Source organism: Watersipora subatra, chromosome 10, assembly GCF_963576615.1.
Source record: "Watersipora subatra chromosome 10, tzWatSuba1.1, whole genome shotgun sequence".
Classification (NCBI taxonomy): Eukaryota; Metazoa; Bryozoa; class Gymnolaemata; order Cheilostomatida; family Watersiporidae; genus Watersipora; species Watersipora subatra.
The window spans coordinates 26714038-26948824 of record NC_088717.1 but is presented as its reverse complement, the minus strand read 5'-3'; the positions used below and the strand labels follow the sequence as shown (position 1 = coordinate 26948824).

The 234787-nt window shown below is 36.1% G+C and overlaps 12 protein-coding genes across 15 annotated transcripts; 6 read left to right on the top strand and 6 right to left on the bottom strand.

Moving 5' to 3' along the window:
* The first annotated feature begins 5979 nt into the window (after positions 1–5979).
* Positions 5980–30629, top strand: LOC137405775 (LON peptidase N-terminal domain and RING finger protein 3-like). The gene is made up of 11 exons (XM_068092167.1): positions 5980–6167; positions 6836–7507; positions 7803–7921; positions 8560–8682; positions 17172–17348; positions 19067–19264; positions 20007–20128; positions 20936–21097; positions 23281–23474; positions 28005–28132; positions 30048–30629. Exons 2-11 carry the CDS (start codon positions 6892–6894, stop codon positions 30198–30200), a joined length of 1992 nt encoding a protein of 663 aa, XP_067948268.1. The 5' UTR covers positions 5980–6167; positions 6836–6891; the 3' UTR covers positions 30201–30629.
* Positions 30630–35853: 5224 nt separating this feature from the next.
* LOC137406669 (serine/threonine-protein phosphatase 2A regulatory subunit B'' subunit beta-like) lies at positions 35854–57873 on the top strand. Of its 3 annotated transcripts, XM_068093281.1 has the most exons (14): positions 35854–36082; positions 41783–41959; positions 43409–43615; positions 43717–43820; positions 45592–45694; positions 47853–47927; positions 48267–48353; positions 48682–48838; positions 49366–49495; positions 51252–51396; positions 53213–53362; positions 56336–56436; positions 56855–56894; positions 57577–57717. In XM_068093281.1, the coding sequence occupies exons 1-14, from the start codon at positions 35942–35944 to the stop codon at positions 57583–57585; spliced, it is 1626 nt and encodes a 541-aa protein (XP_067949382.1). In that variant the 5' UTR covers positions 35854–35941; the 3' UTR covers positions 57586–57717. The 3 variants fall into 3 exon arrangements, with proteins under 3 accessions (XP_067949382.1, XP_067949381.1, XP_067949384.1); XM_068093280.1 differs by lacking the exon at positions 56855–56894 and having other exon boundaries at positions 57577–57873; XM_068093283.1 differs by lacking the exons at positions 35854–36082; positions 41783–41959; positions 56855–56894 and adding an exon at positions 43164–43293 and having other exon boundaries at positions 57577–57873.
* Positions 57874–58020: 147 nt separating this feature from the next.
* On the bottom strand, positions 58021–70200 carry LOC137406670 (UDP-glucuronic acid decarboxylase 1-like). The gene is made up of 10 exons (XM_068093284.1): positions 70038–70200; positions 69721–69781; positions 68662–68790; positions 68441–68504; positions 67942–68122; positions 65112–65276; positions 64425–64546; positions 62676–62795; positions 58637–58799; positions 58021–58481 (listed from the first exon to the last, which is right to left on the bottom strand). Exons 1-10 carry the CDS (start codon positions 70099–70101, stop codon positions 58279–58281), a joined length of 1272 nt encoding a protein of 423 aa, XP_067949385.1. The 5' UTR covers positions 70102–70200; the 3' UTR covers positions 58021–58278.
* A 10024-nt stretch (positions 70201–80224) lies between these two features.
* On the bottom strand, positions 80225–90236 carry LOC137406059 (transmembrane protein 33-like). The gene is made up of 7 exons (XM_068092580.1): positions 90126–90236; positions 88809–88999; positions 86639–86826; positions 86419–86486; positions 85930–86063; positions 84103–84186; positions 80225–80941 (listed from the first exon to the last, which is right to left on the bottom strand). Exons 2-7 carry the CDS (start codon positions 88997–88999, stop codon positions 80803–80805), a joined length of 804 nt encoding a protein of 267 aa, XP_067948681.1. The 5' UTR covers positions 90126–90236; the 3' UTR covers positions 80225–80802.
* A 2207-nt stretch (positions 90237–92443) lies between these two features.
* On the top strand, positions 92444–124569 carry LOC137405701 (argininosuccinate lyase-like). The gene is made up of 10 exons (XM_068092060.1): positions 92444–92499; positions 98349–98478; positions 98619–98845; positions 99270–99350; positions 100514–100651; positions 106947–107143; positions 107658–107785; positions 110271–110365; positions 114215–114401; positions 123609–124569. The coding sequence occupies exons 1-10, from the start codon at positions 92497–92499 to the stop codon at positions 123818–123820; spliced, it is 1398 nt and encodes a 465-aa protein (XP_067948161.1). The 5' UTR covers positions 92444–92496; the 3' UTR covers positions 123821–124569.
* A 1228-nt stretch (positions 124570–125797) lies between these two features.
* LOC137405997 (uncharacterized) lies at positions 125798–137218 on the bottom strand. 2 transcript variants are annotated; one of them, XM_068092496.1, is made up of 8 exons: positions 137107–137218; positions 134989–135069; positions 131329–131584; positions 130383–130494; positions 129800–129987; positions 128437–128587; positions 127505–127602; positions 125798–126329 (listed from the first exon to the last, which is right to left on the bottom strand). In XM_068092496.1, the coding sequence occupies exons 2-7, from the start codon at positions 135064–135066 to the stop codon at positions 127515–127517; spliced, it is 873 nt and encodes a 290-aa protein (XP_067948597.1). In that variant the 5' UTR covers positions 135067–135069; positions 137107–137218; the 3' UTR covers positions 125798–126329; positions 127505–127514. The 2 variants fall into 2 exon arrangements, with proteins under 2 accessions (XP_067948597.1, XP_067948598.1); XM_068092497.1 differs by having other exon boundaries at positions 131329–131581.
* Positions 137219–143298: 6080 nt separating this feature from the next.
* On the top strand, positions 143299–147048 carry LOC137406929 (uncharacterized). The gene is made up of 4 exons (XM_068093532.1): positions 143299–144640; positions 144792–144934; positions 145400–145577; positions 146465–147048. Exons 1-4 carry the CDS (start codon positions 143299–143301, stop codon positions 147046–147048), a joined length of 2247 nt encoding a protein of 748 aa, XP_067949633.1.
* A 1171-nt stretch (positions 147049–148219) lies between these two features.
* On the bottom strand, positions 148220–156570 carry LOC137406580 (paired mesoderm homeobox protein 2B-like). The gene is made up of 6 exons (XM_068093178.1): positions 156489–156570; positions 155290–155398; positions 154959–155122; positions 153241–153461; positions 151998–152118; positions 148220–148518 (listed from the first exon to the last, which is right to left on the bottom strand). The coding sequence occupies exons 1-6, from the start codon at positions 156568–156570 to the stop codon at positions 148352–148354; spliced, it is 864 nt and encodes a 287-aa protein (XP_067949279.1). The 3' UTR covers positions 148220–148351.
* Positions 156571–159035: 2465 nt separating this feature from the next.
* LOC137407401 (phosphatidylinositol 3,4,5-trisphosphate 3-phosphatase TPTE2-like) lies at positions 159036–187962 on the bottom strand. Its single transcript, XM_068094049.1, has 12 exons — positions 187727–187962; positions 181502–181697; positions 175419–175694; positions 173726–173842; positions 171588–171754; positions 169008–169133; positions 166900–167064; positions 164551–164707; positions 163379–163479; positions 163066–163163; positions 160857–161023; positions 159036–159734 (listed from the first exon to the last, which is right to left on the bottom strand). The coding sequence occupies exons 1-12, from the start codon at positions 187920–187922 to the stop codon at positions 159635–159637; spliced, it is 1866 nt and encodes a 621-aa protein (XP_067950150.1). The 5' UTR covers positions 187923–187962; the 3' UTR covers positions 159036–159634.
* Positions 187963–200807: 12845 nt separating this feature from the next.
* On the top strand, positions 200808–229235 carry LOC137406928 (cytosolic beta-glucosidase-like). The gene is made up of 11 exons (XM_068093531.1): positions 200808–200941; positions 210418–210521; positions 211966–212096; positions 213764–213884; positions 213992–214128; positions 215058–215244; positions 217431–217558; positions 221950–222064; positions 223845–223968; positions 226056–226237; positions 229024–229235. The coding sequence occupies exons 1-11, from the start codon at positions 200808–200810 to the stop codon at positions 229233–229235; spliced, it is 1575 nt and encodes a 524-aa protein (XP_067949632.1).
* Positions 224252–225412, top strand: LOC137406103 (serine-rich adhesin for platelets-like; the record flags this gene model as incomplete). The annotated part of the gene is made up of 1 exon (XM_068092632.1): positions 224252–225412. A coding segment is annotated over one exon (1161 nt), but the record flags the coding sequence as incomplete, so codon positions are not given.
* Positions 229236–229967: 732 nt separating the features above from the next.
* On the bottom strand, positions 229968–234472 carry LOC137406519 (uncharacterized). Its single transcript, XM_068093108.1, has 9 exons — positions 234406–234472; positions 234159–234216; positions 232807–232976; positions 232440–232560; positions 232067–232261; positions 231402–231602; positions 230966–231065; positions 230689–230803; positions 229968–230466 (listed from the first exon to the last, which is right to left on the bottom strand). The coding sequence occupies exons 2-9, from the start codon at positions 234208–234210 to the stop codon at positions 230314–230316; spliced, it is 1107 nt and encodes a 368-aa protein (XP_067949209.1). The 5' UTR covers positions 234211–234216; positions 234406–234472; the 3' UTR covers positions 229968–230313.
* Positions 234473–234787: the final 315 nt, after the last annotated feature.

The following is a 234787-nucleotide window of genomic DNA, read 5'->3' as shown; positions in this document are numbered from 1 at the left end:
TTCCAGAAAATGTAAAGAATTTATGTGAAGGTTTTGCTTCGCACTACTTGAAAAGATTCTATGCAACGCATAGAATTCGACAGTTTTCGCGACAGCAATTCGCGAGTTTTAAAATTCGATTTAAGTGTTAATCTATCTTGCTACACTTGCCAAAAAACGATGTGCATATAGTGTTAGATCTATTTTACATACAACCTCCGTGACATTCTAGCTCATCGTGATAGATTGTTAGATGTGTCGACAAAACAGCGAATAGGTAGCTGTGCAATTGTTCATATATACTCGAAGGCGATCCATTAGTGCAGGTGTTACAGCATCGGTCCACCAGTCTGAATGTCACGCATTGGAGTATTGTCGAAAAATATCTTTTATCTTAACCTCTGGGCACAAATAGACGATGAACAGGTAGTACCGCTTTTTCATAGTAAAAATATTTGGTTGTGTTGCTTTATCATAGATGTATAAAATATTTGGTATTAGCTTTGCAGAACAGACTTTACTGTTTAGAAAAAAAAGGCAAATTATTGTAAATAAACGTTGAAGATGTGCGCCCACCATCAACTTATTGTAAAATATCAGCAGTCATGGTCTACAAAACCAGTGAGATCGATCAGAAAAAAGTTGTCGATGTTAACCAATTATACTGCAGTTACAGTACAGCCCATAAATTAAAAAAGTTAAATCAAGTTTTTCCTTGTTGTATGGCCGAAGGGGTGAGTTTGGAAGTATCTTGTAGGCGAATAGATTAGGCAATTTACTGTTCTTATAATGTAAAATCCCTATAACGTAAACGTTCCCTGGAACGAATTATTGATGTTTTAGGAGTGTCTACTGTAATTGATATGAGGTGCATGCATTAATTTTTTCACATAACATAATGCAAGCGTCACATATCAATTATTTCCATAACTACATCATGGACATATCAATTATGTCCATAACTATTCATGGACATACTTGATGAATATGTACATACCTAATACGGTTAAGTAAAATAATAAGCGTGAAGTGCCACATTGTTGACTAACTGCCAAATTTATTTGAATCACTGCCAATTTTTGACTTGAAATATTACCATTTAAATGCAGAATATTCATGATTAATAATAGTAGAACTATTTATAAGCGACTACTTGCCTAGAATATTTACTGTTCTATTACAGTGTTCCTTTTAATCATCAGAGAACAACTCCGTTTTGCAAAAGACTGTTACAGCAATGACTGTTATAATCTTGTACAAGTTGTCGGTGAAAGGAAAACAAATAATTATGTAGGTAAATAACTATTCAAGGTTGCTACATTTGAAAGCTGTATGCAGAAATTCTGTGTGAGGAGGCTGCATGGATTAAGGTGGCACTTAGACCTGTACTCCAGTTTATCTCAACAGCATAACTCTACTTCAACGCTGGACTCGTGATGATACCTTTTATAACTCATAGCTGCCAAGTTTGTGCAGAAAACTATGAAAAGCGCCAACATTCTCATTTCATTTTAGAACTGAACACACTTATCAACTGATGAGATTGTCATGTACATATAATGAAACTTTGTTTTTGATGCCTAAAAACTTTTGTCTAGTTTTTATTAAGATGGCATATATCCAAAGTGCCATGACTCATTCATTTGGCAAAATCCGCACAGAGTTCAAAAACTGAACATTCCCATAACGCTTAAAGGTCATTCCAAACGAACGGAGCCTAGAAATAGTAGAAAACTCAGTGATGTCAACAAATGTGGAATCAGCATATTTGCATAGGTAAATAGACGTGAACTCGAAACACCTAGGAATTTTTAAGACATCTACAACTTATAGAACTATAATTAGTTGATTTAAGGAGCAACCAAAACATATAGCCAGAAAAAAAGAACAAGTGACAAGGACAAAGTGAAACAACTGAAGAGAATGCTTAGGTCATTTTGCTTGTTATTGATGTTATCTGCATAAATATTGCAGAACAAACATGCTGTTGTAACCTACTGCTATGCTGGGAGGGCGACAAGGTGTAAGAACTACCTATATTTACAAATGAAAAGCTGCATTTATTTCTATAGCAACCAAACGTCATACATCTGCATATGCTGAAAACTGACGCTTAAAAATGATTATCTGTTAAATTCTCTCCAATGCCTTTTACAAATATTTTCGCATACAGTAGTGTTCCTCTTTAAAAAGACAAGATGAAGGTATGACAACTCCACTAGCACTTGAATAATTTTTGAACTTTGTACTGAGCATTGTTGAAAAACAGTGGTCAGTTGAAATCTGCATATTGCAACTTGTTTCATGTCCAACCATAGGATGAATGTGTTAAACAGACTCTTGTCCCATCATAACCTAAATATGTTATACAGAACTCTTGTCCTATCATAACATAAATATGTAACACAGAACTCTTGTCCTATCATAACATAAATATGTTATATAAAACTCTTGTCCTACCATAACGTAAATATGTTATACATAGCTGTTGTCCTATCATAACATTAATATGTTATATAAAACTTTTGCCCTATCATAACATAAAGATCTATATCAAACAAACCTCTTGTCTCATCATAACATAAAAATGTTATAAACAACTTTTATTGAAAACTTTTCTTTTCTGTCAGTATAAACATGTTTGACAGTGAAGGTTCGGTGAGGTTCTCATTGCATATGGTTCTATTTCATAGTCGCAACAGAACACAATGATAAATATTCCTACAGCAGGTGCATAGAATGCTATCACGGATGATGTATGCACATGGAGATATGGAGTGAGATAAAACAATAAAAAACATCTTAGCAAGTAGCCTCAGGCGTGGATGTTTGATTTATCTCAACAGCGGCCAACTTTCAATTGATCCAGAACATAATGTTTGTACACGAATAATCAGTCAGATGGGGATAGAGTTAGAAGTTGAGCTTCCTCAGAATGTGGCCAATGGCTTTGTTCTACAAGCTTCTTCTACTGTAGCTGCATACCTGCCAACTCTCACGCGTGAGACTCACGCAATCATCCCAAGGAAAAAATGAAAATGCGTGAGATTTTTGCACCAATTTCCACAATTTTATATATATACTATCATTGATACATCAATTGCCCCAAAAACCAAATTTCACGCATTGCCCCACTCTTGGGTTGGCAGGTCTGTGTAGCTGGTTTAATGTTTTGGCAGCAGAGCGTAAGTCTAATTAGCCGAGTACAAGTAGATTGACTCATCAGTAGAAGCTTTATTGCCTAAAGGTCATTTTCCTATTTTTATCCTTAATAATGAGTTTTTGATTTGTATCTCTTTTATTAACTTTCAATAAGCTGATATTTATTTTCTGTATATTCATATACTTGTTGCTGGCATTTATGAATTAATAATATTTAACGGTAGTCATAGTACAACATATGCAAGCACTTTTGTTTTAAAGCACAAATTAAAAAAATATTTTTCTCAATTAACAGAAATTAATTTCTTAGCAATAAATTTGTAGATACTTTTCATCGAAATATAACACTACAAAGTTATTCATTTTTTTCATTTGCGCGATTAAAGATTTCTTATGTAAGTTGTAGAAATGTCAACCTTTTAACAACTTCAAACAGGTACCTTGCCCGAAGAATGGAAAATTGCCCACGTGACTCCTATTTATAAACAAGGTAGTCGAACTTCACCATCCAATTATCGCCCCATTTCTCTAACTTGTATATGCTGTAAATTATTGGAACATATAATCGTTCACCAGCTAAATGCGCAGCTTACAAACAAAATTTCCTCAAACCAGCACGGCTTCAGAAAAAGTCTCTCGTGTTGTACCCAACTGATAACAGTAAACCATGACATACTCAAATTTAATGACTCCGGATCCATTGTACACGCAGCCATTTTAGATTTCTCTAAAGCGTTCGATGTAGTAAATCATAGCAAACTCCTAACTAAGCTTATAGGCTTCGGTATAAATCCCATACTTATACGTTGGATAGCATCCTTCCTCAAATGTAGGTCTCAGCGAGTTCTGGTAGGAGGTATGATGTCGGATCCAGTACAGGTCACATCAGGAGTCCCGCAGGGGAGCGTACTAGGCCCTACTCTGTTCATCTTGTTTATAAATGATATAGTTGACTGTGTTGCCAATAGTTCTATACGCCTCTTTGCCGATGATACTCTAGTATATCACCCTATTACAAACTCGAACGACATGACACTATTACAAACTGACCTCGATAACCTATTTCAATGGGGACAGTCCAATGGTATGTTATTTAACGCCAAAAAGAGCACTATTGTTTCATTCGGGAAAACCTCTCTTACAGACAAATACCTCATAAATTACCATCTCGGGAACACCCCTTTAATCACATGTGACACTGTAAAATACCTTGGTGTGTACCTTTCAAAAGACAACAAGTGGAATAGACATATTGAATATATTTGTATGAAAGCATCACGCATCCTTGGATTGTTAAAAAATACTATTAGTGATGCCCCAGTCGCAGTGAAATTGATTGCTTATAAGCAGCTGTGTCGACCTGTTCTTGAATACGCAGCCGAGGTCTGGGACCCTCATACAGCCACGCATTCCGACATGCTGGAACGCATACAAAATAAAGCTGTGAGGTTCATTAAAAATATTAAAGGCAGAGATGTGTCCGTCTCAGAAGAAAAATTCATGTGTGGCTTAAAGTCTTTAAAACACAGAAGACAGCAACAGAGATTGTCTTTGTACATTAATATCGTATCAAACAAAGATACGTTTCCATCCATCCATGACACACTGACCGAAATGAACGCATCTACTCACTACATGACCACACGTTCTAACAATCTAAACGCCCTTTCCTGTGACTCTGGTCAGTTTTTGCAGGGATTCATCCTCAGGACATCTCGGGAGATCCGCACTGGGGAGATTGTAGCGGACTAACAAAAAAAAAAAAAAGACCTAGTGATCGGAGGGTCCCTCTCTTGCTTCTCATGAGGCTCTAGGGACTAAACATCATCCAGATCCAGATTATAAATGTACTTATCCAAGTATTTTATCACTCTTCGTCGGAGAATGATAAGATCACGGAAGTCTGAATCGGTTTGTGACTGAACAGCCAGAGGCTATAATTATCATTTTTTCTACGAGTCCATTATTAGATTCTATGAACAATCTGCAGCTTGCATTTATTGTTTCATTGTTGCATTTGTAGTTTCATAGAAACTGTATTCCACCCAGTCTAAAACGTTCTAGTCTTTCTTTTATATAGAACTTCATCTATCATTTCTTTGAGGTGTTTATGGCAGACTTCATCAAAACTTCGGTAAACTTGGGAATAATTGCACATTATTCTGTCAAGAAATATAGCGCATAACACGTTTTTCAAGGTCTTGTTTTCGATCTCGGTCGTTTCTATAACACATGGAGACGTAGAAAAAATATTGAAATAATGATGTCACTATAAATCTCTCCACTCGAAATCTTAATTTTTTTTTTGAGCAATATTTATTGTGGTAATCAATAGTCATATTTAATTAGTTTTTTCCTAACGAAACCAGTTGTCTGCCAGGTTGAATTATTCATCTTCTGCAGAATAAACGTTGATCAACCTGTTTTATGATTTTTAAATTGTATGCACGTGTTGCTAATATTTCCTTAGACTCAAATAGGCGCAATCTTTAGCAAACGAACATGATGGTGAATAAATGGCTGTGCAGCATTTTATAACTGCCTAATTTCCTTTCGACCACTAACTTATAATGAAGTCCCTTCTAATGACACCCCGTTAGCCTACAGTTACATAAATTAACAGAGAGCTTCGCGATCACAGTCTATAAGCCATAATACGTAGCCGTTATGCTTATATAAAGCTTTACTGCTCACGCGCTGAGTGCGCACTCTTCATATTGGCTTCAGGTTTTCATGGGTAAGTATACGTCCGACAATATTTTACTATTGACGCGGCGAATGAAATAACACAATTTGGGCGCTTCAGCATTAAATCTACATATGGACAGCAAAATGTTACGTAAAAGTTGAAACATTTGATAATACTCGCACAACGCGTGCTCGCGATAGTTTGTTAAGAATTTATTCTTCCTTGGGTAACCCACACTTATCATTGATCGACCTCTCAGTATCGACGCTCTAGAAGATATCAATGTATGCCAACTGTTGACTGCTATTGTAGCTCAACTGTTTGGAAGCATTTTGTAGTAAGTTTTTATTTAAGCGATAAATTTATTTTCAGTTTTTACGTAATCGCCATCAGAAAGAGCTTCATTGTTTAGGTATTTTAATAGACCCATTAGCGTTGCTAGGCTCAAAGGTTAGTATGTACATTGTTAATACAGCTATATAAGTTATACAGGTTTTAAGTTTAATTTCCCATAGATCCGGGTTGGCCAAAAATCATCGTTTTTGTCGTAGAACTACCACGTTAATTATAAATGTTAGCTTCATGTTATTATTTTTACGTGCAGATGTATTAGATATCACTATAGTAATAATTTTCAGACTTCAAAGTCAATAATCTATTGCTTGCATTCGATTACAGGTATTATATGTTTGGTACAGGTTGCTCATTTACCAACAATCAATTTTAGATTTTTCTATGTTAATACAAGTCTAGCCGCTATACCCTTTAAAATACCTGCACATTGCTGCCTATCAAGTTTTTGTAAGAAATTATGTATATATAGAATATTATAATCTGGTAGAAGATTTTAATCAAGGAAGGAGGTTGGGCAATTTCTAAATTTGCCTTTCTGTGTAGCAGTAATTGTGTTCTTTTCATTGATATACTGACGATTTTATCACTTTCGAATTGTTGACCTCTTTCTTCAAAGAACAGCATCTTGTTGACTCCTGTCAGTTTTTGCAGGTCTGCTACTATTTACTCAGTAAATTGGTGTCATCACAGAAATGGATTGAATAACTATGGTTGATGTAGCTAAAGAAGCCTTCCAATCACAGAATTTTCGCCTCGCTTCTGAAATTTATGAAAGAATAATTTCAGAAAAAGGACCTGCCGTGCATTTGCTCCTCAAACTTGGCAATTCGCTAGCTTTAGATGGACAGGTGACGGAGGCTTTCAGAGCATTCCTCAAAGCCTACAGGCTAAGTAAAACAATTGATTCCGGTGAATTGCTCCATTTTATTGAAGCGCTCGTCAAAGTATCTCGAGATGGAATGGGAAAGTCAGAAGATTACTTTAGACCTCCAAACTTTGTAACCCTGAAGGAGTGGGTGACTTCCGAACCATTTGTTTGTGGTATCTGCCTGTCTACCGCTTTGGAGCCAACTACCATTTATTGTGGTCACAGCTTCTGCAAGAAATGTCTAGAAAAGGTGCAATCAAATACATGCATGTTTTGTGGAGAAAACCCTTCTATTAGTGTTGGTTTTCAACCAAATGTTTTCATGACTCGCTTAATCTTCAAGTTCTTTCCCAAACTCGAGGAAGTGTCGCAACTAAAGAAACTCGCCAACGAGTCTTTTCTTGAACAGAACTATGACAAAGCACTTGCGTTATATACTCAAGCCATCAAAATCAGTAAGTGTCCTCAACACAGCAGAGTATTGAAAATGCTTCAATTATGGTTTCTTACAAAGCTTGAATTTTTAGGCTAAGCTACTGTATAAGGTCTACTTTACTAGGACAATATCATTCATTACTTTTATCCACTGGAGGTCTTTGTACTATATGCCAGCTTTCTCATACTTCCTAAAATGTTCACTTACCGTTAGGGTATACTTTGTAACTCGGCATTGAAATAGGAGCTTTAGTTAACCTGCTAAACGGGTTAGCTATACTCTGTGATGAGTTAACAATGCTCTGTGATGATTAGGTGCTGATGACCACGTAACATGGAGTAATAGATCACAAGTATTCACCAAACTTGACAAGTACGAGCAAGCTCTTCAAGATGCCCTCCAATCTATTAGGTTGAAACCCCAGTGGGCAGAGGTGAGCCTGTCATCGCTTACCTTATATGTTTTCACTTGGTAGTATATAAATACCAGTAGAATTGAAATATTAGCACCTGTTAGTATTTACTTGAGTTGGGTATTAGTACTAGTTTGAGTTGGTATTAGTACTAGTTTGAGTTGGTATTAGTACTTGTTTGAGTTGGTATTAGTACTTGTTTGAGTTGGTATTAGTACTTGTTTGAGTTGGTATTAGTACTAGTTTCAGTTGGTATTAGTACTAGTTTGAGTTGGTATTAGTACTAGTTTCAGTTGGGTGTTAGCACTAGTTTGAGTTTAGGATTAGTACTAGTTTGAGTTGGTATTAGTACTTGTTTGAGTTGGTATTAATACTAATTCGAGTTGGGTTTTAGCACTTGTTTGAGTTGGGTATTAATTCTAAAATAAAACATATCTAGTTGGATTCTAATAGTTATAATTCTTGATACCTATAAAACCTTTGATATTTGAATTATATGTTACTTTGGTGAATAAAAAAGATGCAAAGACTCTAGTTTGTTGCGGTGTAAAGAATTTGCCACCAAAAGGCCTTGTTACCACTGTCTATTTAATTTAAGCCCTATCTTCATTCATCGAAGCGATTGCTGGTTGCTATTACACAATTAAACAATGTTTTAGGGCTATTTCCGGAAAGGTGTAGCATGCGAGCTGCTCGAGAAGAAGAATGAAGCGGCCCTCTCGTATATGAAATGTCTCGCGATTGACGGAATGGCCACGCCAGCGCGTACCAATCTTACCAAGGTATGATGTTTAGCAAACTGAGAATCCTGAATAGTTTTCCAGAGCATTATTCTCTTAAGTTTAATGAGAGAAGTACTTAGGTGTCAAGAATTGGTAACAACACACAACTGTGACCACAATTCTAGGATAATGAGCGTGGTGCTGCCATTCATGCATAATATTTCAACTCAGCCATTTGCTTAACAACAAACCGTTCAATTTTCTAAATTTTTTGTGTGAATTGGTAGGTTAACATTGACTTAAAACCTTACACAACTTACCACAACTTAACAAAATTTTGAGACCAAATCTCTCTTTTGCTTCAGTACTTCTGAAGACAGTTTTCACATCATGCAAGTATCACATTGTCAGTCGTTTCTAGTTGCCATTCTCTCTCGTCAACTCACGGATTACATATGGTTATTTATTTAGTATAACGTTATTGGCAGTGTGTTTTAGATATCAAATTAATCTCTTACAAGCACCTTCCTCTTTCCTTTTACCCAAACAGGTCATGCGCTCTTTTTCTCATTGCTAGGGCTAATGGGGTAAAAACTAACAGAAGGAAACTTCTCCAATGCAGTGGCCAGGCCGCAGGCATATAAAAATAAAAAAAACTCCTTTTCACTTGGGGATTCGATTCGAAGTCTCGGAACCACTCGACAAAAAAATGAATAACATATTCCTGTTCAGACTGATTCTCGGCTCGTGTATATGTTTGTTATTGCTTCTTACTCTGTACTTTTGAAACAAGCGGGACATGCGCGCGCGATAGCGGTTGGACGTGCGTATTGTGGTGCCATGCATGACAGTCGCGTGGTGCCAGCACATCATCAATTTGCCACAGTATACATTAGACTATACTGTGGCTAGTAAACAACTTATATAACTGGGCTTTTGGACCCGGAGGTAAAGCGTTGATCTATTATCTCCAACAGCATTCTAGAGACTTATGTACTTTACCGTATTTCGATTTAAATTTTAGCATCTTATCTTGCGCTGTGCGAAACAGCAAAGGGGCATTTACTGGGCTGTGATATATGCGTGAACCGCGCGATCGGAGTTGTTTTGTGAGACATCTATGCACTTATGAAAGAGCGTGAGTTGTATAACCACTTTTATTAGCAGCCGTTAGAGCATGAGCTCTGTATACACGTGCCACTACGCGTGAGCGATTGCGACATCGCCTGGTTACATAATGGTTTACTAGAAGAAAATTGTTAACATTAGGTGAAGAAGTACACGTAGATGGTTAAATGCGTCTAATAAAACTTATAGTTGATAGCGTGCTCACATATATTGCCCAAGTACTTGGCGAGCTTCCAGCGTCATATTGTCTCTGATATGTAGTGATTGATTTCAATGATAAATGTTTCTTCTGCTGGAGAAGAAACTGCCAGTATCAAAAGATGACTCTGTCTCAGTATTATGTAGCACCACAATTGTTGGCATCTGCCCCACAGGTTGTTTCATTTGGTTTTTTGATTTAAAACCTAAGCCAAAATAGTTACCAGCTGTATTGTTCTTCCAGCACCTTGCTGTTATTGTTGCTGTTGTTGTTGTTGGGACATGTGTGTGGAGGCTGATTAATTTTTGTTTTAGCTAAATTTTTAGCTAAAACTAAATTTTTAGCTATAGTCATAAATCAACATGCGAGCTTAATGCATTCTGAGACTTGTATGTTAATTTACTCCCATCTCAAGGCACTATTTCCTATATAAAATCAAGTACAAAATTAATCCGTCAGCATAGTATGAAAAAAATGCCTAAACAGGATATCATGGTGGAAGAACGTGCTTTTAATTGTTGGAATTCAGTATTAGCGCTAAAAAGTAGCCAACACCTGTTTTGTTGCTACGATCTGCAATGAAGCGTAACATCACTATATACACTACTTTATAGAGTTTTGACCTTGGAAACAGACGTTGGTACTAACAACCATCTGAGAAAGACGTGAGAGCAACGTGTTCGGTACACTAGACTTTTGTAAGCCTACATAATAGAAACTTTGAATTTAACTTGAATGAATTTAGTTTACTAAACGCACACTTAAAACTAAGTTTTAATGCTAAGTTTTCAGTTAGCCATATTTTGCCTGGCGTTCACTATAATCTTTAGCCAACCTTTTCAATACTTTTTCAAACTCGAGGAAAAAAACTGAGCAATGCTGTTCTTGAAAGTGGCCTCTCGCATACAGTGGCCATCGACAACCGGCCCGTATTCTCGTATCTCAAGGATTACTGGTAATTCAAGAAAGAAACTTGCTCGAAAGTCAACTCTCATCTCAAGTTTGTGTATTCTCTCATCTCATGCATGTCGTGCACTTGTACGTAGAGAGGTATGACTGTACCTTTTTGTATAGGCTGGCAATTTGGACAGGTCTTATTAATATTAATGTAAATTGTCTTCATTTATTCTTGTTAGCCCATTAGGTATCATCGCTCGAATCCATTAGGTATCATCGCTCGAGTCCATTAGGTATCATCGCTCGAGTCCATTAGGTATCATCGCTCGAGTCCATTAGGTATCATCGCTCGAGTCCATTAGGTATCATCGCTCGAGTCCATTAGGTATCATCGCTCGAGTCCATTAGGTATCATCGCTCGAGTCCATTAGGTATCATCGCTCGAGTCCATTAGGTATCATCGCTCGAGTCCATTAAATATCCTCACTCGAGCGGTTTGTTGAAAGCTTCAACAAAGCAACTTAAACCGTGGCTGCTGAAAGGTACAAAGTTGTCATGATGTAGCGTCTGTAAATATTTATGGCGGTTAAAGCTCATAACACAGTAAAAGTATTATCCATCAAAAACTGCTTTTTATTAAACAATTGCTATAAAAAGTGCATTTTATAACCTCCCTGTGTTGTATATTTCTACATATTGACCTAATATTAGACATACATAATAAGCGCAAGTCATTTATCTAAATAAGAGTGGGTGCTAAGAATGCTAGTGGATGGGCTCTGTGTTTTTCCTCTAAAGATACTCTGTTTAGAGATACAGTGAATCATTTCTCACTTCTCAAATACTAGCCTGAGCTTAAACGCAGTCATCTGAAATGTGATATATTTAACTGATATATTTTAATCTTAAGGCTTGATCACTGGTTAATAGTCTTATTTATAGCCCGCAACAGCTGCAAAAACATTCTAAAAAGTCTTTAAAATCGTCTGAAACATTCGCTGAGTTTTAAAACTGAAATCATTAATCATTCATGGGAGGCAGAGGGCATGTAATGATTGTGATAATTAGCTGGGATGGTCACTCCTCCTATGTCAACCATATATACATGTAGATATATTGCTCCTTATATTACTCACTCTGACCCCTACCCTTCTGAATTACACAGCATTAATTAGGCGTGTTTCTTTTATTTTATGTCTATTAGCTGTTGTTCTACAAGCTTATTTTCAAGAATAGTGCCATACACTGCAAGGTTTGATCGATCGTACTGAACATAAAGCCAAAGCCTGGGTTCCTTCGCTTTGCATATTTGTCATTAAGTCTAGAGGTAATATTGGTGAGGAAATGTTCCTTTTCTCTCTTTGAATGCGAGCATGGTTTGAGAATACATAGCCTCTGTTGATATAGAAGATAAAAAAGGAGCGCGATCCCTAGATTATCTGGCCCTAACCAGAGCCTGCAGTAAGGTTATAGAAGCTGTCAGCTATTTGCCTCATTAGCTTTGTGGTTCTAAGTCTAGTGGTTATGTCCAGCATATACAAGAGTAGTGCTTTGTTTAGAAAGGAAGTGTTTTTTCGGGCAAGCCAGCGCTATGCTAGAATAATCTTGTACTGTTGGGCGTTTGCTAGAACTGTTTAAAAATATTCTAGAGTGGATGTATTATTGTTGTTAGGCAGTTTCTACAGTATTGCATCAGAATTCAGTCAGGCCATTCCATGATTGGCAATTTTAATTGGTCTTTGAACGATCCCTAGGAACTGGTGAATAGTGTTGTTTCCCTCTATAAGAATGTATTCATTTTTGCCCATTATAAAGTCAGCCAAAACCGAGTATTTGGTAGTGAAACTTTCTTTTCTTATATTTTAAGATTTATGAGTGATTGTTTTGTAGCCCAATTTCCTACATCACGTAAGAGGAAGACGTTACTGACTTTTTGGGATTCATTTTTGACAAACATAAAAAAAACTTTATAATTAAATGATGACCTCATTCAGTGAAATTATTAAGATTTCCGATAAATGGCTGCACCTTTTGTTAGGTACTGTTGGAATATTGCTCCAAGGGTTTAAATGAGTGCTGAACTAGGAATGAGAGCAACTTCTGATTAGATTCTTATTGTAACATGTCACTGTTGCCGAGGGCCAATATTATCACTTAGCAGTAAATAATTACATGTAGATGTATTGGCTTTCCAACAATGAGGAATATGCTGTTGCACAAACGATGGTTGCTGGTAACGAGCAGCCATGGTGCAAAACGCTCGACTCGCAAACAATAGATTGGGGTTCAGTTCCCAAAAAGGTTGTGATTCAGTTACCAAACCAGGTTGTGGTTCAGTTCCCAAAAAGGTTGTGGTTCAGTTACCAGACCAGGTTGTGGTTCAGTTCCCAAAAAGGTTGTGGTTCAGTTCCTAAAAAGGTTGTGGTTCAGTTACCAAACCAGGTTGTGGTTCAGTTCCCAAAAAGGTTGTGGTTCAGTTACCAAACCAGGTTGTGGTTCAGTTACCAAAAAAAGGTTGTGGTTCAGTTACCAAAAAAAGGTTGTGTTTCAGTTACCAAAGAAAGGTTGTGGTTCAGTTACCAAAAAGGTTGTGGTTCAGTTTCCAAAAAAGGTTGTGGTTCAGTTACCAAAAAAGGTTGTGGTTCAGTTACCAAAGAAAGGTGGTTCAGTTACCAAAAAAGGTTATGGTTCAGTTCCCAAAAAATGCTGTGGTTCAGTTACCAAAAAAGGTTGTGGTTCAGTTACCAAACCAGGTTGTGGTTCAGTTACCAAACCAGGTTGTGGTTCAGTTACCAAAAAAATGTTGTGGTTCAGTTACCAAAGAAAGGTTGTGGTTCAGTTACCAAAAAGGTTGTGGTTCAGTTACCAAAAAAGGTTGTGGTTCAGTTCCCAAAGAGGTTGTGGTTCAGTTTCCAAAAAAGGTTGTGGTTCAGTTACCAAAAAAGGTTGTGGTTCAGTTACCAAAGAAAGGTGGTTCAGTTACCAAAAAAGGTTATGGTTCAGTTCCCAAAAAATGCTGTGGTTCAGTTACCAAAAAAGGTTGTGGTTCAGTTACCAAAAAAGGTTGTGGTTCAGTTACCAAAGAACGGTGGTTCAGTTACCAAAAAGGTTGTGGTTCAGTTACCAAAGAAAGGTTGTGGTTCAGTTACCAAAGAAAGGTGGTTCAGTTACCAAAAAAGGTTATGGTTCAGTTACCAAAAAAGGTTGTGGTTCAGTTACCAAAAAAAGGTGGTTCAGTTACCAAAAAAGGTTGTGGTTCAGTTACCAAAGAAAGGTTGTGGTTCAGTTATCAAAAAAGGTTATGGTTCAGTTACCAAAGAAAGGTTATGGTTCAGTTCCCAAAAAAGGCTGTGGTTCAGTTACCAAAAAGGTTGTGGTTCAGTTACCAAAGAAAGGTTTTTGGTCGTGCCAGGATTGACATACCATCTTGAATTGCTTTCTGAAACTGTACATGTCTTCCCTCATCGATGTTCACTTGACTCAGACATGTCCAGCTAAGATTACAGAGCCATTGTTTGTACAACAATGTCTCTTAAAAACGTGCTCAAGCTCTGCTTGCAGTAAGCTACTCAGATATCATATACGATCTTCAGAGAATTGCTCCCACTTATGTAGCCCTTGATAAACTAGAAGCTGGTCCACAATGATCGTTTTGGGAATCTAGTTGATTTAAGAGATTTACAGGCTAACTATTTTGTCAGTTCAACCTATTGTCAAACTCATAGTAAATCTGTCTCCTTGCACAATGGAACTGGGTATTGGAAAACGTGTGATATTTGAAGGCTCAAAACATAAGGGGCCATGTAGCGACTAGCGAGAGATCAAAACATAAAGGGCCATGTAGCGAGAGATCAAAACATAAGGGGCCATGTAGCGAGAGATCCAAACATGAAGGGCCATGTAGCGAGAGATCAAAACATAAGGGGCCATGTAGTGAGAGATCGCACTGCAAAGTAGTAAGAATGTTTTGACACTTGACTGATTTAGTGGTTTCAATCACTGTGTTTCCATAATGTGGTTAAACTGTAGGTTTGAGTCATCAGCAAAATGGAAACACCGAAATACACGCGCCAAGCAAATTTTGTTACAAGTTTTACCAATTGGTTAATGCTTTTGAAAGATAGAAACAGCACTTGTGGATGATACACAAACAAATGCCGCGCAAGCTATTCCATTTTAAACATTTTCCACACTTTAGTCATTCTTATTTTGATTTTAGCTGCTCTGAATGTGCTGCTATGATCTCTGGGACAAAAATCCTTATCATTTTTAACAACTCGCCCGCGTTGATCTGCATCATGCGAATGTTCATTGAAACGCTTAGCACACGGTAACCCAATTTTAGTACATCTTCAAAGCCGCATCATGAAAACATAGTGAGTAAGAAAGAGTGGCTCGCCTTCTTTCATACCCTGTTAAGAATCAGCTATTCTACCAGAATAAAACTTTGTGTTTTTTACCAACCATTTTCCATAAACTATGTATAATGTATAATATTCATTGTATCAAATCATTGAATATGTTCTATACTTTTAGTTTAGTTTTTTTATACGTGTTTTTTTTAGATGAGCTCATGTGTTAAAGAGTCTTCTATTAGTTAGTTTCTGTGGCGTATTCTTAAGGTACGGCCACGCGTGTCGATGTTTTCACTGGTTTTGACAGAAATGAACGAAAAACACATATTCAGTCGAAATTCACAGAATCATCAGAGCTGTGCATGCACACCAAAATCATTGATAAAACGCTTTTAATTGGCTAAACAAATTATTAGCGAGCGGAGTTTAAGCAGCTTTTGCTAATGGATTAGTCCAAGACACGTATTACGACACACAAAAAAGTACTTATGCATTTCAACCTAGTACATACAATGCAACTGCCTAGATTCTGCAATTTTTGGTTTTTTATCGGTCGGACACCATGGCTACGAATCCTTTTTGTTTTTTAATAATAACAATTTCTTTTTAACAGCAAAAGTTCTGTTGTAGCAAGAGTTGCCATCTTTATCGAAATCAAGTCAGATGCATCGGATTTACTATGGCGAATTACGTCAGTGTTTTTCTTACGTGTCGCGTTATGTGCCTCGGACTATATAAATCGCGAAAGCTGCTAGAGTTGTGCTCGTAATAATTTGCTTAGCCAATTGAAATCGTTTCGTCGACGATTTCGGTGTGCATGCACAGCTCTAATAATTCTGTGAATATCGACCGAATAATTTTGTGTTTTTCGTTCATTTCGTGATTTCGGTCAGAATCAACGAAAAAATCGGCAATTGTGACCGTACCTTTAGAAAGTATTGTAACACAGCCTGCTTACCCATCAACACTTATATATTTTGATCGAAATCTCAAAGTAATTGTTATTGACCACAAGATTATTAAAGGTTGACTCGCAACAAAATTCACATTACAGTTATTTTGTATCAAAAGATTCACCATGTCTTACTCTGCTGTGTTACAGGTGCAAAATATGTGGAAATGTGATTACAAGCTCTTAAAAGCTCAAAAACGAAAAGCTGTGGAATCAGTTTATTTCTCTGACGTAGTCACTACGCTTGGTTATCATTTTGTCACGTGATGTTCTCACATAAATTGAAAGACCAATAAAAGGCTCAATATAAAACTTCTCGTAGCACTAGTTTGTGACAAACACTTCGGGTTTTACCGAAGACCCCGTATCAAATATAGGCGCTCGCTACTTTACAGTTTTGTTTCGGATTGGTCTAATCGCCTAGTCGTAATCTGATCATGTGACCCATACTTCACAAATAATTTTTGCAGCATTTTTCGATTATCACAGGTGACCAACAGGCTCGTCATGTTTATCAGACAATGATATGTACTCCTTCGAGCTAAGGTTAAAAAATTGAACGAATTTTTACAGTGGGTTCTGAGATATCAGTGATCAAAATGACAGCATTACAATGATGATGAAATAGACGCATAAGACATGGTTTTATTGAATGCGTGAAGTATATTTGTGAAAATATTTTGGCAAATGAGGTTGCGTGAAAATGTAAACAGGAGCCATTTTGTACAACTACGTTCCACTTGAGCCATTTTAGAAAGAGATTCTAATTTAAGGCGGTTATGTGATGGCGGCGATTAACTGTTCGTTTTTGAGCTTTTAGGAGCTTGTAATCACATTTCCACATATTTTGCACTTGCAACACAGCTGAGTAAGACATGGTGAATATTTTCTTATCAAATAACTGTAATGTGAATTTTGTTGCAAGTCAACCTTTAAGGAAACTCCCAGAGACAATGATTCAAAGTTTTTATAATGAAAATATTTACTGGATGTAATAGATGGGAAGGTATTTTTGCAGATTGTGCATGAAATGCTGCAACCAAAGATGGAGCCCGAAGATCACAAGCTCAATGCTTCTGCTGAAGCGTGTTCAACAGGCGACTTGAGTGCTGCTAGCAGTACGTTAATTGAACGGTCAGGCGGTCTTCCCGAAATCATTGCTCTTCTGGAACAGCAGGCGCCCATTGGTGATACGGTAGGCTTATATATTGTGTCAGCTGCAGGGCATGTTTTAGAGCGTTTTGCTTTAGTTACCATGTTCTATACTAAATTGTTTTAAATTCTGCAGATGAACATCACATCGTTCCCTTCACATTACAAGTTACTATGGTAGACCCTCCTACAAGTTAAAAATCTGTTCCAAGACTGTTCGCATTATAGGGATTTTATATTATACAAACAGTAAAATAAATGTAAATTGCGTAATCTGTTCCAAGATTTTCACAAACTCACCCCTTTGGTCCTTCAAAAAGGAAAGGACTAGACAATCTCTTAATCTAATGACTATACTGTAACTGTGGTATTGACTGTACCATAGCTGTGGTATTGACTGTATTATAGCTGTGGTATTGACTGTACCATAACTGTGGTATTGACTGTACCATAACTGTGGTATTGACTGTACCATAACTGTGGTATTGACTGTACCATAACTGTGGTATTGACTGTACCATAACTGTGGTATTGACTGTACCATAACTGTGGTATTGACTGTACCATAACTGTGGTATTGACTGTACCATAACTGTGGTATTGACTGTACCATAACTGTGGTATTGACTGTACCATAACTGTGGTATTGACTGTACAGTAACTGTGGTATTCTTGGTTTGTATCGGCAACTGTTCTCCTTTTTCTAATCATTTTCACTTGGTACATGGTCTATGATTGTGAATTTACTATGGGTTAAGGAGAACGCACATCTTCAATTTACGTCAAGTTTGTGTTTCATTGTAGACAGCAAAATATATTCTGCAAAAGGAACACAAATTTTTTGTGTCTAAAATAAAGTAAAGCAAAACATTGTCTTTCCGGCTATCCGTCAAAAAAGATCAAGGTTACGATAGAAGGTCGCTTTTGATGTTACTCTGACTCGTGATATTCAGATTGGTAGACCGTTCAGACTTATTATCTGCATTTTATCGACACAAATGACGATATCTCATGGCTAACTAGACTGTCACGGTACTAATATATATAAAGATGTAACCATCTACATCGTTTTCTCTCTCTTTAAAATGCAACAAGAGAGAAATCGATATCTTCAAGGCTAACCTTGAGAAGCGCGTTGTTTGAATAGAATTTAAGAAATTTCGCCGACTTCACATGCTATGGTATATTAAATTTTTTATGTACTATGAAGCAAAAACTTTACATAGATTCTTAGCGTTATGTGGAATTTGCGTTATAGGAGCATCTACTGTACTTTCACATTACTAGTTACTACCTGCGCTTTACAAGATACTACCTGCGTATTACAAGTTACCTGCGTATTACAAGTTACCTTCATGTTACATTGTGCTACGTACACATTGCAAGCTACTACTTAGCATCCAGCTTTTACGTTGAGCTCGATTCTCGTCAATTTTAGCAAACCATAGCCTCTGAACCCCTGTGAACTACTATAGCCTCTGAACCCCTGTGAACTACTATAGCCTCTGAACCCCTGTGAACTGTGTGAAGGCAGTGTTTCGGTAACGGTTGATTGTCCAAGATATCGATGCATTCTATTGTGGAAAATTCATTTTTGTATCTGCGTTACTGAAGAATTAGCAGCCTCTAAGAATTCTTATAGCTCTAATAATCTTATCGCATTTCATAACTCCAATAAGCTTTGCTATAGAAATCAGTAAAAAGGCTGGATTGGGAATGTTTCCATGCTGGTGCCTTCATCCATTATCGGTTTTTCTGCAGGAGCTAAAGTTTGAGTCACAAGTGAGCAGCCTAGATGCTTCCATGCTGACAGCAGACATGTTCGAGTGTGGCCTGTGCTATAGGTTCCTCTATAACCCGATTACTACGCCCTGTGGACACGTCTTTTGTCAACACTGCCTGGACAGATCCATGGACCACAGTGTATGCTGTCCACAGTGCAGAGGAGATTTGTCAGACGTGAGTTGATCAACTTCTTGATAAAAGAACCAGAGCGGGCGGAAGGAGGGAACCAAAGTTCTTATCTATATTTACTAAGTTTCTATGCAGTGATAGTGTAGTGACACCTTGGGTACCATACATACTGGTGTACCAGTGCCCAAGGGCTATGCTGGGTCAATGTGGCAGATCATGCTTCTATAGGGCGTTATAGTAAAATGATGGTTGTGCTACACCTGTTGTCAAGACTGTATATTTAAGAGGTCTAGACTTATGCGCACACACATGCGATGCTATTGATCGCTAAGGTCATTTCCATGGCACAAAGATGACGCATTGTATCTGTGTTTCGCTTCCAAACATTGAACGTTTTAATTTTATAAGGGTTGTCTCCTTTATTTTTACCATTATCTGGTAATAGAAGAGAGGAAATTAGACCACGAGACAAAAACTGAAAATAGAAAACTTGAGCAAATTATATGTATTGAAAGAAAAAGCTCTTTTTGTATAACTCTGTTCTATAATGTAAATTAGCAAGGCGTTGATTAGCGATGATGTCTGACATAGAACATAGTGGTTTAGTTGTCTCTTATTACCTCCCGGCTACATAATATATTATTATTATTATTCTAACAGTACATGATGACCTTGGTCTATTAGCTTGGTGATTCCCTCTGTTTGATTAACTCACATGACACACCGTGATGGACCGCAAAACATTTTTGTCATGCCTCATTGCCATTTAATCTTGATGACCTTGTAGTATCTGGCTCACCGCCACCACTCTGTCACAGTGTCCATACAACGAATAATATCTCTCTTCTTTGAAAAGGAGTCTGCCGAGAGAAAGTTATTGCATGAAGAGGATATGATTGCTTTTTCCATGTGAGTCGTCTGGCATTCTAGCCTTGACCTCTTGTTCTCTATCAACCGGCTCAAATTGAAAATAATTGCATGTGTTTGTCCTTCAGTTCTGTCTGACAATTAGCGGCCAAACCGTGTTTCACAGGGATACAAAATGAAGATGTGTACTCCTTACTGTTTGTGGCATTTGTTGCAAGTTTTTGCTTATTGCATGGCGGGGTGAATGTAAAAAGTAAGTCACCACATACACAGCAGTTTTTTGTGAATTCGCGACTTTTTTTGCAGTAAGCAAAGCCTTTACATTTTAGAGAATGGATGAACTGTCATTTTACACATTAAAACTCGCGATGCTCTAGTGACAGTCCAAGGGACTACTAACATATCAACAGTTTAGCAACACCATATTAATTCACATGTTTGAACTCTGCAGGATTTACTGGCTTTGCAATAAGGCTCTTTCTTTTGAACTCTGTTGCTCTGTTTTACAAAACTGTTGCTCTGTCTTACAAAACTGATGCTCTGCTTTACAAAACTGTTGCTCTGCGTTACAAAACTGATGCTCTGCCTTACAAAACTGTTGCGCTTTCTTACAAAACTGATGCTCTGCCTTACAAAACTGATGCTCTGTTTTACTAAACTGTTGCTCTGTTTTACTAAACTGTTGCTCTGCCTTACAAAACTGTTGCTCTGCCTTACAAAACTGATGCACTGCCTCACAAAACTGATGCGCTGCCTTACAAAACTGTTGCTCTGCCTTACACAACTGTTGCTCTGCCTTACAAAACTGTTGCTCTGCCTTACAGAACTGTTGCTCTCTCTGTTTTGTAGAACTGGGCAAACAGCTGAAATTCCTATATTTGTGTGTACAATGGCCTTTCCGACAGTTCCCTGTCCTCTGCACATTTTTGAACCAAGGTACCGACTAATGATTCGTCAGGTGATGGAGTCAGGAGTGCGACAGTTTGGAATGTGTCTTTCGATTGGACCAGAGTAAGTTGAGAGCTACAGTTAATAGTAGACCAGAGTAAGTTAACAGTTAATAGTAGACCAGAGTAAGTTAAAAGCTACAGTTAATAGTAGACCAGAGTAAGTTAACAACCACAGTTAATAGTGGACCAGAGTAAGTTAACAGTTAATAGTAGACCAGAGTAAGTTAACAACTACAGTTAATAGTGGACCAGAGTAAGTTAACAGCTACAGTTAATAGTGGACCACAGTAAGTTAACTACAGTTAATAGTGGACCACAGTAAGTTAACAACTAAAGTTAATAGTGGACCACAGTAAGTTAACAGCTACAGTTAATAGTGGACCACAGTAAGTTAACAACTACAGTTAATAGTGGACCACAGTAAGTTAACAGCTACAGTTAATAGTGGACCACAGTAAGTTAACAACCACAGTTAATAGTGGACCACAGTAAGTTAACAACCACAGTTAATAGTGGACCAGAGTAAGTTAGCTACAGGTAATAGTGGACCAGAGTAAGTTAACAACTACAGTTAATAGTGGACCAGAGTAAGTTAACAACTACAGTTAATAGTGGACCAGAGTAAGTTAACAGCTACAGTTAATAGTAAGTAATTGTAGCTCAGCTTTATGAACTAGTTCATTTTTCTCTACTTTTCGTGGACATTCCTAATATTACATTTCTAATAATACATGCCTAATGATGTTACTGTGAGGTTTTGCTCAACATCAATAATCGTATTGTTCTGAAAACACCCAGAACCCAAAAACTGTTATGGGAGATCTTGTCTTGGTTAATATCCTCTTTCCTTGAATAGTTTTTCAGCAATTAGCTATTTTTAACATGTTTGTAAGCTAATAACAAACGTTGTGAATTTAACAGTGTGGTTACGCTGGCTGATTTGGACAGGCTGTTTGCCGTGAAATCGTTGGATAAAATTACAATGACATTTGAAATGTGATTTATTGATTTACACGAGTGAGTTTATTATTTATGGTGATTCGAAGAAGATTCCTGTGGCAGTAACAAATTAGTGCTCAGCCTAGGAAATTCAATATACAAGTTGACTATTAGCAATCCAAAATTATACCAAATGAAAGCGGTCAAGCGATAGCATATCTATGTGAAAATGTAGTGTGGCTGCAGAAACACTCTCGATGTTCTATTAGTCAATTGGTTAATATGAACACCATCAGCACGGATGGATTGCTGCGAATGATTACAAGCGTTGGGGGAACAACTCTTGTTTTACTCTATATGTTTGAGGTATGAGATGGCAACACGAATCCTTATGACGTTAAGTAAATATAATATAATGAAATTTTTGAAGAACTTTCGCAACATGCATGCTGATTGAGAACAGAAAATTGAAAATTTTTCTTTAAAGTCTACGATTTTGACAGAAGTATGTTCAAAATGCAAACTTTTGTCTACTAGCTTCTTTAACGGAGAATAAAATTACAGTTGAAATTACGGTTTGAAATAATTACATGGACCGTTTTGTAAAACCTATTTTATGACTATTAGAAATAGTTGAAATATCTCCGTTTTACTGCTGGTTTTGTGGAGTGAAATCAAGCAGTTTATTCTTTGCATTTTATGTTTAGAACACTATTTCTTGAGTGATATCAAAGCTTTAGTATCGTCACTGTTTAAATCTATTCAGAGAATAGTTTGCTGCAACTACTCCACTTGAACATGTTCAGAATGCATATCTAGCCAATTATCTATAATTATTATACCAGTAGAATTAATTAAATTACTGTAATTACTTAAATAGGCTATAGTCTTTTTTATAAGAAATATTGATTATTCTTTTCTAATAACCATGCAGCGGTTCTAGCAAAGATTTGCAGTTGATTTTATCTAAATTACTCGAGTCTGAGAACTGTTTTTGTGTTTCAAGGATTCTCTGGTCACCAAATGCTATATTTTCCGTGCAACTCTAGGTCCTATTCATTTCTCGTTGAAATCGTGTTCATTTGTTGTTCATCAATACACGAAAGCATAAAAGTCTCAAGGATATTGCTGCACGATTAAATGCGAGTCTCTATATGAGCTGGATAAAGCATCAGATTAGGCAAGTTGACCAAGTTGGCTAGCATATGGCAGTTTCGTTAGCAGTGAAAGTTAGTTTATAGACATAATAGATAATAGTTGGAACCTGTGCTAACTTTTCAGATGCCATTTTATTTTTGCTTTTAGGGACACTGACTACGCAGAATATGGCACTATGTTGGAAATTAAAGACGTGCAATTTTTCGACGATGGACGCTCGGTTGTGGACACAGTAGGGGGAAGACGATTCCATGTTTTGAGCAAATCATCAAGAGATGGATACGCAGTGGCGAGGGTCGAGTTTGTTGATGATGAGAAGCTGCAAGGTGGCCCTCTGACAGGTTTGAACAAGTTCCCATCATTAGTAGTCTGACAGTCTTGATAAACTCACATATTGATATCTTTTTCGACTCGAAATTTTTGAGTATTCAAATTTTTCGTGCCTCTCCGTTAGCTTGTACTCGCCATTGACTTCTCTCTCTAACACACTCTTTTAGATTCCAAAGAAGGGCAAAAATTTTAAATGAGTTCAAATTGTGGAGTTGGGCTTGCAATATGTGTTTGTTTTGCTGCACGTGTATCCTTGAAGTCGGAGTTTCTTGTGCTTTTCACTCGACTACCTTTTTACTATATGGGACCAAAATGGAAGTTACTATATCAGTGACTCACAAACACAATAAAATATTTTAGTAGTTAGTAGAGGGCTAGCGTTTTCTTATTGTACCCTCGATTTCTAGTCATATCTTTTAACCGTGTATCGTAAAGCATGTCCTTATCCAGGATCAATGTACCTTGTATCGATGCTCCATTCAATTATCTCGTACCCTCAAGTACGCCACTCTAGACAGAATCTACAGTGTTTGGCTTACAATTGCGAAGGGTAAGCAATTGGAATTTTAAATGCTTCAAGTTTTCCCAAATAAGGAAAACTTGTCTACGCGTAGGGAGGCTAAAAGCGGTCGTATTCTCCTCAATATGCTAGGTCTTCGGTACCTTGTCTGCATCATTAGAAATAAGGTATAATTCTGCAAGTTTTACCTTATTTTCAACGAAAACAAAAACTCTTGAAACATTCAATTTTAAAATTATATTCTGATTTATGCTGATTTATTCCGTCTGCTTGAAGCTCAATAAGAAGTTCAAATGATGTTGATTCTCCATTTCTACTGCTGCCCACCTGTAGCTCAGTTGACTCTCTATTTCTACTGCTGCCCACCTGTAGCTCAGTTGACTCTCCACTTCTACTGCTGCCCACCTGTAGCTCAGTTGACTCTCTATTTCTACTGCTGCCCACCTGTAGCTCAGTTGACTCTCCACTTCTACTGCTGCCCACCTGTAGCTCAGTTGATTCTCCATTTCTACTGCTGCCCACCTGTAGCTCAGTTGACTCTCCATTTCTACTGCTGCCCACCTGTAGCTCAGTTGACTCTCCATTTCTACTGCTGCTCACCTGTAGCTCAGTTGATTCTCCATTTCTACTGCTGCCCACCTGTAGCTCAGTTGATTCTCCATTTCTACTGCTGCCCACCTGTAGCTCAGTTGACTCTCCATTTCTACTGCTGCCCACCTGTAGCTCAGTTGACTCTCCATTTCTACTGCTGCCCACCTGTAGCTCAGTTGATTCTCCATTTCTACTGCTGCCCACCTGTAGCTCAGTTGATTCTCCATTTCTACTGCTGCCCACCTGTAGCTCAGTTGACTCTCTATTTCTACTGCTGCCCACCTGTAGCTCAGTTGACTCTCTATTTCTACTGCTGCCCACCTGTAGCTCAGTTGATTCTCCATTTCTACTGCTGCCCACCTGTAGCTCAGTTGACTCTCTATTTCTACTGCTGCCCACCTGTAGCTCAGTTGACTCTCCATTTCTACTGCTGCCCACCTGTAGCTCAGTTGACTCTCCACTTCTACTGCTGCCCACCTGTAGCTCAGTTGATTCTCCATTTCTACTGCTGCCCACCTGTAGCTCAGTTGATTCTCCATTTCTACTGCTGCCCACCTGTAGCTCAGTTGACTCTCCATTTCTACTGCTGCCCACCTGTAGCTCAGTTGACTCTCCACTTCTACTGCTGCCCACCTGTAGCTCAGTTGATTCTCCATTTCTACTGCTGCCCACCTGTAGCTCAGTTGATTCTCCATTTCTACTGCTGCCCACCTGTAGCTCAGTTGACTCTCCATTTCTACTGCTGCCCACCTGTAGCTCAGTTGACTCTCCACTTCTACTGCTGCCCACCTGTAGCTCAGTTGATTCTCCATTTCTACTGCTGCCCACCTGTAGCTCAGTTGACTCTCTATTTCTACTGCTGCCCACCTGTAGCTCAGTTGACTCTCCACTTCTACTGCTGCCCACCTGTAGCTCAGTTGACTCTCCATTTCTACTGCTGCCCACCTGTAGCTCAGTTGACTCTCCATTTCTACTGCTGCCCACCTGTAGCTCAGTTGACTCTCCACTTCTACTGCTGCCCACCTGTAGCTCAGTTGATTCTCCATTTCTACTGCTGCCCACCTGTAGCTCAGTTGACTCTCTATTTCTACTGCTGCCCACCTGTAGCTCAGTTGACTCTCCATTTCTACTGCTGCCCACCTGTAGCTCAGTTGACTCTCTATTTCTACTGCTGCCCACCTGTAGCTCAGTTGACTCTCCACTTCTACTGCTGCCCACCTGTAGCTCAGTTGATTCTCCATTTCTACTGCTGCCCACCTGTAGCTCAGTTGACTCTCCATTTCTACTGCTGCCCACCTGTAGCTCAGTTGATTCTCCATTTCTACTGCTGCCCACCTGTAGCTCAGTTGATTCTCCATTTCTACTGCTGCCCACCTGTAGCTCAGTTGACTCTCCATTTCTACTGCTGCCCACCTGTAGCTCAGTTGACTCTCCATTTCTACTGCTGCCCACCTGTAGCTCAGTTGACTCTCCATTTCTACTGCTGCCCACCTGTAGCTCAGTTGACTCCATTTCTACTGCTGCCCACCTGTAGCTCAGTTGACTCTCCATTTCTACTGCTGCCCACCTGTAGCTCAGTTGACTCTCCATTTCTACTGCTGCCCACCTGTAGCTCAGTTGATTCTCCATTTCTACTGCTGCCCACCTGTAGCTCAGTTGATTCTCCATTTCTACTGCTGCCCACCTGTAGCTCAGTTGACTCTCCATTTCTACTGCTGCCCACCTGTAGCTCAGTTGACTCTCCATTTCTACTGCTGCCCACCTGTAGCTCAGTTGACTCTCCATTTCTACTGCTGCCCACCTGTAGCTCAGTTGACTCCATTTCTACTGCTGCCCACCTGTAGCTCAGTTGACTCTCCATTTCTACTGCTGCCCACCTGTAGCTCAGTTGACTCTCCATTTCTACTGCTGCCCACCTGTAGCTCAGTTGATTCTCCATTTCTACTGCTGCCCACCTGTAGCTCAGTTGATTCTCCATTTCTACTGCTGCCCACCTGTAGCTCAGTTGACTCTCCATTTCTACTGCTGCCCACCTGTAGCTCAGTTGACTCTCCATTTCTACTGCTGCCCACCTGTAGCTCAGTTGACTCCATTTCTACTGCTGCCCACCTGTAGCTCAGTTGACTCTCCATTTCTACTGCTGCCCACCTGTAGCTCAGTTGACTCTCCATTTCTACTGCTGCCCACCTGTAGCTCAGTTGACTCCATTTCTACTGCTGCCCACCTGTAGCTCAGTTGACTCTCCATTTCTACTGCTGCCCACCTGTAGCTCAGTTGACTCTCCACTTCTACTGCTGCCCACCTGTAGCTCAGTTGAGCAAAAAAGATTCTTAAATTTTGCTGCGTTCAATTTTCCTTTGTAGCTGGAAATGAGAGAGTTGACCTTTTTTATTGTAATATTATAAATTGAATAAGTTGGACAAAAACAATTTGGAAGATAAACTTGTAATAAATGCAGCAAACTTACAAAATATTGCGATATCAATGTAAAATTACTCACATTGTCAATAGTAGTATAGTAGTAACTCATGGTAGACTTAACAGAGAACCCGCAATTGTATAGGTTGGTTATGTGATTAGTATTATGGCTATTGTCATATTATCTTAAACAATGTTTATAAAACCTTTAAAAATGAGGATGCCGGGGTAATAATACCTCACGACTCGTAAGGTTATTTAGTTAGTTCAGTTAATGGGTTACTACAGTAGATAGCAATGCCGTCAATAATCTACATTCGTCATTGGCTAGTGATACTGTTCATGCAGAATGATTAAAATAATTCCACAGGGAGTTCACCCCTAGTTAAAATAAATTTGTAATTTGCTTAACCGTGTTTGCAAACATCGCTGTTATACCGTGAGATGAACTCACACCAGGCTTCAGTAGACTTTATCAGAAAGTAGCAGTAATTTTCTATCGTTTGGGATGGTTTTTGATGTTTGTGGTGATCTGACTGCTAGAATGTTTCAAGATTAAACTTGACATAACTTGATTGCGTTATGTTATCTCAAACGCTCAGATTCAAGTGTATGTGTAATTAGGACGACTATTAAATAATAGTTGCACTTTTGGCAAAGGGACTGACAGAAAAGAGATGCGTAACACCGCAACTTGGACACATTAGCCAATATCAATAATAAGAGAGGCAAGCAAACGGGGAAACTAATGACGTCACTTTGGCATGTATCTTTCTTCTAAGCTTGTTAACCGTGATCAAGTTTTGTTGATTTTAATCTCGAAGCATCCTGGCAGTCAGATCACCTCAAACATCAAGAACAACTGCAAGTGATGGAAAAACGCTGATACTTTCTGATAAAATATACTAACATGTTTGTGAGTTCATCTGTGAAGACGTGTCTATCATCACTAGAGAAAATGTAGCAGCCATGTTGAGAAATACCTTTCATGCTATCGTGTGTCCGTTTGTAGAATTGCAGGCCATGCACGATGACCTTTACAGCAAGGTTTGCGAATGGTTTTCAAACCTTCCACACCGAATCAGTAACCATTTAAGACTGCAGTTTGGGGATATACCAGTGAAAGACGCGAATGTGCAGGTACATACGCTTCTCTTTTGCTGACATCCTGTTAGTACTATGATACTGATATATTGGAAATAAAAAGCATTACTTACAACTTCATTATTAAAGGGTGACTCGCAACAAAATTCACATTACAGTTATTTGGTATCAAAAGATTCACCATGTCTTACTCTGCTGTGTTGTAGGTGCAAAATATGTGGAAATGTGATTACAAGCTCTTAAAAGCTAAAAAACGAACATTTAGTCGCCGCCATCACAAAACCGTCGTAGGATAGAATCTCTTTCCAAAACGGCTCAAATGGGACGTAGTAGTACACGATGGCTTTTGTTTACACTTTCAGGCATCCTCATTCGTCAAAATGTTTTCACAAATATACTTCACGCATTCAATAAAACCATGGCTATTGTTCTCACGCGTCTATTTTATCGTCATTGTAATGCTGTCTCTTTTAGCACTGATATCTTATAACTCACCGTAAAAATTCGTTTAATTTTTTAACCGTAGCTCGAAGGAGTACATACCATTGTCTGATAAACATGACGAGCCTGTTGGTCACCTGTGATAATCGAAAATCGCTGCAGAAATTATTTACGAAGGATTGGGTCACATGATCAGATTACGACTAGACGATTAGACCAAGTCGAAACAAAACCGTAACGTAGTGAGCATCTATATTTGATACGTGGTCTTCGGTAAAACCTGAAGTGTTTGTCATAAACTAGTGCTACGATAAGTTATATATTGAGCCTTTTATTGGCCTTTTAAATCACATGAGAACATCATGTGACAAAACGATAACCAAATGTAATGACAGTGTCAGAAAAATAAACTGATTCCAATCTACGGCGGCTTTTCGTTTTTGAGCTTTTAAGAGCTTGTAATCACATTTCCACATATTCTGCACCTACATCACAGCAGAGTAATTGTTGATTCTTTTGATACCAAATAACTGTAATGTGAATTTTGTTGCAAGTCAACCTTTAACAGTAATAGAAATGCAGCTGTCTTTCTGCATACGATTTTAATTCGTTCCAGTTGTTGGCGTCGTAAGGCGAAAATTTCGTAAAAAAACCCATAGTAAATATCTAATGCAAACACTCTCTGCTGAAAATTTTTATGTACGTATTGTACGTAATAAAAATTAGTAACAAAACCATATGTTAACCTTAGTAACTATAGTTACCTACAGTAACTGTAGTGTATTTAGTGGTTATGATCTGTAATAAAATGTAACGCTACGATGTAATATGTGCCATACGTACTGTAGGGAGTCTCAAGTGCTCTGTTGGTACTGTTCCTTCATATCATACAAGTCCCCTGTTAGTACTGTTCCTTCATATCATACAAGTCCTCTGTTAGTACTGTTCCTTCATATCATACAAGTCCTCTGTTAGTACTGTTCCTTCATATCATACAAGTCCTCGGTTGGTACTGTTCCTTCATATCATACAAGTCACCTGTTGGTACTGTTCCTTCATGTCATACAAGTATTCTGTTGGCACTGTTCCTTCATATCATACAAGTCTTCTTTTAGTACTGTTCCTTCATATCATACAAGTCTTCTGTTAGTACTGTTCCTTCATATCATGTAAGTCACTTGTTAGTACTCTTCCTTCATATCATATAAGTCTTCTGTTAGTACTCTTCCTTCATGTCATACAAGTCCTCTGTTAGTACTGTTCCTTCATATCATACAAGTATTCTGTTGGTACTGTTCCTTCATATCATACAAGTCTTCTTTTAGTACTGTTCCTTCATATCATACAAATCCTCTGTTGGTACTGTTACTTTGTATCATACAAGTCCTCTGTTAGTACTGTTACTTAATGTCATTCAACCTGAATGAATTTGAAGATGCCTTTTATAAATATACATATGTTCTAGGGATGGCTTTTACTTGCTGACTTATTCATCTGTGGACATTTGTAGGCAGTTTTTCTCGGCCCAAAGTGGCTATGGTGGGTGACTGCTATACTCCCGATTGACCCTCGGGCTCAGCTCTCTATTCTTCAGATGAGATGCCTAAAAGAGAGGCTGACAACGATTGACAGGGTCATCACTTGTCTTCAGAATAGGCAATGACTAGGTCGAGTGCGTCTCTCCGGTCCTCTACTCTTCATCACCCTTTTTGGACTCGCCGTCAGTTTATTGCTCAAGTATATTAACATAGATGAGATGGCTGCTTTTTGGTAGCAGTCCGTATTTTTGATATTATATTATACTGGAAACATTGGTCTTAATATTTAAGCTCACACTTACATTGTATCTCATTTATTCTGTGGTAAACTCATATGCTTTATTGTAGCTGTTATTGATATAGAGCTATTGAGATTTTATTATTTTTATATATTTGTATGCTCCTTTCAACTAAAGCGCATGCATTACTCGCAATGCCCTGGTGCTTGTATTTCTGTCTCACCACAGTTCCATTCCTTGCGCCACATCATAGAAATGTTGAAAGGTTTGACTATTTGCTTTGTTTTATGCTAAATACATCCTCAATGTAAACAATTGCTTGTTGGTTAATTTTTTGAATGCATGGTGAAGGCTCCACATTTATGTTCCAATATGCTGCTGTGGGGCTCTACAATCGTGAGATGATACACCGTAAAAAATCTTTGATTGTGCTTTATAAATTTTAAAGCTTGTAAATATAATACTCAGTTTGGTGTTGTAGAAGCTACCTTATACATATAAAGTAAATTATAAACTTGGTAAAGTTTATAACAGTTTATCTGCTTATTCGGTATCCATGTGTGTAGTTTCCTGCCAGCTGTTATTGGCGTTTGAGGATCAAAGTCAACATACAGTGTATTTGCATTCCTAAAACAGGCAAACCACAGCAATCTAATGTAACTGGCCTAGCTGTTTTAGCACCTTGAGGCCGAGCACAAGTATTGTTTTTTACTGAAAATTGCACCAAAAACGTTTTTGCATCATCCTCAATTATATCAAACGAACAAAAGCTATGTTGGCTTTTCTAGCGAAGTCACGAGTTTCAACCAGCCACAATCATATATTCATATCACTAGAGGTTGTCTTCTCCAGGTTTTTGCAAAACGATTTCAACCGCCGTCAAGGGAGATAACTTACGTTATGCTTTTAGATTTGTGTGTCGCCGTATAGCCTCAGCGCATACTTTGTACTTCATTCAAATATTATACAAGTCAATTTTGCCGACACGATAGCCGCACCCAAGCAGACCCTTGAAGAATAATGGTTAGGTGCGTTGATCTCTTGCTAGGTGAGCAACGCGTTTACTCGTAAGCAAGAAGAATGCGTTGGGAGATTATATAGGCACTCCTTGTTTGTCACATCAACGCACGAGAGACTATAGAATATTTGTAGAAACGTGATAGCCCAATGGTTACAACAATAGTACTATTTTAGGTTAACGTTTTTTCAGAGTTTTTAAAAGATAATTACATCAAACGTGTATGATTAACAGTTTTCTTCTCTTCTTTTGGACACACAAAAAACATGAATAAGTGGTGTGCCTCTTAAATTAATGTCATTAGCCAGCGTTTAACAGTATGTGTTACATTGCAATCAGGCTTCGTAGCAGTGCGTTAGAAGTGTTGTGTTAAAAAAAGTTGTGGTAGAAGAAGTTGTGTTAGAAGCGTTATATATATGCGGTTAGTCTGCAATCTGACTTAGTTTTCTGATAGTTCGTAGAAGGAAGCTGTACTGGTACGCTGATTTGTTGGCGTATGTTGTTGGAGGCTCTCCTCTTGTTATGGTTCGAGTGGAGACCATATCTATAGGTCGGGTTTGTATATGTTCATCGTAAGAGCTTGACAGTGTAGTGTAGAGTTGAAGATAGAATGAGATGTAAGAGTGTATGTCTTATTTTCTTGCGTCTATCGGCAAGTGTGTCAATCTAAAGTTTTTCACGTGCAGCAGTAGTACTTTCTTTTATGTTGGATATATATATATATATATATATATATATATATATATATATATATATATATATATATATATATATATCTTATTTTGTATAGTCTTCATGCTTTTGTGTAACTTTAGCCAACGATATCTCTACATCGCCGTTCTTCAAGCTGTCGCTAAATGGTATTTTAATGATACCTGGTGTATGACGTAGAGTTGTAACAAAGGTCAACCATGCCTCCATAAACGTCTTTTTGGTTACCAATCATCTCGAAGAAGTTTCACCCTAATTGCTTTAGGTAAAGTACTTAAATGGATTAAGCTTCAACAAGGCTCCATTTGTACCCAATTGACTAATGCTCTATTATTTAGATAACACAATCCTAGTGATCAATTCAAAATAGCCCACGTCTACTTTATTGATACACTTTTTGAAGTGTAAACAGATTCACATATGCTTTACTCTCCATCTCAGAAGAATTATATTTATCGCTTGCTCCTCCGTCTGAAAGTGTTGATAATCATGGAATGGCGCGAATTTTATGTCTTTTATTGCCGATGTTGATAATAATAATAATCAGTCCATGCTGGTCTGCACTATTTCAGTTGAGCAACACTACCACCTATAAAGATGTTATCTTCCAGTATGTGATGTGAAAGCAAATGTAGATTGCAAGATCAAAAGAGTAATTAGAGTTGTCCATCTTGGCCACACAAAGCTAAGCTAACTCACCTTCATGTCTGAACATGAAAATCAGTTTGTGATATGTCAGTAGAGGAACAGCTCATCAATTGCATGGTTGTCATTACATTGTATATCACAGCTAGACTGAGTTTAATTTTCGAGTACCTTTCTATGGTAGGCTCTACCAAGCTAGACAGTGATAAGTAGCTGTTTAAACCATTTTATAAGATAATATTTTGAATTTTTGTCTGGCCATTATTAATTTTTGAATTAGATGAGTCGTAGATACAGAAACAGTCGTAGAGCTTTGCTAGTCCCTAGCAATATAAACTTTGCTTCTTGGTAAAACCAGCATAAGTACGGAGTACAGCATGTGTGAATAACTACCTCAAATTGCTTACATGTTTGAAAGAAAAAGTCAAAGGAAACTAAGGTCTTGTTTACTTTGCAGTGAAAAGTAATCAAGTTCTTAGCTAAGAAAGCTTTATCATTTGCTAGATATTCTATTCATATACAATCATACCTCTACATACAAGTGTCTCAACATACGAAAAAATCGAGATTTGAGCAGAGTTTTGAGCAAGTTTCTTCCTTGACATATGAGCAATCTTTGAGATCCGACCATACTAGCTGGTTCTCGATGGCCACTATAGGCACAAGTATGTGAGAGGCCGCTTTTGAGAACAGCATCGCTCAGTCTTTTTTTCTCGAATCAGCTTGAAGAAAGTTTTTAAAAGGTCGGCTAAAAGTTATGGGTGAACACAAGGCAAAAAGCGCTAAACCAGAAACGGATAATAGTAAATCAAAACGACAAAATTAAAGTAAGTTTAGCAAAAGATTAAATTTAGCTTTAAGTGTGCGTTTAGTAAGTTAAATTTCCAAGTTAAATTGAAAGTTTTTTTTACATAGCGTCACAAAAGTTTGGTGTACCGAACAAGTCTTTCAGACCACCGTTAGTCACTACGTGTGTCTCGAAAGAAAAAACTTACAGTAGTGTACATAGAAATGTTACTTTTTATTGTAGATCTTAACTAAATAAATATTTGTTACTTTTTTAGCGTAGGCACAGAATTACAACCATTAAAAGCATGTTCTTCTACCACAATATCCTGTTTTGTGTTTTTTCTTATAGTATCGTAATGGATTAATTTGCATGTAGTTATTTTATATAAGAAATAGTGCCATACTGACATATGAACTGAGGCCCAGAACCCATTAAGCTCGTATGTCGAGGTATGGTTGTACCATTATTCGCAACATCAAGCTAGTTTCCCTTAATTGAGCTACCGCGGCCAATGACCAGCTAGCTAACTTTGGCAAGATCTTTTTAATTTACGTTGTTGACATAATTAAAGTCGCGCAGTACTTTTACTATTGATGTTTCAGGCAATCGCATGAGTTTTATAATTTGCAGGAAACACAATTTACGTATACTAACTTAAAGATGAACTCAAACTTAAAGAACAATCACAAATGATAGAAAAATATTTTTTAATAAAATCTATTAAATTGTTGTGCAAGTTCATCTTTAAAAAGAGCAAAAGCATCAAGTATAACTGAGTATCCTGAAGGAATGTCGCTGGATATCTACATATAACTGTTTACACTCACAGCTTCCCTAGGAATAATTCTTTTTACAAGAAAGTTTGGTTCCTTTCATTTAGCATGACACGTGGATGGTTTAGGTACTCAAAAGATCTATCCAAATCCAATTAAATGGGTCGATTGTTTTATATAATTTTTCTCTCATGATTTTAACATTGAGTGCAGGTTTTCCTCTTTACTATCATTTCTTGTGGATAGTTGATACCACAATTTTTCTTGTTATGCCTTGGAATTCCCTCAGCTTTCCATTTTCCATTTTAAGAATATGTCAATAGAATTCAGCTGGAACAATCCCTAAGATAGCACAATGCATATATATATATATATATATATATATATATATATATATATATATATATATATATCGACATCTTATTAATTTTGTTGATTTAAGTAACAGCTGCCTAGACAAAGAATCGTATGTCTGAGGTAAGCTAAGCAAGTTTCATAAAAATTCATATTTTGTACAAATCTTAATTTACTTTCCGTTCCATAAATAATAATGTACATTGTTATCGATGTTACGATGACAGTAGTTTGTCATCATTATAGCAATAAAAGTATTTTAGCACCAGTTTTTAAATTAAATTGTTTCACTATTAGTATGGCAATCGATGTTAACAAGTAAACATTCATTACTATGGGTCAAAATGCCAATGATGGAGAGCAAACATGTAAATAACAATGATTGAACACAGTGAGCAAACACAATGAGCAACAACAATAAAGAGCAAACATGTAAATAACAGTGAGTGAACACCGCGAGCAAGCACAGTGAACAACAACAAAGAGCAAACATGTAAATAACAATGAGTGAACACAGTGAGCAACAACAACAAAGAGCAAACATGTAAATAACAATGAGTAAACTCAGTGAGCAACAAAGAGCAAACATGTAAATAACAATGAGTGAACACAGTGAGCAACAACAACAAAGAGCAAACATGTAAATAACAATGAGTAAACCCAGTGAGCAACAAAGAGCAAACATGTAAATAACAATGGGTGAACCTAGGGAGCAACAAAAAGCAAACATGTAAATAACAATGAGTGAACACAGTGTGCAAACACAGGGAGCAACAACAATAAAGAGCAAACATGTAAATAACAATGAGTGAACACAGTGAGCAACAACAACAAAGAGCAAACATGTAAATAACAATGAGTAAACACAGCCAGCAACGACAACAAAAAGCAAACATGTAAATAACAATGAGTAAACATATTAATAATAGTCAGTAAACTTATTAATATTTCAATTAAAATCATATAAAGCAATACCAGCTTGTGGGATTGCCTCTAGTTTGGTTGAAGTTGCATATATATCTCCTTGCTCCTCTATGTTATGCTAATTAGAAATTAATCAGGTTTTTGAGAATTGGTCATTAGTTCGGTTAGACAGATAAACGATTATCATAAACATATCTGCTTTGTTTTCACCCGCATTGTTAAGTATCACATTATAACACTAAAAATGCCAACATTAAAAATGTCTCCAAAATGAGTTTTAACGTTTTCAAAAACTAAATCTTACTTTTGAATTTGACAGTTCAAGGAGACAGTGTAAGAAAATGTGTCGGGAGACTGTGTGAGGAGACCGGAAGGAAACTCTGTAAGGAGACAGTTGGAGGGGGCCAGAAGTATGGCTCTCAAGCCAAACCTTCGACTTAAGATTGATGAGCTTTTCATGAAGTGGATCACAGACAAAGCAGTTCAGGCCTCACTCAATTCCAGTCTGAATCAAATCTTGCGTGGGGAGATAGTTACATACGCTACTCCTCAAGTGAGTATATCATAATAGTTACATACGCTACTCCTCAAGTGAGTATATCATACTAGTTACATACGCTACTCCTCAAGTGAGTATATAATGATAGTTACTTACGCTATTCCTCAAGTGAGTATATCAAAATAGTTACATACGCTACTTCTCAAGTGAGTATATCATAATAGTTACATACGCTACTCCTCAAGTGAGTATATAATGATAGTTACATACGCTACTCCTCAAGTGAGTATATCATGATAGTTACATACGCTATTCCTCAAGTGAGTATATAATGATAGTTACATACGCTACTCCTCAAGTGAGTATATCATGATAGTTACATACGCTATTCCTCAAGTGAGTATATCATAATAGTTACATACGCTATTTCTCAAGTGAATATATCATAATAGTTACATACGCTATTCCTCAAGTGAGTATATAGTGATAGTTACATACGCTACTCCTCAAGTGAGTATATCATGATAGTTACATACGCTATTCCTCAAGTGAGTATATAATGATAGTTACATACGCTACTCCTCAAGTGAGTATATCATAATAGTGACATACGCTACTCCTCAAGTGACTATATCATAATAGTTACATACGCTACTCCTCAAGTGACTATATCATGATAGTTACATACGCTATTCCTCAAGTGAGTATATCATAATAGTTACATACACTATTCCTCAAGTGAGTATATAGTGATAGTTACATACGCTACTCCTCAAGTGAGTATATCATAATAGTTACATACGCTACTCCTCAAGTGAGTATATCATGATAGTTACATACGCTATTCCTCAAGTGAGTATATCATAATAGTTACATACGCTATTCCTCAAGTGAATATATTATAATAGTTACATACGCTATTCCTCGAGTGAGTATATAGTGATAGTTACATACGCTACTCCTCAAGTGAGTATATCATAATAGTTACATACACTACTCCTCAAGTGAGTATATCATAATAGTTACATACGCTACTCCTCAAGTGAATATATCATAATAGTTACATACGTATTCCTCAAGTGAGTATATCATAATAGTTACATACGCTATTCCTCAAGTGAGTATATAGTGATAGTTACATACGCTACTCCTCAAGTGAGTATATCATAATAGTTACATACGCTATTCCTCAAGTGAGTATATAATGATAGTTACATACGCTACTCCTCAAGTGAGTAAATCATAATAGTTACATACGCTACTCCTCAAGTGAGTATATAATGATAGTTACATACACTATTCCTCAAGTGAGTATATCATAATAGTTACATACGCTATTCTTCAAGTGAGTATATCATAATAGTTACATACACTACTCCTCAAGTGAGTATATCATAATAGTTACATATGCTACTCCTCAAGTGAGTATATCATAATAGTTACATACGCTATTCCTCAAGTGAGTATATCATAATAGTTACATACGCTATTCTTCAAGTGAGTATATCATAATAGTTACATACACTACTCCTCAAGTGAGTATATCATAATAGTTACATACGCTACTCCTCAAGTGAGTATATCATAATAGTTACATACGCTATTCTTCAAGTGAGTATATCATAATAGTTACATACACTACTCCTCAAGTGAGTATATCATAATAGTTACATACGCTACTCCTCAAGTGAGTATATCATAATAGTTACATACGCTATTCTTCAAGTGAGTATATCATAATAGTTACATACACTACTCCTCAAGTGAGTATATCATAATAGTTACATACGCTACTCCTCAAGTGAGTATATCATAATAGTTACATACGCTATTCCTCAAGTGAGTATATCATAATAGTTACATACGCTACTCCTCAAGTGAGTAAATCATAATAGTTACATACGCTACTCCTCAAGTGAGTATATAATGATAGTTACATACACTATTCCTCAAGTGAGTATATCATAATAGTTACATACGCTATTCTTCAAGTGAGTATATCATAATAGTTACATACACTACTCCTCAAGTGAGTATATCATAATAGTTACATACGCTACTCCTCAAGTGAGTATATCATAATAGTTACATACGCTATTCTTCAAGTGAGTATATCATAATAGTTACATACACTATTCCTCAAGTGAGTATATCATAATAGTTACATACGCTATTCTTCAAGTGAGTATATCATAATAGTTACATACGCTATTCCTCAAGTGAGTATATCATAATAGTTACATACGCTACTCCTCAAGTGAGTATATCATAATAGTTACATACGCTATTCCTCAAGTGAGTATATCATAATAGTTACATACGCTATTCTTCAAGTGAGTATATCATAATAGTTACATACACTACTCCTCAAGTGAGTATATCATAATAGTTACATACGCTACTCCTCAAGTGAGTATATCATAATAGTTACATACGCTATTCTTCAAGTGAGTATATCATAATAGTTACATACACTACTCCTCAAGTGAGTATATCATAATAGTTACATACGCTACTCCTCAAGTGAGTATATCATAATAGTTACATACGCTATTCCTCAAGTGAGTATATCATAATAGTTACATACGCTACTCCTCAAGTGAGTAAATCATAATAGTTACATACGCTACTCCTCAAGTGAGTATATAATGATAGTTACATACACTATTCCTCAAGTGAGTATATCATAATAGTTACATACGCTATTCTTCAAGTGAGTATATCATAATAGTTACATACACTACTCCTCAAGTGAGTATATCATAATAGTTACATACGCTACTCCTCAAGTGAGTATATCATAATAGTTACATACGCTATTCTTCAAGTGAGTATATCATAATAGTTACATACACTACTCCTCAAGTGAGTATATCATAATAGTTACATACGCTACTCCTCAAGTGAGTATATCATAATAGTTACATACGCTATTCCTCAAGTGAGTATATCATAATAGTTACATACGCTACTCCTCAAGTGAGTAAATCATAATAGTTACATACGCTACTCCTCAAGTGAGTATATAATGATAGTTACATACACTATTCCTCAAGTGAGTATATCATAATAGTTACATACGCTATTCTTCAAGTGAGTATATCATAATAGTTACATACACTACTCCTCAAGTGAGTATATCATAATAGTTACATACGCTACTCCTCAAGTGAGTATATCATAATAGTTACATACGCTATTCCTCAAGTGAGTATATCATAATAGTTACATACGCTATTCTTCAAGTGAGTATATCATAATAGTTACATACACTACTCCTCAAGTGAGTATATCATAATAGTTACATACGCTACTCCTCAAGTGAGTATATCATAATAGTTACATACGCTATTCTTCAAGTGAGTATATCATAATAGTTACATACACTACTCCTCAAGTGAGTATATCATAATAGTTACATACGCTACTCCTCAAGTGAGTATATCATAATAGTTACATACGCTATTCCTCAAGTGAGTATATCATAATAGTTACATACGCTATTCCTCAAGTGAGTATATCATAATAGTTACATACGCTATTCCTCAAGTGAGTATATCATAATAGTTACATACGCTATTCCTCAAGTGAGTATATCATAATAGTTACATACGCTATTCCTCAAGTGAGTATATCATAATAGTTACATACGCTACTCCTCAAGTGAGTATATCATAATAGTTACATATGCTACTCCTCAAGTGACTATATCATAATAGTTACATACGCTTTTCCTCAAGTGATTATATCATAATAGTTACATACGCTATTCCTCAAGTCAGTGTATCAGGATAGTTACATACACTACTCCTCAAGTAAGCATATCATAATTTACATACGGTATTCCTATCTATGCTAGATATCACGCAGGTTTTTAGCACCTTCTAATCCAGAGACTGTTCATTATGTATTAACAAACTTAGCAAGTAGTCACTCACACATTTCAAGTCTGCTTCATCCAAGTACAATTGTCTGCATATTAACACGTCTTGGGGTAAGTTTTAGTCCACTAAAATTTTTATGTAATGTTCCTTATTATATGCGTGTGATAATTCATCATTTTCTACACTTTTAGACTATTTTATAGAACCATAAGTGTTAATGTTATTATTTATAACCCAAAGCCTTCTTTTACCAACATTTAGGTCTTTTGGCAGCTCTTCCTTTTCAGGATTTGACAATGAAATTTAAGCGGTTGACGCGTAGCTGCAGTGCAGGACCTTTGAAATAATATTACTAATGTTATAGAAGCTTGTGAATTCTACATGACATTGTTTGGTGATTAGTGCTATGATAACTTTCAATGTAGTTAGGAAAGGTTGATGAGTTAGAGTATTTGTTTCAGTTGTTTCCCTTCCAGATTTATACAATAAGCCACAGAATGTATTCCTAGAACCTTGGATAGTATGGCACTTAAAACCAAATCAATGATCTGGTCCTGGATCACTTATCCAGATCAATGATCTGGATAAAACATAACCCGCTGTTAATATCAGAATATGAGATCACAACTCCAGATGTGAAGCAACAGTCAAAAAGAAAACCTAATTCTTAGTTGTAATAATATCAACACTACATATTTATAGTTGAGACAGTTTCCTTATTTTACATGAAGGAGTTTTATACCATTTATTGAAGAAATAATTCATAGACCTTCCTGCTAGACGATCTTCTACTAATTTGGTTTCTCCAGTTGTCTAATAACCTGTCAAATGTGAACATGCGCGTATAAGGGGTCACTTTCTTGTTTGTTTGAAAAACTCACTTTTTACGCGCAAATGCCAAAGCTTCTCGATATCTATCATGCGGTTATGTGGCACGCAGTAGCCTGAGTTTCATGTTGCAAAGTTACAAGCTTACTATAAAAAGTTGATAACCACTAATTATCATTTCTCAATGCCTATAGGAGAACATTAGGAAGTTGCAAGCATTCCAACGACTTATCACCATTGTCATGCAAGTCTGAGCACGCATCACTGAGGCTATTTACATTGTGGCAGCCAATGTAATCTGTCAGTTATCATCCCTGAGGCTATATACATTGTAGCGGAAGATGTCGCAATTGCCACCATCAGCTCTGACGCTGTATAAATTGTGTCAGGAGATGTACTTGTTTGCTGTGCTACATGTAGTTATGGTGTCAGCTTGGAGTTATCTGTTCCTGTTGTGTGGAAACAACTCCACACTACTGTTGCTATGCAGCTGCTACATGTACAGTAAATATATGTAGAGTAGTTTAAAACAAGTATGGGCTTGTTCTATTTTTAGTTTTAGCTTCATCGGTTCAACAGTTTGTGAATGATTTGAGATAGGAGCGTATGTCTCCTTAAATGCCGCTCATACGATCAACTTTATAAGTGTAATTCGTGTCCATGGGCATAGCAGAACGGTCGCATGATGAATAGTTATGTTCTAGACTGTTCTATCATAATATAATAAATATCTCTGTACAAGAACTGTATAAATAGAAATATATATAAAATATTATACACAGTATATGATATAAAATATGTCCGTGAGGTATTATCTCTCTTAAGATTTCCTGGGATGAAATTGCATCAGTTTAATGCTGTAAGAGATTACTTTTGAGTTGACCATAGGTTGACCTTAGGCCGTTGGATACCCCCAAGAGAGCTAGTCATTTGCTATGACTGACAGAGTTACTGCTCTCACACCTACACTTGCGCGCGTGTCTAGATGTGAATATAATAAACAAGTGAAAGCTTGTAGTATTCTAAATAGCTGTATTTGTAGGCTCTCCATGATGCATCTTCTAATAGCACCCATTACAGGAGGACACAATCACCTAGTCGCACCCTCGCTGCCAACCGACCTGCGTCGCCTAGCACTCCTCCTTGTTCGCCTCCCCCGTCCAAAGTCACGGCTAGTCCACGCTCACCGAGGAGTCGCCACAGAAGAAGCATCGCACGGGTGAGTTACTATTATATCTCGCCGATGTAGTTGATTCACAAACACTCTCATAGAAGTTACTCAGGCCTGATTAACTGATCTATTATTCAGTAGAGCTTTGCGATACGGTGATTTAATTGTTTTAAGGCGATTTTGAAACTAGGGGATTTGAAAATCGCCACCATTTAAAGAGATATCGCCAATCGTATAAATGATACAATCATGTAATGATGATTCATCTTACACTTGAGGAGTTTCAGAGTGAGTAATTCTGGAACTAAAATGCACAGGCCTTTTAGTCTTATAATAAGCTCATTCCATGGCCTTCCACGCACATGGACATTCATGAAATAAATATTTATAATTGTCACGAGCACAAAACAGTTTCTTTTTAAATTGAAGTATACAAATAAATATTAACAAAAATTTACAGTTTTTCCACATAACACTATTGTGATATATTGCAATTTGATTTGATATTGCAAGTTTGCAATATCAAATCATGTGGTGACTTGAAAATCGAACTCTATTGTGCAGTCATCTCATCTTGTTCGTTTTTTTACCATACTTTTAATTCAATAAGTTAATTTTGATTTGTAATGGGTGGAGGACCCATGCAGCTCGGTAGCGGCTATTTTTACAACAGCGAGGTAAAATCATTGCATATTGTTAGCTATAGGCTATAAGCTATAGGCATCGCTGTCTAATTAGCTGCTGCTGCCTAATTAACTAACATGATAGAAATTCTTCCTCGCTCATACTGCATGTAAACTACGCAACTCATAGATCAGATCTTTACTACGGAGTGTATCCAAGTTTCTCTCATCAAACGATCCCTTTGCAATGGAATAGACATGGATATCAGTGTGAGAAACAACAACAGCCCGAGTTGGGATAAAGGATCAAAAGGAATCTTCTGGAGAAAACAAAGTGACGCTTTTTCAACAGATACAAGTCTGCGTAGCATAACACCTCACACCGTGCGATCACGTCTGCTGCTCTTCGGTAATGTCCTCGTCGACCAGAGGCATGCTCTGGCAGTACATAATGTACACAAAAAATGTACAATACACAGTCGACGCCTTCAGCACCCCAACTGTGGTTCTGTCCACTTTGGCTTCTGCAAGGCTATTGAGGAGCAAAGGGTCAAGTTAGATGAAGAATTTCATGCGGGGAGATGTCAGAATGAACCAGATCAAAAATCTGAGGAAGACAAACAGACGAAGCGACTATGCATACCTATAATGAAATCTTCCGTAAATAAGGAGCGTTTGAAATCTCCTACAACCAGTCCTCCTGCATCTCCAACAGCGCTGCCTTCTCTTCCTGTCCTGACCACTATCGTGGATGGGGAGGTAGTGCCATGTGTGGTGATACACGCGCCATGTATATTTCTTAAACAACCCTAGTGGTGTTTTTGTCAAGTATCTTTCTGTTCTGTTTATGTGAGAACAATTTGTTATGTTACAGAAAGATAGACTCGCCTTGTCGGTCTCTCAGTCCCTAGTCAGCGAGGATGGTGACGCGTCCATAAAAATCCCTCCATTCTACTACCCACTCGGGCGCCCCAACACAAACTCGGAGGGTGGTGAGCCAACTCTCAATCTAGCCAAAGATTATCTCAAGAAACACCCTGATGACAAACTTAAGAAGGAGGATATGCATGCCTTCGCCAAGGTCTTGCGAATATTTATGCAAACCGTTTAGCTTTGCTTGACATCTTTTGAACTCGGTTGAGTTAACCAAGGGTTAGATTTAATTCTATGCTATGTTTGTAGGCAGTCGGTCTTCCTCAATACTGGGGAGTCCTTCTTCACAATGCTACTGCTGCACATTCCGGCAATGGCTTCAGTGTTCATAGCTTTATTAATCTCTGGCAGGGGTAAATATTACATATTTTTATTTTCTTGACTTTTACCAATGTTGGTCAGCCAGTTAGCACCATTGATTGACAGTGCATTGCACCATTGATTGACAGTGTTCAACTTATTAGCCATTGTTCATGACTGAAACTAGCTAGGTATTCTAAAAATTTGACACTGTTAAGGTACGGCTACACAAGCCGATTTTTTTCGTTGATTTTGATCGACATCACGAAATGAATGAAAAGCACAGAATTATTCAGACAAAATCACAGAATCGTCAGAGCTGGACACGCACATTGAAATCGTCGACGAAACGCTTTTAATTCGCAAAACAAATTATTCTAGCAGCTTTTGCAATTTATCTAGTCCGAGGCACATAACGTGACGCGTAAGAAAAATATTAACACAATTTGCCCTTGTAAATACGATGCAATTGACTTGATTGCGCTAAAGATGGTAATTCTTTCTACAAATAAGCTTTTGCTGCTAAAAAAAATTGTTATTAAAAAAATGATTTGTAGCTATGGTGTTCGAACGATGAAGAACCGTTACTAGCACAATTTAAGCAGTAGCTTCATATGTACTATGTTGAATTGCATTGGCACTTTTATTGTGTGTCGTAATACGTGTATTGGACTATACCAAGTGCAAAAGCTGCTAAAATCGCGTTCGCTAATCATTTGTTTAGCCTATTAAAAGTATTTCGTCGGCGATTTCGGTGTGCGTGTCCAGCTCTGACAATTCTGTGAATTTCGACCAAATAATGCTGCGTTTTTCGTTCATTTCGTTCAGAACCAACGAAAAATTGGCACATGTGGCTGTACCATTAGAATCAGCACGTGCAGCTGTACGTAAAATCATGATGTCGGTCAGATAATCAACAACTCTTCACTAAATTGACCTTTTGCGTTGACCTTACTCAAAAGGTCAATTTGAGTCTCACTAAAATATTAACTGTAGTAGTTACACTAGAGCTACGTCAAAATTTCCGTCAGCATTATATCCTCGACAGCATCGATTTTACTTTCAAACTATTATCGGTTCAATAATTATCGATCTTCAGTGGCATGATGTCAGTCCACGATTGTGTTTTCACGCATCTTACAATGTGTCGATGAAGTGTATCTGTTTTGAACAGGGACTTATCAGGTGTACACTTCTTAGCATTACTGTTCTAGATCATTCCACCTAACTTTTCTATTATCTAAGAATGTGTAATAAGGCAGAAAATCTTTCAGAGACGACAGCCTTATCTGCAATGACCGCTTGCTTGTATAAATCTACCTCTAGTGACAGGTGTTGCAGGTTTCCTTATTCTAGTAGTTAGAGCAGTGTCTGATTAAGTGAGATGGCAAGAGAAGCTTTAGTCTCGTACATATCACAATTATGCATTACCCTCGTACAGCAAATTTATTATCTTGTAGTACCAAATCTCATTGTTACATCTAGTCATGCAGCTCTACCAGAGTCTCTCGTCTGCTCACGATGAAGAAATCATTAATAGATTGATAGAGTGTTGTCTAATTATACAGATCAATTGTTCATAAGGAATGTTAGGCTCGTGTAGAAAAAGTTATAATGGCCTATTAGACTTTCTCGGCTACGCAATACAGCATATAATCTTCCACATACGCTGTGTATCATAACTACCTGCTTTTGCTTGTCTAATTCATGTAAGGTAATTCATCCATTCTATTCACATTTATCCACCTGCACTGCGCTGCCTGCATAGCTGTCAGCGGCACTTTGCTAGTTGCAAGTTGGCTATACCTTTGCATCGTGTTTCAGCATAACGTCTGCGTGCCATGATGATGCATCGAGGTTTATGAAACTCTTAGCCAAACACTGTAAGAACTGGTTGGAGCCTGAGGACTTTGTCCCTCTCATTCAGGTGCTGTTTTGTTTCGCATTGTTAACACGGTTTACCTTCATCTGCATATTTTGGCTGAATGAACCAGTAATTCCTTATTTATGGCGGTAGATTGGTTCTGAGACAAGTCGCCATAGCCTAAAGTTAATGCGCATTACGGTTTTAAAACTCGCTATACCGCTGACAGCGCCCTTTTTTCTATATACTGTAGACGCTCCTACATCGTAAATATTCTGTTCCAAAAATGTTTACATTTTAGGGGTTTTACATTATACGAACAGTGAAATACATGAAAATTAATTCATTCCCAACTCACCCTTTTGGCCTCTAAGTAGTAATAAACTGAACCTAACTTTATAATTAAATGTAAACTATACAATAACTGTGGTATTAATGGTTTGTATCGACAACTCTTCTCTTCTTTCTTATCACTTTCACTTGGTTTGGGGTTTGTGTTTACAAAAATTGTTTTACGTGATAGGGAGTGCACACCTTCAATGTCAAGTTAAATCAATTTTTTTCACTTTCTGCAGACAGCTACTGTATGTTCATGCAGGGTCTATGCTGCAAGAAAAACTGACTATGTCTAAAATAAAGTAAGCCAAAATACATATTTACGTTCGTAAGAGCTGTCTGTCTCAAGTCTATCATTTTTTTCCCAAGCCAGGGTTAGTTAGATCTTAGGGCGAAAGATTTCACTTCAATGATACTCTTATTCGGGATTCTCAGATTGCTAGGCAAACACTCTTAACACCTGCAACAATCCGTCCAAGGGTGTGGTTTCAGTAGATACCATAAAAAAGATGAAGTAAAATTTGAATGATGGTGCCGAGTTCGTTTCTTCGCTGAATGGATGGTGCAGCTAGTGATGACCTACTGCATATCCATAGATCGTATATTATGTCTTTTCATTCTGCGCTGTCATTCCCTTGAGCACATTTCTATCCTTTTAGAAGGGCCAGCTTTAGTAGTAGCAGCAGTGAGAACTGACCTTTCTGTAAAAATGTACCAAAAGCTTGTTTTTTTTTCTTGTTCACAGGCTAGTAAACAGAAAACAATAGAACTATATTAATTGAATTGCTTTTGTCTATTAATTTTATTAGTTGAATATTTGCGTCGCATATTCACAGAGCATGACCTTCAAGATTTGATGATATTTCTATAGGTTTGGACTTAAATATTTATGAGGAAATTTGAGGCATAAACTTTCACCCACCTTCATGATGAGCTGAGGCTATTGACCCCATGAAATAATGTTGTGATCTGTTCATTCCCACCTTCATGATGAGCTGAGGCTATTGACCCCATGAAATAATGTTGTGATCTGTCCATTCCCACCTTCATGATGAGCTGAGGCTATTGACCCCATGAAATAATGTTGTGATCTGTTCATTCCCACCTTCATGATGAGCTGAGGCTATTGACCCCATGAAATAATGTTGTGATCTGTTCATTCTCACCTTCATGATGAGCTGAGGCTATTGACCCCATGAAATAATGTTGTGATCTGTTCATTCCCACCTTCATGATGAGCTGAGGCTATTGACCCCATGAAATAATGTTGTGATCTGTTCATTCTGAATTGAATAAGTCGTTTCTAGAACTTTATAGCCAAATACTTTTTCATTATTTTATCAGGTTTGTTATTAGGTAAATAGATTATTTTTTAATTCAAAGAGTTTGAAATCAATGTTTTCAGCCTGTTATTTGATGACATACCGAATGAAGTCGTTCACCAACTCAAGTTCAGCCTTTTATTTGATGATATACCGAATGAAGTCGTTCACCAACTCAAGTTCAGCCTTTTATTTGATGATAAACCGAATGAAGTCGTTCACCAACTCAAGTTTAACCGAGTCATAGCTTTCAATTCATCACAAAATAGACTGAATTATTGTGATTTTGAATGATCGGAGTCTTTGTCCAGAGCCATGTTTGTAAATTTAGTGTTTCGGGTAAATTGTATAAGAAAATCAGACAAAACATGAAGTTTTTAAGTAATTTGTATACAAAAACTCAAACAAAACAGGAGGAATTGTATCAACTATTAGTAGAGAAAGAAAAATGATCCTTGGTCAATTTTTCATTTCTGACACCAAAGTAATTACAACATACCGTCTCGAGTGAGCTACTCCACTATATTTTATATCGTAAAATGTAATATCACTTGTGTTTATAGGATGTAGTCGACACTCATCCCGGTCTTCAGTTTCTTCAGGATGCTGTGGACTTTCACTCAAGATATATACATTGTGTAAGTTTTCCTCTCCTTATAAAGGTGTTCTTTGATTTGTGAGGTTGCTGGAAGCTATTGTCTAAGGTAGAGATACGAACCTTTTATTAACTTGCAATATCAAATGTTGTCTCAAAGCATGACTCTAAACCGTTAGAGGATAACAACACTTATACACTCATTTGTAGTAACAACAGAAAATAACACTTTTTATCAGTTTTCCCCTGTTCTGGTGTGGTCTCTGCTTTATTACCAATTAGATTGCATTGTTGATCTCATGACATATATCTTTTTACTAAGCACCGCAGTATGTCACTGTGAACACTGAACACTGACACCCAACTGTGTCCACATTTACAGGTTATAAGTAGGATATTTTATACAGTCAATACAAGCTGGTCAGGGAGAATTACTATATCAGACCTGAGGCGTAGCAACCTTTTACAGGTGAGCTGACCAGAAACAGTTGTACGTCAGTACACTGCATGCAACTTGAGCAGACCAGAAACAGTTGTATGTCAGTACTCTGCATGCAACTCTTCTTATCATAGTTCTGACTTTACTCTTACCTCAGCGTGTTAGTCTTTTATGTTTTTATTAATCATAGTTAAGGATGTTGGATTTTATAACCGCGTTCCTAATTTAATAATAGTGTTAAGCTATATACGGGCTAACGATAAATTCTATAAGATCTATGTTAACATCTATAGTCATTGCGTCACAGTCTAGCTTTCTTTAAGTCTATGCCATACCTCGTCTTTTGTTTACCCACCAGATACTAGTCCTACTTGAAGAGGAAAGTGACATCAATCAAATCACAGACTATTTTTCTTATGAGCACTTCTATGTCATATACTGTAAGTTCTGGGAACTTGACAAGGACCATGATCTCTTCATAGACAAGGATGACTTAGCCCGCCACAATGATCACGGTATGTCATGTGATGTATCGTACTGCTTTTGTATTAGCTGTACTCTGTTAAATGGCACGATAACTTCCATCGGATGCAAAAATACAAACATTGTTTATAAACTATTCAAAATTTATTTCTTATATATCTGCATTGCTCATTTGGTATTTTTGTGATATATTATGATGCTAGAGAAGTTCTAATCATACTGTTGTTCTATATATAACAAGTGTTTAGTTGAGTCTCTAATCATACTGTTGTTCTATATATAACAAGTGTTTAGTTGAGTCTCTAATCATACTGTTGTTCTATATAACAAGTGTTTAGTTGAGTCTCTAATCAAACTGTTGTTCTATATATAACAAGTGTTTAGTTGAGTCTCTAATCATACTGTTGTTATATATAACAAGTGTTTAGTTGAGTCTCTAATCATTAATCATGCTGTTATTTTATACAAAGCTATAGCAGAATTCTTTCTGTTGGAGTCAAGTCAAACTGACGCTTTTTTGTCGCCTTCTGAGTTGTTTCATTCTCATCGTCTATTGTAGCTCTTTCAAGTCGGATAATAGACAGAATATTTTCTGGAGCTGTTACACGCAGTAAACAAGGAGGAAAAATGAGCTATACAGAGTTTGTTGTATTTCTTTTGTCAGAAGAGGACAAGAAGACTGATAAGAGGTGACATGATGATCTCTATTGTTTCATCTATTGTTTCATTATTGTACATTATAGTCTGTTTCTTTCTATCTCTCTTCATAACCAGACTGTTTGAGTTACAAACTACAGCTACTGTAAAATCTCTATTTGAGAGCCACCTTTATTTGAACGCCGCCTCTAATAGAACGTCACCATATGGGAAAAGTTACCACACATCTTTAAAAAAATACAGCACCGCCTTTAATTGAACTCCACTTGCAATAGACTGGCACTTTAACATTCGTTGTGTTTGATTTTTATGAACCCATATTAGAAAGTGGTCAGTAAAAAATTATCTACAAAATGGTACTAATAATGACTAGATTTCACCAATAAAAATTAATTATTTCATTGTTGCTGTAGTGGTAGCCATTTGTTTAGTGATGGTTTACCTGAGAAGATCATTAACATTACACTCTGATTCAAAGTTATCAAGGTCTAAATATGACCCAATGTCTTCTATCCATAAGGCGGTTTAAAACCTAATCTGAAGAATTCAAAACATTTCGATAAATATAGTACATTTTGATGAGTATAGTACATAAATATAGTACATAAATATGGTACAGTACAATATACATTTGATAAGTAATAGTAGCCATAATTACAGCTTAGCGAAATCGATTTTCTATCTCCACAATTTCTTTGTTTCACTTCCCAACTTTTCAAGCAACATCATCGCAATAAGTAATAATTGTTACAGTATCTGTTTAATATGTTTTACTAAAAGTAGTTGCTTGTTTGACTCAGTTTGATTATTCAGCGTATATGCAAAACCATTTAGGAAAAGGCTCACATCGACGGCAATAATGTCGCTGTGCCTGAGGGAGCAAAATATAGGCGACGTTAGCATCGCTCCACCCGTAAAAGTGTTAAATTTACCTTTTTTGAATTCTGGCCAGCTAATCGAAAAATAAAGCTCCATCCTCTGTTTAAACATCACATCTAATGGAATGGCACTACAGGGTGATGGTTGAAAAATATAATGCCATGGCGCTCAGATGCAGGTTTTACGGTAATCTCTACTCGCGATCACCTCTATAATTAGATTTTTCAAGATTTTTGACCTCTATATTCATGAACATCCAGCATACGCTGTCCAAAATATTTTGAAAAAATATGGTTTTGTGAGTAAAAGTGAAATGTAAAATTAATAATAAATCATCCAACATACATGTATGTTCATTTGCGTAAGTTAGAGTAAGTTACTTCGCATACAGTATATCTATCACTCACTCTATCACTGAACCTTTTTCATTACCAAGCCTACGCTCGTTCGTTCATGTTATCTCTAGGGTAACATATCAATAATGTATCAATAAAATGCTTTTTACTGATTATCAGTTTTGTTTTACATGTATTTTAAGTTTTTACATTTGGTTTTTATATCGCTTTATAATATACATATTTCTTTTATATGTATTTACGTGAAGTTCTTATTATTGTTTCATTATTGTTCCATGTTTGTAAGTTAATTTGCTCCAAAATGACGGTTTCGACATACAAAGAAAATAATGAAATGATTTAACTTTGCATGCGGAGGTTTGACAGTTTTGTATCAGATATTAGATGTCGACACAATGGATATCTTCTTCGATTTAAGATTTATATGTGTATTTACAGTACGCTGACCACCAAATGCTTGATTGTTTTCTCATCAGAATAACTTGAGAGACTGTGTAGCGGGTTACAATTTGTACTCTACTTTGTTATGTTTATTTGCGTTCTTCTTTCATAGCATCGAGTACTGGTTCAGATGTATGGATTTGGATGGGGATGGCTACATTTCTATGTATGAAATGGAATATTTTTACGAGGAACAAGTACAGAAGATGGAAGACATGGGCATAGACCCCCTACCTTTCTATGATCTGCTCTGTCAGGTACTTACTCTACGTCATGTATGCTTCCCGCACTGCTTAGAAGCATACATACAGTACGCCGTGAGAGATGGTCATGTGTAATAACTATGTGCACAATTATTCTTAGATATGGAAAGGTGGTTGAGTGGTGCAGATGGTAGCGTACTTGACTGGGCATATGAATACCCAAGTTCAATTCCTGAATGATGCAATCTTTTTAATAAGCTTAGGACAGATGGAAGGACGTACACGGCTATTATTGTAGTAAATATTTAATAAATTTACTGAAGAAGATACTGTTCCAGCTACTAGAACAGCTGTAAATTTCGTTAGGCTGTTTTTTCAACTCACATTTTCTGAATTATACCTGATACTTTTCTAAAAGGGCTTTTCCCTTTGTGCGAATTGGACATACATTACCTAATTTCGTTGTGTAGTATAATTCTGTGACCTCTAGCTGGCTTTAACTTGCACGCGCTTGTGAAGATCAAGTACCTCACGTTTATGTCTGGGAACTAACTAATAACTAGGTCATTAACCTGTAGCAATCTGCTGCCAGTGTCTGTCAGCAGATTATTGAGCAGCCTAGAGTTAACCAAGTGCATTCACACGATTGATTGTGCTGCTTGTATCTCTTATCCTCCCACACATGTTACAGAATGCAGGTTGTTATTATCATCTAAGTTTAAACCTGCGGTGTATAATAATAATAAGGTCCTACCAACAGAATAATAACTTATGGTTTATTTGCTACCAATCTTTCAGAAGACTGAGAAAGTACAACCTGAAACTATGTCGATTTTTTATTTGTAAGTAGTTGTAGGAAATATCAAAGAATTTTATGCGCTATCTTCCTTAAGAAAATATTCAGCTAGCTTTGAAAATGAGTTTTTATATTTCTATTTATATTTTCGATGTATATTATTTTTAATTCGCACAAAGAGTATTTGTTGTTGATTGAGTGTATGTGGTGAGTAATTGCTCAGGGTTAGTTATATCCATTAATACAGAGTTATCCACACTTACCTCTTTTACCTTTTACAGTGGACTCTCGCCATACGATTTTGATTCGTTCCAGTGTTAGCATCGTAAGGCAGAAATGCCATATAGAGGAGTATAGGAACCTATAGTAATTAACTAATGCAAACACCCCCTGGGAAAAATCATATCTGGTGAAAATCACATTGTTCAATAATGTCACATACATGCACAGACATACCCACTATTAAGGAAGCTTCTATGATTTAATACGCATGTAGTAATGCAAACTCAAATATGACTAAAACTACCACAATTTTTCTATAGTTGCAGAGGTACATGGCTGGAATCTGAGAGTTACATGTTTATCCCACATGTATTCTCCTTATTTACACACCCTACACATAGGTAATCTGAAGCACCTCTGCAGTCTCTACCACTCAGTGCATCTCTACTTGTTTCTGGAGTTTCATTGTTGTACTTTAGGCATGCGTAATTTTACTTTTATTATTTCAGTGGCACTTGTCTATCTTAGTAGCTTGGTTTTGAACCAGAGGTTGTTTCTAGTTGTCCTCGAGCATTGCGATGCCAACTTGTCAAATATAAATAATATATTGGTTTTATAAAAGCTTCGAACAAATGTAAGAGGGTTATATATATATTAAGATATTTAGCTACGTGAAACTTACAAAAAGAACTCACAAGCTGCGCACTCACTAAATCACCGCACTGCTGTATACAATTGTTTTCATTTTTCCTTTGTGTTTAGCTGCTGGAACAGTTCTATCAGGTAACAGGTAGCTGTAACAGGTCAGTAACGGAAACTATCTTCCGTTACATATGTTTTGGTAACTTTCAGATGTTGGATCTGATTGGCCCGGTCTACATGGACAAGATATCACTCTCTGATCTCAAAAACTGCAAACAAGCCCACATATTCTTTGACACTATGTTTAATTTGGAGAAATACCTTGATCATGAGCAGAGGGATCCATTCTCGAACATGAGAGTAAGTATTTTGGACAACAAATTTCATGATTCTCATAAGTGTCGTCTCACCAACACTTGGAAGAGATACTACGTAAGATTATTGCAAAACCTGGTCAAATTCTGACAGTCTCTATACATTTACTGGTGACTTCTCAGGAGGTCAGACTTCTCAGGAGGTCGTTTAATATTTACTCCTGTTGGAAAATTAGCATAAATACTGATTTAAAATCTTTTCTAGTTTAAAAACATTTGTCATCATTTCTTTTCATTTATTTATCTCACAAAATGAGAATAATGCCAGTAATACAACATCATTCTGTTTAAACCATGCCATATCAAAGCATGTTATTGTACAAGATACGACATACGCTACCTGCACAGGGAGACATTTTTATGCATTCATATAAAAATACACTTTGCTTGATTACACGAGCATATTTATGCATAGTTTGTCAAAGCTCGAAATTTATAAACATTTAGTTAGTGTCAAGGTCAAATGGTTTGTAAAAACAATAAAATTTAAATCTTATGAGGTTAATTTTAATTGCAAACTTTGTTTAGTTTCTTCTATATTAAAGTATCATCATGTACGCTATGTGGGAGTATTCTAGAATCAATGATTTTATATACTGTATACCTCAGCTAATTCGTTACCGAAAGCCGACATCGAATCTAATATATGTGCTTCATCTTATGGTCTTTCCTTTGATGTATATATTCTGTATATCAATAAATCCCAAAGTTTGTGTGACAGTGTGTTCTATGGTATGTCCAGTTATAGCTATTAAAATCTTAGAGTGAAAAACCCGTCGCGTGCTGGCTTTGAACTCACGGAGAATGCAATCGCAAGTATCGAATCACACGTTTAACCACTGAGTTATAGTCATTAACATTTTATTGCTGTTATACCGTATGCACACGCTAAATTTGCATTTTTGATTATTAACTAATATTATTAACCTTTTGCATTTGCGATTTTTTTTAATTTGTTTAAAAACTAATGTTTTGCTACCATTACCTATTTTTTAATTTTTAATTTTCAAATATGCCGTTTCGATTTCAAATGTGCCGTTACACATCTGTTTCCAGTTTTTGTAAGGTTCTATTGCTAAATTGGTAAAGGCCAATTCCTTTCACACGGACAATTGTATTATCTCGAGTAAGAATAGTCTCTATATTCTCTCTCCGTTTGGTCAGACAAAGTACCAGACAAAGATAGTCCGATATCTCATTTTTATATTTGTACCAGTATCGAGAGGTACCAGTATCGTCGTATTCAAAGTCTTGATGGATAGCGTTTGCTGGAACAGTAACCTTTTTTATACACACACATACACTCCTTTGCAACGAATTGTTATTATTAATTCAACATATTCTGAGTTTTTATTTTGTTTCCTCAGTTCGTATTAATCCCACGACCAAACAAGAGTGAAGCGATTGATTGGGAGATTTATGATAAATGCACATGTGCACACAACTCCCGAAAAATGATCCGTTAACGGCTGTCACCAACCCTTGCAATGAAATCCTATCAACAAATTTAACTATTTTTCAGTAAAGCCGTCAAAGTATAATAATGATACAAAACGCATATAAACCTATTTAAATATGTTACCAAGCCTTTGAAAGGTTACCGCAAATTCCTAAAACTAACCCATCTGATTGGATTATACATAAATAGACAGATTTATTAGGACGAAAATCGTCACAAAACGCTTGAAAAGCTTGGTTCAATAAAAGTTAAGACCGAAAATTGAAACGCCGAGCGACAGAGAATAGAACGATAAAGTCTTGTGCATTTCACGAAAAAAAACGTGCACTTTTCACCAGTCTATAGCATTGTCGAATTACCGAAGGTTTCGACAATTAACATAGGAGTACAGAAATTGTTTGATTCTTGCCGATTTCAATTTTTTCATTTTCAATTTCATTTGCCGACACATTTAAGTACTTTCGTATTCTAACTGATGTCCAACACAGTAGAAGTAAAGGAAATGACGATGATATTTTTTAACGGTTCTTATGAGATTATTACAATAATTAATTATAAGTTTGGATGACTACAGAACAATGACTACGTAGTACAGATTTTCTAAAAATCTAACGCAGTGTAAGTAAAGGGAAAGATGATGATATTTTTTCTAACGCTTCTAATGAGATTATTACAATATTTAATTATAGGTTTGGATGACTACAGAACAATGGCTACGTAGTACAGATTTTCTAAAAATCTATATAAATATCAAAACTTCGTGATGTTGTTAGCTATGATGTTTTGAAATGTAAACAAAATTATGCATTGGTTTTATATTATTACTATATTAATAATATTGGTTATTCTAATAATATCAGTGCATTTTACTTCTAATATTGGCCAATATTGCATTTCTCTTTTTGCAGGAGGAGAGATATAAACATATAATCTTTTCCTTTCATTATTGCTATTTGTTGTATATAATAACACCCACACCCAGTACATTACAGCTACCATTGCAGTTATCCTATTTGACTGCTAATATTGCATTTTTCAACCATCGGTACCCTTTCTTTTTTCCAATATCACTTTGGTCGTGGGCTGTACGACAGTGGAATTTCTAGTTGTATTATTACCAATCATCTTATATTGTAATCATAGCAAAACATACTTAATTTAGCTATTACTTGTCTGTTATTTCACATTTACATTTAAACATTTTAATAGTTGGTTTATTTTGTTTCTTATTTATTTATCTGCACAAAACATTTTCCTCATGCTATGAAATTTGAATGTTGCGGTTGTTTGACACAGCTTGAAAACCTTTACAGTTGTGTTATTTTTTCTCTTAATTTATTTAAACTGTACAAAACACTTTTCTCATGATATGAGGTTTAAAAGTTAGAATGGTAACTGTTGTTATAATTATGTTAAATGAAAATGAATTTTCTGTGCAAAGACTTCTATTACCCGGGCATTCAACTAGTAGGCCTGTGTATATATTTCTTCCTTTGCCAGGATGTGGAACTTGAAGGACCGGAACCCTCCGACTGGGACAAGTTTGCGAGTGAAGAATATGAGTTGCTAGTGGCAGAGGAAAACGCTACTGAAGAGCAGGAGTGAGCTAATTACATATTACTTTTAAACATTGCGTCAATATGTATATCCATGCCTTTTCGGTTCTCCGTGAAAATTCTGTTACAAGAGCATTTTCATTGATTTAAGCATTCAAATAATTTAATGACAGCAGGCATTACTGACTCAAATCGGTTTATATTGCAATATTTCATCTAAACTGCACATTCTTAGCAGCGATAGTGTCACATAATTTCTCTGAAATCTCGCAATTTGGTTACAATTTGGCAGAATAATACTCGTAAAGTTGAAGAGTTAGTTTCTATTTTTACTAGCTAAGAAGTGTCTAATATCTCTACTAAAGTCATCGTCGTTGCCAATGTCACAAAGAGTGTGTTAGGCAAGCACATTATTTATCAGTTAATTCATGAGCTTTCATGTTTGAGTTAATGCGTTCTGTAGTACCAACAACAGCGTCGAGTTTGGGGATTACTATGATTATGTAAGTTTGGAAATGTTGGGATATTATACTCACTGTGCTCGGTGTCAAGTACTAAATACTGCATGCTCTTGTAAATCTAACATTACCTGTTTCTATGGTTGCTGCGCATGATATGCTGCTTTGGTTAGAAATGTTCAGCTATGGAATGGTATTTGCTATTTCTGATCTACTAGACATATACAGCTTCTGTTCTGCCATATTTTCAGCAATGCTAAATTATGCCAGCAATTGGACTACCTTGTCTATGGTGTACTGCTGTAGTCAATGTTTCCTATTTCTAGATATCGATTTTTATCCCTCGGCATCATTTTCAAAAGTTAGATTTATACTAAGTTACTGATTCACTGCATAGTTTTTGAAATTTGCCCACTGACTGATAAAGTTATACAATTATTAACGCATTAGTTCAAGCAAATTCATGTTGAAAAAAATAAATGCATTCAAAGAGTTGTTTTCTCTTGTTACGATGAATGAATAGGAGCAGATAATTCTTAATATCATGTTTTATTATATTTGATAATAGCTTGTGTTTGTAATTTTTTCTGACTAACATATTGTTCTTTAAGCATAAATCTTCCTAATGTGTTTATGCTAAACTCACAAAATACACATACTGTGGTGAGACAGTTGTAGTAACATAGCACTTTGTATTTTTTTTACCAACATGTTTGTTTCATAACAGATCCTTTGAGTATGATGATGACTTTGAGGGAGAAGGAGACGAGGACACAGCAGACACAATCAAAAACAATTCTCCTGAGGTTGTTGCTAGTCAAAATCGGAGAGATCATAGACCAAAGTCAGCTAAGCAATCAAGCAGTGAGGTTCACGATGAGTGAAAGTTTAACTATATATCACATTTGCTTCCTTTTCATATATTTATTTAGTATTTTTAGTGTTTTCAGGGTGCAAAAATGAAGTTTTGTTTTTGTTGTCTGACCAAATCTCTCTTCAGACAAAATACCTGAAAACAGCTGTGATGATGACATGACATGTTTTTCATGTTTATATCTAACCAGAGACCTGCGTTTAGCTTATTTTTAAATTAGTGGCGCTCTCTTTTTGTACATATTTATGTGCTGTCTCATTCCACTTTGAAAGGTAGTTGCTTACTAGACTGAGCAAATACGCAGACGCTAGCTTTTATTTATATAGATAGGCTTGTTATGTTTGTTCAACATGACCACCATGTATATACATAGTTGTTTTCTTGCTTTACATGTTCATCTGTACATGTACATGTGTTTAAATAATACTGCACTATATGATTGCATTGATACTATTTCCTTCAGCATTCTGCTATACCCGTAGAGTGACTTCTGGAACATTTGAGAAAGATACTATAAAGGCAAACTTTTTACATAATGAATGATAAATGTATGCATTAGAGACCTTTGCGGTCAACAGCCCAGATATTGTCATTTTTACTGAGCTCACTCTTAAAGTATTTTATGGTCTCTCGTAAGCCATCGGTCATCTTTACTTTTGGGTTCCAATTGAGAACCTTTCTAGCCAAGGTAATATCGGGCTTTCTTCGCTTTGGATCATCTTCCATGGCCGGCTTGTGTATCATTGTGCTTGAACTTTCTAGAAACATATCACCAAGTTTTGCTAACAGCTTGTCGCATTCAAGTGATTTGAACAGAAATATGGCAGCTTCTAAGGTATGTTGACAGTGGCAACTTGTGACTAACTAATATGTGTGACAAGAAAACTACAATCTCGTAGTGAGATAAAATTACCACTTAATTTGCGAATGATTTCAGCGAACTCGGTTATAGTATGTTCCTCAGGGTTGCCGATGTTGACAGGTAAGGTGTAGTTGTTGTTCATCAAACGGATCATCCCCTCAACCAAGTCAGTCACATACTGAAATGATCGTGTCTGTGAGCCATCTCCGTATATCTAGCAAACAATTATTTTAATTCGATATATTTGTTACGTACAATTGCATTGCAAACAATATGAATTTTTCCCTGTCTTTATATCGACCGTAAGAATATTGTCTAATAAAAAGGCCTCAACCTGCAGCTATAGCCAAAAGCTCTTCCACCCCATCTCGCAACAGCCACTAATAGTCCAATCACCAGCAACCCATTAGAGGATTGTTGAGACTACTCTTTCCATTGAACTAGTACAATTTGTTAATATACAATCAAACCTTAGCATGCAAAGTTAATTCATTTTGGCGTTAGTTTTGGGTGTCAAAACCGTCACATGTTGCAACAAATATAAGAATAAGAGCGCAAAAACTTGTATCTGTTATAACTCATATTTAATATTTAAGTTTTTGCGCTAGTATTATAGTATTATATATAGTAGTATTATATATATGTAGTAATATATACTTGTGAAAGCTGAATTAATAAAATGATAAGCAGCAAAATTAGGTTTTAATTGTTAGATTAACTTAGAGAAACATGAATGAAAGAGTACGCTCAGCAATGCATAAGTTCAGCAGTAGAGTGAGTGATAGAAACATGCAACTCTATGTACTTAATCGACTTACACTAGATCAGAGGCTTTCCCATTGCGATTGTTCGCACACCTAAGGGGTGTAGCAATTAATTATGGAGTCCAAAGAGTGCATTTGTCAACGTGACAACTTGCCTATGTAAAGCAGGATTTTTATATCTGATATTTATTAAAATAAATACTGTAACACCATCAATCCTGAAACTGATCTGCGCATCTCACCCACTCACAAAGAAACACATTTCCATCAGATAATAGCAAAGAAGAGACAGGAAAAAACAAATTGTGAGTTGTCAATAATGTATGGTAAGTTGTTTTTTTAGTTCGCTATGTAAAACGTTAGACTCTTCTTAGAGTGACCTTGCAATAACATTTTGTTGTCATATATTCCGAATACGTCTGTTTATGTTTATGTTTTGAGCCTTTTTGTTTCATTTGTTTCAAGAGGGTTTGAGATTGCCCTCTATAGCCATAGGCAGTTCGGCGATGAAAACTAGTATGGAAGTGCTAGAGTAAATGTATATGTAGGCTTAATTAACTTAATAAATGTCTTACTATTGCTAATTTGTAATTTCGAGCAGCATTTTTGCTATTTCATAACTGTAATGTTTTGAGAAACTTCAGATGTCCCATGCTGGTAATTAGTTCATAAGCCAAGACAAATATTTGTTCAAATTTTGCAACAAATGTTGAAAAATTCTTCGTGTAAAGATGAACAAAAGTTGAGGTTAGTCTGGCACCAAACAAAAACCACCAGATTGTAAGGCTATTTGAATATAATTTCAATTCAGAATTACTTTCAGCAAATTCATAAATGAATTTGCTTTTATGAATTTGCTGAAAGTAAAATAAAATGTACTTACTTAAGACGTGCAGCAGAAAATGGAGTAAGTTGTAAAAAGACTGGGGGCCATTCAACCTAGGTAAGACACACCTTAGTAATCAAATAAGTCTGGTCAGAAAATTGATTTGTATTTAACATAGAACAGCATTTGCCATTCAACCTTTCAAACTACATACCATGAGAAAAATAAAAGAGAGAAAATAGAAACAACTGCAAAGGTTTTTAAGCTTTGTCAAACAACTGTAACTTGAAAACTTCATATCATGAGGAAAATGTTTCGTGCAGGTCAAATAAATTAAGAAAATAAAACGACTATAGGCCTAAAAAGGTTTAGTTGGAAATGTGAAATAATTAGCAAGTAATAGCTAAATTAAGGCGATTTTGTAACGATTACAATAGAAGATTATTTGGTAATGACACAAAATACGAACTGAGAAAACAAAATGAAAACTTTGAATATGTTGAATTATTAATACCGTAACAATTTGCATAGAAGTGTGTGTATAAAAAAATATCACTGTTCCAGCAGAACCTATCTATCAAAACTTTGAATACGACGATACTGGTACCACTCGATACTGGTACCAATCGATACTGATACAAATGTAGAAATGAGACATCGGACTGTCTTTGTCTGACCGAATCGAGAGATGATGTAGAGGTTATTCCTACTAGAGACAATATATATAATTGTCCAAGCGAGAAGAATTGGTCTTGACAACAGATATAGTAATTGAACCTTATGAAAAATATTTCTTAACAGGGGCATCATAACGCGTTGCCGCATCAGTAAAATAATCAGCATGTGCTATAGCTGGAATGACACACAGATCCACAGACTTTGAGAAATATATACAGTGAAACATGGATAACTCGCCCTCGGATATGGCGAACACATGGTTAACTCGACTGGATTTGCTTGGTCCGTTCCCACGCAATGATAAATGGCTCTATATAACTCGAACTCAACACTGTTATAACAAACTGTTTTTTGCCCAACGGCTACCGAAACGGTTGCTATAGCTTTAGAAAATCACTTTATTCCAAGCCATAGAGGTAAACCTCAACTTTTCGTAATTCATAAGCGTCGTTACTACCTCCATCGGCAAAATATTTTTGTCAACGACTGTTCTAAAGGTTTGGTGAAATTTGATTTATACTGTTATACGATGAATAGCACGGGCTAGCCGGGTCACGGGCGCAAGGATTTTCGCCACGCACATACAAAACAAAAACAGCATGTTGTTTTTGTTTTGTATTTGCGGGGCGAAAATCCTTCAGTATGTGACCCGGCTAGCCCGTGATGAATAGTTTTCCGACGTGGATTCCGTGTTGAATCAACGTCGGAATGTTGAATGTTTAAAACGTTTTGAAAATTGTGGTAATTAAACGTATACGTTGACTTAGCTAAAAAAAACATTCATCGTTTGACCTAAACACAGAATACGTGTGTACATTCAATAAGTATCCATTTAAAAAACGTTAGTGATATACAATGTACCGTAAAACCTCATAAAACTTTTAATTGAACTGCCTCGGAGTGTTGCTCTTAACGAATGCCAGGTAAAGTAAGTTAATCTTTGCATAAACTTCAAGAAAAATCGGCAAAATTGATCGTGGGTAAAACGCTCAAAAGAAAAAGATGTATTTTCTTTTGAGCATTTCAGCAACGATCAAGTTTTGCCAATGTCAATCTAAAAAACGTCCTGGCAATAACATCACCTCAAACAACAAACCAATCTCAAGTGATAGAAAAATCTCTATACTTTTTGATAAAAACGTTTTAAACTTTACATTAGAAGCATTTAATTTGAAACAAGCCATTTGTGCTTTTGATTTATATTATAGTTTGTATATGTTCATGTATCTACTAATAAATAAGTAAATACATGGACTTGTGACAGTGCTCTGATAACTTGAACACTCTGATAATTCGAACACTTTTGCTCGGTCCCTTGAAGTTTGAGTTATCCGAGTTTCACTGTATATAGATGTGTGAAACGATATATCTCAATGGCGCTGTGACATGATCATGTGCTGTTTCATAAAGGTACAAGTGTCAAGTGGCGTTTAAAATTTCTCAAGAGAGTTGAACACAAAGCCACCTGGAATAATGTACTTTAATGTGGAAATGACGTTATTTAAATCTTTGTAATATAAAAGTTGATTGCAAGCAATTGTAGTATATATTCATGTGTGGCTTTTAGCTGACTTTCGCCATCATTTTTTAATGACAATTCAAGATACTCAGCGTGGTCTTCAGACACCTCATTCTTGCATAATGAATGAATTCTTCCGTATGTACAGACAACTCAATCTTCCAAAATATTCAAATATTATTTTCATATCGAAAAGTAAAAACCAGAGGCAGTTTAAATAACACTATTCAGAAGCTACAAAAAGCATAGGTTATTAGCATATACAAGATATTATAAAACCCATGGGTGGTTAAAAAAACTCACTGTAATGGGCATATCCTGAAGACACTGCAGAATAAAGTTGCTTACAACTCTTCCATCATTCATGTACATGCGGGGTCCAAATGTGTTGAAAATACGTGCCACCCTAACATCTACATTTTCCTGTCAAATTAAAAACAGTTATGATACATTATAATATACATTGTAGATTTGCTATATTGATTACAATATACAGTAAATTCACTCCATTGATTATGTTAGAACAAAACCCACTCAGCCACATTTTATAATCTCAAATAAATTAACAAAAAAAGACCGAAGTCCTTGGCTCAATAACGTATAAAAAAATAACACAAAATTGGTGTTGAGCTTAAGTTTTAGATCACAATTATGGCTACAACAGAAATTCATTGTGAACCTATCTGCTTGAGGATGAAGTAAAAAACATACAACTAAAAATCAACAGCATATTTTTAAAAAAGTATTTTTAGATACCATATAGTGTCATGTATTATGACTAGTATTTTCTTGGATCAGAACGTTGATAACAAGTTGATACAGTTTAAACCAGTTTTTTACTGCTCCTCTTTGTCAACTTTTGGTGTAAAATGTTTACATTTAAAACATTGAAACACGATGAAGCTGACTTGTTAGATTGATAAACATAACATTCTGGTGCGTTTTTTAGAAGCCTTTGAAGCACATCATCATCATCGATGCAAGTTTTCTAGCTGTAAAACCAAACCAAACATTTTTGCTAAGTGTTTGAAGGATAGATGTCTGGAAATAAAATCCGATGCATTGGTACAAATAAAGATGAAACATATGCCAAGCGAACTGCACAATATGCGTGCAGACGTACATCAGCAGTGCTATGTGACTGACTATGGATCGTTTGATCTAGGACATTCTGGCACCAGACTTTTTAGCAATGCTATTTTAATACGAAAGACACTATTAATGCTTAATATATACAGTAAATAATACAATGATGATAACAAAAATGCAAAAAGATACAATTTTGTTCATGAAATTTCACACATAATACCTTTTCCTTCCAAAAACAAAAAATAAACTGAAATTTTATTTTATTTTGGCATATTTCGCTTGTTCAGTATTTCACTGGACATCTTATTTATAACATGAGCAGCTTCAATTGATGCAGCTGATGAGCTATCAGAATACTGGTTTATATTGTTGATCACTTCACAACCTTGATTGTGAAGTCTTCCTTTACATTAATTTTTATGTTCACATCGCCAAAATTTGATTAAAAGATATCGTGAACTACATCTGTCAAATATGTAAATGCAGTCGTTATGTACAAACTTTTCTCTTCCACTCGCTTAAAGTTTGTTGAGCCATAAGGCATGATGAAACATGAATACATTCTGAACTTGTAAAACTGACCATGCCAAAAGGTCCCATTCCACAAATTGATTGTGCACATGGGTGAACAGCAGTGTCATGTGATTTTTCATAGCAGTGACTACTGAGGCAGCAACTCAAAACCCAACTGAGGATCAGTCTTTGATTTACCGAATTCTACAGCTTGAACACTCTAACTCTGGTTACCATCTAGCAAGTGTATAACAAAGCCACCAATTCTTTTTATGTTTTCAGAGTAGTTTTTTAATTTGTTCCAAGAATTAATTTTGGTCTTATCAACAATTAACCTGTTTTGCATAAAAACCAAATAATTACATTAAACACCTTTTTACGGTCATGTTAGGTGCTTTCAAAGGCCTGGTGGAGAAATCTATGACAGACCATATTCACATGAGCTCCTACCTGCTTCTGGTAAGCGTAGCACATGGACTCAGCCACTCTCTTCGCTTCATCATAGCAGGCTCTCGGCCCTATAGGGTTCACATGGCCCCAGTAGTTCTCACTTTGGGGATGCTGCTCAGGATCTATCGATCAAATCAAGCTTGTCTAACCAGACACAAAAGTTTGCTATATGCCTACACCGCATGTAGTAATTATACCAGCTAACTCTAATAAGAGTCGACAGCCATGATGTGATAAAAACAAGAAACTATTCCGGTTAGAAGTTAAGTGATGTAGACAGGGTTACTAGTAGCATGCCTGTCAGTTTCCTGTCACTGACGAGCATAAATACCACTAGGATAACTAATCAATTGCAGAATTCATCCTAACAATTTGGGTGCTTATTGAGCAAGGTAAGACAACTTCATCGTTAGCGTTCTAGGCAAGCTAGCTGGTAGTCAAAGGAAGTTAGGTGACCTGACAAAGACCAGTTATTGCATAAAACGCATTTTTGTCCAAGTTGACAAACTTGTAACAGAATTTAAAATTTCCAACCATTTTGCTTAGGTAAATGATAATGGTTGGTGCAAGTATATTGCATCTCATATTCATATTAAACAAAACAAAGATTCATTCAATTGCCATATGAAGACCAAGTTTCTTATCTCTATATTTTGTTTAGAAGGTGGATAATGTACAACTACCCACCTCCATAGACCTCTGACGTGGAAGCCAGCAGCAGTTTGGCCTTGACCCTTTTAGCGAGTCCAAGCATGTTAATAGTGCCAACAGTGTTTGTCTTGATAGTTTTTATGGGATTGTACATGTAGTGTGGAGGAGAGGCCGGTGACGCAAGATGGTAGATCTCATCCACTATAATTATAATATAGGGTTCTTAAACTATAAAGCTATTGAGACACACGAGCCAGCATTATTCAGATATTATTTGTCCTATTTATATGAATAATAAATTCCGGAAATATAAAGATTCGTTTTAATAAATGACATTCAAGTACCATTTTAAATGAGCTAATCCAAGTGGACCATTATAAACTCACAAGATAATATGAAAACAGCATTATCCAGATATTAAAGTTTCATTTTCAGTAATTGATTTTATGGCAAATGTACTATCATAAAGTATCATATCTTACTATCAAATGTACTATCATAAAGTATCATATCTTACTATCAAATGTACTATCATAACGTATCATATCTTACTATCAAATGTACTATCATAAAGTATCATATCTTACTATCAAATGTACTACCATAAAGTAAACTATGGCAAATGTACTATCATAAAGTAAACTGCAAAAAATGTGGCTACACATTTACAGAGTTCAGGCTATTATTGTCATCAAGTTTGGTGAAATAACGATGCGACTCTTATTTGACCTTGAGCAACTATCGACATGAATCTGAAACATGAAACATATATGCCTTTTGGGCAAGCAGAAAACTTCACTTTCAGAAAAATATTCTCATTGTATGGCAGATGACGTTTCTATTTGTGTAAGAAAGTGAAATGAGATTTAGACAAAAGGAATTTGCAACTAAACTCGATAATAGATATTTACTACACATCTTCTATTTGTAACAATCTATCTATAGTAACTAATTATATGACAACCATGTGACCAAGAAATCTTCACTGAAATTATTATACACGGTGTGACCTAAACTGCCTCCCTGATATATTTAAAACAAGTCTAAAAATTTTCGATAATAAAATATACGCGGGTTTTAAATGGTGTATTACGTCAACGTTGTTCTCTGTTCTCAAGCACACTGTTCTGCTATCTATGTCTATGCGATGGTGTATTACGTCAACGTTGTTCTCTGTTCTCAAGCACACTGTTCTGCTATCTATGTCTATGCGATGGTGTATTACGTCAACGTTGTTCTCTGTTCTCAAGCACACTGTTCTGCTATCTATGTCTATGCGATGGTGTATTACGTCAACGTTGTTCTCTGTTCTCAAGCACACTGTTCTGCTATCTATGTCTATGCGACAAGTAAACATGACAACCAAAGAAATTATGTACTGATCACTGCTGGTAGGTAAATACAATTTTTACCCTTTCACAATGTTTAACCTGTTTGAGCAACATCAAAATAGCTGTAGAAAAAAGCACAGGTGATAAATTACTTGCCTCTAAACTATGGGGTGATAAGGTAATAACTTGATTAATCCAACAGTAATGAAAACGCATGAATATCAGCTAAGAAGGTAAACGCCGCATTATCGAGAAAGCATGGATATGACAAAGTTGTAGTAGGAAATGTAAATTATAACTACAGTTGATATTAATAATAGATGTGAATGCTTGTAAGCAAATAAACAGTATATACTTGAGTAAAGGATATAAGCTGCTCACTGTATACCACTAAACCAACAATCAGCTACACATTTATGTATTCATGATTCATGTTACGCTGTATACAAATGTCGGCCAGTTTGATAATACTTTTACTCTTTCGGTACCACGAGCCGCATAGTATAGCTCGGCAAAGGGTTTTCGTATGACCAAGAGCAGCATGATGCAGCTTTAACATACTTTGTGCGAATAATTTCTGATTAGTGAGTAGTTAATAAATTACCATATCATATCTGTACTTAAATGAAAGGAAACATCTGCAAGCGCTGAACCAATAAAAAATATTTACAGTCCACCCTGAGCGTAACGTCACTTTGCAAAAACTTATGTTTTATCACAGGTTTTTCTTACCAATGACGAGTCCTACTAGACACATTACAGCTACAAATTTTACTAATTTTAGATCAATTGAATTTGATTGATTTTTATTGAACAATAGTACTCCTGAGAGTTGTTATTCATATTTTATCAGTAATAATAATGCCCTAACCTGTAATGGTATTGATAAACCATCTGACTTAGACATGTTCACGGTCTTTTAGAAAATGGTCAAAAAAGTGTTCGTTCTTATTCTGTAACGCATTTGTGGTATTTTTCATGGCATCAGGTGATGTAAAATTTTATGCTGATTAATCTGGTATTAAAATATTTCTTATAGACCGAGTGGTTCAAAAGTTATGACAATTTATACGCACCCTTGTCAAATATTAGGTTTTACCGAATACGTAATCAAGTCCCAGTAAAGAAACTAATAAAGTAGCAAGAGTTAAGGAGTAGTTATGTGAACCGCTAGCGAGACAAACCAGCTTGGCTTGCCAAGTCATGCTATAAGAGAACAGAATTTACATAAAATACAGTTTGTTGAATTTATATATATGCTAGTTGAGTATGCTAGTCGTTCAACCCGAGTCTGAAAGTTTTGTCAATAACTGCACACCATTTTCCTTCATAATCACAATTGATAAAAAGTAACATGTGGTTACCAAAAGTTGTTTGAAAAATGATAAAGCACAACTCACAATACCTAACATCTTCTAAAATCTAATAGTGTTCCTCACAATATAAGATTTTTCCAATAACCTGCACAGCCCGAGACCTGCTAACTGGCGTGCTTCAAACAATTCTTGTAACAATAAAGACGATATATTGCTCACCTTCAACAAATATTGGATTGACAATATCATGATTGATAAGCTCAAAGTTGGGATGGCCAAGCCAGTGTATGATATTTTGCTTGCGGCCTGTGAAATAGTTATCAATGACAGTGACCTCATGCCCCTCCACCATCAGAGCATCAACCAAGTGGGAACCTACAAAACCTGCCCCACCTGTGACCTGTAAGACAGATAAATGGCATGTAATTGTAAGTGTATTATACGGGGCGCTTCTAACAGTTAGAAATAATATTAATGATAAAAATTATGTACAACTAAAAGAAGTTGATTTTAGAAAAAAGTAATGCAACTATCAACTCATAAGCTAGACAGAAACATCAGGTTTTTGATGGATATCCCTTTGTAATAACAAAACATCAGTGACAATTGGTAACCCGCCTATTTAAGGACAAGTAAGAAAGCAAACCTAGGTCTAGGAGGATGCTATTGAAAATTAAGGGAAAACATTCATTTTAGATTGTGAGATTCTACAACTTACCAAAATTCGCTTCCTATCTCTGTAATTAAGATATTTTACATATGGATAACGAGTGGAATTCACCCTATAAGAATAAAGAGCAACAGTTGAACATATTTATTTATGATGACGTTACGGTGTTAACATCTCAACCAAACAGCAAGTAAATTATTGCAAATCGAGAATGGGCAGAGCAAATGCCAACATGTATGGCAGCACGAGAACAAAACATCTGTACATACCTTTGGTTCACATTGTCAACCTTTGATTGTAAAAAACTCAGGTTATATCTTAAACTGCTGATCTCACTATCAATAACTTCCAGTTGTTTCTGCAAGTTGTTGTCTCCAGTTTGTACATCTCTTTTCACACTATCGAACAGTTACATGAACAAAGCTATTTCTAACAGTTGTTGGCAGCCGGAACAACCATTTCACGCAAGGATCGTTTTCATAGCAGCTTAGAATCATCTAGTATATAAATTTAATTATACTTTATGACAGTGCATCCTTAATTGTTTTCATCTCCAAACACTCTACAACTGAAGAGGCCAATCTCACACCCATTTGTTTTTAATAAAACATGAAAGGCTCAAAATATAATGAAAAACAAACATATTTAGAATATATGAAACAATATACATGTATATGTTATTGGAAGGTCATTCTAAGAAGATTCTAAAGTTTTAACCCAGCAGCAACATATAAAACAACAAGTCATTTTTATTATATATATTTGACCATTTGACATGATTTTAAGTCCAACCTGCCGAGATGGTCTTCACCAAGGTAGCATTAAAGGTCAAGCAGTCCACAATTTAGGCCCAAAATCTGTCTAATATAACAGCTTTCTACGACAAATCGTCAGAGAGCTGAAATCTAAACTGGATCTTCAACAATGCCTTAAACACACACAGCTAACACCGTTAACCACATAGTTAAAAGCTTAGTCGCAATGTGAAGCAATACAATTGATAAGTGCTGACTAAGGACTTCAAAATTCACAAGGCACACCAGTTTTTCCAGCTCTATTGTTTATTAAATAAAAAGTAAGAGCGAATGCTAACTTGCAGGCTTACTGAAGTTCAAGCTATAACCATACTATATGCCTAGAGAACTTTCAAGATATAACGTAGGAAATTCATTTGCTTGAAGCAGCCGTAAAGGTAAATATGAAGAAGAGTAACTGTTTCAAACTAATTAAAAACGAAATCGTTTATGGATAGCCCATCGACAGATAATAGTAGATTCAAAAATAATTTAACGTAATAAAAAAATTAGAAATAACACTAACAAATTTACCTTAAAATGTTCTCAGAATCTTTTACGTTGCCTTCACCATCAATGGTCATCACGTACAAAACTGTCAAAATAATATTAAAACAGTCAATGAAATATAATGATTGACGTACATGCCCGGTCATAGATTTAACAATGATAGCGATCTTACATGTCCTTCATGGCCAAACGTCTTAACATTGTATAAGTCTCTGAAATGTTGGCCTTGTTAGAAATTTCGAACATTCGTATCAGTATAACGCGAACAGCCATAACGAAACTGAGCCCAATACAGCACAAGTAATTATCAAACAATATTGTATGCTGTATAGATCACTAACCTGAAAACGATAAAAACATCAAAAGTCCAACATAGGCCATCTTTTTAAATCTGCCTAAACGCATTTCAAGGAAGACGATATTCGAAGAAAACCTTTACCATTTTAAATAGAAATGGATTCGAATCAATCAATATCTACGATATGGAGCCTTACTATTTTATAAGGTCCGATAAACAAAAAGCAAATAGTGTAGAACGAATTGCAGTCTAAGTTTAACATGACCTTCTGAATCGCGATAATTGCGAATCGACCAATCGTTAACCAACCCTACGAATTTTGATTGGTCATGCTCTCCGCATGCTTTCCTGCAGAAGAGACGGTCAATGAAAGTTTGGGGGCGTGGTGAAGTTTTCCTTTGACGAATGTTACTGTACGCCACAATATTCCTCATGCTTTCGTACATGCTTCAATAAATATTGTGACTTATTAGGTGTGATATTTTTGTAAGTTTAGATTTTACCTGATGTATTGTATCCAATTAGGTGGCACACCCTAATCAACTGGTCAGCCAATTGGATACAATACAATATGGAGTACTGAAATTAATGGAGTAATGGGATGAATCAATGGAGTAATCAAATTAATTAAAGAGCCAAAAATGAAAAAGCTTTTAGACCAGACTTCTTAAGATCAGGTCTTAAGAAGGAAGACATGCATAGATATCGATCAGCGCAGCAACAATTCTAGTTTATATTGTCAATTATTCCATACAAAATGTAAGTTGCCAAATAGCTGGGAAATAGCAAATTTCTGTTTTATACTACAAAGATGGGATAAACATGATCTAAAAATTGTAGATCCATTTTACTTACAAGCATCCCCTGCAAGTCACACCCTGCAAGTTACACCCTGCAAGTCACACCCTGCAAGTTACACCCTGCAAGTCACACCCTGCAAGTTACACCCTGCAAGTTATAAACTGCAAGTTACACCCTGCAAGTTATACTCTGCAAGTTACATCCTGCAAGTTACTTGAATATGTTGTTTTACATCAAGCGTTTAAAGATGTTGGTAACATAACATGATAGTCAAAAACCAACACAGCTTTAGAAAGTGTTTTTCTTGTAGCACTCAACTTGTGACTTTCCTAAATGACCTGCAGAAGTCCAGAGATAACCAAAGAAACTGTACATACTGCCATGTTACATGGCAGTATGTACATTTAATGTATGTACATAATGTATGTACATAATCGCAAAAGCATTTCATAGAATACATCATAATAAATTAATACAAAAGTAAGTTACAATCTCAATACAACGGAAATTCTAAGCTATTGTTGTGGATATGAGATTTTTTCTCCAAACGGTGTCAACAAGTTGAGGTGAATGGTAAACGTTCAAAAATGTTACCAGTTACATTCAGAGTTCCTCAAGGCTCTGTTTTAAGTTCAGCGTTGTTTACCCTTTACATAAATACAATGTAACATAGTTAATATGATTGAACATTAAAAATCAGGCATTATGCTGATGTCTTGTTTTATCATGATATTAAATCAAAACAGATCTGCATAGAATTTTAGGATAACTTCAATAGATTTAATACAGGTACTGTTGAATGGCAGATGCAGTTCAATCCTGTAGAATCACATGTTATAGTGTTTGGACAAGATATGCTTCAAAAATTATCACCTGTGTGGTCGATCTTTGAGCTACGTGTAATCTGTAAAGTATTTAGGTATGAATATCAGTAGGGATATTACCTGGGATGTGCATATTGAAACAGTGTGTAAAAAAGCATCTCGCATGCTTGTTTTGATAAAACATGTAGCCTACTATTTCAATCTTTCTCCAAGGTGAAGTACATGTATGTAGCATACCTCTCCCCCACATTTTCGTATGTTGACCATTACTGGAATCCCAGGGGTTTCACTCTTTTCTATTAATCTCCAAGGGCTAGTCTGAGATGTTATAAAATGCACCCTTTTTACTGACTTACACATTAATAAAAAATGACCCCCTTATCACTTCATCACCACAGGCTAATTGCCCCTCTTTTTTGACTCATGAATACTTTCCACTGTGTGGAACACAATTAGACAGGTTTGGCCCCTATCCCCTGCACCAAGCTAAAAAAACATGATACTAGTACATGTACTACATGTACTATGATTTATTGTAAAACATTTTAGTAAAGACCATCAAGACAATCCTCTCCTTTTCATCAAAAGAGGTTTAGACTCTAGAGCAGGGGTAAGGAACCTATGGTTCTCAGGCCAAATGTGGCTCTTTTGATGATTTCATCTGGCTGTTTGATAAATCAATAGAAAAAAATCCATAATTTTGCTGTTATTTTAATTAACGTAATAATAAGAATAATTCTTGAATTCCAGTAATAATAAACAGAAAAAAATAACCTCCATTTAAGAAAAATATATTTCCATTTGCAACTTTTCGATGTGTCATGCGCAGCAAAAAGTTTCTAATTCTTTCTGTACTCCGCTGTACATTTTGACCATGTTTGGCTCTACATATGCATATGAGCAGTCATTCTCACACATGAAGAATATTGAGACAAACCTGCAGTCACGTTTAACAGATGGAAGCCTAAATGCCTGCATGAAGCTGAACCTCACTATGTATCAACCGGACTACAAAGTTATCAGCAAAAGTATGCAGCATCAGAAGTCGCATTGATGGTAAGAAGTACTTTTCAAAATATATTTGTTATAACATTGTTGTTCGAAAGAAATCCAGTTGTCTTATACTCTAAAATTGCTCAAACATACTAAATTGGTTGGTCTTCCTTTTCTATTTTATGTTTTCGAGATTCAAAATATACATATGGGTCTCCTAGAATTAATTTTCGAAATGTGGGTTTTGTGGCTCTCTTAGTCAAAAAGGTTCCTTGCCTCTGCTCTTGAGGATAAACAAGGAAGAACTGCAGTCTATGTATCATAGTATAAATAGTTGGTTTTGCTTCATCACTAGTCTCATCTGTCACTTCCTCGTACCGGAGTTAATAAAAGCATTATTCAAACTAGAAAGATGACTCTCAATTATACTGATAGTAACCTCCTCCCTTTCCTGGAAGAGTAGGCAAAATGAATAAGGCTATAAAATGAATACTAACATGAATAGGTTTAAGCAGCTAGAGTGCTAGACCGCCTCAAAACCAACCAACTACTACTAGAAAAGATGAGACTAGCTATTGGAAGCTACGCCATCATGAAAAATAATCAGAGACTCAGAAACTGCCAGGACATCGTAACTCCTATTTAAAAAGGGAAGGTAAGACTAGCAAGCAGATAGGTCATCATAAAACCGCTTTGTGAGGGTGCCACAGTTCATCCTCACATTCCTGCGTAGGTTTGGAGTAGAATAACTCATCAGTGGTGTGAATTGAGTCATATCATAAGACTGTAGTAGCTGGTAGATCATCCTGTGTCACATCCTAATGAGTTCGCTTCTCCAAGTTGGCTCGCAACTGTGTCTACAACGTATGATGTGGAGTCTTGTCAATTATTTAATCTTCTGTCTAGTAAGGTTCTGTCTGGCATTGATTAGGACTGTCCATCAGTCCTAATCAACGCCATCTCGGTTTTCTCCAGTGTCTCCAAAGGCCTAGTAGGCCTCTCATGTACATGCATGACTTTCTTCTCATTTTGCCACTGTTTGATAAGCTCCATAGCATTGGAAACTCTAGGTTTCAACATTTATGTTGTTCGTTGTAGGAGGCTTTTGACGTACCTTCTGAAAAGCATCACAGAAGGGGTGTATGGTAGGCCAGCCAATAGGCTCTGTTAATATGCTAAAAGTGACTAGATCAGAGTTGACTGCTTTCTTTATAAACTAGTTGACGGTTTGAACATAACGTCCAGCCATCTCATTTGATCTATGATAGTGTGGGCTGAACGTGGTAATATTGAAGCACCAATCTATAGAGAACTGCTTCATTGCAGCGGGACCAAATGTCATGTTGTCAGGAACAACATTCATGGGAACACCATGCGCTGCAAACATAGATTTTAGTGTGCCAATCACATCCTTGGCAGTCTTGCCTCGAATTATACAAAGTTCAGGATAATAGGAATAAAAGTCAACAACCATTATGTAGTTGCGATTTTGGAACTCCGGTACATCCATTTCCATTTTATTCCATGAAAGTGTGGGTACCTCATGAGGGTGAATGAGCATCTTCTGTTGCCTGCTTACACGTTTCAAGCATACTGAGTAGTTAGAAATCATTTGTCTGATCTTACCAGAAAACAGTTTGCTTGGCTTTTTGGATGTACTCATTTAAGCCCAGATTCCCTACATGGATTCTCATAAGGTATTCATGTCGCTGTGGTTGGTGTATCATTAATCGTTTTGCTCGTTACGTCATTCCATCCATCAGATAGGGCTCATCCCGAAAGTTCCAGTAAGGTTAAATGGGAGTCAGTACTTGTTATCTAGACCACCATTGTCATCCATCTAGTACGGAAGACTAACAGAGAGACATACTTTCATCTTGGGTATAGACATCACACATTGTTTCCTTTGCAGAATCCTCCAGCTGAAGGCACAGTGAGCCATCACCGCATCATCCTCTATGCCCGGTTCTGTGGTAGGTAAGTATGCCCTTGATAATGTGCCAGCCAGGTACAAGTACTTGCCAGGCACGTATCTAATGTCAAGAACTTGATAGCGTTGTAAAATGAGGACTTTCTGCAGCTTTGGGGAAGCCATCCACAATGGTTTTTTTACTATGTTCATTAATGGTTGATGATCTGTCTGAACATAAATATCTCTCCCATAGGCATGGAATTTCTCACAATCATATATTATAGCCAATAACTCAGTATTTTAAGGGCTCTTGACGCATATGCCACAGGCTGCTTTTCTTGTAGAAGGGCAGCGTCTAGAGCACAGTGCAGAGCATAAGGATGTCCGTAGCCACATCAAAACGTTTCAGAAAAGGCTCAAGCATAAGCGTGGCTTTGATTTTCTTCATGGGGTCCTTTTGATTGGGTTCTCATGACCATGTAGTATCTGACTTTGGTAGCTCCCGGATTGGCTGTGTTACCTTAAATACATTAGGTATGTACCATCTCGAAAGGTTGAGTGACATTATGAGATGCTGGATACCATCAGTAGGATCTGGCATGTTATCAATGGCTCTAACCATTGTAGGGTCAGGTTTGAGGCTTTTCTTTTGTGCAATTTGTCTGAGATAATATACTTCAAAGTAGTTGTGCTGAATACACCCTTTATTAAATTTACCATTATATTTTCTAGGGCTTTTGGACAACGCCATAGCTTGTAATCGTGGTCTTCTTGATTTTTCCCAGCAATGATCAGATCATCAAAATAGATTCTCACGCCCCAATCTTCAAAAGCTTTGTCCCTGCATTTCTCAAACACCTTAGCATTTGAGTTGATACCAAAAGGTAAACACTTGTAGTAGTATTTTCCAAATAGAGTGTTGAGTGTCATTAACAGCTGTGATTCGCTGTCGAGGGGGGTGCATGCCAGTACCCACTTGTCATGTCCATTATTGTGAAAACAGTTCTACCGTCATAAATGATATATACTTCAAAGTTGGTACGTGATGATGCTCACTCATCACGGCTTTTTTAAGCTTCTTGAATCAACGGTTATACACATATATGTTTGGGTGTGAGCGTCATCATTTCACAAACCTGCAGAGGGACGTTCTGATATTTTGTTTTGTTTTTATTTCTTTGTACTAATACTGTTTTTGTTTGCACTTCTTGTTGCTCACACTCAATTTATTTTATTCTTCTTGCGTTGTTTTAGACTGGTGCTGGCTTCTACCATACGCAAATTACGAGTTAGCACACAATCAATATGTAAAAATTGAATCTTAACATTCAATCAAATCATTCAATGGCAATTAGCACAAACTTCATACAATTCAGATATGAAGTGATGACAAAAATGTATCTCACAAAGACACCAAAGCCTCAACTACACAGACACGCCCTGTCACCATTCAGTGATATCATCAGCCTGAATGAGTCTAACGGTTAGATAGTATAGTGTAGTTGTATTGTGATAACATTACATCACTCAAGCTGCCTCATGCATCCTTGCACACGTATAATACAACTATGTGCTTTAGGACAGCAATAAAACGATTATTTCTATGCATTTATTTTTACATTTCCAAGTGGTCATTAGGCATGTGCAGCTGATGCTACCACTTGGTATACTTTTGTGTTGAATGCAGCAATACTGTTTTTCCACTACATTAGAAGTAGAAACCACACTGCTTACTTCTTCCATGTTAGTTATTAATAAGCATGCGATTTACTTGTAGATGGATGTAGGATTGCAGTCAACGCTGTCAAGTTGAATGTTGTTTTATATACGGTATTGTAATTGCATATATATAAATAAAATAAGTTGTCATTCATTGCTGAAGAGCTGGGTTTATTCTCAACAAACATGGTACATGATTTTATGTGTGTCTGTGAGTCTGTATTCTATGCTCGCTTTCTAAAATAAAGAATGCACAATATCCAACATTAAAGTTTTAGAGTTAGGTGGAATCAACCAACAGGTGGATTGTGCAATCCAAATGCCATCCCTTGTGCAAGACACACCCCTTGTGCGAGGCACACTATGTACTCCAGTACAGCTGGAGTTGCCTTCCTCTGACTAAGCTGCGAGTGCTGCGTAACAATGGTAGGTGGAACACAACTCCTAAAAACTTATGCTTTTTTATTTCATTTTGTGGTATTTGTTGGTGTAATCCGAACCGCATGTTTTGGGAGTTGTTCTTTCAATGTCGGTGTGCGGTATAGGTTTAAATAGGTGCAGCCTCGGTGTATTGTTGGTGCCCAAAACCGCCCAGCCTTAGTCTAACCTCACGACACTGAGAATCATTGTCTAGACCGCCCCCTTGTAACCTTCTAAATGCTGTTAACACAATGGTGAGCACTTTAGGAGACAGGCAGGCTCAACATCAGAGATATAAACACATCTTGTCATTGCTATCCTTAGTCATAATATCAGGACCTACCAATTATTGTAACTTTACGTCGCTAGCCCTGCAGTGTAGCACTTTTAAGAGACATTCTACTTTTAGTAAAAGTTTACTTGTACTGGTTATTTGATGTTTTTATTGTTTCTTGCTCAATAAAGAATATACATTAGGCACCTATACTATCTCCATTGCTTGAAGTGTGTACAACTCGCAGCTTTGGGAAATTTTTAGAAAACCCATAAGATACCCTTATCACATACGAGTAATGCATGAAAATGAATTGGCTATCAACTAAATATACTAGTTTTATAATCAATCATACAAACCAGTTGAATGTATTTTTGATAACAAAAAAGCTGGTGTTTATCAAAATAAAATCTTGAAAGCATTTTAAAAATAAAATATATGACAAAAAAATTACTGAACAATATTATTTGATAACGCTTCAAAACTCTAGTGCATGTATGTAAATATTGACAGCAACACATTATTTTTCCAGTGAAGTTTGTTGCATTAAATCTTTCTTTCTAAAAAGATAACTTAAAAGGACCATCAAATATTCCAGAGAATGTTTTTACCGCAAGTTCCGAAGAATGATGCTATTTTTACAAGGGTAGTTTAAGGGCTGCTCAATGGCCTTGCTTCTCAGAATTCAGCAATGTTTTGCAGCAAATTGATATAAACTAATAATATGGATCAATCTTCACGACACGTCCTAGCATGATGAAGCAGCTTTGAGGTGAGCATCTGCTGAATTAGAATATGAAACAGCTAAATGAAGAAGACACTCACCAAGCTTGCATCACAATTTATTGCCTTATAGGCATGAAGGTGTCTTTCCTTTGCTACAAACAAAACTAACATATTTCTAACCATACTACGGGTACAGCAAACAGTGTTAGCACACTCCTTGGAAGATACTTGGTTTGTTATAGCTGACAACTACATGTATAGATAACAAGTTTTGTTTGCGACAAAATAAACTACTGAATTCATGATATTGAGCAACGGTTATGACAATAGAATAAGGAGTTATCTTCTTCTAGCACTTCTTCAACTGAGAGGACAATTTTTTTACAGCAGCAAAACGCATTCACTTTTGTAGGCTATATGCAGAGCTGCTCTCAAATCATGGTGATTTGAATATTTGAATATTTGAAGCAAATCATTTTGTACTGATTTGACACAAATGATGATTTGATTTGAAAAGTTTTGGAAGTAATTTGATTTGATTTGAAGTTTCGGGCTGATTTGAAGACTTGATTTGAAAAATAATTCAAATCACATCGCTATTGATAGCCTTGTCTTCTGTGACCGATCGAAACATTTTTACGACGTTTGCGAAGTTAGCCCAAACTTTGGCAAGAAATGCGCACCATCGGTACCGAGGCTAAGCAACCGCGCGCGTGTCCCTCTACAGAAAAAAGAAAACGACTGCGTGTCGTGTGTGTAAAAGAAATCAACATGAGCAGCTCTGGTAAGTTGTGGAAAAGGCACGTTTGTAGTTGCTGGCATTGAATACTTTGATGTCAATTATTTGATTGCTAGAAATTGGTTGTGACTATCTCACTGTAAACTCACAGTCACTAGTCAAAATAAAAATTACTTGTGCTGTGCCTACAGCATGAATGAATGAATAGAGTATTATAATATATAATATTCCATACAATACTATTCCATGCCGCGGACACATTCAATATTCACAGTAATGACAAGTTTCATGAATATAAATATGCATTATATTACAATTGGGTAGAATTTAATTAATAAAATAAATTAAAATTTTATTTGTTATATCAAATTTATTAAAATAATATTAAATAAAATTTTGATTTAATTTATTATTTTAAATTATAAAGGAATAGCATAACAATAACGTTCTATCCAAGTAAGTATAATAAATGTAATAATTATATATCATACATAGATTTAACATTACCATTTATGTATACATTCTAATTATATAATTAATTATATTATATGTATAATAATATAATTAATAATATCTTTTACACAGTCACTTACTTACTAAGTGAAGTATAATACTTAAAACGGGATTTCGATTAAAAAGGAAGATGTACAGAGAGAGGAAGTCACATGCACTCAGCAAATACAAATATGTAATAATGAAGATATGTTCGCTAATTTTTTGAATAGAGCACCTTTAGCTAGTACAAGTAACCTGGATTCAGTAAATCAGGAGATTGAAAAGTATATGGCGAAAAGCAGATCTTCTTGTAACACTCTAAGCTATTGGCAAGGTGAGACACAGTTACTGAGGCTTATCAAGCAGGCGCTGAAGGTCCTTTCAGTACCAGCTTCATCAGCTCCCATATAACGGGTTTATAGTAAAAGTGGCTTCATCATGAGGCCACACAGGAGCTCCTTGACATCTGAAAACTTGTGCAAGCTAGTTTTTCTAAAATGCAACAAGTATATTTAAGTAAATGTGTTAATATTATGTAACTGTTGATTATAGGCTCAATGCTTAGTTTCGTTTCTTTCAAGTTCAAGCCTCAGTAACTGTGTTTCACTTGCCAATATTTTTAGGTTCTAACTTAAATTTGTATCTTATATTTTGTAACTTTAAACAAGTATCTAAAGGTTTTTTTTTACATTTGTACATTCTTGCTTAAAAGCTTCGATAAAAGCAGTCACAGCCATGACCATAAACTGTTACATAACCCTCCACTCATTCATTGATGTATCGAGCCAATGGTATGATGTGCTTTGCCATGATGTTTTAACATACCTTGTAGAACAAAGAAAAAAACCGTATCAAGTGATGATTTTCGCATACATAATACATATAGTGGTACGGAGATACAGTTATACTATTCCTATCCATAGAACCCAAAACAGGCAGGGGGGCAAACCCCCTACCCTTTCCCCCTGGTTCAGGTCCTATGGATAGGAGTACAGGCTACGCCGCTACAGCTATACTGTAGATTGATCATACTATGCAATAATTGAGCGAACAATTTGAAAGAGTATTTCAAATCATTCTCAAATGATTCAGGATTTGAATTTGTTATTGGGCTGATTCGATTTGATTTGCTTCGAATCTGCTGACAAGGGTAGGGGATTTGATTTGATTTGTTGTTCGCCAGATATGATTTGGTTTGAGTCATAAAAAGTCATGATTTGAGTCATGCTTCGAATCTGCTGACAAGGGTAGGGGATTTGATTTGTTGTTTGCCAGATATGATTTGATTTGAGTCATAAAAAAGTCATTTGAAAGCAGCTCTGGCTATATGTAGGTAAAATTTGTAATGTATTCATAGATAAATACAAGTGTATTGTACTTAAGAAGGATCAAGATACATTCATAAAAACATGCTGCAGGAACAGAGGGTCAAGGCTTAATAAAAGCTAAAGCATAGAAATAGCTGTAGTTCAAATTATGCGCAGTTACAGTATCAACCGATGCGCAGTTACAGTATCAACCGATGCGCAGTTACAGTATCAACCGATGCGCAGTTACAGTATCAACCGATGCGCAGTTACAGTATCAACCGATGCGCAGTTACAGTATTAACCGATGCGCAGTTACAGTATCAACCGATGCGCAGTTACAGTATCAACCGATGCGCAGTTACAGTATCAACCGATGCGCAGTTACAGTATCAACCGATGCGCAGTTACAGTATCAACCGATGCGCAGTTACAGTATCAACCGATGCGCAGTTACAGTATCAACCGATGCGCAGTTACAGTATCAACCGATGTGCAGAAAGGCCTACAAAATTTTTTACAAAAAAACAAATTTCCTATAAATCAAGCAAATATATGTCAACTATCACATGTACATCTGGTATTGTCTAGACAGTCATCATCCTTGCGTTGAAGTCACAGGAGCCATTCTGGAGACAAAGCCTATCACCTTATAAATGACATTACTGCAGAACGAGGGGCAGCGCTGGTCTCTTGCCAAATATTCGGAGAGGACTCTCATCTCATAAAACACAGTTCTGAAATGAATTTAAAATGGACACGGTAACTAAACTGCATTAATATAAATTTAATCTGGTTCCACACCCTCTGCAAGTTTGATATGGAAGTTTGACAGCCACTAGCTAAAGCCTGACGTTGCATGAGTCACAACAATTTTTTTGCATAGAAAATGTATTTTTAATCAGCATATACTACATTTACCATATTAACTTTTAAATGAAGGTGTATGTTTATTTCTGTGTGTTTGGCCAATGCATAATTCAAATATGATGATATATTTTTCAATATTAATGATTAATCCATCACAATGATACACATTCGCTCAAGATTTGAAATAGCTTATAAACAGTGGCAGGTAATGAACAGTGGCAGGTAATGAACAGTGGCAGGTAATAAACAGTGGCAGGTTATAAACAGTGGCAGGTTATAAACAGTGGCAGGTTATAAACAGTGGCAGGTTATAAACAGTGGCAGGTAATAAACAGTGGCAGGTTATAAACAGTGGCAGGTTATAAACAGTGGCAGGTTATAAACAGTGGCAGGTAATAAACAGTGGCAGGTAATAAACAGTGGCAGGTAATAAACAGTGGCAGGTAATAAACAGTGGCAGGTTATAAACAGTGGCAGGTAATAAACAGTGGCAGGTAATAAACAGTGGCAGGTTATAAACAGTGGCAGGTAATAAACAGTGGCAGGTAATAAACAGTGGCAGGTAATAAACAGTGGCAGGTAATAAACAGTGGCAGGTAATAAACAGTGGCAGGTTATAAACAGTGGCAGGTAATAAACAGTGGCAGGTAATAAACAGTGGCAGGTTATAAACAGTGGCAGGTAATAAACAGTGGCAGGTAATAAACAGTGGCAGGTAATAAACAGTGGCAGGTAATAAACAGTGGCAGGTAATAAACAGTGGCAGGTTATAAACAGTGGCAGGTAATAAACAGTGGCAGGTAATGAACAGTGGCAGGTTATAAACAGTGGCAGGTAATGAAGTTGCCACTGACTAAATTTATTTAACTAATAAATTTGAGTAACTTAAAGGTTGACTAGCAACAAAATTCACATTACAGTTATTTGATATCAAAAGATTAACCATGTCTTACTCTGTTGGATTGTAGGTGCAAAATATGTGGGAATTTGATTACAAGCTCTTAAAAGCTAAAAAACGAACAGTTAATCGCAGCCACACTAGACCGCCGTAGTTTGGATTCTCTTTCCAAAATGGCTCAAATGTGACGTAGTTGTGGATGATTTCTGTTTACACTTTCATGCAACTTTATTCGTCGAAATATTTTCACAAATATTCTTCACGCATTCAATAAAACCATGTCTATTGTTCTTACGCGTCTGTTTTATCCTCATTGTAATGCTGTCACTTTTAGCAGTGATATCCTATAACTTACCGTAAAAATTCATTTAATTTTTTAACCTTACCTCGAAGGAGTACATATCATTGTCTGATAAACATGACGAGCCTGTTGGTCACCTGTGATAATCGACAAGTGCTGCAAAAGTTATTTGCGAAGTATTGGGTCACATGATCCGATTACGACTTGACGATTAGATCAAGCCGAAACAAAACTGTAAAGTAGCGAGCATCTATATTTGATACGGGGTCTTCGGTAAAACCCAAAGTGTTTGTCATAAACTAGTGCTACAATAAGTTGCATATCGAGCTTTTTATTGGCCTTTCAATTCACGTGAGAACATACGTGACAAGACAATAACCAAATTTCGTGGTTACGTTATCGAAAAAAAGAGATTCCAATCTACGGCGGCTTTTCATTTTTGAACTTTTAAGAGCTTGTAATCACATTTCCACATATTTTGCATCTACAGCACAGCAGAGTTAGACATGGTGAATCTTTTGATACCAAATAACTGTAATGTGAATTTTGTTGCAAGTCAACCTTTAAGCTAATATTTTATTATTTACTATAATAAGAGCCATGTTTGTCCGATGCCAGCTAAAAGCGTTAGGAAGAAAGATTGCACCTCCCAGGAATTGAACCCAGACATTACGATGCCCGAATGTGAAACCGAGCTCACTACCACTAGACCATGCATCCACCTTGCCATGTTTCGAAATAATTGTGCTTACAACCATTACATACCATGATCTGTCACGGCACACATGACTGCATGCTTGCATATTTTAACCAATCACTACTAACTGGACAAACGAATGACGACAGCCAAACACTTGATTATACATGTATATATATTGACTAGCTCAACAACAGAACAACAACATCGACCGCTGCATCAAGCGAAGCACAGTATGGAGATTAATGATAGTACATTAAAAGACCTATCGACAGAGCTTTTTTTAACTAGTACCATTTGTTATGTTTAAACAGCACACGGTAATATTTAACTGGTACCAACTGTTATGTTTAAACAGCACACGGTAATATTTAACTGGTACCAACTGTTATGTTTAAACAGCACACGGTAATATTTAACTGGTACCAACTGTTATGTTTAAACAGCACACGGTAATATTTAACTGGTACCAACTGTTATATTTAAACAGCACATATTGAGGTAATATTTAACTGGTACCAACTGTTATGTTTAAACAGCACATATTGAGGTAATATTTAACTGGTACCAACTGGTAATATTGAGGTAATATTTGAGTTGCAATCTCGATTAAATTAAAATTTCAATGTTATAATTTTCAAAGAACCTGAGAATATGGATTTATCGTGTTTAAAAGCAATTATCTTATCAAGTTATGAAGCGATAACTTGGCATATTCTAGCCACCCAATATTTAAACAGGCCCTTCACCACTCTTTTAAAGTGATATGGTTTTGATGATTGTTGATCAAATTGTTGCCACAGATAAAAAACATGCAATTAGAGCTGAGTTACGAAACCACCCATCAGCTAACTCACTTTCAAAATAAAGACGGTTAGTATAAACTCTACCATATCATAACTAAACTATGTAGCAAAATGCAGAACATAAATTGCTGAGAAGTAGTGGTCACTTTCCATGGGACTGAGATGAAATCCATTTAGAATGAGTTGTGATAAGTAACAGCATGCAATCACTCTCGTAACAAAGTGGTGAACTGTGGCAAAAGTGTGGCCCTGCTGGTCTAACTATAGATTACCATCAATGGCATAATACAGCGTGTCAATCAGAAACTGAGTGGAGTTGTTCTTACCTGCAGTAAGGATTTCTCACAGAAGTATACCTCATACATAGGAATCTGTAGTAGAGGAAGGGGAGGACAAGTGTAGCGAAGCCTCTACAAGTGGATAGAAATAAATAAGCGAGTAGCAGAGTTATTACTATGAATTATACAAAAGTATAACAAATAAACAGCCAAAGGTGTGATAACTTCTCAAACAATAAAATCGGTAAAAATATTTTTAGATTGTTAGTAACAGGAGATGTTTATCTAAGAATACCTATATTATCAGTAAATTACAACAATTATATAAAACCCCCGCAGGGATGGTTACGGCCATCATGTGGGCGGGGTTTGTTAATCGAGCTCTGTTGGGATGAACCCAAACATGGCACCAGAACAAAGAAATATGCTGAATAAAACCCCTTGTAAATTTACAAATATTATGAACAATTGTGGTTATTTTGCTAATCTGTTAGTCATTTTGTTGTCAAATAAATATAGTTGCCCAATATTGTCACAGTTATGACCAGTCAGTCGCCATTCACAAGCATTCATGATATTAATAGTCGCCATTGTGAAATGGCCCAAATTTGGTTTCAGATTTAGATTTTGAGTATGAAAACTACACTGCACAGCTTTACCTGCTGTCCCATCTTATTGGCCAGGTCAAACAATGTGACAACGATGAAAGCCTTTGTCATTTTATGGTAGGGATGGCAAAATATTAATCAAAAACTAGGGAAAAAAGGCTGTTGCTCGGGTGATTTGGGTAAATTATATTTAACTTTAAGCAATTAAGAAACCTACCAATCTCAAAATTGGTAAAAATAGGTAATTTGAAATGTTTCATTTTTCATGGATCCATTTTTGTGGTTAGGTATTACCCCTACACTGTAGAAATTCAAGATTTGCTGATTAATGGTTTGTTATCCCAATCGACGCATATCTGCAATAAAAACCTAAACCCAAAAACTTAACAAGGCAACGCGACCGCCCCACGAGAATTGTGTTAGTCCCGAAACCCAGGCTAGTACAATCCCAACAGAGCTCGATCAACAATCCCCGCCCACATGATGGCCGTCACCAATCTTTGTGGGGGTTTATATCATTGATTACAAGTCATAACATTTCTCAAGCAACTGAATAATATCAAAAATCTTTAAAATGTTGGCGTGAACTCTACAATTCTAACAATTTGAGGGTACATATATGTAATTGTGACTAATAGAAACTAGTCTAGTTTTCCAGAGCTAAGTTAAACCGTAGACAACCACATAAATACATTAGTGGCACCAAGAATAAATAAAAGAACATTGAAGTCAATTAGCAAATGCAACGAAACATATTACGTAAGAGACAATCCATGAAACATTCACCAAATGCTTAAATCAAAAGATGTTTAGAATCACGGACTTGAAAAGCAGTTTTGACTTAAAAAGCAGTTGTTTGACAAACTTCGAAAAAATGACTGTGTGATATAAGGAGTTGTCTGTTACCTCCGCATATAGACTGAAATGAGAGGAGACAACTCCTAATTTCTTAAACAGTTTCAAACAATTAGGCACAGCTATTTGTGGACCAATTACTCAAATTTATGAAAAAACCATGTCTTGAACAGGTCACGAATTCTCTTAATATATCAATACAAGTAGCAGCAATAAAGCTAAGACTTCAAAGAAAACCAGAAGCAATACCAACAACATACCAATGCGCTGACACATGACTGACCTGAAGTAACACCTGCAGGAAATCTGCTTGATAAGCTTTGCACTAGTCATCTGGCAGCTGAACAGCTGCAAGAACCATGCAAGCCACTGTGAGCTCACAGCACAGACTGACATGTAAACAAGAACTTACGAAAGAAGAAGAAGCAGCGATGTCGGCATGAGAGTGATCTCTACTGTGGCTATCAGCTTCAGTACATCTTGCTGCTTTGTATCAATCTTGGCTATCAATCTCCTTATAAGTGGTAGAGAGCTTGGCCCGGCTAGCTGCAATACCATACCACTAACAGCTTAGATTAGCGCAGAAAGTGGGAGCTTGAGCAGCTAATAATAGATATTATTGATACGCTAATGACAACTAGTGTCAAATGCATTACATCATTGACTGAAATGGTGATCAAATCTGTTGCTACCATTCTAAGATAAATGGCTGGGGTGAACCCATAGTTGCACATGGCTCCCTGCATACTTTAACAAAGTCAGTCACAACTGCTTCATTTAAGCTCACATTGAGTATCAAATTTAAAACTAGAGGCAAGCTATAAAGATAAAATGGTCAACAAGTTGTGGTTGTCTTCTCACTCTCATAAAATATAACTAGTCTATTCGCAAAGATACTCACATCCAGCAGAATCTTTGTGTATTTGGTAACGTGTAAAACAGCAAATAGGAATACAGGCATCAGTGTCACTGTAGGTTTGTTAAGGACAATCTTTCGCAGATTTTTGACATGAAAAACACTTTCTTCTCTTTAATAAAAACCTGTTTGCTTGCAACATGATAAATATCCAATATCAAATTTATTAGTTAATCAACAATGTATGTTGTGAGAAAAAGGATACTGCTGGTGGGTTGTGATGTGAAAAGCATGAGAGCGCTGTAGAAAAGGTAGTGAGCACTGTCTTCCCTCAACAGCACACCGAGTAGTTCTCGACTAACGCGCATCTGAGGTACTCTCTGATGCAACCTTAAGGCACTCGTAATAGCACCTCCTATCAAAACTCTCTGTCCACTTGTGTACTGGCTAACTCTGTAACAGTCAACCTTCATTTTTATTTAAGTTTTTTATTAACTAACATAATATGAACACAACAGACATAATTTATAGCTTACGATAGAACAAGCATTATATTTCATCATCAATGGTACATACATGGAACCTATTTCACACCTGTTACAAAAATAATTTTTGAGCAGAACAAAGCAGTTGATGACCTACTGAGCTGACATAATGGTTTTTAAAGAATTGAAAAGGATTGTTACTACTAAAACATGGCACATGAGTGATAGTGTGTTTTCACTAACTCTATCATCACCTGCATAAACGATGTAGAACATAATGAATGCACAAGCTTGTAAAGACTGAGGTTAACAATGTTTCATATCTAAAATATCATGAGGGTAGAGATGAATGACCTTCATGACCTTATAACTTTCCCGTTGTGTTGGTATACATTAAGGCTATCGTTCATGTTAGAAGCGGGACCATATCCAAATGAGAAAAAAATCACTTAATGCCTTAAAGGTTGACTTGCAACAAAATTCACATTACAGTCATTTGGTATCAAAAGATTCACCATGTCTTACTCTGTTGTGTTGTAGGTGCCACATATGTGGAAAGTTGATTAAAAGCTCTTAAAAGCTCAAAAACGAAAAGCCACCATAGATTGGAATGTCTTTATTTCTCTGACGTAGCCACGAAATTTGGTTATTGTCTTGTCACGTGATGTTCTCACGTGAATTGAAAGGCCAACAAAAAGCTCAATAAAAAACTTATCGTAGCACCAGTTTATGACAAACACTTCGGGTTTTACCGAGGACCCCGTATCAAATATAGAAGCTCGCTACTTTACAGTTTTGTTTCGGTTTGGTCTAATTGGCAAGTCGTAATCTAATCATGTGACCCAATCCTTTGCAAATAATTTCTGCAGCACTTTTCGATTATCACAAGTGACCAACAGGCTCGTCATGATTATCAGACAATGATATGTACTCCTTCGAGGTAAGGCTAAACAATTAAACAAATTTTTACGGTAAGTCATAAGATGTCACTGCTAAAAGTGACAGCATTACGATGAAGATAAAACAGATGCGTAAGAACAATAGACATAGTCTTATTGAATGCGTGAAGTATATTTGTGAAGATATTTCGACGAATAAGGATGCATGAAAGTGTAAACAGAAACCATCTCTCACAACTACATCACATTTGAGCCGTTTTGGAAAGGGAATCCAAACTACGGCGGTCTCATGTGGCTGCGATTTTCTGTTCGTTTTTTAGATTTTAAGAGCTTGTAATTACCTTTCCACATATTTTGCACCTACAACACAACAGAGTAAGACATGGTGAATCTTTTCATATCAAATAACTGTAATGTGAATTTTGTTGCAAGTCAACTTTTAAAGATGAACTTATACGGAATTTTAGTAGATCTTATCAGAAAGTATCAGTATTGTTCTATCAATTCCGATGGTTTTTGATGCTTGAGGTGATGGGACTGCCAAGATGCTTCAAGATTAAAATCGTCAAAACTTGATTGTGGTTAAGACGCTCAGATCAAGCAAAGGCGTGATTATGACACCTGTAGTTGCAAAGAGACCGGCAGAATAAATAAATGTACCTGTTGCACCGTAAACGCAATAGCCGATATCAACTACAGCAACGATAACTAGTGAGGTCATTTAGCATGTATTTTTCTTCTGAGCATTTTAACCTCGAGCAAGTTTTGTCAATTTAAATTCTGAAATATCCTGGCAGTCAGATCACCTCAAACATCAAAAACAATCACAAATGATAGAACAATACCGGTACTTTCTGATAAAATCTACTAAAATTTCGTTCAAGTTCATCTTTATCATGACAGGTTACACTTAGGTTATTTGAATTACTTAGATTATAAAGCTGGCCTTATGTTCTAACAAGCAGTCAAAGAAGGAACGAGATAAGAGCTAGGCGAGGGCCTTGCAGTTTGGAAATAAACCTCAAAAACAAAATAGGAAAGGAAATCTTACCCAAAAAATGGTAAGACAAAAGAGATGGTAAAGAAAATTGTGGTGAGACGGGCAATCCACATAGATGCCTCTATCTTGTCACTACTGATGTGATTGATCACAGCTGTCCTACCACCGCCTGCTGTTGAATTGGGCCTCTCTTCTCCCACACCCTCACCGGCAGCAGAAGGCTCATTTGTGTTTTGAGACATCTGACGAACAAGCAGAACATTGCAGAAAGGCAGCATGTGGATTAACTTGTTGATATCATGGATATCTGTTGCTAATTGGTCAAAATACATATAAGAAAATGATTGAATCATTCTATATTAATAAATCCCACTTTTCCATTGTGTGTGCTCATGTGTGTGCTTATGTGTGCGCAGCTGCATGTATGCTCGCGGCTCAATGTGTGTGCGTGCGGCTGCACGTGTGTGTGCACGGCTGCATGTGTGTGTGCGCGGGGCTGCATGTGTGTGTCTTAGTTTACAATTACACATTTTTGGTCGATTCTGTCCAAACTTCACACACATATGCTCTGTGCCTGCCGTCATGTTACTAAAATATTTGGTTTCAAAACTCTGGTCTGGATTTTTGAGAACCAGCCATTAAACACTCATATCACTGAAAACTCAAGAATGCATCTTCGCATGCATCAAGGACAATTGCTCTCAATAAATGCATTCATGGATTGCTGGCGTGAGGGCAGTGTAGCAATTAGTACATATTAAAACCTAGGGTGGCGGTGTTGCGGTCTATATTATTGAAAATAATGGTCAATAAGAACAGCATATAAACAGAGTTGATAAAACCACAGTTTGGCTTTAGTAATAAATGACGCAGAAATATGTAAACATGTGTTTACAATATACATGTATCGGCTTTGCAAAAACTACAGGGTCTATTAAAATATAATAAACAGATAGACTTTTAGCATGAATGTTGGGCTAGCTATCCACCGCATCTACTACGCATTTCCCCTTAAAAACAGCCAAGTGATACCCTTTAAAAACACACAGAATTTATTTATGATGTGTCAATCTATTTTGATGTTGTCTATTAACGTTTCAATTTCGTGAGATACATCTACTACATCTAAACGAGATGAAAGTAACCTTATTGCAACCTTAGCTTTTGTACCTTTCAACTAGAATGACAAGGCAAATCTCATAACCTAGCACTCGCATATCAGCTAAATTGAAAAGCAAAATAACTTTGAAGCTTTTTTAGTAGTATGCATGCAAAAAACTATAATTTTTTATGTTTGATGTAAAAGTGCCGTGTGAACAGCTAGTAAACTTTTTAAGCAAAAAATATCATATTTACATCAATAATTACCTCCAATGATACAACAATATGTACACGTGAAATACGGGAGCAACGAATCGTTACATGAGTAGAAATCAACAAAATGACCGACAATACTTTTTCAACATAATCTCCCACAATACTTATTTTTACCAACAGGATTATCAAACTAAAATTTACTTTGGATATCAATGAATAGCTTGTGAGTTGCATAGCTAGAGTAAGAAAAAAAAATTGTGACTATCACGCTCAGGCTTTTACAGCGGTTTTTTGTGATAACATTTATTGTGGTTTTTCTTCCAATTAGAGTACCTAAAGCGTTCGTAGCGTAGCTCCGCATTAATATTAAATGCCACGTGTTTTTTGTAATCCAAATAAGTTGGACGATTTATATCTGTTCAACTTTATTTTTCTATGTGTTAGTGTTTTTTGTAAGCAATAGGTCTGGTCTAGTTATAATTCGAAAACGACTGGTATGATGAATTTATTTGTACGCGTAGAATGTTTGTTTACGTAACAAATGTGCTTTATTGTATTTATGTGCTTATATTTATTTATTATGTGCTAATTCATTGGTGGAATACGCTTTTGTGAACGTTCCTGTTTAGTGTATGACTGCACATAATTAGATATGTGTAAATGACAAGATCGTATGTAGAGCAGTAGTTGAAAATGTTTTAGATTACCTATGTTGAAGCAAATTCGTTTAGAGTGGGGGGACAACTCTCACTTTTAGCGTCTTCTAGTTAAGTTCATAAGACCAACTTACTAGGAGTCTGATGAAACCAACAAAGTGCGCTGAACCCAATGCTGTCTAGACAGACTTGCCAACCCTGGAGTGGGGAAAGGAGTGAGAGTCCATTTTGGGGGCAATGAAAATGACTAGGATTTGATACGTGGGGTAAATTTTCATAACATATAAAAACACCACAGCGAAAGATAATATAACTCCATGTATGGAAACCACATGTCGTGGAGGTGGAGGTTATTGATAGATGAGAATGCCACAAATATTATGTTTATACATAGTTGTTTATTAGTAGTAAGTATATGATTACTACTTGAAGATTGGGGCAAAAACAGGTTTGCTAGGGTGAAAGGGGCAATTGTGTAACACGGGCGTGAGATGCGTGAGGCATGGAGCAATTGCGTGAGTCTTACGCCCAATGCGTGAGAGTTGGCAGGTATGTTTCTAGAGTACAACCTGCTGAACACAACAGGAAGGAGTCAAACCAACTCAGTTGTGCTTTGCTCTGTGTTCTGAAACCAATGCCTCATATGGATCAACTTGCTGAAACCAGCTACAATACTTGTCCTCTACTGAAACCAACAGAGTGCGTTGAACCTAACGCTTCTTGCAATACAACCTGCTGAAACCAATTCACTTGTTTTCTGCTGAAACAAACAAACCACGCTGAACTCAACGCTTCCTACAATACGACCTACTGAAACCAGCAGGAGGTAGCTGAAACCAACACACTTGTGCTCTGCTGAAAGCAAGAGAGTGCGCTAAATCTACACTTTCTATAGAACTACCTGCTAAAACTGACAAGGGGGAGCTGAAACCAACTCACTTGTGCTCTGCTAGACATTAGAAATCGACAAGATATAAAACACAGCAAGATGGAAATCAGCAAGACAGGAGTCAGCAAAACAAGGGAATTACCAAAACAGGAATAAACAAGATTTGGGAGCTCTGTTTTTGGACTAGCTACTTAACTAAAGCTTAATTCGATTTTTGTCGTTGTTTATCGCCATCACAACAGCATACCTATGTAGTATGAGCTCTTTTAATACCGCCATCACAACAGCATACCTATGTAGTATGAGCTCTCTTAATACCGCCATCACAACAGCATACCTATGTAGTATGAGCTCTCTTAATACCGCCATCACAACAGCATACCTATGTAGTATGAGCTCTCTTAATACCGCCATCACAACAGCATACCTATGTAGTATGAGCTCTCTTAATACCGCCATCACAACAGCATACCTATGTAGTATGAGCTCTCTTAATCTCATCATATATTTTCTGCTGCTGTTCTCGTCAATAGCAACTTTGACTAAATGAGGCTTTTTAGTTTTTTTATCGACAGCATCACTTAACTTTCAAGTGAAACTAGCCTTTTGGCCGAGCCGGTTAAAGTTCTATTGATCCTTATTAGCAGTTTTGTGGTGCGGAGATAGTAATGGCTGTTTGTTCTCATGAATAGGTTTAGTGCTATCACTTTCGACTGGTTTTGGGCATTATTTAATAGCGTTGTAGCATTTGTCTACTCTTTAGTTGAATTTTATCGAAACTTCACAAGTTTCATTTTGACTTTTATCATATGCTTTATTTGCAGTGTCTGAAAGCTCACTAAGATTTAAAAAGAAGAAAAGTAATTGCTTCATCAAAATGGTAAGAATTGCTTATTGATTGTCACAAGATGATCTAGATAAATCTCAATGTTTGTCAGTCTGTGCTTCTTTCTGTCCAGCTATAGCGATAAAGTTTCACCAATAAAAAATGTGCTTAGTACTGGAGTTTTAACTCACGAAGATTGAAACTACAAGTTCGCAGACAAGCGCACCAAACCATAAGGCTAAGCCATTCTTATCACATTCATCGCTCTTACCGTATGCTGTAGATCCTTTTTGCGACTGCACTCGCTAAATTATTAATGAATACAGTGCGCCCTTGGGTTACGAAGCCCCTGTTATAAGATTTTTTGCCTTTCAATATTTTTCTCTTTCAATATGGAACACGATGTTTTTCCATCCCTCCCATCTGAGGACGAAAATATTTTTTACTTTTTCCGACATACGATATCAACATCTTTCTCGAAATCTCTCGATTTTTGCAGTTGGTGTAATGATTACGTCGAAATAACAAAAATGCCGATATGGTATTTGCTGAAATCCCTCTCCCTGAAAAAGATTCGACGTTCGCTTTCTCAGTTCAGCGTTATTCATTATAAGTTACAGTGAAACTGAAGCTGGAAACAGGTGCTAAAATTTTAGACGATGACAAAAGTAAAGTTTAGTTTAGTAAACTACAGACTAAAACTTAGCTTCAAGTATGGGCTTAGTAAGCTAAATTCATTTAAATTAAATTTAATGTTTGCACGTACTGCACATGGTACATTATATTGTTGCATTTTATTGCAGATAGTAACCACTAAATACACTGAAGTTACTGTATAGTAACTTTTTTATACACACACTTCTATGCACTAATTGTTATTATTAATTCTTTAAATTCATGCTTTTTATTTTGTTTTCTCAGTTTGTATTATTTGTACCATTACCAAATCATTTTTCACTGTAATCGTAGCAAAACTTAGCATTACTTGCTAATTATTTCACATATAAACACCTTTAAATTTGTTTTATTTTTTGTCTTTATTTATTTCAATTGCACAAAACCCTTTTTCCATGATATGAAGTTTGAAAGTTAGAATGGTAACTGTTGTTATGCGTTAAATAAAAATAAATTTTCTGTGCAAAATTATTTTATTACTTGAGCCACACCGTGCATTCATATAGTTTACTATAAAAGCTAGTTGTGTCTACAGCTGGTTCTACCTACCATAAATAATGTCTAAAGCTAATTCTACCTACAATAAATAGTGTCTAAAGCTAGTTCTACCTACCATGAATAGTGTCTAAAGCTGGTTCTACCTACTATAAATAGTGTCTAAAGCTGGTTCTACCTACCATAAATAGTGTCTAAAGCTAGTTCTACCTACTATAAATAGTGTCTAAAGCTGGTTCTACCTCCCATAAATAGTGTCTAAAGCTGATTCTACCTACTATAAATAGTGTCTAAAGCTGGTTCTACCTATTATAAATAGTGTCTAAAGCTGGTTCTACCTACCATAAATAGTGTTTAAAACTAGTTCTACCTACCATAAATAGTGTCTAAAGCTGGTTCTACCTATCATAAATGGGTAAAGTCACAGTATTTCCGTTATCATACAAGGGACATCCTGAAGCACTTAAACTAGAATTGTGCTTTGAGTTTTTGGATTTTGGTAAACAATTTTCTCATGCTGAAGCAGTTCAGTAGGATGAACAGTTTAAGACAAAAAACTTTAAAATTGCTTAAGTCAATCCATAATTATAAGGTAATTAAGGCCCATCATACAAGGGACGCAGAAAAATCGCTAAAAACGAAACTTCAATTTTAGGCTGAAAACTCTGTGAAGTATATGATCACATTTTAAATTCCTTTTAGCTGATGTTTGCTATGTATGTTTCAATGTTCAGTGTGAAAGAACTAACAGATTCCATTAATGGTTCTCATTAAACCACAGATTATTTACCACTAAGTTTGATCATACAAGGGACATCATACAAGGGACATTTCGGATCACTTGATTTTTCCGCATATTTTATTGATAGACAGTAAAGTATCTAGCTAAAAGAAACTACAACCATTTTAATGGAATACTACATCTAAAACTAGCATGCACTGAAACCTAAACTAAAACTATAGAGCTAAAAAATGTTGAGTTTACAGGAAGTGACCAGACATGTCAAAAAACGATAAATAATTAATATCTTAGATAAATATTGGAAATTAGATAAAGAAATGACAAATAAGATCACAAGGACATGCACCTTGCAAATTTACATGTATTTACTTTTTTATTGACTGTAAGCAGCTTTGACTGCCTCAGCATTCAGCAGCCAATAGGCTCAACAATTGTTGTCGCATGGAATGAGCTCTGGGTTAATATCGAGGATAAAGTTAGAGTGGGTGACTTCGATATTTCTTGGGTGGGCCACATCTATTTCTCTCCATTTCTATTTCTACAGAACTATTGCTCGCTTAGTAGGGGATTTTGGCAATGTCTTCTGTACCTTCCGTGATGCTTTTCCTGTAAAAAATTAAAGCACTTGGTTATTAACCTTTGATACTTGTACTTGCTACAAAGTGATCGAAGTCAAAATTTTATGACACAATTCTTATTAATTAAAACCAATGCAATTGAACTGATTGATTTTGTTATAACTTACCAAATGCTTGAGTAGTTGTGTATCCTGGTGTTGACTGATTACTGGTGCTTGCTTTCAGCTCACGAGCCTTCTGACGCTGAGCAGCCTTCTTGAGCCGTTCCTTCTCTCTTCGAGTAGCCCTTTGCTCCTCTGTAAGGCTGGCTGTTACTTTTGCCCATGCCTCGCGTACTTGTTGCGAATGCTTAGCCTTGTACAGCTCTGGATTTTCCGATTTCTTTTTAGCTATATATTTCCTTTGCGCGGCACAATGAGCTGCAGGCCTGTCTTTGACAACCTTTACCGTCGACATTCTGGTTGAGACTGGCAGCTTGTGAAAAGTAATTGTTCTATTGCATTGACCCGCAGCAGTGTCTTGACGGGATTATTTATTAAGGTAGCCAGTCAGGCAATCACAAGCCGACAATGCTTTGAGAAAATATTTAGAGACAGCCACATTAATTGTATTGGAACTAATTAACTCAACTAGTTATGTTTAGTTGCCTACAATGCCAACTCATGAAGCCATCACTATTCAGATGCGAGAAACTAAATTTCGACATAATGGGATTAAGTGCAATTAGGCTGGGAATATGTTGGGTACAGAAAAGATTATGGCCTTCCTCCACCAACAATGGTTAAGAAACCACTAACCATTTAAAATTAAGTTACGGACTGCCGAGTATAATAACTTTCGTATGTATGTTAACTATACCTCATGAAAATTGTCTAAAATAACATGGCCATCTTGTCAACGCTACTATTGTGTCATGAATATTCATGACATAATAGTAGCATTGCAAAGATGGCCATGTTATTTTAGACAATTTTCATGAGGTATAGTAAGGGAATAAAAGAGTAGATGTCCCTTGTATGATAAAATTGTCCCTTGTTTGATAATTTATTTTCTTAATTTTTCTCAAGTAATTAAATTATTTAAAAAAACTAAACATGCCATCATGAACCTCTCATGGTACTATCGGAAAATCCTAACTAGAAATTTTTTCACATGATTTAATTTCAGAAAAAAAAAAAAATGGTGCCCAAATTATCATACAAGGGACACGCATGTATTTGGAACGCCTCTTAAGCAAGATTTATTAAGGTTAGAACTTTGGAAACTTTTCCAGTCATAGAAACGTAATTGGATTAAGAGGTTCCTGGTGACACAATTTGCAATTTAAAATATGCATCTAAAAAAATCCAAAAAAATCAATGTCCCCTGTATGATCACATAATCGTCTCTTGCTGCTTAATTTTCTCAATTTCATGGAAATCGTTCATTATTTTTAAAAATCATTATTAATTATGGAAAGTTTGGACTTTTAGCTTTCCAATGATGTGTAAAACTTGGTTCTATGATAAAATTTAAAAATCACATCCTTGGTTTCACAATACTGTGATTTGACCCAAATAGTGTTTAAAACTAGTTCTACCTACCATAAATAGTGTCTAAAGCTAGGTCTACCTACCATAACTAGTGTCTAAAGCTGGTTCTACCTTAATAGTGTCTAAAGCTCAAATCAAAGATCTCTATGTCTATTTAACATATTAATGTACAAACAATAAATTGCATACCAGTTTTTTGTACAGGTGAATTGGTCAATAATTATATTACTTTTCTGTGATTATTCTGCGCCTTTGCTTAAATCTGGTGTATTCAAAAGGGATAGTTTTAGTTATTATAAAGTATATATTTTCTATAGTCATTTCAAGTTTCTATCAATTAAGATTTAGTTTGGATAAATTTAGTCTTTATGATGCATGCTAGTCCAGTGTGCTGTGAGTCAGCCGGCCGCTGGCGTTGCTGTGAACCAGTAGGCCGGTGGCAATTTTTTTGCCGGCACTGACCTTCGGCAAAGCTCATGGTCGGTGTAATGGTGAAAAAAATTCACCAATACACTGACTTTTTTCCCTGAGGGTAAATGGATTAATGCAACCTTGACTCGGAAAAATATGTCATATCTCAACTTCGTGTGTAAAAGATACAGTTGTCTAGCAGCAGACTATTCTTTCAATGCGTGATCACTGCTGCTACCATAGGCTCTGGGAACATACAGCCTCCCCGGGTACCGCCAATGACCACAGGCACACCGTTGACCGTTCACGGTGGTTTGAGAACCAAGCTGTAATCTACTAAGTTGACTGTTCACGGTGGTTTGAGAACCAAGCTCTAATCTATTAAGTTGACTGTTCACGGTGGTTTGAGAACCAAGCTCTAATCTATTAAGTTGACTGTTTACGGTAGTTTGAGAACCAAGCTCTAATCTATTAAGTTGACTGTTCACGGTGGTTTGAGAACCAAGCTCTAATCTATTAAGTTGACTGTTCACGGTAGTTTGAGAACCAAGCTCTAATCTACTAAGTTGACTGTTCACGGTAGTTTGAGAACCAAGCTCTAATCTATTAAGTTGACTGTTCACGGTGGTTTGAGAACCAAGCTCTAATCTATTAAGTTGACTGTTCACGGTAGTTTGAGAACCAAGCTCTAATCTACTAAGTTGACTGTTCACGGGGGTTTGAGAACCAAGCTCTAATCTATTAAGTTGACTGTTCATGAGTGCGAATCCTGTACGGTGGAATCTTATATTCCAACCTCCAATTGTGGGTCCTGTCGGGTGAACATACATCGGTGGACATACACCGTTCTCATAGCTGTAAAGGTTCTATTTACAAATTAAATTGTGTATGGCTCTAACCAACATACCCATATGTGTATCTGACAGAATGAGATAAATTATTTTCAAGAAAAAAATTTATAGCTATTCCTAAAACAGGATTGATTGTAGGAGTTGCCTCCTCTCGCAGTCAATTGTCTGGGACTACGATGATTTTGGTTTATGGTAGCCCCCTATGATGTTTTGTCATTTGCAGTCGTCTGCCAGGAACTGAGATGGATGTTGGAACTGCCACACCGCTAACAGTTCAGCTTTGTGTGTGCACTAGATAAATCTCTTCCGATCGCCATTTGAGTAGTGATTTTGTCAACATGAATCTCAAATCACTGACAACGTGCAAACATATTAATGAAAACGTAGAATGCTTAAATTTCGTTATGTACTTGTTAACTGAAGCAACGCTTTGGAATAGATTAGGAAGCTGTTTTGTGACATTCTGCCAATAAAGTTCCACTGAAGTATTCGTGTATATTTTATCAGATTTTAAGTAACCATGATAACATCAAATTAGTGAGAAATACTGCATCTATTTCCTGAAGTTATGAGTCACGAGTGAAGGAATGTATAACACTGTATAATGTGAAATGCTTAGGCAACAGGTGATGATAAGAGTGAGGAGAAGCTATGGGGTGGTCGATTTACTGGTGCTACCGATCCTATCATGGAGAAGTTCAACGCATCTATTGGGTTTGACAAGCGCATGTGGAAGGAGGATATTACAGGTAACTATTATTATTTGTTTTTTTTATAATTCTATGTAATTTGTTAGATAGATCTGTTGTGTTAGTAAACTTCAGCAATGTATTCTAGCATGGCACTCCATTTCGGTGATTTGTTTAGAAAAACAGTCTATCTCTTGTAGGTAGTCTCGCATACATAAAAGCTATTGAAAGGTTGGGTCTCGTCACGGCGGCGGAGTGTTTGTCTATAAGTGATGGCCTCAGAGCGATCTATAAAGAATGGGAGAGCAACTCTTTTGTTATAAAGCCATTTGATGAAGATATCCATACTGCGAATGAGAGACGTTTGAAAGAGCTAATAGGTGATGCTGCCGGCAAATTGCATACAGGAAGAAGTCGAAATGACCAGGTCAGTGCCTCTGCTATGTATGCTGTCATGCTATTAGTGGACCCCTCGTGCGTATGAACTTTTTTGTAATATGCAACAGCGATGGGTGCTACACATATATGAAAACCATTATTAAATAATCATGTCATATTTATTTAGAAAAATTTGTTGAATGTGTAGCTTTTTAATGGTTATATGTATAATAGATAGTCGTCAGTAGTCAGTCATTTGCTGGACTTCGCTGCCAAACTGAATCGTGGTTATGATATCAGTCACAAACTCTCTAGTGGTTATGTAACAAAGTTAATAAGTGCATATGTCCTAGTTTTATTATCTTTTACCTTAGTGGATGAAATGATCTGGCATATGTGTTACCCTCTTTGATTGGCTAATCTGACATTCAAAGATCGCAGGGGAAAAAACTAGCTAATGTCTCATTCTGCAGGTTACGGTTGACATGAGGCTCTGGCTGCGTGAGGCAATAAAGAATATCAGAAGTTATCTCATCTCATTTATCCAAGTCTCGGCAAGTCTAATATATACTAACTACTAACAGGGCTGGCAACTGGTGTCTAGTTGGAGCCACAGAACAACTCTAATATTCTCTGTAACTCTTATCCATTTTCCTTGCGTCAACGCGCCTTATATTTATACCTTTTTTCTTTCCCCATATACCGTAAAACCTCTAATTAAAACCCATGGCCCTCTGTTTTTCAACCCTTTCTCTCTAGTGGCAATCAAATAGAGGTGACATTCAATTAGAGGTTTTACTGTAATCTTCTTTTCCTTCATCCCAATATTGCTTACTTTAACCTTTGCTGCATTAGTTGATATGCTATTACTTTTGCCGTTCAGCTGATATTCTCATTTTTCAAGCACCCATCAATGCTAGTTCCAATCCTCTCACCAACCTTGCTCTCACCTAACAAGCATATATTTGCATTAATCTTTTTATGTCTTCTTGATAGTTATGGTCACTACTCTGTCAAGTAACTCATGGCTTGGTTCCTTCTATTTAGGAGTGAGTCTGCGACTCTCTAACAACTCCAGCCGGTAGAAAACATCTCTTTTTAAGATAACCTTTTAGCATCTTCAGTTCAGCGAATACATCGACTCTACTCTATCTCTTTTCTTATTTTTTATACATTTCTGGTTTATTTCTCGTTTATTTCTCGTTTATTTTCAGTCATAGCTTTACGGTAAGATTACAGTTAACATATTCTATACATCTCATTCGCAGAGCCAATTCAATCTATACGCGTGTGTATATATCTATGTAATTGACCAGATTTTGATTAAAGTTAGCTGTAAACGATAGCTGTATCACATTGTGGTATTGTATAACACAGAGTATGGTATTGTATAACACGGAGTGTGGTACTGCATAACACAGAGTATGGTACTGTATAACACAGAGTATGGTATTGTATAACACAGAGTAGGGTATTGTATAACACAGAGTATGGTACTGTATAACACAGAGTATGGTATTGTATAATGCAGAGTATGGTACTGTATAACACAGAGTATGGTACTGTATAACACATAGTATAGAATCACCAGTTCAGTAACTCTCTATACAAATAAGACCTGAATGTTATGATATCACTCAAGGGCAAGTTGTTGTCTCGACATGCTGACTCTGTGCATCAAGCCCATTCGCTACTCATTCCGTGTTAACATTCACAGCTGTCGCGGGCCAAAAGAGATATCGATGTTCTGATGCCTGGCTACACCCATCTCCAGCAGGCCCAGCCAATCAGATGGAGCCATTGGGTACTCTGTCATGCTACGAGTCTCCTTCGAGACCTCCAACGGTTGGACCAGGTTTGTTTTCACTAGCAGTAAGTGTATAGCGTAGTACAAACTAGTTTGCTGATGAATATTCATAATGAAATAGCCAAAGTTTTCTGGGGATGCACAAGCAGGCTGTCCATCGTAAGCAGACAAACAGTCTACTAATGAGAAAGTTGAAGATTCAGGCTAAACATAGACCAGTGTGCAGAATTGTTAGTCAAAATACTTTCCACTTCTGTGTACTAGTTGCCTTGTAATCAAACCTATCAGTGTTTCTAACCAATTTACCAGTACATTCACGTCTCTACTCTCAAAGCTCATCCCTTCAAAGATGTCCTTCATATATTAACTTTGTCGTATTTGCGAGCAAATTTTCCTATAAGAATACATTGTAATTCATTTGATTCGTTCCACAAGTCACAAACCTGTCATAATTCCATAACAAACACTTGAGGTAATTAGGCAGAGTATTAATACAAAAGCATTAAATAAAACTAATGTAAGGAAATAAAATGGAGAAATACAAACATAGTAAAATATAGGTTAAGTTAGCTTAACATTTGCTTAGTTGAGTTTAGAGTAACTTACGCAATGTATCTCTATCACTATGTCTACCTTAGTTGAGTTTAGAGTAGGTTACGCAATATATCTCTATCACTACGTCTACCTAGTTGAGTTTAGAGTAGGTTACGCAATGTCTCTCTATCACTATGTCTACCTTAGTTGAGTTTAGAGTAGGTTACGCAATGTATCTCTATCACTATGTCTACCTAGTTGAGTTTAGAGTAGGTTACGCGATGTATCTCTATCACTATGTCTACCTACCCTAGGACACTTATGTATTCGCGTCATCTAACTTTCGCGTTTTCGCAGAGTCATCCTCTCGCGAAAATTTTCTGAGCGAAACTAAACAATCATAACAAATGAGCGAAAACGTGAAATTAAATAGCTTTGTTCATTGATATCCACAATAAAATCGTCATATTTGCAAGTAGTTTGAAATGCAGGTAATTTTCGTGTGTGGGTCTTATTGGGCAATTTCTGCTAAACTCATTATAGCTAATACACCGGCTGAGCAGCATGTCCTCCCAACCCACGAGTGAAATCAAACTGAACCATGGCCACCGCGTGCTATAAATACTTGAGATTTAATATTGGTACCACATCAGTCACGGCCACAGGGACCTAGAAGTCATTGATAGTCCAAGAAACAAATGGCAGCAGGCGATCAAATTGCATCATCGATCTCGCCTACACATTTCTACCTGTGGTTCACAAATACAAGCTAGTCCCAAAGTGAAAATTGTTTCCTTACCAGTGAACTGGACCTGAGGAATCTAATTATGTTTGTTCCACTGCATTTATTTTCACATCAATATATTTTCGCACGCATCAGAGTTGCGAAATTAAGTAGCAGGGAAATTTTACTCTGTATGTTACTCACGAAACTAAATACTAGCGAAATATAACTGTCCTAGGGTATGTATTTATTCTGCCTCTGAACCTATATACAACTTACTATTCAAGTCTCTAAAGTACAGTAACGATAACCACTTTTTATTACCTTACTACATGAATGCCCGGGTAATAAAAAAGTGTTTTTTTATAAAAAGAAAATTTATTTTTATTCGATATATAACAACCGTTACAGTTCTCACCTTCAAACTTCATATCATGAGAAACGTGTTTTGTGCAGTTGAAATAAATTGAAGGAAAAATAAAACAAATGGAAAGGTGTTTAATGTGTTACTTTAGTTACCCACAGTAACTTTAGTGTATTTAGTGGTCATGATCTGCAAGAAAATGTAGCATTACAATATACTACGTGCAATATGTACCGTGGAGAGTACTTAGCTTCGAGAAAGGCGTATAATATAAATGTTGAATTTAACTCAAATGAATTTAGCTTACTGAACACATACTTGAAGCTAAGTTTTAGTATGTATTTTACTAAACTTCAACTTTGTCATAGGCTAAAATATTAGCACTTATCTGTTTTGGAATTAATTTCACTATAACTTATAATGAATATCGCTGAACTGAGATAGCGAGCATTGTATCTCTTTCAGGCCTTTGTGGGAGTGATTTCGGTGAATAGCACATCGGCATTTTTATCGTAATCAACTCCCAAATTTTTGTTGATATCGTATGGCAGAAAACAAATTCGCCCTAGTATGGCGAGGACGAAAAAGCATCGTGTTTCATAGAGTAAGCGACAAAATCTTACAACAGTGGCAAAGTAGCTCGAGGGCACACTGTATTAATTAATGATTAGGTGTGTGCAATCCTGAAAAGGGTATACAGTATATGGTAAATGGTAATTATCAACCGGAATGGTAAAAATGGCTTAGCGTTGTGGTTAGGTGCACGTATCTGCAAACTTGCGTTTGTAATCTTCGTGAGTTGAAATCTAATATAGCGTGCATTTTCATTCCTGGATTTTAATCGCTACCGCTGGGCAGACATTGAATGACGACAGATGACGACAGATGACGACAGATGTCGACAGATGTCGACAGATGACAACAGACAAACTTTGAGATTTATATAGATTAGTTTAGTTATTTGTATAAAATGTCTTTGTTTACACCTTCTTTTGATTTTTCCGCAGCTTTTGTCTACTGCCACAGTTTCACTTTCACGTATAAACTGCTGTTTTCAGAAACATCCGTCATATGTAGAAAGTTACTTTTTTGTGCAGAGTCCGATATTTGCTCGTGTCTCACATCTATTATGGCATGTTAATGAGATTGTCCGTAGGTGTTTGACTCTAATAAATAGAACTTTTTCAAGTTACTGCTTAAAATGCGTGTTTGCATGCTCAATGCAACTTACTTGAGCTGATAGGATTCTATGAAAGTCCTGGTTCTTTTGTTCTCAAGTGTTCTCTCATGGTATGAAGCAATGACTTGCTATAGTGCAGTCACGCTCATTAGCCTTCATTAACATAATCTCCATTTGTGCTCAGAAATGAACCAGACATGTTTTCACCTACTATTGCCTAACTTGTTTTGGTATTTTCTGCTGTTGTGAAATTAATTGTTTTTACATTATCAGTTTCGGTTTGTTTGATGGTAAGTGTTCTAAGTGTGGTTATCGTCAGACTAGTAGATGCGTGTAAACTCACTGATATGTCTGTTTGATCCATGGCACTATCTAAGAACCTGGGCTATCATTTAGATTATAGTTGATGGCAAAAGTATGGTGAATACCTGATTAAACTGTATAAATAGCTTTTCTATTACCGCTTTTCTTTTTTATTACTATCTCTATTACCGCACACAGCAGGCTGCGCTTTTAAAGGTTTGTCTGCTCTTTCAGAAACCTTGAGTAGATAAAATAAAGCCTTTTTTGATTTTTATAGCCTAAATTTCCGTTTTAGTGCTCCCACTGCCTTTGGCCACTTGAACTCTACCTCTTTAAGCAAACTATTTAATTGGTGCATAAAGCACTGTCAATGTTTTTTCTTTGGGAATTCCTTTGAAAGATTTAGCTGAACCTTTTCTTTACTCGTTCTTGGTATTTCTGACTTTTTAGACCCCCATTACCTCGTAGATCCCCATCACCTCGTAGACCCTCCATCACCTTGTAGGCCCCCCATCACCTCGTAGATCTCCATCACCTCGTAGATCCTCATCACCTCGTAGACCCCCATCACCTCGTAGATCCCCCATCACCTCGTAGATCCCCCATCACCTTGTAGACCCCCATCACCTCGTAGACCCCCCCCCCATCACCTCGTAAATTCCCATCACCTCGTAAATTCCCATCACCTCGTAGACCCCCATCACCTCGTAAACCCCCATCACCTCGTAGACCCCATCACCTCGTAGACCCTATATCACCTCGTAAATTCCCATCACCTCGTATGCCCCCATCACCTCGTAGATCCCCATCACCTCGTAGATCCCCATCACCTCGTAGGCATAGCTACCAGCTTCATTCGCATACTAGTTGAGGGCAAGTCTGGCTAACCTAGGATTTACATTCTAAGCTTGGAATCAAATGACACAATTAACTCTCCATCAAAGATGGCGCTGTCTGAATAATCATAAGCTGTGAAAAATACATTCTCATTATGGTAACATAGTACAATTTACATAAATTCTTTCTTTATGTTATATGTAATTTACATTATAGGAAGTATGCGTTATAAGAGCCTCTACTGTATTTGATACCGTGATAAGTTTACAAAAAGGTTTGCTGTTTGTGTATGTAGAGTGTAATGCAAAAGTTCCCCACTGCATCTAGCACTGCTAAATAAGCACTAGCAACACTTCCACTGCATCCAGCACTTCAGGCACCAATACTGCTTACTGCGCATTAGAAATAGTTGCACTGCTTAGTAGTAAAATTATGCAATATAGTTATACCGCATGGCTGTGACATGCTTATTACTGCTACTGCACAGCTAATGCGACATAGATTTCTACACAAACTTATTGCACTTGTGATGCATTTCGCATTTGGGCATCAGTGAGTACTTATTAATGCATGCGGATATGATTTGTTGGTCACAGACAGCCCTTATAAAATTCAATAACTGCCTAGCTTTTGTAAACAATTATTGAATTTTATTTATTATAGTTCCTTTAGCTTGGTAACTCAACAACATCATTGGGGGTATGAGCATCAGCAGAATGAACCATGTCATTTAGTAGCATCGCTAATATGACTCACGTGTATAGCTTAAAGTTTTCATCTCATTAGAAGTATGCTAGTTTTGCATTACAGTTGATCATTACAGTTGATCATTGTTTAGCAATGAGCTGCATTGTTTTAATATTCATATGTTCCGTGCTCAGCAAATCGTCTTAGAAGTAAGAAAGCTGTATAACACCGTTATATGGCTGTTGTTGGCCATGAGCTGTGTAACACCGTTATATGGCTGTTGTTGGCCATGAGCTGTGTAACACCGTTATATGGCTGTTGTTGGCCATGAGCTGTGTAACACCGTTATATGGCTGTTGTTGGCCATAAGCTGTGTAACACCGTTATATGGTTGTTGTTGGCCATGAGCTGCGTAACACCATTATATGGCTGTTGTTGGCCATGGATGCACCCACAAAGCTTTACCTGTTTTTTGATAAGCAAACTAATTTCTGAGTCAAAGTATTCTGTTCATGCATTCATATTCTTCACAGATCCCTGCTTCACTAGAAAATGGTTCTTCTCAGTGTTTCTTTGGCAACCCTCTATAAGAGATATTCTCTTTGTACTTGCAATCATGTCATCTCTGTCTGTTCGGTCTTTCATTTTTGTACTTACAATCATGTCATCTCTGTCTGTTCGGTTTTTCATCTTTGTACTTACAATCATGTCATCTCTGTCTGTTCGGTCTTTCATCTTTGTACTTACAATCATGTCATCTCTGTCTGTTCGGTCTTTCATCTTTGTACTTACAATCATGTCATCTCTGTCTGTTCGGTCTTTCATCTTTGTACTTACAATCATGTCATCTCTGTCTGTTCGGTCTTTCATCTTTGTACTTACAATCATGTCATCTCTGTCTGTTCGGTCTTTCATCTTTGCACGTACTTACAATCATGTCATCTCTGTCTGTTCGGTCTTTCATCTTTGTACGTACAATCATGTACGCACTGTACTTACAATCATGTCATCTCTGTCTGTCCGGTCTTTCATCTTTGTACGTACTTACAATTATGTCATCTCTGTCTGTTCGGTCTTTCATCTTTGTACTTACAATCATGTCATCTCTTGTTTGTTGGCTCTCTTTGGTGCTGTTGCCTGTCAACACTCTATGGTTACTGTTGTCAGCACTCTATGGTTACTGGTGTCACCACTTTATGGTTACTGTTGTCAACACTCTATGGCTACTGTTGTCAACACTCTATGGTTACTGTTGTCAACACCCTATGGTTACTGGTGTCAGCACTCCATGGTTACTGTTGTCAACACTCTATGGTTACTGGTGTCAGCACTCCATGGTTACTGTTGTCAACACTTCACAGTTACCGTTGTCGGCATTCCATGTTTTTTGTATGAAATGTGTGCATTAATTTTTGGGTTTCTAGTTTGTAGCAAAACTCTCAACTTATGGTGCTTCAAACAACTCTCATGGTAGGTTTAAGTAGGGACAATTATCTGCATGACATTGAAAAGGACAATTTAACATTAAAATAAAGTCAGCATACCTACAGTAGATTTGGAGTTCCCAAAATACTGTAGCTACAGGCAGCTATTTTGCAATTCTATGTTTAAAATAGATGTGGTACTTAGATTGGTTGTTTAGTTGAAAATCAGCTCATTATTTTTCTCGTTACAGCTCATCGTTTTACTTGACTATCCGAGTTTATGCTTGCAGACAGCTAACAGAGCTGACGAGCTGACGCTGGGGAGTGGGGCGTTGGCTGGCAACGCCTTTGGCGTAGATAGGCAGATGTTGGCTAAAGAGCTGCGCTTCTCTAGAGTGAGCAGCAACAGTCTCGATGCTACGATGGATCGAGATTTTGTCATCGACTTCCTCTACTGGGCTTCGGTCACAATGCTACACCTGAGCCGGTATGTATGACTATGGGATGAGTCCACCATGACTCTTTTGATTGCATCGGCTGTCTGGGTTAAAACTCAATGGCTTTATTGTTCTCCTGTCAGAAGCCCTTTTATCTGTTTATAGTTTTGTTCTGCTTTCTGATTGCTAACAATAGTAGGTCTACTGTTTTATTTTTAGATTGTTAATGCTCTTTATGATTGTATGGTGTTTTAGAGATGCCTTCTGTGCAGATTGTTAACACATCATGATTGCATGATGTTATAGTCATGCCTTATCTTCAGATTGTTATCATTTGTTATGATTGTATGGTGTTATAGATATGTCTTATCTGTAGATTGTTAACGCTTGTTTTGATGGTGTTATAATGATGTTTTATCTTCAGACTGTTAACACTTGTTTATGACTGCATAGCGTTACAGCGGTACTTTATTTTCATATTGTTAACATTTGTTAATCTTTCATAACAGTGTCTTATCATTAGTTTGTTAATCAGTTAATATTGTCAGCCTGTTTATGGTTTAGTTGGGCAGAGGATCTGATAATCTATTCAAGCAAGGAGTTTGGATTTGCCACCCTTGCTGATGCATATTCTACTGGCTCAAGTCTGATGCCTCAAAAAAAGAATGCCGATAGCCTAGAATTAATACGAGGTGAACCTGAATGAGCGACTGACGTCACTATCGTTTTGTTCGTGAGATTTTACAGGCATTGCATGGATCTCAAATCGTATGTCTAGATATGGTTACATACAATGTATGTTTAGAGTTTGTATTGTAGGGTTCACTTTACTCAAATTCTGGCTATCTCTATAGGCATTGATAGATCATGTTGGTAGCACGATAGCGCATGAGCACAGGTTTGTCTCAATCACTATGTTTCCGTTTTGTGAATAATACAAATTTGGAGTTGTGCACACGTTGAGTTACCGTGCGATAAGCGGTTCAATAGACATTCGCATGATGCGGGTTCTTTATTGAAAAAGTAAAATGAATTCTACGTCATAGGGTCATACTCCTAAATGACTGAAGTATGGGAAATGTTTAACACGGTATAGCTTGTGCGGAATTTATTGCCTCATTCGCGAGCACCATATTCATTTTTTGCAAGCATGAAACATTCGATAAAAAACTGCGAGTAACAAAACTCGCGTCACTCGTAGTTTTTTGCTGTTTCTATCTTGCAGATGGGGGCAAACTCATAGATTTACCATGTCATGGGAACATAGTGTATATTGTCCTATTGAATCACATGTTGAAGCGCACTTACTATAATCTATAATTATAGTAAGTGCGCTTGCCAGCGCAGGTAAGCTTGGCTCAGTTCTTTCATTATCAAGCGCACTGCTCCATAGAGATGTTCCTCACCGTGTTGGACTCTCAGTCTGTTAGAGTTCACTCGTGATACTCTAACAGTGATACAATAATGCGTAATGAAGATAAATGTGATGTAAAGATCAGAACAAATTACTTTTTGTGGTTTTTATATAGCTAAATTATAGTTGTATTTTGATGTTTCGTACCATCTCACTTCTATAGCATTCCTCTTCTCGGATTCACTCTATAAACAGGGTATCAACATTCTTAGCTTCGGCTCAAGTATGTATGAAGTGATCCTCAGTTCAAGCCAATCGGTCAAACCCTCAAAGTACAGTCAAACATGGATAACTCGTCCACGGATAGCTCGAACACATGGTTAATTCGAACATTTCCTTTGGTCCGTTCCCACGTAATGATAAATTGCTATAGATAACTCGAACTCAACACTGTTAATTCGAACTGTTTTTTGCCCAACGGCTACCGAAACGGTTGTTATCGCTTTAGAAAATCACTTTATTCAAAGCCATAGAGGTAAACTTCATCTTTTCGTAATTCATAAGCGTCGTTATTACCACCATCGGCAAAATATTTTTGTCAACGACTTTTCTAAAAGTTTGGTGAAATTTGATTTATACTGCGATACGATGAATAGCACGGGCTAGCCGGGTCACGCGCACAAGGATTTTCGCCACGCACATACAAAACAAAAATCGCATGTTGTTTTGTATGTGCGTGGCGAAAATCCTTGAGTGCGTGACCCGGCTAGCCCGTGATGAATAGTTTTCCGACGTTGATTCCGTGTTGAATCAACGTCGGAATGTTGAATGTTTAAAACGTCTTAAAATTGTTGTAATACGTTGTCTGAGCTACAAAAAACTATTCATCGTTTGACCTAAACACAGAATACGTGTGTACATTCAATAAGTATCTATTAAAAAAGCGTGAGTGATATAGAATGTACCGTAAAACCTCGTAAAACTTCTAATTGAACTGCCTCGGAGTGTTGCTCTTAACGAATCCCAGGTAAAGTAAGGTAATCTGCATAAACTTCAAGAAAAAACGGCAAAATTGATCGTGGGTAAAACCCCAAAAGAAAAAAATGTCTTTTCTTTTGAGCATTTCAACAACGATCAAGTTTTGCCAATGTCAATCTGAAAAACGTCCTGGCAATAACATCACCTCAAACAACAAACCAATCTCAAGTGATAGAAAAATCTCTATACTTTTTCATAAAAACGTTTTAAACTTTACATTAGAAGCATTTAATTTGAAACAAGCCATTTGTGCTTTTGATTTATATTATAGTTTGTATATGTACATGTATCTACTAATAAATAAGTAAATATATGGACTTGTGACCGTGCTCTGATAACTTGAACGCTCTGATAATTCGAACACTTTTGCTCGGTCCCTTGAAGTTCGAGTTATCCATGTTTGACTGTATATATTGTCAGAGTTTTCATTTTTTTACTTTATCTTTGATTCTAAAAGGAAACATGTTTCTTGAAAATTTATATTTCTTAGTGTTTTCTATGTATTCTTGTACTTGCTGGATTACTTTGAATGCAACCAATTTTCTGCTAGTCAAACACTCTTTGTATTTGTGAAGGTCATGTATAGAGAGTTTAGGTGTCGGGAGTTGTGCCCTCTTTCTTGTCAGCAAACACTACTAAGACAGTACTAGAGATGGTCAGTTACAGTGCTGTTTGTTAAACACTGCATGGTGTGATTTATGTTTATTTTATCTTCATGTGTGTGTTCGTATGTGTGTACGTCTATCGTGTCTGTACCATCATATGAGTATTAATTATATTATCAGGAAAGGCTGGCTCTGTATGTGGTAGACTCACAGGCTTTATGATGTCCTATAAGGGACTTCCCTCTACCTACAACAAGGACCTTCAGGAGGACAAGGTGAGTGACAGACTTCTTACCTGATTCTGTTACTCAATTCTTCACCCATATAAACTTCAACACAGACAATGCTTGTTCCCTTATCTATATGTATAAATCTTAGTGTTGGTTGTTTGTCGATTAGAGTACTGGTCTGTCTGTCATGTGTCCAGTTATAGCAAAAAGGTTTTATCTACGAAAAATGCCCTTGGCACCGGATTGAAACTTGGTACCTCAAGTTCTGAAAGCTGGCAAGCTAACCCATTAAGCCACACTGGCCACTTTCGATACAGTGGATTAATTGTGCTCATAATCATTACATCGGTTAAAATATGCATACTGACATTGTGTGACGCGTTATGTCTCTAGAGCTGGCCTCAGGGCTTTTGCTATAGTAAGTTTAGCAACATACTAGCTTAATTTACTCAAATAAGCCAATTTGCTAATTTGAGAAGACATGGTAAAACTTAGCCAATGATGACTATATTACCTGCCATTGTTTATAAGCTGTTTTTCATTACCGTGCAACGCCGGGCATTCACCTAGTATACTTATATACCCGATACCATAGTTGCTACCTCTTAGTGAGTACTGAGTAAACATTTATCTTCAACTGCTCAGTAGTTTAGTTTAGTGCGCAATAGTTGTTTGCTGACCCATCTTAATGGCAGCATGATTTGAAATTGTGTTAATAACCGCTGCGAGTCTAATAGACATCTATTTAAACTGCTATCTACCTATCTAATAGACATATATTTAAACTTCTGTCTACCTATCTAATAGACATATATGTAAACTACTGTCTATCTATCTAATAGACATATTTAAACTACTGTCTATCTATCTAATAGACATATATTTAAACTACTGTCTATCTATCTAATAGACATATATTTAAACTACTGTCTACCTATCTAATAGACATATATTTAAACTACTGTCTATCTATCTAATAGACATCTATTTAAACTGCTATCTATCTAATAGACATATATTTAAAGTTTTGCTTTACTGTCAACAAATTATGTTCAGTTTTTGATGTTCATGTATATGAAATTCTCCTCACAAGGATTTGTGATAGAGTTGTGGCTGATTTCACGCCATTACTGTTTGCATACCGTTACTGTAGATTCTTATATCCTGCAACCAACACTTAATTTTGATCTGACGCGAACTTGATTAAGTGTACTTATCTATGGATAAGCTTGCACGTGAATCACTCACAATTAGCCACTTCCTGTCGTTCTTAGAAGAATATGATGATATGTTGCTAAACTGTTTCTTCTATAGAGAGCATTCTGACGTCATACAGATTGTTATTTACTAAAGGAATCTCATTACATAAATGAGAAATGAGTCTATTTGTTTGGCTTTTAAGTTGATTAGTCCTGCCGAGTTGTTGCTAATCTTTACTATAATAAGAACTGTGCCCGATGCCATGCTGGAACCGTAAAAAAAGATTCCCTCACTCAGGATGGAACGTAGATATTCCGCTTGGTAGCCAAGCACGCTGCCAACTGCTCCACTCTGTCCACTGCTCCGTATTGCCACATTGAATAATGTATCAAACATACCACCTTGGGACATTGTGGAATAATGTATCAAACATACCACCTTGGGACATTGTGGAATAATGTATCAAACATACCACCTTGGGACATTGTGGAATAATGTATCAAACATACCACCTTGGGACATTGTGGAATAATGTATCAAACATACCACCTTGGGACATTGTGGAATAATGTATCAAACATACCACCTTGGGACATTGTGGAATAATGTATCAAACATACCACCTTGGGACATTGTGGAATAATGTATCAAACATACCACCTTGGGACATTGTGGAATAATGTATCAAACATACCACCTTGGGACATTGTGGAATAATAGTGCACATATGTATTACACCTGACGATCTCTGATGGCGCGCGGGTCTGCCAGAGTACTAGTAATAGTTACTAGTACTAGTACTAGGGGTCTGCCAGAGTACTAGTAATACTGACATTAAATACTTGAGACAAGCTCCGCATAAAACACACATGTGTTGCAAATGAAGTGGTTCCATTTTGTGTGCCACTCGAAGTCCTGCAATTGGCGCAGTCAACTGCAGTAAAGTTACAAAGCTAATATGGTAAAGAGTTAGTGACACAAGCTGATTGATGTCAGCATGCGGCATCACAGCTTCATCAGGTGACCAGACAGCGTTTACTTTACGGAGCTTCATCTGAAATGGTTATATTCCCTTTTATAGTCGGTCACACTCAGCATCATTTTCAGAAGGCTCTTGTACTTTTTCTTAAATTGAATAACTCATAAGCAGTGGCCTTATCACATAAGTAAGTCCACTCAGTGTTTGTTGCACAGCATCACGCCCAATCAAGGGCCAAACGCATGACTACTAAATGCCTACCTGTTTAGCTTTCCTTTTACCTCTGTTACATAAGGAAACTTAGCTGGCTTCTTTCTGGTAGTTTGTCTGCAGTAGCACTCTGATATGCATTGTATATGCATGACATGTAGCCAAATTAATTGTTTATAAATATCCAAACCATGCTTATGATTTGATCTTCTTTCAAAAAGTCCGGTTTCCTGAACTCTTCACATCTAGCTTTGACAAGCTTTAATATTGTGTTCACATGTGATTGTGTTATACGGGTCTGGCAAATCTCAAAGGTTTTAGTTTATATGGAAGGCTCAGGTGTGTGTCACTCGAGTATGTCATGTAAAAACAAAATTGCTGGCATTCTCTCACCATGTCAACCATCATGTAATTGATGAAAAAAAAATAGCTGTTATATGGTAGTTTTATCGATGCTCACATTTGATTTTTTTGTTCACAACTAAGTGAAATTTGAGGTCTATGGTCATCAGGAAGAAGTTGTACAAATATCTCCTTTTAGATGGGCTAATAGCTGATGTGTGCTATATGGTAGCAACTATAAAAATAGTGCATAGTGCGCTGTATCTTGGTTGTAATTAGCAGTTCTGGTGAAACTCTGTTAGTTGGAACGTGCCGGAACATTTCGGTGTTAAAAAGGTGTTTGTTTTGACTCGGAGCAATTCCATTGGAGAAGTCACCAGGCTTTTCAACCAAATTCTTTTTAAGAGTACCGGTTTGCAAACGGTCATCAAATAATTCAGAGTTGTCTGCGCTTCTTTAACGTTAGACAACGAAAAAAGTTCTTAATTTGTGATTTGTTGATGAGTTTATGTGACTTGTTTACGGTACTGGTATTTAAATTTGCTAATAAAGAGAACTAATAAACGCGTCACTGTTTCCTTAAAGATGAATTCGCACAAAATTTTAGTAGATTTTATCAGAAGTTATCATTTTTTTCTACTATTTGCGATTGTTTTTGATGTTTGAGGTGATCTCACTGCCAGGATGTTGCAAGATTAAAATCTGATCGTGGTTAAAACGCTCAGATCAAGTGAAAGTGCAATTGCGACGTCTATAGTTGCTAAGAAACAGTCAGAATACAGATGCGTAACGCTGCCACTGGGACTCGATAGCCTTGCTATAGCTGATATCGACTATAGCAAGGATAGCAACTAGTGACATCGTTTCGCATATATTATTCTTCTGACCAAGTTAAATTGTCAATTTTGTCAGTTTGTTCAATTTTAATCTTGAAACATTCTGGCAGTCAGATCACCTCAAACATCACAATAACCGCACGTGGTAACACGAATACCAATACTTTTCGATAAAATCCACTAAAATTTTATGCAAGTTGATCTTTAGCACATTTACTGTTGGCCCATTTGTTACATCTATTAGCGCTGGTTACATCTATTAGCGCTGGTTACATCTATTAGCGCTGGTAGTTCTTGGAGGTTTCCAGCTTCTTGTCACTCTTTTAGATAGCGATGTTTGAAACATACGACAGCATGTCTGAACTTCTCCAGATAGCTACAGGAGTTCTCTCCACCTTGACGGTTCACAAGTCTCGCTGCCAAGGTGCACTGACTTCAGACATGCTCGCTACCGATCTCGCTTACTATCTTGTGAGAAAGGGAATTCCATTTCGCGAGGCTCACTCACTTAGCGGTGAGTTGTATATTTCTACCTAGTATGTATGTTTAGGTAATTGATCATTGGTAAAGAGTGAATGGGAAGGAGAATTATCAAACAGTTTAAAAGTGCATTAAAGATGTTATTGCGTCAAAGAAGTCGCTCAAATGAAATTAAGACCAATATTCATGTAAGGCTAAAACATCAGCTACAATTTGATATCAGTTTTGTCTTTGTCTTGCTGAGCATTTTTTGAAATGCTCAGATTTGAGCGGGTGCTTTATTCATGACGTGTATAGTGAGCGTGTATGAAAGAGTCCGTGAGCGATAAATATAAGATCTCTTCTTTACCCAATCATCAGCACGAAATTTTTATATAGGTCATAATAAATGTTATCGCTAACAAAACGTATTTTCTGTGATATCGAAGATTCTTGTCGTTAGGGAATTTACTGAATTGCTAGATCGGCGCATCGACATTGTTATTCAATTTACTGAATTAATTGACATCGATAATTTACTGAATTACTGCATTGACACGTTTTATTGACGAACAACAGAATTGTAACAATGCTTCCAGTTCCATCGAAGGTGATTTAGAGTTTTCTGAGCATCAAGTCGTTAAAGATTGCGGCAGACAGCTTATGGTTAGAGTTGACAGGCGTGAGCAGCGTTATGCTGCAGAGGAAAATAGGAGGATGGAGGTAAATCTACATCTATATTTAAATTTTAGTCTCCTGTATATATATATATATATATATATATATATATACATATATGCTAAACCAAAGGTAATAATTTTACTACTCGTGAGTACATTTACTAATTAATAAAATTATAACTTTTTGCTATCACCAATCATCGTTTCCTAGCTTTTTTATCGTTTCATTTAGCTATAATATTTGCTTTAAATTTTCTTTGGCAGCTTTAGTTAGTAAATTAAATTTATAATTAGAATTTATGTCCACTGTCACATGTAGAAAGTGAGGAAAATGGATTGATCAATGCTCATCTTTAGCTCCCAAAAAGAAAGCTTCGAATTGTTGGCTTGGCGTCTTTATGCTTTTGTTAAACATTTGTTCATTTTATAATTTTACACTCAATCTATTTAACCCTCAAACTGAAAGCTTTTAATAGATACGCGTTAAAACGACATATCGATGAATGACATATATTTATTACATTTGTTTCATTGATTACAGGATGTTTATGTGGCGTCACAAGTGGAGCAGTTGTGTCAGTGTGGAAACTGCCATACACGGGAAAAAGGGACATGAATGTGTGCTGCACAAACCATGATATGTGGAATTCTGTTTCTCAGATACATACAGAGTTTGAGTTTACTGCAGTAGAGTGATTTGTCCTATTATATGAGCTGAAACTATGTGAGTGGCCAGGGCTTGGATAAATGTTTTAATAAAAACTTGTTGCTGAGATGAATATTTTTAGCTTGTTAAGATTATGTAATAAAATAATAATGTTGAAGATAATGCAAAACACCATTTGCAGAACATATTAAATACATCATAGCCCGTTGTCACCTGTGCCAAAACCTTGTCTGATAGATGGATTTATGAAGTGTAATCAGAGCTTTATTGACAAGTACTTTTGCATAGCTCGGCTTAATTCTAACAGACCAACTATTAAGAGCTACTCAAAAATTTTTATGTTTTGCACTACTAAGTGAAACCAGGTGAATCCACGCCACAAACCGCCAACCAGGTGCAAAAATGGCTTAATTAATCCTTTGTCAGAATCGGTGGGTTAATTTATTTAAAACAATTGACGATTTCTTTTGGTCAACCCAAAAAACCATTTGTTCTGTACTTGTCAATTTGATCAACTAATCAAATGTGACCAGTAAATTTTTTTCTACAAATTGATACTAATAATGACTAAATAACGTTGGCTATACATTACCTTTTAGGGATGCTGTTGGTTTCGCCATATATTCGAACATATTCCTTTCAAAGATGCGGCATGTTTATTTTATTTAGTAACTGGTTTCCGGTGTGGGTAGCAACTGAAAACTTCGCTGATACAAAGGCTGCGATGAAATAAGTTAACTCTATGACCTAATTACTGTAGACTGGTAGAATCGTGGTCGGTACTCAGATGTTTACATAGCATTTAGAGGAAACAAATATGACATATTTTTAATTTCCCTTATTTGAGGCGTTTGAGACATTTATAATAATGTATCTGTAGCTAGATTTAAAATTTTATCCTAGCAATCATGAGCAAATACAAAATAAAATATATGCCAATAGAGCCGCGTAGGACTAGGCTTTTATAGCATTAGCCGATGTGAATATGAGAAATAAAGACAGGCTGTCTCACTATATCCATCATTTTGGGCAAGTCTGGGCACATCTTTTTTTCTGATCGTTTTTGCCGCGATCAATTTTTGTCGATTTTAATCTTCAAATATCTTGACAATGAGATCGCCTAAAACAACAAACATCATCTCAAGTTATAGAAAAAATCGATACTTTCTATTAAAATCAACTAAAATTTGACGCAATCACATCTTTAACGACATAGAATTCAAACCGACTTGCCATAGAGCTATTAGACACAAGACTCAGCCTTTAACTTGCTCATGGTGGGAATTCAGTTTTAGACAGCTATGAGAATAACCATCAAGATGGGATTATCAGCAATGTGTGACAAATAACAACACAATCATTGATGGCTCCCGCTAGACAAGCGGAAATGTTAAAATACGGTCAATGCTTTAATACAAACAGTTGGTTTCAAGGTCTGATACCATCAATACATAACCATAAACCTGTTCATAGTGTGATGGTAACATGCATTGCTCTGTTAGAATATTGATCCTGTGTGATCAATCCCTCGAAGATCGAGTAGGATGTCTCCTTAGCTTACTACAAGGAAAGTCTGTGCATGTTTTTAAGAACCATGTTCACAATCAATGTCTCTGTGATATCGGTTGGACATGTCTGAGTTCAGTGACGACTGGTGATCTTGGCTGGACATGTCAAGACTAGTGGCAAGGGAACCTCAACAATTTGAGGCTGAATACCATTCCTGCAGCACCAGCGGCCTTTTTCCAAAATCGGACCGCAACCTGTTTGCAGGTCAGGTGCTCTAGACCACTAGGCTACGGCTGCTCTCAACAAATAAGAATATGGTATTGGTGATAGTTCATCGCTGCATTGACGCCTCACTTTTTACACTTACATATTCATGAAGTCTTTACAATTTGCATACTTTCTACTCGAGATTCTTCAAATATCTGCTCTTGACAGAAGCTCTGGGGAAATAATAATGTATTAAAGCTTTTGACTTCAAAGAAATTATCTGTAGTGTATTATCAATGAAAATGGCTTCTCGCACTGCAGCAACTGCAATTGCTTGTAAATGTAGAGGAGATTGTTGCTGGTCAAGGGTTTGTTCTGTTTCCACAAAGTGTGTGAAGGTGTGAATGCAAAATAACACTTGAGTTTGAGGTGATCATAAATGGAAACAGTTTGAAGGATTTTCATATTTATTTGCAAAAGTATTTGATTAATGTATAGTCACCCTTGTCAATCTCTGTGTCCTTTCAAATGTATCTTCATCAGCCTGAGCTGTTAGTGTTGGGGACATTTCCTTACATGCTGTCCACTTGGATGTGCTCACACTGTCCATCCATTGGCACTGGGCATGTCCTACCTTGTCTCTTCAAAACTATTCTAAATAAAATCCTAGCCAATAATTATTTTTGAAATGAAGCCTAAAAAATATGCCGATCCGTTTATTAATGCTGGAAGGTTAGTTACCTATTACGGCGCATTCCTTTTCAACGTCACTGTTATTTTGGTTACGTTGCATCATGTGATAGGTTTTGAAAGTACTTACCGCGTGGTCAAAAGTGCTGATCACTCGATTCAATAACCTGTTCGGAGATTCATTTGTTTCTGCAAAGGATTTGGGACGTATTTATTTTCAAAACATTGCAGTTTGTAAGGAAAAGTTAAGGGTTGGAAGATGAAAATTAAATCACCTTATTTTAAATTAATTAATTAAAATACAACATGCAAAAGTAATAAATAAATAAGCTAAATTGATTTAAAACACAACTAAGTAAGTTAGTTACACATTAAGATGGAGTAAGTTACACATTTGCTATAAGATGGAGTAAGTTACACATTTGCTATTACATGGAGTAAGTTACACATTTGCTATAAGATAGAGTAAGTTACACATTTACTATTAGATGGAGTAAGTTACAAATTTGCTATAAGATGGAGTAAGTTACACATTTGCTATAAGATGGAGTAAATTACATATTTGCTCTAAGATGGAGTAAGTTACACATTTGCTATAAGATGGAGTAAGTTACACATTTGCTCTAAGATGGAGTAAGTTACACATTTGCTATAAGATGGAGTAAGTTACACATTTGCTATAAGATAGAATAAGTTACACATTTGCTATAAGATAGAGTAAGTTACACATTTGCTATAAGATGGAGTAAGTTACACATTTGCTCTAAGATGGAGTAAGTCACACATTTGCTATAAGATGGAGTAAGTTACACATTTGCTATGAGATGGAGTAAGTTACACATTTGCTCTAAGATAGAGTAAGTTACACATTTGCTATAAGATGGAGTAAGTTACACATTTGCTCTAAGATGGAGTAAGTTACACATTTGCTATAAGATGGAGTAAGTTACACATTTGCTATAAGATAGAATAAGTTACACATTTGCTCTAAGATGGAGTAAGTCACACATTTGCTATAAGATGGAGTAAGTTACACATTTGCTATAAGATGGAGTAAGTTACACATTTGCTATGAGATGGAGTAAGTTACACATTTGCTCTAAGATAGAGTAAGTTACACATTTGCTATAAGATGGAGTAAGTTACACATTTGCTCTAAGATGGAGTAAGTTACACATTTGCTATGAGATGGAGTAAGTTACACATTTGCTATGAGATGGAGTAAGTTACACATTTGCTCTAAGATAGTAAGTTAGATAGTAAGATAGTAAGTTACACTGCGGTACATCGCTATCACATTTACCACTAGACTTGTCTCGTGATGGCGATTCTCCCAATTACGTGTCTTCAAGACCAATTGGCAATAAAAACATAATTTTATTAATTAATTCTTTGTTACGCTGTTACATCTCTTATATAATGCATTTGCTTTGTTTTGTTGATATGTCTAATTGTTTGCAAAATTTATTTAGGGCTATTCTACTCAAATTTTGGTCTGGAAAACGAATTCAAAAAATTGCAGATAATTCTTATGAGAACATCTGAACTGTCATTGGACAGTTCAGATGTTCTCAACAGAACAGACAGTTCTGAACAGTCCTAAAAGTGTATTCTAGAACCTATTAAATTCTTACATAGAATTCATTAGCATATTGATTTTACTGCAAGCTCGTAAGATATCGGTGATAAGCACCAGGCAGTACCAGGTCGGCTCGATGGAGCATCTTTAAGAGCCGACACTTTGACCTGCTTTAATGATCTACGGTCTATCAATTGTCGATCAGGCGTTTTATTAACCTATTTTTAGCAGATATAAAGGCTATTTGCAGGAAATAATGGATATCAGAGGTATTTTAATTCACTAATCTAATCCAACATGTATTATGAGGAATTTCCTCAGGCAGGCAATGTTCTTCAGGCTCACTATTACAATGTTATGCTACATCACGGACGGACGTCAGAAGTTGTATACTATTTATAAGGGAAGAGATGGTCTGGTTGCCTCAATGCTGACTATTAATACGTGTTGCCATGGTTACAATTGCCATTCCTTCTTCAATGCTGACAAGCCATAGGTTTCAAAATCCTGCCTAAACTTTGCCCAAAATATTTGTAATTATTTTTCCACACATATGATAAACACCATTCTCTATTCCGTGACACCAACATACTACATCCACCATCATGTTTCAGTTTATGAACTTTCTGTTACTACAACCTACAATTCACTATCTCGACTCCACAATAATGTTAGATTACCAACTTTAAAACACATCTTTTCAAATCACTCAGTAATTCCTGATTTTTGTCTGTTCATTTTTTTTCTATTACCATGTGATGAAAAGCATCATTTTATTAGTGATTATCAATACCAATAAAAAGCTATACATACATATATATACAATACTCGTTACCATGGTTAGGAATTTGGAGGAAAATTACTTAGTGCTTACAACTCAATGTAATATTTTCATAAATGTATTTAATGAGCTTAAAAATCTAGCAGATAAAAAGTGTGTGACAGCAGCACAGTTGGCGGATTTTACAAAAATAATTAGAGATCAAACAGTTTTATTTTAATACGCTTGTAAACTAGTAGCGATATAGGTGAAGGACAGGTTTTCAATCTTATCAGTATAATTTTCTAGCCAAGCATTTAGTTCACCAATTAAAAATTAAATGCTTTGACCTTGACCTAGGTGTGATTACCATGTAAATTCGTGTTGTTGGAGGTTTTTGAAAAGTTTGGTTTAATAATATTTGTCAATGAAAAAAATAAGTTTGTCGTCATGTTCAATTCTTAAAGCTTTGTTTTATAACACTACTTGAAGCCTTCCATTTATTTGTAGTAGCACTAAAACTATAAAAACCTTCTACAAGTATTAGTTTAAGTTTTTACTAAATACTCATAAATAAAGCCTTGCTTACTTGTTCATTAAATACGTAGTTGTCAGTCTGTCAACAGGATATTGCGCAGAGCATATCGAGGGAGACAAATCTAAAACTGTTTTTAGCATAATTCCATGCATAAAGAAATTATTGCTGTGTTAAATGGTTAAGATGTTCGTGTCTCACCTCTATGACATTCAACTACGCAGCTTGTTTTACTATACAATACATTCGCCGGGTTTCCTTGTTTCAAAGTTTCATCTCTCATAACATCTAATGACTACTATAATAAATATACATATCACAAATTTGTATATATAAATCTCAAAGTCCGTCGTTCAGTCTGTTCAGCTATAGATATTACAATTTGAAAACGAAATATCGGCATCGAGCCGGAGTTAATCTCGGAACCTCCCATTTGTCAGGCGATAATCTTACCGATTGAGCTACGTGACACGCAATGAATTCATTAGGCAATATGAGCCGTTATGTCGGTTAAAATGCGCATAGCACTCTGCAACGCCGCTAAAGCTTGCTCTCACTAAAGTGGCTCTTATTAGTAAGTTTAGCAAAACGGTTAGTGGTGTACTCAAATTAGTCATTGGCAATGTGCCAGGCTAATGGCAAGTGGCAGGCAACTACATTACCTGCCACTGTTTATAAGCAGTTTTTAATAACCGTGCAACATCGGGCATTCGGCTAGTCTTTACTACAATAAACCTGTGTGCGTCTGTCTGTCTGTAGCCAGGCTTAGAGCATTAGAAAAAATGCTTCTCTTGGGTATTGAACTCAGATATGTGGTTTTATGTAACAGCGCCCTAACCACTGCACCACTCGGCTGCCTTGGCCCATTTTAGAATAATTATCGCATTATGCATATCTAGCGATGATACACATGAAGATCTCTCACTGCACACGCGACTGCCCGCGTACTAGTACATATAATAAATACATTATCAAATATGTATAACCTCAAAAGGGAATCGTTGGCATTACAACTGGCGTAGGTAAATAAATGTGTCAAACATTTTACACAGTTAATTTGATGAGGGACCTACATTGGGTTCGATACACCGACGATTTACATTTAGCATCTATAAAATTTGGTTATGTACAATATAAAATAAGATTAGGATAAGTGAGGAAGCTTATCAACCACAAGATGATATTAGCTTTAGGATCTTAACCCAGTGCAAAGTCGTAATAATTACAGCGAGGATTATATGGTTAACTCTATGTAGCCAATTACTTCAATAGACTCCACTCATTATTCAACCAATAGGATTAAAGTCCCTCTTCATCCTCTGCCTTCACCTTCTCGCCTTCAGCTCCTCAACAAGTCTGATTGTTGTACACTTGAAGTGCATGTCAAAAACAACAACAACACATAGGTGGCTGCTATTTATATCACCCGCACAGAAAAACAGTCTGGTCAGGCTGTGGAGTTTTATAATTCCAGTCAATAATTTTTAGTCATGGATCTGTGGGATTTGTTAGCTGATTCCTAGGTAGGGAAACCAAGAGCACTCAGTGTCAATTATTTAGCTTAGAGGCAGTGCTGTTGCTACAACTCTAGTACTAGTAGAGATGAAAATGGGGTTTGTAGACTTTAATTGTCGCTATTACTATAGTTTCAAGGAGGGGGATGCTGCACCAGTGTGGAGCATGTCCTACCTTATACAAAAGAATCTATGAGATTTTCCTTGAAATGTACCCAATTAGTTGAACCATGAATGGGACTCACCCTGATTAGGAAGAAAAGAGTTGTACCGCTTTTTTTAAGGTTATAGGCAGCTTTTTTATGTCTGCATCCTATTTTTTATTCATATACACAAGTAAAAAAACAGAATTTCCGGTACTAAATTATATAGTAAAAGTGTAAATATATTGTTAGCAACAAGCTCAGACTACGGGTTCACACTGCACAATCTTCAGATAAGAATAACTACATGGCGTTTTTATTCTGGTCCCTTATTTGGTTATGGCTTGTTTCATACAAAATTGTATTTAATAGTTAAACAGGCTGCGTTGGAAAGTCTCTACAACTTACCCCAAATCTATTACTGTGTGGACAATCACTCAAACTGATCTGGTCCTGAGAGACAGTAAGACTTCATTTTACCTTTATGATATATAGAATGTCATTTATGTTGTGTGCGTCATGAGGGCAGATGTACAATTAGATAGTCTTTGGTTCCGTTTGTAAATCAAATAATAACAATAATAAAATGGAGGATCAATGTGTTAATCTCTCATAACCTCAATATGAATGGATAAGTGTGGTTTAATGGATGTTGACTGTCGCACCTCCCTTGTTCTATATGAACCCTCTTTTGAAGGGTATACACTAAAGTTGCTTCTTCTGCTGCATCGACGGTCAATCATCTCAATAATTCTAGCTGTAGCGGTTGATTGGTTGTTAGCTACACCAAATAACGTGTTCAGTGTGTCCTTCCGGTTCAACATATTTGCCAGAAAATCTTAGCATCAGAAAACTGGTTTGAAAACATCCAGTTTTAGGGTCGTAGAATTAATTTTTAAGGTAAGGCTAGGCCTTTTGCAAAGCAGGCCTATTGTATTCTGAAAGCTATACTTATGTTCTTTCAATCTATTGTTTTAGGTCTGTGCGTTGCTGCTGCTGAGGCCAAGTCGGTGAAATTGTGCGACCTTCCACTTGTCGACTTGCAAGCTATAAGTCAGGATTTTGGGCCAGATGTAATGTTGGTATGGAACTACGAAAACAGTGTGGAGCAGTACACTTCTGTTGGAGGCACTGCCAAATCCGCTGTACTACACCAGATTGATGCCATGGAGAAAGTTCTTAAGGAGTAACCACTTTTAAATACTCCACATTCTTTTGTACATTTAATCTAGAACAATTGTGTATTGCACAAATAATTTAGGTGAGCCAGAGCAGCAGAACTCGATCAATATAAGTTGTTTTTTGAGTGCCGTATGAACATGTCTTCAGTGATATAAACTGGATGAGAAGAGCATTTGGCCAGCACAAGTATGCCATCGAGTTGACATCCGGTGCTAGCAGATACTAGTAAATGACAGGTGCCAGCGAGTGGCAAATAACTTCTTGCACGTGGCGCATTATGGCTACCAATACTTGCATATGGAAAGTCGCTTTCTTATGTCAGACACCTGCGAATCAAAACACTTGATTTAACTGCGCAATGTACTTGCAGCCTGTTCAGAACAATTCATAAATTAATTATCTGATACATGTGGCAAGACTTTAGACTCCGATGGTAATCTGATTAACTGAAACTGCTCTGTCATTCCTGTAATCCTCTCGGATAAGATCTGCTGCGTGGATAAGAGATTAGTATAGTCACATGATCTTTGTTTCTCGCATTGCTTCTCCATTTACCCACAGATTTGGTAGTCAAATTTTGTTTCCTTCGTTAGTTGGGCCAGCTTATTCATTTTTGTAGTTTTGTTTGATTTATATAGTTACTTTTTTCGTAAGTGATCTCGTTTCATTCTGTGTTCACTCTTTTGTCCTTATCAGCTGGTTGCTATTAATTGCGTCTTAATAGATCTACTCAATAAATTTCATTACGTTTTGTGCATCCTAATAGATTTAATTTAACCATATAATGATAGTTTTTCTTATCACTTACAAGATTAACCAAATTCTACTCTAGTGTACATCTTGTTTTTTTTAAGGTTGTTACAAACTAGTAGTGCGCTTGCGCAGGATATTTTAACTTGATTGTAGCCTGTGGTATCTCGCAAACATTGTACTGCGTTTGATGAGGTCATTATTATCAGATAATATATCTTACTGCCAGTTTGAGCTTATAAACTATCACTAATATCATAGTGTTAGTTTGTCACATGTCAACTTCTTCAGAGCTGATCCTCCCAGCTGATCCCATTAGTTCTGACAGTGGGCAGTAAACTCTCCTTACACGAAGATAACTTATGACTCTGTTAGTAACAGTTTACATAGCCTGTGTCTTATGACTCTGATAGTAACAGTTTACATAGCCTGTGTCCTATGACTCTGATAGTAACAGTACATAGCTCGTGTTCTATGACTCTGATAGTAAAAGTTTGCATAGCATATTATGTGGCCTTATGGCTATACTGATAACAAACAAGATTTGATATTAATAACCTAATGTAATATTAATAATATTTTTATATATAATATAAATATATTATTAATATATTATAATAATAATTAATATTTCCTGGCTTCTGTCTATTCATTTCGTTTCTTTCTTTCGGTATGTAATGAAAAGCATCATTTTACTGATGGTTATCAATACCAATAAAAGTTTTACATACAATATACAAGAGATACACTAATGTTCTGATGTACAATTGTATCTTATTATTTAACTATCTCAACTGTTTTATTAAATCTCTAGTTATGTCACCATAAGATGAGTTATAAGATGCCAGTCATAAGATGAGTTAGATATGAATAACATGTTTAGTAGAGTATAATTTATGTAATGTCTGCATACATCAACTACCACTTACCTACTTCACATAGTCTACCCTACAGGTGTAACACTTACCTATCTTACATAGTCTACCCTACAGGTGTAACACTTACCTACCTCACATAGTCCACCCTACAAGTGTAATACTTACCTACCGCACATAGTTTACCAGACAGGTGTAACACTTACCTACCTCACATATTCCACCCTAGAAGTGTAACACTTAGCTACCTCACATAGTCCACCCTACAGGTGTAACACTTACCTACCTCACATAGTTTACCAAACAGGTGTAAAAAATTGTGTTACACTTCAAGAATTACCTGCACAAACTCTTGACAACCGTTTTTGAGCATTTAACTTTATTTTGAAATCAATGCCTTGAACCAATTATTTAAAAAAAATAAAAATTGATTGCTATGTACTAGACTATCTTGAGGACATCTGCCATTGCTTCAGCCCATCTCACCTCCATTTAAACATAATTTTTTATCATTGTTGTGTATCCAAGCCGTAATATTAATGCTAATGTGTTAATGTTAGATGAAAGAAAGCTTTGGGGAGAATACGCCATACTAGCAAACATCATCAAAGGGGCTTCACTGCTCGAAGAATCGGTTTAGCCCCCTGACTTGTGAAAAAAAGCGAAAATCAATTTAGAAGTAAATAGTATATAGAGATAAAACGAAAACCATGTATTCTTACGTCATGAGCATCTCCTAAAAAGATCCAAATGTCCTCTGTATATGCACATGTACATTATGTATATCAAAACTAAAAGCATGATTGTTTTTCTGGGTATGCTTAAACACTGAGTCCGGTTATCCCTTCAGGTCTACAAGCTGGAGAGATGTCGAAAGTCTTGTTCATTGTTCCTACAAACAAGCGTATGATAATAACTAGCTTGTTTTAGAGGAAGGGTATTCTCATCTACCTTATGGGCTGTGTACCGTGCCATGCCCTCACTAGCTAGTAATTAATCACTTCCCTTCAGATTATTATACACTCTTAGACCACTTTCTGCGTATAATTCTCATTTAATATTCCATCAAACTCATCTTAACAGTGCCTTAGGCAAGTCTCTTCCTTTCATGTCTCTGGCAATATTGCTCACGAATGAACTATCATGGTTATACAGTTTTTTTCGTATTAAAACCGAGACTTTTTTAAATATCTGCGGTCAAATTGAATTGTATATAGAGCTACATATTAATATAGTTCCAATTTTATTTTAACCAAAATAGAGTTTACTTTAATTTATCATTGTATTTGTAAAAAAAACAAAGTTTAATAAGTTTTGATTTAAATTGTTACGCGAAAACTCAATGAATGTTATATTAATTTTTAAGTTCGTAACAAAATTTTACCATAATCGCTAATTAAAAGCTTATGATGTTTTTACTAGTGCTCAAGATATAAATTCTCTGATTAGCCACTTTATTTTGAAATAATACATGTCAGGATGAGTTCATACCACCATGAGTTCGTACTAACATGAGTTCATACTAACATGAGTTCATACTAACATGAGTTCATACCACCACAAGTTCATACTAACATGAGTTCATACCACCACAAGTTCATACCAGCATGAGTTCATACCAGCTTGTACTAGATATTTAATAAACAATAATATCCAATCTCTTTGTTTATCATTTCAGGATTTACATATTACTAATGGAATTTTTCAGATAATAAATAATGGAAGATAAAATGTACTACTGAAACTAGTACTTATACAGGTAGTTATATAAATACTAAATATAAATAGTGACTATCATTTTATCTGCAAAATTACAGTATAGTATTCCTAAAGCATTGTAGACTGAAGCAAATAGCTGGCAAACAAGTATTATTCAAACTACGACTTCATATTTAAAACCATTTTAGTCTGGGAAGAAATATACCAAGTTACAGCTTCATTACATTAGAAAATAAAACATATTTTGGGACAGATATTTATTGAGTGCATTTTGATTCTTATTGGCAGTATTTAGAGACAACTGTCTGTCCAGTTCTCAGAAGGTAGTACACTTCTAGGTGTCCATACCTCGAGTTAGTTATGGAACTGTGACACGGCCTGTCTTCCGGTCCATAGGAAAGCAAAGTTTCAATGGAGAGTTAGGACATGGGTCTTGGCAGCAAACTCTGTAAAAGCAGTATGATATATTAATCGTTCTGTTGTGTGTTAGATCTAATCAAGCTTGCTGTGTGTCTCCTAGCAATAAACGATTATCTATCTAAACTCTGTTACATATGAACTCCAGTAGAGTGTTGTGTAGTTTATTATCACTAGTATACAGACAGTCCCATGCGCCATGAGAGATCGTCATGTGTAATAGCTATGTACACAATTATTCTTAGCTGAAGCATGATGGTTGAGTGACGCACATGGTAGGGCGTTTGGATTCAAGTCTCAATATCTGGGTTTGATTCCTGTATGATGCAATTTTTTCTAACGTATTTAACATGACTACGGACGGACAGACAGGGCTCTTGTTATAATAGAGATTATCTTTACCTTTAACTGCCCTATAGTTGGGACAGCAGTTATAGTACTGTCAAAATGTAGGTATACTAACACAATGCAAGAAATATAAAAAGTAGAAAGTTTGTTTCAAAACTTTTCTATAATTGGTAAACTTAAAAAACAAAAGATTGATGTAAAAGTACACAACATTTGAATTCTGCAATTTAGTCACAAAAATTAATCTTGACCCATGATTCACTATTGCATAGAATGAGACTTCTGCAGATTCAAAGATGTTGATTTTGTGAAGTGCAGACACTACTTACAAATATCAGAGCTTTAAACTTTAGCGAGTTTGAACTTTTAGGATCTCGACCAACCATGACTTTTAGTAAATGAGCTTCCTTTAGTCGCTCTTTCCTTTTTTAGGACAAGATATTTTGTTGTCAAACAAATATAACTTTGATCAACTGCTGCATAGTATGATGATTACTTTACAGCATGTTACAAACCTGTCAGCAGTACACTCGGAGTTGTCAGCACATTCGTTATAACTGGGGTCGTAAGAGGCGCAGGCCACAGCGCACTGGCTTCCATCTTCGTTACAATTTTCACCTGGCTTCTCTAAAGCTGGGCAGCTGGGATGGGGAGATATAATATCACCTGTAAAGCAAAGAGTTGGCAACATTACCATAGAGTACTTAGTCTACAACATTGAAAGGTTACACTGATGCCAGGTGGCAATCGGCTGACCAAATCATTTGAGTCTTGTAAGTGTTTTACTTTGGCTTATGATATATGTTAATAATTGACAATTATTGACATCATTACTGTGCCTGCAAATACCTTCTAATGCCTGCTGATACATATTTGTACCTGCTATTGCCTGTTGACACCTGTCATTACTTTGCGATGCTTGCTAACACCCCTAGTACCTACTGCCATGCATTGACACCTGTCAATTATCAGATTTCACAGCCAGTTGAAAGTAACTTGAGTGAAGTAAATTTAAAGCAAGACTTCTTGATTGACGGTATTGTTGAAGCGTGTTTGACAAGTTTCATCCCAACCCAAGCTCTCTACTGTTCAACCAACGTCCACTTTTTATGGCGCAGGTTTATCAGTTACCAGTACATGAGGCTTTTACTCCGTGATAGTTTTTTCTTTTTCTCAATTTAGAATAAAACCAAAGTTTACACGCTTTCCTATTATTGGACCGATGAATTGTGTGCTCTTGTTGGTAATGCACTGATGCATGTACATGCATGTACATGTTGGTTCTGTGCAGCATTAGACATCGTTAGCTGATTGTAATGAAATGAGGTCTATTGTCTAGCTATGGCTTGAAGAGATTTCAAACAAAGATCCAAAAGTTGATCTAGACTTTAGCAAAAAACTGTGTGTTTCAACATTATTACTCTTTGATTATTAATTTTATTATAAAACCCATAATCTGATTGAGCGATGTTCCACAACAATTAATACTAAGTGAATCCAGATTTTAATTGCTTCTATATATCAACAGCAAATATTGTAGCGCCATCAATACTCAAGATGATCAGGGCATTTTACTCATCCCCGAGAAAACAATAGATAAGATCGATCAGATGATAGAGACGATCAGAAAGAGAAAAAAGTCAAATATCATGAAGTGGTATGTTTTTATATGTTGATGCTGTGCGAAAACGTTAGACTCTTCTTAAAGTGACCTTCCAATAAAATATTGTTTTTATATATTCTGAACATATCATTCTGTTTTTTATGTTATGAGTCTTTGATGTTTCATTGAAAACAAGAGTGTGAGGTTACCCTCTATAGCCATAGGGGGTTCGGTAATGAGAGCGACTGAACAACCGCTGATTTGGTGTTAGTTACCAGTAGTTGCAGTTTTCGTTGTGACAGCCTGTGGGGTCTTGCTTCTAATTCCTTCGTTTATAGGGTCAGCTGGGGCCGAGACTGCACCAACCGGCGGAGGCGGGACTTGAGCTTGCGCGCTTGAGACAGGGAGGAGACAATACTTCATCGACAGCAGATCTGAAGGGCATGGATCCGGGCAGCAAACTCTAAAAGAGAACTATATTTTACTGTTTAGCTCATTGTGGTTGTTTTATCTGCAGATGTATTAGTTATGAGCGTATATCAGCTGTTGGAGGCGTATTAGTTTTGGGTGTGTACTAGTTGTGATAGTGTAATAGTTGTAGTCGTGTGTTAGTAGCAATCAAGGGCTAAATGTTGGCATGTTATGTTTCTGTTGCTCTCATTGCTGTCACAATAATATTGACGTTGACAAAGTTTGCTTTCATTTTTACTAGATGCTGTTTATTTCTATTATTTTCAGCTACAAAAGTCATAAAAATCTTATCTTGCTTATTAAGTATTCCTCAAGATTTTTTGCTTAGATTTGTTTCATCTTTCTTATACTACTACATATAAACGTGTAAACCAACTGTATACATACCTGCCATTGGAGCATTCGAAGTCAAAGCTGCACATTTTGGCTGCCATATCTCTACTGCACTGTTCAAACAATGGCTTGGGTGCTGGACACAGTGGATTCCTCTGTTCTACATCTGCGCAAGACAAAGGATTGTAACTTAGACATAAGGCGTTGTTAGGAGGTAATCTGTCGCAGTTTTAAGGGTCGGACAACCACTTGTGGCTACCTACTTGTAGCCACCCACAAAAGATGAGGAATTTATCTAGAAAGGTTCGATTACTCGTTAGAGAACCACTTTAGGCTCCTTGCTCAGTTTCACAAGTGCTTTTCGAAAGCTTATAATCCAATCAATATAGGCTATACTAGGGACAGATACAGATCCAGACTCGTTTTCCTACTGCATATCACTTACAGTTCTGACTGCCCCTATCATATACTGTAAATATATAGTTTTGTCTTACTTTGGTTTAAACATAGAAAATTATTTCGCAGCATAGACGTTGCTGCCTACAAAAAAGTTAAATTTTTTTATTTATATCAACATTGAAGTTGTGCCCTTAACTCAACTTAAAATCATCATAATCATGAATCTAAACCAAGTGAAAGTGATAAGAGAAAAGTTGTCGAAGCAAACCAGTAATACCACAGTTACTGTACAGTCATTGTATTAAAAATGTACATGTAGTTTAGTTTTTTCCTATTTGAAAACCAAATGGGGGAGTTTGAGATAATCTTGGAACAGATTAGACAATTTACATGTATTTTATTGTTCATACAACATTAAATCTCCATAACATAAATGTTCTCGGAACAGATTATTTGTGTTTTAGGGAGCCTCTACTGTACAACGTTACAACTAGAGGATATGGGAAACTGTACAGCTAACGACCTTGACATTGAGGTAGTGCGCTAAAATCATAATTCCTTATCGCTTATGTTTATAATATTTTTGTAATCAACAACTCACCATTTTGCATCATATCAAACATGGGAGGCAGCGGTGGAAAGCTGGGAAGAGGAGCATTTTGTAAAGGAAACTTTGGAAAGTAGTTTCGTGCTCGTACGCAGAGCAGATCACCTAGGAAGTTCTCGCAGCAGGACATGCGTTGCCTGCAAGTGTCTCTTTGTGCAGCCCTTTGCTCACACGAACCTCGGTAGAAGTTCTCCTTCATGGGTGATCTCAATCTCAGTCTGATATCACCTGGTGCTGGACAGGCATCCTTCTGTGGCATACAGATACATTACACTACAGCGACAGACAACCCTCTATAGCATACAAATACATTACACTGCAGTGACAGGCAACCTTCTATAGCATACAGATACATTACACTACAGCGACAGACAACCTTCTATAGCATACAGATACGTTACACTACAGTGACATACAACCTTCTATAGCATACAGATACATTACCCTACAGCGACAGACAACCCTCTATAGCATACAGATACATTACACTACAGTGACAGACAACCTTCGATAGCATACAGATACATTACACTACAGCGACATACAACCTTCGATAGCAAACAGATACATTACACTACAGCGACATACAACCTTCTATAGCATACAGATACATTACACTACAGCGACATACAACCTTCTATAGCATACAGATACATTACACTACAGCGACAGACAACCTTCTATAGCATACAGATACATTACACTACAGCGACATACAACCTTCTATAGCATACAGATACATTACACTACAGCGACATACAACCTTCTATAGCATACAGATACATTACACTACAGCGACATACAACCTTCTATAGCATACAGATACATTACACTACAGCGACAGACAACCTTCTATAGCAGACAGATACGTTACACTACAGTGACATACAACCTTCTATAGCATACAGATACATTACCCTACAGCGACAGACAACCCTCTATAGCATACAGATACATTACACTACAGCGACAGACAACCTTCGATAGCATACAGATACATTACACTACAGCGACATACAACCTTCTATAGCATACAGATACATTACACTACAGCGACAGACAACCTTCTATAGCATACAGATACATTACACTACAGCGACATACAACCTTCTATAGCATACAGATACATTACACTACAGCGACATACAACCTTCTATAGCATACAGATACATTACACTACAGCGACATACAACCTTCTATAGCATACAGATACATTACACTACAGCGACATACAACCTTCTATAGCATACAGATACATTACACTACAGCGACAGACAACCTTCTATAGCAAACAGGTACATTAAAATGCTGTTTATGCTCTAGTCTAGGTAGGAGGAGACCTGTTGTCTCTAGAAACTGCAAAAACGACACATTGTAAGTGTCCTAAGAAAAACTTGGATAATTTCTTATCTCCTTGATTTTTTTTCACCGGAATATTGACAGTCATGGAGCTGCCAGTCGTAAAGCAATGAAGATTGATGAATGAGTAAATTTATGTTAAAGTACTCTGTTAACTGTATTATTTTATTTATATCATTTTCATTAACTTTTAACACCATCTTAAAACGCTAGCTGATAATACTTAGCTATCATGCTATCACATTTAAGTAACATGGTCACATTTAGTCTAATCTGCGTTTTGCAACATCCTACCACAACATACAGTCGCTAAAACTATATTTGAATCATGGTGTATTTTTGAGTCACTTGTTTCTTATATGTTTTGCTTGTAAGGTTACATGCTGATGCAGCCTGTTGCTGTTCAGTCTTTGCTACTCAAACAGGCGGAGGATAGTTTTTGCGTACAGCTAACATTTTCCTATGCTATAGCCTTTTTGTTCTTGCGGTTTGTTTTTGCTATAGTGATTTTTTTGCAGGACTTGTCGCTATAGCCGTTTTTGAGAGTCACGTTTTATTGCACCAGTTAGTGTTTCAGCTTTGCTAATCTCCATGTAGAGGTTACATATAGCCTATTGTTATCCTATTGTATGCACCCACTTGACCTTCACAGTGTCACATCATAATTCTTATCTACATACTTTCATTAAAAAACCAAAATATGGTATAAACTATAAAAACAAAAACACTTGAAATCTTAAAAGTAACTCATTTTAAGTTTAAATAGAGCTGAATGAGAAATGGAAAAAAAATTGTGTCAAACTCATAACCTCAAGACTTCTATAAAACCAGAAATATTACAAATTATCAGTCTTGTGGAACAAGGATGGGTGGTTATCAGGTGCTTATCTGATATACGCAAGAGGTATGTAGCGAGTGTAGGTCAGGTGTAAATCAGCCTTGTGTAAAGGTTTGATTAGCTGTAGATCTCGAGCAAAGCACAAAGGAGTGAAACCCATTTTATGATGCCGATATAATTACTGGTAACCAAAGTTCAAAGGAGCATTCGTAGCATTGTACAAAGTACCTCGCCATTCGGAGCTAGGAAATAAAATTCAATTCTTGAGGGTATCAGCTGTTAAAGTTACAATATTATCATGACCTTCAGAGGAATACAATAAATACGATTATTTTGTGATGAGCTATAGGATCTCACATCTGAATAAGATATACATGTATGTGGAGATATGTAATCATGTAGTCTCATGTATAACTATATTGGAGTCCTTCCGACAATTGCTGCTAGCCTGAAAGTGGTTAATTATGATTTTGTTCATTTACTTATCCTTAGGAGCTGTTGGTTATATCTAAGAATATAAGATAAGCTTTTAATTACATCAATTGTTGTTAAAACCTTACAATAGAATTATCTTACATGGAACTAACTGACAAGTTTGCTAGTAGAGAAAAGATAGCAATCCCTGAGCATTGAACCTACAATATTTTGCCGAAAAGAGAAAAATTAGCGTGGAATAGACATAGCAAAGGAAAGCAAAGCTTTTACACAGATGAGAGTGTACCTGCATCTTCAGAGGTTTGGCCATGTAGCCAGACTGTGCATTGCAGTCTCATGGGAGTTTGAATAGCTTTAAACATTGTTACTGCCTAAAAGTGAGAGCTCAGCTTTTAACCGAGACTTAGAACTGTTCTTCGCCTACTGGCTCATGATGTTGGCAAATAATAAGGAATACGTTTGTTATTGATAACTTTCTCCAGATGTTGCCAGTTGAAATGTAAATTTTGAGCTGTCTAGAATGCAGCTGCTAGTACAAAAGTTAAATAGCCTTTGATATTCTGGATTGTTTATCTTTTTCCTGCTTCCATTCCAAAATAGAATTGGTTCATATTCGAATAGTCTGCATTCAGGATTTGTTAGACGAAGAATAAAAGACTTTATTTAACAAACTATTTAGCACATAGAGGCACGATCTCAATTACCTTCGAAGAACATATATCTTAATGATTAGATCAATCTAGGGCACCTGTCATCCGCCTGTTATGGTTATGTCTTTATTCTTTTTTTTAGGTATTTTATTAGCATTTCTAAATTCAACCAACCTCTTTTAAAACAATTTTGTCAAATTTTGTAATTTCAATATAAATCAATATCTATTGTTATTATAGTTTGTCATAATTATTATTATCATTATTATTATTATTTAATGAAGACTGTGACATACAAGACGCTGTAAAACTGCTGTTAAAATACTTGCTTATCAAATGCACATTATTACAAAATACTACATCTTTCTTTACCTTTCGTAATCTAGCAGCTCTTTGACCTTGACACAGCGTCAATATCAGCATCAGCGCTATTAACAACGCTACTCTCATAATCTGCAACAAAAACAAATACCGTAAAACATTATAAAAAATTTGTCAAAGCAGTTTATGTAATATTTTGGTCAGCTCTTGTCAATGAAGCAAAAGCCACTATATACATTATAATACATGATGAATATATAATATACCTAGCATATACTGTATATATAATATATATTATAAATGATATATACAATACATGAATATATATTATATATAGTATATATAATACTTGAATTATATTATAATATATATTATTATAATATATATTATATATAATTATATTATATATAATATATAATACATAAATATATGTTGCACATAATAAATATATAATACATACAATACATCAATATCTCTTATGCATATAATATATTATATATAATGTATGCTATTCATGAATATACATTATATAAACAATATATACAATAATTGAATATATATTATATATAATGTACATAGTAATAATCTATATACATAAAATCAAGTGTTTGTCTGTCATCATTTGTATGTCCAGTTACTAGTGATTGGTTAAATAGGAATACTTGCACCCTTCCAGTCCGATGCGCCATGAGAGATCAAGATGTGTAATGATTATATGCACAATTATTCTGAAGCTTTGCAGGGCGGCTGCATGGTTTAGTGATAAAGCGCTTTGCTGCACATCCGCGCAGCCAAAGGTATGGGTTCGATTCCTGTGAGGTACAATGTTTTTTCCTAATGTTTTAACTGGCTTTTGGACTGACATGGCTCTTATTACAATAAAGAAAAAAATATTAGCTTAGTTACTAGCTTAAGTTACTTACATGCATTGGGTGAAAACACTTAGCTAATGGCAACTACATTACCTGTCACTGTTTATAAGCCAGTTTAGATCTTGAGTCAGTGTCAAGCATAAGGAGTAAGAAATGTTTTTCAACAACCTGTTTTAGCTATGCCTTGAGCTTTTGACCGTTTGAATTATGCATCGGCCAAAAACTCACACAAATAAACAAATACCTTTGTTTAAAAGTTAGAGTGGTAGATGTTGTATAAGTTAATTAAAAATAAATATTCTACGCATAAACCTTTTTATTACCAAATTGAACCCGAGCATTCAGCTAGTACATGAATATATGAAGTGACACATTGGTAGCAATGACTTGTTTAGCCATGTCTTATAAGAAGTTGAGACTATCCTAAATAAACAGTTGTTTGTGTTTATCGACTTTGTTACCTTTGAGTAGCTTAGGGTATATTTGTCATAAATATCCTGCCATAAATCTATGAGTTCAAAATCCATAGAAGATATTCAAATCTGATGAATCTATATCCTAGTTCTCAAATGCATTGAAGTATCAATACTCTAGGCAGTTGAAAACACTATATATAAGCACTATATATTGTATATAGTGACGGCACAAGAAACTTATGACAGCCAGGTTTAAATACGACAGCTTATGAATTTCTATTCATAATAGACATTACTTTGCTATATTTTTTGTTTTGTTAAAAAAAGAGCTTAAACGGTTTTTACCATGACAGCTATTTGTGATCTGTAAATTGTGCTGCTCTCTTGCAGAGGAGGTATAATGTTCAATGGATTTAAAAAGCTCAATCGGAATTTTTTTTAAATTAATCTTTATCCTTTTTATTTAGCATATACATATCATAAAGATATTTAAAACAAATACATAGCATATAGATACATAATGCAAATATATTACATAAATATATGTAATACAAATACAAAGCATAGTTATTTGTAATACAAATACATCACATAAAGATATATCATCCAAATACATAACATAAAGATACATAATACAAATATATAACACACATGTGTGCACTGACATTACATACAGTATATCTATTCCTGAAATTTGCCGTGTATGTGGTCACAACAATTAGTGTATAAATATTCAAGTCCTTCACGGTGTATATACCTGTATAATTTACGCTGTATGTACTCCTGTGACATACTATGTGTTTACCTACATCAGCTACATTGGTAGTATGTGTATCACATGCACACCGATCTTCTAGTTTGTATGTGACTATATGACTTACTATGTATTTGGGTTCTTTAGATTTGCAGCAAAGAATTACTCACAGTAGATTTAGCCTTATATTACTTGACGGTAATCCTGGATAGAACTAGGTGCTATGTTTTCATCTCCGGCAATATATTTCATAAGCAATGTTTGCACGTACATTATATATCTTTCCATACATACCAATTGACTTTGACAAACTTATCCTTATTCAACAACAACCACAGTTTTAGGGCTATGGTTATTGGCAGGTCTGTATGTCGTTGCCATAGCAACTTGGCTTGGTATTATCTATTGACGTCTTCTTTAATCAAGTTAGACGGATTAAAGAGCTCATCATAATGTTTTTTTTTCTGAACTAACTCTGTCCGCATACTTAACTGACTAGCATTTTATACTCAACAAGGTTAGAATGTGTGCATAGAAAACGTTCTAGGATGATGAATTATGACAAGGTAATAGCAAGTTAATAGGATAGGTACCAGGAGCGAGTAATAGATTAGGTGAAAATGATGCAGTATAAGATCAGTAACTAAACAAGATAATACATCAGGGTAACAAGAGAGTCATATGACAGGGTAGCAAGAGAGAGCCATATGACAGGGTAACAAGAGAGTCATATGACAGGGTAACACGAGAGTCATATGACAGGGTAACAAGAGAGAGCCATATGACAGGGTAACAGGAGAGAGTGATATGACTGGGTAACAGGAGAGGGTAATATGACAGGGTAACAGGAGAGGGTAATATAACAAGGTAACAGGAGAGGGTAATATGACAGGGTAACAGGAGAGGGTAATATGACAGGGTAACAGGAGAGGGTAATATGACAGGGTAACAGGAGAGAGTAATATGACAGGGTAACAGGAGAGGGTAATATGACAGGGTAACAGGAGAGGGTAATATGACAGGGTAACGGGAGAGGGTAATATGACAGGGTAACAGGAGAGAGTAATATGACAGGGTAACAGGAGAGGGTAATATGACAGGGTAACAGGAGAGGGTAATATGACAGGGTAACAGAAGAAGGATAACAGGGCATGATAAGAATAGAGAGTAGGTTTCTCATTACTGCCCTAACTATGGTATCACCAATTGTGAAATATATCACTTCTGTTTCACCAATTGCATTGATCTATTCCTTTCTCTACCAAATGGGCGCTATTCCTCTATGCGCAATGAACTCCATCCTTCCCTTTACAAGAAGCTTGATACTGTATGTAGAACATCCTCTATTTTGTAAAGTGCAATTCACTCTATCCCTCCTCGTAAGTTAGACACTATCCTTCCTCGGCATTTACTGTATACTCACCAGATATCAATTACTGTAAGTCTATCGCGATGAACACGCAAAATTACTGGAGTCAAGTTCCTGCTAAATCATAAGTTAGAATGTTAGAAACAGCCAGTAAAAAGTGACTAACAGAAATTCAAAGCTCATACCCTGAAATAATTGAGTATTGCATCACCATGCTGTAGACATATCGCATCCTGGTGTCATAGAACCATGGAAACACCACATCCTGACAGTGTTTCCAGACATGGCCAAAGGAAACATGTTTGAAAAGGTGAGCCGCCAATGGTTTCACGGCAAGTCTATTAATATTAAATTATATGACAATCTCTCGTACATTCCGCTACCATCTCCGCTATTCTTACGTTCAATCAAAGTGATATATAATTGGAAGATGTTGAATGGAAAAATGGGAGCAAGAATGACAACAGTAAAGATAATATTCCCTTTCAAAATGGTAAATGTTTCTTGTCATTAATTTCTCTCCGCCACCTGCCATCACTCTTGGCACATACACTCAATCCATTAAGCTACTCTTGTCAGTAGAGACAGCCCACTCACCAGCTTGTTGACGTTAGTTGGAGATACTGCCTAATACCTTGACCTTATTTGGTGGAAGAACTCAGACAGCCGCAATATTGTGACTGGTATGGGCTAGAGTGTCTCCAACTCATTGCCAATCTGTGAGTTTGACGTATAGGTAACGTAACGTGTAACGTATGTAATATATATATAACATATAATATAACATACAGTATATATACACATACATACACTATATATATATCACATATATATAACATATATATATACATAATATATATATATGTAACATATATAATATATAAAATACATATTATATATGTTACATATAAATATGTTCCACATATATATGTTATATACATGTGTATTTATATTTGTATATATATACATATATATTATATATATAATATATATATAATATATATATGTATATATACATATATATATAATATATAAATATATATATATATATATATATATATATATGTAACGTATATCCTACCACATATATACACTATATATATCATATATGGTATACAGTATATATGTAACATATTTAAAAATATATAATATATGATATACATAACTTGTTATGTATATCAGATATTATATATTTTTAAATATGTCACATATTTTTAGTTATTTTTACTATAGAACATAATGTTATATATAATATAACATTTAACATATAGCATGTATAATATGTATAACATATATAATATATATAACATAATAATTCATATCTACTAGCACTCGATACAATTTTTGCTTCAACAGAATGCTTGCTCATAATTTGGACTGGATCTTTGGTTTATGCATGACAGAAGCGTATAAAGGATGTCAATATGCAAATGCTAAGTATTTATAATAATGTTAGGTAACATGTCCTTGTCGGTACAAAGGCTACTGCAGATTTTATGCTGATTAGTTCCTCTCCTGCTTATTCCATCAGTATCTAAAAGGCTGATAAGGTCTTCACAATATTTGAAGGATTTCATGCTTTTTTGCCTCCCTCAAAGCTCATTGCCAGAAAGGAAGCCATTATAAAAATGTGGAATTTTAGGCGTTAACATCGATTTAAAAAATTCAATTTTGTGTATAAACATAAAAACACCTATTCTGTGCTAAAACTCCAAGAGTCTAATCTTTTGAAATAATTATCATATTTTGTTGTCTTCTGAGTTTGTATTTTATCTTTGATCTTCTAGTGATTAGACTGATTATTTCTTTAGTTATAGCCATTTATTCCCGATGCTAACCACCATTCTATTATCTTTCCATAAGAAACCAGTCTAATTTACATAGACTCATCAGTCAATAATTCAAAGGTGAAGCCCTAATCAATATATGATCCTATTTTAGGCTATTAGAGGTCTCGGTAGAGACCATTTGTTATTGTTATAGCCTCTAAATGTCTGTTGCCAACTGAGCACCTCATGTATGGCCTACTTAGCGTTTTTCTATTTATAGCCTGTTCTGTAGGAGACTCCTTAGAGCAGAACATGATGGCCGTCTTTTGGTTGACTGGGTGGCGGAGTCAGTCCTTCACTTGAGTGTCTGGAGTTCGACAATCGGCAAACAACATCGGCAATTGAAAGCCCTTGATGTGCTATAGTGGCTATGAGCTTCTGTGGCTTTGTGGTTGTGTGCTTATACTGCAGCAGTTGCAGGTTGCATCCGTAGCGGTAGCAAGCTACAACTGCAACGGTTGTAGGCTGGTTCAGTAGTGGCCACTACAGTTCTGCAACTGTAGTGGTTGCGGGTTTAATTGTAGTGATTGCAGGTGGAACTGTAGTGTTTTTTTCTGTAATGTAGGAGTGAAAAGCTGTAACTGTAGCGGTTTCTTTCTGCTACTGTAGTAGTTGTGTGTGCAATTGTACAGGTTGCAAGTGTGACCGTAGTGGTTTTATGTGAGGCTGTAGAGGTTTCAGCTGTAGTAGTCAGTTGTTATATAGGAAACTTCCTATTAAATTGAATGGTCTGTTTACCAAGTCTTTAACATCTGTTGTGTTCTGCTGAAATCACTACTCTAGGGGAATCACTACTCTACTGGAAGTGGATGTCAAACATTCACTATGGAAACTTGAGGAAAAAATTTGTTAATCTTTCGAAGATGCCTGCCAACTAAATTTGACTCGTTTCCTCAAATTCTTCAAAGATAAAAAATCTAATTTATCTACGCATTTTATGTGCATATTTACCGTGACATCTCCATTTATAAGTTTATAATTTCTTTTCAATGGGTAGCGAATGACAGTTTATCAAACAATCATAAGGTTAGAAAAAAGTCAATCGGTGAAGTTGGCTTGCTGTGTTTAAGATTTTCCCGATTGGTGGAAGTCAAATTTAATTGTGTGGAAACTTGGCGCGCCAGACTTGAGTCACTATACTTATTAGTTTTGTCTCTGGCGTGTATTCTCACATTCTTTGCAGCTGACTACTTGGAAAGTTAAAACAGTCAGTGACGGAAAAGGAATATTGCGCAATGATCTCTTGTAACAAACTACACCGACACATAAATGAACACAAATGTACATGTATTTATATTTGTTTACAAATACGAATGCACAAACTGAAATACTCAAACGAATCATCGATGTCCAAAATTATTCCCAACTACATTCAGCTGTTTCGAAGCAAAAAATTGTGGGAAAAACCAAAAGCAGAAAAAAATTGGCAATTACTAGTATAAGTTTGAGTAGTTTCCCCTAAACTGCTGTCGCAGGTTACTCTGTATTCTATGTACATCCTAAAGACAATACAAACATAACATTATATAACGAGTTTGAATAAGCGTTCATTTCTAAGAGCAATAGTCAAAACCATAACAACTTAAAGGTATGCGTACTTTTGGTGATTGCATTGTTAAACTCAGAGATATTCATATGGGGAATTGCAGGCAAGTTAGGTTTAACAGGGCGATGCTGTCTGCATTTATTAGCTACACATATGGATAACACAACCGACACCACTCGAACAGATTCTTCTCTTTTAAAACAAGAAGTTCATCAAAAAGGTTCTAGTGAAGGCTGTTGCTCCATCACATCTAAAGGTGCCTTACAGCAGTTTTTAACTTTTATTTTTTGTGTTCTTTTGTAATTTTTTATTTTTTATGATTATATAGCATAATAGAATTATATGCTATGTTTTAATATAAATTATTTTAATATACTAGAAACTAACAGACACTAATATGCATCGCTTTCAATAAGTTAAAAACTTGTTGATTGCTAACGCCTTTTGACATGTTTGACCTGTCTGTTCCAAAACAACTAGTTATGGGATTTTTTGGCGTAAACATATTTTCTGTCTTAATATCTGATTTGTGGTAAACCAAGCTAGCAGTTTAGCTTAATCGGTTTTAGTTGGTGTGAAATATCCTCATATCACTAGTAATAGTCATTCGTTATATGCGATACTCCTTAACTCCATAGGATAATACATGGCGATTACTGGAATGAATTATTAAAAACCTAGTAGAACCAAATACAGTTTGGAGGCAATCTTGTTGCTCGTGACTACTCCATGCAATAAAACTCAAATTGAAGTCATGAAATTTGTTTTTTTAATCATTTTTTTCCAATAATGGCTAGTCGAACTCATCAAACTATCCTAAAATATTTAAGTATTCAAGTCACGGAAAGTCATTAAAATTATTAATATCCTATTAAATGCATGAGAAAATTTTTCATCCATGTTTAAAAATACACATATTTATCATAAAGCATGCACAGTAAGTACCTTTTGACTAATAGTAACGGACGGACAGTTTTGATGCCTATGAGAAGTGGAAACTAAATTTATTACAACGCAATTAATGTTCATATTAAATGCAAAGAGATATTGGTGAACAAAAGCATTAAAAGCTTGGAACCCAAAGAGATGTATATGCAAGGACTAAAATTGTGATCTTATCCGTAATTGCATCAGAATATATCTTCATGGACTCTAGTAAAGTAGTTGTGATACTTGCCTTAGAGGTAGAAGGAGGATCATTGCGACTAACGCAGTGCATGACCTACCGTCATAGCGACTATGCAGTAGTTTTGAATAGATTTTATAAGATGGAGAATACAGTTTTTTAACATAGGTAGACAATCTTCTACTCCTGTAAATTGAATGTACAAAAATCTTTGAATCTTGTAAAGCAACTGTCGTGTTTATAATCTACAAATATAAGGTAGGTGTTTCTTTCATTAGCTTCGTTGGTTGTAAGCGCAAGTATGGAGTTTGCATTTATGAAGTAAGGTATTTTGGTAGTGGTATCTGGTAGAATTCTTTTAGCTTACATCTAAGATATTTATTTTAGAGGAAGAGCAAATCTACAGACCCTTGACTTTAGTGAAATGCCACACCAATTTGTTGAAATTAATGAAAAAGGAGAAGGCAATGGAGTCAACCAGTAGAATGGAAACTGTTTCTCTTAAAAGCCCAAAGAAACTTTTTGATATGGATGAGAAGCAGTTGGTTGAACTGGCCAAAGAAATAGCGCACAACGCTATCGAAAATGCAGTCTTAGAATTAGAAACTGTTGAATGGAAAAATGATAGCACTATCTGCACGAATAGCCATAACACTATGAAGGCAAAGATCTATCATGAGGATGCCATCGTTCGGAAAACCACTTGCGATACACCTGTAAAAAATGTAAGCGAAAAGTGTCAAACAATACTTCAAAATCAAAAAAAGACTTTGAGCTTTGTTATTTGCAATGATGAGAATAAACAAGATTGTGGTGATATGGCAAGTTTAGCTAGTGCAGACACTCGATCTGCATTACTGTATACATCTGAAAACATTTTAAGAGGCTCTAAGGTTGCTGGAACAGAGGCTGAGCTACAGAAAATCTACGACTCGCATACTACCGCAAGTCAGCTATCTTCTGATAAAGAGATTCCTGTCATCATATTGACTACACCTCAAGGAGAAAGTGTCCAATTATCACCCGCAAAGGCTCTACAATCGGTATTATCTGCACCAGAACAAAACTCTAGACATATTTCCGCAGAATGTACAGGAGTAAGTCAAGACTCTCTAACTAGAGATGACACATTAAACAGCTCATCGGTTTCTGAGCAGAAAATTGCTAGTAAGTCTTGTTGTCAGTTCAATGATGGTGAAGAAAACAAAAGTGAAAAAACAGAAGCTTCTTTCAAAGATCTGTGTCCCAAAGATGATTCTTCGGAGAAAAATTTGATGCTGCAAACCAATTTGTCAGATCTTAGTGTAAGCCAAGCGAGTCTTGGGAGAGAAATTGCATCTGAGGAAATAAAGGCTTATATGATGAATGAAAATAGTTTAATGATATCTGAAACCACAGCAAGAACTTGCCAATCTGTAGAACCGAATGGAGGAGAGCGTCAGACAAGCGACTCTTTCAATTCTGATTTGAATTTGGCTTCTGCTAAGGAAGCGACTATCAATATCGAACAAAATGAAAATAAGAGGGAAGAGTCAGAAAAAATGATTTCACCAAAAAGATACATTGACGGCAATGTAGAAGAAGAGCTATTGCTTGCAGAAGCGGAGGCTGCGTTTTTTGCTGAAATTATTAATGCTGAGGGCACGGTGTCAGAAAATATTCCGCACTCTGCAGAAATACAAAGCCTTTATCAAGGAGACCAAGAGACACAAGTTTTTGAAAATGACCAAATTGAGCGTGTTGGTATAGCAAAGAATGAGTCGCAAAAGAAATATAAACCTATTACCACTGGTAGGCACAGCATTTCCTGTTCATGAATGTTCTATCAAGTCTGAGGTTTCTGCAGACATTATTGAATATGGTTTTTTCCTGTTTATATCCTGCTTGCTTTGGAATATTCTTACGTATAAATACTTAGATCGGTTGTGTTTATTTTGTATAGATTGGGTTTCGGCTAAACCATTCACACCACGGAAGATGAGCTTTCCAGCTCCGAGCAGTCAGAGACCTACATACGATAGGCAACCTCATTGCGAAGGCAGCAGTCACTACTCCAACAACAACAACTGTCACGATCGAACACAGGTTGTCAATAAGCATTGCCTAATTTAAATTGTTAAAAAGCTGGTAATACATTTTATAAATGTGTCGAACTTAATTTGTCCAATTATTTCGCTGACCGAAGCACGTAAGAATCATTGTTTATCTTTTACACGAATGTTCAAGAGTTTTACAAAATGTTTTAGCTTCAAATTATTGCTATTTTATTAACTTAAACACTTTCATATCCTACATATTTATTTTAATAGAAATTAAACTGTGCGGTGAAAGATATAGTATAAGAACCATCTGAGACAAACATCGGGAAAAAGGAAGGGTGATGCGTATGTTGTATTGAAAATGATATCAACTATGTCCCAAAAATGGGCTTAAATTAGAAAGAGGTTTACATTGTTCGTAAAATATATTTTCTAAGCGGTCCCTTTGTTGGAAACATTTCAAATGTACAGCAATGCAGAGCCCTTTAGAATTTTAGATTTTCCTTTCTAGATCAAGCAGCACATCATGAGCGGTGAGGGAGAGCACGGCGGGCATGATTTGCGTGAAGGTATAGAGCATTTAGACTTAATAGGAGAAGACCAGAGCTATGACGAAGTACAGGACATAATAGTTTTACCCGATCAGCAAGTCAAAGCGCCTGCACAACCTCCAATGTTTCATCATCATCGTAAGCAGCAACCCCTTTTCACCACCTTACTAACTTGTACAGTTTCATTTAAACAGAAGTACATTTATTGAACTAGTTAAAAGTTTATTTAAAGTGTACACTTAAAATTAAAATTCATTAAAATAGTTTTCAATGTGTCATAAGTTCTTTTTTATTAACAGGGAAGATATATTAATTAAGGTGGTCTAAAGTATTTTTTAGGTGAAGAAAACTTCTTAGAATGTCTGTATTTTGTAATATTATTTTCCGTTCATCACTGGTAAATCTGTTTAATCTTGTTCAATAGTATTACTCAATATGCAGTTGTAAAAACTTTTTAGTAAAAATTAAATGTACTTTATTCTCTCAATTTTACAGGTAACATTTAAATGAACAACATTGAAGCATTGCTTCCATCTTGGTAATCTAGAGATCTAATCACTAGCTGTAAAGAACTTTTTATCTAGCCATGTTTGCTACTGCTCTAGATTTTGAAGGCAAATGTTGTTTAGACTCGGTGCACAGTAATGAAAAACAAGCGTTATTACAAAAATGTCACCTGCTTTATACGGTATTTTAGTCAGCCACCAGGCTGAGCTTCAAAAGGTCAGCAATTATATTACAATTTTTAGTGATGGGACAACTCCAAATTGACAAGCATAAATCTTTTTCAAGTTACATGTTAGACATGGCTTGCGAATACCTCAGTGTTTATAACTTGAGGTGCTTGTTACCAATCACAAGCCAAATCAGAGTTTAAGATATACCAACACCTAACATATCTATAAATCTTATAAGATAGGCTGTTCATATTTTGTTAAGAATTCTGCTTGTTTTAAACAAAAATAGTATTTATAATTTTGATTAATGAATGACATAAAGTGCCAGTGAAAATGACATTTTTTTAGATAATCGTGCTACTCCAAGGTTTAGACCACCTCCACAGCCTCGTTTCTATGCGCCAAATCACCAGCCACCACCTATGATGCATAGACCTCCTAACCAGTCACAAAACATGTTTGGACCAGCAAGATCTGCAGGGTTTCCCAACTCCCCTTATCCTAAATCAATGCCTAGCTACCCACATGCACCACGCCTACCAAATCAACCACCAGGGGCGCCGAGAGGCTCACCTCGACTTCCTCCTCCGCGCTCTCCTTCCCTTCACCCTCCCCCGCCTTCTCAACATCTGTTATCGTGCCCCTATCCAAATGAGCCGATGTTCGAAAAGTTCGACAAGGTTTGCAACATTCGTGATGCGTTGGTACCATACAAGGAAATTGATGGCTGCTGCTATTTTGATCCGATGTATCTTCCTGACAAACCCCCACCAGGCGTCGAGTTTGGCTATCCTCAGCGCGGGAAGCGACGCAAGGCGGTACGACTGAGCAGCAGGTTCCCAACACAAGCCGGAAAGTTTCATCACCACGCCAATTTCTATGTTAGAAATTGTGCTGAAGCAGCGATGAGCAATCCACATGATGCTAACTAAGATGAGAGAGTGCATTACCGTGTAGGCGCTGCCAATGATCTATGGTATAGATTACGGTACTGTTACAAGTGTAAAAATAGTTTAAAGTGTACATTTATAAACTTCTAAAATGCAGTATAGTAATTGCAGCATTCCAGTTGAAAGGATTTGACCAGTCGTTACCGATATTTTTAAGCTATCAGGTATGCTGTAGATTAGAGATAAATGCATGCAGTAACTCATCTTGCTTATTATTTCGCCATTCTTGAAACTCATTTGCCTGCCATGTTCATTCAAAGTACAAAATAAAATCATGATATAAAATAAACTCTTTGCATTACGCAAAAACATTATGTATTATGTAGCAAAGGTGAGAGAATAGGCTAATTAAATGCTGAAGAAAGATTTGCAAAAGAATTATTAGTACATATATGTTGTTTTCGATGCAACACAGAAGAGAGGGAAAAATATTAAGTTTATCATAAAATTTAATTGTTTTAGCATTGGGTCAAGGTGATTTTGTAAAAAAACTACGTTGGTTAGTCACATTGAAAATCTACAAATATTGCTGGTCGAGCGATCAGCAGGTGCAAGGTGAAAAGGTATTAGTGGTATGATGATGATCATCAAGAGTGAGAAATACCTTTGCGGATGCCAAACATTAGAAGAGAGTTCAACTGTTAGACAGTTTCCTTTGCTAGTTAGAAACTAGTCTGTAAAAGCATGCAGCAGGCTTTAAAAAGATAAGAACACAATTAATGCATTTGGTGACGTGCTAATTTAATATTTATTGATAAATGTCTCCATATATCAATAATAATTAGATGACAGCAGTATCCCTCGGGCAGTCATTTGGAAACCGTATCATTTTAGTTCAGAGTAACATAAAACAAATACATAAACACCATAAAATATGCCACGGTAAATAAATTGTAATATTATTATATGAAATAATATGCTATTTTTACAAAGCAGCAGATGATAGCTAAACTAAAATCAATAATTGTTTCTGGGTGTTGTTTGACTCGCAATAAGTGTACTACTTATATTGTTTTATTAAAAAAAGTAAAATTTTTAAACTATAAAGAATAAATAGAAATAATTTAGGCAAGTAGTATTTTATTATTTGTATCCAGTACAAAAGCTATATATATATTTACAGTAGATGATGCTTTGTTGTTGATCTGACCTAAGCACGCATAGACATCTATAAGCTACCTACATAAACATCTACATCTGAACTAGAGCAAATATAGCCCTTCATTATTAGGTCACAAATTTATAAAAGCAGCTTGGTTAACGAGATCATTCTTTGAGACATCAACTAGGAGAAGTCTTCGTGTAAACTGGTGGTGTGGCTGTGAACGCTTCCTGGAGTATTTAAAATTGAACTATAGGGCCCTGTCGGACTCGGTCCTGAGATGCCAGCGAACTCTGAGGCTGAAGTCTCGGGAGACAACTGCTGCTCTATTGAACCCGGTGACTTATCTTCTGAAATACATAAATACAAACCAGGTTTGTAAAATGTACAGAGGTTCTGGCTGAACTCGCAGACCAAGGCATAGACATCACAGAGAGACCTTGCATCAGTGACGAAAACAAAGCTCGTCTCGTCAAGGTAACTAATAAGATTCAGAGTTGTACAATAAACTGGCACGCTGACAGTCCCATTCGCCATGAGAGACCATCATGTGTAATCACTATGTGTACAAATATTCCCTGACATTACAAGGTGGTTCAGTGGTGCAGTTGGTAGTGTGATTAGCTGGAAAATTTGAGTACTCAAGTTTAATTTCAGTGTTGTGAATTTTTTCCCTAACGCTGTAAGTGTGGCTTCAAACAAACAGACAGATAGACACACGGCTCACATTATAGTAAAGAATGCCTGCACCTATGAGAACATGGTCAACCGAGAATTGATAGCAGAAAGGGGTGGATAGCAGCGCCTATTTATGCCTACTGATATCAACGTGACTGAATGTGCACAGTACATCTAATAAGTACACTTAAACCTTCACGTACAAGCCACTCTACGCACATAATATGATTCAATGATACCTATAATATAATATATATTATATATTGTCTATTATAGCGCATAACAGATGCCTCATATAATTTACCTTACTTTATTATTGTTTGTCTCATGGTCTAATTTGCTTTAAAAGGTCTTGACCTGTGTAAGTTAGGTAAATATCTCTTCAGAAATAGTGATTTGAAACGCAAAATAAAATCAAAGCCTTTTTTAGATAATCCACTTATTAATTATCGTCTGATACCCTGTGAGAGAAACGTCCGAGGCTGTCTTTTGGGCAGGTCTACAGACTATGAACTGATGTAGCGCAGAAGCAGTTGTGACTGGACCCCTAACACCATCAATAGTCCTTGTATGACTCAAACTACTGACAAATCATAACTCGATGCCCTAATCACTGAAAGTTTTTTCCCAGACGTTCCTTCTAAATAATTTTGACAGAGCTTCCTTCAGCCGTTATTAGGGAAAAACATAATAAATTTATTAACACAAAAATTGTTTTGTTTTTATTGACAGTTAACTTTAGTTTTAAATGTAGTGCTGTCAACACTCTCTCAAAATTAGCGTGTCTTCAGACACTTCCTCTAAAGCAAGGGCTCCTGTCCTCTATAGCAAGGGCTCACAATGTACTCATACCTGTTTCGTGAATATCAGTTTATTCATCTTATAGTAAAATAACTTTATACTGTCGCTATACTCTATGTGACAACATTGTGACAATATTGAGCAAGTGTTACAACTAGATATGCTGTCACACAATTGTATGGCTACTTTTTTGGCAACTCATCAACATCATAAAACAATCTTTGTAGCAGGTAGTTTCACTTTGTAAACCGCTATCTAGTAGTTTCATTCTGTAATAAACTGTTTGCAAGTGGTTTTACTTTGCAACAACTGCAGTTGAAAAGTAAATATATAGAATGGCTAGTTTCACTTTATAATAAGCCACTCGCTGGTAGTTTCACTTTATAACAAGCTGCTAACTTGTAGTTTCACTTTAGAACAAAGGCTGTTAAAAAGGGAATTTATTGTAGCAAAACTATTATTAATTGTCAACAAAAAAAATTTTCTTTAAAAAATTGAAAGAAGATTTATAATTGAGCTGAAAATATTATCATAAATAAACCATTCCTTTCAGCAAGAGAAAAGAGACAAGCTGTTGTGAATAATCTGGTGTAAAATACAAACAAGCAGTATTTGTCCTTTTAAAATGTTTAATTTTGATTTGCTAGCACTTTACTACTTTTACTTTTAATAAATGTTAACTTTTTCATAGTTTATTTGCCATCAGCTTAATTTAACATGTAATCAACTGTGTTTACGTCAGATCTCAGAGCTCTTAAAATACTCGTCGCAGTGAGATTATGTAAACCATTGCGCAGTAATACTTGAGAGCCTCTAGATGTAGCCTCCTATTTTGGTTATGAAAATTGATTTGGCCTTCTCATCTGACTTTTGAGATCGGCGTGCCCAAGTTAACTTAATAATGGATTCCCCCAGAGTCAGAAATCAATAACTTAAGCATTGAATGTCAAACGTGGAGCCACCTTAATTTGTAGATATGTACATCACTTGAGTTATTTTTGATTCAGCGCTATGAGGAAACAGGTTTCTTACAAGTTCAGATACAATAATTCATAAAGCTACATGCAATCCTAAACAGCTTGTTTTTGCAGAAACATATTTATTTTGTTTTATTTGTTTTGTAAAATGGAGAGCAAGCATTAAATATTCACTAATAAGCCAACTATATGGATTATACGAAGGCCACAACAAAAAGTAAATTATTATTTATTATTAACACTCTTAATTTTATATATTATATTAATAATATTATTTATTATCATTTTAAAAAATTGCAACTTGTACCTTCGAAAATATATGCACAGTTATCAAGCTTTTGGCACAAATATTATCTTTGGGCAACTATGGCATTATATATACATGTCTACTAGTTGGATGCTTAGGTAATAGAAAAGTCTTTGCACAGAAAATGTATTTAACAATGATTTAATAATTCATTTAACTTATTTATTTAATGTATAACAAAAGTTACCGCTCCAAGTCTTACACTTTGTATCATGAGAAAAGTGTTTTATGGAGTTGAAATAAATTAAGAGAAAAAATAAAACAGCAGTAGAGGTGTTTCAATGTAAATAAGAAATAATCAGCAAGTAATAGCTAAATAAAGTCTGTTTTGCTACGATTATAATAAAACTTACTTGGTATACAATTATATGATTTTAATTTATTTCAGTGTTGGCATCGCAAGGTGGAAATGTTGAATAGAGTGGTATAGAAACTCATAGCAATTATCTAATGCAAACACCCCCATGGTAAAAATCATCAAAATTTTATATAGCCAATGTACATACATAGCCTTGTGATTAAGTGCACTAGTTAGAAGAGTTAAGATATGAATGCTGTGTGTTCAAATCTAATATAATAATGATTTTTATAGATAAAATTTGATCGGTATAGCCGGACAGACGAGTGACAGACAGACGACAACAGACAACAGACAACAGACAACAGACAACAGACAGACGACAACAGACAACAGACAACAGACAACAGACAACAGACAACAGACAACAGACAGACGACAACAGACAACAGACAACAGACAACAGACAACAGACAACAGACAACAGACAACAGACAACAGACAACAGACAAACATTGAGATTTTTATGTATAGATATACAGTAACTGTTAGTGTTATGCTCTGTTTAACAACCAAAGCTCTGTTATATGTATAGATATACAGTAACTGTTAGCGTTATGCTCTGTTTAACAACCAAAGCTCTGTTATGTGTTATATAGATGGTAAGCGTATAAAACCAATGTACGAACTTATCTGCAACTGAATTAAAAAACAAATTCACAGTCAAAGAATGAATGCATAAAAACAGTGAATTTAGCGTGAACCAACCTGCTGCCGAAGATGACAACTGATCTACACTCTCTCCGTCTTTCTTATCTCCTAACCCATCGTGTTTCTGCTTTATCTTCTCCATTTTTCTAAATTTAGCACGGCGATTTTGAAACCAAACCTAAAAAGAGACAATTACCAAATTTTTGAAACATTTACAAATCCAAGCCAAAGATTTGTTTAAACTGCTCGCGGCTCAATGCCCCGTGGACATGCCCCGTGGACATGCCCCGTGGACATGCCCCGTGGACATGCCCCGTGGACATGCCCCGTAGACTCTCTGAAGAGCTGTTTTTCAGTGAATTTTTAATGATTATGGTGATGAACTAAATTTTTAACAAGTTTTTTGTCGACCTAACATGAAACAATTTGTAGTAAAGTGTGTTCTTCACCAAAGAAAATATGGTGTGTATATACATTATATATATATATACATGTACATATACATACAGTATATAAATATATATATTTATATATAAGTATAAATATGTAATATAATATGTATATAATATATATTTATATTATATATATTTAACAGATATATACTTTATTTATATAGTATATATATCCTACATATTATAAACATAATATATAATATATATATATATATTTATATACTAATATATCTAGTGGAAATCTTCTGACTAAAAAAGTGCTTAATGCCGTAAAGGCAGTGCATGTAGAATAATTTAAAAGAAGATAAGAGTTTTGACTATTATATTTACACTACTAATAGTTTCGTGTTAAAAAACACTCATCAGGTCACTCATCAAACACCTGATGAGTGTTTTTTAACACGAAACTATTAGTAGTGTAAATATAATAGTCAAAATTCTTATTTTCTTTTAAATTATTCTATATATTTATATAGATATATACTTTTATTGAACAGTCTAAAATCATTTTTATATAAAAAAGCATTCTACATATGGTGCCACAAAAAACAAAAAAAAACCAACAAATTAAAAAGTATTGACATGTCGTGCGTGTCATAACCGCAAAAACAAAAATTTATACTAGGAGACTTGAAACTAGCAAGTTTGGGTAACCATCTTATTTCTTCAGACAAAAGCTTAAAAGAATTAGCAATAAAATTGTTGAGCGCATCTTTTGGTTATGTACAAAATAAAATCCTCACTTCATGAATATCTGGTACTTGAGAATTCCAGGTTTAGATTTGTATGACCTATAACTAAGTTTTGAACGGAGTGTATGGGGAGACCAAGATTGACTACTTTCTAACCTGCACACGGGCTTCTGTCAAGTCTATTTTCATAGCAATTTCTTCCCTTGTATATATGTCAGGATAGTGCGTCTCTGCAAATGCCCTCTCCAACTCTTTCAGCTGCCCCGAGGTGAATGTAGTTCTAATTCGTCTTTGTTTTCTCTTCTCCGCTGATGCGTTGTACGGCTCCATGCTAGTAAGTTGGGATGTTTGGTAGTGTTTACTGTATGCACTCAGGCCTGTTGTGTGTAGATGCCATAGCAAAGAGTTATTCAAGTTGGCTGTGAAATTTTATCCACTCAAGAAAAAACAGTTCAACATGTATTTGGGAACAATGGCTTCAACAATAGAACTCTCATTTGCAGTCACTCTAAAATTGTTTGTTGTATTATACACCATTTGAAAGAATTTCCCTACAAGATGATGTCAATAATTTTATAATTTAAGATAAAATAACCCTCTTTAAAGGTCGACTTGCAACAAAATTCACATTACAGCTATTTGGTATCAAAAGATTCACCATGTCTTACTCTGCTGTGTTGCAGGTTCAAAATGTGTGGAAATGTGATTGCAAGCTCTTAAAAGCTCAAAAACAAACAGTTAATTGCAGCTATCATGAAAACAGCCGTAGGTTGGAATCCCTCTCAAAATGGCTCAAATGTGACGTAGATGAACACGATATGCTTCTGTTTACACTTTCATGCAACCTCAATCGTCGAAATATTTTCAGAAATATACTTTACGCATTCAATAAAACCATGTCTATTGTCCTCACGCATCTATTTCATTATCATTGTAATGCTGTCACTTCAAGCACTGATATCTCTTCAGCTAGTCTAAAAATCAGTTTGATTTTTTAACCTTAGCTTGAAGGGGTGCATATCATCCTCTGATAAACATGAGGAGCTTGTTGGTCATCTGTGATGGTTGAAAAATGCTGCAGAAATTGTTTGCACCATGTGCCGAAAAATATGGGTTACATGATCAGATTATGACCGGATGATCAGACCGAGCTGAAACGAAACTGTAAAGTGGCGAGCATTTATATTTGATACTGGCTTTCCGGTAGAACCCGAAGTGTTTGTCATAAACTAGTGCTATGAGCCATTTTATATTGAGCCTTTTATTGACCTTTAATTTCACGTGATAACATCACGTGTCAAAACAATAACCACGTCGGGTTGAATACGTCAACAAAATAAAGGGATTCCAACCTACAGCCATTTTTTTAATTGTTTGCTTTTTAGCTTTTAAAAGCTTGTAATAACATTTCCACATATTTTGCATGTTCAACACGGCAGAGTAAAACATGGTTAATCTTTTGATACCAAATAACTGTAATGTGGATTTTGTTGCAAGTCAACCTTTAATATTTTATAAGGAGATGGTTTACGTAGAATGCTCAGCTCAATGATGTCAGTATGTCATGGCTTGTCGATACATTATAGTTCTTTGAGTGAAATACATGGAGGAGCTGATGGCTGATCAATGCATCATCACTAACAAAGGGACAAAAGTAACTTTGTACAAAAATATTAAATTGGCTGGTTTATTTTCATGAAGTAGGCAAGACTCTCTATATCCAATTTTGGACCCTAAGTTCTACTATGCCATCATCTTAAGTTATGCGAACAAACAAACAATAATGAGTATACGCGTACTCCTGCCAGCTCTCACCACCGTCTATTCATGATTGTCAGTTTCATACACAGATTTTGGCTTAGTGTTCAACTAACCTGAGGAGAAACCGATAGGAGCGCCGTGTTGAATATTACTTGTGACATTATTGTTCAGACTTCTACCCATCTGATTGGTCATGTGACCCATGAGTTGCCCACACGAATCAGGAACAGATGGCACATTGCCCATGGGTTGGTATGAGCGTGACCCATACGGGTATCTGAATACATAGCATCGAGGTTATCATTGGACAACACAAGTATTCCTTTGCATTGCTCTTGATAAAACATTCAACTCACCTCAAATATGTTAGGAAAAAAGGATTAAAAACTATATTTGTAGATTAGTTGAAAATTACATTATATATCGTTACTTTGAGCCAATCACCTGTAAGCTGAAGCCTGGCCATGGTCAGTCGGAGCGAATGAGGTATTGGGAATTCCGGAATAGGGACTCGAAAGGTTAAAGCTGCCAGGGTCGTGCAGCCCTGTGAAACCTGCCAATGAAAAATAATGCATATGTTAGGGGGTAAATGTAGGAGTGAGAAGATGCATCAGCAATAGTGACCTTAATTATTAGAATTCAATGAAATTTAGTCAGGAAATGTTTGTAGCGCAATCTTGAAACAAGCCTGAAAGCCGAAAAATCAAACTGGCTAATAAGGCCATAGCAACTAGTCGAGGCCATCAGACACAAGAGATCAGCAATTTTAGACTTGCTGCTTGGACAATAACTAACAGTTTTTAAAATGAAAAGAACCTAAAACAATTACAGCAAAGTTCTCTATATGGACCTACTTGACCCTGTTTAGGGTGACAACAACACAACAGCAACAACACAACAGCAACAACACAACAGCTAGTCGCGTTGATTTGGAGCTACACCCAAAACTAATCTTGGCTTGCTCAGATTATTTTTGAGGCGCAGTTCCACCTCAAAACAGTTTCAGTTCTGAGGTGATAAGTATAAATACACACAAAACATACTTTAAAAGTTAATATTTAACATCAGAAATAAAAATAAACTGAGATAAAATAAAATCAAGTGCTCTGCCTTATAAAATGTTTCACAAAATATGATGATGGTTGTCCGATTTGGTCTAAAAGCATAGCCAGCACACAACACTCCAATTCACATTATAAAGCAGCATTATGCAAAAGGAGCTTTTTTCACTACGCATAATTTACTTCACTATTTTTGTTTTTGGTTTTTGTCTCACGGTCTAATTTACTTTAAATGGCTGACTCGTGATAGTAAAGTTAATATCTATCTATCTATATATCTATCTATCTATATATCTATCTATCTATCTATCTATCTACCTATCTATCTACCTATCTGTTTATCTATCTATCTATCTCTCTATCTATCTACCTATCTATCTACCTATCTATCTATCTATCTATCTATCTATCTATCTATCTATCTATCTATCTATATATCTATCTATCTATCTATCTATCTATCTATCTATCTATCTATCTATCTATCTAACAAACGCTTTGAGGCATTCACAACTTTACACTTTGATAAGATTCAAAGGATATTAAAATTGTATAAGGTATTAGAAAGATGACTATTCTTACCTGTAGAACAGACAGCGTTACTTCCGACAGCAGCAGAATCGAATGGTGCAGAGACTGCTTGAGGTAAGTACGAATATTCCATAATAGGAATACTGCTCAATAATAATGCAATTTATAGCCACAACAAATCTAATAGTTTTGTATTTAGTAAATTACGCTACGAGTTATTATTAAATATAATTGCTCTATCAGATTAGTTTTATCATTGACACTCGTAATCTGGTAATTGCCTGTGCTCCTTAATCTCGTTAAATGTGACAATCATTAGCAGTAACCTTGTTTTAAAGGAATGATGTAGGGGCCTTTTAAGGTTGTCCTCTTGTTAATGATGATGGCTAGATGACGCTTCTTTTTCACCAATTTTTGATATGAGACCAGCACTTATTTTAAACTAAAAATGTATTATTAAAAAAATGAAATGCTATTTCAATGTACTTCATGATTAATGTAATGATTCCTGAAAAAGCCCCTTTGTTGTTTTTGGCCACTGGACGGTCATTGGTGGAGAAATGCATCTTTCTAACGTAGCAAAGCATGTGATTGGCCCATCACTATTTTCATGCTAGCAGATAATATCAACATATGCATCTATTCATATTTTACCTGCGGAAACTGCGGGAGTAAAAGGACTATGTAATCTTACCCTGCTTTCTGCTAGAAAAAAACTCGCTGACAGTAATTGAAGCAGTATCAACAATATCAAATGATATGCAAATCTTTTGGTCCACAAAGAAATAAGATTTGGAAAAAAAATTAATATACTTATCGAATTATTTTATCTTCAATGCTAGTTTTCACCTAAATTGCAAACGTTACTTATAAAAAATAATTGATAAAATTGCAATATAATTATGTTTCTCATTAAAATAAATTTTCCACATTGCATAAAATAACTTCTATTCATTGTGTCAGCAAAGTGAAATATAAAACAGATTTCAAGTTCAGAGTTTGTTAGAAACGCAGATTCTGATTAAAGGAACTAATAGGTTTGTTTGGTTTTTTAAATGCTGAACATTATTCAAACTTTAAAGACTTTACCTTGTTTTTTGATTAAAATTCAATGGAGTCTTTATATGATACTGTAAACAGAGAAGAGTGACGAGGCTAACCTGGTCAGAACTGTAGTGCACTGAAATTGCTAATTGTTGTGAGTAATTGGAGGCAAGTCTGGCCAGCCATATGCTAGCAAGGAATAGGGTAAGAGTGACAAGATGCCCTAGGGGCTGCCTCATAACAAGCCTCAATGACACTAGAAATCCTTAGACAAGAGCTCTGATGAACATAAATCAAACAATGAGAGGTCGAGCAATATGCTATAGCAATTATACACCTCCACTTCACCTTGTGTTACCAGTTTTGTAAAACATGCCACACGGAGTGCCGTGCGTGTCTCATGTTAACAAATGGGTTAGCGGTGACACGCTAGGCACATCATTATCTCAACAAAAAAATATTATTTATGGAAATTGTCTCTAGAAAAATACACTAGCAATGTGTTCATGGCCTAGTGGGGACTTGACCTTGGTATCCAAAACAGTTGTTGAAAACAAGGCGTGATGAATGGAAAGCCACTTTCTGCAAACCTTAAAGAAGTTTAGCATCAAAACTCAGTCAATAATTATCAAATTGCAACTAGCAGCTGTCCATGTTCAGCCATAATTATGAAGTGTGCTATGTAAAGTGAGCTTTCGATAATCCACATGAACATTACAATTACACGATGGGTCTTTCTTTGAATTTGGTTTGAGTTTGAAGTCTACATGTATATGTTTCAATGCATATTCGGTATGTTCCAAGTCCATTCTTACTTCCTACTGATATTTTGCCAGATGAACACCTTACCAGCTGTTGTCTATTTGTTGACAAGCATACTCAAATCAATTAGCCCACTGATGTTTGCTCGCGTGGCTTTACCGATGATTGGAGCTACAGCTACTGATAAAAAGGCCAAATGTTGAACATGCGACAAATTTAATGCATCAAAGCTTAAAATGAGATCTGACAGAAAGTGACAACTTAATCTTTACAATGAAATATACATTTTTATTTGTTGTTGTTAATATTCCTATTTGGACATCGCATCAGCCCCGTCAACGCAAACCAACTTGATTATAGTAACAAGGTAAGTTAGCCGTGACATTGAAACGTATCATCAGCAATGAGGTAACCAAACTTTGCAGAATATGGTACATACGGATACTTTTCACGCAAACCTTTACTATATGAACGGTGTCCATCTGAAGCCACGCTTAAAACATTAGAAAAAAACAATGCTTGCAACAAGAATTGAGCTCGAACAGTAAACTTGATGAAACACGACACTAACCACTGCTACACTCAGCCATCTTGCTACATGTTGGAATCATTGTGGACATACCGGTAATTATTACACATGATGATCTCTCCCAGCATATGGGACTGCCAGCGTTAATACTTATAATTATACCAAACCTTACCTTACACCCACATGGCAAGTTTATGTAATTCTCTTAAATGGTTAATTGGAAATAGTCTAGGAGCTCATGCCAGTGAATAAGACACTTTTAGCTTTCTTGAAAGTAAATTTATTTAAAATAATTATAATGATTTGTAATACAAAAGGCAGTCAGTTATACTTGTATAGAAGGTGATGCGTAGCACCATACATGATAAATCTTTACGAGTATCAAAACTTAAATCTCTATAGAAAATGACTGAATGACCTCAGCAGCATTGAGTTGATCAAAGTAGGAGAGATCAGCTCAATCAGCACGGGCTGACAAGCTCTTTACACAGGATATTGATGACCTTGCGGTAGATCGGATAAGTAGCATTAGCGAGTGGGAAGATGACCTCTAAAGACTAAATATCAAAAACCATTACTTATGTTCGGATTAAATTGGCTGGAAACGATGTGAATGGCGCAGTAATGTTATAGAGCAAGCAACCAGACAAGATAAAAAAACGCAGCAGGAGTAAATGAACTGATAGTCGTGTATGTTGGTTTATAAGCCGCGAATGACTGGTGAACACGACACAGGCAATAGTTGTGAAACGGACTCATCTGGTAAAATAAAGTAAAATAAAGAATAAATCGAGAGTGTTGCAGTTCAAGGTCGGCAAGATACGAAGGCAGTCGATCAGCATTATCCACTATTAACGATCAATTACTCCCCAAACTGGAGGGTCACTCGAAAGTCTTCTTTATAAAGTTTCCAAGCTTTCTTTTGGTGAGGATTATCCAAGTCCTCCCGACCCAAAGAGATCCTAAAACAAATGCAGAAGCTACAACATATGACTACAGTATATATAGAGTTGAGAATGTAGAATGTGGTCTGAAGCACTCAGGCTATTTGAGACTGACATCGGAGTACCTCCACTAATGTGCAGCTTAATCCTGTCTACTAGCTTCTGGTTTTTATTTTCAAATACAATGGAAGTTGGGTAAACGTAATGGCAAGGCTTTGCAGAAATACAGCAGCTGTAAGTTTAGTAGCGGGAGCTTTGGTAATGCTCAGTGTGATGATAGAGACATCACATGAGATTTGATTACGCAGCAAAAACATCTGCTAGCTGTCAATGCTGCTCCACAGACTGATATTTAAGAGTAAAGTTCAGTAAGAGACATCTTTCTAATTCTTAACTGGGTACACAGGCTACACAGGCTTATTATGCAGATCATGTTTCATATAAACTAATTCTTATTATTATCAGAAATATTGTTATTACTATTACCAGAAGTACCTGCCTCTTCTAACTATTCCTATTAATTATTCTTGATGTATTCGCGTATTAAAAACAATATTACAATTTTGAGCTTACATTTTGTGTAACTTTCGAGATAAAAGAGTTAGCCAATGAAGTGTGGAGTAAATCGGACTGTTCTACGGAACGATGAACACGCCGGTACTAATGCAATTGAAACAACTGCTGAACACAAACCTAAGTCAAAACAAACCGTTGCGTAAGCAAGTCAACAGTGTCAGTGATTGGATACACCTAAAATCAAACTCAAAAATATACAATAATATGCTTCTGAAATCTTTATAAGAAAATTTACGAACCAAACAAAATTAATTAGTGACTAAATAGATGTTTCAAAGCGTTGTAGAGCCAAGCGGTGTTTTAGATGCTCAACAGTATACAATGACTGCTATAGTTAAGCTGATAACTCATCTACATTGACAATCAAATAAAGAGATAAGAATATAACTGAGAAACAATAAATGAAAGTGATTGACAATGAATACCTGCATCATAACATATTAAAGTACAAAATATAGCAAAGACAAAATCGGCATACAGGCTTCCTTGGGCAGCCACTATCAGACTAGCAGACTATCCAAGCAGTTGCCCAACCTTTGTAGATGTCAACAAAAACACACGTACCTATTGCCTTCGATGAAGCTTGTGTTGAACCAGAAGAACCAAGGACAGCCATCATATGCGCATGGAATATTTGAGGTAGCCTCGAATCTAACTTTTATGTCACCAGCGATTACAGGGGCATTTATGAGTGAAGCTGTGATGGTTGCAGAGTCTCTCTCAAACACTGCCTATAAAGCACAATAGAAAATAAAACTACAGTCATACTTCAACTTATGAGCTTAATGCGTTCCGAGACTGAGCTCGTATGTCAATTTACTCGCATGTTGGTGCAATTTATTTATATATAGAACAATTAAATATATATTTATTGGTTTCCATACTCTGTAAAATGCAAATAAAACACTCAAAACAAAATATTGTAACAGAAAGAACATGTTGGTTATTGTCCTAACTCACCACATGCTTTCAAAAAGCAACAAATAAAAAATAATGCAAGGAAATGTGTTAAATTAAAATGTAAAATTAAATACAAACAATAGCAGCTAACGCTAGCATTTGCCAGAAAGAGATATATAAGTTATCCTTCATTACAACAGTTGACTTTGATAAATTTGGATTTTATCAAAGTCTTAAAAGACAAACTTAGAAGCAAATCTAAAAGCAAACTTTCCTTTTTAACTTAACGTAATTAAAATTTCTTCGGCGTTCATAGTTTGAAGTTTCTCGCTAGTTAGCTAATATTTCCTTTGTTTCGCTTTTACGACTAGCCGGCCGTTTTAAGATGAACCTATCTAAGGACGTTTGCCTTTGTCGCCCTTTCAACATGTCGCGATTAGGACGAACACAGGTGTCGTCACAAAGGTTTAATACACGACCACTAGCCAACATGTCCGAATGTCTATTTTTATAGTTTTGATAGATAGCAACGGCCTTTTCAAATAGCGTCGTTTCAGCTACGCTGTCACCGGCCAATTGTTTATCTTATATCCAATGCTTGAGCGGTCTCTCCATCAGCAGTGGTAAAGATTGCCGCGCCGTTTAGAAACTACGGTTAGTACTTTTGCGAGCTAAATGCCCTGAATATAATCCTTCTGTTTGATAATTGTGGATGTATTTCTGTCATATTGCTAAGCTAGCTCAATTATGCATACACATTTCGCATATTTTTCAATAATTTTCCGTTTAATATCAATTGTTATCATTTGCTTTTTCTTTGCATTATTTTTCATTTTACTGGCAAACTTTCGGTCTACGCACAGTACTTTTAATTCGCATAATTCTGCACTGAAAAGCGTGCACAAAAACACGGTACAAAAGTATAACCTGTGCAGTTGAAAAATACAGATTGATGCTGTTGTCATAAAACACCTCCGGCATACTTGGCAACTGACTCACGTGCTCGTATCATAAATATGGCTCGTATGTTAGTGCTAAAACTTGCTTAAAAGCTGGCTCGTATCTCAAGTTTCTCGTACGTTGGAGCATTACTGTACTCTCTAAAACCATATTCTTCAGAGTTGTCTGATCCATACGAAAGAGATAAGATAACTCCCGAAAGCATTGTTGACAAAACGCAAAAATATTTCTACAAATGTTGTGCAATACATGGGATGAGAATAAAAGAGAAATTTAGCCAAAAATTAACACTGAAACACGTGAGCTATCACTTAATAGCATCACCATCAACATGCCTGAATAACCTACAACGGGCTCTTCCTTTTCCTCACAATTACTTTGGATCATGAAAATATTTGTCTTAGAACCCATATGTGACACCATGTGAACATTGCATAGGTTACCGCAGGTAGATTGACCTTGCATAACATCACTTTCAGTTGACACACAAAACTCCAACGATTGCTAGCCTGATCTGGAATGAGTAATGACAAACATCAAGAATAGACGCAAACCCGTGTGCATATGCCTGTAATATTACCAGCATATGCACACAGTAAATACAATTATTCTGAGATCCGGTAAGGCAGCCAATTGGCGCAAGTCGCATGTCGTGAGTTCGAACCCTAAAAGATACAGTCTTTTTCCAACCTCCGACTATGGCTTTGGGTACAGGTCTTATTACAGTAAAGATTTTTAAGGCATGAAAATCGACGGAAAGATGAGCGATCTTAGCAGAATACCGACCGGAAACATCTGCAATGCTATATAATTATATTACAGCTGCTGGTTTTTTGCATGAGCACATGAGCGCATGCGCATATGTCCATGTGTGCATACTCATACACATGAGACTGAGCAAGAATCTACTTACCGTGCAGTTAGTGTTTGTACCGAATCTTGCTTCATAGATGGTTTCTCCCTTTATAATAAGCTGCATAATCAAATCCTTACCATTCTCATCTCCAATTCCTAACAATACAAAGCGATAGGAAAGCTAAACAGATGAAATCTATGGATACTCAATCTTGCTATCAATCTCAGGCAGTGTCTGGAGTTGTACCTATGAAATGAATTGACATTTACTTTGAATTATATGGAGTAATCATAATGAATGATCATATTGAAAGGTGTGTAACAAGTTATGACTCCCGAGTCTAGCCATTAAATATAAAACAGCTTCTTACCTCTAAGACCAGCTACTGAGATTTTTGATGGTCGAAGTTTTACTTCTTCAGGTATTTGACCGCCATATTGAGACAACATCTTCTCATAATAGTTAACATACCTGCATCAGAAGAAACGATAAACATTCATAGTAACAGAAGCCAAATTCACTACAGGTAAATAGCGTTAACCAAACAAACTGTATAACGTATCTTCTGACTATATCTACTTTTTAGCCGAACTTCTTAAAATAAACGTGAATTTCGGATTTCCTACAATCTCTAACCTTGATACAAAATGTTATACACATCTTATACAGAAATAAGTGATAAACAACTGACACAGTCTGGCCAAATGTCCATATGATCACTACCAGGGACATGTATATCAGTATGATTACAACCAGGGATATGTACGTATATCAGTATGATCATTACCAGATATATGTATATCAGTATGATCACTACTGGGGATATCTATATCAGTATGATCACTACCAGGGTATGCATATCAGTATGATCACAACCAGGGATATGTATATTAGTATGATCACTACCAGGAATATGTATATCAGTATGATCACAACCAGGGATATGTATATCAGTATGATCACTAACGGAGATATGTATATCAGCATGATCACAACAAGGGATATGTATATCAGTATGATCACTACTGGAGATATGTATATCAGTATGATCACAACCAGGGATATGTATATCCGTATGATCACAACCAGGGATATGTATATCAGTATGATCACTACTGGAGATATGTATATCAGTATGATCACAACCAGGGATATGTATATCCGTATGATCACAACCAGGGATATGTATATTAGTATGATCACTACCAGAGATATGTATATCAGTATGATCACTACCATGGTAGGCATATCAGTATGATCACTACCAGGGATATGTATATCGGTATGATCACTACCAAGGTACAGTATGTATATCAGTATGACCTGAAACTGGTGAGGTGCAACAAATGAACTTTTAACGAAATTGAATATGAACATGTCACCTAATGTCTTACAACCTTGAAATGACCCTGAAGTTAATGGATTTTCAAGCAACGACTAGAAACGTCAAGCCAACGGCAACTGATACTTCTAGGTGTGCTGATGACAAATAACACAAGGTGGCTACTCATCAGCTGTCTCATAAGTGTACCAAAGAGTGACCTGCTTTGGCTGGGTGTCTCCACGCCTTGGAACTTGGAATCAACACTGAGGTCCGTCCTCCGACTACCGAAATAATCAAGGGCATCATCGGCCTTGTCAAAGGTACGCGTGTGCAAAAGCCATATTGCTACCATGGTTCCAGTCCGTCCCTTTCCACCTGTGTGAAACTGTCAGCAATTAATGACACTGCTAAAACTGGGCTGAGCAGAAGAGCGCTAAACGTTCTGTATCGTCTTTCGGTAAAGGATTGAACTCATGCTATTGTGAATGACAAACAAAGTTCACAAATACTACATCGTTTACCAGCGCTAGTATGAGTTGTGTGAAAATAACTGCTGATGTTATGATTATATTCTCGACTTGCATATTTTCTGTCTCTACTAAAAGCACAACCATTTTATGAGATGCAAAACCAGAAGGTGATGATGCAGTGGGGGTGATGATGCAGCGGAGGTGATGATGCAGCGGAGGTGATGATGCAGCTGAGGTGATGATGCAGCGGAGGTGTTGATGCAGCGGAAGGGATAATAAGATGAGAGGTTGGATTACTCTCAGACATGATAACAACTGCTAGACTGAATGATTAGATATTCCCACTCGAGAAACCTCTCTGCCTTGTTATCTATTTTAGTGATTTACAACATTAGCGATAAATTATTGTCTATATTAAAGGTTTTTCTTTTGAGACGATGCAGATAATTCATAAACAGAAAGACAGCACTGTTGTTTTGTTTTCAATTTGTGAACTTTCATCTGATCACTGATGTTGATATATATTTCCCTGTCGCATGATATCGACAACAGAAAAGGATACTTCTCTTACAGAAGTCTATACTAAGACTTGTGTACTACCGATCGAGTATTTCGGCTCACCACACTGCCACCAATCACCTCACAAAACTTTTGAACATATTGACTTATCCCAGGCTTACTCATTTCTACGGTTGTATTACAGGTTACAAAATCCTGTGTAATTTGCATTCATCCTTCCACACATATAACACACCGTTTTCTATTCCGTGGCACCAACATACTACATCCACCATCATGTTTCAGTTTATGAACTTTCTGTTACTACAACCTACAATTCACTATCTCGACTCCTCCAAAATACTATTAGATTACCAACTTTAAAACATATTTTTTCAAATCACTCAGTAATTCCTGATTTTTGTCTGTTCATTTTTTTCAATTGCCATGTGATGAAAAGCATCATTTTATTAGTGATTATCAATATCAATAAAAAGCTATACATACATATATATACAATACTCGTTGCCACGGTTAGGAATTTGGGGGAAAACTACTTAGTGCTTACAACTCAATGTAATATTTTCATAAATGTATTTAATGAGCTTAGACATCTAGCAGATAAAAAGTGTGTGACAGCAGCACAGTTGGCGGATTTTACGAAAATAATTAGAGATCAAACAATTTTATTTTAATACGCTTGTAAACTAGTAGCGATATAGGTGAAGGACAAGTTTTCAATCTTATCAGCATAGTTTTTTAGCCAAGCATTTAGTTAACCAATTAAAAATTAAATGCTTTGACCTTGACCTAGGTGTGATTACCATGTAAATTTTTGTTGTCGGAGGTTTTTGAAAAGTTTGGTTTAATAATATTTGTCAATGAAAAAAATAAGTTTGTCGTCATGTTCAATTCTTAAAGCTTTGTTTTATAACACTACTTGAAGCCTTCCATTTATTTGTAGTAGCACTAAAACTATAAAAACCTTCAAGTATTCGTTTAAGTTTTTACTAAATACTCATAAATAAAGCCTTGCTTACTTGTTCATTAAATACGTAGTTGTCAGTCTGCCAACAGGATATTGCGCAGAGCATATCGAGGGAGACAAATCTAAAACTGTTTTAGCATAATTCCATGCATAAAGAATAAGGTGCATAATTGCACCATATTTTTTTGGTATGTAACGAAAAACATCCTTTTGCTGATGATTACCAGTGCCAATAAAAATTTATACATAGGTACAAATGTACGTACGTATGTACGTACATTTGTACGTACATACGTACGTATATATGTACATTATATATATATAATGTACATATATACGTATGTATATATACGTATATATGCCGTGCCGTATATGTATATACGTATATATACATATACGGCACGGCATATATATATACACACGGCATATATATGTATGTACATATATATGTACGTACATACATATATATGTACGTACATATGTACATACATATGTACAAACATATGTATGTATAAATTGTATAATATGTATGTACATATGTACATACATATGTACGCACAACTGTACGTATATATGTATGTACATACATTACAGGCGATGGAAAGATCTACCTTTGCAATGTATGGCAATAACATTGTCCTTATTCAGGCCTCTCCACTGTTCAACATCCTTGACAAAGTCTATTATCTGTTGGAGAGACGGCACATTGTGGTCATCTATCAAAATCCTCACCACTGCATTGTTAAAGTACTTGGCCTCATCGTAGCTCCTCTCACCTACCGCAGGTATAAACATGGCTGTATGAAAACAAATAAAGCAGCAATCACACTGCGATGGAAAGATCTTACACACGGCACCAAGACTGCCTGTACAATAACCAAGAGCAGCAATAATATTACCGTAGTAACTGTATTATTAACTTGATAATTTCTGCAGTTGTGTTACAGGTTTCAAAATCCCTGTAAACAATGTTCAGCATAGTTTACACAGATTGTAGTTTACATTAGTTTCTGTTAATAACATTAGTAATAATATTATTAACAGAAAACTCAGTCAAGAGCAATTTATGAAACTATGAAAAACTTGTCACACTTTTCGAACTGTAAGCTTTAGAAAAATATTCTCCTATGATATTTTAGAAGAAATGACAACAGACCAATGAGTTTGCTTTTATTTCATCACAAACAATTATCAGCTTCACATTAAAACCAGATTAGCACTAAGAAATCTTGTAGGGCAAGTTAATAATAATTGTAAGATGCCACAACGAATGCCAGTTATTTACTACTAATAACTGTCACAAACTGATTTTTAAAATAATGCTAAACATATCAAGTTACACTTTTTTAAACAAGCACTTAGGTTAGTTCCACCGTGTATCAAGTTAACAGCAGCTGTTATAACTGCAGTTAACACAGACAACTACAGATAACTACAGTCAACATAGCCAACTACAGTTAACACAAACAACTACAGATAACTACAGTTAACATAGCCAACTACAGTTAACACAGTCAACATAGCCAACTACAGTTAACACAGACGACTACAGATAACTACAGTTAACATAGCCAACATTCAGAGACAGAGTCATGAAAGTCTTAGCGATAAGTAAATGTTTGAGCAAAGACTAGATTACAGAGTTGAAGGTCAAACACCGTTGTTGATTAGTTGACTGAACATGAAAAGTAGCTTTTTTTTGCAACAATTTGTATTGTTTTTTGTGTATGAAAAAATCACACAATGACTACAAACAAAGCACACAATGACTACAAACAAAGCACACAATGACTACAAACAAAGCACACAATGACTACAAACAAAGCACACAATGACTACAAACAAAGCACACAATGACTACAAACAAAGCACACAATGACTACAAACAAAGCACACAATGACTACAAAAAAACACACAATGACTACAAACAAAGCACACAATGACTACAAACAAAGCACACAATGACTACAAACAAAGCACACAATGACTATAAAACAAAGCACACAATGACTACAAACAAAGCACACAATGACTACAAACATGAATTAATCAAAACTATTTATTGCACGCTATTTGTTTTTTTTCTGGTTTGTCAAAAAGCAAATACCTGTCGATAAATTTAATTGCTTTTAAACAGCTATGAATGACACTACTCTAAAGTCTAAATACTGTTCCTCCTTGACCTCCGAACTGAAGTATAATTATTGCTATGAACCCATAGAAACACTTGCACATCACTCGCATTATCAGTCAGTCTTTCAAATGTGTTCTTACAGAAATAGGCTGAACTCAAATGGCAGATTGCAGACTAGAGTATACAGTTAATGCTATAAAGAGTTTAATAAAGCACCCAATCAAATGGCAGTTAAAATGGAATACAAACCAAACAACCAATCAGCATTGAGCATCACTATAATTGATTGCAGTTGCAATACGAAACAATACACACAACTACACACAACTACACCCATGCTTCAAGTTATGGAACTATACGCCTTACCAACAGGTCAAACAAAAGTCAGCTTTTCTCATCAAGTAAATCTATAATTATAGATTTTGCTTATTAATCTATAATTATAGATTATAGCCCACCTGCCAAATGCAGTTGGGCTCGGCAATAGAGTTGAAAATGTAAAACAAATTAAAGGGAAGCACGAAATACACTGAATTATAGCAGTAAGGAATAGCTAACTCTTATGATAACCTGTAGAAACTCACTACAGCAGTTGTATATCCGGTAGGAGCCGTAATATTTGGAGTTGAAGAAACGTGACACTTCCTCAATTGGATTCCTGTATATACTCATGAGACCTTGTGATGGAAACGACATAGCGATCATGTGATCTACAGAAGAATAAGAAATAGATTTCCATGAAGAAGCACACATAAACCGACTAAAGTAAAACTACTGGAAGTGAGTGCGACTAACTAATGTGAAAGGTGTGTGTAGTAATACCATTGGACTGACAACTCCTAAATATCAAGAGAAACTGCCTTACACGTACAAGTTGGAGATTAAAACTACATGTATATCAACACAGCAAGAGTTAAGATGAGCTTACATCAAAGTCTAGATTTTATCAGAATGTATCGTTATTCTTCTATCATTTGCGATTGTTTTTTATGTTTGAGGTGATCTGACTGCCAAGGTGTTACAATATTAAAGTTGAGCAAACTTAATTGGGGTTAAAACACTCCGGTCAAGCGAAAGCGCGATTAAAGCCCATCAATTATATCAGTACTGTTACAGCTTATTCAGGTTCTTCAATATCTTGGCTTTCAAATCAGCCATTGTTTGACATGGTGAGACAGACACTGGTTGGTGTTTATAGGATTTCCCCAGAGCTCTACCACAGAAATGTTCAATGGTATAGGCTAGCAAATTATGACATCACAATTTTTATATTCGGTGTTGTGTGCTCTTACCGCTTATTTATCAACTACGATGACGCTAGTGGCAGGTGAAGGTAGAACAACTCCAAAGAACCGATGAAGATGACAAAGGAATCAGTGTCATTAGTCCTTCATGTACAGATTATTTCTATGATAAACAGTTCAGATTCCAAGCACCATACTATGCTTTTCCGATAATATTATGCACTAGCCCTCTCTTTTTATTGTGAGGTTGAGGGGCACGACTGAGGCTAATTAATTTCAAGCATCGCATGATCTCGCGAGGGTGCAATTTACATATAGTCCTAGGGCCACGCCATTGCAGGTCACAATTTAATCGATGTGATTTCATTACATTCATCAACACTATATTTATTGAAGCATAATCATATTTAGAAAGCAGCATGGAAAGCAATACGAAATCTTCAGGTAATAATACTACTACAACAGCAACTACCTCCACAACTTATGGTTCAAAAGGCAGCAAGCGGAGGCATCCATGCTGTGCTGCAAATTGTGAAGCTTTAGATCATATCTAGAATCCTAGTTTATTATTAGCGCTCTCTGGGTTTAAGAGAACCGATTGTCACAGGAAAGCGCAGCCTCAATGGCAGCGAAAGGGATCGACGACCTAAGGCTAAATGCTAATTATGACATCAAATTGTGGGAACCACAAGCAAGTGTTTTTTTATTGCAGGACATACTTTTGACACCGCTTTTCATAGTTCTATTATTCTTTGTGTATTGAATATAGGCTCATTCGAAAGCCAAGACTCTGAAGTACTGAAAAATATGATAAAAGTACCGATAAAATTAATGTGCTTTAAGAAGTCTAGTTGCAAAGAGACTAACAGAATGCAACTTTAACACAATAGCTGATATCAACTATACCAATGATAACAACTAGTGACGCCATTTTAGCTTGTGTTTTTCTTGTGTGTGTTTCACCCGTGAAACGAGTTTCGTCGATTTTATCATATTTTATGTTCTAGGTGATCTGTCTGCCAGAAAAACATCCTGGCAGACAGATCACCTAGAACATAAAATAATCACAAATGACAGAAGAATATCTATACTTTCTGATAAAATCTACTTAAACTTTATCTAAGTTCATCTTTAAATGCTTGTTAAGTATTACAAGTGCTTGTTAAGTATTACAAGTGCTTGTTAAGTATTACAAGTGCTTGTTAAGTATTACAAGTGCTTGTTAAGTATTACAAGTGCTTGTTAAGTATTACAAGTGCTTGTTAAGTATTACAAGTGCTTGTTAAGTATTACAAGTGCTTGTTAAGTATTACAAGTGCTTGTTAAGTATTACAAGTGCTTGTTAAGTATTACAAGTGCTTGTTAAGTATTACAAGTGCTTGTTAAGTATTACAAGTGCTTGTTAAGTATTACAAGTGCTTGTTAAGTATTACAAGTGCTTGTTAAGTATTACAAGTGCTTGTTAAGTATTACAAGTGCTTGTTAAGTATTACAAGTGCTTGTTAAGTATTACAAGTGCTTGGTAAGTATTACAAGTGCTTGTTAAGTATTACAAGTGCTTGTTAAGTATTACAAGTGCTCCTATCATTTTTACTGTGAATTTTTGTTACCTGGTATGTTTATAAACCTATCAAATGCTTGGAATGGTGTGTTATATCTAATGGTAAAAATAATAGCCAACATAAGCTTATTCGTTTTGGATTCATGTGTCGATTAGTGCACAGCATTGACATTGATGATTCATGTCTGTTTTGCTGAAAACCGTTCTACTTACATCACGACAGAGCTTATCTAGCAACCGCTTGTGTCACCAAAACTGAATTTTTGTTTTACTAACATCAAAATCATTGCAAAAAAATTTAATATCATGATTATATCATTATAAATGAATGCAATAGTAAAATACAGCCAGATATATACCTGTGATGTAGCACAAGTCTAGATCGAACCCATCTTTCTGAAATCTTCTCTTGTTTTCCGATACAACCAGGCGTGTAGCCCGGAGAAGCTGCTTACGTTGCGTCACCACAACTCGGAGCAGCATGGCAAACCGCACAACTCTGACAAGTCGAAGAGCTCCTATGATCCTAAAAGTGGCAGCGACAGTGAATAGTCAGCGTACTGCATGGAAGATGAGAATAAAATGTTAGCCAGAATGGCAAGTGGAAATAAACAGCACCTCAGGGTGACCAAAAGCTAGCTCAACCAGTCAGTGCTGCTATCATACGCTGACAAACCGATACACCAAAGGAAAGTTCAAGCAAAGAATGGTGTAAAATTGACAACTGTTAGTTAGTTTATGTGAACTAGGAGATGTGGCAAACCTCAGCAACTCATCTGTATGCAATGTTCTTCCAAAGAATGTTTTAGCAATTCTCGCAGTCCTTTACAGATAATAGATTATTTACACAAAAATAGACAAAACTTGTTTTGTAACGTAGCTGCCACGTACAATTTGTAAACAAGTAAATTAAAATAAATTCAAACCTACTTTATGTATACTATAGCAGATGATAAGCGTATTCGTATTTAACCATTTTAGTCGCAATTAAAGAACTCTATTGCGCGCATCCAAGCCCAATTAATCAATTGGCTGCTCACAAGTGATAAACTCAGTGTTACTAACATGTCAGTATTTCCTCTCTTATTAATTTTATCTTAATTCTGTTTTTTCTATTCGGGAAGAAGACATTTCTAGCTACATTTCTATATTAACATAATGCAGCTATGTACAAGCAAAAAACCTTTTTATGAGCAAAATAAAAAAAATTGCTTCAAATCACTAAGCGATTAAAAAAAATTACTAACTACTAAAAGCATAAAAACCAACCAAACTTGGCAAACTATAAGTTTAGGTGGCACATCTTTTAGCATGAGCAGTTGAAATTTTTTTTTGAAAATCCATGCACTACAAGCTGAGATAATTGTGATTATGTAAAACATGCTTGATCAACTTCTGATTGTATTCAGTTGTTGTTGAGTAATTATTATTGTTAATATGCCTAATTTTAGCAGCAAGTAGTAAAGCTGCTTAAAAATAAATCATACAACATCAAAAACTACTCAATTCGCAAAAAATTACTATCAGACTTGGTGAAATAGTAGACATTATCCTTACTATTTGATGTCTTGTTTGCACCTTACTCAGTCTAGTACTTACCTGTAAGTAAATCTTATAATCACATCTGCTCTTGAGACTTATTTAGAGCGGGCGGTAAAGTGATAAAACTGTAGGGTTGCAATATATAATTGAAATTATAATGACAATGTCGATCGAAAAAAAAACGATCCTCAAATATTGCCGATATGGTGGATGTTTCTCACATCAACTTATGAGAAAAAGCCTTATTGGTCTATTTTACGAACTCCAACCTCAAAAAACTGGTACTCATTTGAAAGCTTAGAATATCGATTATTATGCAAACAACTTTTAAACAAATCGCTGAAAAAGTCACTCCTGAATAAATCGGGATTCGGCCCAATAGTTAACAACTTCTCAGATATTTCGTCTGGATGGGTTAATGCGCAAATATGCAAAATCTCACAAAGGCTGTCAGCCGTTTCATTCTTTGCTAGAAAATATTTGGATTCTATATTAAAATACAGATGAGAGATGCTCCTGTCACGTATTAAAATATGCGTGCTTCAAGAACGTGATGACAAAATATTTGAAATTAGCCAACATCTAAATAAAGACATAACATGTCATGTGTGCTTCTTGGTTATAAAAGCCAAGGATACTCAAGAGAAAAATGAGACATATTACACATGAATGGCGATACAAAATTGTTGCGAGGTAAAATGCAGGATATTGCACTCGTTGAACTCATTTAGTAAGAAACAGTTGTTTTTGTACAACAATTCACTGCATGAGTCAGCAAGAGCGAATATAAGCAGCACAATTTCAATGGTACGAGGCAGACTCTATGTACAAGCTCTAATTTACATGTTGGCTTTGTGTTGTTATCAGGACCGAGTTTGCTAACCACAAGAGCGGAATGCGATTGGATAGATGATGACACTATTCTAATCATCCCCGTGTCGCTGGAACTACTTACTTGATATACTCTGCATCATTCTTGTCGATCGCGACGTCAACCAACACCACAATAAAGGATATGAGCACCACAACAGCATCTATAATCTCCAAAATCTGCCGGAAAAATACCCTGGGCCTGCAAACGAAACGAATTGACCATGTAGGCTATTATTAGCGTGCATTCATCAAACATTCAAGTAGACAGCATTCTCAGCTTGTGTAACGAACGTATAACGCAATCTCCAGGGGTAGTGCCTTCCAAATGTTGGAGATTGTATTGACACCAGTATTCATATCATAGCAATGCTGGGTACAGAATACAAGGTAACAGGATACAACTTATAATCCAGGATGTTTAGCACAATAAGGTAAAATGCAATTCTAAAATGAAAACCACTAGTGACAACAACTAAGACATATTTCTAGCATTCAATTATGGTTTTTATGGAGCCGATATCTGGAACAGATGGTGACCTTCACACACTACACACAGGAACACATGTAATAAATATTATTCAACAGTGCAGACAGCTCCATTTTAAAATGACCCCCATATAATAAGATTTACATGCTAGTCAAATCTGATACTACCATCTAATAATGGATATTACACCGGAATAATGTTATTAGGAAAACTTACGCTTATGGGAACCCAGCGGAGGCACATGTGATTAACAACTGAACCATGTAAAATATGCGATAGACATATAAAATATATAAACAATCACATAACACAAAAATATAGATTATATGAATAATGACAGAGCATAGGAGACCCACAGCAATCACACAATTTAGCTTATTAAAATAAATCAGTGTAAACCGTTAGACGTACGCTGAGTTAAGGATGACAATCCCTGTAGTCATGGACATCTACAGCTTAGTGTGAGAGAAGGTCGTATAGATGCTTGTTGACAGGTTTGGCCTAATGCTATACTATACTACATAATGCTATACTATACTATATAATTTATGTTATACTATATAATCTATGCTATACTCTAATATATTATGCTATACTATATAATCTATGCTATACTATATAATCTATGCTATACTATATAATCTATGCTATACTCTAATATATTATGCTATACGATATAATCTATGCTATACTATATAATCTATGCTATACTATATAATCTATGCTATACTATATAATCTATGCTATACTATATAATCTATGCTATACTCTAATATATTATGCTATACTATATAATCTATGCTTTACACTAATATTCTGATATTCCATCTTGTACTTACGCTATCCCTGATAAAGTATGCTATATTATAAGATAGATATCTAATATACCATGCTACAATCCGATATTTTATGCTACAATCTGACAGTTTATATACTCTGATATATAGCATGCTACAATCCGATATTTTATGCTACAATCTGACAGTTTATATACTCTGATATATAGCATGCTACAATCCGATATTTTATGCTACAATCTGACAGTTTATATACTCTGATATATAGCATGCTACAATCCGATATTTTATGCTACAACCTGACAGTTTATACACTCTGATATAGGTATAGCACGCTACAATCCGATATTTTATACTACAATCTGACAGTTTATATACTCTGATGATTTAGACCATACCGCGATATAGCCAATATAGTTTGCAATACTCTCTTATAACACCGATGTCCTCGTGAATAAATGAATAACTCTATAAGCAAGATATAAACTTACGTTTGAGCGAAGATTCTACAAGCGACCTCTATTATAAAATATGAGCTAAAGGCTATAGCGACAAAGTCTAGTTGGTCCAATTCCTTTTCCAGATAGTTGAGGTCTGCTCTCACGGTTGCATCCTCCTCAACTTCCAAGGCCTCGTACATACCTTTAGCCTTTTCCACTTTGACCACGCTTACGATAACAATACTGAGGTCCACGCATATCAGTATCAAGGTGATAGCTCTAAAGACAAGGTGATCTGTTAATCTCTTCACATTCGCCCTGAATTGTCTGTAAAAGGTACCATGTCAGAGTATAAATAGCGCAAATGTATTTTGGACAATCTTCATAGAAACGCTTACTTTGCATATAAGGCTATAAGCTGAAGTAAAACAAACTGATACAGAAAATTCAGGCTCTGTTAATTGTGCTGATGAACAGTTACCATGAATTCATAAACATTTAGGAGGCCTCAGCTAAAAATTTAGTAGATATGCACTGTTAGACTAAACAGGGCTGATAGCTTCATACCTTCTAATGGAGATATCTTGCATTACTAACCTGTTGTAACTAACCTAACCATGCTGCATTGCTATCCATACTAACATCCATCTCTATAATCTTTACCATAAGCTAAGAGCATTAAAAAAAGGAACGCACCACACAGGAATCGAACCAAAATATTCGGATCTCCAACCAAGCGTGCTACCAATGTGCTGCTCGATCACCTTGCTGCACCACGGAATAATTGTACACATAGTTATTACACATGACAACTTCTCACAGCACACAAGACTGCCAGCGCACTAGTACTGATAATGAAGCAGTGCTACTATCGACAATTCATGAGATATTGTTGCTCACGAGTTTGTTGGGATTCTAGAAACTTATAAAACCCGTTATCGGTAAAATTTGTCAAATTGATAGTTCTTATCATTACTATAGATAGATATATTGCTGAAACTTGAAACGTCAAGTTTTCTTTTAAATGAACTGGCAAACCTTCTTAAAGAGTGGCCAAATTAAAACAACAATACCACTATCTTCCTATATTTAATTCAAACCTATACATTCATGCCTCGACATAAAAGTGCCCTTGATACATGAGAAAATTGAGGTACGAGCAAAATTTTAAGGAAGTTTCTGCCCCGAGATATGGAAAAACTTTGAGATATGAGCAGGCAAGCCAGTTCTGGATGGCACTGGTCTTTCTCGAGAAATCAGCTTGCAAGAGCTTTTGAAGAGGCCGGCTAAAATTTACAGTGAAAGTGAGGCAGAAAGCGGAGGGCCAGAAACAAATAGGTAATAAAAAATAAAAACCGTAAGTTAAATTCAAAAATGATTTTATGTAGCGCCACAAAAGTCTAGTTTGCCGAACTTGTTGCTGTCAAGTCTTTCTCACACTATTGTTAGCCACTACCGTCTGTCACAACTTGGTATGAACTCCATACAGTACTCTACATAGCAATATTACAGTTTATTACAGATCATAACTACTAAATAGCTATTTGTTACTTAGTGAGCGTAGGTAATGAATAACAACAATTAAAACGCATTTTTGCATCTTAATATCGTGTTTTTAGGTGTTTTTTTTCATAGTGTTCCAACGGATTAATTTGTATTTAGTTATTTTATATAGGAAATGGTGTTTAGAGATATGAGAAAAGAGATACCTATACGAGCTCAGTCCTTGAACGCATCAAGTTCCTATGTCAAGGTATGACTGTACGATAAAAATATTGTTATAATAAACTTCCTTCTGAGATAGTATCAGGAGAATATTATATAGAACTTAATTTGTAGATGAGGTGTTTAGGTAGCCAACCACTATGAAAGTGACAAGTTTACATGTATTTTGGTCATCTTTTGTTCTGATATCGGTATTTCTTTTACGTAATAAAGAAATAGAGATGCTCATAGCTATATTAATTTTCTGATGTCAATTCATTCTCAATAATATTACATACATAGTATTACAATAATATATATACAATATATATACAAAATATATGTATTGTATATGTATATACACACATATATATTGTACATATATTGTATATGTATATATACAATTTTTAGATACAGGTATACTGATAATTTTCTAGATCGACACGTTGGTTTAATTTATCACAGATAAATGAGTATTCTTTGTGTACGCTATATCCACGACTCCCAAACACTTCATCACTGAGAAACAAGTAAACAACGTTAAACCAAGTTGAATGATAGCTAATGTATAAGCTTTCGTAATTGATGAAGGAGAAATAATCCCACGACCAAACGAGCGGATGCGAAGTTTGGGAGTTTTTATGATAAATGCATGTGCACACAACTTACGAAAATTATTCATCAACAATGAGACGAACCCTTGTATTAAAATTTCATCAACAAATTTAACCATCGTTTTGTAGATTAGTTAAAGTATAATAACGATACAAAACACATATAGGCCTATTTAAATATGTTACCAAATCTTTGTAAATTATCGAAATTCTTTAAAAACTTACCCATCTGATCGAATTATACACAAATAGAGATTTATTTGGACAAAAATCGTTATTAAAACTTGCCAAGCCTCACTTTTATAAAAGTTAAGACCGGAAATTGAAACGCCAAGCGACAAAAAATAGAACGATTCAATCGTGCACATTTCACATAAAAATAACGTGCATGTTTCACCAGTCTATAGCATTGTCGAATTGCCGAAGGTTTCGGTGATTAACGTAGGAGTACTGAAATCGTTTCATTTTTTCCAATTTCAAATTAACAGACATTTCAGACACATTTTAGTACTTCGGTATTCTAACTGATGTCCAACGCAGTGTAAGTAAAGGAAATGACGATGATATTTTTTTCTAACGATTTTTATGAGATTACGATATTTAATTATAAGTTTGGATATTCTTCTTGATACTTCTTGATATTGTTAACTATGACGTTTTTAAATGTAAACAAAATTGTTCATTGGTTTTCTATTATTACTGTATAGTTTTCTATTATTACTGTATTACTGGGGTTTGGGATTATTAATATAATATTGGTTATTAGAATAACCAATATTATATTGGTTGCGTTTACAGTGCGTTTTACTTCTAATATTGGCCAATATTGCATTTCTCCTATTGCAGGGGGAGAGATATAAACATATAATCTTTTCTTTCATTATTGTTGTTTGTTGTATATAATAACACCCTTTACCCAGTACATTACAGCTACCATTGAAGTTATCCTATTGCACTGCAGTGTCATTTGACTGCTAATATTGCATTTCTCAACCATCAGTACCCTTTCTTTTTTCCAATATCACTTTGGTCGTGGGCTGTATGACAGTGGAATTTCTAGAAATTACACAAAGAATACTCATTTATCTGTGATAAAGTGTTTGGGAGTCGTGGATATAGCAGACACAAAGAATACTCATTTATTTATGATAAAGTGTTTGGGAGTCGTGGATATAGCGTACACAAAAAATACTCATTTATCTGTGATTAAGCATTTGGGAGTCGTGGATATAGCAGACACAAATCATACTCAGTTATCTGCGATAAAGTGTTTGGGAGTCATGGATATAGTGGACACAAAGAATATTCATTTATTTGCGATAAAGTGTTTGGGAGTCGTGGATACAGCAGACACAAAAAATACTCATTTATCTGTGATAAAGCATTTGGGAGTCGTGGATCTAGCAGACACAAAAAATACTCATGTATTTGCGATAAAGTGTTTGGGAGTCTTGGATATAGCAGCGTACACAAAAAATACTCATTTATCTGTGATTAAGCATTTGGGAGTCGTGGATATAGCAGACACAAATCATACTCAGTTATCTGCGATAAAGTGTTTGGGAGTCGTGGATATAGCAGACACAAAAAATAATAGCAGATAAAAGAATCCTTCACAGAAAATATAGAACTTAATGATTGTAAAAGTTGTAAGTGCTATAAACTAAGCTCTATAAACTAATTTAATTATGCGAAATATAATTATTTTTAAAGTTTTAAACTATATTGCACCATGAAAAATTGGAACAATGTTGAACCATGGAAACTCCAAACAATATTGCACAACAGGAATTCCAAATAATATTGCACCACGGGAATTCCGAACAATATTGCACACCCGGTGTTTCAAACAATATTGCACTACAGAAACATGGGAACTGGCTTTATTCCAACAGTGTTAGGAGGCAAGATGTGAACATCAGCTATCACTGTTGATCACAACTTACTATCAACAGCATTTGAATACATCTCAGTCTTAATGACATGCTAAATATGCCTTCATATTTAAGTGAATAATGCAACAAATAAAATCGGTATGTGTAGTAATCATGATATGTCTTAGACGTTATGGTTGATTGCCAAACTTGCACTGTCTGATAAAAATGAGGCCAACTCATTTGATATACAGACATACCGCGACATACGAGAAATTTGAGACCAGAGCAAAATTCTAAACAAAATTTTGCCTGGAGAGATGAAACGAATTTGAGATACAAACATACAAAACGGTACTCGATGCGGTTGCTAGGTAGCTAATTATTTAACAGGCTACTTACGAAAACAGCATCGCTTAGTGTTTCTCATCTTATCAATTTAAAAAAGTTTTAATAAAGCCGATGAAAAGTGAAGATGGAAGACAGTCAAGAAGGGAGACAGAAAGAGCCAAGCACTGTACAGAGTGCCCTCAGGTTATGATGCCCTATGATATGATTTTTTCGCCTTAATAAATGGAACACAATGATTTTTTGTCCTTGCCATACGAATCCCAATTTGCCATATGAATTCAACAAAAAAATTCGCTCGAAATTCAAATTAGGCAGTCGGTGTGCTTATTACGTTGAAATAACAAAGATGCCAATATGCTGTACGCCGAAAACCTCAAAACCCTTGAACGATAAACGATGATCGATTTCTTCTAGTTCAGCATTCCTCATGTAAAAAGAAGTAACATCTTTGTTTTGAAATTAGCAGAAAAGTTGGAGTTGCAATTCCTTATAACAGAGGGTCAGGGATCAGACAACTTCCCTTAACCTTTTAACAAAAATCCCCTTCATTACGCATTAATTTCATTTTCAAGTGTACAGTAACATTATTAGCGTATGAAAGATTTTTTGCCTCCTCTCTGCTCTACCTACTACATGTACCAGCTCGAGTCATGTCACTCCAAATATACAGTAATGAAATTTTATTTTTCCTTTTGATGGCCATTAAATGGTGAAGTATGCAAGATGCCGCTTTCGATAACACCATCACCCGGGCTTTCTTGTCGAATCAAATTGAAAAAGGTTTTAATAAGGTCGGTTAAAAATTGTAGTGAAAACAAAGCTGGAAAGTGATTAGCGATAAAATTTTAGCGATGAAAACGTTGAAGTTTGGTAAATAATTAAAAATACATACTAAAACTTAGCTCTGTGTGTTTAAATTCATTTAGGGTAAATTCAAAGTTTATGTCACACACCTGTCTCAAAGGTAAGAACTCCCTATGGTATGTACTGCTGCTCTTGCACATACACACTGTACATTGTAATGCTACATTTTATTGCAGATCATAGCCACTAAATACACTAAAGTTACCTACAGTAACTATACATGTAGCTAGCTACTAAGGTTAACATATTTTTACTAAGTTTTAATATGTACAGCAATTGTATAAAATTTTGATGATTTTTACGAGGGAATGTCGGCGTTATATAATTACTATGGGTTTCTATATCCCTCTATACGACATTTTCACTATATGATGCCCACCCTGGAATGGATTAAAATCGTATGGCGAGGGCGCACTGCACATAATAATGCTGCATTTTATTGCAGAGCATAACCATTAAATAGGTATTTGTTACTTTTCAAGCATAGTAATGAATTAAAACAATTAAAAACACATTTTTTAAATCAATATCCTGTTTTTAGGTATTTCTTTCAGATGATTTATTTGTATTTTGTTATTTTATATTAAAACAAATCGATTTGAGATGCAAGATCATTGACATACGAGCTTTGTCGCGGAACGCATTAAACTCGTATGTCGAGATCTACTAAATACTTTGAACTTTGGTACAAAGTCAAACTTCCAAGCGCACGAAACAGGATACTCACTCTAACTGAGAAGTGTGAATTTTGTATCGGTCTCCGGCAGGACATTCAAAATCTTTTAGATTCGATGCAGATGGAAAAGAGGAATTATCCTCGCTTGAGCTTACAGCAAGTTGCCTCTTGTGCGCTTGCTGTGATGTCATTACCTTCGTGACCCCGGTATCTCCTGTCCCATTCAAATTCGATGCTGGAATTGGGTCTACCAAATGTGAAACAAAATAATGCGCATTGTCACTTTAATATATATAGATATAGACACAAATTGTCTAAACATTTCCAAGATCTTTTCAAACTCACCCTTTTAATCATATAAAATGAAAACTAGATACAACTTTTTAATTTGTTGGCTGTATCGTAACTGTAATATTATTAGTTTGCATCGACAGCGTGTCTCCTTTTTCTGATCAGTTTCACTGGTTTTATAGACTATGATTGTGGTAATATTACAATAAGCTGATGAGGAACGCACATATCTGACATCCGTTTACAACGATTTGTTCATTTTTTTAGACAACAGAGTCGATCTGCAGAGTAAAACTAATAACAAATATTTTATACGGCTGCAATAAAGTAAACAAAAATATATTTTTACTATAAAATGAGCGGTGTTTACCTGTTCTTCGTCTATCTGAACCCCAGGTCAAGGTTAGGATAAAAGTTGACTTTTATCAATACTCACAACTCGTTACATTCATAATGGTAGACCGACGCTGTAACACCCGCACCAATCGACCATATTTATTAACAATTGCGCAGCTATCTACCTCGAGGCATCTGACGATCTAACACGAGGAACTAAAATGTCATGGAAGTTGTGAATACAATAGATATAATGATATACGTACGGCATTTTTCTGTTTCTTTTTCTGATATGTTACCATTCAAATAGAATTTGAAAAGTTGCCTCTTCTTGACACTACATTATATGGAAATTTTTAGTATGAAGCAAAAACTGTATAAATTTTTTACGCTGTCAGGAATTTGTGTTATAGGAGCGTCTACTATATAGCATAAACTTTATTAAAATGATGCAATGTTGATTGAAAATAAATTTTCTCAGCAAAAACTCTTTATTACCCGGGCAACTCCAGGCATTCAGCAAATATTTATATATACGGTATATATACATCTATATAAATATCTACTATATAAATGGCAAAAAATTTGTTTGTATATTTGTGTGTGTGTGTGAGTGTTTGTCCACCTTATAGAGTACCCTAGGACACTTATATTTCGCTAGTATTTAGTTTTGTGAGTAGCATACATAGTAAAATTTCACTGCAACTTAATTTCGCAACTCTGATGAGTGCGAAAATATAGTGATGTGAAAATAAATGCAGTGGAACAAACATAATTAGATTTCTCAGGTTCGGTTCACCGATAAGAAAAAAATTTCAATTTGGGACTAGTTTGTAATTGTGAACCGCAGGTAGAATGGTGTGGGCGAGGTCGATAATGCAATTTGATCGCTTGCTGCCATTTGTTTCTTGGACTATCAATGAACAAAGCTATTTAATTTCGCGTTTTCGCTCGTTCATTATGATAGCTTAGTTTCGCATATGAAATTTTCGCGAGAGGATGGCTCCGCGAAAACGCGAAAGTTAGATGAGGCGAATACATAAGTGTCTTAGGGGTAGTCTTTCCTTTTTCGATTCGGTCGTACAAAGCGAACTGCATTAATATGAGCACCGTACTTTTCGGACTATCAGCCGCTACTTTTGTCTGATGATTTGAGCCATGCAGCTTATATAAGGGTGCAGCTATTCTGTGTCTTTTTTTTCACCCCTAGGGTGCATAACCAGAATCTCTAGTTAGTGCGCCTCTATACATAACCTATTCATCGTTTTCTGTTATCACACAAAAATGACGTAATAATTACAACTCTATAAACTTTTAGCTCCATGACACGCGATGCTTTTTTGTCCTCAACGTATTAGGGCTAATTTATTTTCGGCAAAATGATATCGACAATAGACTCTCTCGATATTAGAATTTGGCGACTAAACTCTATTAATTCCATGAAACACGATGCCTTTTTTGCGTTTTTGTGAACCTCTATTTCCGGCTTTTCTTAAGGTTCAATTGATAAATCGCCGTAAAGGTTAAGACTTTCCAAGCGGACAATTGTATTATCTCGATGATGATGAACTCTTTATTGATTAAAAATAATACATAAACAAAAACAGAAACATGCCCCTTTTTGTGGGCTAAGATGAAAGGTTAATATTTAAGAGTGTATAAATACAATCTACAGTGTAATTGTTCCTGTACAGATTTTTATAGTGTTATAATAATATAATATTGTTGGGATAATATAATAATATATACAGAATGATTCTTGAAAACAAAGATTGTATGAGTATTAGTATTATCTCGAGTAGGAATAACCTCTAAAATCTAGATTCTCTCACCTTCGATCAGACAAAGACACTATACAATATCTCATTTTTACACATCGGCGTACCAGTATCGTCGTATTCAGAGTTTTGATGGATAGCTGTTGGTGGAACAGTAACTTTTTTATACACACACTTCTATGCAAGAATTGTTATTATTAATTCAACATATTCAGAATTTTTATTTTGTTTTCTCAGTTCGTATTAATTGTATCATTACCGAATCATCTCATATTGTAATCGTAGCAAAACAGACTTAATTTAGCTATTACCTGCTAATTATTTCACTTTTACATCTAAACCTTTTTATAGTCATTTTATTTTTTTAATTTATTCGACTTGCCCAAAATATTTTTTCTCATGATATGAAGTTTAAAAGTTGCTTGACAAAGTTTGAAAACCTTTACAGATGCCTTTAGGTAGAATGGCAAATGTTGTTATATGTTAAATACAAATCAATTTTCTGTCCAAAGACTTTTTTATTACCCGGGCAACGCCGGGTAGCACAGCTAGTATATCTATAAATCGCAGTGTCCGTCTGTCCAGTTATAGCGATAACGTTTTAGTAACGAAAAATCCACTTTGCAGAAAATCTGATCTCGGAACCTCCAGATCTGAGGTGTCGAGCTTATCCACTAGACTACAGCATTCAATAATGGCTCCAGCTATAGCTATTAAAATCTTGGACTAAAGAATCCGTATCGCTGAAGATTTGATCTCCATTCATCCAGTTTGCCAGTCCGATGCCTTACTATTTCAGCCACGCACGCTTGATAAATATCTAGGCGATATATGCTGCTATACACAGGAGCAAATACGCTACGGCTTTCCGTTACTACGCAGGGTGATAGCATAACGTCACGAGAAGCTGATAGCTCTTATTAGTTTAGCTTACTCTAGTTATCAATTGGCAATGTGCCACGCTAATAGCAAGTGGCAGGCAACTCTCATTGTTTGTAAGCTGATATTAATCCCGGACAACGTCCAGTAGCACAGCTAGTATATATATATAAATCTCAAAGTTTGCATGTTTTCTGTAATTCTGTTCTTCGGTATGTCCAGCTATAGCTATTGAAATCTTGGAACGAAAAGCTCGAATCGTGCTGGATTTGAAATCATGCAGATTTAAACCGCATGTTTGTAAACCAATCGACGAACTACAAGTCTACAAAGGCTTTTGCGATAACGGTACATAGCTCTTACTATATACCGTAGAGGCCTACATTTTCCTCGATTTTACACGCTAAATGACGTATAATTGATAAATTGCGCCTACGGGTTTCGATGCCCTGTTGTAAGATTTTTTCACTTACTATGCACCACGATGCTTCTTCCTCTTTGCCATATTAAGGCGAATTTGTTTTCACGCCATAAAAATCAACAAAAATTTCTCTCGAAGTTTAAATTTGGCGTACTGATTATATACGTTATTAAAATATATACGTTACGCGCCATGGCCAGTTCAGCGTTATCCGTTATGGTAAAAATAGATTCGCAGACAAATGAGTAATAAAACTGTAGTTGAAAGTTTGAAGTTTACTAAATGTGTTTAGTAAGCTAAATTCATTTTAGTTAGATTCAGCGTTTATGTTACACGCCTGTCTCGAAGGTGAAACTTCCCCACGGTATGTTCTAGGCATAGTACATTGTAATGTTACATTTTCTTGCAGATCATAACCACCAAATGCACTAAAGTTATTGTAGGTAACTATAGTTCCTAAGGTTAACATATTGTTTTGTTACTATTTTTTAATGATGATGATTTTTACCAGGTGTTTGCATGAAATAGTTAATATGGGTTTCTATACCACTCTATATGATATTTTCACCTTATGATGCCATCACTGAAACAAACTAAAATCATATAATTGTATATCAAATAATCTTTCATTGTAATCGTAGCAAAACAGACTATATTTAGCCATTATTTGCTAATGATTTCACATTTACACTTAAACAATCGCAATAGAAGTGTAACGGCACATTTTAAAATTACCAATTAAAAAAATAAGTAATGGCACGAAAAATTAGTTTTTAAACAATTTAAAAAAAAAAAATTCTAAAGGTAACATTAGTTAATAATCAAAAGTGCACATTTAGCGCGTGCATACGATATACGGTGTGTAATAAAAGCAATAGAATTGTAAGAACAGCATAGCTCGGTGGCTAAATGCACCCTTCGCAACACGCAGTTGTGATCTTTGTGAGATCAAATCCAGCAGAATGTGAGCTTTTAATTCCAAGATTTAAATAACTATAGCCTGACATACCGAAGGACACACAGACAAATTCTAGGATTTATTTATAGACTAGCTGTACTACCTGGCATTGCCCAGGTAATGAAAAAGACTTTGGTCAGAAAATTGATTTATATATATAACAACTTTTGCCACTTTAACTTTCAAACTACATATCATGAGAGAAGTGTTTTGTGTAATTAAAATAAATTAAGAGCGAAAAGAAAAACATTTGTAAAGGTTTTAAAACTTTGTCAAACAACTGTAACTTTCAAACTTCATAACTTGAAAGAAGTGTTTTGTTGAAATAAGTCAGGATGAAAACTAAAACTGTAAAGGTGTTTAAATGTAAATGTGAAATCATCAGCAAGTAATGGCTATATATATTCTATTTTGCTACAATTACAATCAAAAATGATTTGGTATATAATTTATATGATTTCAGTTCATTTCAGTGTTGGCATGCAATAATGGGCATGCCAGTGTTGGGATGCGGAAATATTGTAGGCTATAGACGTACACAGTGTGGTATAGAAACTCAGTCATTATCTAATGCAATCACCTCCTGGTAAAATCATCAAAATTAAACATGGTAACAAAACAATATGTTAACCTTAGTAACCATAGGTACCTACAACGACTTTAGTGCATTTTGTAGATATTATCTGCAAGAAAATAACCACAAAATGTCATATTGTGGTATTATCTTATATGTTTTAATGTTATATTATCTGCAAGATAATATAACATTAAAATGTACTACATGGAGAGTTTTTACTTTCGAGACAGATGTGTAACATAAACACTGAATCTAACTTGAATGAATTTAATTTACTAAACACATACTTGAAGGATGTTTCAATAAACTTGAAATTTTTAACTAAAGCTTTTTTATTTATTCGTTTTATCAAAAATGGATAACGCTGAACTCGCCATGGTGAGCAACGTATATCTCTTAATAACGTAAACAGTCAGTACACAAATCACCAAATTTTAAGTTTGAGGTGAGTTACTGTCAATATCGTGGGGCAGAATAAATTAGCTCTAACGAAACAAAGACGAAAAAGCATCGTCTTGCATATACTTAGGTCTCAAAATATTTCTTAACAGGGGCATCAATGGGCGCAATGCTAAAATAATAGCTATAGCTAGACATTCACAACAACAGAGGAATACACGAACACATACACGAGCAACTTTGAGAGAGATATATACAGTATAGATAACCATAGCCTGTGTTCATTACTAAATAAGAAGTAGAAGTGTTAATCAACCAATTATAATGTGCATGAACTCTCCACTATAGTGCAACCACAGGCCATAGCATTTGCTAATTAATTAAACTGGAAAAAACTAAAAACTTACCAGCCAGACTCGATTCTTAGTAATTTTAGTAAACTCATACGCACATGCAAAATGATAAACTAATATCACACAAACTAGTAACAAGAACAAACAACTCCTATACACACTAGCTGTTAAGCTAGCTATGCAAGATGTAGCAATAACAGCAAACAGTTAATGCGCAGCAGAATCGCGAAGAGATACTTACAGGCTCTCAGCACCTGCAACAAAAGATTTTATTAGCAAATGACCTTTTTTGGTAAGAGTTGATGATGTATGTACAGCTAGAACAGTTGGTTGCTGAGCGCCTTCTCTGGTGATGGTGAGAATCGCTGGTGGTGTGGACGGTGTTGAAGGAGCAGTATGATTGTCAGTAGGCTGAGAGCCTCTATGAAGGCTATCAGCGCTGCTAATTGATGACTCTTCAGACATGTTTTTATAACTCATTGCTACAACAGTGCAGAAGATTAGCTTTCGTAAGATCGTGCAAGTAAAACGGTATTACCACTATAAAACCGATAAGTAAATTAATCACACATCTATATCTTAAAGGTTGACTTGCAACAAAATTCACATTACCGTTATTTGATATGAAAAGATTCACCATGTCTTACTCTGTTGTGTTGTAGGTGCAAAATATGTGGAAAGGTGATTACAAGCTCTTAAAAGCTCAAAAACGAACAGAAAATCGCAGCCACACGAGACTGCCGTAGTTTGGATTCCCTTTCCAAAACGGCTCAAATGTGATGTAGTTGTGAGAGATGGTTTCTGTTTACACTTTCTTGCAACCTTATTCGTCGAAATATTTTCACAACTATACTTCACGCATTCAATAAAACTATGTCTGTTGTTCTTACGCGTCTGTTTTATCGTCATTGTAATGCTTTCACTTTTAGCACTGATATCTTATAACTTACCGTAAAAAATCGTTAAACTTTTTAATCTTAGCTTGAAGGATTACATATCATTGTCTGATAAGCGTGACGAGCCTGTTGGTTACCTGTGATAATCGAAAAGTGTTGCAAAAATTATTTGCGAAGTATTGGGCCACATGATCAGAGAACGACTTGACAATTGAATAATGCCGAAGCAAAACTGTAAAGTAGCGAGCATCTATATTTGATACGGGGTCTTCGGTAAAACCTGAAGTGTTTGTCATAAACTAGTACTATAATAAGTTTTATATTGAGCTTTGTATTGGCCTTTTAATTCGCGTGAGAACATACGTGACAAGACGATAACCAAATTTCGTGGTTACGTCATCGAAATAAAGAGATTCCAATCTATGGCCGCTTTTCGCTTTTGAGTTTTTAATAGCTTGTAATCATATTTTCACATATTTGGCACCTACAACACAACAGAGTAAGACATGGTGAATCTTTTGATACCAAATAACTGTAATGTGAATTTTGTTGCAAGTCAACCTTTAACAAAATTAGCAAAACGAAACAACTCATGAGGGTGTGTGTAAGTGGCATGACCATTGAAAGGGCACCTGTACAGGCTGCCATAATAACATAATAAATAGGAAATGCACTATCCAACATCTAGGCATTAAAATCATTGCGCAGCACTAAAATCATTGCATACTAACAGGTCTGTAACAATAACAGTAACAGTAACAATAACTAGTAACAAGGACAAAAACTTTTGACATTGTTACTAACGACTTGTTACTATTCACAAAATTTGGAAAAAACATTTTTTTAACTTCAATTGATTTTTTTAAAGTTCATGATTTTTTTGAAAAATTTGATTTTTTCGCTCATCTTTGCTAATGTAAATAGTCGGTGAATTACACATCAGAATGCTGGTGAGCCTACTTTACAGTATTGGTGACTTATATGCTTTAGTTTGACTAATTTTTATATTTCTTACATTCAACAGCCATATAAAACCATAATGTGCCGACTACATGTGAGTTAGTGCAGTAGAGCTACTAGCAGTTTCACACAAAGTATGAATGAGAGCCAATCATGAACAAGCACTATGAGATATTTAAGTTCATTCTTCCTTGGTGCAATTGGTGCAATTGATGCAGTCGATCATTATAAATATAAATACCAGTTTGTTAGTACCTTGCCGGTTTCTTATTTTTGAAAGAATGAAACCAAAAGTTAAGACGACTCTTCAACACTTGCACTTGATCTGATCGCAGTAAAAAGTTTGCTGTCAAAATGTCATTTATTAAATAGAGGATTAGAGGGAAAATTGTCCCATTTACAGTTGCTGCCTCACAATTAATCCTGCTTTGTGGTTTACTAAGTAAACTCATAGGTCCCAACTTCCAAGAACCCTCTGTATCGTTGTACTACAAATGTAGTCAATTACCTCTACCACACTCTCTGATTCATGACAGAGAAGTGTTTACAGATTTGCTACATCACAACGAGATTGCCTCTCAAGAAACACTGTCTATTGCAAAATTACACAAAAATAAAAGTTATGATGCCATGATTTATACCATCATTTGAATCAACAATTTAAATCATTTGATTTTTTCGTGTTAGCCCTATGTTAACCCTATGTTAGCCCTATGTTAACCCTGCTTCGTTGTAGGAAGCAAATACTGGAATCCATTTACTTATTAATATGTTGAGGTTTGATTGTACAAATGTATAATTTGGAATACACCTGAAAACCTGTAGACGATGCTATCCTAAGCAGCTGAAGATTTCAATTTCGCAAATAAATAATTAGGTAATACGCTATCATCATTAAACATTTTAGATAGCTGAATGTATAATCTCATGCGACCTGTATAGGTGACACTGTTATTGTTTGAATTCTCAACATCCTTTCGCGTATACAACCCTGACCTCTGGTATAGCATACGGTAAGTGAGCAGTGATGTTTCTAAATATATAAGAAGGGTCAGCACAGGATTACAATAAAGCCTTCCTTACCCGTCACAATCCATTATGTCTAAAAAAACAAAACATGATTACACTATACAGACAAGTTGGTGTTCAATTTAATCACAATCACTCCATTCATTTTCGTCTCAATCTTTGTTGTTTAGACCAACTCGAGTACACGTAATAAAACGACAAAAACTACAGTTGCCATATTACACTACTTAATTGACTTATTGCAAATTCTTTCTTTATAGGTTTAAAATGACAGAGCACTACAAAAGGATACTATGCTCACAATAAAGCTTATTTTGGGCACTTAGCATTACCAATCTATGGTATAACGAGGTAGTCGATTGGTGCAGGAGTTGGTCTACCTAGGTGAATACGGGGGGGGGGGGGGGGGGGGGGTGAATTTGAATCCCTTACCACCACTGTAACAGTAACTGAAGAGCGTGATATACAACAAATAATCACACACGCTATTGTATTAATATATAAATTACTAAAATAAAAAAGTTTAGATTTGTGCAACAATAAAATAGATTTGCATATAAATCAATCAAGGTTTCATGTGTTGTCCTTGGCCATTGCCAAATTGAAGTGCAAGGACTACTACTTATATAAAATGAGTGCTCAAACATGAGCTGTATATACATGTATATAGCGCGAATGATTTCAATTGATAGTTTTGGTAGCATCAGATACATAAATTAGATGATGAATTTTTAAAACCACTTTCTCAGATGTCCCAGGTGTTCAGAATTGTAATAATAACTGCTAAGAGTTTTATCAATCATAGGTTATACATCTTTGTTAACTCAACGACCTTGACCTCAACAACCGACACACTATCGCTTCCGTTAAATGTCGGAGACAAATCCTATGCTTCTGAACTATTTTCAATTTTAGATTTACTGAACTGTTACAATAGTCAAGTGATGCTCATTCGAATGCCCAATCCTTTTCTTATGACAGTTTCTTACCCAAACAAGCATTCAAGTTACATTCTATCAACATACTGTAGCAACATACTGTAGCAACATACTGTAGCAGCATACTGTAGCAACATACTGTAGCAGCATACTGTAGCAACATACTGTAGCAACATATTGTAGCAACATACTGTAGCAACATACTGTAGCAACATACTGTAGCAACATACTGTAGCAACATACTGTAGCAACATACTGTAGCAACATACTGTAGCAGCATACTGTAGCAACATACTGTAGCATCATACTGTAGCAACATACTGTAGCAACATACTGTAGCAACATACTGTAGCAGTATACTGTAGCAACATACACATACAACATACTGTAGCAACATACATGTACAACATACTGTAGCAACATACATGTACAACATACTGTAGCAACATACACATACAACATACTGTAGCAATATACTGTAGCAACATACTGTAGCAACATAGTGTAGCAACATACTGTAGCAATATACTGTAGCAACATACTGTAGCAACATACTGTAGCAACATACAACATACTGTAGCAATATACTGTAGCAACATACTGTAGCAATATACTGTAGCAACATACACATACAACATACTGTAGCAACATACATGTACAACATACTGTAGCAATATACTGTAGCAACATACTGTAGCAACATACACATACAACATACTGTAGCAACATACATGTACAACATACTGTAGCAACATACATGTACAACATACTGTAGCAACATACACGTACAACATACTGTAGCAACATACATGTACAACCTACTGTAACAACATATATACATATGTACAACATACTGTAGCTATATATACTGTAAGAGTGTGAAATACTTAGGTATTAACATTTTGAAACCTACTCTTCTATATTCAAGAAAGACCCTAGGTCCTGGACAGTATTAATATCTTTACATCGACTGTGAAAGTGCTTAAAATATCACAATTCCTTTTGAACTATATATCATTTTGAAGCTGTAGGCTGGCAAAATACTTGAAAAAAAAAACAGAAATCAAAAAAATGCAAAGAATCTTTATTTTGCACTCTCAAAAAAGTGGTGTTTTAGAGACATCCGAAACACCCAGAAGTTTGTAATAATACCTAAATCGAAAGTAGGCAAAAACATAGCGAGTTTTCTTGGACATCAGATGGGAGAACACCTGCCCAAACTCAGTGTTAAAATCATTAGGTTGGTGTTTGATTGACATTACCTAGAATACATTTCATTATTCATGGGTGGTGTTCATGGCAAAAAACAAGGACATGACTGTAATATCAACTATGTGATGCATGGCACAGAGAAGAATGAATTTTATTGCGGTCAAAGGTATTTTTTAAAGATGTTGATTAGTTTGCATGTGTCACAAGTATTATGTAACGAAAACTTCAATAATATAAGCCAATCTTTTGCCAGCAATCATGGGATAACATGACAAAATTTTCACTTGTTCTCCTCAAGAAGTGTTCGCCACTGATTGGCGTAATTGCTTTAAATTTTAAACACTCTTATGGTTGAACGGGATCCATACTTAGTGTGTGCTACTAATGATATACAGTCCCCCATATATATGTGGGGGCTGTACAAGGTGCATTGTACAGGGTACATGTACATTGGGGCTACAGACGGGAAGATATTCTTTTGCTTTTTGGCTGATTTCATTGAGCACCAGCAAAATCTTAACCAATTGTAATCACTGATCATACTATATTATTTGAATGCATTTACTTGAAAAACGTCTGCGGAGGATATCACCAATGATATACAGCCCCCTGTAATGGGGCTGTATATCATTGATATCACATAATATTTCTGAACCTAGTCGTATGCATGTGGCAACATGCGATGAGACACCATAAGTGGTAGTTGCAACTTACAGCTTCTGCGCATTACAAACCCATGCCTTTTAACTTTTTGCTTTCAGTTTTTTTAATATCTTTATGTAAAATATTATATAATGACATATTAGAAAGCTCTACCAGTTGGACTTTATAAGGAACTTGCTTCCATTTTTTTAGTATACCAGTACACGAGTGTTTTTGTCAAACCAACAAGTCTAACTAGCGCTCAATTATAGAAAACTAATTTAGTCATTAATCAATCAACGTGAGATGCTAAAACCTTGGGCATAGATGGTGACAGGCAAGCAATCCCATGTGTAGACTTTTGAGATGATATAGCCAAAGAAAGATTTTAATCCACAAAACCTCGTTTGTCTGTTCAAGAAAGGCCAATTTACTTAGGATAAGAACTTCACCACTACTTATTATTGTAAAAATAGAAGTGACCGCTTTTAGCGTTGCTAATGCAGAACCAAGCGTTTTTAAACACTTGACATCCACTAGCTTGAACATGTACATTTACATAGAGCAGCTGTTTGGTTGTGATATTTTCAGGCTAAAGAACTCAAAAGCATAAATAAGATATAATTTAGCTCACACCAAACATCTTCATTAAAATTTTCGTTGGTATTGTAAACGCTTACCAGCAGGCTTCCTCCAACTAAATTGATCAGATAATCAAATTCGTTCCGGGAGGCCGTGTTCAGCCTTAATGTTGACCTTGTTGTTTAATTGTCCAATAGTAGTGCGTAACAAATAGCCAATTCATGTACGCTATAAGGAAACAGCTTACGTAGTGCTAATAGATGTGCGATGAAAAAAATCGCTTTATGATAACTTTATGGTGTAATAAGTCTCAACAATTGCGACGAGTCAAGTTGCATGTTTTCTACAACGTCCTATACGACGTGTTTTTCCTTGCTCTGCAAGTTACTTACTATTTGTATGTTATTACTATTCGGTAATTACTGCTAGTACTACACTAGTATATCGTATTTATTATTAGTTATTATTATATTATATAGTGTAGTTAGTTTAAATAGAGTAATAGGAGATTTATCAGCGGGTCGGCCGTTTTGGCCCCTCCCTTTGTTTGAATCTTGATTAGAGGTTTCCTAGTTCAGGAGGTTGTGGAGGGTTGGTTTTGCACAGATCTACTGTGTATATTTTACAGAGGAAGTGTGGCTTTTATACTTTTTGAGTTTATTTTTCTTTTCATGGCCTAAACACTTAACTTTTCAGTTGTTTTTCCACTTTTGGTGAAAGGCAATTGTTATGATGAGTGGAAAGGGTAATATTACTCCAGTGAGAAAAGGCAGTGCCAGTCTGGCTAGTGCAGTTGTATCTAACACCGGCAACACAGGTTCATGTTCAAAAAAACTTACCAAATCTAACAGTATTGTTTGCAGCAGTTGTTCTGGTCAGTTTCATGCACCTTGTCTTGAATGGTCAACTCCAGAGCTGCTTGTGCTTAATAAACCTGGTATTTGATGGTATTGTCCAGAATGCAATGACAAAATACCAGACTATGTCTATGTGCCAAATCTGATGACTACTCTAAAACTGTAGATCTAAAAATTGACTCCATGTCCAGTTCTTTGAAAGCATTGAATGAAAACAATGATTCAATTAGAGAGGTTTTAACCCAAAATCAAGAACTACAGTTAAAAATTGACTCGGTATCTGGCTCTTTGAAAACACTGAGTGAGAACAGTGAGTCATTTAGAGAGGTTGTAACCCAAAATAATGAGCTAAAAGAAAAGACTGATATAGTTGATAACACCACTCGCGCACTACTCGTGTCTATAGATACTTTAAAAAACAACCACAGCTTTGCTGATGTGGTAAAACAAAATAGTGAGATTACTCAAATTGCTAAAAGGGTTGAAACAGGTATTCATAAACAAGCTACTATCATAGAAAAGGAGTCTAAGAAATTCAATGCAATAGTTCACAACCTTGATGAGATTAGCTCTAGACCACATAATGATGAAATTCATAACATTCTTACAAACATTTCTTTTAATGGCAGAGACCTTAAAGATAGTAGAAGGCTAGGTAAACCAGGTGGTAGCAAACCAAGACCCATTAAATTCGGGTTTTTTACTGAATCTGACAAGTGGGAGTTTCTTAGTAGATACAATAGACACAAACAAATCGAAACCTCCTTTGCAACATTAGATCTTACTCAGGAGGAAAGAGCAAAGGAGTTTGAATTACGGCAAAAAAAAGGGAACTTGCTAACACACATGAAGGTGTGAGGTTCCGTGTTAGAAATAATGTAATTTAAAAGTTTGAGAAAGATGCATGGTCAACTGTTACACAATAGGTTTATTGGGTAATAAAATAATGTTTCTTTTATGGAATGCAAATGGTCTGAGAAACAAGACACATTACTTACAACATATAATTGATAACCAGCATCCATACATTTTAGCAATTACCGAAACAAAGCTAACACCTAGTGTAGGAGATGCTGAACTTTGTTCAGGGTATACATATTATAGAAGAGATAGGTGAACAGGTATTGGATTGGGGGAGGAGTGTTGATTGCTGTCTCCAATAAGTGTCAATTGATAGTTACTGATTGTTTTGTATCTGAAAGTTCAGAAATTTTATCTCTGTGCTTGGATTGTAGTGGATACCGTTTTAACTTAGCCTGTTACTATAGACCACCCAGGCAGTCAGATTTTAATGACCTATCGGTATGGTATGAGGAGGCAACATGTCCCAACATCATAGTAGCTAGAGATTTTAATCTCCCAGCAATAAACTGGTCTACTGAAAAAGGTGTTGCTAAGCCCAATAATAATAATAGATAAGCATTGCACAGAGAATTTATTGATTTTGTTGAAATAAATGGCTTAAGTCAGACAATAACTACCCCCACTCATATAGATGGAAATATATTAGATCTGGTCATAACAAACTTGAATATTGATGATACCTCATGTGAGCCTAGTATTAGCGATCATCACATTATATTCAATGAAATAATAATTCCAAGTAAACATAACATTGCAGACGCTATGCATGCTCCTCGACCTGGCTATTTTCAGTTTAACAAGGCAAATCAAGAAAAATTAGATTAATCTCTTTCTGATATGTACTTTAAAATACGACATCTGTCAACACAATCAAATACCAGTACAGATCAATTGTGGTCTACTTTTAGGGATTTATTTATGAGAGCAGTAGAGCAAGCTGTACCTCGTGGGACACCAGGCAATAAACGAAAGCCGTGGATAACACGTAGCACTAGTCGGCAACTGAGAAAACGAAACTGACTATTCAAAACCTTTGTTTTAACTAAAACTGAAGAGTCTAAAACACGACTAAAACATCATATTAAACATTGTAGAAAACTGGTTGAAGCCGAATATGGAGGGTACATACGAGGTCTGATCAATAAGTTCCCGGAATTGTGTTATTATGACTAGTAGTTTATGTCGGAGTTACTTTTTCATGGTTGCAAACGAAAGAACAACTCCTAATTAGTTAGTACAGAAAGTTTTAGGCCAAAATTCGTAGTCGTTGCTAAGCAATATTAATACAATCACGGACTAGTTTGGATCTTTCGGCGAATTTTTCAAAATGGCCGATCAAAACGAACAACGCGTCTGTATAAAATGTTGTACTAAACTTGGTAAATCACCATCAGATACCCTTCAAATGTTGCATACAGCCTTCGGGGATGAGTCCCTAAAGAAAACACAAGTCTATGAATGGCACAAATGGTTTAGAAAAGGAAGAGAAGAGGCTGAAGACGATAAACGCTGTGGAGCTCCAACATCACGAAGGACTGCCACTGCTATTGACACTGTAAAGGCTATAGTCATCGCTGATCGCCGTGTTACTATACGAGAAGTAAGCCAACAAACTGGGCTTTCTTTTGGTACTATTCATAAAATATTAAAAGATGATCTTAACATGCATAGGGTAGCTGCAAAGTTTGTTCCACGTTTGCTGAATGATGATCAAAGGCAGAGAAGAATTGACATTTGTAGCGAACTTAAGACAGCAGTACTGCATAATCCCGACTTCCTAAAAACTGTAATAACAGCTGATGAAAGCTGGGTGTATGGGTACGACCCTGAAACCAAAAGGCAGAGTTCACAGTGGAAGTCACCTGAGTCTCCTAGACCAAAGAAGGCGAGGATGTCACGGTCAGCGATCAAAACGCTTCTGGTTGTTTTCTTTGACATTGATAAAATAGTACACAAAGAATTCTTACCTCCAGGAACTACTCTTAATCAGTATGTTTACAGAGATATCTTAAGGCGCTTGAAAGAAAGTATCAGGCGCAAAAGACCAGCTTTAGCGAAGCCAGGTGGTTGGAGGTTACATCATGATAACGCCCCAGCACACACATCTTTGACTGTGAATGAATTCTGTGCCAAACACTCCATCTCTATTGTGCCTCATCTCCCGTACTCACCAGACCTTGCTCCCTATGACTTCTGGTTGTTTCCAAAGTTAAAATTTTCCCTTAAAGGTGAACGATTTAAAGACATCGAATCAATTAAAAGAAATACAACTTCGGAGTTGCGGTCCCTGAAGAAAGCGGACTTCTGTCACTGCTTTGAGCAATGGCAGCGGCGTTGGACTAAATGTATAGACTCTCAAGGAATATATTTTGAAGGAGACTAATTTAGTTTGTTGTTAAAACTATCTATATTGCAACATTACAGCCATTCCTGGAACTTGTTGATCAGACCTCGTAAATAACCATATATGCAAAGAACTGACCAATGGCAACACAAAGCCGTTATTTAAGTACATTGAAAATAGACGGAAGATGCACAACACTATTAAAAGCATTGAGAACAGTACAGATAACTCACCCTTACAAATTGCAAATACCTTTGCTGTTGCATTTGCCTCAGTGTTTACTGAGAATAATGGCCAGTTCAGTCGCTGTCGGCCTAAATATAATGTTCAGGTTGCTAATGATTCCATCCAGTTTAATCCACACGATGTTCATAAAATGCTAATGAAATTAGATTCTAGAAAGGGTTCAGGGCCTGACGGCTTATCTGCTGCACTGCTCAAATTTTCTGCAGATGGAATATATCAAGTTTTGACAATAATTATGCAACATTCCTATGACACCTCAACAGTTCCCTTTGACTGGCGAAATACTCGGGTGGTGCCTATTTTTAAAAATAAAGGTAGTAGAGAGTGTCCATTGAATTACAGACCCATTTCTTTGACCTCAATAACCTCAAAATTAATAGAACACGTAATAGCACATGACATTCATACATATCTAGATTCCAATAAAATTTTGTCAGAAAGACAACATGGATTTAGACCAAAACAGCTGCGACTCGCAGCTCCTTATAACAAAATCTGAATTGGTCAACAACTATAACAACAATGAACAAACATACTTGATAGTGCTGGACTTTTCAAAGGCGTTTGATGTTGTTCCTTTTGCTAAATTGCTTTACAAACTAAAAATAGTAGGAATTAATGACAAGACTATCCATTGGATAGCAAACTGGCTTTATGATAGGCATATGTCTGTGGTTGTTGAGGGTGTTGACTCAGACCCACGCCTTGTAACATCAGGAGTTCTTCAGGGTTCTGTGTTGGGGCCTCTTCTCTTTCTTATATACATTAATGACATGCCTAATGTAATCAAATATGCCCAACTTAGATTGTTTGCTGATGACTCATTACTTTATCACAAAATTAAAAGTAAGCAAGATCAGTTACATCTTCAAGAAGATTTTAAAAACTTGGAGAAATGGTCAAAAGACTGGCAGATGAACTTTAATGTCAGTAAATGTGAGCACTTGTCTATAGCAAGAACTAATCCCATTGTTGCAGTCTATTCATTAAATGGGAAAGACGTACAACAAGTAACATCAATAAGATACTTGGGTATTAATATAGACCAAAAACTAAATAATGATGAACAGGTTCAGTATGTAGCTAAGAAAGCAACCTCTACTTTATATATGTTAATACGGGCACTAAACAGAGCATCTAGCAGAACAAGGTCACAAGCTTTTAAATCTATCTGTAGGCCCATAATAGAATATGCTTCATGCGCATGGTCTTCTCATCAAGCAAGGCATATTCAAAAATTGGAGAGCATTAATAGAGAATCTTTCCGATGGGCATATAAGATCAAATGGAGAGACTCAATTTCATGGAAAATGAAAGTTTTAAACTGGCATACTTTAGAAGACCGAAGATCAGAAATAGATAGAAATATGCTCAATAGAATTTTTAGTGATAACATAGCCATTGATATAAAGGACCATGTACTACATAGCAAAACGAGTGGAACTCGAAGAGGGGTAATTAGAAAAGCAATATCTTGTGATGTGGCCAAATATTGGTACTTTAATCGTATTATGGCATTGATTGGATCTGAGCCCAATGCCTTGTCAGCAAGCACAGTAAAACTCTGATGACAATATTCTATTTACTATTTATTTGTTGGTTCTCTTGTCGCCTTGTAGAATTTGGTCGTCTTGTCATGATATCAATAGCATAACAATAATAACAATAGCATAAGTATTTGTAAATAAAAAAAAACAGCATTGACATTTACTTTATTCATTTTGTTTTTACTCCTTTGATCCTAATTTTAGCATCCACAATATAACAATTAACTAAAAAGAAAATGAACGAGTTGATATCTCTATAATGCACCTACACAGGAGCGAATGAGATAACCAAGTAGACTAGACATAAAGACTTGCCGATTTTTGCCAAAAATCGGTCGTAGCACCTTTATCATGGCAGCTTAAAAATTAGGATATAATTCTAGTTTCATACTTGGACAATTTAAGTACACAAATGGAACAACTTACAAATACATGCAAACAAAGTGTATTTGCAAGAAACACTTGATTACCCAAAGTTTTAATTGAATTCGATCGTTTCGCATGCTTGCTAACAGGGGTACTCCAATTGTTGCGATAGGCAACTTACTCGATAGTAATAGTACACTTGTAATTGCCCCAGGGGCCTTGAGAAAGTGCCTCATAAGTAAAAATTTGGTTAAGACTTTGGTTCACCTAGATTCCAGCATTATGCTGAGTTATGTTTCAGTCTGGGACTTAAGTCTCTAACGGTTTTGGGTAAGAAACTTATAAAGAGGCGAGTCACGGCATATATTGATGTTGGTTCACCACGGGCATCAGCACATTTGATTATGGCAGTATCTTTCTGTCAGTATTAAGCTCAGTGAGAAGGAAGAAAGTCTCTCTTTTTTCTCATTGTCTTACTTTTTCTCTCGCTAGCTAGAATTTGAATACATGTAGTTTTAAAAGCTCTATCAAACGGACTATTTTTTATGAATTTAAAGTGAAGCCAAGATAATAGTTTGACTGTGTCACCTAAGTTCTCCAATGCAACTGCAGCGAAATTGCTTTTTGTTTAAAACTTTGCAGCCATTTCAAGTAGGACTTTCACACATGTGTCGATCTCTGATAAATTATCATTACAGCGGTGATCTGTGCAGAATTTATGACCTCAGCACATTGTTGTATGGAGATACTGCAAAAACAAGATACTAACGGGTATGTAACCAGACCACAGAATAAGCATGTGATACCCACAAGCAGCAGGACTGCTAGGAGACATCAAAAGATTCGCTAGTTGGAAACGCCAAAAGTGAAAAGACATAAATCATGGAAAATGCATCAATACCCGCCAGGGGAAACCGCCAAAGGGAAGTAGAAACAATGGCATCTTCCAACCCCCACCAAGCACCGCCGAAAATAACTGAACTTACCCTCACACTTATCCAGTACTTTTCCCTGACGTATGTACTGCGCCAACGGAAGCAATATTATGCAATCCTAGTACCCAACCCACAAAATCAGCGCTCTTCAGATGACGTACCCAAAGACAGTGTCCCCTCCAATGGACTTACTCATACAACATAAAATATTATACGAACATTATATGTACCCATCCTCAGGCTATCCTAAATGCCTATAAAAGCGAACTATTTAGCACATCCTCTTTTGACAATGACACTTGTAGACGTACAAGACAGAGCTTAAGAGCCTATACAGCTGTTGGCGTAAGAGATTATTTACTTAGCTTTTACTATTTGTTATCTTTCTTATATTCTAGAATTTTGCCACTTGTGTATTAGGTTTTGGTTCATAAGAATAAAGGATATTTCTATTGCTATATCAACATCTGAGGTTTAGCATAGTTAGATTTGCAGTAAAGATGTGGGTCAAGTTCTATAAATTCAACTCTCCACTTTTGACAATCATAACAAGGCGGCTTGCCTGAGCCTAATCAACCATAACAGTATAGTTTAGATTGAAGTGGAACTGGTAGTTAGTAATCATTGATATTAGTGTGGTATTCAAGTGAAACAAATTCCTTAAATAACCATATAACAACGTTATATTGCTTCGAATGTCAAAATTAGCATATCTTAATGTACGGTAAATATTCCCATAAAAATACACTGTATTTTGTTTAGTTGTAAAGAAAACTCATAAGAGTGTTAGGACAATCCCTACTTCTGACGTATCTGCGCTGGACCCAACGCTTCCTGTGATACAACCTGCTGAAACCACCTAACTTGTACCCCACTGAACTTTACTGAGTGCGCTGAACCCAATGCCGTCGACGATACAACCTGCTCAACCCAACTCACTTGTGTTCTGCTGAAACCAACAGAGTGCGCTGAACCCAATGCTGCCTCCAATACAACCTGCTGAAACCAACAAGAGAGAGCTGAACCCAACTCAATTGTACTCTGCTGAACTCAACAGAGTGTGCTGAACCCAACACTGCCTGCGATATAACTGGCTAAACCCTCCACTGCCTGCGATATAAATTGCTGAACCCAATAGGAGGGAACACAACTTTGGTAAGAACAATAACTCTTTAGTTATTGAATTATTTGTTGCACTCTTGTCCGAGCTTGACTCTGCTGGTCTTTTAATAACGACCAGAAATTATATTTTTTCGACAAATAAACAATTTTATTATAGTAGTTACCAACCCCAGAGTTGACAGTCTTTGACTGTCAACAAAGAAACCATAAAGCTGTTCGCCAAAAATATTTTCACAACACCTGAAAGAGATACGATGACCGATTTCTCTCAGTTCAGCCATTCTCATGCGTAAAACGGTAATATTTTCCCTTTAAAATCAGTAGCAAAGTTGGAGTTGCGATCCCTACAAACGGAACATCAGTGGTCTGACAACTTTTCTTAACCTGCTAACAAAAATTTACTTCACTACAAAAACAGCATTGTTCAAGGGTTCTTGCCGATATAGGTTGAAAAAGGTTTTAAACAGGTCCACTAAAAGTTAACGTAAAAACATAGACAGAAACTGATAAACGAGAGATTTTTAGTGACAAAAACCTGAAATTCAATAAAAATAGTTGAAAACACATACTAAAACTTAGCTTTAAGTGTGTGTCTAGTAAGCTAAACTTATTTGAGATGAATTCAAAGTTTATGTCTGTTGACTGTCCACCAACTGTTGACAGTCTTTGACTGTCAACAGTTGGTGGTTCGAGCTCTGCTTAATGCCGATCTGACAAAAAACCTCACAGCAAGCTTTCAACCCTAAATTGCTGGGCCTTTTAGATCTAGATCATAATTTGGAGACTGACACACTGACAATGTGGGCACGTTAAAGATCCACCTCTGTCCTACACACATTGGGCAAGTGAAATGGCTACCTGGCTCTGTCTGACTGGATGTGTTGCAAAAGGCATCCCTTCGGGTTAATCTGACAGTTCCAGAAGAAGCCCTTGATAAGTGTTAGGACTACCTAAGGTAGCTTTATAAAAACAGTCCTGGCGGTGTGTTTTTCTACTAGAACATAAGAACACTACCAAACATTGTCACTACATGTCAGAAGCATGCCATAACTACTAACTGCTATAGTAGGTATATCATGTGCTGCTTTCAAGAGCAAAATGCAAGCTGACTTGCCTAAGAAGTTGCAGCAGTAGTTGTATTACATAAGCAGATGGCCTAGAGGTTGACAGTTATTGTTCAAACTGACCAATCACATCGCCTTGCCGACTGCTGACTTTGTAAAATTTTTACATTTGTAACAATAAAAATTATTGAGTGACAACTAGTCATTATAGTGCCATAAACCAGACACTAACAGAAAGCTCATAAAATTTTACATATACAGTGCACTTTCAGGACACGATTTTGATTTGTTCCAGTGTTGACATCGTATTGTGAAAAAATCGTATGTAGGGGTATAGAAGCCATAGTAATTATATAATGCAAACATCCTGGTAAAAATCATCAAAATTCACTATAATTGCTGTACATATTACAAATTAGTAACAAAATAGTATGTTAACCTCAGTAATTACAGTTATCTGCAGTAACTTTATTGTATTTAGTGGTTGGGATCTGCAATAAAATGTAACATAATGTAACATTTGCAATACGTACCGTAGGGAGTTCTTACCTTCAAGACAGACAGACAGGCATACGTATAACATAAACTTTGAATTCATCTCAAATAAGTTTAGCTTACTAGACACACACTTAAAGCTAAGTTTTAGTATGTGTTTTCAACTATTTTTATTGAATTTCAGGTTTTTGTCACTAAAAATCTCTCGTTTATCAGTTTCTGTCTATGTTTTTACGTTAACTTTTAGTGGACCTGTTTAAAACCTTTTTCAACCTATATCGGCAAGAACCCTTGAACAATGCTGTTTTTGTAGTGAAGTAAATTTTTGTTAGCAGGTTAAGAAAAGTTGTCAGACCACTGATGTTCCGTTTGTAGGGATCGCAACTCCAACTTTGCTACTGATTTTAAAGGGAAAATATTACCGTTTTACGCATGAGAATGGCTGAACTGAGAGAAATCGGTCATCGTATCTCTTTCAGGTGTTGTGAAAATATTTTTGGCGAACAGCTTTATGGTTTCTTTGTTATTTGGACATACGTGATAAGCACACCAATTTCCAAATTTGAACTCGAGCGAAAATTTTGCTGATCTCGTATGGTGAAATAAGATACCTTTGGTGACGTGAAAAAATCCTCATGTTCCATTTCGTAAGGTGAAACAAATCGTATATCAGGGTAATCGTATCCTGAGGGTTCAATATGTTATGTAGGGAACAGTACAATTGAAAAACAGTTAGACACATTTTGATAACAAAAAGACTAAACACAAATCTTATCTTGAAAAAATGGAAAAGTATATCTTAAATGACCTTGACCGCTAGTATCTAATTGGAGCAGATATTTAGCCTATTCTGACTAGCAATCATGAACATCAATAAATTCCTCTAACATGTGAACAGGAAAAATACATTTGTTTAAAGATTGTTCATTGTGTATAAATTTCTATAAATCTCGATATATGGTGTCTGCAATCTTTTCTAGGTCAACCTCTGTCCCAGAAGTCCTTTCTCTAAATATATCGGCTTGGTCGCCTTGCGTTTTCCTCTGTCTATTGTAAATGAATGTCAATGGAGTTGCTCTCACATGGCCTTTTTATGGTGGCTGATCGCGGCCATTTAGAAACCTCGTAATCTCGACTTGAGAATTATTGCATCTCGCCTGATATGTTCATAATCTTGGGTCGAGAACACGCGAATCCCGAGTCAACAGGCGTAGGCGTCGTTCTTTCTTAAATGTTGACTTGCAACAAAATTCACATTACAGTTATTTGATATCAAAAGTTTCACCATGTCTTACTCTGTTGTGTTGTAGGTGCAAAATATGTGGGAATGTGATTACAAGCTCTTAAAAGCTCAAAAACGAACAGTTAATCGCAGCCACACGAGACCACCGTAGTTTGGATTCTCTTTCCAACACGGCTCAAATGTGACGTAGTTGTGGTATATGGTTTCTGTTTACACTTTTGTGCAACCTTATTCGTCAAAATATTTTCACAAGTTTACTTCACGCATTCAATAAAACCATGCTTATTGTTATTACACGTCTGTTTTATCGTCATTGTAATGCTGTCACTTTTAGGCACTGATATCTAATAACTTACTGTAAAAATTCGTTAAACTTTTTAACCTTAGCTCGAAGGAGTGCATATCCTTGTCTGAAAATCATGACGAGCCTGTTGGTCACCTGTGATGATCGAAAAGTGCTGCAAAAATTATTTTCAAAGTACAGTGAAACTCGGATAACTCAAACTTCAAGGGACCGAGCAAAAGTGTTCGAATTATCAGAGTGTTCAAGTTATCAGAGCACTGTCACAAGTCCATGTATTTACTTATTTATTAGTAGATACATGAACATATACAAACTATAATATAAATCAAAAGCACAAATGGCTTGTTTCAAATTAAATGCTTCTAATGTAAAGTTTAAAACGTTTTTATCAAAAAGTATAGAGATTTTTCTATCACTTGAGATTGGTTTGTTGTTTGAGGTGATGTTATTGCCAGAACGTTTTTTAGATTGACATTGGCAAAACTTGATCGTTGCTGAAATGCTAAAAAAAAAGACATCTTTTTCTTTTGAGCGTTTTACCCACGATCAATTTTGCCGATCTTTCTTGAAGTTTATGGAAAGATTACCTTACTTTACCTGCGATTCGTTAAAAGCAACACTCCGAGGCAGTTCAATTAAAAGTTTTACAAGGTTTTACGGTACATTGTATATCACTCACGCTTATTGAATGGATACTTATTAAATGTACACACGTATTTTGTGTTTAGGTCAAACGATGAATAGTTTTTTTAGCTAAGACAACGTATACGTTTGACTACAACAATTCTTAAGACGTTTTAAACATTCAACATTCCGATGTTAATTCAACACGGAATCAACGTCGGAAAACTATTCATCACGGGCTAGCCGGGTCACGCACTCAAGGATTTCCGCCACGCAAATACAAAACAAAAACAACATGCTGTTTTTGTTTTGTATGTGCGTGGCGAGAATCCTTGCGCCCGTGACCCGGCTAGCCCGTTCTATTCATCGTATAGCAGTATAAATCAAATTTCACCAAACCTTTAGAACAGTCGTTGACAAAAATATTTTGCCGATGGAGGTAATAACGACGCTTATGAATTACGAAAAGTTGAGGTTTACCTCTATGGCTTGGAATAAAGTGATTTTCTAAAGCGATAGCAACCGTTTCGGTAGCCGTTGGGCAAAAAACAGTTCGTTATAACAGTGTTGAATTCGAGTTATATAGAGCCATTTATCATTGCGTGGGAACGGACCAAGCAAATCCAGTCGAGTTAACCATGTGTTCGCTATATCCGAGGGCGAGTTATCCATGTTTCACTGTATTAGGTCACATGATCAGATTACGACTTGACGATTAGTTCAAGCCGAAACAAAACTGTAAAGTAGCGAGCATCTATATTTGATACGGGGTCTTCGGTAAAACTCGAAGTGTTTGTCATAAACTAGTGCTACGATAAGTTTATATCAAGCTTTTTATTGGCCTTTCAGTTCACGTGAGAACATCACGTGACAAGACAATAACCAAACTATCATGACCACGTCAGAGAAATGAAGAGATTCCAATCTACGGCAGCTTTTCGTTTTTGAGCTTTTAAGAGCTTCTAATCACAATTCCACATATTTGGCACCTACAACACAGCAGAGTAAGGCATGGTGAATCTTTTGATACCAAATAAACCGTAATGTGAATTTTGTCGCAAGTCATCCTTTAAAATTCGTGTGTTCTCGACGCAAATTTGAAGAAAGATTATGAACATCTTGGGCGAGATGTAATAATTTTCAAGTCAAGATTACGAGGTTTCTGAATGCCCGCGACAAGCCACCATACCCTTACCATGGCTACCCCTTATTTTTTAGTTTGCTAGCATAGCAGTCGTGAATCGTTTTAGGTTTACTACGGTTGATTTCACAGCGCAAAACTTTGTAATTACAGTTGAACCTTTTACCTGAATCCATTCTAGAAGGTTGGTCGAAAACCAAGTTATTTGAGATCCGAAACAAGTTTTCTCATTAGAATTAATGTATGTAAGTTTTAATCCGTTCCAAGTCGATACTTTGGTGAAGTATTTTTTAATATTTTACACCATAAACGGTACTGTATACTGCAGACTATAAATAAAAACGGGTAGATATAAATCGTGTTTAACATTAATAAAAGATTTTCTATCTATGATGATGAAAAAAGAAAACAAAAAGTAAACATTTCTTATGTTTTGTTCTTAAAACGTCGAAAACGTTAAAGGTTATGGTATAATACTAAAGATCGCAGAAATTGATAATGAAACAAGCAAAAAAATGCAACAGATCAGTTACATCAAAATCATGGGAAAAAGAAAATAGAAACGGCAATGGCACATTTACTTCACATCTTTGAAGAAGAATCCTCCTTCAAAACAATTTAGCGTAACTCGACTGGAGCAGTTTAGTCTCAAAAAAATCTCTTCGGTAGAGGCGACGTCCTCCCAGATGGCTCCTTTTTGTAAAGAATTAATGACGCGAAACTTTTCCCTTTTTTGAGAACCTTCCGAAAGTGGCTCATAACAATGTCATTAAACGTACAAACATGCTGTTTCCGGAGCTGTTCCGAACGTTTAATTCAAATGCGCATGTTCTGGTTTGGTCGAGGACCGATTTTATGGTTGAGATCCGAGACGAAAAAATCTCACATTTTTGGCCGAAAACCAAGTTGGTTGAGAACCGAAGCGTTTGAGAACCGAGGTTCCGCTGTACTTCAGATAATTATATGTAGCGATTAGTACTAACGCATGTTTTATAACTGCCAAATTAAATATTAAGTGCCTAATTATACGTAAGAAATGAAATAAATGAAAAAATAATTTATCAAAATACGTTTTTGTCATACTCAGTATGTCAGAGCAGGCAAATGGACGTATAGCATAGTTGACTAACGACTAGGTAGAAGTGCCTACGAAGACCCAGAGTCAGTCTAACTTGGGCTATCTGAGGTTTGAATTAACTTATTTAAATTTCCATTTAGACGTAATTTTTATTTATTATTACCAGTTTCTACGCTATCGCTAGTTTCAGTATAATTTTGCAGCATCCTCTTTCTTGCAATCTTATGAGATGGTTACTGAGATTCTTTGTAAACCTTATTTGACAAAATTTACAAAATGTTTTGTTCTCTTTCGTTTTCGTTACTTATACAATTCACACTAGTCTTGGTTTCTGTGATTTTAAAGCAGATTTAAACAATAAAATATAAAAGTGTAGAGCCAGACTAAGACAAAGAGTTAACATAACGTCAGGTTTATAATGTTTTCAGAAATTTCAGACTATCTGACATTTCTTCAAATGTTGAGACTACTATTTACTTAAAGGTTGACTTGCAACAAAATTCACATTACAGTTATTAGGTATCAAAAGAGTCACCATGTCATACTCTGCTGTGCTGTAGGTGCAAAATATGTGGAAAGGTGATTATACGCTTTTAAAAACTAAAAAATGAACAGTTAATCACAGCCATCACGAAAACGCAGTAGATTGGAATCCCTTACTAAAACGGCTCAAATGGGACATAGCTGAACAAGATGGCTTCCGTATACACTTTCATGCAAAATCATTCGTCGAAATATTTTTACAAATGTACTTCTCGCATTCAATAAAACCATGTCTATTGTCAATACGTGTTTATTTCATCATCATTGTAATGCTGTCATTTTGAGCACTGATATCCCAAAATCTACCGTAAAAATTCATTTAATTTTTCAACCTTAGCTCGAAGGAGTGCATATCATCCTCTGGTAAACATGAGGAACCTTTGGTCACCTGTGATACTCGAAAAATGCTGCAGAAATTGTTCGCACTGTTTGGGAGGAAGTATGGGTCACATGATCAGATTACAACTAGATGATTAGACCAAGCCGAAACAAAACTGTAAAGTAGCGAGCATCTATATTTGGTACGGGCTTTTCGGTAGAACCAAAGTGTTTGTCATAAACTAGTGCCACGAGACGTTTTATATTGAGCATTTTATTGGCCTTTCAATTCACATGATACCACAAAACAATAACCACAATGTTTGAGACCGTCATCAAAATAAAGGGATTCCAACCTACAGCCGTTTAACTGCTCGTTTATGAGCTTTTAAGAGCTTGTAATCACATTTCCACATATTTTGCACCTACAATACATCAGAGTAAGACATGGGGAATCTTTTAATACCAAATAACTGTAATGTGAATTTAATTGCAAATTTTTGCCATCGATTTTCAAGCTGATCATTTGTTAAAACATCCTTTGCTATGTTTGTAAAGCAATTACGTACCAAGAGAATTAGGCTCCTCACTATTGCATAGACCTACGAACATCAGCCAAACCAACATTTAGAATGGAAAAAAATGGATGACCAACTAACGCAAGCTGATTGCGAGATAAATTCAATTCAAAAGAATGTCTATCAACATTGACCTCTGAAGGCTACATATCACAGTGGCACAACACAAATAATGCTTAGATTGCCAGTACTGAATGGCGTTAGATTAAAACTAACTCTGCTATAACCGAAATAGTTGTGAACTAAATTGCAAACATTGTGAAAGATGCACCACTGTTATTGATAGAACAGAGATAAAAATATAACAGCAAATTATTTACTAACTGACTAGGATTTATAACTAGCCCAACTACTTAGAGAGCACTCCCAACCAGGCATTACCATCAGACAAGAAATGATAAGTGATAGCTCATGTCAGTCATAGCAATTGCAGAAGAAATTGGAAGAGCATTAGACATTGAGTATGTCAATTAAGAGTGGCAGAAAAAAAATACATACCTCTGAATAATTGTGCAGCTAGTTGTTCTCTGCGCTTAGTCCGCACACCTGGCAATCTTTCAACACACACTAGACTGACAGGGTACTAGTATGTATAATAGAGATATCCCTCCCTATATGTCGTTTCCCCTCCCAAGTGTGACAAGAAACAACATAATACGTACTTCAAGACTAACTATGGGACTGTCGTTATTCATTGAGAGTTTGCGCCGACTTGGCGTTGTGCATTAATGGAGTTTTTTTACATGATACGATGCAAATGCTTTACATTAGTTCTTTATATTCATGGAAATTTATGTAAAAGGGGATTTACTTATGTTATAGGAACGTCTAATGTATAGTTTATGAAAACCAATCATAATTTTTTCCTGTATTGTTAAGGGCTTATGACCATCTGGTTTTTCTCACACATTTATCGATACCCATTTGTTCGTTCTCACCTGTGGTTTGGGCATGAAAAGGATATACATGTACATGTAGTTTTGTCTGCACCATGTTACGGTCAACTTTGATTTTTGGTGCACTCCTTTTGGTAACAATTACCTATAGTGCAAATGAAGAAGGTAGATTTTTGAAAAAAAGGTTCCCTGATGATTTTATGTGGGGTACAGCCACCTCTTCTTACCAGGTTGAAGGAGCTTGGGATGCTGATGGTCAGTATGATAATTACAATATATACCATAAACATTTCCAATATTATTTACTTGTTATCAAGATTCTGCTGTTGAAAAAAACAAAGCCTTCATGAGCAGGTTGACATGCAAGTTACCAGAATATGCTTGCTATTATTTTAGTTTATAATAAGCTGAGTGATCCTGTGTTTGCCTGTGTTAGTGCCGAACATCGGAACATTAACTTGGAGTTGTATGTAGATGTATGTTACCATAACCTTTTTAGTTCCATTTTGCTGTTTTAGCAGGTAAAGTTTTGCTTTTTCCATCTACCATTTTTCCATTTACCTTTTGGTCATTACTACGATTCATCGCATAAAGTATCGACTTTTAATTATGTTGTCATTTGTAGGATAATAAATAATTTTACTTTCATATTAATAGATTTCACATTGTCATTGTATGTGTCTGTTAGTCCGCGTGAATACTGCGTTTTGGCCGATTTCATCCAAACTCTACAAGCGTATGCTCCATGCCTTTTACCAGGTCGCTAGAAATATTTGGCTACAAAATTTCCTCCGGTTCATGAGAACCAGCTTATTAAACATCAACCTTCAAGCTATCTGATTGATAATAAAATAAATTCGGGGCATCGCCGGGTAAACTTTCCTTTCCATCGATGATTTAATACACATACCCTTGCAGTGGCATGCATTGCTGGCTGCTCACATGCTGTTGAAAGCTGAAAAAATGTATTCACATACTGATACTCTCCGGAAGGAACCTTATAAATTTTATTTATAAAGCACATTAGTTTGTGAAATGGCTGGTAAGTAACTATACTATGTTGGGTCAGGTAACCACATAGTGAGATGACTAAATCGGGAAAAATTTATAAGAATGATGACCAACAGATGTGCATTTTGTGTCGAATTCAACAATTGGCTAATCATCAGCGACAAAACAACCTCATGTTAGAGCTTGCATCCGCGAGTGTTTTTGTTTCCAAAACCGGGCATGTATTGTTTTAATATTAAATAATTATTAAAAAATGAAATATCGCGATTATACTGCAAAAGATTAATATAATTTTAAAATTTTGTCAGTAGCCTATATATAAACTTGTGGAACAGTTTCAAAACTTGTTTCATGACTTTTGTAACATCATTCTGTTCCAATCTTGTACAGTTTCCCATATATGCATTTAATTTATCTGCATGAATAGGCAATAGATATATACTAAGCTTTTTTCAAATAAACAAGCTTTTCAAGTTGCATGATTGTTTGTTTTTAGAACATGCATTCAAAAGTGCCTTGTAGAAATTTGCCTATTTGAGTGAACTACTCAAATAGTCGCAGGATGTTTTGAATCTGCACATATGAGTGCCTACCCTTTTGTCACTCACTGCGACACTTTTTTTCATGCAGTTGTAGGCTCATAGAATTACAACTGCAAGAATTCCTCCATTTGTTCTATTATCTTTAGGTAAAGGTTGGAGTGCATGGGACACGTATGTCAGGAAACCTGGCAAGGTAGCTGATGGCTCAACTGGAAATGTAGCTTGTGATAGCTATCATCGGTACAAAGAAGATATTGAACTTCTCAAGGAATTAGGGGTAAGTTCATCTACCTTCACATACAGTAAAACATCTATTTGAACGCCATAATACTCTACATGTATTTTTTAACCCATCATCTATAGTGGTGGCCAAATAGAGGAGGCCTTCAAATAGAGGCTGGCGCTGTATTTTTCAAATAGTTCATCTGAATTTTTTGAAGATAAATTTAAGCCAGGCATGCCTGGCTTATTATTATTGGCGTCGTTATTGCCTATTATTATAGGCGACATTTGCTTGGCCCTTTTACGGGCGAAACGAATGTCGCCTATATACTCCTTCAGGCAGAACAACATTAACTGTTTTAGTTGCAAGGAACCTGCTAGCATATTTCCAACTTGTCGTAGATCTCTAAATTAATATGCATTGGGAAATAAATAAATAAATAAATAAATATGCATTGCTTGCAATTATAGTCCATGTCCTGCTTTGCAATTTATAAGAGATTTAAATCTTTTATTTAATGATTAATTTGAAGGACTATTTTTATTTCATAACTATATTTAACAATGTTGCATAAAAGCTCATTGCACTCATTGATATGTTTGTTAACGTTTGCAGCAAAAATTGGCTTTTTATGTGCAATGGAAGAGGAGTTATGAATGTCGATTCATTGTAAGCTGTGTTGAGATAACCACAAGGATGCTATCAAATAATATGCTATAAATCTTCGAATTTTCAAGTTATGTATCAATCTACCAAATGCTACCAATATAATAAGTGACATAAACAAACCATGCTTATAATAAAAATCATGCAGAAACAAAAATTAACATTTTAAAATCAAATATATTTGTATCATTTGTTCGGTCAGTTTATGCGCTTTAGTTTGGAATGATTTCATCTTCTTCCGCGTGGTCAATACTTTCCACCATGCTTTCTAATCTCAACTCTTTTTCTGCACTGCTAAACTGTCGATATTAGCGTCCAAACTGTTTTTTTAGCAGAGCAAAACTTTTAAGCTTTGCGTTTTGCACAAGTAATGATAAACTTTCAGCTGCGTGGGTGCTAAGCACAACTTATAGCCTAAAACTACTCCTTCATGTTCAATTGTAAATGTAAACCATTTTTCACATACATTAAGACCACAAGTATTAAGACAAGTATTAAGACCGCATCAAACACAGAATTACTATTAGTATGATACAGTTGTTACTTATTTCTATGCTTTTGCTTTTGAAGTTTTAACAAAAAGCCGAAAATCTTTGGAGTTGGAGAACAGACTTTGATATAAAAAGAATTAACAAAAGAATTAATTGATATTGATGTAATCAATTCATTATTATAATGTTCTGGACACTATCCTACCGATCTCTTGCTATTACAGGATCAAAGAATGTCAAAGTGGTAGTCAAATGGAGGTAGCGGTCAATTAGAGGGTGGTGCTTTATTTTTTAACCTTCTTCCATAGTGGCGGTCAAATAAAAGTTGCGTTCAATTAGAGGTTTTACGGTACTCGGCATAACGTATCCAAGACCTCCCTTCAAGGTTGTTGGTGAGAAAACATAAAACATCTGACAGTGGCTGGAGTATGGCAACGTTAAAATGAGATTAGGATTAGCAGAGCGGAAGAGCTGATAGATTGTCATGTCTTTGCAAGTTTTTAGAGCAAAACGCAAACCTGCCTTTAGTTAACCAGATGTGCACCTTTACATTTGTGTCTGCAGGTGGACTTTTATAGGTTTTCAATCTCCTGGCCAAGGGTCTTTCCAGATGGCACTGCAGCATCCTACAACCAAAAAGGAATGGACTACTATATTACCTTGGTTGATGAGCTTGTCGCAAACGGTACAACTGGCAGCATTTCAACTAGTCTGAGGATAGTGCATGCATTTGACATCTACCGTATGATACGGCTGCATATGTATACATCGGGTATGTACATATATTGACAGGTATAAAACCGATGGCAACAATTTATCACTGGGACCACCCACAGGCTCTCGAGGACGCTGGTGGCTGGCTGAATGGCTCTATGGTTCAACACTTCAACAATTATGCGATGAAATGCTTTGAACAATTGGGTCATAAGGTAACTCTTTTTCTACCAAATTGATTTTCTTACCTGGATATAATTACAAATTCGGTAAAATACCTAAGCATTTGACGAGCATTTGATAAATTGTCATAACTTTTAAACCAGATGCTCTATAAAAAGTATTTCGATACTAAATTAATCAGCTTAAAATTGTACAGCATCTGATGCTATAAAAAGGTACAAATGTGTTGAATGAGCCCAGACACTTTGTCGCTACAACCGTAGACACTTGTCCAACCATTTTCACTACTGCTGTGAACATGTTCCTAGTCGGATGAGTTATCAATATTATTGCAGCTTACGGCATTATTGTTACTGTTAAAAATGAAATATTCACTCTCATTAGTATTATTGTTCAATAAAAAAAATCACACAGAAGTTCCTTGATCTACAATTACTGAGATCTCCATAGCTGTGATGCATCTGGCATGCCTGAAGAAGAAGTTGCATTAACATAGTTTTTGCAAAACAAAACTACTCTCAGGGTGGGCTATAAACCATTTCTATTGGCTCAATGCATGCAGAAAGTTGTTTCCTTTCAGTTAACTACAGATATCATAGGCTAATTAATTAACTACTGACTAATCAGAAACATTTTATACAAAGCCTACTAAAGCCACACCACACGGCTCTTGGCTATATACAAATGCTGTGCCGAGCCGGCACCGCCACAAAAAGTTACTGCAAACTATCTTACATATCCTGTAGAGATAGCTCATCTATTTGTAAATCTTTTACCTCTGTTAAAGACTGGTTCAGACCAATATCGTATGTTCGGCGTGCGAGGTGCTGTGCCCTGCTATGCAAGCTGATGCGGGTTTGCGATTGATGTGAGCCACTATAGCTATGAGCCATACACGTCATACACATAACATTGGTCTGAATCAGGCACGACTGACACATGCTAAATACATGTGTTACAGGTGAAGCACTGGATTACATTCAATGAGCCATATAGTACCTGCTTGTTTGGCTATGAATTGGGAGTGCATGCTCCTGGACGAGCGGACAACTCCGGAGAGAGTGCTTACCTCTGTAGTTATAACATCATCAAATCACATGCTGCCGTTTACAGGTCATACGAAAAGAACTTCAAGCAGCAGCAGCAAGGTTAGGAGTCATCGTCAAGTTGATTCATTTGCTAGCCAATATAAGAAGAGTGTGAGTTGCTTCCTCTTGTGTATAAACTATCTTCCCTCAAGAAGCGTGCAAGGTTCATTGATATCTATGGAACTTTAGTCTACAATAATTTCGAAATGTTTCCTTCTTTTTTGGTCAAAGTTAGTGATGAGAAATGAGTAATTTAGGAAACTTTTAAGGTGTCTAGTAACACCGCAAATTTACCTGGCAGGCTAGTTGAGTCGATGCCGTAACACTGATTATATAGTCCAAACAACACTTCGAATTAAAAATATGAAATCACTCCTTTCTGTGTTCCATTCATTCGTTTTATATTTGCTTTCTATGGCAAAACTGGCACGTGTTGGAGCAGCACTTTTGCTTAATTTGTTGCTGAGCTCAAGAGACAATGAGCAATGCTACAAGTAATTAAATATAACATTAATGTATTATGTAACGTTATGTAAAATATAAAAGGAAAATCCTCAATTATATGTAAAGACAAACTTACTAAAGCAATACTTTGTGAAAAGAGATTTTTACTGTCACTTCAACTTAGAGATGCTAGACAGGAAGTGACAGGAAGTGACAGGAAGTGACAGGAAGTGTAGGCTCATCAGTATGCAGGTTTATTAGAAAATGAGGGAGAGAAATACACAACTTAATTTACATTAACTTACGCTAGTTTAAATTAACTTAATGTGTATATTTTTTTGTTTTTGCATGTAATTGAAACTCGTACCAGATTTTCTACGTTTTATTTTCAAAATTGTAAAGTTTCAAGGAATTTTGTATGCCACACGTTAGCAAATACTTTGTATGACAAGACGACATTTCCAATTTGACATTTCTAAAACTTTGCGTGTATAGGCGATCGTCGATCGAAATAAAGTTGAGGTTTTATAGAAATTACACACTTCAGTGAATGGCAGACCATCTGCATTCACTAAGTTTATTGTGTGTGTCTGCTCGGATGTCGCATCTTCAGTAACTAAGCTATTGATGTAATATTAATAATATCAGATGCACATGTTTCTTTATCCAAGCATCGATATTCGTTAGGACATTGATTTTCATACAAGACTAAATCCTGCAGTTTATCGTTACTGCCACTTCATGAACAATAGAAATTACTGCTCGAAACATACATATATAACCATTGCTTCTGTATCAACTCGGCTGCACCTGCTGATGAATGCTGTAGTGCTAGCTTTGTAGATAAATTGAGATAATCTGTATACGTTTAGATTGAACCCATAGATTGACATTCTACCTTTTGAAGGAGTTAGCTGATGCTCACTTCTGGAAATAACGATAACTTTGTTTATGTACCGTATTTGCTTGTTTGTTTTTTTATTTGCATCATGAACACTTTGAAATCTTCACTATAATAAGAGCCGTGTTCATCTGTGTGTTCGAACCTGTGGTTGGATGTTTGAAAAAGAAATTACATACAGGATTCGAATCTGCAACATTTGATTGGACCGGCATGCTATCATATGTGGTAATTGTGCGCATTGCTGCTTTTCAGAATATGTGCACGTATAATTATTGCATGAGACGGTTTCTCCCGGTGTACTGGACAGCTTGGCTACTAGTTGGTAATTATAAAGAAAAGAAAAATACGTATATAAATATTTTATCAGTTATTAGCCATGAAGGTAGTGACGCAGGCCCTGATGCGCAATAGCATCGCTAATCAAAGTGTTGGATGTTAAAGTCGGCAAGCAAGCCTCAGTGTGGGCTGTCATAGATGTAGGGCTATACTGGCTATAACTTTATAGCCTGGGGGGCTATAACTTTATAGCCTGGGGCCTATAAAGTTATAACACCCAGGGTGGGCTATGCTAAAGATTTAAAGTTTAGCTTTAAGTTTAGTCCACTTTAAGTTTAGCAATACATTTTATCTCCCAGGAAAACCTGCCAGGCACCAGACATCTGGTATGAGACCAATCTGTTGCCATAAATAATGTTCATTCACCTATTTGCGTTATAGGCTTTTGAGACAATGAAGATAAACAAACACTAGTTACTTGTTCTCACCAACCAACATCAGTACCTCACCCTGCATGAGTATATCTGGCATATATGTTCATCAAATTCTTAGAAAATTTTATCTTCCCAACTTCCATTTGGAGTCGCTATATAAAAGATATATTAAATTATTATCTCATCAGGTGAAATCGGCATATCTATAAATGCTGGATGGATTATGCCAAAAGATCCAAACAAGATGGAAGATGTGCTTGCAGCGGCCCGGGCAATAGATTTTCAACTAGGATGGTTCGGGGACCCTATTTACAAGGTACGCTTGTTTGTTTCTATGTACAGTAATACTTCAACTTACGAATGCTCCAACGTACAAGAAACTTGAGATACGAGCCAGCTTTTAAGCAAGTCTTAGCACTAACATACGAGCCATGTTTGAGATACGAGCACGCGAGTCAGTTGCCAAGTATGTCGGAGGTTTTTTATGAGAACAGCATCACTCTGTATTTTTCAACTGCTCAGGTTATACTTTTGTACCGTGATTTTTGTGCGCGATTTTCAATGCAGAAATAAGTGAATTAAAAGTACCGTGCGTAGACCGAAAGTTTGCCAGTAAAATGAAAGATAATGCAAAGAAAAAGCAAATGATAACAATTGATATTAAACGAAAAATTATTGAAAATATGCGAAATGTGTATGCGTGATTGAGCTAGCTCAGCAATATGACAGAAATACATGTACATCCACAATTATCAAACAGAAGGATTATATTCAGGGCATTTAGTTTGCAAAAGGACTAACCATAGTTTCTAAACGGCGCAGCGATCTTCACGACCGTTGATGGAGAGACTGCTCAGGCATTGGATAAAAGATAAACAATTGGCCGGTGATAGCATAACTGAAACGATGGTATGTGGAAAGGCCAGTGCTATCTATCAAAACTATAAAAAATAGACATTCGGACAAGTTGGTTAGTGGTCGTGCATTAACCCTCTGTGACGACACCTGTGTTCGTCCTAATCGCAACATGTTGAAAGGGCGACAAAGGCAAATGTCCTTAGATAGGTTTTTCTCAAAACGGCCGGCTGGTCGTTAGAACGAAACAAGGGAAAAATTAGCCAACCAGCGAGAAACTTCAAACTATGAACGCTGAAGAAATGTTAATTACGTTAAATTAAAAAGGAAAGTTTGCTTTTAGGTTTGCTTCTAAGTTTGTCTTTTAAGACTTTGATAAAATCTAAATTTATCAAAGTCAACTGTTGTAATGAGGGATAACTTATATCTCCCTCTCTGGCAAATACTAGCGTTAGCTGCTATTGTATATATTTAATTTTACATTTTAATTAAACACGTTTCCTTGCATTATTTTTTATTTGTCGCTTTTTGAAAGCATGTGGTAAGTTAAGACAATAACCAACATGTTCTTTCTGTTACAATATCTTGTTTTGAGTGTTTTATTTCCATTTTTTTAGAGTATGGAAACCAATCAATATATATTTAACTGTTCTATATATAAATAAATTGCACCAACATGCGAGTAAATTGACATACGAACTCAGTCTCAGAACACATTAAGCTCGTAAGTCGAGGTATGACTGTATATCTCTTTTTCCACAGTTTGCCAATATGATGATGTATTCACGCGCATAAGACTACATGTTGCATATTCGTGCTATTAGTATAGTTGGTATGTCTTGTCGGTGTTCAAATATAGATCTATATTCGTACATATATATATGCTTGAATCAATAATTCATAAAAACAAAAGTTTCAACCAAAACTGCCAATCACAAAGCAACAATCAATGATTATAGCACCATTCCTTGCTGTAAGCACCTGTAAGTTATTAAAGGTTGACTTGCAACAAAATTCACATTACAGTTATTTGTTATTAAAAGGTTTACCATGTTTTACTCTGCTGAGATGTAGGTGCAAAAATGCGGACATGTGATTAAAAGCTCTTAAAAGCTAAAAAACGAACAGTTAATCACAGCCATCATGAAAACGCCGTGGTTTGGAATCTCTTTATTTCGATGGCGTTCTCAAACATTGTGGTTATTGTTTTAACACGTGATGTTATCATGTGAATTGAAAGGCCAATAAAAGGCTCAATATAAAACGTCTCGTAGCACTAGTTTATGACAAACACTTTGGTTCTACCGAAAAGCTCGTATCAAATATAGATGCTCGCTACTTTACAGTTTTGTTTTGACTTGGTCTAATCATCTAGTCATAATCTGATCATGTGACCCATACTTCCTGTGAAACACCCTTCTGCACCCTTTTTCGACTATCACATGTGACCAATAGGCTCATCATGTTTATCAGAGGATGCTATGCACTCCTTCGAGCTAAGGCTAAAAAATTGAACGAATTTTTACGGTAGGTTTTGAGATATCAGTGCTCAAAGTGACAGCATTACGATGATGATGAAATAGACCCGAAATGACAATAAACGCGGTTTTATTGAATGCGTGCAGTGTATTTGTGAAAATATTTCGACAAGTGAGGTTGCATGAAAGTGTAAAAAGAAACCATCGTGTTCAGCTATGTCCCATTTGAGCCATTTTGGAAAAGGATTCTAATCTACGGCGTTTTTGTGCTGGCGACGATTAACTCCTTTTTTTACCTTTTAAGAGCTAGTAATCACATTTCCACATATTTGGCACTTACAACACAGCAGAGTAAGACATGGTGAATCTTTTGATACCAAATAACTGTATTGTGAATTTTGTTGCAAGTCAACCTTTAAAGAGGGTTAATTTATCTTAAATTATAAAATTATTGACATCATCTTGTAGGGAAATTCTTTCAAATGGTATATAATACAACAAACAATTTTAGAGTGACTGCGAATGGGAGTTATATTTATTAGCTGCTGTTGCTCTCTCTCCATTACAGCTTATGTAAAATGGTCCGTTTGTTTGAAAACTAGCCTTTTTGTTTCCGGTTTTGGTCACGGGACTCTGTGCACTATACTCTATGCGCTATACTCTATGCGTGTATACTCTATGCGCTATACTCTATGCGCTATAGTCTATGCGCTATACTCTATGCGCTATACTCTATGCGCTATACTCTATGCGCTATACTTTATGCGCTATACTCTATGCGCTATACTCTATGCGCTATACTCTATGCGCTATAGTATATGCGCTATACTCTATGCGCTATAGTTTATGCACTATACTCTATGCGCTATACTCTATGCGCTATACTTTATGCGCTATACTCTATGCGCTATACTCTATGCGCTATACTCTATGCGCTATACTCTATGCGCTATACTCTATGCGTTATACTTCATGCGCTATACTCTATGCGCTATACTCTATGCGCTATACTCTATGCGCTATACTCTATGCGCTATACTCTATGCGCTATACTCTATGCGTTATACTTCATGCGCTATACTCTATGCGCTATACTCTATGCGCTATACTCTATGCGCTATACTCTATGCGCTATACAGGTCTGGATTGTAGTATCTTAAATTGAGCAATAGAAATGATCTACAGCCAAGTATTCTATCCATGTTTATGTCATGTTGACTTAAACGTACATTCTTCAATGTTCCCATTGTCTACAAGGTGTAAAAAATTCACATTTTCGCACAAACTACACAAGTTATGCAAAAATTGCTAGCTTGTGTAGTTTATCGGCTCGATGGATTAGATATCACATGCGAGGAGTGCAAACATTGTATACATTGTATGTAGTGTGTAGATGATGTGTAGGTAATGTGTAGGTGATACATATATGTGTAGGTAGAGGGTAGGTGATGTGCCGGTGGTGTCTAAGTGATGTGCAGGTGTTGTGTAGACGATATGTAGGTAGATTGTAGGTGGTGTCTAGGTAGTAGTAGATGATGTAGAGGTGCAGGTAATGTATAGGTAAAGACAATGAATGAACATGTAATATATATGGAATGTAATAATAGTCTGTAGAATCAAACATAATGGAGAGAAAATGTTCGTCAATGCAATCTCGCAAATTGTACACAAAGCTTCTAAAGAACTAAATACTGTTAACCACCAGTAAGGACAATAAGTACGTACATACCACCAATAAGTATATTCAGTAAGTACTCAGTCTATTTACCTCTATAGTATTACGCCTCCCTTGCAAAAGAAGTACTATGTAGTGTCCGTGCCTGCATCATAAAAATGGAATCAACAATAAAGCAGTATGTATATTCATTTGACAATTCAACTATCAAGTAGCAAGTTTTCATAAATACATGTGATATTCTCATTCTACTATATGATAAGTTTTCACAGATGTAGTGATATTCTTGTCTTCCATACAGGCAGCACTATCCATGCAGGATGTATTGTAGCAAGCATATATATATGTCAACATTTAATATTTGTATGTTTTTACATTCTTTCAGCGCAAGGTAAATGTTATTTGTCATAGTGGCCAGAAGAGAAGATGGCGGAGGACATTAAATCAGCAAAAACAATTGTTTCTAGGGCAAAAACAGTGAAGCTAACACTCTATTGATCATAACCATAAAATAAAAGACAAGTAGTGTTGAGCATTGATTAGATTATAACTGGTTCAATTGCTCATCATTCGTGAAAATCATAGTATATGGCAACGCTGCTCAATGATGTTTTGCATATTCAATTTCATATCATATGTTGTAAATTTTTCTAAATAATTTTGCTTTCTCTAAACTTTCAGTGAAGGTTTTTTGTTTAGACAGGCAGATATCCAAAATTGATGAGAGAGATGGTTGATTTGAAAAGTGGCGTGGAGGGTAGAAGCTCATCGCGTTTACCTAAATTTTCACCCGAAGAAGCCCGCAATATTAATGGTATGACATCCTAATAATTTGTATAAAAATAATTTTCTAAAACAGCGATATCATCAGCTCATACAAGTGTAAGACATATGTAGATGGGTAGAGTGAGTGTAGGAGATTCACTGAGAACTTTATAACTCGTGTCAAGATGCTCAACTTCCTAATCAGTTGTATGAGTCCTTTTAGTCTATACTAGCTGTGCTACCTGACGTTGTCCGGGTATCAAAAATCAGCTTATAAACAATGAGAAGTAATGAGAGTTGCTCGCCACTTGCTATTAGCCTGGCATTAGAGTACTATAAAGAGCTACCAGCTTCTCGTGACGTTAAGCAATCACTCTGCATCGTGACCTAAAGTGGTAGAGTATTTGCTCCCATATAGCGACATATATTGCCTAGCCAATCTGTCAAGCTCTTGTAGCTAACTTAGTAGGGCATCGGACTGGTGAATGAGAGGGTCCTGAGCTCAATTCTTCTGCGATACGGATTTTTTATTCAAAGATTTCAGTAGCTATACCTTGACAAACACGTATACAAAAACTTTGAGAAATAGATTCGAAGCTATATACTGGTACTTTATATTGCTTATATAAATTATGTATATATATATATATATATACATATATACATATATATAGCAGTACCCAATGACTACAATATAGCCAGCAACGAAAAAGAAAAGGTAGAGAAATATTTCCCTCTTGGAGAAGAAATTGAAAAATGCTGGAATGTAAGAACAACTGTAATCCCAGTAGTCATTGGGGCACTGGGCGCATTAACACCGGCGCATAAAATGTGGCTTGCCCAAATACCAACAACAATCGACTCAGGTGAGTTGCAGAAAAGTGCGCTATTGGGAACAGCTAAGATCTTGAGGCGAGTGCTCAAACTCCCAGGTCTCTGGTAGGAGACCCGAGTTAGAGCAGAATTTACCACCCATACGGGGTATCCGGGGTGAGGAAACAATTTTTTATATATATATATATATATATGTGTAACTGTTCAACGGACTGACACGACTCTTATTATTCTAAAAATTGTATATATCATATATATATTATAATTATATAGTATAAATGTATTAATATACATTATATACATCTCATATACTTAAACTATATAACTATGTGTATAAAAGATAAAAGAGGTTGGAGTGGTAGACAGGCTGTTTGATTGGTTTACACTAGACTTGAATGGAAAGGCTGACAAACGAATGCGAGTTCTCTTCGTGAAAATCTTCTGATTCGAAAAATGATTTGTGTAAGAATGATGATTTGATTAGGCTGAAGATGTTTGTAAGAATGACTTAGGAAAACTGGAGGTAGCAACACCCAACCTAAATATAGAACCTTAGCCAGTAGCTGAACAGGAAAGTAGTTCATGCTAAACTTTCACAAGATAAATTGCGGTTAGATATAAAGGTTGCGTTCAGGTTGTGTACTGTTGGGCATCTAACCTTTTGTTCTCCTCCTTTGTAACATTAAATATTCTGTTTTGTTCGTAACACTATAAGAAACATAAAAACTGAATACATGACTATAATGCTCACTTATACTAGTTGAATTTCAATTAATTAAAATGACGAAGTATAATTTCTTGTTAACTATATTTTATATATATGTATATTTGTAAGGAAGAACACGGATATCTCTCCTGCTTGTTTATAATTGAATTGTTGATACGTTTCTTGTGTATTAGCCTACTCATGTGTACACTGTCTTTAGTATTGCCAAGAGGATTTTTGAAATGCAAAGACAACATCCAAATTTTTGCTAGTCTCGTCTTTGTTCTAGGAAGTTATGATTTCTTTGGACTGAACCACTACACATCTGAGTTGGCCAGCTTTCAAGAGACGTCTGGAAAAGGATTCTTACAAGACCGAAATGTTGTGACTAGTCAAGATCCTAGCTGGAAAAGGTGGTCATTGGCTGCCACCCTTCTCTATTTCTCCGCTTTTCATACTTTTTTCTCTGGTTCTCAGTCTCACTCCATCTCATCATCTCACTCCATCTCATCATCTCACTCCATCTCATCATCTCACTCCATCTCATCATCTCACTTCATCTCATCATCCCACTCCATCTTATCATCTCACTCCATCTCATCATCTCACTCCATCTCGTCATCTCACTCCATCTGATCATCTCACTTCATCTCATCATCTCACTCCATCTTATCATCTCACTCCATCTCATCATCTCACTCCATCTCATCATCTCCCTCCATCTCATCATCTCACTCCATCTCATCATCTCACTCCATCTCATCATCTCACTCCATCTTATCATCTCACTCCATCTCGTCATCTCACTCCATCTCATCATCTCACTCCATCTCATCATCTCACTCCATCTCGTCATCTCACTCCATCTCATCATCTCACTTCATCTCATCATCTCACTCCATCTTATCATCTCACTCCAGCTTATCATCTCACTCCATCTCATCATCTCACTCCATTTCATCATCTCACTCCATCTTATCATCTCACTCCATCTCGTCATCTCACTCCTTCTCGTCATCTCACTCTATCTCGTCATCTCACTCCATCTCATCAACTCACTCCATCTCATCATCTCACTCCATCTCGTCATCTCACTCCATCTCATCATCTCACTTCATCTCATCATCTCACTCCATCTTATCATCTCACTCCAGCTTATCATCTCACTCCATCTCATCATCTCACTCCATTTCATCATCTCACTCCATCTTATCATCTCACTCCAGCTTATCATCTCACTCCATCTCATCATCTCACTCCATTTCATCATCTCACTCAATCTTATCATCTCACTCCATCTCGTCATCTCACTCCTTCTCGTCATCTCACTCTATCTCGTCATCTCACTCCATCTCATCATCTCACTCCATCTCGTCATCTCACTCCATCTTATCATCTCACTCCATCTTGTCATCTCACTCCATCTTATCATCTCACTCCATCTCATCATCTCACTCCATTTCATCATCTCACTTCATCTCATCATCTCACTCCATCTCATCATCTCACTCCATCTTATCATCTCACTCCATCTTGTCATCTCACTCCATCTTATCATCTCACTCCATCTCATCATCTCACTCCATTTCATCATCTCACTCCATCTCATCATCTCACTCCATCTCATCATCTCACTCCATCTCATCATCTCACTTCATCTCATCATCTCACTCCATCTTATCATCTCACTCCATCTCATCATCTCACTCCATTTCATCATCTCACTCCATCTTATCATCTCACTCCATCTCATCTCACTCCATCTCATCATCTCACTTCATCTCGTCATCTCACTCCATCTCATCATCTCACTCTATCTTGTCATCTCACTCCATTTCATCATCTCACTCCATCTGATCATCTCACTTCATCTTATCATCTCACTCCATCTCATCATCTCACTTCATCTCGTCATCTCACTCCATCTCATCTCACTCACTTTTTATTACCTCAACATGGTTATTTTACTGCATACAGTAGGGTATCAAATTTCACCAAATGTTTGGCTGTGCAGTCAATGTAATATCAGACATATCACTTTTGAAGCTGTTCGAAACATTGAAGTTTAGTACGTGAAAGTAAGGGAAATGGTGGAAATTAAAACAATATGTCAAAATTAGATAATTTATAAATTATGTAAGCTAAATTGCGTGTACTTTAAAATCTACATAGCTTATGTTAGAGTAAGTTACATTTCGTATCGCCATCACTACCTCTACTTACAAATCTAGCCATTGTCGTTCAGTTGTCACTGAATGACTACAGAAAATAAATTTTATAATAATTTAATTTTGCTATTTATGTTTATAAGTAGTTTATATACTGCATTTGTTGTAACACCATGCGTAATTTCTTACAATGTTTATCGAAGAGTTATTGTGGGTTCTTGTGCTGTAGAACAAGTTGAACGCTTGGTAGGCGTAAGGAAACATGTACTCCCCATGCCACAGTTTGAAACGGATTTCAGAACAAATTTTTCTATGTAGTTGTTTTTGTTTAGCTCTGCCTCTGGTTGGCTGAAATTTGTACCATGGGGTCTGAGAGAGCTACTGTTACACATCAGCCATAGATATAATGGAGTGCCGATATACATCACCGAAAACGGTGTCTCGGACTACGGAGGTCTGAATGACACTGATCGAGTACTGTACTACAAACTCTACATCAACCAGATGCTCCAAGGTATCCAGTCTAAAGCTTTATTCGGTGTTTGACTTCCATGTAAAGCACATTCCACATTTGACGCAAATTTTATAGAAGTGTTTTTAAACCATAAAGGTATTCTTTGATCCCTGTTGTGTTCTTAAGCTACTGTTAAACAATCTGTTAGAACCATAATATGCAGGCGAGTTTTCTTACTTAAATACCGTAAACCCTCTATTTGAACGCCATGGCGCTCTATTTTTTAACCTTTCCCTTAGAGAGACGCTTTATTAGAGGTGACGTTCAAATAAAGAGTGCGTTGAATTTTTCAAACACCTCATTAGAATCGAATGTCACCTATATTTTTGCGCTCTTTCAGGCTGTGCGACATTAACTCTTTTGAACACAAGAAATTTGCTAACTTACCTTCAACTTCTCGTAGATCACTTAATAAATATTCCTTATGGAAGCTGATACACGTCTCTTCCAGTTGATGTATATTGCGTGCAGCTAGACTATGATGATCTTATAGCCTGGGTTGCAATTTGTTGGAGCTTTCAAGTTTTTGTTGTATTCTAAATTTGAAGGCATATTTTCACTTTATAACTATTTTTAACAAGGTCGCATAAAAGATCATTGCATTCAATGATATGTTTGCTACAGTTTGCAGCTAAAACTAGCTTTTTGCTTGAGTTCATATTACCGCGATGATGCTGTCAAATAATATGCTATAAATCTGCAAATTTATAAGTTACATAATAATAGTAGTTTATCAAATGCTACCAATATATAATCAAAAACAGGTGACATAAATCAACCATGTCTATAATACATTCAGAAACACAAATAACATTTTAAAACCAAAATTAACATTTTTAAGACAAAAATATTAGCGTTTTGGTTGTTGTTTTCGTTTGGAACCATGCCATATTCTTCTGGCTGTTTAATACCTTCAACAGTGTCTTCTGCCTTCTGCACAGCTGAGCTAGTCGACATTAACATCCAAACAATTTTTAGAAAAACGAAACTTTAGGCATTGCACTTTTGAATACATTTATACACTTCTCGTCTGAATAAGGAGAAACCACATGAAATCAAAATAATCTCAAAATTTTAGCCTCAAAATACACAGTAGCACAGATTTCATCGTGAATGCGCAAAACACATAGATCAAAAAACATGCTTTTGATTGTTGTAATTCACTACCTACACTCACAAAGTAACAAATACCTACGTGATGATCATACTTGCCAAGTAGTTGAGAAAAAAAGCGGGAGATTGACTGTAAATGTAGTAGTTGAATCTGAAGCCTAGATTTCTTTGTGAAGTTTTTTTCTTCATTGGTACCTACATAGGAGGCCCTTCTACGATTTTATTCAATGTTCAAGTACTCTACTATCAATGTGAGGTCATGGTTGTTTGCCAATGATATGTCACAGCCCCATATATAATCTTTGTTTATTAATGAAAAGCTGTAGAGCGAGTCGTTAGACATTCATGTTGCTAAATCTAAATAGCCCAGGTTTAATGGCAAGCATACAGTTTATAGCGATCTGTTTCAATGTTGCTAACTTTGTATGATGATGCAAGCTCACAACTAGTAAAAAAAAGGGAAATGACAAGTAAAAAATTTAAACCACTATTTTTCTCCTAAAAACTGGATAAAAACAAGAGATTTTGTGAAAAAAAGGGAGACTGACTTAAAAAACTGGAGGGTCTCGGCCAAACCGGAAGACTTGACAAGTATGGTGATGATGATCTGAAAGAAAATGTAACATGACTATGCATAGTACTGTATAGAGTTCTTACCATTGAGATAGACTTAGTGGCTAACAGCGCTGAGACTTTACAGCACCCCTTACTGTTGTAACACTACGTAAAGAACTTTGAATTTAACTTAAACGAATTTAGCCGACTAAACACACACTCGAACTTAATTTTTAATCTTTTACTAAACTTAACTCTAATCTTGTCTTCGTTTTGATTTCATTTTATTATCTTTTTCTGGTTTAGTGCTTTCGATCTCACTTTCACTATAACTTTTAGTCGACCTTTGTGAAACTTTTTAAAAGCTGGTACGATGAGAAAGACTGAATGATGCTGAACTCTCGAAAACGGCCATTTAGTGGCCATCGAAAACTGTCTCATACGGTCGTATCTCAAAGAAGAAACTTGCTAGAGATTTTTCTCGTATCTCGATTTTCTCAAATGTCGGGGCATAACTGTATCAAGTTTCAACAATTCTGCTTCTATGAGTGGTCTGAAACTACATGATTATATGCATCAACTCTGTTAATCCCTGGGATGTAAGATTGAAACCTTGCGTATTGCATTAGACTTACACTCTGTTAATCCCTGAGTTATTAGATTGAAGTCTTGCATATTGTATTAGACTTACACTCTGTTAATCCCTGAGTTATTAGATTGAAGTCTTGCATATTGTATTAGACTTACACTCTGTTAATCCCTGAGTTATTAGATTGAAGCCTTGCGTATTGTATTAGACTTACACTCTGTTAATCCCTGAGTTATTAGATTGAAGTATTACGTGTTGTACTAGACTTACACTCTGTTAATTCCTGAGATATTAGATTGAAGCCTTGCGTATTGTATTAGACTTACACTCTGTTAATCCCTGAGTTATTAGATTGAAGTATTACGTGTTGTACTAGACTTACACTCTGTGAACCCGTGAGATGTAAGATTGAAGCCTTGCATATTGTATAAGACTTACACTCTGTTAATCCTTGAAATATTAGAATAAAGTCTTGTGTACTGTATTTAGCAGTAAATTGCCACATAATTATTTTTACTTAATTTTTTAGCTATAGATGCAGGGGCTCCAGTTAAAGGTTATACTGCCTGGTCTCTAATGGACAACTTTGAATGGGGTGCCGGATTCACAGAGAAGTTTGGGTTGTACTTTGTCAACTTTACTGATATCAACCTGCCCCGAGTTGCCAAAGCCTCTGCTATCTGGTACAAGGATATAATACGCAACAATGGATGGGCACCTGAAGATGCTGTCGTTGGCTGATGATTTCATCTGGCCAACTAATCAATGATAAAACACGTATTGTCTGTTCGCCTGTGCATTGATGTTTTCTAAAAATATAAATTAATCTATAACTTTCAAAAGAGATCGATTCACAGTTTCCTTCTATTCAGGCTTATTCTCTTTTATGAGAAGAGACACCATTGTGTCTTCGTCAGACATTTATGGGATCCCTGACATTTTCTCCATTTTTCGGAATGCAAAATCAAGCTATCTAACGTTCTTTGGCCGTGTCTACCAGTTTTAATTTGCTTTTTTAAAAAATTTATAGTTTACTGGACCTTACTACCTAAACCTCCGGCTAAATGCGAGGTTTGCAAAGTTGTTGAGTTGATATAATGGACAAGAACTAAGATAGTTTGATCTGACAGTTGGAGTGCATTTGCTTGTTTCTGTTACTCTAGCTGCCCTAATCATCCAACATGTCTACTCTGCTTCAAGCACTTTTCATATTTAGCCTTCCACCAATAGTTAAGGAGTATAGTGCAGTTCTACCAATAATGAAACGGTGTAATCTAACCAATAATGAAGCGGTGTATCGCAGTTTCACCAATAGTACCATGTTGTAGAATAATTCCGCCAACAATTGAATGCTACAGCGGTTGAATGTCTCATTACATGTATGTATATTTCAGCAATTAACACTAAAATGTATATATATATCATCCATCGTTCACCATGTTCATAGCAATTCTCTGTGGATAACAGGGCGTGTGATGCATGCCTACTACCCCACTGTCATGGAACAGCCTCATTTGGTTACTTGATATCATAGAAGCTCTGTAAGCCAGGGCTCAGCCAAAATCAACAAGTTATGTAAAAGTATTGCATGTGTAGTCATTAAACCTGATTTTCCTATAAAAATATTAAAGCTTTTATGGCAAATATATAAATAGTTACACTCACCAATGCTTATGCACACACTCTGATAAACATAACAAAATGAGTGTTGGGGTGAACTTACACATCATCCGTTTTCTAATGCCAAGATGCACAAAATTGCTTAAAACCAAAATATTAGTTTATCAAAAATGCAGAGAGACAGAAAGTGAGTTCGGTATTAAAAGCAAATGGCTAGAAATGAAGCAATCAGTAAGAGCGCACCAGAAGCGAGGAGGTGCGAAGCCCCAGCAGTTGTTGTCAAGATGCCGAGAAGAGCGTCTCGGGATGACCAATCGTTGCAGGAGCTGCCGGTGCAGCACTTGAGACATTCCTGTCAATCATGAAAACATGTGGTAAAGAAATGCAATGCGTAATTTTTTCTACTTGGCAATAATTTCATTGCAAACAAATGTTTACCAAATTATGCCATACAAGAATCATGAAACAACAAAAAAGCGCTACAACCAATAAAATCATAGAAATGGTATTGCCTTTCAGTGTGCATTATGGAACTTTATCATTTGAGCGGTTCATGCCGTTTGACAGAACTTACCGTTGCACCGCTAACATCAGAGCAGGTTCCATCCGCATGTGAGCCTGAGCAGTCATTCACATCTGAGAAGCTAGTGCCACTCAAGTCCACATCAGCTATGCACCCGAATTGTCCTCTGCAATTCAATAAGGGAAATATTCACTGCGAATATAACCTATCTTTATGCATGGGTATGGCATATCCTGAAAGCTTCAGTCATCAACCCGCTCTTTAACAAGCAGAAGTTACCTTCAATGGCATTTACTTATATTTTAAAAAAGAGATGCCAAGTACTTACGTGGTGGTTCCACTATTGATGTTGAGGTAACCAAAGCATGCACTCGCGCAGGAGATTGTAGTTCGACTGCTCACATCTCCATAGACACAGGTATTGGGTTCTGTAAAAGATGGTTAAGGCTCATTAGAATGCCCAGTGAGGATCTAAAGCTAAGCATAGAGTGAAAAAAACAATTTGAATTTTGATTGCTACATCAGATTTCGCTGAACCAGTTACTATTGAGTCAGCAATTAATTAACCAGCTGTGAATGAGTCTTACCTCTCTGATTCACAGTCATTGTAGAATGACCTTTGAACAGTCGACATACCAGCTTAAACAAAATTACCATAAAAGCTAACTTTAGTCATCGAATTATGTTAAGAAAACAGCTTCCAACTAATGTTCCAACTAAATATTCCAGAAGGTTGTAGAATCTTTGAAAGACCTATGACTTACTTGCTACCATGTCATCGACCCTGCAGTTGTCTTCAGTGCAGCACCCCAGATTCTTGACCTGCACATTCACGGTGCCTGTGGATGAACCGGAGGTGTCCGCAGACGCATAATGTTCTGCAGCGATCTCTAATGTTTCTGCAGAGCAGGTTGCGCTGCTGAACTCAACTTGGAAGGAGAGGCAACCAGTGAAGGCAGGATAAGCTATAAGGAAACATATTAGGTCATACTGATTAATTTGCCTACTCAGAAATCCCTTGCTCATTAAAAGATTGTCTGGTGTGCTAAAGGCTTTGGCAAGTGCAGCGAGTTGGCCAATCCTTACCATAATAGGAGCCGTGCTCATAGCCAAGCTAATAGGGCTAAGAAAAAAGATTGCACCACCTGGGTATTGAACATAGATATTAAGATTATATGTCCAGTGCTACCACTCCACCATGCAAGCACTTTAAAGAATAATTGTACGCATAGCTATTACACCAGACAATCTCTAACGACACATGAGACTGTCAGGGTACGGGTTAGTGATAACAGTTGTATGTTGCTGCTGCCTTTCCTCCTATTTAAGATCAGCCCCCTATCAGTGCGCCAACTTACTGATGAGAATGGGGCATTATAAAGGCAAATGCAAATTATTAACTTGAACGATGTATAAATAGCTAACTCACTCGTAGTAGTAGTCAGAGAAGTAGTCGTACTGCTGAGAGATGTTGTTGATGTTGTCGTAGTTGAGGTTGTCGTTGGCGATGTAGTACTCGTTGTTGTTGACGATGTCGATCCTTCAGTAGTACTGGCCATGTCTTCTGCCTCTTGAGCTGAGTTAGACACAGCTAATGTTGTTGTTGATTCTGTAGTGGTCGTGTCTAAAATAGTACTCTACATATAAGGAACAAGATGTGTTGCATGTGACAGATTTTCAATCAAATATAAGATATACATGTATATACTGGCAATCTGATGGTTATGCAGAGAGAACATTACAGCTTGAGATTGAAATTTATGTAGAAGTCAGCGTATAAACATTGTTTTAGAGAGACCCACCCACTGAAATCCCTTGCGAGCAGACGAGAAGGTCCATGGTTTGATCAAAACAACTAGCGGCACTCCAGATCATTTGAGCCGAGTTGGCATGTTGACCAGGAGATATCTGAATATTGACTTCCTGCAAGAATGCATAAGATAAGGCTGATGTTATTTCTGTTGAATATCTACTTGTAGGCAGAACTTCAAACTAGCATAAGATGTATGCAGACATCGTATGAATCGCAGACTATTGTCAACAACTAAAAAGATCTTTTTAGTTATTTATCTCGGGCATATATTTGATAAAATAGCAAATGGTCACACTCGCAATAAAAAGCAATGATCGTAATTTCACAAAAACCTTTTATAGTTGTCATGTACTTACAGTGCAGGCGCCTTGAGTGCCACAAGACAGCGGCACTGACGTAATCTCTGTTGTCAGACAAGACTGCGACTCTGAAAAACTAGCCAGTTTGTTATTGGTGAAGCACATATTCGTGTAATCTTGTATCAGACTCGGTCTGCCATAACAGGTCAGGCTGGTGGTCTTCGCAACTACAATAATAGTGGGTTAGTTTGTAAGTATGATGGCTTGCTAGTGATACTCATTCAAACTCTATTTGAAAGATCTTTGTATCTTTCACGTGAGAACATAACTCTAATGTTTTCACATCATATTTTATATAACAGAATGATGTCTAGAACTGATACATTATTTATTAGATGTACTGGCCATAGTAAAGTCAGTTGCAACCCATTTAGATTGAAAAGCAAGAAAGCACTAGAAAGATGACTTATATGTATGAAGCCGATGTACCAAAGCCTGGCAACGAGTGTTTGTATTTTGTTTGTATACAAGCAATTGGCACCGAGTTACGTGGTACGCTCATCTCCTGAAGACAATAGACAAATGATCAAATATTCATGTTCTATTTATTGGCCAACTATCCGATTATTGATTAAAATACAATGTAGCTGATGATGAAACTTTGATCATTGTCTCTTTTAGCAGATAACAATGTGGATGTTAGTTGAGCCTGTGCTCTGGTTGCCAAGAAACATTGATTGCTGGTGCCTTTTTCGTGCAATGAAAAACTGATTTGTAGATTTTGTTTAATATTTTATACCGTTCAAAGAATGAGATGATGTAAACATTTCTATGAGTTTTATGCATCAGACCTGAATAGCTGCCCCATATATGCAGTTCTTTTCCAACTAGAAAAAACTAGCAAAAATTCCCGTTCTCACCAAGAATTGAGCACAAATTACTGTCTCAAGTACTCATACCCTGAAACATGGCTGAGCGTATATGGGGAAAAGAACAGAGGCAGCTTAACGTAGTGGTTCAGCAGCTAGAGTAGTCTTGGAAAGCCCACATCTTATAAAAAATCACACTTACAACAGAATAACTCTTGTGGCTAGGTTTTGAATAAAATGGGATAAATTCTAATTGGGAGTTATTAGGCCATGTAACAGCTGACAACATGTGAAAAAGTTTTGAAAAAATTTAATGCACTTTTTAGATGAAGTGTTGAAGGAGTAGGACGATAGTTAGTTTCCTGCACCCAACCTATGTATAGTGATGCTTTTGGAAAGCAGGCTAAAGACAAGCATTTCATCATTAAAATATAAGAATGAGACTAGACAGAGATTACTACAAGGTTAGATTAATATATTAGCATAATAAAACATTATTTTGCACAAAGAATGGAGGGCAAAGAATTAAAGATCGCTTACCAAGTGTGGCCAAAATAACAGCAATAGTGTTGATTTTCAGCTCCATCATCATTTTTAACTGTAAAATAACAGAAAATAATTAAACTTCACACAAACCTTCTTGCATTACTCATAAATATCTATGGCAACCAAAATACCTAAAATGCTACTATACTACATATACAATACAATACAATACAATGCTACTATACAATACTACTAAAATGCCTCAATTGCTCTCAGCGTACATAGCAGTGTACTTACTTACACTCTAAGCGCTCTCTTTCTTGGTTGTTCTCGTTACGATCTTTTTAGTACTGAAGATGACCTTCTGGAATAATTTACACTTGTTTAAAAGTTATACCAGTCGTTCTTAAATGTATCTTGAACCACCCGCTGTCACTTGTCACAGAATGTCTGAAGAGAGAGATATTTGGCTGGACATATTATAAGGAATGGATCAATAAAATTCCTAAACGAAATGAAGCTTTATGTAGGTGGGATAAAAGGTTTGGCACCTGCTCAGGGATGGCTGTCACACATTGAGACCTAAACGTTGTTATAGCGATGCTATCGATGAGCTGATAAACAATCACTAACTGTTTTGTTCAATTGTCTCGAGTATCTTAGTTACAGTGAATCGCATGCTA

What these genes read in the sequence shown, in the direction of transcription:
- LOC137405775 (XM_068092167.1), top strand. Translation starts at nt 6,892, where the DNA reads ATGGTTGATGTAGCTAAAGAAGCCTTCCAATCACAGAATTTTCGCCTC. An exon ending in AGGCGCCCATTGGTGATACG is followed by an intron (nt 17,349 to 19,066) that starts GTAGGCTTATAT and finishes GTTTTTCTGCAG; the next exon opens with GAGCTAAAGTTTGAGTCACA. An exon ending in TGTCTTTCGATTGGACCAGA is followed by an intron (nt 21,098 to 23,280) that starts GTAAGTTGAGAG and finishes TTTTGCTTTTAG; the next exon opens with GGACACTGACTACGCAGAAT.
- LOC137406928 (XM_068093531.1), top strand. Translation starts at nt 200,808, where the DNA reads ATGGAAAATGCATCAATACCCGCCAGGGGAAACCGCCAAAGGGAAGTA. An exon ending in AGGAGCTTGGGATGCTGATG is followed by an intron (nt 210,522 to 211,965) that starts GTCAGTATGATA and finishes TATTATCTTTAG; the next exon opens with GTAAAGGTTGGAGTGCATGG. An exon ending in AACTTCTCAAGGAATTAGGG is followed by an intron (nt 212,097 to 213,763) that starts GTAAGTTCATCT and finishes TTGTGTCTGCAG; the next exon opens with GTGGACTTTTATAGGTTTTC.
- LOC137406670 (XM_068093284.1), bottom strand. Translation starts at nt 70,101, where the DNA reads ATGCGTTTAGGCAGATTTAAAAAGATGGCCTATGTTGGACTTTTGATG. An exon ending in CAATCCAATATTTGTTGAAG is followed by an intron (nt 65,277 to 67,941) that starts GTGAGCAATATA and finishes TTATAATTATAG; the next exon opens with TGGATGAGATCTACCATCTT. An exon ending in TTCAGGATATGCCCATTACA is followed by an intron (nt 58,800 to 62,675) that starts GTGAGTTTTTTT and finishes ATTGTTTGCTAG; the next exon opens with ATATACGGAGATGGCTCACA.
- LOC137406929 (XM_068093532.1), top strand. Translation starts at nt 143,299, where the DNA reads ATGAAAAAGGAGAAGGCAATGGAGTCAACCAGTAGAATGGAAACTGTT. An exon ending in ACTGTCACGATCGAACACAG is followed by an intron (nt 144,935 to 145,399) that starts GTTGTCAATAAG and finishes TTTCCTTTCTAG; the next exon opens with ATCAAGCAGCACATCATGAG. An exon ending in TCCAATGTTTCATCATCATC is followed by an intron (nt 145,578 to 146,464) that starts GTAAGCAGCAAC and finishes ACATTTTTTTAG; the next exon opens with ATAATCGTGCTACTCCAAGG.
- LOC137406519 (XM_068093108.1), bottom strand. Translation starts at nt 234,210, where the DNA reads ATGATGATGGAGCTGAAAATCAACACTATTGCTGTTATTTTGGCCACA. An exon ending in ATCAATAGTGGAACCACCAC is followed by an intron (nt 230,804 to 230,965) that starts GTAAGTACTTGG and finishes ATTGAATTGCAG; the next exon opens with AGGACAATTCGGGTGCATAG. An exon ending in CTGATGTTAGCGGTGCAACG is followed by an intron (nt 230,467 to 230,688) that starts GTAAGTTCTGTC and finishes CATGATTGACAG; the next exon opens with GAATGTCTCAAGTGCTGCAC.
- LOC137407401 (XM_068094049.1), bottom strand. Translation starts at nt 187,922, where the DNA reads ATGAGTTATAAAAACATGTCTGAAGAGTCATCAATTAGCAGCGCTGAT. An exon ending in AATGATGCAGAGTATATCAA is followed by an intron (nt 171,755 to 173,725) that starts GTAAGTAGTTCC and finishes TGCCACTTTTAG; the next exon opens with GATCATAGGAGCTCTTCGAC. An exon ending in AGACTTGTGCTACATCACAG is followed by an intron (nt 169,134 to 171,587) that starts GTATATATCTGG and finishes ATTCTTCTGTAG; the next exon opens with ATCACATGATCGCTATGTCG.
- LOC137405997 (XM_068092496.1), bottom strand. Translation starts at nt 135,066, where the DNA reads ATGAGAGTAGCGTTGTTAATAGCGCTGATGCTGATATTGACGCTGTGT. An exon ending in GAGCTGCTAGATTACGAAAG is followed by an intron (nt 131,585 to 134,988) that starts GTAAAGAAAGAT and finishes TGTATGCCACAG; the next exon opens with AAGGATGCCTGTCCAGCACC. An exon ending in TCCGAGTGTACTGCTGACAG is followed by an intron (nt 127,603 to 128,436) that starts GTTTGTAACATG and finishes CTGCTTTTACAG; the next exon opens with AGTTTGCTGCCAAGACCCAT.
- LOC137406580 (XM_068093178.1), bottom strand. Translation starts at nt 156,570, where the DNA reads ATGGAATATTCGTACTTACCTCAAGCAGTCTCTGCACCATTCGATTCT. An exon ending in TGACAGAAGCCCGTGTGCAG is followed by an intron (nt 152,119 to 153,240) that starts GTTAGAAAGTAG and finishes GTCTCTTTTTAG; the next exon opens with GTTTGGTTTCAAAATCGCCG. An exon ending in GTTGTCATCTTCGGCAGCAG is followed by an intron (nt 148,519 to 151,997) that starts GTTGGTTCACGC and finishes TATGTATTTCAG; the next exon opens with AAGATAAGTCACCGGGTTCA.
- LOC137405701 (XM_068092060.1), top strand. An exon ending in GAAGAAGTCGAAATGACCAG is followed by an intron (nt 98,846 to 99,269) that starts GTCAGTGCCTCT and finishes CTCATTCTGCAG; the next exon opens with GTTACGGTTGACATGAGGCT. An exon ending in CGAGGCTCACTCACTTAGCG is followed by an intron (nt 114,402 to 123,608) that starts GTGAGTTGTATA and finishes CTATTGTTTTAG; the next exon opens with GTCTGTGCGTTGCTGCTGCT.
- LOC137406059 (XM_068092580.1), bottom strand. Translation starts at nt 88,999, where the DNA reads ATGTCTCAAAACACAAATGAGCCTTCTGCTGCCGGTGAGGGTGTGGGA. An exon ending in CACATCACAACCCACCAGCA is followed by an intron (nt 86,487 to 86,638) that starts GTATCCTTTTTC and finishes ACAAACCTACAG; the next exon opens with TGACACTGATGCCTGTATTC. An exon ending in TCGCTGCTTCTTCTTCTTTC is followed by an intron (nt 84,187 to 85,929) that starts GTAAGTTCTTGT and finishes ATCCACTTGTAG; the next exon opens with AGGCTTCGCTACACTTGTCC.
- LOC137406669 (XM_068093280.1), top strand. Translation starts at nt 35,942, where the DNA reads ATGGCTCTCAAGCCAAACCTTCGACTTAAGATTGATGAGCTTTTCATG. An exon ending in TTTATTAATCTCTGGCAGGG is followed by an intron (nt 43,821 to 45,591) that starts GTAAATATTACA and finishes ATCGTGTTTCAG; the next exon opens with CATAACGTCTGCGTGCCATG. An exon ending in ACTCAAGATATATACATTGT is followed by an intron (nt 47,928 to 48,266) that starts GTAAGTTTTCCT and finishes CCACATTTACAG; the next exon opens with GTTATAAGTAGGATATTTTA.